The sequence below is a fragment of the Choloepus didactylus genome, chromosome 21 (assembly GCF_015220235.1).
Source record: "Choloepus didactylus isolate mChoDid1 chromosome 21, mChoDid1.pri, whole genome shotgun sequence".
NCBI classification, from domain to species: domain Eukaryota; kingdom Metazoa; phylum Chordata; class Mammalia; order Pilosa; family Megalonychidae; genus Choloepus; species Choloepus didactylus.
In genome coordinates, this window is record NC_051327.1 from 34,637,372 (window position 1) to 34,914,684 (window position 277,313).

Below are 277,313 nucleotides of genomic sequence, written 5' to 3' on the forward strand. Positions count from 1 at the left end.
AATACCACAGACCTGGTGGCTTCAAGCCACAGAAATGGCTGGTCTCGCAGTGCAGAGATCAGGGGTCTGAAATCCAGGCGTGGGCAGGGTCAGGGTCCCTCTGAAGGCTCCAGGGGAGAGACCCTCCTAGCCTCTTGCAGCTTCTGGCATTTATCAGCCACCTTTGCCATCTTTGACTTGCAGCTGCAGCCTGCATTGTCACCTGGCCGTCTTCTCTCTCTCTGTTTCTTCTCTCCTCCTACTGGATTAAGCACCAACCCTACTCTACTTTGGCCTCATCTTACTTTAATTAATTCCATTTGCAATGACCCTATTTCCAAATAAGCCCACCTTCACAGGGGCTGGGGTTCAAGACCTCAACACATTTTTTGGGGGGGGCACAAGTCAACCCATCACAGAGGTTGGACTAGAACTCCAGACCAGCCCTTATCCCCGTGGCAGCCTTCCCTTGTCATCCAGAAATGTATCCCCACTGCCCTTGGAAAGCCAACAGCCTTCCCCAGCCACAAAGGATGGTTGTCATTGTCTTCCCAGACAGGAAATGATTTTTGGGTGACCTCCACGCCCAGTCTCAGTCCAGCCATTAGTTGATTAGCATGATGGACGCCCCCAGGAGACCATAGGGGCGAGCGCACGGCTGAGCGTGCCCACCCTGAACTGCCGAGCTCGGGAGGCCCAGCATCCTTTGGATGAGCCTGTGGCTTGCTCTTCTGAACTCCAACATCTGGATTTGCTGGGGCCATGGAAATTATTCCCAGTCCAGATGATAGGATTCCCAGCCGTGAGCCTCTGGCCAGAACATTTGGCCAGCCATTTTTAATTTCATGCAGAAGGGAAAATGCAAGCCTTTCACCCTCAAGCAAGACCCCCAGACAAGCCTGGTCTTAAAATAAATGTCAGACACCTAAGTCTGAGTCCAAGTCCCAGCACTTACTAAACCGTGTCACCCCGGCTCAGCAAGTACCTTAGCCTCCAGACACCTCGATTTCCTTGTTTGTAAAAAGGGCCCAATACGAGCTCCTGCCTCTCCAGTTTGGAGTGAAACGGTGGTTGGGAGGGCTTGGCCGAGTGCCTGGCCTGGAGCAAAGTCTCTGCAGTTGTAACGCCCACTCCTGAGCTCGGAGTGGTACTTACAGAGTTTCCCACACATGAGGTTGGGTGGTTCTCAAATGCCAACATGTAGATCCCCGCAGATCTAAAGCTACCCTGTTTCATTATCACCCACCTAGGCAGTCTTTTCCGACTGTTTTTCCCAGTTGCCTCTCCCGTGAAATATTCATAGCACAGTACACCGTGGCCCTTTGGAGAGCCACCAGCCATGGGAATATCTAAGATCTCTTCTACCCCCCAAGAACCAATTGCTGCCCCATCGATAACACATGATCTAAACCACAGTGAATTGAAAACAATAAGAAAACAAAGTGCTGGATTTTCACAAGTCTAAATGTGTTCAATTTAAAGTCCAACCTTTTATTCCAAGATATTCCCCTTCCAGCGTAGATTTGTGTGTGTGTGTGTGTGTGTGTGTGCGCGCGCGTTTGTGTTTGTGAGTGGGTTGGGTGGTTGCTTAATTGATGGACTTACTTAACAAGATAAAAGTGGGTATCAGATATTGGTCTCCAGAATTTTTTTTCTATTCTGTTGTATTCATTTCCTAAGAATATCATAGCAAAGTACTACAAGCTAGATGGCTTCAAATAATAAACGTATTCTCTTGTGGTTCAGAAGGCAGAAGTCTGAAACTCAGTGTCGGCAGGTCGGTTCCTTCTGTAGGCTCTGGGGGAGACCCTAAACCGGCCTCCCTCTGAGCTTTGGTGACTGTGGCCATCCGTGGCGTTCCGTGGCTTGTAGATGCTTCACTCCAGTCTCGGTCTCTGTCGTCACACGTGGTCCTGACCTGGTCTGTCTCTGTCCGTGTGTCCCACCTCTCCTTGCAAGGATGCCAGTCACAGTGGATTTGAGCTCACCCTCATCCAGTGTGACCTCAGGTAGCTTAACTAATTACATCTGCAGGTGTCCTTTGCCTTTGTGTTTGCATTTCCAAATCCAGTCACATTCCAGGGCTCTGGATGGGCATGAATTTGGGTTTCGGGGGACATTATTGAACCCAGGACATCTGTGAAATCTGAAATCAGGGTCGTTCTGAATCCTCCAGCCCTCGGGATATGAAGGCACACCTCCCTCCCACCCTCGCAGTCACACATGCTCAGGGCTGTCGGAGAGACTCCCCTTCTCCTTGCGTTCCTAGCCGGGACCACTAGCAGAAAAGTCCACTGCTCTCCTCAAGAGGCAACCACAGACAAAACTTGAATCAAGCGTTACTGGGCACACCTTGTCTACACTGGCCTTCTGCTTGGCACTTGGATGGACAAAGATGGGCAGCACATGGTTCCAGCACTCAAGGAGCTCAAAACCTAGCAAAGGGCACTGGCATCTCCCTGCCCCACACTCCCTCCCTCCTCTCTCCTCACACTGAGCCCCGACTCCTTGCCTCCTGGGAAATGTGCTCCAGTCTCCAGCACTGGAGGAGCTTTCTCTCCAGGAGGAGGATTCCCTGTAATCCTGATAAAATTCTCCACGCTGTTATACTTACAATAATATTTAAGCGTAAAAACTCAAGAATGAAAATATTCAAAGCCACATTAAAAGGAGCACATGAGAAGTTGAAAACAGGAAAATTCACCAAGAGTTGGTCCCAAACTCAGCTCCCTGGTGGCCAAAGCAAAGAAAGAAACACCATCCGTGACAGGACTCCCTGGATCCTTGGATAAAATCCTTCTAGAGTTTGAAAAGAAACACTGCTTTTTTTCTGTCCCTGGGGCAGGAGAGAAATTATTCTTCTCATTGACTCACATAAAGAATAGCACAGCTGAAAAAATTAAACAAATTAAAAAGAAAGAAAAAAATAAAAAAGAATAATGGCACAGCTGACATTATGAAGGCAGCTAAAGCAAAGTCCTCAAACCAAATTCAAAAATGAGTTCCTCAGAGGAGTTTTTACTGGGCAGTATATTTCATTCAAGTCAGGGGCAAAGCCGGTGAAAGCAATTATTGCAATGGTCAAAAACTGGAAACAACTCAAATATCCTTTGATGGGTGGATAGATGAACAAACCGAGGTGCAACCACACCAGGGAATACTACCAGCAATAAAATGCAACCAGCTACAGGTACATGCAACACCTTCGATGGTTCTCAAGGGCATGATGTGGAGTGGAAACAAGCCCATCTCAAAAGTTTGCACAGTCCAGGGTTCTACTGAAGTAACACTCTCAACATGACTCATCTCTAGAGACATAGAGCAGATTCGTGGCTGCCAGGGGTCAGAGATAGGGACCAGGACGAGCACCTTGGAAAGAGAAGTTCTGTGTCTTAATTGTGGTGCTGGTTGCACAAAACCATGCATCGGAAGAAATTGAGTAGAACTACACACACATGCAGAGAGAGAGAGAGATGAGTGCACGTACAAATAAGGCGTGTGGTCTTGTTTACAGCTTTGCACCAGTGTCAGTGTCCTGGTTTTGATAATATTCTGCAGTTATGTAAGATGTCACCCTTGGGGGATGCTGGGTTAAGGATTCAAAGGACTCTAGGTACAATTTTTGGAACTTCCTGTGAGTCTACAATTATTTCAAAATAAAAATGTAAAAAGAAATTAAAAATCTAAGGCAATAGCTCTTCCCTACATTCCTACCAGCTCCCAATATCTGTCTCCCAGCTTCCAGGTGAAGCCCTGCGGTTTAGCACAGAACCCTCTGCCCTCCTCCCAGCCCTGGAGTCAGGGCCAGCAGACACTGAGGTTCAGAAGCCATCCCTGATCCCTCTTACCGCTTCCGCTGTCTGTATTCAACTCTCCCTGAGTGATCTCCATCCTTTTATCTAGGTCCTTTTGATGGTTCCATTCGTGTCACCAGCTGATCCGACCGAGGTTCCTGCTTCATGCCAGGATTGCTTCTGCCTTCCCGTCTTTTCCTCAGTGGCTCACCCTGCAGGAGGTCCAGCCCCGGCGCTCCCTACCTCCGTTCTGATTAGCACTCAGCCCACCCTGCGGATTGGCGCCAGAATCCTCCATTCCAAACCAGGAATCAAGGCCTGTGCTGGAATTGCCATCCTTTCCAAATATTCAGACACTGGAATTCTGGAAAACCTGACAACGGATGGTCCCTGAGGGTTACACGTGGTCAAAGAACATCCTTTCAGGAGAATGAAAACAGCCTTGGAGTTTAAAGAATCGGGAGATGGGGTTTCAAGGACCTGTGTCACCATTTACCAGCCAGCCTCCTTCACCTGCCTGGAGGGAAAAATGACTGTCTTCTTTACCCCTCAGGTGCACTTGGGTAGAAAACCACCCCCACGTAGGGGAAACGACAGCATCTGCCACAAACATAACATTCCCCAGCCGAACTGTTCCGTTCGTCTATGGCTGCTGAACAAACCGCCCCAAAACTGAGAGACTTAACACAATGGCAGTATTTATTTTGTTCACGAGCCCACCAGGAGGCAGAGCTCGGGGCAGCTGGTCTCTGCGCTACTCGACGTCAACAGGTGCAGCTTGAGGGCTGGATCTGGAATCACCTGCAGGCCACTCACCTCCACACCTGGCGATTGATGCTGACTGTTGGCCAGGACTTCAGCCAGGGCTGGAAGGCTACGCATGGTCCCTCCATGTGAGTGCTTGGTTTCCTCGGAGCATGGTGGCTGGAGAGAGAGAGAGAGGGAGAGAGAGAGAGACTAACTCCAGCCTGCCCCCAGCCCCTGGCCGCACTGGCCCCAGCCACTGCATGAGGGAAACCAAACCAGAAGCACCCAGCTGAGCCCTTCCCGAATCCCTAACCCCCAAAACCACAAGAGTGAAAGATACAAAGTCTGTATTTTAAAAAGTACACAAGGACTTGCTGATTTTAGCCACACCTTGGAGTGATTTGTTACACAGCGACGATAAAAAGAGGCAGGTGTTATGCTTGAAAGCACAGGTGCTGTGTCAGGCAGCCAGGGTGCAAGTCCCAGACACCCCTCTTGCCAGTGGTGCAAGAGCCTCGGTTTCCTCTTGTGGGAAAGTGAATAATGGCACCTGCCTCATGGGTGTCTTGGGAAGACAGAAGAAGATGATGTACACTCGGCTGACGCAAGCACTTGGTGATGTCCACTGTTCAAACAGTCCCCGCATGGTGGGCAGCTGCAGAACCCCACACAAGCTGGCTCAGCCCCCAGAGTCTCCTGGGTGAAACGTGGGAGATCCGGTGCAGATGTAACCCCTGCCAGATCTGGCCCTCACTGATTCCCTAACACAAAATCAGAACCAAAGCCACAGGGCAAAGCACGAAACTCATGGATCAAATCGTGTCCCCCACAAGGACATGCTGAGGTCCAAACTCCCTGTCCTGGGGTGCAAGCTTATTTGTAAAGAGGATTCTGAAGAGGTGATTTAGTTGAGATGAGGCTGTACTGAGTGGAGGGGGTGGCCTTAATCCCATATGACTGGAGTCCTTATAACAGAGGAAATTTGGACACAAGGAGACAGACAGGGAGAGAGACGACCACATGACGGAGCCAGAGCTCGAGTCAGGGATGGCCAGCAAGCCACCCCGAGGACCCTACAGTCTCCAGAGGAAGCTCGGTTTTGGACTTCCAGCCTCCCAACCTGTGAGACAGTAAATCCCAGTTGCGTGAGCCAACCAGCCCGTGGTATCCATCATCGCAGCCTGAGCAAACTAAGACAGAAGCAGACAGCTGGATGTGGGAATTACAGCGAGTCGGCTCACCTCCTGGGCTCGGCAAAGCTGCTGCTTTCAAGCAAGGACCCACCCAGGGGGTGTGGAGGGAGCAAAACCCCACAAAGCAACGAAGGCAGAAAGGTGTGGAGGCAGTCAGTGCACTCGATGCATAAACATTTTATTAGCGATCGAATGGTTGTTCCACCAGGGATCTGAGTATTCCATAAAATTGAGCACGTCTAATGGAGAAATAGAAATGAATACAGAACAAATGCTGGTGTTCTGACAGAGTCCCCACGTCACCGCTACAGAGCTAGGGCCCCGTCCCTGCACACTGCAGGTGCGATGCGGCCGATTGAGGGGCTCGAGTGCCACTGCGCAGGAAGCAGCTGGACATGTGGGAAACCCGGGGATCCCCAGGCACAGGGGTGCCACCCCCAGGCAAAACTTTGGGTCTGGGGGTCAGGGGATGTGTGATGACTGATGGGGGGCAGCATCCGGGCTCAGAGGGGAGACTGGGCTTGAAGATTGGAGTCTCGGTTCTGCCAGTTCCCAGCCAATGATCTTGGACACATCCTTGACCATCCAGGCTCCCCTGGGCTTGTCCATCGAGTGGGACAATGGAGGATGCCCCGTCTGTCTTGGTCGCCTAATAAAGCAAATCGAAGGGCTTAAAGCAACTGAGGTTCATTCTCTCACAGCTCTGGGGGCTGAATGTCCAGCCAGGCCAGGCTCCCTCTGGAGGCTCTCAGGGAGGCTCCTTCCTGCTGCTCCAGCCTCTGGTGTCCGCCAGCAGCCTGGATGCTCCTCAGCTCTCATCTCGGCCTCCTCCACTGTCCCAGCGCTCGTGTCCAAGTCCCCTCTTCCTATAGCGGACCAGGCCCTGCCCTAACCCAGTTTGGCCTCATCTTACCTAATCGTATCTTCAAAGTTCCTGCTTCCAGATAGGGTCACGTTCAGGGGAGCAGGGCTTCGGATTTCAACACGTCTTTTGGGGAGACACAATCCAACCCATAACTCGGTCCCACAGGACTGTGGCGAGGGGAACACGCTTTGGAAACTCCAACGTGTCCTGCTGTGTTCCAGGGTGGCCAGTTCTAACCGATGTTCCCGGGAGGCTTCTAGAAAAGGCCAGAGCAGACAACACTGGCCTGTGGCGGAGCGCATGGAGACCCCCAGGAGGCAGCTGGGGACAGCCGAGTGTCGGCGAAGTGGCCTCATTTTAGGGTCACCCCCTCCTCCGTCACGTCAGCTCTGCCCGCATGCACACGGCCCGCTGGATGAGTGACAAACTCATGCTCCAAGACATGGAGGAGCCTTCCCAGACCACAGGTCTGGGAAGCCAAAGAGCTGGTTCTCAGACGCCCGGCTGCCCCGCGCCAGCCTGCCTCCCCCCGCACAGGCTTCCTCTTGCCGGCAGCCCCAGCCCTGCAGAGCCTGGCTTCGTTCTCGTTCCTCAGTTCTCTCTTCTCCCCTGCAGTCAGTCAAATCCTACCTACCAGAGAGCGGCAAGGCAGGGTGACGTCAGTCCCTAAGCCAGACTTTCTAGAGCCAGAACTGTGTCCACACCCGCTTTTGCATCGGATGCTTGTGACAACCTGTCTTTGCAGAAGAGGCTCTCAAGAGGCATTTGTGGGGTTGGATCGGGTGGAACGGAAGGTGGACGGGGCAGAGGTGGCAGCCCTTTTACAGATAAAGAGACTAAGGCCTGGAGGGACATGGGGGCTTCCCAAAGCCACCCCACTGAGATGGAAGGGCAAGGACTAGAGTTCACCAGGTCCTGCCTTCCTCACGCCTCCCACCCTGTTTTGTTTGAGCACTTTTTCTTTTGTAGTAAAATTTGTCGTTTTAACCATTTTAAAGTGCACAATTCAGTGGCATTAAGCACATGCACAGTATTGTGCAACCATCACCTCTATCTGTTTCCAAACTTTCATCACCCCAAAGAGAACCTCTGTACCCACTAAGTAATAACTCCCCACTTCCTCCCCCAAGCCCAGGGTCACCTCCAATCCACTTTCTGTGCCTATTCTAGATAGTTCATGAAAATGGAATCATACAATATCCATCCTTTTGTGTCTGGCTTATTTGACTCAACATGATGTCTTCAAGGTTCGTCCGTGCTGTGGCGTGCATGAGAACATCATTCCTTTTTACAGCTGAATAATATTCCATTATACGGGTGGACAAACAAAACACATTTTATTATGCATCCATCTGTCGGTTCCACCTCTTAGCTACTGTGAATACGCTGCAATGAGTTCAGCTGTGCAAGTTTCTCTTCCGGCCCCTTCCTGCAAGTCCTTGGGGACGCTAAGAGCGGAATTGCCGGGTCATATGGTCATTCTATGCTTAACTTTTTGAGGAACCGCAGGACTGTTTTCCAGCAGCTGCCCCACTTCACATTCCCACCGGCCACGGGTGAAGTTTCCAATCTCCTGCCCAGTCTTGTCCTGGCTCCAAGTTCCCAGCTGAGCGGAGATGCGATCCTGGGGTATCTCTGAGCCCAGCCTAGGGAGCGGTTTGCTATTCTCTCGGGCAGAGGCTTGGTGAGGATCATCAGTGGAGGATGAGGACATGCATCTCCCCTTCCCACTCCCCTCAGAGAAACACCCACCAGCTCCTTCTCCTGAGGGAAGGACAAGCAGAAGGCGCCGATGCAGAAAACGCCATCTTCATGATGAGCTCCTATCCCAGCGTTCTCCAAGAGGGTGGCCTCCCTGTCCCCACCGTGACCCCCCGCAGTTGATTTTAACAAGCTCAGAATCAAATTTACTCCCAGGCAGGAGATTCAGCAGAGAGGTGGGATGGAGGCGGGACCACTGGGTGCAAGCAGGGGAGTCTGGACGTTGGCCAACATCGGGTCCCGTCCTGGTCTGCCCGTAGCCGCTGTGTGGCTGGAGAAGTTCCCTCCCCTTCCAGAGGTCCTGCCCTCTGACCTCTAACCCGGGCTCCAGGGCCCTCCCCACGGGCTGTCCTGAGACCCAAATGCTGTGCCTGGAGCCTGGGAGAGGCTCCATAGATGCTGGTTCCCTCCTTCTCTCTGTGCCCCTCGTCTGAGTCTTCCTTCTCCCGTCTCTTTCTCTTCCTCCTTCTTTCCCCTTCTTTCTCTTCCCCACCTCGTGGTAGCCCCTCATCCTCACAGAAACTCAACCTTCAGATCCCAGAGCAGCAGGGACCCCAGAGCCTCCCACGGGGGAGGAAGCAGGTGCTCCAGAGGCCATCCTCGAGGAACGAGGTTCGAGGATGGGGGCTGCTTTAGGGGTGGCACAAGGGGGCCCGGATGTTGGTGACGAGGCCAATGTTGGAGCAGCAGCCGAGTTCAGGGGCCGCAGCTTCTCCAGAGCCTCGTCCCCCGTAGGCAGCAGCTCCCGGGGCCCCAGGGTGCTGGTGGATCGCGGGAGCCACAGACACTCATGAGGAGAGAGCAAAGCTCTTCGGCTGTTGGCTCTGCAGGACACTGGGGTGCTGGGGGGTGACGGCTCGGCCTTGTTCTCTGTCCTCAGAGACAGATGGGAAAGAGACAGATAGAGCACTGGATTTATATAGTTCTCTGCAGCTCCATGTCTCGCTCTCGTCTCTCTTTTAGTTTTCTCTCTGTGTTGATATCTCCATGTGTGTGTGTCTGTCCATCTATCGCCATCCCTCATGCGCTCGCTCTCTCTCTCTCTCTCTCTCACCCTATCCTTCCATATGCTTGAGACAAGACCTCACTTGCAAATATTTGACAAAGCACAGGCTGCTGTTAGATAAGGCAATGATTATGAACCTGCTGAGGACGATCACGACACCTGACTCAGGTCCCAGCTGTTGGGAAAACCACAAGTGGAAATTCACCGAGAGGATAAACAAAGACCATGGCTTGCTCCCCTTTCTTGCTAAAGGTTAAACCTGGGTCATTTAATCTCAGGGAGGAAGCGAGAAGCTCCAGATGTCAGAGGGTGGAGGTCGGGGGTGATAAAGGCTGAGGTCCATCGGGCCCTGCTTCTCTAAGCTGTGTCTCTCCCTTCTTGGGGCACAGGAGCCTCCTCGGTGGCTCCCCGCGCCCGGGACCCCGTGTCAGCCCAAGGCTCATCACCAGGAGGCGGCCTGGGGCCCGGGGCCCGGGGCCTGGGGTGGGGTCGTCACTCCATGCCCACAGCCTGGCCTCCGGGGAGACCCCTGGGGGACTCCAGCCTGGCCTCCTTGTCCATCCTGGATCAGCCCCTCCCCCAGCCACCCTCATTTCATTGCCTTGTTTTATTTTCCTCATAACGCTGACCACTGAATTTACCGTACTTGTTATCGGTTCCCGTGTGCACACATGCTCTGTTCTGTTGTTACTCAGTTTTATTCTCCTGGCAGGGTTTCCTGACCTCAGCACTACCGACATTTGGGATGGGATGATTCTCTGGCTGGGGTCACCCTGGCATTGGAGGACGTTTAGCAGGATCCCTGGCTTCTACCCACCAGATGCCAGGAGCAAACCCCTCTCCACCCCAGCCCCAGTTATGACAACCGAAAACGTCTCCAGGCATTGCCAAATGTCCCGGGGGTGGGCAGAGCGCCCCAGCTGAGAGCCCCTGTCCTACAGTGGTTAACCCAGTGCTTGGGCCCAGGGGACTGAGAACAAATGACCTTCGGCTGAGTCGGATCAGGGCCTGCCCTGACGCAGTTCCAGAGTATGACCAGCAGGTGGCAGCAAAGGCCACCCTTTCACCAACAGAGCGGCCCTCACTTTGGGAAAACTTTTTCATTTCTTTTCTCCAGCCTACAGTTAGTGGCTTTTCAACAGCGCTCACCCATCCCCATCGGGCCTTGAGAGCAATCAACTCAGTCTGCACTTTTCCAGATTAGGGAGACTTTGAAGTGGCTGCAACATCCTCAACCCATCAGCAGACAGAAAGCAGAACAGAGCTGATAATGGCAAAAGAGTGGAAGGGAAATCGTCTTTGAATTCAGGCAGTTCTGAATTTCATCCCAGCTGCATCCCTTTCTCTCCATGTGTCCTTAGGGCAATTAACAGGCAAGCAAGTGTCTGTGCGCCAGTTTCTTCATCTGTATCCTGCTTTGCTTACCTCCATCACCCTTGTCAACTGCTGCATATTTCACGTGCCTCTCGTGAAAGTAAGGGCTTGGTCTGTTTTGAATCACTGCCCTTAGTTCCCAGCATGTAACCGTCAAATATCTGTTGAATGACTTATTGACTGAGTGGCTAGCACATAGAATAGTGCAGGTGAATAATAAGTACTCCATGGGTGTCAGCTACGATGATGATGATGGTGGTGATGGTGATGGTGATGATGATGGTGGTGGTAATGATGATGTTGGTGGTGATGGTGATGGTGATAGTGATAGTGATGGTGATGACGGTGATGATCATCAACATCATATCATCATAATGATGATGATGATGTTGATACTGCTGATGGTGGTGATGATGATAATGGTGATGGTGATGATGGTGATGATGGTGATGGTGATGGTGATGACAATGATGGTGATGGTGATAATGGTGATGACAATGGTGGTGGTGATGGTAGTGATGATGATGATGATGATGGTGGTGGTAATGATGATGTTGGTGGTGATGGTGATGGTGATAGTGATAGTGATGGTGATGACGGTGATCATCATCATCATATCATCATAATGATGATGATGATGTTGATGCTGCTGATGGTGGTGATGATAATGGTGATGGTGATGATGGTGATGATGGTGATGGTGATGACAATGACGGTGATGGTGATGGTGATAATGGTGATGACGATGGTGGTGGTGATGGTAGTGATGATGATGATGATGATGTTGATGTTGGTGGTGATGATGGTGGTGATGCTGATGATGATGTTGATGGTGGTGATGACGGTGATGATGAGATGATGGTGGTGATGATGGTGATGATGATGACTTGGTGAGAATGATGTCATGGTGCTGATAATGCTGCTGGCATCTTGCTATGACCAACACCAATTGTCCCCAAATCTGCTTCATCAGCAGCACCTCCTGGGGAGTTTCTTAAACCCAAGGCTCCCCAGGCCCTCCCCACATCACCTGACTCAGAATCCTACAGGAATATGATCTCAACCTTGGCTTTTTTTAAATATTGGTGCTGGTGTTCTACCCATGGAGATGACAGGATCTAGGATTCGGCTTGGGCTTCAGGATTTTTTGGAGATCCTGAGGTGGTTCTGAAGTGCAGCCAAGGTGGTGAGCACAGCTGTCATTCTTCTAAGTTCAATGAACTCTCCAGGTCCCTGTCACTCAAAGTGTGGTCCCAGACCAGTGGCATCAGCATCACCCAGGAGCTTGTTAGAAATGTGACTTCTCAGACCTGGTGAATCAGAAGCTCTGGGGGTGGCGCCCAGTCATCTGGGTTTTGACAAGCCCTTCAGATTCTTAGATGAACTCATGAGTCCCACTGCTCCCAGGGTATTTGGATGTGCAGCCACGATGGAGACGTACCACCCTCCCTTCCCACTGGTCAGAAAACTAGGGCAAAAGAGGGGATGGGCTTGTCTAGAGGAGGGAGTATGATTGATCAGTGAAGATACCTTGATCAATTGACCATGCCCGTGGGAATCTTTTGACATCATACTCTGGACCTCACTCATCACCCCACACCATAAAAAGCCAACGTTACACCCACAGTTACTTGGACCCAAAAGGAGCCCAAGGTGGGGAGGCAAAGAGGTGGGCACAACCTCCCACCCAGACCTACCCAGGCCACACCCCGGGAGCACCTTCCCCTGTTACAGCATCTCCCCTGGAATAGCATCACCAGACTCAGCAGGGAGGACGGATGACGAAATCTAGGCCCCCTGCACCAGTGGGAAGCACCCCACTGCCTGGAAGGACAGATCGTGTGTGTGTGTGTGTGTGTGTGTGTGCACGCGCATGCATGTACTTGACAAATCCTCACTACTCAAAGTGCAGTCCACACACCAGCAGTATCAACCTCACCCAGGAGTTCGTTAGAAATGCAGAATCCAGGCTCCAACCCATGGGCTGCATTTTAATAACATCCCTGCGAAGGTCTGAGAAGCTCTGGAACACACCAAAGGCCAGGACGCCCTCCTTTGTAAGACTTTTATTGAATGCAAATTTGTGGAGTTCAGAAAATCACCACAGCAAGTTTTATCGACAATTATAAACTCATACACAATCAGTGGTTTGGTTCTAAGAAGCCCATGGTTCACCTGGCTCCATGTTAGAAAAACCTGAGCACGTTGGCGAACTAACGGTGCCTGAATCCCTCCCCCGAGAGTCTAACTTCACTGACCTGGGGTGAGGCCACCATATTTTTACAATTGCCCAGGTGCTTCTGACAGGCAAACCAGAGTTGAGAGCCACTGATTTGATCCCAGTGGGAGGGCCTTGTCCAGAGGATGTTTAAAGACTCAGCAAATAAGACATTTATGCATCTCCAGGTGCATTTACCTTTTACCAGTCTTGGGCTTTATACCAGGGAACTGGGCTCAGTCAACACTTTCCCGTGGCCTTGAGCATGATGCACTAACATCGGGCATTTGATGACGAAGCACAAAGACGACAGTCCAAGGAGTTGCTGTGTTTTTGAGCATGACCCTTCCCTCCTAATTGTGAGGGTGCTAATACATCTTCCCTCCAAAAGAGTTTGCTGATTATTCTTCCCTGCACGTTGCAAGTTGGCTGTTTGCCCTTGTCTCCATATGGAGGTTTCCTGACAATTCTGAGGTGATGCGTAAGAAGGATAAGCACCCTGACACCTGGACATTCAAAAGGGCCCCTCACTCAGGGATGACCCTACCTTATGTTTCAAAAGCAGGTCACCGATTGCTGATAATCATTTCGTGATCTTGGCCTTTTTCTCCCCAGGCTCAGGACCCTGAACCAAATAAGCACAAGCCCGACCAGAGAGGAGCCAGGAGCTGGGCTGAGGGGGAATCCCTGCCACCACCACGTTACTGAGAAACCAGACCCCAGACCCCTGCTGCCTTCCGTGTGGGGTTTCCCGCAGTGACTTCCAGCCTGGATTCAAGGCCACATCAGATGCCAGGCACGGTGTCGGACATGGAGCACGCTTTTGCCAGCCCCATGCCCATTCAGAAAAGCTGTGACAGAAAAGCAGGCTCTGGTCTTGGAGGAGGAGATACGCCCCGAGACTGAGTCTGATGCTAACTTGCTGTGTGCCTTTGAGCAAATAGCTAAACCTCTCTGATCCTCCATTTCTTTAACAAAAAAGAGCAGTTGATACCAAGGGCAGGAGTCGGGATGAAATGGAGCCAGAGGATGCAGGTGGACTTGGCAATCTCGGAAGGTCTGTACCTGATGAGGGATTGCTGGGTTCTTGTAGGACATGCTCCTTCTCCAGACCACAGGGACGCATGGCCCACCGACAGCCAGGCCCGCCCGAGCTCAGACCACAGAGGTCCGGGGGCTGGCTGCCTGGGGCCCTCTGGTGGGTGGCCTCTGGGAGACCCACTGAAATGATCTCATGAGTCACCCCCACCCCACACAAGCCAAGCATCCAGCCACGGCCAGGTGTCCAGCTCATACGGCCCGGTCCTGCCTCCGTCTCAGGCTTAGCACGAGGGCGGCTGTCAGGAAGGCCGCCCCGGTGAGCAGCTCGGCGGTGAAGCTGATCCAGCCCAGGGCCAGGGACCAGCCAAAGCGGATGTCCACCTGGTCCAGCAGGGACTTCTCCTCCAGCAGGCCCAGGGCTTCCCGGAAGGCGGCGGCCGAGTAGGCGATGTAGATGCTGATCCCAGCGAGGGTCACCGTGGCTGCAGGGAAGGCAGGGAGAGCAGCTCAAGAGCTCCCCAGAGAGGGGGTGAAGAAATGGCAACTCGGGGCATAGTTGGTGGGAATGGAAAACGGAGCCCCAAAAAGGGAAGCCCCCCAACACACACACACCGGCTCCCCTCCTCCTTGCTCTCCCCACTCACCCACTCCAGCCTTGCCCTTAGCCTAGCACTCACACTCCCTCCTGCCTCAGGACCTTTGCACAGCCAGCCCCTCCATCTGGGACACCAGCCCTTAGGCCGTGGGTCCGTCCTCCACCCCTCAGCTCATAAACCCCCCTGGACACACTGATCAGGTCAACCACCCCGATCAGGTCAACCACCCCGGGCTTTCACAGCACCTCCCAGCTCCCCATCACTGTCCTGCCAGAACTGCAATTTTGCATTCATTTTGCAATCATCACGAATGTCTGTCTGCCTCAACTGGCTGTGAGCTCCACGAGGACAGGAGCTGGGTCTGCTTGGTCGCCCTGAGACAGCGCCTGGCACACAGTGGGTCTTGGTGGATATGGACTTACAGCCATACTGTCCCAACTGTGGACCCCGATTGTGTGCGTAATCAGCCACCTCTTTTTTTAGTGATGAACCATCTCAAACACACAGGAAATACAGAGAGCCACAAAGCAAACAGCAGGCAGCCTGATCCCATTTTCGAAAGCTTCTGGTCTGCTGAACAAACTGTATTAACCCAGGCATTGTTTGTCTCACTTGTTTTTTTAATTAACCAAAGCAGAGCGGCAGGTGGAGATAAGAGGGGGTGGGGGAGGGCGAGGGTCTCCTGCCAGCCCACAGTCCTGAAAGCCCGGAAGCTGTCATGAGCAAGGACAGGAAGAATGCACGCTTCTTTTGTCAAATAATGACGTGACTCTCAGAACCTGCTCCCACCCACTGCTTTCTGCTTGAAACCAGAGATCCAGGGACCCTGGGTTGGGCACGACTTGTCTCTCCCAGATGTGTGACGTCATGGACAGGAAAACCAAGTCCCAGACCTCCTGCAGTCTGAGCCCTGGGCAGGGCGGGCACCTACCTCCAAAGAGGAAGAGGATCCCGGTGAGCAGCAGGAGGAGGTGGACTCGGATGAGGAAGCTGAGAAACCCCGCCATTCCCCCAAAGACCATCAGGATGAGGCTGAGTGGCAGCAAAATCACAAACACCCCGTGCATGGCTTGGAAGAGACACAGGGGACACCAGGCAGAGAATGGTTACTAACACCCTGCATTCAATCAACAAAACTTACACTGCGCACCTACTGTGGACCAGGACCCGGAAGCCTGAGGGGAAATTAGCTCCCTTGCTACCACCCCATTGCTACTGCTACTGCTACTACTTCTAATGATGGTGATCACGATAATGGTGATAACGGTGAAGATGATGACAAGGATGACATGATGATATGACGATGAAGAAATGATTACAATGATGACAATGATGATGATGATGATATGATGGCAACGTAGATGATAATGATGAAGAAATGATGATATTGTGATGAAGATGATGAAATGATGATGATGATATGATGGCAACAACGATGATGACAATGATGATGAAGAAATTGATGATAATGATGATTATATGATGATGATGATGACAATGATGACATGATGATGATGAAATGATGACAATGATGAAGATATGATTATGATGATATGATGACAATGACAATGATGATGATGATGATGACAATGATGATTATGATGACAGATGATGATCATGATGATGAAGATGATGATGTTTCTGAGGCTCACCACATGCCAGGCTATGGGCTTTAGAAGCATCATCTCACTTGATCCTCATCCATCCCTCTGAGGTAAGTATCGATAATATTGTTTGTTCATATAGTCACTCAACAAACATTTCTCTCGTGCACACCCTGAGCCAGGCACTTTTTGGGCCCTGCAGATTCAGTGGCAAATAAACCAAGACCCTTGCCCTGATCCTGGAGCTGTCATTCTAGAGACTGGAGTCAGGCAGCAAACAGATAAATGAGTAAATGGCATAGTTGAGAGATGGTGACAAGTGCCAGGATGGAATAACAGGTGCAGACCTGAGAGGAATGTGCCTGGGAAATCGAGACACCACGGGGAGGCCAGTGAGGGTATTTTGGAGATGAAGGCAGAGAGTTAGCTGAGGCCGACTGCAAAAGGCTCACAGGCCATCGTAAAGAGTTTGACTTTATCCATGAGTGACATAGGAGCCACTGGAAGTTTTTGGGTAGAAGAATCTCAGGATTTGACTTAAGTTTTCACAGCTGCTGTGATGAAAGAAGATGGTGGAAGGACATGGCGGTTGAATGGTGGCCCCCAGAAGATGTGTCCATCTGGAACCTGTGAATGGGACCTTATTTGGAAAAGGGTCTCTGCAGATGCAACTAAATTAAGGATCTTGAGCCACTCTGGTGACAGTACCAGCCCACTCCTTTTTGCAAGAACATGTTCGTGACCACAAGGAGACACCTTGTGCGAGCTCCTTGGATGAAGGGACGGGTCCCCGAGCACTGCCAGCAGCACGGAGAGAGCTGGAGAAGGCAATCATCACCTTCAGGGCATGAAGACTACGGGATAAAGGGATACTGTGGGATAAAGGGAAGCAGAGAGAAATGCTCTCCTCCGGTTTGCTGTGCCCAGAGGACTCACCTAGTGAGCAGAGTCCTATGTTGAATTTATTACTCATCTTGCCTCAGCCCTAAAAGGATCTGAGACAGTTTCCAGAAAACTCCTAGGTCCAGGTCGTCAAAGATAAATGCAACCTATAAATTGAAAGTGGAGAAGAATGATTTACAAGAAAGTCAAGACCAATGGGGTTGGGGGGCAGAAGGGGAGGGAAAAGGAGGGCGAGTGGGAAAGGAAAGAGGAGGTAAGTAGAGGTCTCAAGGTATAAGCAGTTGCTCTGAGCTTCCCAGCAGCCAAAGCAAAAAGGGAAACAATTATAAAATTCTTTTTCACCAGTCATTCATCTACCAAATATTTACTGGTCATCTACCAGGAGCTGGGCACTGAGCTCCTTTGAATCCTTTTGGCAACAAGATACATATGAAAATAAATACTTTGATCCTTCAGGACAAGCTAAGCATCATTTCTTCTAGGAAGACTTTCCTTACGCCACATGGTCAGATGCCCCTCCTCTGTCACCTCAGCTCCCACAGTCACTATTACCTAATAATGTTGAGGGTGTCATTAATTTTTCTATCTTTTCTGTGAGTTCTTGACAAGGCGGGCCTTATGTCCTCGTTTACAATTGTATCCCCGAGTTTCTACTAGAACTCTTGGGACATGGTGAGTGTTCAATAGGTATTTGTTGACCAAGTGATTCAATGAATGAATGAATGAATTATGACCTAGACAGTGTGGCTCTGAGGCAGAGAAAATATGGCAGTTCCTAGGAAATAAGAAAAATAACAAAGAAGCTTGAGCAGTGAGTGGTTAAAAATAACTTCGGAGTCAGATGTTCTTTTGAAATCAGGCTCTGACTGTGAGGACTTCATGCCCCAGAGCCTCCATCTCCACACCTGTGAACTGGGGTAATAATAAATCACTCACAGCAATTATCTAAGAACTAGACAGGTAAAAACAATGGGACAATTTGGGGTGATGCAAGTAAGATGCTCAGAACACCCCATAGAGTCAGCCCTAAATAAACGGCAAGTCTACCGAAGACGATGAGGAGGAGGATGATTTAGTGTCTCATCTCTGATGAGGCCAAATCACTTTGTCTTCAAGTCCCCCAAAATCTACAGCCTCGTCGAGTCAGAGAGAACAAGACTGAGCTCCCTCCCAGGGCTTCAGCAGGATGGAATGGAGTTAAAGGCGATGAGAACTTTGCTGTTGTTTTTTTTCCCCTTTATTTCATTTTTACAGAAAAAAAGAAACAAACAAAACGTGGGCAGTGAAGTACAACAGCTGGTATGAAAAACCAGTCCTGTAAGATCTGTCCCTCTGCATTGGATTTGCCTCCAGACTACAGCCAAGAAATGAAATCATTTCTCATTTAGAAATTAATTAGATTTCCCGGGGTTGGCTCAGCCCTGGCGGGCCCGCGCACGAACTCCCCAGACACGCAGCGAGCTGGCTGGACGTACGCGTTCAATTAAACGTCTGGGTGAGGACAGGAGCTCCGTGGGAGAGCTGTAAAACCTCCTGTTGAAATTTGGTTTCGATTTTTGCGTGTGCGTGTGTGCGTGTGTGAGCGCCTTATTTTCTATTTTGTGATTTTCAGGATGGAGTTCTTGGAATGTGAATATCGATACTAAGTTCTGATCGACTGTGAAATGTACCGATCTCCGATCACATCACTGAATGTGCTTGGGGGAGAATTTCCCCTTTGGAATGTGGATATGATGAAGTATCAGTTTTGTGGAACCTGGGACATTTGGGAGCTGGTGGGCATATAGCACCCTGGGGGGTGAGGGGGATGTGGGTAAAAGCTACTTAATTATGAATTCGCATCGGTGACAAGCAAGCTGTATGACTTTGGACAAATTATTAGACCACTCTGAGCCTCATCTATAAAATCGGCATGAAAGCCCCTGCCCACTGATCCCCCAGAGCTAGTTAAATTCAACAGACATAGAGAAAGGATCTGTTGTAAGTTCAGCTCCATGCAGAACACTGGTATGGGAACAAAAATGAGTAAGTCATAGACAATTCCCCTTTTGTGGGTATATTCACTGAGTAACATTATGATTTATCATCCAAACCGCAACACTTTTGAACACTCATCATTGGGTACTGGATGATCTATTGTGACCACAGGAAAATACCAGGAGCAGGCAGGCAAACCAGGAAAGTGGTCGCCCAGTTATCCATTCATTGTTTCAGGATTTACCCAACCCTTACTCACTAGACCACAGGACCTCCAACGTCAGCTCCATTACTTGCCAGAGGAGGGGCCTTAGGCAAGTTTTTATATACTCTTTCAACCCCAGCTTTGAAAGAAGAATATCCACTTCATAGGATTATGTGTGGAGGATTAAATAAATTAAAATAACCAAACCTCTTAGAACACTGCTTATCACCTAATAAGCCCTATATTAAGTTCTGCTTGATATTTTTATTATTGATTTTGGGTGTCTGCTGCTGTGCTATCTAAATGAGATAAAATGTATGAAAGCTTGTAAGCCATTTAAGAATACAGGAATGCTGTTACAACCAAACTCAGACTTCAGACCACTAAAGCCACTAGACCTGATTCCTATTCAGTAACCTAATGAGCCCCTGAGATGGCAAGAAGTACAAAAAATGAAGGGAAAAAAAAAACAAAACAGCCCCCGACATCCAGGAACTGGCCTTGTGGCCACAGCTAACCAAACTTTTCTCCTGTTGGACACAATCTCACAGAACTCCAACTTCAGATGAAGTCACTCTGAAACCCATGATTTAGTGAGACAAAGCAAGTCCACTTTGCTATGTTGTCTAAGCACAGACAATAACAAGGTCACCAAGTGACCTACAAAATACCAAACACTCCCCACCCCCGCTAATAGGATTGCTGCTTCTTTGCCAATTACAGCTGTAACCTCGCTGCAGTCTGACCTCCCCATAGATAAGATCTGTTAAGATACCCACTCAGAGAATTGTCCCTGGTCCCTGACATCACCCAATTCAGAGCAAACCCCTGCTTCCTCAGACCAACTGAAGCCCAAATCCTACAATAAGTAAGAGGGTCTTTCTGACACCCTCTTACTGACACACCCCACGGTTCCCCACAGTATGCGTCCTCCGTGTTGCAGCACACAACAAATCCCACGTATTCAACTACGAGCGCGTTCCAGGTGGTCTCTGGCTGGAGGGCACTGACAGGGGACAAGGGGCTGTCCCAGGCTCTGGGGAGTGACAGAGCAAGGCAGAGGTGGGGAGGAATCAAAGGCCAGCAAGGCCCAGGAAATCTCCTTCTCATGATGTGTTTTTCCCCATCCTTGAATGCCCAGTACAGAACCTGGAACATGGTCGATGCTCAAGAAGTATTTTTTTAAACAGATCACTGAATTAGTACGTGAGAGAATGAATGAATGAGCAAATGAAGCCTCTGCTGAACATCTAACTTGTGAGATATGTCAGAAAAGGCATTGTAGAGTAAAAATTGACTCGGGCATAAATCCTGCCTCCTCAGCACTTATAATTTAGAGGGGAAGGTCAAGTGTAGACATAAAATCCTGTAATGCCAGGCGGACATGGTAAGTGGCTTAAAAGATGCAAGCTCATTGATGAGTGAGTCCAGGAGTGGTGGACTAAGTTGAAATGATAACACCTCCAGGGAATATGGACATACAAGGAGTCCATGGGTCACAGGGGAAACAAGTGGGACATTTAGGATCAGGTCCGGGTTCAGTTCTTACAAGCAGTGTGACCTCAGGCCCACGGCTTCCCCTCGCCTTACAGCGAGGCCTGCATGAGACGACTTGGGTAAATCTCAGACACGGCACTCAGTAGGGGCCACTCTCCTTCCCTTCACTCAGCAGACCTCATGAGCCCTCCCCACTCCACCCCGGGAGCCCCAAGGCAGGTCCCCAATGATTCTCTGCCTTTGATGGGCTGGAGGGTAATGAATTAGGGGGTGGCTGCAGCAAGAGCCTCAGAAGCAAGATTCCTGATTCCTGGATCTCAGTCTTAGTGCTGGGGGTCCCCATGGTGGTCTGGGGAGGAAAGGGTGCGGATTTGAGGCCAGCAGGACACACTTCCTCACCATGTGAACGCAGGGATGCCCCTTCACCTCTGTGAGCCGGCTTCACCTCCTCTGTGAAAAGGGGAGACCTGGGTCCCCCTGCAGAGCCCTCGCACTACCTGGACACATACATTCATTCAGATACAAACTCTTATGGGCCCTTGGTGGGTGCCGAGCTCAGCGACTGAGTCTGGGGATACCACAAGGAGCAGAGTCCCTGTCCTCACAGACCCCAAGGAAAACGAGCCAGGAGCAAGGATAATTCCAAGCTGCAATGTGTCGTAAAGGAAATAAACATCACCATGTGAAGAACAGAAGTGGAGGGCTGTTCTTTGGATAATTAGTTCTATTCGCTCCCTAGGGCTGCTGCCACAAAATTGCCACAAACTAGGGGGCTTAAAACAACAGAAATGTGTTGTCTACAGTTCTGGAGGCCAGACATCCAAAATCAAGGTTGCGGCAGGGCCGGGCTCCATCCGAAGGCTCCGGGGAGGGGGGGGGGGTGCTCCTTTCCGGCCTCCTCCAGCTTCTGGCGGCTCCTGGGGGTCCTTGGCTTGTGGGCGCACCACTCCAGTCCCTGCCTCCATCCTCACACAGCCTTCTCCTCCATGCGTATGTGCATTTCTGTATCCAAATCCTCCTCCCCTTTCTCTGGTGAGAACACCAGCCCTTGGATTTAGGGCACCACCACCCACTCCAGTATGACCTCATCTTGCCTTGATCCTGTCTACAAAGATCCTTTTTCCAAATACGGTCCCACTAACAGCCCCAAGGGTTAGGCCTTGGACAGATCTTTTTGCAAGAACACAACTCAACCCACTCCATGGTCCTGGATACCACACACTAGGAGCACAATACCTGATCGCTCTGTATATAGAATTGGTAATCATAAAAATGCCGAGCAATCCTCCTTTCATCGTGTGCACCTACTTGCAAGAGATCTTTTCAACTCAGAAATGCTTTGTCGCTGGTAAAAGCAAGAGCAAAGCCGGAAAAGAGAAAAGGCATTCACGCCAAGGAAACGTGTGTTTGCAACTCCCACTAATGCACTGTTCAAAAAAGGGTCTGATGAGACGCCCAGGGTCCACAGTGCCGGCGGGGCCAGGGAGCCCCAGGATGGGCAGAGAAGTCGTTCTGCTCCTAAAGAGCAAAGACGTATCTTTCCCCAGGAATATCAGAAGCTCTGGCCAAAGAAGAAAGTCTTAGAAACCATTTCCTACAGGGGGAACACGTCACTGTATTTTCAAACCTTGTCAGTGTGACTTTGAAATGGACAAAGGGCTCAGGGATATTCCATCCCCGCGATGCCTGGTGGGGAAGTGGATTTGTTTGCATTTCTGTAAATATTTATCCTGAGGTCTGTCATCACCAGGACACAGGGACATCCTCCAGGATGGGAGCTGCTGCTTCATGGTCACCAAGATGCCTGGTTGTGATATGGAAAGAGCCCAAGTCTGCAAGCAAGGCCCCAAATTTCACATCCTGGCTCCCCTGCTTAGCAGGCAAACAAATTCATCCCCTGCAGCCCCAGTTTCCTCATCTGTCAATTGGGCCACAGGCTCTGACCTTGCAGAGCTGTCATGAGCCCTGAACATGAGAGTAATTGTTTCTTTCTTATTCTTGAGTACCTTAGGCTCTACCAGGTAGGAGTTTTTAGCCCCCATTTCCGATGAGAAAACCGAGGTTCAAAGTGCTTGTCCCTTGCCCAGGATCAAAGAGCGCTGAGGTGTCAGAGCTGGAAAAGGGTCACAGAGGGGGCTGGCAAAGGGGCTGGGGGATGGTTAAGAAGGGCTTCCCAGGGGGAGAGAGGGCTCAGCTGAGCTGGAGGGAGGATGAGGGGGTGCTGCCTGGACTGAGAGGAGCAGGGGTGGGTGTTTCCGAAAGAGGGGATCAGGATGTGCTGGGGTCAGGAAGCAGGTGAGAGCTCACGTTTGGGGGACCAGCAGGGCCCGTGGGCTGGAGAGGCGGGCAGGGGTCACGGGTTGGCATGAGCCACGCTGAAGAAGACTCCAACCTCTGGGCAGTCTTCTCAGGGCTTGTTTTATATTAATGCATAACATTTTTCTTAGAAAAATTAAACACGACCCATTTGGCCACCATCCCCAGCTCCCGTTTCTTCCACAGGGTGAACCTCTGCCAGTGGCTTGACATGCTTCCTTTCAATCCTTTTTTCCTATATATTGCTATATTTTTCTATATATTTCTCCAAGTCTGAGACGCACATCTGGTAGCACTTTAACACACCTGAAATCAGGGTGTGTCTGACCATCCACAGCCTCTCGTGATCAGAACGGGTGACATGCTTTTTCTTTTTTAATGGCACATTAAAAAGCTGCATCTTAAAATTCTGGCACATGCGCACAGAAAAGGTCTAATATTTGGAGCAGAAGAAGTGGTCCTAAATGGTGTCACACTGCCCACACCACTCTGTCCCTTGATTTGTTTCATTCCTCAGTACATCCTGGTGTTCTGTTTATTCTTTTTACTGGCTAGATAACACCCCAGAGAATGGACGTGTTACATACAAATGTTCAACCATTTCTCCATCCACAGGCACTGAGGTTATATCCTGTTTTTCACTGCTCCAAAAAAATGTTATGGTGAGCCCCTTCTTAGAAGCTTCATGAAATAGATTCCAAGAAATTTCATTCCCATGCAACATAGCAAGCTGACTCCTAGGTATATATCCAAAGGAACTGAAAGCAGGAACTCAGACAGATACCCACACATCAGTGTTCAGAGCAGCATTATTCACAAAGACCAAAAGGAGGCATGAACCCAGAGGTCCATCATCTGATGAATGGAGAAACAAAACAGGGTCCAGTCATACATGGGAATATTATACAGCTGTGAAAAAGAATGAGATTCGGATACACGCAACAACACTGATGAACCTTGAAGACGTCACATTGAATGAAAGAAGCCAGTCATAAAATGACAACTTATATGAAATGCCTAGAATAAGCAAATTCATAAAGACAGAAAGTAGAATACAGGTTACCAGGGGCTTTGGCAGGGAGTACAGAGAAGGAAAGGAGGGTTACAGCTTAATCGCTTACTGAGTTTCTGTTTGGGGTTATGGAAAAGTTTGGTAACAGACAGTGATGATGGCAGCACAACACTGTGATTGTAATCAATGCCACCAAACTGTATACTTGGGTGAAAATGGGGAATTTTATGCAGTACATACGTTACCACAATGAAATTTTTTTTAAGTGGAATTACTTTGAGTGGGAATTTTTATTTTTAAGTTTAAAATATGGCCTTGACTTTCGAGGGCACCCAGGGGAGGCAGCCTGAAGCCCAGATCTCCACTCCTGGAGGTGCCGAGGCCCGCAGACGCCCCCCTCCCTCTCTCCCTTCCCCTCAGCCTGCAGCACGGCTGTGCAGAAATCCCACCGAGACCTCCCCCGGGCTCAGACAGCCTGTCAACACCATTATGTCCCCAATCCCTTCTCTGCTTGCATCCCTGCCAGCTTCATGCTGAAAATTTGTACCCAGCATCGTGGGAGGGCTGTCTTTTAATTTTCCAAGTCGCTGCATACAGCCCAGCACCCAGAAAGAATGGAAACCCAATCTTGTAATTTTGCAGCCTCACCTCCTCAGAGGACGGCTGGGTCCGGCTGCCGCCCTCAGTCCAGCCTCCACCACTGGCGTGCTGTGTGGCCTTGGGCAAGATATTTGACCTCTCTGGGCCTGGCGTCCTTATCTGTAAAATGACCAGCCCAACCTTTCTCATTGGATTAGGGAAAGCAGCTGGGGTAAGGCACAGGAGGGACACAAGCTGCATCTGAGAAACCATTCTGCACCACCCTCAGAAACACCAGCCTCCCTCCAGTTCCCTTTCTAAAGGAGGCAGAGTAGGAGAATGGGACTCTGAACCCCCAAAACAGGCTAGGATCCCCTCCTCTGGGCTGCCGTGGTCTCTGGTCTTAGCCCACTCAAATTATGATAATAATAAACTAAAAGTAGTAGCATCATTCTACGAGGGTAGAAACAAACTACCTGGGTTCGAATCCCAGGTAGGCCAGTTACTGTGTGAACTCAGGTAACTTGCCTAACCCCTCTGTGCTTCTGTTTCCTCATCTGCAAAATGAGGGCAAAAATAACCTACCTGCCTCTCGGGACTGTTGTGAAGATTCAAGGAGTGAGTATCTATAATTTGCTAGGACAGCGATTAGCCCATAGTGTGTGCTCCATAAACATTGGCTGCTACTCTTATTGCCCTCCAGTGACCTCATCGGCCACTACCCCATTGACCTTTATCACATGACCCTGTTTATTCCCTTCATTACACCCACTACTATTTGAAACCACTTTCTGTCTATTTACTCATTTGTCCACTTGTTCATTATCTGACTCCTCCCCTGGACCATAAGCTGCACTTGGGCAGGGGCCACACATGGGCAGGGGCCACACCTGCCCTGTCCCTGTTCTATCCCCAGCAATTAGTCCAGGGCTGGGCTTCAGATAAATGTGTTCTTGGTGAATAAATGAGTCTGGTGAGTCTGCAATTATGAGTTCCATTTTACAGATGAGAAGCCTGAGGCTCGGGGAAGCCATATGACCCAGCACAGGAGGACATGTGAATTGAGCACCCACTATACAGAGGGACTTTGCTGGATGCTTTGTTTATGGCAGCCGGGTCGTCCCAGAACAACCCATTTACAGAGGCAGAGACTGAACTCTGGGAAGCAGGTGATTTGCCAGGAGCCACGCAGCTGGTAAAAGGGGGGAGCCAGGCTCCAACCCCTGATAAAGTGGGCACCTGTGGGTTTTGCCACCTCTGCATTCGACAACAGTCCGCCGAGTTGCCTCCATGGCACGAGCCCTCCCCCACTCCCCTCATCTAGGATGGGGTCAATCCCACCCCCACTCCTTCTGACAAGTGGGCGCATTAATTCAGCTGGCCAATCAGGACATTCCATCCCCCTGGCTACAGTGATTGGCTCAGGGCTGGGCATATGACCCAAGCTGGTCCAATGAGAGACCTACTTGGATGTTTCCCAGGATTACCGGGAAATAGAAAGTCTCCTGCTGGTTGCTTACGCTGCAGAGTACTTAGCTGAAAGCCAAACCCAAACAGAAGAAAGCAAAGCCCAGAGAGAGGGAGAAAAACTGAGTTAAGCTCTATGGATCCCAACAGGCTTTGACTTTTCAGGTATATGGACCAGTACTTCCTTTTCTCGTTTAAGCCAATATGATTTGAGTTGCTGTCACTTGCCACTAAAAGATGCCTAGCTGGTTGGTTCCAGACCATGGCTCTTTTCCCCACCCTCTGCTGAATTTGGTCACTTCCCCTCCACCAAAAACAGTTCCAGTCCCTAGCCAAAGAACCAAACCCACAACATCCCCAGAGCTAATGTGGAAGACAAAATACCCAAGCCAGGTGGATTTTGCTGACAAGGACATGGTTTCATTGAAGACTTCTCTGTGTCACCTGGTTGAAATAGTGGCAGGGTGGGAAGGAGGGTGTGCCAGTTTGAATATATTATTCCCCCAAAACACCATTATCTTTGATGCAATCTTGTGTGGGCAGACGTATTAGTGTTGATTAGATTGTAATTCTTTGAGTGTTTCCATGGAGATGTGACCCACCTAACTGTAGGTGATGACTCTGATTGGACCATTTCCGTGGAGGTGTGGCCCCGCCCATTTAGCGTGGACCTTGATTAGCTTCCTAGAGCACTATATAAGTTCAGACAGCAGGAACAAGCTTGCTACAGCCAAGAGGGACACTTTGAAACACACAGGAGCTGAGCAAGAAGCTGCAGCTTACAGAGACATTTTGGAGACAGCCTTTGAAAGCAGACTTTTGCTCCAGAGAAGCTAAGAAAGGACAAATGCCCCAAAAGCAACTAAGAGTGACATTTTTGAGGAACTGCAGCCTAGAGAGGAACGTCCTGGGAGAAAGCCATTTTGAAACCAGAACTCCAGAGCAGACGCTAGCCACGTGCCTTCCCAGCTAACAGAGGTTTTCGGGACACCATTGGCCATCAATTGTTGATGCCTTACCTTGGACACTTTATGGCCTTAAAACTGTAACTTTGTAGCCAAGTAAACCCCCTTTATAAAAGCTGATCCATTTCTGATGTTTTGCTTAATGGCAGCATTAGCAAACTGGAACAGAGTGTTACCTGTTTATGAGCTTGATGTTTCTGCTCAACCTGCACTCTCTGGGCTAGCTGGATAGAATTAAGGAGGCAAAATAGCTAATGGGCTTTAATAGGGCCTGACAGCTCTCACAGTCTGCCAGGTGATCGCAGCAAGTTACTGGGGGCTGAAATGGTCAACACAGTCAAGGGATCTTCCCAGCCACGCCCACCTGCACTAGGGTGCTGCAGGTCAACCAGCCCCGCCTCCCTGACCTTAAAGGAATGGACTGTCTTTGCATAATGAAACAGCTTGGGCCAGACTCAAAATTCATTTTAGGGAAAAAGAGATTCTGGGAAAAAGCTCCCTCTGAGGGTGCTTTGCAGCAGCATGCAGTGTGAAGGGGCAGCCTGCCCTCTTCTCCAGGTGAAATAATGGCAAGGATAACGGCGGCCACTCACTGCACCGAGCTCTTTAAATGTGCGCTCCCTTTTCCTCCCCGTGAGAGCCTTATGAAGAGGGATGATAATTATCTTCATTTTGCCAGAAGGAGCTGAGGCTCAGAGAAGTAAGGGAACTTGCACAGGGCCACACGCCTAGTTTAGGGCTTGAACCTGGATGTGCGCCCCGCCTGATTCTCCAAAACCTGGGGCGAGCAGAGTTGTTGCATCATCAAGTTTCAAAAGACAAGCCAGCCCCAAGTGCAGCCAGCAGTTAACCATTACCTGCAGATGAGCTAAGAAGGCTGAATGCCAGCACCCAGCCCCCAAATGGTCAGCACTCCACAGATGTCACCGCAAGATTGGGAAAGAAGGGAGCTAGCATTTATTGAGCACTTACTATGTGTCCAGCACCTTTATATCGTACCATTATTTCACTCATCATGGAGATCCCACCACAACCAGGCACCAGGGGTTAACTATTTCATCCAGTTAGTTTGGGGAATCCTCAGCAAACCCTCAGGGTTTTGACATCTCCTCTTGATAGAGATGGAAACTGTAGCTCAGAGAGGTTAAGACACCTCTGCCAAGAACACAGAGGGTCCAGGTAAGGGTAGTAGCAGGGATTGGACCCCCATGCTCCTTAACTTCAAAGGCAGAAATGCTTGATTGTTCTTGAGATGATGGTCCAAGGGCACCCAAATTCCTCCCTGTGTAGCTTGGGGCTCAGGGCAGAGTGCATGTTATGTCAGTCTTGCCTCAACCTCCTGCAGATTCCAGGCGTCGAGAGGATGCCCCCTTCTATGGGACTTTCCCCCTGGTATGCTGGTGCCCCCTCATATCGGCTCATGAGAGCCACTTGTTATCTTAGGAATTTGGTGAGCCAGTTGACATTGTATTGGAGCTTGAAATCGACCCCAGTGAGAGTATTTACACCACAGAAATTGGCAAATACTACAAGTCAGGATCCCCCAATTCCACCCCCAGAGAGCCAGTCATTAAATGTTTCCCAGCACATAACTGGACTTTAGAGAAACAATCTGGCTAATTCCTTTACTCACTCATTCATTCAAAATATATATATTGAGCTCCACCTATAACATAATTTGGTTTGCATTCACTTTCATCCTCACTCAGCAAATCTTGACTGATGGCCTACTTTGGGAATTCATGGTGGTAAGACAGACATGGTCCCTGCCTCCTGGAGTTCACAGTCCCATAAAAGAATCAGAGTTTAGCCCCAAATGGTCTATGCCAAGGGTAAGATTTAACCAAGCCAAGCTGATGGGATGGGGGCAGGGAGACTCCAAGTAGAGAACAGTATGTCAGACTGCCTGTGACAGCAGGAAGCTTGAACTGCGGGCTGTGACAGGGGGAACTGACCCAAAGCCAGCAGAGCTGGAGAAAAGAGAGCTAAGGGGAGAATGGAGTTGGAGAAGTCAACAAGGGACCCCACCAAGGCTTGCCCTTATTCTAAGAGTCACATATCCAGGCCTCAGTAAGTCTATCAAAAACTGTCCCCATATTTCAAGGTCAATGAATCTCAGTCCTCATTTCCAGTTCAAGTCTTCTCAACGGTAGCTCTCTAAGCCTCGGTTTCCTCATTGGAAAAATGAAGATAATGATAGTACTTACTTCCTAGGGTGGTTGTGAGAATTAAATGAAGATGTGCCTGGAAAGCACTGAGCTCTGTGTCTGGCATGTGGCAAGCCTCAGTGAACATGAACTCTTTCTTTCTCTCCTTCCACAGTGCTAAATCAACCCGTTTGCTTTCCTGCATTCAGTCCTCAAAACTTTATTGAGTTCCAGGCACTATGCTAGGCACTGGGGAGCCTCCATGAGCCAGACAGAAGCCATTCATCCCTAGGGGGAAGGGGCTGTCCTTGCTCCTAATTGCCTGGCTTGAGTCATTCAGCAAATATTTACTGCATCCCCACTACTGCCAAGTACTTGTTCTGGATGTCGAGGATGCAAATAACACAGACCTAGAGCATGCCTTCTGGTCTACAGAATAAGTCCTGCTCTCCTTTCAACGTTCAGCTCAAAACCTTCTCCCCCCGGAAGCATCCTGGCTTCCCCAGGCTGGTTTAGGTGTGTCCTTTGGCCCCCACCCCACCCCCATCATGCCACTAGCCATTTAGAAATGCAACTGCTTGTTTCCACATCTGTCTCCCCCACTAGATGGTGAGCTACTTGAGGGCAAGCCCTGGATGGCAATCAGCCCTTCCCGCAGCCCGGAACGCGGTGCCTGGCACACAGAAACGTTTGTCGAATGAATCCTAAACCGCACATCCTTAGGGGTGGAGCAAGGGAGGCCCCTCCCCTGGTCTTAACCCCACTCTTCTTCTCCCACCCCGCTGTGAAGGCCACCCGCGCGTGGGCACCCTGCGCAGCTGTTTGGAGAAGAACCGCAGGACTGGGCGCTAGACCTGGGGCGTCCCCCCACCCATCCCCTCCCTCCCGGCACTCACTGAGAAGTTGTCTGCTCGAGTCGCTGACAGTCACGTTCTCACTCCAGAAGGGGTTCATCAACGGCGTGCACGGGCGCTGGACTGGAGGCGGCAGAGGAAGCAATGGGCCGGGAACCCTGCAGTTCTGAACCCCAGCCCGTGGTCCCCCACCCGGGGAGGGTGTGGGGAAAGCCAACTGGTTGCACGCTGAGCTGGGTTGCTCTAAGAGGGCCGTTCGCAGCCCCAGCCCTCTGCCCACCTTCCCCCCACCCCAGACATCACACTCGGTGCTTGGTGGCTTGGGGGCTTGGCGGAGGGGCGCGCGCCAAGCAACAGGTCCAGGGCAAGCCGGGGCACCGCGCAGAGGGACGTTGGCGGCCACAGTCCCCCAGCCCCCAGGCGCACCCTTACCCCGGCAGGTCCTCCAGAGGCCGGAGTGGGAGCTCAGAGGCTCCAGCTGGCTGCGATTGGCGGCGCCCACCCGATCCTGCGCCCCCGGGCCGCTCCGCTCCAGCCTCTCGGTGTCGATGATGTACCAGAAGTCGGTGGCGATGGCGGCAGCCAGGAGCACGAAGCTGAGTGCCCCGGTCAGCGCCGCCGCGCCGGCCAGAGCGCCCAGGCGCACCCGCATCGCGGGGCAGGGGAGCCTCTCCCGCCGGTTCCTGCGGCCCAGGGGCGGCCCCTCGGCACCTCCCCGCGCCCCGGGCGGGCGGCCGGGGACTCCCAGCTCCACCCCCGGGGCCTCGGTGTTCCCAACCTGGAACGTCGGGCTTTGGACCGCGCGTCCTCCCCAGACTCTGGCTCCGCTCCTCAGACCCTCACCTGCGCCCATCCCCGGATCCCCACTCCCAGCCCTCAGGCGCCACCCCGCTCCCCAGCTCAAGCGGACCCTCTCTCCATCAAACTCCTCACTTCCCCCAGACTGCTCCTCCCTCCTCTCCCCGCCCTCCCTCCCCACGAACACCACCCCCGTCGCCCCCCCACTCTGCCCTTTGTCTCCCTTTCCGCTCTTAGCCGTCCTGCTCCCCCACCCAGCCGCCTCAACTCCCCACTTCCAGCCCGGACGCGGGGGGCTCCCTTCGCCCGCCGTGCGCCCAGCTCCGACGCGACGAGCGGGCTCAGGGGCAATCCGGCCGCTCCTCCTCCCTCGGAGCGCCCAGCTCCCAGCGCGCGCAGCCTGGGGGAGGGGGCGGCTCCTGGCGGGGCATGGGGGAACCAGGGGGAGCAAGGAGGAGGGGCGCCGCGGTCCTCACAGCCCGCCCGACTGTGCCAGTAATTTTCAGAAGCCCCTCCCTCCGGCTCCAATCACCTTTACTCCAAAATCGACTGTCAAGTGATGGGGGGAGGGGGGAGGGGGAAGGAAGGGGGGAGGGACCGTGGTGGGCTACACAACCGAAGATAAAAGGACAGATCAGTTTTTTAATAAAAGTTCGTTAAAGCAACAGGGTAGACCAGACCACCTGGTCTACCGCCACCACCATCTCTGTAACCACCACCACCACCACCACCCTTACCACCACCACCATTACCACCTTCATCACCACCACCACCACCACCATGATCACCGTCATCACCACTACCACCACCAACACCTTCATCACCATCATCATCATGATCCCCACCACCATCATCACCACCAACACCACCATCTTCACCATCATCACCACTACCATCACCACCATCACCACCTTCATCATCACCACCACCAGCACCATCACCACCATACCACCTTCATCATCACCACCATCACCATAATCAACATCACCACCATCATCACCACCATCACCACTACCACCACTATCATCACCACCCTCATCACCACCATCACCACTACTTTCATCACCACCATTATCACCATCATCATCATCATTACCACCATCACTACCACCCTCACCACCATCATCCCCAGCACTACCATCACTATCACCATCATCACAACCACCACCACCACTATCACTACCACCACTATCACCACCACCATCATTCTATTTTTTATCAATAGCAATTCCACCATCTTCTTCATGCCATAAAACCTTTCATTCCTTTAAGAAAGGCTTCTTGTGTGCATACTATGTGCCAGATGCCATAGTTTGTGCTGAGACTATACGCATGAACAATACAGGCACAACCCATACCCCTAAGAAGTATAACATGCAGGCCTCCCCGTCTTTTTTCTTAAGAAGGCAAATAGAGAAAATAATCATATTTGCATGCCACACGGGGAAATGGAAGAGGTTTCTAGCCACTGAAAATGACAGCCTTGGGGGCCACAGCTAACAAAGTCTCCTCCTGGCTGCCCTTAGGGCTGAGCGATCAAATATAGCATCCCTGAGACACATTCTTAAGGAATCATTATGCTAAGATCCAAAAGTTGATAAGCTCTGTTCAAGCTTATGATGGTGCAAATGAAGATAACAGTGATGGCATGAATCATTTGAAAGGATGACCCCAGAAATAAATGCATGCATGCAGACATACACAGCATAATTAGACCGGAGTGCCAGGAGAGAAAGTAGCAGAGGGAAGGTCTCATTTGGATTCAGACCCAGAAAGGCCTCTCTGAGAAAGTGACATTGACAGGACATGAATGATGAGCAGGGAGCAGAGGCATTTCGTGTCTAGGGAATAGCGTATATGAAGGGTTCTGTGCGCTCTAGAGAAACTGAAAGTACAGTCAGGCTAGCACACTGTCAGGGAGGAGAGAGAAGACGGAAATGAGATTGGGGCACAGGCAGGAGCCATGTCACATAGGCCTTGAGGTCTCTGAGAGTTTGAATTTCAGTCCAAGTCACTGAACAGTTTTAAGCAAAGAAGTAACATCCTCTGTTTTGCATTTAAACCTCACTCTCCTACTGACTCTAGGGAGCCAAGACAAGGAGCAAGGAGGCCAGTTAGGAGGATGCTGCATTGGATGCAGCAAGAGAAGCTGGTGGCTTGGGACAGGGTGGCTGCAATGGTTGGCAGGGAGAAAGGTGAAATAGATTTGAGAAAAATTGAGGGGGTAGAGTTGACAGGACTTAGAATAGACTAGGATTGAGAACTCATCTTTTCTTGTCACTTTATTCTTCTTACAAGCGTCATCTTAATTTTCATCATTGTCATCTTCATCTTCATTATCAGTGAAATCAGCATCCAGAGCCATCACCTGCCAGAACCATCCTGCCCTTGATCTACACACCATTCTGCTCCATCATCTTTTCAGCCCCATGTTGATTTACAGTCTCCAATGATAGCTTTGTTCTCAGTGCCATCATGCCATCACTGCTATCTTCATTTGCACCATCATCAAGCACAGCCCTGACCGTCAACCTTAGGGAGACTAGATAAGGGTAAAATTCAATAAGGCTGGTTCCAGAAGCCCTAATGATCTTTCAGTTTTAATCTCTTCTATCTTTCTTTCTTTCCATCTCCCAGTTGCTTTCCTCTTACTTGGCTTCATTCAAGTAGGCTCTTGCCAGGTGTTGGACCCCAAGATACACCTTTCACAGCTTAGCAACCAGGATGAAAAGACAGAATCTCTAGCTCAATGGTGCCAGATTCCCAAAATTGAAGCTCATTGGCCTGTTTTTTTGGTTATATACCTGTCCCTGAGCCAATCTCTGTGGTTCTGAGGGATAGCATGTGCTGCTTGGCCAAGCCTGGATCACCTGACCACTCCTGGAGCCAGCCTACAGGACAGAGACAGTCCCACCTAAACCACTGGAGCTAAGAGGTGTGAAAGGGGTTGTGACTGCCTGATGGAGCAACCAAAAATCCAGGATGCTGGGTTAAATTTGAATTCCAGATAAGCAATGAATAATTTTTAAGTAAAAGTAAGTGCCTTATAACAAAAAATTATTCATTGTTTATCAGAAATTCTAATTTAACTGGTGTCCTTGATTTCCTCTGGCAAACCTAGCTGGTTCCCCAAAGGAAAACCAAGGTTCTGTTAGAGGATAATAGCCGGCAACAGCAGCAGATGGCCACTGGCCCAGCACGTTCACGACCCTTTGCCAGGTCCCACTTTTCTCATTTATCTAAACAGACCTTCTTCCAGGCCCCTTTGCAAAGATAACCTTGGAGGTTTTGATAATTCTCTTTTTCCTAGGAATTTTAATATAATATACCTGAATCATGCTCAGCCACTTTAAAAGGAACAGAAAATAATGTTTTTCAATGAATCTGGGGAGGGGAAGAGCATGTCAAACACTGGATAATATCTTACTATACCCAAAGAGGCATGATAAAACCTGAAGGCTCCTGAGACAGAGTTCAAACTAGCCTCAACAATAGTTAGGGTTCAAGAACCCCAGGCACCATGCTAAACACGGTGTGGTAGAAAACAACATCCCACGGTGATTCCAGAGGTTGGTTTTGAGCCTCAGATCACCATCTTACAGGCTGTGCCAAGCTAGAGAAATTGCCTCAGTCTCCTGAGCCTCAGTTTCCTCAGCTGTAAATTGGGGGTACTCGTTCCGAAGAGGGCAATGGAAAGATTAGGTGAGACAAGGGGAGTTTAAGTACTTTGTGAGCTGTGAGGTGTCAAGCAAATATTCTCGTTATATTATGTGGGAAACACTTTGAGAAGTATGAGAAAACTGCATTTTAAAAATGTAAAAGAGGACATATTTTAAAAGAAAGAGAAGGACAGACTACTGGAGAAAAGATACCAGGCTGTCAAGAAGGCTTACCTTTCTTCATGAGGCATCAGGACATCATGGAAAAGCTGGTCCTTTTTAATCAATAAGACCTGGATTTGGCTCTCAGCTCTTTCATTTACCAGCATCAGCTTCCTTGTTTGTAAAGTGGGTCTAACGGTATCTCCCAGAGGTCCCCAGTAGGACTGAGCCCAGGAGCCCACTGTGGTGACCTGCTAAATAGCACACCTGACATTGATGTCCCTCCTTTGTCCATCTCAGTTCCCCACTCACATACCGGTGTGTCATGAGGTCACTCCCCAAACAGTGCCAAGCTATCTCAGCACTGTTACTCCTTAATAGAGCATTTCCTAGCAGTGATTAATTAATATTTAATGATGAGGTTATTTCCTTCCTGTATGCACCTTTAGATGGTAAGCTTCATTCAAGCAGTATGATAGGTATTGTGGGAAGGCTCAGTTGATACCATTCTGATCCACCTCTTGCTCCACATTTCTAGACATCTTTCGGTCAGTGGTGGCCACATGATATAATTCTGGTCAATGAGGTAGAAGCAGAGCTGTTCAGAGGGGTTTCTCCCAGGAAAAAAACAAGACGGAGGGGAAGGCTTTTAGTCCATGTGGAATATAAATGTGATGTCTGCAATGTAGCAGCCATCTTGCAACCATGAGGATAACCCTTTTCATGGGTGGCAAGAACATAAAGATATAAACAGGCAGATTCCCTGATAGCATTGTTGATCTGCTGCCATATCCTTGAATTGCCTACATCAAAAGTCCTGTCAGAAGGGAAAAATAAATCCCTATTCATTTCAGCCACCATTTTGTGCTTTTCTATTGTTAGCAATATAATGCTTTGTGAATCAATGCAGACAGGGATTGCATTGGACCTATCCAATGCGTATCATCAGCTTTGAGATTAGTGCATGACACATAGGAGATGTGTTTTAAAGATTTGTTGATTTAATAAACAAATAAATGAATTCTACCCCAAAGTCTCCTTTTGCAAGCACAGAGCTTATTTTCGTATGGCAACCCCCCAAGGAACCAACCCAGGGCTTTAGACACATGGCCAGAATGTTTGTATAGTTATAAAGATTGCTGCACTAGATTGAAATAGTCTCTGTTTATTAAGTCTCACAAGGTCGTGATGTTCTACCAGAAAATTAGACTTCCCAGCCCTGACCCATGTATAACTGTTTAAGTGCAAAGACTCCATCTGTCCACTAGAAACACCTAGAGCTGCTGGCTGCCACCCTTCATAACCTATACAACATGATTAGCTTAGAATGAAAAGGGAACAGTAATCCACTGCTCTAATTAGCCCATTACATCCCTGGCACAATGTCAAGAGATGAAGGCAGGAGCTGCTCTCTCCTTATGTGTGCACCTCTTCCCAAATCAGTGAAAAATCCCTCAGCCAGAGAAAAGTTTCTTCCAGGAACAAGATGGGATTAGGGAAAGGGCTTGGACCAGGAGCCGGCAGACCTGGGTTCCAGCAGCAGCTCTGCCACCAACCTGCCGAAAGGCCCTGGAGCTGGAGAAAACTCTGGGAACCTCAGTTTTCTCGTCTGTAGAAGGGCTAGTAAAATTTCTCTTCTGGAGTCTATTCCAGTGATAGCTGGCATTTGCTGAGTAGTTACAATGTTCCATGCAGCTCAGGTACATTTTCTTTTTGAAACCACATCAGTCCCACAAGGGAGGTACGCTTAGCACAATCATGTTACATAGAGGGACACAGAGTCTCAGAGAGGTAGTAACTTAATCAGTATCACACAGCTGCTAAGAAGAGGAGCCAGGATTCAAGGTTTGTCTAATATCAGAACCAAGCTTTGAAACTGGGATTGGTTTCATGCATTTGGGTAATTTAGAACCTAAAGCAGGACTGGCATTAATAGATGCTCAGTAAATGCTTTTTAATGTGACTTGGCAGACAATAGCTTAGTATTAGAGATGTAGTAGAAAGAACTTATGAATCAGAGAAACCTGGCTTCGAATGCCACCTCCATCAGTTACTAGCTGAGCGACACTGGGCAAGTTTTTTAATTCTTCAAACTTCATTTTTCCCTTCAGTGCAACGGGTATATGATACCAAACTCACACAGATATCATCAGAGTTATATGAGACAACATATGAGGAAGTATTTATCCCAGAACCTAGCACACAGTAGGTGCTGGGTAGATTTTAGCATCTTAATTTCCGCAGGTATTATCCAGTTCATTCCTTTCCTTGACTCTGTGACATTGGTTCAACTAAGTCAGGTATTAGGCTCCAACTGTTTCGTGTATCTTCTGTGTCTTTCTAAGTAAAGCATCAGCATTCTGATGGCAGAGCCTGGGTTTTACCTCCCTCCTTCTCTTTTAGGGTCCTCAGCAGATGCTTGAGCCTAGAGAACCTTCCTAAGTGCAACTGATTAGTCTACAGGCAGGTCCCACCAGCATCCCGGGGCAATGTTCTGATCTCAGTCACCTGCCAGTATTCCCTCCTCCCCCCACCCCAGGTCAGTCCTAAAAAACCTGTGTCAATAGCGAGTGTTAGCAAAGCGTGGAGAAATAGGAACCCACATACACTGTGAGTGGGAATTTCAAATGGTGCAGCCACTTCGAACAACAGTTTGTGAGTTCCCATAATGTTAAACATAAAATTGCCATAAAACCCAGTAATTCCACTCCTAGGAATCTACCCAAGAGAAATAAAAGCACAAGTCCATGCAAAGAGTTGCCCACTAACATTCATAGCAATATTATTCATAATAGCCAAAAAGTGGAAATAACCCAAGTTTCCATCAACTGATGAATGGATAAACAAAATGTTATCTAGCCATACAAGAAGGAATCAGTGCATGACATGCTGTGACAGAGATGAACCTCAAAACCATTATGCTAAGTGAAATGAGCCTATCACAAAAGATTACTTATTGTATGGTTCCCTTTATAAGAGATGTCCAGAAAGGGCAAATATAGAGAGACAGAAAGTAGATTAGTGGTTGTCTAGGGTTTGGGGATGGTGGGCTGGGAAAGGGAGAGAGATGAAGAGAGAGAGAGAGAGAGGAGACTGAAAGAAATAAATTAAAGCCTCTGTGAGATTTACCATGGCCTGAACAAGAGGAGGCAGGAAGAGAGGAGCTCATGAATGATGATGGCGGAGGTGAAATGATGGTAGTGGTATGATGATGGCAGTGGGGGTATGTCAGACTCTGGGGCACCCATCAGCTCGGAAGATTGATACAACGGTCCTGGGAGGCAGTCTGGTCTCCTGGCTTGGCACCCTGCCCTGGAGTTAGGTTGCCCTGGGTCGAACCACGCCTGCACCCCTTCTTGGCTGTGTGACCTCAGACAAGGCCTGGAGCCACAGTAAGCCTCAGTTTCTCCATCTGTCGAGAAGGTATAAAGATGACCCTGCCCTCGGGACTGTGAGTGTATGGCCTGGAACCAGGCACGAGAAGCTTCAAGCGGAGGCCCTGGGAGCCCAAAGGAAACATCTGATAAATGTCAGCTCTGCTTATCAGCTCTGATCCCTGTTTTAGGAAATGCGACCCAGCGACTCAGAGTTTGACCCAGCAAGGTTGCACATGGACTTGGCATTCAGATCAAGTCCTGGCTGCAAACTCTGGGTAGTTGCTGCTCCCCAGCTACTAATCTGAACATTAAGTGGGCGTCTCTGCCCGCCCCAGCCCTCCCTCTGAAAGCGTTTGCTATGCCCGCGGAGGCAGGACCTCTCCAGACGGGTAACACCAGAACTGCCACCTCAAGGCCCAGGCCGGCTCCAGCCAGCTCCCCGCAGCCCTCCGAGGCCAGGGCATGGGGAAGCCATGCCAGAGATTCACTAGTAGACCTTCTGAGCATCATGGCGGGTGTCGGGGGGTGCGGCAGGGGTCAGCCAGATCCCACAGCCGACGCCTCGGCCCTGATGCTTTAAAACTGCCTGCCTCCGGGGCCACGGGCAGCCCCCTTCCCTGGGCAGGACTCACAACGAGAGACCATGAGAGGCAGATTGGGTCCTTCTGTGGCTCAGCAGGTGGAGGGGCAGCAGCACTAAAACCCACAGGGCTGGGAGATACCAGGGGAGGAAAGCGAGACCCAGAAAAGAAACAGGACGTTACTCGGGCCCACCCAGAAGACAAAAAGAGGGGCTCTCTCTTTGCCTGGAAGCACTTATTTAGTGAGCAACTACTATATGCCAGGCACTAGAGCTACAAACAGGAATAGGGCGAGGGCCCCTGCCTCCAGGAAACTCACAGTGTCTCAGGGGAAACAGATAAGGAAGGAAAACGAGCAAGATCTCCCGGATAACTGCCCTTTGTCAAGAGCTGCCTTAAAAAGCCCTTCCCCAGCCCAAGTACCCCAACAGTTCCCACTCCAGCCCCCATCCCCGGCTCTCCCTCACGGCCCCCAGCCCTCACCATGCATGCTGAGGTTTCATCTTCACAGCAGCCCTGCCCTGGTTGCTTGTTATTGCCTGCCCAGGCATTGCAAACCTAGAGGTTTAAAACAACGCGGATTTTTTTTGGTCCTACAGTTCTGGAGGTCAGAAGTCTGAAATCGGTTTGACGGTCTAAAGTCAAGGTATTGGCAGGGCAGCCTTCCCTCTGGCGGCTCTAAAAGAGAAGGGTTCCTTGCCTTTTCTGGCTTCGAGAGGCTGCCCCCCTTCCTGGGCTCAGGGCCCCTTCCTCCTCATCAAAGCCGGCAGCGCAGCGTCTTGCGACATCTCTCTCCCTCGCCCTCCTGCTCCCCCTTGTAAGGACCCCTGTGATCACGGCAGGTCCACCCGGATAATCCAGGATCACCTCTCCAACCCAAGTTCCTTAACTTACCCACACCTGCAAAAACCTTTTTGTGATGTCAGTTTCCAGAGATCAGGATGAGGCAATCTCTGGGGGCCATTGTCCTACCTCCGCAAACCCTAAGAAGGTAGGGACTCACTATCACTCCCATATTAGAGACCAGAAACTGAGGCTTAGAGGCATAAATGACTCACTCCAAGTCACAAAAGGAGCCGGGATTTGACCCAGGCTTCAATTCCTAAGATTACAATTTGGTGTCCACCTTGCTACAAAATACAAAGAAGTCCTCAAGAGAAGGTCTGCAAACGAAGGGCTCCCCAGAAAAGGGAGGGTCCAAGCCAGACAGGAAAGATAAACAGGGCATCCCGCTCAGAACCCCAGGACCCCTGGCTACGTTCCTCGCCGCCGCCTCCCAGAGCCGTGTCTACAGGTGCAATGCAGGGGACAAAACCGGTGCCCCAAATACACCAGGCCGGTTTCCCCTGTGGGTCCGTATCAACAGTGGCTGCTTGGGCAGAGACTTCACCCTCGAGCCAGTGATGGCCACACTCCAAATCACTCGAATGTTTGAAAACTTGAGGAGCATCTCCCGTCTGGAAAATGGGCACCAGGGGCCTGCCAACGGCCCTCCAGAGCCCTGGCCGTTCCTCTTTCTGGCCAGGCATTTTGCTCAGCAGCATGTTTTCCACTGTGAAAGTGCATCTCGTTTCTACAGCAGTCGAGGGACATACAGTGTCTAGACAGCCAGACAAGGCCAGCCGTGTCTGACCCCGGCCATTGCTTAAGTCTGAATAGAAACCCCCAGAGAACTTGCAGAGACTCCTGGGACCCTCCAGGCTGTGAAGGAGTATCTTCTTGACCAAAAGGGGGATGCAAAATGAGACGAAATAGTTTCAGTGGCTGAGAGATTCCAAATGGAGTCGAGAGGTCACTCTGGTGGACATTCTTATGCACTATATAGATAACACCTCTTAGGCTTTAATGTATTGGAATAGCTAGAAGTAAATACCCGAAGCTACCAAACTCCAACCCAGCAGTCTGGACTCCTGAAGACAATTATATAATAATGTAGCTTACAAGGGGTGACAGTGTGATTGTGAAGACCTTGTGGATCACACCCCCTTTATCTAGTGTATGGATGAGTGGAGGAATGGGGATAAAAACTAAAGGACAAATGGGGTGGGATGGGGGGATGATTTGGGTGTTCTTTTTTCACTTTTGTTTTTTTATTCTTGTTCTGGTTCTTTCTGATGTAAGGAAAATGTTCAGAGATAGATTGTGGTGATGAACGCATAACTATGTTATCATACTGTGGACAGTGGATTGTATACCATGGATGATTGTATGGTGTGTGAATGTATTTCAATAAAACTGAATTTAATAAAAAATAAATAAATAAAAATAAAAATAAAAATAAAAAAAAGAATGCAAACCAAGACCAAAAAATAAAAAAAATAAAAAAAGTATGTAACCCTTTTTTTTCATCAAAGAGAAAAGAAGGAAGTAAAAAGTCACCTGTTATCCCATAACCTGAGATACCACTATTAACTTTTTGGATGCATTTCTTTCTAATTTTTTTCCCATGAATAAAATAATGATAATAGCATTTATTGAGCCTTTTCTGGGTACATGGCCCTGTTGTAAGTATTTTATATACACTGTCTCAACCCTCACAGCAATCCTGGGAGGCAGGTACCGTTATCACCTCCAGTTTTCAGGTGAGAATATTGAGGCAAAGGGAGGTTAAACAATTAAAGGATAAATAGGTGTAAGTATGTATGAATGGAAATGGAAGCCAGAATGGTGGATAAGAGAATAGGCTTTGGAGTCAAACCACCAGTGAATTCCTATATATATATATATATATATATATATATATATATATATGAATTAAAATCCAAAAGCTACAAAATGTCTTACCATGAAAAGACTCCCTTCCTCTCCTACCCCAGCCACCAGCTTTCCTTCCCCAGAGGCAACCACATTTAACAGCCTCTTTGTATCTTTCCAAAGATCCTTTAGGCAAGCAAAAATGGTTTTGTACCCGTACGTTGGTGTTTGTATGTGTGTGTGTGTTCCTTCATCCACAAATGGTGGCACATTGCACAGCTTGATTTTATTTTAATTCATTTTTATTGAGATTATTCACATACCACGCAGTCATACAAAACAAAGCGCACATTCAATTGTTCACAGTACCATTATATAGTTGTGCATTCATCACCAAAATTAATTTTTGACATTTTCATTGTCACACACACAAAAATAATAAGAATAAAAATTAAAGTAAAAAAGAACAATTAAAGTAAAAAAGAACACTGGATGTTTTTTGTTGTTTTTTTTTCTTCCCTCATTTTTCTACTCATCCATCCATCAACTGGACAAAGGGGAGTGTGGTCCATATGGCTTTCCCAATCACGTTGTCACCTCTCATAAACTACATTTTTATACAATCATCTTCAAGATTCATGGGTTCTGGGCTGTAGTTTGATAGTTTCAGGTATTTACTGCTAGCTATTCCAATTCATTAGAACCTAAAAAGGGTTGTCTAAAGTGTGCGTAAGAGTGCCCACCAGAGTGACCTCTCGGCTCCTTTTGGAATCTCTCAGCCACTGAAGCTTATTTCATTTCCTTTCACATCCCCCTTTTGGTCAAGAAGATGTTCTCCGTCCCACGATGCCAGGTCTACACCCCGGGAGTCATATTCCACGTTGCCAGGGAGATTCACTCCCCTAGGTGTCTGATCCCATGTAGCGGGGAGGGCAGTGATTTCACCTTTCAAGTTGGCTTAGCCAGAGAGAGAGGGCCACATCTGAGCAACAAAGAGGCATTTGGGAGGAGGCTTTTAGGCACAATTATAGGGAGGCCTAGCCTCTCCTTTGCAGCAACCGTCTTCCCAAAGGCAAGTCCTGCAGTAGAGGGCTCAGCCCATCAAACCACCAGTCCCCTATGTCTGTGAGCACATCAGCAACCATTGAGGTGGGGGAGCCCAAAACCCCTGCATTCTCCACCAGCTCCTCAAGGGGGCTCTGCACACTTCCCTCACTGTTCTTTCCCTTTTTTCCAGTTAACTCCCCCTTTTTTAAAAATTAATCATATAAAAAAAATTTTTTTAAAGATACACAATAAAAAACACATTTCAAACAAACCATAACAAGGGAGTAAGAAAAAGACAACTAACCTAAAATAACTACTTTACTTCCAACATGTTCCTACTCTACCCCAAGAAAATAACCTAATATAGCAACATTTCTGTGAACTTGTTCCTACCATACCCATCAGAAATTAACAGACCATAGTCATTCCTGGGCATTTCCAGAATGTTAAATTTACCCACGATAGCTTATCTGTTCTTATTGAGTTATTGTTCCCCCTTCATTAATTGCTCTCTATCGCTAGTTCCCCTACATTCTACATTATAAACCATTTATTTTAGGAGTGTGTTGTTTAATCTCCAGGTGCTTGTGAATTTTCTAAGTCTCTGAGAGTTATTGACTTCTAATTGTATTCCACTGTGGTCAGAGAATGTGCTTTGAATAATTTCAATTTTTTTAAATTTACTGAGGCTTATTTTATGTCCCAGCATATGGTCTATTCTGGAGAAAGTTCCATGATCACTAGAGAAGAATGTGTATCCTGGTGATTTGGGATGTAATGTTCTATATATGTCTGTTAAATCCAATTCATTTATCAGATTGTTTAGGTTTTCAATTTCCTTATTGGTCTTCTCTCTGGTTGATCTATCTATAGGAGAGAATGATGTGTTGAAGTCTCCCACAATTATTGTGGAAACATCCATTGCTTCCTTTAGTTTTGCCAGTGTTTGTCTCATGTATTTTGTGGCACCATGATTGGGTACATAAACATTTATGATTGTTATTTCTTCTTGTTGAATTGCCCCTTTTATTAGTATGTAGTGGTCTTCTTTGTCTCTCATAACATCCTTGCATTTAAAGTCTATTTCATCTGAGATTAATATTGCTACTCCTGCTTTCTTTTAGCTGTAGCTTCATGAAATATTTTTTCCATCCTTTCACTTTCAATTTCTTTGTGTCCCTGTGTCTAAGATGAGTCTCTTGTATGCAACATATTGATAGTTCATTTTTTCTGATCCATTTTGCCAATGTATAACTTTCAATTGGGGAGTTTAATCCATTTACATTCAACATTATTACTGTGAAGGCATTTCTTGAATCAGCCATCCTATCCTTTGGTTTATGTTTGTCAGATAAAATTTTTCCCTCTCTCTCTTATTGTCCTTTAATGAACCAACATTGAATCTCTTTAGTACTGAACCTTTCTCCGTATCTCTCTCTCCTTATTTTGTTTCTCTATCAGTAGATGTCTCAGCATTTGTTTGTCTGTGAAAAATTTAAGCTCTCCCTCAAATCTGAAGGAGCACTTTGCTGGATAAAATATTCTTCACTGGAAATTTTTCTCTCTCAGAATTTTATATATGTCAGGCCACTGCCTTCTCGCCTCCATGGTGGCCGCTGAGTAGTCACTACTTAGTCTTATGTTGTTTCCTTTGTATGTGATGAATTACTTTTCTCTTGCTGCTTTCAGAACTTGCTCCTTCTCTTCAGTACTTGACAGTCTGATCAGAATATGTCTTGGAGTGGGTTTATTTGGATTTATTCTATTTGGAGTTCACTGGGCATTTATGTTTTGTGTATTTGTATTGTGCAGAAGGTTTGGGAAGTTTTCCCCAACAATTTCTTTGAATACTCTTTCTAGACCTTCACCCTTCTCTTCCCCTTCTGGGACACCAATGAGTCTTATATTTGGATGTTTTATTTTATCTATCACATCCCTGAGGTCCATTTTGATTTTTTCAATTTTTTTTCCCCATTCTTTCTTTTGTTCTTTCATTTTCCATCCCATGGTCCTCAAGGTCACTGATTCATTGTTCAGCTTCCTCTAGTCTTGTACTGTGAGTATCCAGAATCTTTTTAATTTGGTCAACAGTTTCTTTTATTTCCATAAGATCATCTATTTTTTTATTTACTCTTGCAATTTCTTCTTTATGCTCTTCTAGGTTCTTCTTCATGTCCTTTATATCCTGTGCCATATCTCATTGTTAGTCTTTAGTTCTTTGATTAATTGCTCCAAGTACTGTCTCCTCTGATACTTTGATTTGGGTGTTTGGGTTTGGGTTATCCATATCGTCTAGTTTTATCATATGCTTTAAAACCTTCTGTTGTTTTTGGCCTCTTAGCATTTGCTTTACTTGATAGGGTTCTTTTAGGATATGTAGGATCATTCAAAGACTAATCTCTAATTTGTCATATCTACAGTTTGGTGGCATACACTTTCTCTAACTAACCAGCAGATGGCGTCTGTGAGTCACCTATTCCCCTCAAACCAGTTCTCCCCAACTTTGTCTTTGTGGTGTGTGGGGGTTTAATTCTTGTGGGGTCCAATTGGTGCACCAAGTTTGGATGTGTTGATGGTGCTGTCCACCTTGAAAGTGGGGAGTGTGTCTGAGCGGTTAGGGAGAGAGGGCAGTTTTAATAATCAAACCTCCCAGGTGTTCCTGGGGGGTTAAGGCTGTTGCAAGAGTCTAAACCTTCATTTCAGTCTCACCCCAGATTGTCTCTGCCACTATCCCACAAGTCCTTGGTATTGGCATATGGGATTTCCGAGTGGGTCCCTCTTCCAAGCCATGCCCTTCTAGGGTCTTTGCTGAGGGAAGGTTGTGCTACATCACAAGTGTGCGCCGTCCCTCAAGGGAAGTTTTGAGCCACTGGGCTGTGTAGGTGCATTCCCAGCCTGCTATAAGGATGGCTGTATGGGGCATGTTAATTTCCCCCTTTTCACACAGCTCCGCCTTCCCAGCTCCAGGACAATTAGCTGTGGGTGCACGAAAGGCTACTGTCCATGCCCGATATTGTGGCGTATATGTGTGTTGTTGGAAACACTTCCTGTCACACTGGGTTTTTTGGTGCATCTCTGGGCTGTGGCTACGGTGCCAGGCAGGAGAGTTTCCAGCCTGCCGGGAAGATGGTTGCAAGGGGCATGGTTATTTCCCCTTTTGGATCACCACTGCCTTCCTCGCTCTGAGACAATTAGCAGCAGTTGTGCAAAAGGTTATCTTCCACGCCAGGTACTGAGGCGTTCACACAGCCCGTTCCTGCCGCGCTTCACTGTGCAGGTCTCGCTGCCGTATCCACAGCTGCTTTGGGGTTTTTTAGAAAAGAGCTAGTCCGCCTCCAAACACAAACCCACGGTTTCCCCACACCACAGTGTGGCTGCCGGATACCCAGCAGGCTCACTCACTTGTTTCAGAATGCAGATTCCCGGTTTCACCAAGTGCACAGTCCCTGTGGATTTAGAGGACTTGTCCAGCTAGTGCATCACTGGAGCTGGTGTTCTGGGTCACTGTCTGGCTTTTATCTAGTACTTTTCTCGGAGGTGTTTTTTTGTCCTGTCTCTCCTAGCTGCCATCTTAGGTTCTCACACCATGATTTTTAATTTAACAAAACATCTTGTGGGTCATTACGTGTCAGACAATGCTATACAATGTATAGCATTGAGAAGACATTTGGCTAATTCTTTCTTCTTTGGGTAATTATGAGAAGCAAATGAAATAATGCAGGTAACACATTTAATCAGAGACTCACAGAATGAGTGCTCAGAATGTGTAAGCTCTTATTAAAATTGTAATCCTACTGCATATAAAGTCAACTCTTCTGTGCTCTTTAGTTGAAGTTGCATCATGTAGTTGGGCTTCATATGCAAAAATAAAAATGAACCTTGATCCTTACCTTGCACCATATAAAAAAATCAGCTCTAAATGGAATCACAGACCTAAATGTGAAAACTAAAACTTTCAGACTACTAGAAGAGAACATAGGAAAAAATCTTTGTGGCCTTGAGTAAAGCAAAGATTTCTTAGGAAACAGAAAGCACATCCATAAAAGAAAAAAAGTAATAAATTGGACTTCATCAAAAGTTAAAACTTCTGTTCTTCAAAAGACACTGCTAAGAAACAAGACACAAACTGATGGAAAGTATTTGTAATATTTGCAAAGCATATTATCTGATAAATATACGAATCCAGAAATATAAAATTTCTTATAGTTCAATAATAAGAAATTAACCTAATTTTTTAAAATGGACAAAATATTTGAACACTCTTTAACAAAGGTACATGCACAGCAAATAAGCACATAGAAAGATGTTCACTATAGAGAAATGAAAATTAAAGCAACAACTATATGTCACTACACATCAACTAGAATGGCTAAAGTTTTTTAAAAAAGTTAACAAATTATGTGCTCCAAAGAAGTGAAATAACTAGAATTCTTATACACTGCTGGTAGAGCTGCAATATGATACTGCCACATGGAAAAGAGTTTGGCAGTTTCTTAAAAAGCTAAATATACACTCACTGTTCCACCCAGCAGTCCCATTCCTGGGAGAGCAGGAGAGAGACATGAAAACATATGTCCACATGAAGACCTGTATGTGAATCTTTACAGTAGCTTTAGTCTTAATAATCCTGAATTAGAAACAGCCCAGATGTCCATCAGCAGGTGAATAAAATAAACTGGGTTCATCCTTACAATAGAATATTACTCGGCAACAAAATGAATGAACTACCAATAGATGCAATAACATAACTTGGATTTCAAGAGCATTATAAGTAAAAAAGACCAGACAGAAAAAGTTATATATTGTTTGATTCCATTGCCTAAAGTTCTAGAAAAAGCAAAATTACAGGGACAGAAATCATTATCAGTGATTGCCAGGGATAGGAGTAGGAGATTTACTGCAAAAGAACATGAGGGAACTTCTTGGGGTGATGAAAATGTTCTATATCTTGATTTGGGTGGTGGTTACACCACTATATACATTTGTCAAAACTCATCATACTGTACACTTTAAAAAGGCAAATTTTACTGTAAATATACTATACCTCAAAACAACTAAGTTTTAAAATCTTACATCATAAATATTTTTTAAGTAATTCAAAGTTCACTGGAAACAGGATTTAAGCAGCTCTAAAATGCTCCTTTTTATAAACTTTACTATAATTTATGTTACAGGTCCCTGTCAGTCTTTCTAAATTTTCAATATTCAAAATTGAATATTTCCATTTTTCAATAGTATTGATAGCATTGTAATGAACACTCTTGAATATAAACCCTAGCTCAAAACAAAAAGACAAGATGATAAGAAACTGCCAATAGAAAAATGGTCAGTAGAAGTGAACAAACAATTCACAAATAAATAAAGGCAAATGGCCGATAAGACTGGAGGGAAATGTCTTCTCTCACCAGTAATCAAAAAGATGGAAGTTGAAACAATAGTGGTAATGCAACACCTCTTGTCATCTAGCAAATCAATGAAGTTTTTTTACTGTTTGTTTATTTTATAATGTCCACGATTGTCCAGGTTGCAGGAAACCATATCTGTAATATTGAGTTGGTGAGGGTATATGTTGGCGTGGCAGCCAGACTCTAAGATGGCATCTGTTCCAGTTTGCTAGTGCCGCTGTTTTGCAAAACACCAGAGATGGATTGGCTTTTTAAAGGGGGTTTATTTGGTTACAAAATTACAGTCTTAAGGCCCTGAAGTGTCCAAGATAAGGCATCAACAACAAGGTATCTTCACTGGAGGATGCCCAGTGGTGTCCGGAAAACCTCTGTTAGCTTGGAAGGCACGTGGCTGGCGTCTGCTCACTCCCAGGTTGTGTTTCAAGATGGCATTCTCCAAAATGTCTGCATCAGCTTCCAATGGCCATCTTCAAAATGTCTGTCTCAGCTACAGCTAGCTGTGAGCTCCTTCTGTCTGAGCTTTTATAGAGCTCCAGTGAACTACTCAAGGCCCATGCTGAATGGGTGTGGCCACACCTCCATAGAAATACTGATCCAATAGATTCCAACCTAATCCACACTAAAAAGTCTGCCTCCATAAGATTGCATTAAAGAATATGGCTTTTTCTGGGGGACATAATATATATGAACCAGCAGTGTCCCAAAGACCCTTGCCACCCAGCCTTCACATGCTGTGTAATCCCCTCCCTGGGAGTGTGGGCCAGACCTGTGACTTGCTTCTTAACAACAGAACTCAGCAAAGGATGGGAGGGGGTGCCATTGCTGGGGTTGCGTTACATAGGATTATAATTTCTGTCTTGCTAACAGAACTTCTCTATTTCCTTCTCATTGTTGGCAAAGCCCACGTGGCAAGAAATTGAAGGTGGCCACTGGCCAACACCAGCAAGGATGGAGGCCTTTGGCCAAACAGTCCTCAAGGAACTGAATTCCACCAACAAGCTGAGTGAACATGCAAGCGGATGCTTCCCTAGTCAAGCTTTCAGATGAGACCTCAACCCCAGCCAAAAATTTGATTGCGGCCTTGTGAGAGACAGTGAAGCGGAGATCCATCTAAGCTGTGCTCAGATACCTGATGCACAGAAACCGTGAGATGATAAATGTGTCTTGTATTAAGGCTCTAATTTTGTGATGTTCTGTTATGCAGCGACAGATAACTTATAGATTGGAATTTCTGGAGACCAGTTTGGTGCTGTGTTTCAAGGACCTCAACAAGTACACACCCTTTGCTTCTGCATTTACACCTTGGGAAATTATCCTAAGCAAATAGGCAATTCCACTAAAAGTGCATAGAAAGATATCCATCACAGAGATCCTTAGTCAGGGAAAAGTACCTAATACTTTCTTAGTCAAGGAAAAGGACCTACTATGTGTCAGTTGCTTTGCTTGCTTAACCTCATTTAAGCCTCGTAACAATCCTATTCTTAAATTACTGCCATTTTACCCACCAGCAAATGGAGTCTCTAAGAGATAAAGTGATTCAACCAAGACAATGCTTATTAAATTCTTAGCACAGTGTCTATGCTCAAAGTAAATGCTCAAAAATCTTATAATGTTTGGACTTATTCAGAGTCAAGCTGCAGAAATCTAACTCAAAATGGTTTAAGCCAAAAAGGGCTCACAGAACTGGGGAGTTCAGAGGTGCAATTGGCTCTCAGGCATGGCTGTATCCAGGAGCTGGAGGGATATCATCAGGCCTCTGTCTTGATCCATTAGCTCTGCTTGCTTCTGCTTCTCTTCACATGACAGGCAAAGGTCCCCATTTTATTTCCTCCTGGCCTAAAAAGTCTGGGAGAACAACAGTGCCCCTCTCCCCAAATCCACAGACTAATTCCGGGGAAGAATCTGATTGGCCCTGTTTGGGTCACATGCCTCTTTCTGAGGTTGCGTGGCCAGGAGGCTGGGGCACTCTGATTGGCCATGCAGGGTCACATGAAGCTGTTCAGGGGGCATGACTGTCATGGCTGACAGCGGCTCCCAGGACTTCGAGGAAGGGATGTTGCTGTCAGAATTGACACGGCCACATGTAGCAATTAATTATTATGCTGGCATGGATATTGAGGGGTGAAGACTGCAGTCAGACCTCCGTCCAGCTCCAGAGCTCACGTCATGCCCATTACACACGCCTCATCTCTCCCAGCTGCCCCTCTAACCTTTTCAAAGTTCAGGACAGCTCGGGGGATTGGAACTGAAGGCTGCTGTCAGCAGGTCTGGGGAACAACTCCTCGGCCCGACAGCGCTCAGCGAAACGCAGCTGGTGCAAGATTCCCGTGAGCGTGAGCCGGCCACAATGCAAAGGTCAGAGCGGGCGGCGCTGCATGCCCCCCTGGTCTCACACACGCAGGCCTGGGTGTTGCCAGCATTGTCGGCAACATGGCGAACCCAGAGAGCTGGTCCCTACCCACCTGATGGAACCAATAATAAAAATGGCTGATGTTTTTTGAGGAGTTACTATGTGCCAGGACCTGACCTCAACACTTTACCCACTTTGTGCTCACAGCCACCCTAGGAAGAAGGTGCTATCATGACTCCCATTTTACAGGCAGGGAAACTGAGGCACAGAGCAGTCACGTGACTTGCCCAAAGTCACAGAGTTGAACTTGGGGTTCAAGCCCAGGCTGTCTTACTCTAGAGGCTATGCCTTGTAGCCCTTGCCTGGGCCCAGCCTAAACCAGCCCCATGGAGAGCCTCTCTCTGTAGGTCCCGACATGGGCCCTAGTCCTTAGCACTATCCAGCCAGAACTCCAAGAAGGCAGAACCCAGAGTGTCCCCTCCCTCCTCTACCCTCGAGCCTGCCAGGTCCTGTCTGATGACCTCCCACCTCCCCCCACACCCAGCTGACTCCAGACTCAGACTTAGGAGCTAATGACTCGTAACAGGCACTCAGCACATAACAATAGCCGTTGTTTACCATACACTAAGTACCTGCATGCACTATCTCATTTAAACTTCACAACAACCCTGTCAAGAGGTTCTCTTACTATTAGCTCATTCGGGTATGAGAAATCGAGGCTGAGAGAGGCTCATCTAAGACCATGCAACTAACACGTTGTTGTGTCAGAATTTGAACTCGGGTCTATTTGGGACCAAAGCAGCTAACCACCTGATACACGGCCCTTGGCTTTCAAGGACAGCGTCACCGTAGGGCAATGGTGATGACCCAAGATTCTGGAACTCTAGATGGGAGAAGAGGTCGAGGCATTGCCGTTGTGCACAGCTTCTTCGTCCACCCACCACCACCCACCCCACCACCACCCCCTGCCTCACGGCCTGTGCTGATGACCCCAAAGGTGGCGAGTGGGGCAGAGAAGATGAAAGACCAGGTGAGCAAACTAGCCATGGCCCCCAAACAGGAACTTATGCCTGGAGGGGTTTCCCACAGTGGGGTGCAGACTGCAGGGGGTGGGGGCTGGAGATTGTTTGCAGATGGCACCCGTGAAGGTGCTGGGTAACTCCCCATGGGACAGCCAGCTCCTCTCCCACTCTCCTTCAGTCCTTCTGTCTGTCCCAAGGAGGAGGTCACAATCTGGTGCTGGAACGAAAGCTTGCCCCTAGCACTTGCCCACTTCCCCTGTGGACACAGAAGGAGCCACACCCTCCCGGCCTAGAATCCAGTATCCCCGGCTCTCATCCGGGGTCTGAGTGCACAGCCACCGTCTCACGCCAAGAGAGGGCGATTGTCCCTTTCAGTAGTAACATACAGAGTTTGGGGTTTTTTAAAATTAGTTTATTTAAATAACAAAGTGAGTCACTTTAAAGAAAGATATTAAGTAGGGTAACTGGATATTTGGATTTCAGCAAAAATCATGGAAGAAGTAGGTTTGAGACACATTTTATAGATTATACATATTAGATCTGGGCTGTTAAGAAGGACAAGTCACTAGCCACAGACAGCCATTTAATTGTATATTATTTAAAATTTTTAACATTAAAAATTTAATTCCTCAGTCACGTGAACCATATTTCAAGTTCTCCAGGGTCGTGTGGGGCTAGCAACTACCGCGTTGGCCGGTGCAGTCCAGGACCCTCTGAACGTTCAAGGGCACGTCTAGGCCAGACCCTGTCATAAGCACCTCCTGGCTGCAGGGAACTGATGTCCTCGACCAGCTGGCGTCCCCATTACGAGTCCTCTCCTTTGCATCACCTACCCCAGTCGAAGCATTACATTCATGCATTAGACAGGTTCATATACCTAAGGCAATTAAGACAGCACTGGACCTGGAGAAAAGCCCATGTAAGTGTTGGCTATCATCGTCATCATCATCATCATCATCGTCATCGTCACTGTCGTCATCTGTCTGCCCACTCGAGCATGAGCTCCGAGACGCCAAGGCTCTTGATAGTCCATTTTATCTCCAGCACCAATGGAGCATTTATCATCCCTCTTTTACAAAACATGTCCTTTAAGTACAGAAATATTTGTCTGTCCTCAAGGACAGGGATCGGGGGGTGGTGGGGTGTAGCTCTGTTTTCAGGTGTGGTCCATGCAGTTTTCTGGCATTTCCCGACCCCTCCATCCAATCGAGCCTGTCTCGCTCCCTCCTGTACCCACATCTGGCCTCTCATAGTCGCAGATCATACAACCCAACATGGTGAATTTACTGGTGGATTGTCAACATCCCCCATGAGAATATTAGCTCCCTGAGGGTAGAAGTAGTTGTCTCTTTTATTCTTGCTTTATTCCCAGCCTGGCACAGAGCATATACTCAATAAATATTTGTGAAAGAATGAACTTCTTAACACCCAATTTCTATCAAACATGGAATACAAACAAACCCCCAAACGAGAGGTTTCAAGAAAAATGGGCAATGGCTTTTCCATCTATGGATGTGGTTATATAAGCAAACCTCACCTTGGGATTACCAGCCAGTCCCTGTGTGCATTTGAGCTTGGGTCCCCTGGTCTCAGCCCCAATCTATGGAGGTGAGCCCCATATAAGGGGTCAGACAACTTTTTCCTAAAGGGCTAGTTAGTTAACATTTGAGGCTCTGCAGGCCACACATGCAACTGTCTATCCCAACTATTGAATTCTGCCGTTGTAATGCAAAAGCAGCCATGGATGACACATAAATGAATGTGACTGTGTTCCAATATAACTATATCTACAAAAACAGGTGATAGGACCGGATCTGGCCCACTGGCCTAGCTTGCCCTTGTCTGTATGAAGTCTTCAGGGACGGTTATTTAGGAACAGCAGGAGAAGGGAGGGGTCTGTGTTTGTTGAGCAACTATTACGTACCAGGTTCCATCCTGGGCTTTGTTCCATCTAATCCCCTAAAACAGCTCTGGGAGGTGAATTCTTGTTATCTCCATTTTACAGGTGATAATAAACTTAATAACTTGCCCAAAGTCACATAGTGGGTGAGCGCAAGAGGCAGGGCCTGAATCCAAGATTCCAAAACCCAGGCTTTTGTGCCCGCACCACACTGCCTCCCAGTGGAGATGGCTGTTGGCTTTACTTATTCCATGCCAGATCCCTCAGCTCCTGGGAGCCCCCAAAATTCAAGCCTCTCCCTATCTAGCTCCCACATGTAGCCCAATTTTCCATGAGAATATGTCAGCTCTGGTGAGCCTCTCGTCTGACTTCTCACCCCCTTCCTGCTAGCCCATCCTCCCTGAAGCCGCCAAGCCCCCACCCCGACAAGCCACCCTGCTCTCTCCATCTCCATGGAGCTCTGCGCTGATTTGCCTGCAACCCGTTTTCCCAGATGAGAAAGAAGAAACGGAAAATGTTGTTTTCGCACAAAGCTGCTCTTTACACCTGCAGTTAGAAATCCCCCCAGAACAGGAATAATATCCAAAGTCAGACAGAAGTCGCGCTGGAGACTTGGGCCTCCTTCAGTCGATATTTATTGAGCTTGCTCTGTGGGCCAGGAGCTGGCAAGGGGCTGACGAGACGGAGAGGAAGAAAACCCAGTCACCGCAAAGGGCTGATAGGAGCACAGAGTTCTCTTAACTCAGCCTGGCAAGGAAACGGAGAAGATAGTCCAAGAGATGGAGAGCTTGAAGGGTGTGTAGGAATTAACCAATGGACAAGTCACGAGAGTGGGCATTCCAGGGACAAAGAGCTCGACAGAGAGCACGATCTTTGCAAAATAACCGGCAGCCTGCTGTGCTGCATCCGGTGTCATGAGGGACTGTGCAGATGGCATCTGTGGTTTGGGGCTGCCCACCACCCTTTCTCCTTTATTTAGGCAAGTGTACCCCAGTTTGCCCTTGCAGAACGATCCCTTCCCATTGCACAGTCTGGGGCTGTCAGTCAAGTTGCCCTCCCCACCCAAGGATGAAGTAGACCAATCAGATGCTCTTTCTTCCTGGAATTTGCATCATGAATGAAGAGTGTAATGAGGGAAACTACTTGGAGTGTAGAGTTCACTCATTTCCGAGATAAAACCCTGAAGAAGATCCCTTTGCCTCTGTCCTAAAGTCCCTGAGCCTCTCTGCATCCTGTCCTTTCCAAGGCCTGGGTTTTCCAGTTTCTCCTTCTAATTGGTGTGGGATATCCCATAACCACCGCTACACTTTTGAGGATAAATTAGCCATTGCTAGTCTCAGTGGCTTCCAGCCAAGCCATCCTAACAGTCAAAGAGCTGTGCAGAGTCAAGTGGTCATGGGAGAGAGTGGAAAATGGATTCGATATTAGACGGAGTGAGTCTGGGGTTGGAAACTCCAGGTGGGAGGCTGTGGAGGAGATACAGGTGAGCAAAAAGGTGGCCTAAGCTGTGACAGTGACCTTTGGAATACAGAGGAGTGGCCAAGGCCCAACTCAAAGACAAGTGGCATCCACTCATTCATTCATTCATTCCCAAGTGTTTACTAAGCATCTTCTCTGTGTCTGGCATTTGCCCATCCTCAAAGGAGGTTACCTGCCTGATTCTCTGTCATCTGCCACTTGCCTCCAGGGTCAGTTGTGCATTGCTGCATGAAAATTACCCCCAAACTTCATGGCTTGAAATAAAAAACATTTATTTTCTCCTGTGGGTCAGGGATTCAAGGCTGGCTTGGGTGGTTCTGGCTCAGGGGCACTCCTGATGTCGGAGTCATGATGTCAACGAGGGCTGCATCATCTGACGGCTCGATTGAGGCTGCAGACCTTTCTCCACTGTAGCCCACTCACATGGTGGCAAGTTGCTGCCAAGAGCTCTCTGCTCCTCCTGTGTCTTCTCCACAGCACTGCTGGAGTCCTCACAGCAGGGCGGCTGGCTTCCCAGTGATCCAGGAGCCAGCAGAGAGAAGCTCACGGTTCCTTTGATCACCTGGTCTCAGCAGTCACACAGGGTCACTTCTGCCACATTCTATTTGTTGTAAGTAAGTCACTAAGTCCATCCCACGTGCGAGGTGGGGTTGAGGGGAGGATTGAGCCCCACCTCTTGAAGGGGGTTGTTCTAGTTTGCTGATGCTGCCGGAATGCAAAACACCAGAAATGGATTGGTTCTTATAAAAGGGGGTTTATTTGGTTACAAAGTTACAGTCTTAAGGCCATAAAGTGTCCATCAATAATCAGGTACCTTCATTGGAGGATGGCCAAAGGTGTCTGGAAAACCTCTGTTAGCTGGGAAGGCACGTGGCTGGCATCTGCTCCAAAGTTCTGGTTTCAAAAAGGCTTTCTCCCAGGACGTTCCTCTCTAGGTTGCAGCTCCTTAAAAATGTCACTCTTAGTTGCTCTTGGGGTGTTTGTCCTCTCTTAGCTTCTCTGGAGCAAAAGTCTGCTTTCAACAGCTATCTTCAAACTGTCTCTCATCTGCAGCTACTCTCTCATCTTCTGTGCATTCTTCAAAGTGTCCCTCTTGGCTGTAGCTCTTCTTCAAAATGTCACTCATAGCTGCACTGAGTTCCTTCTGTTTGTCAGCTCATTCATATGGCTCCAGTGATTTAGTTTAGATCCACCCTGAATGGTGGGGTAACTCCTCCACTGAAATCATCCAATCAGAGTCATCACCCACAGTTGGGTGGGGCACATCTCCACAGAAACACTCAAAGAATTACAATCTAATCAACACCGATACCTCTGCCCACACAAGACTACATCAAAGATAATGGAGTTTTGGGGGACATAATACATTCAAACCGGCACAGGGGGGTTGTCAAAGAATTTGTGGGCAGACATTTAAGCCACCACAATCCTTTGATCTTTTGTTCTGCCCTCACCCATCTCCTTTCCAGGATGCCCAAGCAAATAATAACAAAAGCTCCCACTGTGGAGAACCTCCTATGTGTCAGGCATGGTACTAACTCCTTACATAGTCTTAAAATTTCCTCCCAGGATCCTAGGACCTGCCTCACTTTACAGATGTGGAAACTGAAGTTCAAAGGGCTTCAATGAACTATCCAGAACCAGCACTTAGAAAGCAGCAGCACCAGGACCAAACAGCTTTGTCTGACCCTGGAGCCCTTGTTTCCCGCTGCATACGCTGCCTCAATTCCTCGGCGAAGCAGCATGTGCACCTGCTGATTAAGGTTCCCAAGCACGCTCGGCTCTGCTCCTGCCAGGAAAGGCTCCGATGACTCCCTGACCCTGTGGTTCTGTCTAGCGTGAGGGGCTGGACCTCGGGGGCTGGTCAACCCTCTTCCTCCAGAGCCGTGAGCCCACCACGGAGGAGAACGGGAGGTGACCGTGCTATGAGCTCCCAACCCACAGTGCAGTTACAGTCTATGACTATGAAAAGCCATAGGGTACCCCAAAGCTCATTTGGGCAGAAGCATCAAAAAACAGGAAATAATCACTAATGACTGCAATCGATTACTGTGTTTGCTACACTCCCTGTGAAGTGAGTTATATTATTTTCCTCATTTTACAGATGAGGCTCCAAGCAAGTCCTCAGCATGAAATACAGGTGGGATTCATGACCCAGTCGGTCCTCCGTGCAGATCCCCTGTGTCATGAGAAGTAGTCATGGTGCTGGACTCCTCCCATCAGCGGGCGGCGGGGGCTAATTTCTTCTCCTTGAATTGGTGCCTCGTAACCAACAGAAGTGCCATTCTGAGACTTAAGAGCTGGTCACCCGGGTCCTTGGGATGCTCGCTCTGGGGGAAGATGGCCACCATGGGAGGATGCCACCCAGGCGTGGAAAGACAGACACTGACTGCACATGCTCTCATGATGCCATTGGAATTATTTAAACATAAAAGGTGACTCTCCACTGGGGAAAGGAGAGCTACTCTAGCAGGCCCCTGGCTGGGGAGGCCATGAAGGCAGCTGGGGGTGCACCCCTAGATGCGTTGCCACGGGGCCTCCCTTCTTCCTCTGCCCTGTTGCAGATGCCCAGGGCAGGATCTCTCTGATTGTCTTGACTGTCACCACAAAGAAGAAAATGCACCCATCCAAACACCCGAGAGCGCCCGGAAGGGGGAGGGGCAGCTTGGAATCTCTGACCACCTAGACCCAAGACCATCATCCCACAGTATACGTGTGCCCCTTGGGGTCAGCCACGCTTGGCCTCTTGGGTCGGTGTTGACTGAGCTCCACCAGCCAAGACGTTCAGCTGCCCTGAGACCAGCCTCCACCCCCCCATGCCATGAGAAGCTCAAGCCACGTGGAGGGGCCTGGAGGACCCTGAGAACCAGTGTTCTTGGTATGCGAGTGAAGACCCCCTCCTGGGGGTGCCCCCCCCCCAGCTCCAGCTGCTCCGGCTCACCCCACGCAGGTCTGAGACCCTCCTTGGTTCCTGCCCCACAAGGCTCTGAGCAAAATAAAATGGTTGCTTTAAGCCGCTAAGTTTTAGCGAAGTCATTTATTCAGCACTAGGTAAAAGAAACCATTTTCCCTCTTGCCATTTCTGTGCACCTGTCCCCCAACTTGGCTTAAGCGAAGCAAAGGACTGAGTAACGTGGAAGGCAAGAAAGCGGTAAAGCCCAGGGCAGCTGGGAAGGGGGATTAGGTGGGGGTGTCCAGGGGTCTGGCAACATCTATGTATTGAACTGGGTGGTACCTACACGGGTGTTTGTTTTACAATTATTTGTGATATTTTACACGAGTTGAGTGAATATTTTATATGAATGTTATATTTCACAATAAAAATGTTTAAAGAAATAAAGGGAAGAGAGGGAAGGAAAGCAAACCAGAGAAAGGAAAGCAGAGCAAAGGAAATAAATGCAAAGCAGCAAGAAGGAAAGAGAAAGCAAGACAAGACATGGGGCTTTAAGAGAACCTAGTTGGGACCCTCGTCCCAGACACGCCAGCTGTGTGACCTTGGGCAGGTGACTTAACCTCTCTGTGCCTCGTCTATAAAATAGGACCAACGGTACTTCCTTCTAGGATTGTTGTGAGAACTAAAAGCTATAAAATATGTGAGGTTCCTGGAATGTTCTCCAACTGTCTGGAATAACAACCAGGATGTGAGTGTAGAGTCTAAAGTCACTGTCCCTTTCCTTAGCTAGGAAAAGTCACTCCATGCCCCAAAGCTTGAAGGAAACAGATGCACTTTAAATAAATTGAAATAGAAATCCGAACTACAGCGGCTATTGAGCAGCAAGAGTTGACAAGTGGTTAGCCCTTCCCTGGGGAGGTGGTACCCCAGCCCCCAACCCATCTTTCTCCTGCTGCCCTCTGATTCCCAGGGGATCCTGCTGGGATCCTCTGATAAGTGCTAGGACATGGCGATAGTACACTCGTGCTAGGCTATGGGGATCGCTGGAGGAGGGAGGGGGGCTGCCGAGAAGGGGCCTGCCTGCTCACCATCCAACACCAGCATTTGTGGCCTCCCCACACCCCACCCCACCCATGGTCTGGGGATAACCAAGGAAGAAGAAAAACAGAGAAGGCTTGAGGCAATGTGGAAATATGAATTATTCTCCTCCTGAAGCCAGACACGGGCAAGAATAAGGTGAGTTCTTGAGCTCATCTCAAAAGAGAACATTTTGCCTTGGGTCAAAATAGATCCCTGAAAATCTCATGATGGGCATGGGTGAGCGTGTCGATGACAGCTTCTCAGAAGTTCCACCTTCCTGATGACATCCAGGAACGTCACCAACAGTGGCTTTCCAAAGTGTCTCCCATCTCTCATTCATTCTGCAAATAATCCCTGGAGCCCCTCCTAGGTGCCAGAGGCCCAGCATTATAATGAGTCAGATGAGCAAGGCCCTGCCTCCATGCAGCTTGCATTCCAGCACTAGAGACAGACAATTAACGACTAAAAAATAAATTACAGATTATTCCAGAGAGGACAGGCCTAGTGGAGGAAACAGCACAGGTGCAAGATGGAGCGGGCTTTGGGCACAGGGTAGGGTGCAATACCAGATAGGATGGGGAGCATTAAAGCTGTGACCTGAGGGAGGAGAAGGAGGTAGCCGAGAAGATGAGCTAGCTGCAAACAGGCACTCTGAGCCAAGAGTACAGCAAATAAAAAGGCTGTGAGGCACGAATGAGCTGAGACCCTAAACTGTGTGATTTTAACACCGCAGCAGATCATCTGCGGTTAATTCTACAAGAGCCATAACAGGCTATGGAGCATATGAGACAACTTGCAAGAACTGTAGCAGACACTGCGAATACCCCACCATGTCCCCTCATCCTCACCATTTTCATGCACAAGCTCTGACTTCCAGCCTCCAGCACCTGCCTTTCTTTGCTTGGAGACGTGCTCTGGTCTCTGGGACCTCCTGGCTCAACGTGGCAGACCAGGGAGGCTGAGGGCTGAGCAGATTTCAACCAGTACCGCTGGGATTTGGTGTATAAATACACCAGCACCCTCGTCCATCAGGTGAGATAACTTAGACACCCATTTTACACTGCTTCCAGGAGTTCCCTGGTAAGATTAAGCTCCAGGATATTGGAACACCCATAATCTTCTGGTGGAAATGAAAAATGGCACGGCCACTGTGGAAAACAACCTGGACCTCAAGCTGGTAAACAGATACCAGATGACCCAGCAACTCCACTCCTACATATATACCCAGGAGAATTAAAAACATATGTCCACACAAAAACTTGTATGTGAATTTCATGGCAGCATTACTCAGAATAGTCAAAAAGCAGGGGGAAACCCCAAATGTCCATTAACTGATGAATGGATAAACAAAATGTGGTACATTTCTGCAGTGGAATATTATGCAGCCATAAACACGAATGAAGTTCTGGTATATGCCCCATGTGGATAAACCACGACAATGTAATACTTAAGTGAACTAACTCAGAAAGATTATTGTGTGATTCCACTTACATGAAATGTCCAGAACAGGCAAAGTCATAGAGACAGAAAGCAGATGGGTGGTTCCCAGGAGCTGGAGGGAGGAGGGAGTGGGGAGTGATTGCTTAGTGGGTGTGGAATTTCTTTTGGGGATGATGAGAATGTTCTGGAATTAGTGAAGATAGTTGCACAACCTTGTGAACATACTTAAAACCATTGAACTGTGCATTTTTTCATGATAGGTTTTATGGTACATGAATTATATCTCTATAGTAATAAATAAAGAATAAGAGTAAGTCCCAGTTGCCCACAGCAGTAACTAGTGATAACACATCTCTGTTGACCTCCTTCCCTCCCCTTTCTCATTTTCTTCTCCCCACCTTTGTTTCCTGGGATCATCTCCTAGATAAACTGCTTCCACTTGAACCCTTATCTTGGACCTGCTTCTAGGCGATCCGATGACATCACCAACCAAGGAATGACAAGCATGGGCATGAAAAGATCTGGACATCCAAACTGTTTTAGTTTCCAGCTGTTAAAACAAATACCATACAATGGGTTGGCTTAACCTGGGGATTTATTGGCTCATGGTTTCGGAGGCTAGAAGGCTCGCTTCCTCCCAGAGTCAGTATCTTCTGGCTGGCCGGCAATCCTTGGGGTCCTTGGGCTTTGCCATCCCATGGCAATGCACATGGCGATGTCTTCTTTCTCTTCCGGCTCCTGGCTGCTCCCGGTGGCTTTTCTCTCCACCTGACCTTCAGTCTGCTTATAAATGACTCCAGTATCCAGATTAAAGCCCGGCTGGATTGAGGGGCCACACCTCCACTAAAGTAACCTCATCGAAAGGTCCTATTTACAGTGGGTTCACACTCACAGGGTACATTAAGGTTAAGAATGTGTTCCCTGGGGTTCATAACTCCAAGCCACCACAGAAGCCATGGTGAAGGGTGGGGAGCACTGAAAACTGTTCCTGCCAAACTGCCTATTCCTCTCCCTCCCATTTCAATACTGCACTTTTATGACCATAATATTCATATTCACAGAGAAACTCACCTTGGCTTCAGGGAAGGGGGCTTCCCTGAGAACCTGCCCTGAGGATTCCGACTCCTAGGGAAGGGTGGGGAAGGGTGTGCAAGAAGCTTAGGTGTTTATGGCACATCTGGAGAATAGAGAACCACCTAGCATGGGTGAGAGAGCAACGCAGATGCCATCTGTGCGTGGGAGAGACTTGGGATCGGATTTGCATCCCACAAAGGTCTCTGGGACCAGTGTGGGCACCAGGCCTGGAGAGGAGGTGATGACCAGATAGGAAGACTCATCAGGTGTCCAGGTGAGTGATGCTGGTGCCTGGACCAGATAGGTGGTGGTGGGAATGGACGAGAGGGACCGAGGCAATGCAGGAGAGGTCCCTGAGACACACTCAAAAGGATCTGACAGCTGGTTGGGATTGGGGTGGAGGTTGAGGGCAGGGGATAGCGACAGAATGACCGTGAGTTTCCATCCTGGGCCAGGTGTGGGTGTGGTCAAGACAGGAGAGGAAGAGATCTAAGCATTCAACACTTCCGGCAGGAAAACTTCACAGGTGCTTTTGTGTCCTTCTCAACACGGATAGGTGTCTGTGCCATTGCTAATTGTGTTAAGTCTGATCATTTGGTGAAGGGGCACCCCCAGATTTCTACACTGCAATGGCATCTTTCTCCTTTGTAATTAATAATTAGCCTGGGAGTGATACATCGAGTATGTGAAAATCCCATCCCCAGCAGTCGTTCTCCCAATGGTTTTAACATCCATTGAGGAATCTTACCTGAATCCAATATCTTGATGACTTTAAAGGGTGTCGTTCTATTTCTATCTTTCTTTCCTTCCTTCTTCAGTTATTCACTGGAGCTTTCCATCCACCCCTTACCCTTTCCTAAATTTTTATTTTCATGTCATCAAGCATTCCTGGATTGTTTTTATTAAATGTGTCATTTTATCATTACCACTGTTCATTTTACTGCTCATGTTGTCCCACGTTTGACCAGTGAAATCCCCTTTGCACTCTCATTTTTAAATACATTTTTAATTATACATGTAATATATGATATGTTTCTTAAAAAACTAAAACAAAGTCCTCTTGGGCCAACCGCTGCCCCATCCCCTCCCCAGAAAAAAACACTGTCTCAGGTGAGAGAATCCTTCTACTCTTTTCTGTACAACTACACACATGCATATATCCTGAAAAACCATATTTTGTGAGTCGTTTTACATAATTGATATTATACAATATGTATGGTTCTGTAACTTGCTTTTTTCCATCTAACAACAGGACTTGGAAAAATGAGTGAAACTCATCACTTCTTTAAAATACAACAGATATGTCAGGTCACCTCAAGAGGATGTCAAGGGTTGTGCCTAGAACTTTCTACATGTTCTATGTCACTCATCTGCAGAATAAAACTTCAAGGTAGATATTACCATTGTATTCAACAAATTAGAAACCAAGCTTCAGAGAAGTCAAGTAGCTTGCCCGAGTACCTAGCATGTAGGATCTTCACAATTATGTACTGAATGAATATGTCATCGGTGTTAGAGCTGCACTGGGGATTTGAACCCACCTTCGACAAGTGCCAAAGGCCAACCTCCTTCCTCTCCACCCAGAGCCAGGAAGCACAGTGGCGGCCACGGTGCATTTGCAGCAGCGGCTGACATAAGCTGGTGGGAGGTGGTGGTGGTAGGGGAGCAGAATTATAATCAGCTGCTTTCAGCACTCCTGAGAAAGGACTCTTTTTCCAGGAGGACAAAATCTTCTAGGGCTGATTGGGAAAACACATCCAGCGTTTGACAAATGCACGACCTTTGGAGAAGGGGCTGTTCTCAATAAGCAGGCTGACAATAATCACCCGATAGCAGTTTCCTGCAGGCTGGCTTCCCCGTGCACATCTGGTGGTGGATGCCTTCCCTTGGCTGCATACAAGATTTGCCATTAGCCTAGGCAGTGGGAGTAAGGTACGCTCCAGTGAGTGAATGTGTGTGTGTGTGTGTGTGTATGTGTGTGTGTATATATATATATATATATATATATATATATATGAGCACTTTAACTCTTGCAGTGCCAAACCTGCTTGTGGGGGACTCTCCAAGGAAAGGGCCCGCTTGGGCCCTGAAAAAGGGCTTTCCTTCTGAAGCTCCATCCAACAGGCTCACTGAGAGGTTCTGAGTCCTGAGACTGCACCCCATCTATAGCTGGGTGACTATCAGCAAGTATGGAGCCTGAGCTAGCCCATGATGGTGGGATCCACATGTCAGGCTGGACACTCAACGGTGGAAGACACAAAGGCATAAGGACCCAGGTGTGCCAGCCCCTCCTAAGAAAGGGTCCAAGTTGCTGCTCCATGACTTCCCTTTCCACCCCCAGTGACCAAGGCTTAACCCTTTAACCTCACGGCCACACTTGTCATAAGGGAGGCTGGGAAATGCAGCTTTAAATTCCGAGGAGGCAGGTGCCCAGCAAAAATGTTAAACAACTACAGAAGACAGGGAGAATGGGAATTGTCCGTGCCACAGGGAGGAGGGGCAAGGGGAGGCTGGAAATTTTAGCAGGGTTTGGACTTGACCCCGAGGATGGTGCGACACCTGCAAGGACATGAATTGACATCCCGGTGAAGAGCTGCCCAGACCCCAAGCTGCTCTCTGCCCAGCTCCTGAACACGTCCGGGCAACCAGAGAATGGCCAGTGGCACCAGGGCTGCTTTCATCCACTCTCTCTGTGCACACCGTGGGCTCGTGTCCCTCTTTCTTTCCTTTGTTCATGCAGCAAATATTTGTGGGCACTTGCTGAGCACCAGGCATGGATCTAGGCACCAGAGATGGAGCCGTGGACAAAACAGATGCCCCTCCTGTGCTCCTGGAGCTTACATCCCAGCAGGGACAGACACACAACAGGCCCGTAACAGGCACTATTTCTAGGATGCCAGATGGTGGGAAGTGTTATGGAGGAAAATAAGGCCGGGCAGAAGACAGGCAGTGCCTGGGGGTGTGGAGGGGGTGCAGTTTTAAATGGGGTGGTCAGGGAGGTCTTCGCTGAGAGGGTGACTTTGGGGTGAGGGAACAGAACAAGGCAGATGGGGTCTGGGGGAAAAGCATCCCAGGGCAAGGGAACAGCCATTGCAAAGACAAGAGGCAGGGTCATGGCTGGGGCTGGGGGAGCAGAGAGGAAGCCAGTGTGCCTGGAGAGTGGGGAGTGGGAGATAAGATGGGGGGCTGCCTTATGGGGATATTGGCTTCTCTTTCTGTCAGAGGGTTTGAACTGAGGAATGATGTGATCTGACTTTTGTGGGGGTGGTAAAATATGTGTAACATAAAATTTGCCATTTTGACCATTTTTTTAAGTGTGCAATTCAGTGGTGTTAATTTTGTTCACAAGGTTGGGCTGCCATTCCCACTGTCCATTTTCAAATTTTTTTCTTCTCCTCAAACAGAAACTCTGTCCCTATTAAGCAAGAACTGCCCATTTCTCTCTCCTTCCAGCCCCAAGTAACCCTTAATCTACTTTCTGTCTCAATGAATTTCCTATTCCAGGTATTTCATATAAATGAAATCATACATTATGTGACTTTTGTGCATGGGTCCTTTCACTCAGCATGCTGCTGCCATCAGCACTTCGTTCCTTTTTATGGATGAATAGTTCTCCACTGTTTGGATTTGGTACATTTTGTTTCTCTATTCACCTCTTGATGGACACACAAGTCGTTTCCACCTTTTGGCTATTGTGAATAATGGTATCTGGTTACTGACTTACATTTTTAAAGGATCGCTCTGCCTGCTTTCTTCTCCACTGGTTTGAAGACAAAACCCCCAGGGAAGATAAATGCCACCTCCCTCCATGCCCTCTTCACCAGCCCGACATGCCCTGGGGGCACCTGAGAGAGCCCTCAGTGAACTGGAGAGAGAACTAGGACTGGAAAGGGACCCCAAGGCCCTGAATTGGCTCTCTATACTGTGCTGGGGGATTTCCAGAAATGCAATCTGTTTCCTGAAATTTTTTTTTAATATTCTTATTTGTGTTGCATGGGCACCCTATCAACCCCTGTATTTTTCCAACAGTGACCATGAATCTATTGGCTTTCCTTTGTCTGGAAAAGAGAAATCCCTGTATAAAAGTAATTGGGACAAGTGGTGCCAGCCGAGGCTGTGTGTGTGCGCATGTGTGTGCGTTTTGCATCAGAGGCCTTATGAGCCTCTATGTTCATATTTGTATGCTCGTTGGCCGGTGGTATATGAAGGGTATGGCTGCATGTCCACACGTGTCTCTGAATTCATCAGGATGGTGTGCATCCCCAATGGCCCTCCATCTTACTCTCAGTAAAAACTAGAGTTCTTCCAATGGTCCAAAAGATCTGCCCTCCAACCACCTTTGCATCCTCATTGCCTATTAACCATCCCCTAGCACAGTCCCTTCTGTGCTGTCACTGGAACCGCTTGCCACATGGCTGCCCAAGCCTTTTGTTTTAGTTTGCTAATGCTGCAGAATGCAAAACACCAGAGATGGATAGGCTTTTATAAAACGGGGGTTTATTTCACTACACAGTTACAGTCTTAAGGCCACAAACGTCCAAGGTAACACATCAGCAATCGGGTACCTTCACTGGAGGATGGCCAATGGCGTCCAGAAAACCTCTGTTAACTGGGAAGGCACATGGCTGGCATCTGCTCCAAAGTTCTGGTTTCAAAATGGCTTTCTCCCAGGACGTTCCTCTCTAGCAAGCTTGCTCTTCTTCAAAACGTCACTCACAGCTGCACTCTGTTCAGTATCTTTGAGTCAGCACATTTATATGGCTCCACTGATCAAGGTCCACCCTGAATGGGTGGGGTCACACCTCCATAGGAGTATCCCACCGAAGTCACCACCCATAGCTGGGTGGGGCACATTCCAAGCAAATCTAACCAGCACCAAAACGTCTGTCCCACAAGACCACAAAGATGATGGCATTTGGGGGACACAATACATTCAAACTGGCACATTCCACCCCCTGGACCCCAAAATGACATTATCTTTCCAAATACAAAATACATTCATCCCACAATACCACAGAAATTTAAATCATTTCAGTAACAATAGTTAAGTACAAAAGCCCATCAAACTCAAATATAGGCGTGGTCAGTCCTAAAGCAAACTTTTCCTTTAGCTTGGATCTGTGGACTTAGAACAAGTTATATGCTTCCAATATACAAAGGAGGGACATTCATAGGATAAACATTTCCATTGCCATAAGGAGAAACAGTAAGGAAAACAGGGTTAGCAGGACCAAAACAGTTCTTAAAACCTGCAGGACAAACTCCATTAGATTTCAAGGTCTGAGAGTCATTAACAGAACAACGTTGCATCCTTGGGGCTTGAGAGAGTGGGAGCCTAACCCTTCCTAAGGGCCTTTTTGGCAGCCCTTTCCTCTCCAAACGCTTAGGTGAGTGCTCCAACATACCCACACATTGGGGAGACCACCTTCTCGGCCCCACCCTCCTCAAACATCGGGGCAGCTCCCGGATTCCCTTCCATCTCCGGGGCACACGCTCAACCCCTTCAGAACAGTGTGGTGGCAGCCAGGCTCTCCCCAATTCCCTGGGAATGTGCTCCAACCTCTTTGGGACCTGAGGTGGCAAAACTCTTCCAGAGCATCGAGGCGGAAGGCCCGCCCTCGACCTCCAGGGCAAACTCACCCTTTCCATGCATGTGGGCTGCTCCGCTCTCCCAGCCCGAGACCTCTTGACTCCAGACCTCAACCTCCATGGCTCTGTCTTTGAAGAAATTTTTCCTTCAGTTTGTTCCTTGTCTGTCTCCTCCAGTCCAGACCGGCAATGGCTCTGTCTATAAAGATCTCGCAAAAATTCTGTTGGCTTTGCATGAAGCATGCAGGGGTCAAAGCCATCAGACAATAGGAGTTTCCACAAATCCTTTCTGCTTAACTCCTTATCCAATCTTTGCTTGTCCTCAGGTTGGGCTGTAGCTTCTGGGATTCTACCCACTGGAAGCCCGTAATTTTCCAAGCCATCAACTTCTGGTTTCTTTGACCCCAAGAGTTCAGTTCTAAGTTTATCTCTCTCCGCTTGCATTTTACTATAAGCTGCAAGGAGAAGCCAGGGTATATCCTCCACAGGTAGTCTGGAGATCTCCTCAGCTAAGTATTCCAGTTTGTCACTTTTAAATTCTTCCTTCCATCTGACACCAGGACTCAATTTTGCCAAATTCTCTGCCACTTTAAAACAAGGTTCGCCTTTCTTCCAGTTTGCAACAACACATTCATCATTTCTGTTCAAGACCTCATCAGAAGTATCTTTAGAGTCCATATTTCCACAAGCAGTCTCGTTAAAGCAGTTTTGGCCTTTTCTATCAAGCTCCTCACAATTCTTCCAGAAACTTCCCCTTATCCATTTAAAAAGCCATTCCAACATGTTTGGTGTTTGCAAAGTCAGCAGCAAAAGCACCCCACTCCTGGTACCAAAATCTGTTTTAGTTTGCTAATGCTGCAGAATGCAAAACACCAGAGATGGATAGGCTTTTATAAAACGGGGGTTTATTTCACTACACAGTTACAGTCTTAAGGCCACAAACGTCCAAGGTAACACATCAGCAATCGGGTACCTTCACTGGAGGATGGCCAATGGCGTCCAGAAAACCTCTGTTAACTGGGAAGGCACATGGCTGGCATCTGCTCCAAAGTTCTGGTTTCAAAATGGCTTTCTCCCAGGACGTTCCTCTCTAGCAAGCTTGCTCTTCTTCAAAACGTCACTCACAGCTGCACTCTGTTCAGTATCTTTGAGTCAGCACATTTATATGGCTCCACTGATCAAGGTCCACCCTGAATGGGTGGGGTCACACCTCCATAGGAGTATCCCACCGAAGTCACCACCCATAGCTGGGTGGGGCACATTCCAAGCAAATCTAACCAGCACCAAAACGTCTGTCCCACAAGACCACAAAGATGATGGCATTTGGGGGACACAATACATTCAAACTGGCACATTCCACCCCCTGGACCCCAAAATGACATTATCTTTCCAAATACAAAATACATTCATCCCACAATACCACAGAAACTTAAATCATTTCAGTAACAATAGTTAAGTACAAAAGCCCATCAAACTCAAATATAGGCGTGGTCAGTCCTAAGGCAAACTTTTCCTTTAGCTTGGATCTGTGGACTTAGAACAAGTTATATGCTTCCAATATACAAAGGAGGGACATTCATAGGATAAACATTTCCATTGCCATAAGGAGAAACAGTAAGGAAAACAGGGTTAGCAGGACCAAAACAGTTCTTAAAACCTGCAGGACAAACTCCATTAGATTTCAAGGTCTGAGAGTCATTAACAGAACAACGTTGCATCCTTGGGGCTTGAGAGAGTGGGAGCCTAACCCTTCCTAAGGGCCTTTTTGGCAGCCCTTTCCTCTCCAAACGCTTAGGTGAGTGCTCCAACATACCCACACATTGGGGAGACCACCTTCTCAGCCCCACCCTCCTCAAACATCGGGGCAGCTCCCGGATTCCCTTCCATCTCCGGGGCACACGCTCAACCCCTTCAGAACAGTGTGGTGGCAGCCAGGCTCTCCCCAATTCCCTGGGAATGTGCTCCAACCTCTTTGGGACCTGAGGTGGCAAAACTCTTCCAGAGCATCGAGGCGGAAGGCCCGCCCTCGACCTCCAGGGCAAACTCACCCTTTCCATGCATGTGGGCTGCTCCGCTCTCCCAGCCCGAGACCTCTTGACTCCAGACCTCAACCTCCATGGCTCTGTCTTTGAAGAAATTTTTCCTTCAGTTTGTTCCTTGTCTGTCTCCTCCAGTCCAGACCGGCAATGGCTCTGTCTATAAAGATCTCGCAAAAATTCTGTTGGCTTTGCATGAAGCATGCAGGGGTCAAAGCCATCAGACAATAGGAGTTTCCACAAATCCTTTCTGCTTAACTCCTTATCCAATCTTTGCTTGTCCTCAGGTTGGGCTGTAGCTTCTGGGATTCTACCCACTGGAAGCCCGTAATTTTCCAAGCCATCAACTTCTGGTTTCTTTGACCCCAAGAGTTCAGTTCTAAGTTTATCTCTCTCCGCTTGCATTTTACTATAAGCTGCAAGGAGAAGCCAGGGTATATCCTCCACAGGTAGTCTGGAGATCTCCTCAGCTAAGTATTCCAGTTTGTCACTTTTAAATTCTTCCTTCCATCTGACACCAGGACTCAATTTTGCCAAATTCTCTGCCACTTTAAAACAAGGTTCGCCTTTCTTCCAGTTTGCAACAACACATTCATCATTTCTGTTCAAGACCTCATCAGAAGTATCTTTAGAGTCCATATTTCCACAAGCAGTCTCGTTAAAGCAGTTTTGGCCTTTTCTATCAAGCTCCTCACAACTCTTCCAGAAACTTCCCCTTATCCATTTAAAAAGCCATTCCAACATGTTTGGTGTTTGCAAAGTCAGCAGCAAAAGCACCCCACTCCTGGTACCAAAATCTGTTTTAGTTTGCTAATGCTGCAGAATGCAAAACACCAGAGATGGATAGGCTTTTATAAAACGGGGGTTTATTTCACTACACAGTTATAGTCTTAAGGCCACAAACGTCCAAGGTAACACATCAGCAATCGGGTACCTTCACTGGAGGATGGCCAATGGCGTCCAGAAAACCTCTGTTAACTGGGAAGGCACATGGCTGGCATCTGCTCCAAAGTTCTGGTTTCAAAATGGCTTTCTCCCAGGACGTTCCTCTCTAGCAAGCTTGCTCTTCTTCAAAACGTCACTCACAGCTGCACTCTGTTCAGTATCTTTGAGTCAGCACATTTATATGGCTCCACTGATCAAGGTCCACCCTGAATGGGTGGGGTCACACCTCCATAGGAGTATCCCACCGAAGTCACCACCCATAGCTGGGTGGGGCACATTCCAAGCAAATCTAACCAGCACCAAAACGTCTGTCCCACAAGACCACAAAGATGATGGCATTTGGGGGACACAATACATTCAAACTGGCACACCTTTGCATGGCTGCTCTGTCTGCCTGGAAGGTTTTCCCCAGATACCTGCATGATCCACTCTGCTCAATTCTTGCCACAGCAGTCTGGCCTTCCCAGGTCATCCCCTCTTACACAGCGCCCCATCACTTTCCATCCCCAGCCCTGTTCTCTGTAACACTCGTCACCGCCTGGTAGATCGTGTTTGTTAATTGATTTGTTTATTGATTTATTATCTGCCTCCTCCTCAACAGAATGTGAGTTCCATAGGGTCAGGGACCTTCTCGGTCCCGTCCCTTATTGTACTCGCTCCCACACCTGGAATGCTGTCTGGTGAATATTTGCTGAATGAAAGAACAAACGTCTCCAAGTGAAACCTGGGGTGACTGCATGTCTGCATGTGCATATTTGTGCATGTCTGTCCTGGTGCCTGAAGGGGCACATTTGTGCGAGGTACATAAGTACACAGGTCTGTGTGTGTCAGTATGTCTGCCTGAGCCTGTGTGTAGGTTAATGTGTGTGTTGTATTTGTGTGAGTGTGTGTGTGTGTGTGTGTGTGTGTGTGTGTGCACTCGGGGTTCAGTACAGGAGGAAAATCAGTACAGGAAGGCAGCAGCTTGGAGAGCTGGGGCCAGGAAACCCCCTACCCTTTTTGCTGGAAGATGTGACAGTGATGATGACTCCCATCTGTTCCTCGTGCGAGCGCTTTCCCGTTTTGAGTGGGGACGGGAAGGAAAATTCGCCCAGGAGGGGGGCCTCCTCTGGGCTCCCCGCAGCCTGTGCTGTAATTGCTGGTGTCTGTGCTCCCGTGCCCCGCTCCCCAGGAGCCCTGTGGGGCAGAAAGAGAGAACACCCAGAAACACGTGTTCACACATCCCGCTGAAGGAGGAGCGGAGGCTGAGAGTTTCCGGCGACCCTTAAGGCGCCTCGCGCTGGTAGGTTCCAGGGTGTTTGGACGTTCCCTTAAGCCTTTTCTAGTCCCTTACACCCAGAAGTGTAACATTGGTACCGGATTTCACTTCCTCTTGGGCTCCAATTAAGAATGAGATCCTGGAACAGCCTGGTATTGGAGACTTGATGAGTAAATGAATGAATAAAATAACTTAAAATAACTCCCAGCTATTAATAATAATGAGTACTAAGAGCTAGGATGACAACGATATAAACAGCACAGCATCTGGAGCCCTATTGCCTCAGTTCGAACCCGGGTCCCACCACTTGCAGGCTGGGTGGCCTTGGACGAGTTATTTAACCCCTTTTGAAGCTTGAGCCGGGACCCCACGCGCAGACGAGGCCCTGCCCCCGCAGCAAACGACGCCTGTCCCGCTCCCACGCTGGGACCCACAGCAAGTGCGGCCCGGCCGCCGGAGACCCCGCCACGCATGCGCGGCCCTGGCAAGTAGGCGTGGTCACGGGGCGAGGCGGGTGGGCGCCCGGGGTGAAGACTGGGTCGCGCCTGCGCATACCATCTGCCATGGCGGCGCCCTGACCTCTGCGGTGAGAGGACCGGCCTGGACTCCCGGCTGGGCCCCGCGGCGGGTAAGCCCCCAGGAAGGACGGCAAGACGCCGTAGGGTGCGAGGGCCTCCCGGCGCCGAGCCTGGCTCTGAAATCTCCGCTCCCACGGACCCGCAGCCTCAGTTTCCCCTTCTGAGCAAGAGTGTTGTGGGGGAGGAGTCCTGACTTCATCTGGGTTTCTGCCCGGGATCCAGGCAGCCCCCTCGGCTCTGAATTAAGAAGGAAGGCCGATGCCCGAGCTTGACTGACTGTTGAGAAGGCGATGAATGCCTAACCCGTAAGGGTGGGCTTCAGGGCGGTGGCAAGACAGATAAAGAGAAGCCCCTCGGGGAGAGGGTTCCTGGAGCCCCTGACTCCGACTCTGCGCCCCTGGTGCTTGGTTCCTCCAACTTCCCAAACTTCACAGCCTGCCCTTCGTTCCCCAGCAGCGACGGTCATGAACCGCTATAGAGCCGCGCCTAGCTCCTGGTTGTTGAATGAATGAGTGAGTGGTGAGTGAGGGGCCCCTAGCAGGGAGAAAGACCAGAAGGGGGGGTATTTCAAGCTCCTGGGACCAGTGGACTGCTTCTTGGGGCACCCCTGACTAGAGAACCGTCAGGGGAAGAGGGTATGACCCCCACAGCCTTAGAAGAGCCAAGAATTCCTGTCAGCCCAGCTGGGGGTGAAGGGAACCTCCAGTTGTGGGAAAGGAGTGGGGGTGGGGGGTGGAAATTGGTGGGATCCAGTCTGCCATCGAGCCCCAGCATTTCCAGAGGGAGATTCTGAGTCAGCTGCTCACTTTTAATAGTAATTATTATTGTTGTCATAATGATAATCCTTTTATTTGAGGGTTTTCTGCGTCCTAAGCTGTGAACGAGTTCATTTTCTCAAGTAATCCTCACACAGGCCCGGAGATAGGTACAAGAAAGAGGGCCTCCTTATTCTCAGATAACTGGCTCTTGGAAAAGCCGCATAAATCCACTTTGCCTGGGACCTGGAGAACTGGGTACATTTCCTGGGAAGCCTGTGTATTTGGAATTTTAAAATTGAAAATTCAGCTAGAAATTAATATGAGTCTGTTTGGTCTGTATTTAAGAAAATTTGATGTTTAATTATAATATGCTCATTTTTGGAAAGCAAAGAACATTTATTTTCTGGGGTATCATTTTTCCAACAAAACTGCTCTATAGCAAGAAACAGCATCCTTTGGTTCACATTTGATTTTCACAGCACCATCAGAAAGGACCTTTTTCTTTTTTTAAACTACATGCAGATATCCTCAGTTTTCCCCCAGGATATCTCTCAATCCTGGAAGCCAAATCCCCCTTTGAAGCACCTGATTGTGATAGGTCTGGGCTATTTCTTCCTCTTCTTGGATTCAGTCTAATTAGCCAGTCCTTGTTGGTCCAGGGCTTTGCCTGAGGGTCGAACATTTCACCTTCATCATTTTCATTGACTTCATGAAATCCTGCATTGCTTCACCAGATTTGCAGCCTCACTTCCCAACCCATTTACTTTTTGCTGGTTTGTAGTGTTGAGTAGGAAAGCATGCTTGAAGGCCAGTTTAATTAGGGCCTAGCTGATGCTTGAACATTTTTGTGTTGGGACAACTTTTGCTTCCTCCAGCAATCTAAATGCAGGAACTCCAGTTAGGCATACTCAGATCATGATGAGGGCAGCCTGGGTAATGATGATCCCATTTTCTAGCTGAGGAAATGGAGGCCCAGAGGGTTTTCATGCCATAGCTAGGACACACAGCCGCCACTTCAGGCCCAGGAACAGTTCTTCCCTGGTAGGTCACTGGTTATGCTCAGGTTTGGGTCAAACAGCTGAAACCAACCCCAGATAGAGGAAGTTGCTGGCATGTGTTAACACCTGCTATAGACCACGAACTCTGCTCTGGCACTTGATCTTGCAGTAACCCTCCAAGGTGGAATGTAGCTGAGGAAACAGAGGTCCAGGGAGGTGAAGTGGTTTTTCTCAAGTTCACACACAGCTAGGAGGTGTCAGTCCTGGGTTTACACTTTTATCTGCCCAGCCTCAAAACCCATGGCTCTGTTTCCATGGTGCTGCCCTTCGATGCTTTTGATGAGGTAGAACATTTGGTTGGAGCAAGATCCTTCTTGTTTTTGACCTCTTTGCCTCAGGCATGACTTTCCAGATTTTAGTTGTTGCTGTATCACCTTCATAATTTTTCTGTATCTGTATGTCACCTGTACAATGATTTCCTTAGTAGTTTTCCTTTAAATCATCTCACTTTTATTTTTTTAAAGAAAGCTTTTAAAAAAAAACAAAATCTGTATGGGCAGGTAGAGTCACCTTCTAGAATGGAAGAAATTAAAGGAAGATAACCCAATGCAAAGCATAAATTGCATCAGGTACTGGTTTGAGGGGAAAAAAAGCTATAAAAGACATTTAGGATGGAGAAAGACATTAAGTGAGAGGAAGGGGTAGCAACAAATAAGATTTAACAAAGGTCTATGAATACTGAAACTTTATATAATTTATATAATTATTTAAACTTTATATAATTTATATAATTATATGTGTTTTTGGATGCTGGGGTTTTGGAATGGCTAGAAGGAGGTAAGTGACATGGTGGAACTAAAGCCTGTAGCATCCTTTGGGATTTGCTCTATAGCTGCTCGTTGAATTGCTTTAAGGCACGATATTTGTATATACCTTGTATTGCATAATAGGGAAGGGACTGAGACTGTGAAACTGTAACCCATAACAGTTTTTGAAATTACGTATGTAACTGCTTGTTGAGTTGTACATCGAGAGTTGACACCTTTCTGTATGTGTGTTGTTTTACAATAACGGAAGTGACTGAAGTTGTGAAACTGTGACCCATGACATTCTTTGAAATTTGTTCTCTAACAACTTGTGAAATTGTACTTTGAAAGTTATCGCTGTTATGCATATATATTAAGGTTCACAATAAAAAATATTAGTGATACAGTTTTTTTTAAAAAGTCATTTAGGAGACAGTTGAGAAAATTGAGTGGGCTGGGTTTTAGATGATATAGGAAATAATTATTAATTTTTCTTAAGTCAGCTGGTGGTCTTGTGGTTATATAGGAACATGTTCTTACGAGATAGATGCTGGAGGAGAATTTAGGGGTAGAGTGTCGCGATGCCTGCATCGTACTCTCAAACAGTTCAGGGGAAAAGATAGATAGATAGATAGATCATTGAGTCTGAGCAGCAGGTATATGGTTGCTTATGCTATTCCCTCAACTTTCCTGTCTACTTGAAAATTTTCATAATAAAAACATTGGAAAAAAAAAAGTAAAGGACATTTCATTTGATCACTATAAATGAGAAGCCAGATTCCTTGCATAAATAAAAGGTAACCATGAAAAGAAATAACATTGCAAACAAAGAAACACAAATTCTAGCTGGACTTTTTCCCTTGCCAAGACAGACTTGAGAAGGGACGCTCTTTCTCACGGGTGATGCAAAGCCGCTGACCCTCTGCTTCAGGGATGTTCACACCCTGCCCTCTGCCTCCTCCGTCCTGCAGGTGCTCCTGTCCCAGGATCAGTGCAGGGCCGAGGCCATGGTACAGGTGGCTCCCACCCCAGCCATGGACGAGGTCACCTTCAGAAGTGACACAGTGCTGTCCGATGTCCACCTCTACACCCCGAACCAGAGACACCTCATGGTGCGGCTGAACAGCATGGGGCAGCCTGGTAAGGCCCTGGGTGGGTGGGGGCGGCCCAGCTCCCCAGGTCCCGTCTTGTCTTCTGCTTTCTGGTGCTTATCTTTTTGGGGAAAAGACCGGGAAGGCTGGGTTCTTTAACTGTCATCCCCACACCATTCCTCGAGTGCTCTTCGTTTGTTGAGTAAGCTCCAGGATTCCACACTAGGAGTGTAGAAGTGAAGGGGCGAGCTGTGCCCTCAGGGAGCCCCAGGGCCACCGGTGCCAGGGGGCTCCATCTGCCCACTGCTCACCACCCCCACTGCCTCACCCTGGTCCTGCCACTTTTGCCGCCTGCCAGGGTTCCTCAGTCTCCTCTCTCCCAGACACCCCATCATTTCTCCTGCACACCCTCCTCCCACTCACCTACCCCAGCAGCCAAGGGGATCTTTTGAAAATGCAAATCATTCATGTCCCCCCCCTGATGAAGACCATGCAGTGGCTTCCCGCTGCTCTCAGAGTAAAACCCAGGCTCCTCAGCCTGGTCTGCAGGGCCCAGCCCCTGCCTCCGTGCCCACCCTCACCTCCCTCGCTGTGCCATGGACACTCTCAGTTCCTCTCTGTACCTCAAGCCCTGCACTCACCACATTCCCTTGTTGCCTTTGCTTTCCCTGTTCACTCAGCCTGGAACATTCTCCCCCCCAGTCCTGGATCCTCAGACATCATCGCCACAGACAGGCCCTCCCTGACCACCCTTCCTACCATTAGTTCGTCTCCACCTGGCCTTTAAAACTCTTTCCAGTTGGTGATCAGATTTTTCTGAAAAAAGGAGAGGATGATTACCCTGATTACCCTGTTAGCTGTTGTCCTGTCATGAGAATTATTAACCTCCCTTTCCCTCATGTGCCGATTTGGAAGAGACATTATACCAGGGATTGGCAAACTACACCCCACGGGCCAAATGTGGCCCACTGCTTGTGTTTGTAAATAAAGGTTTATTAAAATGCAGCCATGCCCACATCTTCATTTACAAAATTTTTACAATCTGACCCATTACAGAAAAAGTTTGGAGACCCACGTATTACATGGTTGCCATATCTGTCACATCATCCACTTTTACTGTTTTCATGGCAGTTAATAGGCGGCCTGTAATTATCTTATTTACTTGTTTAATGTTTGTTGCTCCCCTGTCCCTAAATGTAATTTTATGAAAGCAGAGACTGTGTCTGTGACATGCTGCTCTGAATCCCCAGATCCTAGCATGGCACACGGCACCCAGTCAATGGGCAGTGAGTATCTGTTGAATGAATGAATGAATCTGTGAGTGTAATTGGATAAGCATAGCCACAGAAACTGGATAAACACGATATGTTGTGGGAGCATGGAGTAGTGGCCTCTAATCCAGCCTGGGGGTAGAAATCACCCAAGCTCTGTCCTCAAAGCCAAGGGGAATTTATCCAAACACACAAGTGAGGGAAAGGCATTGCAGGCAGAGGGAACAGCCCACACAAAAGCCTAGAGGCATCAACTTTAGCCAGGCCCTTCCTGCCATGGACCTGCCCATAGTATTTGTAATTCCATTTTCCTTGGAGAATTCAGAGGACAGTGCACCCCGTCTTCAGTGAAATAGGTGTGAAAGGCTCATGGGAAAGAACAGGCTGAATGGCCACTGGGTACAAGGCAGAGTCAGCAGCCCATCCTGGCCTCACAGACCAGGGGAAGGGGCTGTTTCCTCATCTGGATGGGGAGGCTCAGGAACCTGAGCTCAGAACAGAGAAGTGACTTGCCCAGGTGAGACAGCTTGGGGGCAGGTGGAGGGTCCCAGCTCCTGCCACACGTGCTCATTGAAACCTGTCCTGGTGGCCTGCAGCCACCACATGGTGAGGGGCACCCCCAGCCCTCATCCTGTCTCCAGGCCTAAAGAGGGGGCGATTTGGGGAGGAGGGCGCAGGCTCAGGAGCCGAGCAACTGCATGTCATCTTGCCTTGGCCACAGACTGCATGGTCTTGCTCTGCTCTCTCTTTAACTGCTTTGAGCCTCAGTTTCCTCATCTGTAAAATGGAGCAGTTGTGGGAGTCAGTAAGACGTGCTGGCCCAGTGCTGCATTGTAGATGCTCGTAAAATGGCAGTGGCTGCTGGTGGCCCTGGTATCATGGCTGAATCAGATGGGCCCTCTCTGCTGGTATGGTTTGTCTTCAGCTGGCCTTTAAAACTTTCCAGTTGGTGATCAAATTTTCTGAAGAAAAGAGAACAAGAAGCAGCAGACACTTTGGAAATAGTCTCATCCCATTTTGGTTTTTGTCTTGCCTTTCAGTGTTCCTGTCCCAGTTCAAGCTTCTGTGGAACCAAGACTCTTGGACAGACTCAGGAGTCGTGGGTGGTGACCATGGAGATGGTCACCCAGAAAAGACTCCACCTTCTGGGGCTTGCTCCCCTGGCCAAGAAGGGGTGAGGGCTCAGCTGGACGAGGATGGGGATTTGGACGTGGTGAGAAGACCACGGGCTGCCTCGGACCCTGACCCAGCGGGGCCCCCACGAGACAAGGTACACCCCACGATTCTAACACAGGAAGAAGATGATGTCGTGGAGGACAGAGCACAAGAAAGCAGCCTCCACAGTGTCATCAAAATAGGTAAATAAAGGTCAGGCTCTCCTGCTGCCAAGGCAACCCCTGTATCAATCAGGGAACAAATAAGCTTTGAGCACTGGCTCTGAGTTCAGGCCCATGCTGGGTTATTACAGGGCAAAACCTGTTAGCAGAACCAGCTCAGGTGAGCCCAGGAGCAAGCAGAGCCACTACCAGCATGGGGAGCTTTCTAAAACACACAGATAGTTCTCTCTCTTGCTCAAGAATCCTTGGTGGCTCCCCATTGCCCTCAGGATAGAATCCAAATGGCTCAGCGTGGCTTACAAGGCCCTGTGTGATGTGGCCTCTGATTACCTCTTAAGCCTCAAATCACACCCCTCACCCCTCATCCCCTTCCAAGTGCCTTCTTACCTGTGGGCCTTTGCTCACGCTGTGCCTCCTTCCCGGGGTGCCTGCCTCTGCTTCTTTAGCACGTTCCTGATTGTCATTCAAGTCCCAGCTTAGCCATCATCTCTGATGGGAAACCTAGCTGCTCCTTCCTCCTGCATCAATGTTCTGATCTCACCTGACAGGCTGGGCAGGTGGGGTTGGGAGCAGAGTCTGTGCAAGACTTGGCCGGGCTGGGTGGGCCGCAGGGAGGATGGGAGCGTCCTTGGGCTGGAGTGTGGCAGATGCAGAGGGATGCGGACAGAATTCATCTGGAGGAGCGTCCTGGGCCGATTAGTGGGGAGGGAGCTGGGAGCTGGGAGCTGGGTAGGAAGTGAGAGGTGACAGGAAAGGGGAGCAGGAGAGAGCTTTCAACAGACACACAGCAGCGGGGTCCAAAGTGTCCACTCCCCCGGCATAGGGAGCAGAGGAGAGGGGTGTGGTGGCTCTGAGATGTCAGCTCTGGTGGCCTGGCCCTCTGGAAATGCCAGGAGCTCTTGAAGTGCCAGGTGCAGTGAGGAACGGGGCAGGAGGTGAGCCAGCGATTTCTAAGCGTCTGTTGTGTTCTATACTTTTTTACCACCATCACCTCTGCAGAGGATGCACAGATTGAGCAAGTAACAAGTCCGAGGCCACACAGCTTGTCAGAGGGGGTGGGAGGAATTTTGCACCCATCCTCTCTGTCTTCACAGCTGGGATGTTTGCCACCCCCCAGTAGAGCTCTGATTTCAGTCTTGATTTTTCAGTCTTTGAAGCTGCTGGAGAGAGTCGGGGTCCCTGGTGGTGCCTGGGGTCCCAGGTGGAGGCCTCCCCAGCACCGGCCCAGTCAGGGTGGGGACATGTGGCCAGTTGAGTAACTCTCAAAAACAGACAGACAAAACAGCTCTGCTAGCCATCCCGTCATCTGTCATCCATTCAGCAAACAGTTGCTGAGGGCCTCTGTGTACCAGGCAGGCTGTGTTCTAGACCATTCCAGTGGGGGAGTCGTGAAATTCACACTGGAGCCCCTGCTCTGTGTCCTCACAGCCTTTCCAGGGAGGGAAGATTTTTCTCATTTCACAGAGGAGGGAGCTGAGGCTCAGAGAGGGTTGGAACGTGCCCAGGGTCCCCCAGCTGGTCAGTGGCAGAGCTGGGATTGACAGCCAGGTCTGTGGGATGCCACGTGTTCTAACTCCACGTCATGTGATCAGAACATTTGAAAGTACTTTGGGAAGTTCCCTTTCTCGGAGGGGTTGGCGAGGGCTCATCTAATAACCTCCCTGGGAGGGAGTGGGGAGGCAGTGCTGCTCACTCCATGGAGAATATTTAGCCACCACGGTGTGTGTAATGTCCTGGGGCCTTCTCACCCTTCATGCTACAAAGGCGGGCCCATGGGATGGGGTGTGGCCAGCTTCCCCGCCTGCTCCCCGCCCCTGACCCCACCACAAAGCCCTGGTGTCGGGGTGCTCAGAACTTCACCTTCTTTTTCATCTCACTGCCAGTCGGTGCCTGGCTGCTGTGAGGGAGGAGAGTGGAAAGGGGATGCCAACGCCTGAGCTTAAGTGACAGCTCTAACATTTCTTCCACATCTATAACAGTTCTATCCGCAAAACATGACTCACCCCCGGCCCGTGTGCTGGCCTTTGACTCACAGCCACCACCCCCCCCTTAAGAGTCAGGTGTACATGGACAAGTGTCTTGCCCACCTGGAGCCTCAGTTTTTGCACCTATAAAGCGGGGGCAGGAGGCGGCCTGCCTCCTGGGCTGCAGTGACAATTTAATGAGCTAATGCCCCGTCAGGCCTGGCCCAGGGCTTGGCACAGAGTAGTGCTGAGCAGATGTCACTCCTGACACCCTCAGCCTTTGGCCCACAAACCAACCCTTTTTTTTCCCTCAGATTATGGACCCATTTCACACACTGATAAAAGAAAAACTTCCTGGGGGTGGTGGTGGGGGGGTGTTTTCCAAACTATTTCAGGGGGTTAACAGAGACACATCTCCCCCCCGAAAGTTCCCCATGGCCCGCTAGGAATCCACAGAGCCAAGATTCAAAACATGGTGATAGTTTTGTCTGTTTTATAAACTGAGCCTCAGAGAGAATCGGAACAGGCAGGGCAGGAGCTCAGGCTGTGGGGTTCCCAGCATGTGCCTTTTCCCCTGACTGCGTGAACTGGGCCAGCTGCTCCATTCTCCGAGCTCCATTCCCTTGTCTCTAAAGTGGGGCAGGCAGCCCCCGGCTGTGAGGAGCGAGGGAGGTGCACGGGAAGCTGCTGGCGCAGTGCCTGGCACACACAGGTGCATGGGAAACAGCGGGAGCCCCTGCCGATGCCTGGGCCCTGGTCCCGGGGGCGGGGGGACAGTGGCCGAGAAGGGAGGGGCTTCCCGCGGGTCTGTAGCCCGTCGCCCCTTTGTCTCGCTCACCCTGGGGCATCCCCTTCTCTCCCTGTCAGGCCACCCTGGCATTTTCTCCTGTCATCTGTGTCGGCAAAAATCACATCTGAATTCAGTTTTTAACCAGACTCCCACGTGACTTGATTTTTAGGTCTTCCTTTGTTTCCGTTTGGCTTTAGAAAAACACTTGGATGAATTTTTATCCAATTAGACTTTCTTTCTGGCTGCTTGATCGTGGGCTGGTCAGTGCCCCTCCCCAGGCCTCAGTGACCCCAGGCCGGGTAAGGGTTGGGGACTGATGGGAGCAAGTGGTTTTCAGACCTTCACTGAGCCCTTGCCCTCTGCTAAGTGTTCCCTGGTTGAACCCCATTTCAGCCGTCACTGTGAGCTTAGAGTCACTGTCCTCCCGCAGGGGAGCAGGCCTTGTGAGAATATAGCTGGGTGGGGAGGCAAAACTAATGTCCAGGAAGCCACTCCGAGAAAATGTCTCACCTTCCCGGTGCAACCCTGAAGATGCCTGGGGCCGGGGAGCAGGGGGCTGCCCAGGAGGGAAGGAGATGGTGGGAGATGGGGAGAAGGCCACAGTAGGGGAGCGGCGAGCGAGGTGTGGGCAGGGGCCGTGGGAGGTGGGGCGGCAAAGAGGGACCAGGCAGGGGCCAGGGCGAGGCCGTGGGACTGAGGACCCCGGGGAAGGGCTCATCGCTGCCTACCCTGCCCCCCAACCCCGAGCCTTCAGCAGGCCGAGAAATTCACTGCACCCTTCACCCAGGGAGAGGAGGGGCAAGTCACATAACATAAAATTAACCATTTTAATCAGCGGCATTCAGTACATTCACAGTTTTGCGTGACCTGCACCTCTGTCTAGTCCCAGAACATTTTCATCCCCCCAGAGGAAACTCCATTACGATTAAGCTGTTGCACCACATTTCCCTTTCCCCACCAGTGCTTTCCACACCGCGTCTCTGGGGCCCCTTTCAGGTTCTGCCCTGCTGCAAGAGAAACCTCCCTCCTCCCTCCCCTTGGAGGGGGGCAGCAGTCAAGCTGCAGAGGCGCCAAACTGGAATCCCACGCCTGTGCACCCTCGCTCTGCTCTGCTTCACCTCTCCCAGCCTTGTTTTCTTCTCTACAAGGGGAAGGAGATAATACCGGAACCTGTTTTGTTGGGTGATTTTGAGGATCTGATGAGATTCTCTCACAGAGTGTTCTGCACAGGGCCTGGCACGAGAAGCATTTTCCCCTGACATTTACATGTGCCGAGCCTCAGCCTCAGAGTCAAGTGGGGACAGCCATAGCTTGTGGGTTGTGGGGTCCCTGGAAAGCCTCAGAGGAGGTGTCCAGTGTCCTTCAGGGAAGGAGCTCGACTGTTGGGTGTGTTGTGGGCATGTTCCTGTCTCCTTGTCAAACCGCAGGGCCACGTGCCAGGCCAGAGCTACCGGAAGCCCTTCTGAAGAGAGGCCACTTTATGCAAAGTGACTTCCAAACCGCCACAGCAAAGCCAAGCGCCATGTGGGTGGGCGCTGCGTTAGTTGCCTTTGATTGCCGGGTCAGATTCTAAGTCTACATGGAGGGCAGCAGACATGGGTCAGATTGATCCGGGACAAACCTCAGAGGGAGCAGTCCAGGTCCCAGGAGGACCCTGTGCAGCCAGTTTCTCCCCGTCTTGGGGACAGAACTGCTGGCTTGTAATCCAGGCCCTGTGGTCGGAATCACCATCTTCAAACAGGGCCGCCCTCTCGGCACATGGAGATGCCCCCACTATTCGTGGGGGCCGAGAACAAACTTGGGGCGTGCAGGCCACCCTCCCCACTGCCAGGGCAGACCCTCCCGCTGTCATTCCCCAGCCTCTCCCTCCTTCGCTCTGTCCCTGCCTGTTTGTTGTGAGCATGTGGTTTGGTTTGTGTGAGCGCAACGAGCCTGCAAAGCTGCCCCAGTGTGCCGGTGCATGTGTGGTTTAATTTGTAGCCGTTACCATCTCATTTAAAAATCACAAGAGCACGTTCTTAACTGAATAGCAAAAATGTTTTACAGCATTTTTCTCCTTGATGTGGTATTTCTATTCGCTTGTCCCCACCCCAGAATTTTATCCTAATATATTTTATCCTAATATATTCTGTGCTTGAGAAACCGTTATCACTTCTCTTCAACTAAGAGGAGGATATAAATTCAAACTTATTTTGTTAATTTGTAGTATGGTTCTAAGTGGAAGAAGATATTTTGGAATGAGTTGCGACTATTATCTGCATGCAATTGATGAAAAGAACATGAATCTATTTATAGTTGTAATATGCAATTACTGAACATTAAAAAGTGTGATGTGATGGGTGTGTGCGAAGCATATGGTTTCAGTCGAGTCCTGCCGGGACCCTCATGTGCAGTCTCAGGGACAGAGACACCCGTTGTCGGAACATGTCGCCGTGGTGCCCAGTCTGAGAGTGACACACAAACCCCTTCCCAGCTGGCAGCATGGCCTGTATTTGTGCTTCTCCTTAGAGCACCTACCTCCACAGCCCCCTCGACATGCTGGCCGCCTGCCGTGAGTCCCTGCCCGTGGTTTTCTGTCCGTCCGTTTTCACAGTGGGCATTTCTCTTTTGGTTTCCGTTCCGTCCAGAGCACACCATGGCCACGCCCCTGGAGGACGTGGGCAAGCAGGTGCGTAGGTCCCCTCCGCTGCCCGCAGCCTGGCGTGTTCCCTGCGGGAGCCTCACGCACCCGTCGTTTTGTCCTCCTGCCCTCCAGGTGTGGCGGGGCGCCCTGCTTCTGGCAGATTACATCCTGTTCCAGCGGGATCTCTTCCGGGGACGCACCGTGCTGGAGCTCGGGGCCGGCACAGGCCTGGCCAGCATCGTGGCCGCCACCGTGGCCCGGACCGTGTACTGCACAGGTGAGGACTCTCCGTCTCGGGCCCGGGCATCATTGGCCTCACAAAGCCTGTCCTCACTTGAGGAAAATGGGGGTAACGAAAGTGAACCTTGGCTGCTATTGATTGTTCTTACCATCTTGTTCCCCAGTTTTCTCCCCTCTTTGTTTTATTCTCGATATAGTCAGATTGCCCCAGCAGCACTGCACTGAGGTTGCGGAGGCAGCGTCACAGGTACAAAACCCTTGAGGTTTGTGAAGACACCTGGTGTCTCTGCACTTGTCCCTGCTCACCCCTGAGAAGGAACGTGCTCCCGGGAAAGTCTCCTAGGTCCCCTTAGAAGGCTTTAAAAAGCAGTGTGTTACATTTTTCCTGAACAGAGAAGTCTTGCCCACTCTTTGTAGAAAATTTTTGAAACAGCAAATAAAATTCCTCCTAAGTCTACATTGCCCAGATTCATTCAACAGTGTGCAATTTACTGAGCCCCCATCATATGCCAGAGATCCAGCAGGAAATAAAACCACAAGTCACTGCCCTCAGGGAGCTTATGTTCTAGAACATATATTTTACCTGTTTGTATAATTTTTGCCATCTTTTTTCTTTGTGTGTACATGCATGCAAATAAGAGCCGAAACGAAACCATATGTATGTGGTATCATATCCTTCCTTTGGAAAACATTTTATCATGAGCATTTTCCCTTGTTAAAAGTTATTTGTAAGCATGACTCTAATGAATAGGTAATATTTTGTCTTTTTTTTTTTTTTTTAACATCGCCCTGTTACTGTGAATTTGGGATATTTCCATGGTTTCTATTTTTTCATGTTTATCAATAACACTGAGATGAACGTCTTTGTACATCGTTGTCTGATCATCCTTAGAGTGGATTCCTAGAAGGGGGTATGACCTTTCTTAAGCTTTCGATACATAGTGCCAGTGTACATTTGTTAAAAAGTTTATTTTGAAATAATTTTAGATTCACATAGAAGTTGCTAAAATAGTACAGAACACTCCCGTGTATCCTTCCACCAGCTTCCCCCAGTGATCACATCCTGCCTAACCAGAGGACAACAGTCAAAACTGCAAGTTGGCATTGGCACCGTGCCATTCGCTAAACTACAGACTCGCTGTGCTGCTTGAAGAAGAAGTACAAGTTCTCTCTTCTCCCTTAAAAGTCTTCAACTGATTGGATTAAATCCAGCCGATTGGATTCTCTCATTGCGGAAGACACTCCGTTAGTTGATCACGGTTGTAATCAGCCCCAGATGCAATCAATTGACTGATGATTTAATAAATCAGCCTTCTGGTTTAATAACCAGCCACAATATGTCCTTGCAGTAAGGGTTAGGTAAGTGCTTGCTTGACCAGACACCTGGGCACCATCACCTGGTCAAGGTGACGCATGAACCTAACCATCACACTTGCCAAAGTGCTTTTTAAAAAAGAATGCACCATTTTATAAAAGTGTAATTTTCTCATTAGCTGAGCATTATTATTATTATTATTATTAAATCTTTGTTACCTGCCAGGCCAAATATAGTATTGCTGAAGTGGTTTGCATTTTGTTGGTTCCTGGTAGAAGTTTCCATGGCACAGGACTTTTGCTGCTTCCCCACCACAGGTCAGGAGTCTGCAGCCCCCTCTGTTTGCTGCTCCTCGACAATTTTATATAAATTGCCAGGGAGCACTTCTCAGAATCGAGCCACAGTGAAGCACGTTAAGAACCTTGCTGCTATGCTTAGTGCCCAGGATAGAACGAAGTTGATTTTTCTGTAAGAGAGACCCGTACCGGCATGGAGAAGAGGGCTTACGTTTACGTGGCACGTTGGCAGCGAGCAAAGCCCTTTCACACAACAGCACCTGGTTTTCACCTCACAGTGACACTGGGCAGCAGCCAGGGAGCCTGTGACCCTCCTCTTAATCCAGGTGAGCAGACTGAGGCTCAGATTAAATGGCTGGCCCCACGTCACTGACAGCCACACGGCCCAGACCGCTTGACTCGTGGTGCCTTTCCTTCCTGTCCGTGGTTTTCAAACTTCCATAGAGCAGAGTGCCATGAGCTCCCTCAGGGGCCACCGAAGGCACAAAGGGGGACCAGCCCCTAGCCAGAGATCCACCTCTCTTATCCATTTTCTACTTTGGATTCCACTTAAGACCTCTTTTGACAGAACTTTCATAAATCATGGTATAAAGGCCACTGAACTTGCCCTGACTCTAGCCAGGCTTGGTGCTTCCGGCACACACCATCAATATTCTCTCTCTCAGTGGCCCTAGAAAAGGGGCAGGTCCATTCCCTCCATGAGCCAGGGCTCCCGCCCAGCAGTACAGGTAGTCTAGGCCCCAAGCTGGCAGGGGTGAGGGTGGGCTGTCCCCACCCTTGGTGGGCCGGCCAGGTGGCGTTAACCGGACATTTCGTATCTTCCACACAACGTTCCCCAGGTTGAAAATTAATTGTTGGCTAAGGACTGCTTCCTGCAGGCAGGGACGATTCACTGCGCTGTGAGTCAGTCCCATGGTGTGATGAGGAATCTCGCCTTGTCCCAGGAGCCAGAGCTCAGAGGCAGGGAGGCATGGAAGTGGATGGAAGGAATCGCGCAGAGAGAGCATGTCTCCAGCTGTCTGAGCCTGCTCTGCACCTGGACCGATTACATCAAAACACCCCGGGTCTGATCAGTGCTCTGGTGTCCAAAAGTGAGCTCAGTGTGGAGTCAGAGAACCTGCATGCAAATACCAACTCTCACTCTTAGCAGTTGCGTGACTTTATTCAAGTCACTTCGTCCATGAACTGGGAATCATGATACCAACTCATCAGGTCGTTATAAAGGATCCTTAAAAGGATGAAACAGTCAAAGGATGGACCATGGAAAGCATCTTACCCTTTCATCTACTCAGCAAATATTAGCAGTTTTCACCGTTTCTCTCTGGAATACACACAAGTCTATCCCCACCAGGGTGAGAATCCTTATTTAGAAGGGAAACTGAAACAAGCCTTCAGGTGACCCGCTTTTCATTTTGGCAGCAAAAAACAGAGGAATAACTTTTCTAACTCAAGTTTGCACCTTTCTGCAGGCACACCATTTTCCTTAGTGCTGTCGAAATCAGCTCTCTCCAGGCAAAAACACGGAGATGAAAGTGCCATGCAGCTGGGGCTTTGTGACACACCCTTCTGTCATTCCAGATGTCGGTGCAGACCTCTTGGCCATGTGTCAGCGAAACATTGCCCTCAACAGCCACCTGACCGCCGCCAGAGGTGAGGCCCAGTGGCCCTCTCTGGGGAGGGAGGTGTCTCTGTATGGCAGAGGGGACAGAAGCCCAGTGCAGCGGTACCAGGGGTCAGCATTCCCCTTGCTTCCCTTTACGCCTCGGTGAGTGGAGGAGGAGACATTGTCTTGGCCTTACCTGGCTTCAGACTATAGGCGACTCTGTCCTTGGGTCCATCTCCTCCTTCCTGCACCCACTCCCATGTCTTACTTCAGTCCTCTCTTGCCTGGATGTCGGCAGTAGCCACCTACCTGTCCTCCCCAGCTCTGTGCTGGCCCCTCCAAGCTGTCCTCCGTGCAGCAGCCAGAGTGACCTTTCTGAGATGCAAGGCTGACCACTTCATTCCCTCTAAAAAACTTCCAGGGGCTCCCATCACCTTTGGGGTAAAGTCCCAGCTCTTCTCTGACTCCCAAACCTCCGTGACCTGGCCCTGTCTGCTTTTCCCGCCCTCCTCTCCTGAGAGCCCCACTGTCCCGCCCTGCCATCCGACATGCTGTGGACTCGGTCCACAGACTCCTCCCTCTGCCTGGAACGGCCTCTGCACCCTTCTGCCTGCCAGTCAGATCCCTGCGCCGCCTGCAGGAGGAAGCTCCATGGTGGACGCTGGCAGCCGGCTCCTGACCCTGCCACCCCTACACCCCCTCAGAGCAGCCCTAGGAGCCGTTTCAGATCAGACCATGCCAGCCCCGCAGGCTTCACACCCTCCAGAGGTTTCTCATTGTTCCTGGCATCAGGACCAGATTCCTTTGCTCCTCCTGTGTTCCGCTGGTCCGTCCCTGCCCCCCTCTGCAGCTCTCGCTCCACCCTGCCCGGTTCCCTCTTCCAGCCTTTGGGGCCACCATTGAGGCTCCCTCCCCTGGGAGCCTTTGCACTTGCTGCTCCCTCTGCATGGACAGCTCTTCTCTCCCTTTTCTTCTTCCTAACACCTAATCTTCCTCGGCTCTCCAGCCCTCCAGATGTGATCAGAGTCCCCTGGCAGACTCACGACACCTCGAACCATTGCATTTTAACATTTGTGGGTGAGTTTAGTTGACTGGTGTCCACCATCCCTCTAGACTGCAAGCTCCATGAGGACAGGGACCATATGCAGGCTGGATCCCCACTGTAGCAATCTGTGGGGTGCCCGGTGTGCAGCAGGCAGTGAACAAATCCCGGAAGGAAGGAGCCAGCAAGGAAGGGAGCAGGCATGAATCACCTCTTGAAGCCTTCCCTGACATCCTCCAGTCTGACGTTACAGTTCCTTTCTCTCCACCCGTCACCTGGCCTATCCTAACCTTACCCTAACCACACAGTCTTGTAGTTGTCCTTGAGCTTGCCAGTCTCTCCTTCTAGGCTGGCTGATCCCCAGGGCTGGGAACCATGTCTAGCAGATCTGTGTGTTCCCTGTGCCTGGCAAAGTACCTGAGACTCAGCACTCAGAAAGTGCTGAAAGGATGGATGGACGGAGGGGAGGGAGGGTGGGTGGATGGATGGATGGATGAATGGATCGGTCAGTCAATCTTGGTGTACAGTGTAAAAGTTTATCTTTCTTCCTAGTTGCTTCTAGAGTATGGGGGGGGTTCTGTTTGTTTTGTTTTCACACAGGTGGTGTGGTCAAGGTCAAAGAACTGGATTGGCTGAAAGACAACCTCTGCACAGGTGCACTGTCCTCTCTTATGTCCCATTTGATTTAGATGTTCTCCTGTAAAATCTCAAGCCATCAGCTCTTTATCATGACTACTGAGCTGCTGTCCCACTGCTGCCACATCCCTGCAAACTCACAGCAGCTTCCTCTGTTGGTCAATGGGTGGCAGCTGTCATTGCTTGAGCACCTTTGCCTGCTGGGCACCTTACATTCATTTTTGTTACTTGGTCCTCCTAGTGTCACCATGTGGTATGTGTGATAATCCCTGAGTTAAGAGTGAAGATTGAGGCTCAGAGAGGTTAAGTGACCTGCCCAGGGTCACACAGCAAGTAAATGGCAGCATCAGAACCCAAATAGGTCTGACTTTAGAGCTTGGGCCCACCAGACAGCAGTGCCCCAAGGATCCCTGCTGGCCCCAGGCTGGGAAGCTTGCATGTGGTGGCCTGCCCTCTGCACCCGGCAAGGAGTCAGGACATGGATTCAGGGCCCATCGGGTGGGCGAGTTTGTAAATTACTCTTTCAAGTTATTTCAGACCTGAGCGCTTGCTCTTTTTTTGTGTGAAGCCGCCTTTTTCCCTGTCAGACGTCACACTGATGGGTGAGGACATCCTGACTCACTGAGAGCCTGTCACCTGCCAAGTACTTGCATATCCTGTAGGTCCTCTGACCTTCCCAACAATCCTGTGAGGGGAGCTGTAGCACATCCTTTCTAGAGACACAAAAACCGAAACCCAGAGAGGTGAAGCTACTTTCCCAGGGTCACACAGCAAGGAGAGGGGGCTGGAGGGCCATGAAGGAGGTGCGGGTTATGTCCTGCAGAGGGCCGCTGGCCAAGGCTGCCATGAGGCTGCAGTCCAGCCCCCCACCCCCACTGGCTGTGGCAGGCTCTCAGCAAAGTGCCATCACCCTGACACAGAAGGCACCTCTCACTGGGGTGCCCCGGCTGGGCCGCGGGAATTCCCCCCCATCTCTTCTCCTGGACCTTCCCTTTATCTCTCTGGGAGAGCTCATGGCAGGCAGAGAAAGGAATGAGCCTAAAGCGTCCTTTCCTTTCCCATTTCATAGATCCTGAGGTCCCCTTCAGCTGGTCAGAAGAGGAAATTTCCAACATGTACAGTCACACCACCATCCTGCTTGCAGCCGAAGGTAAGAACTTCTCCTTCGTCACTCACGTTGTGTTGTTACGTGTGTTTAGTAAAGCACTGTGTCCCCTCACCCCACTGAGTTCTCTGGTTTTCCAGACATGTCTTTGCAGGGCATTCTGTCGCATCTGTGTGCAGTTTTCATTCTGAGAACTGTTGCTGTTTAAGTTTTTAAAGATTCTTGCCATAATGTCCACATGTGTCCTCCAAGAAATAGATTGTTTAACACTTACCTATTTCCCCGAGGCCTTTTTTCCTCCCCGCAGTGTTCTACGACGACGACCTGACTGATGCTCTGTTTAGAACTCTCTCCCGACTCGCCCACAGGCTGCACGGGGCCTGCACCATCATCCTGTCAGTCGAGAAGAGGTGAGCGTTGCACCCTGAGAACAGGCTTGGCATCCTGTGTCAGCCAGACCTTTACCTTCTAAATGTGTTCCCATCTCTGCCATTGCTGTTCCTGGCGGCCACTTCTTGAGCACCTACTGTGTGCCGGGCTCTGTGCAACACCTCATTTAATCTGCATCCTAACCCCTGCCTGGGCCCTGTCTTCCCATCGTACAGATGAGGAGAAGAAGACCAAGAGACCCTGGGGGACGGATCCAAGCCACAGCTAGTAGGCAGTGACGTTACCCGAGGATTCGAATGCAGATCATATACCAGAGCCAAGCTGCTTCGCCACCACAGCCTAGAGCCCCCCTTGCTAAACTTCCTCTCTGGGACGCCACCTGTCTCCTCTGCGTCCCCGGCCTCTGTCCTGTCCCTAACTGAAACTGAGCCTTGTCACCCAACAAGGCCCCTCCAGGACTTCTCTGCTAAAATATTATCCCCCCGTTTACCGATCTATACAGCACTAGACACATGGCACACAGTTTTTCTAATACCTACAATAGTCCACAATGTTCTGGAGGTGATTTGGAATATGGAGCCCAAACCATCAAAGCAAACATACTTATTGACTCAGCAGTTCAGCAGCTAGAAATTTACCCTGTTAAATGGCTATGGCATGTGCAGAGCCACACAGACGTGCACGTCTGCTGCAGTGCTGCTCTGTCAAGGCACCTCTCCCCAGTGCCGGTGTGCAGCCCTCATTGGGTCCAGATCTTAGAAACTGGAATGGAGAAAATTGAGACTGGAAAAGTTGAACACTGGCTGGGTGTTTGATACTGAAGAATTATTGCTAAGTTGTTGATGGGGTGTGATAACGGCATTATAGTTTTGATTCGAGTCCTTATCCTTTTTCAGATACATACTAATATTTACAGAGGCAATTCCGTGCTGTCTGGCATTTGCTTTTTAATAATCCGGGGGCAGGGGAGCAAGGACAACTGCAGGCCGTGGTGGACCAAGGCCGAGGCCAGTGGCGGGTTTGTGGCACTTCATAGACCCAGTGCTCTCTCCTGCTCTGTGTCTGAAATTTTTCATCGGAGGTTTCAAAAAGTAAAGAGAACAAGGCAAAGAGTTTAAATTTCCAGTTAAATAGTTTTGCAGATTAGGGCATTGAAACGTGAGAAGGCAGAGCTGGGAAGACCCGGTTCCCAAGTCGCCCTCTCTGTGGAGTCTCCCCAACTCCAGTGACCAGGAGGCAGTCGGTATGTCTGTCCTCTGTGCTCACTAAGTCCTTGGCCTGACCCCCGCCATTGCCTTTTGTTCATTGTTCCCACAAACCTTACAGGACAAAAGCCTTGAGCCAGATTCTGTGCCGGTGCAGGCGGGTGGGAGGTGGGCAGAAGGCCACAAGCCCCGTCCTCACGGGCCGGCCCAGCTCCACCTCTTGCACTGATCTGTGGCCCCTCAGAGGCGGGGGCACCATCTGCATGTTTCATGTTTTGTGATCTCGGGGACAGGACACCACCTTCCCAAGCCCCGGTCCCCACATCCGTAAAACACCTCCCAGCAGTTGTGCAGATTTGGGAAGGAAACACGCTCAAATGCTTAGGACATACCAGGCACCAAGTAAAACTCCACTGGTGTGAAGAGAGAGTGGTGAGGCAGCAGGAGAGCAAGTTGAGAAAGAGAAAAGCCAAACCCTCCCCGTGAATGATGGGCAGGCTTGTGTGTCGGTGGTCGGTTTCCAGGCTGAACTTCACGCTGAGACACTTGGACGTCACGTGCGAAGCCTACAACCACTTCCGCTCCCGCCTGCATGAGCTGGAGAAGCTGGCAGCCGGCAGGACTCGGTTTGTGGTGGAGCCCATAGAGGCCTCCTTCCCGCAGCTCCTCGCCTACGAGCGCATCCAGCAGCTGGTAGGTGCAGGCCTGCAATGGGCTCTCTTGTGCTCTGATGTGATGCTGTTGACACTAGGGCAGGGGCGGTGATGGGCTGAGTCTCCAGGCATGATCTCCCACCCCACGGTCCTGCTGAGGGCAGAGAGCAGCGTGTGGGTGAGGCTGCAAGGCTGGGTGCTCTCTCTGGGAAACCTGGGATGGGATCCACAGCCTGTTCTTGACAGTCACTGTCCCCAGGGCTGGGCTTGCCAGGCGCACTTTCACCCTCCCCTTTATAGAACATTCTTTCCCCTTTGGGCAGTTCAGACCCCAGAGGAAGCAAGACCAAGTGCGGAAGCTTCCCTGGGAAGGAAGTCAGTGGGAGGGAACTTGGTTGGGTTGAAGATCTTGAAGCAGGGGCCTTGGGGGTGGCCAGCTAAGGGTTGCATCTTTACCGTGGAAACATACTGGCCTTTTGGGCACGATGGGCTTGTGTGACTATCGGCAGCCCTCAGACCCTGACACAACTGGATTCCGTCCCACTAAGCGTCTTGCCGATCACCCTCATCACGTAGCTGATGGGCGCCTGGTGAAGCTTTTTCACCCACTCTCTGTCAGTCCCAACAACAGCCAAGACAGGAAGTGTCGGGGGGGACTGGCTCCCATAGCCACGTTACATCCTCTTTCCAGCCAGCTTCCCTTGAAAGAGCAAGTTGAGAAAGAAAAGCCAAATCCTTCCTGTTAATGATGGGCAAGCTTGTGTGTCGGTGGTAATTCTAAGGAGAATTACCAGGAGCTGGATTCAGACATCCAGAGACCGAGAGTTGACCTCTTTTGTCCCCTTTGTGTTTTGGTTGTGGCCTCCCTTCCTCTGGGGGCTCGGAGGCCCGGGTCTGACTCTAAGGAGCAGTCAAGAGCCCTGTCTCACCACTGACTTTCCCTGATTGAGTGCAGTGTGGAGTCCGTGTCCTTCTGTTCATTCCTTTGCCACCTGTGCGCGCCTCCTTGCCCCATCAGCTTAGTCAGCCTGCCAGTCCATGGTGCGCACAGTCAGACCTCTAAACAAAAGCCACCTCTGCCAGAGAGGACACGGGATTTCCCCCAAAGAACCAGCATGCTCTTGTTCTTTCTCGGTAACACCACGTGACCAAGAAAATTGGCTCCTCACAAAATTCAGCAGGCACTGTACACGGGGCTGAAGACCTCTCGACGTGGAGAGGCTGTGGCGAGGTGCTGGCGGCCTCTTAGCCCTTCAGTTGCTGCCGAGGCTTTGTTCCTCCTTCTGTTCCTCAGTAAAACAGGAAGAACAGCCCGGAACAGCAAAGAAACAAGAAGCTCCTCGAGCAGTGCCTGTGTTCCACATGCTGCTTAACTGTTCTTTTCTTTGGCTATTATTTTGCCTTTATTGACTGTGACAGCCTCGTTTGCTTACTTCAAGTTTAGGCCTAACACTCTCCTCTCTGCCGCAGGAGCTCTGGAAGGTGGTTGCAGAACCTGTGACGTGACCTGTCTCATCGACAAGGCATGGAGCCTCCTGCAGAGCAAATGGCAGTTCTTGGCTGTTCCTGTAGTATGTTTCTAATAAAACCAGAAGCTCACCAAAGTGATTCCTTGAGATTTTATCATTTGAAGAAACGGCAAATGTATATAACCCAGGATGGTTTTCTGGTTGCTTCCCAACAGCAGCCAGCGAGTTGATCGTGGGATGTCACTGTGAGCGAGTCAGGCAGGTGGCCTGTGTGTCAAGTGCTCCTGGCTTGCAGTGCATGTCCCAGGATGTTTCGTGGGCTGCTTGGTCACCTGGGGCAAATTTTCTCAACTTGATTCCACTCAAGTAAATTACTTTGTGTACTTAACTTGGGCGCCAGGAGACCGTGGCTGTGGGGGTAGTTTTTTGGCTCCCCTCTGTTGACTGCTTACAAATGTCTTTAATAGAGTTACCGCAATGGCCCTAATGATACCAGTTGGCACAAAAGCCTCATTTCCTTGCAGGGTTGAAATGCTCCGTCTCTGGTGAGGGCTCCGTGCGGAGGCAGTAGGAGCTGGTTCAACCCAGCGGAATCAACTGAAAGGGGCCCTAGGTTTTCATTTGCACTATGAACGAAATCAGGTGTGCTCCGAGCAACGTGAGAGCCTCAGCCTGGGACTGGTCAGCCCCCTTCCTCCATCTTGCGTCCTGTCTGGTTTTTTGTCTTTTTCTGTCCTGTCTCTGCCCTCCCTGTCACTCTCCCCCCTCACGCCATCACTCTCTCCTCCTCACCAGCTGGAGCTCATCTTCCTGGTCCATTTCCCCTGCCCTGTTCCTGCACATTCTCCCCCAGGGCCCGGCCCGGCCCCTGCACCCTCCTCACCTGCCTGTCGTAGCCCAGACCCTGCCCCTTGGCTCCCTTTCCGTCCTTCCCTCCAGCTCCAGCCGTCCCACCCTCGGCCTGCCTCTCCCTGGTGCTGGGCTTGCCCGCACGCCAGGGGCCAGGCTTCAGCAAGTCTGAACTCGTCTTTTCCTCCCAGGAGCCCCAGGAGGCGACAGCTTGGTTGTAACCTTTTACAGTCGAGAAGCCTGAGGCTGCCAAAGGGAAGGCTCTCTAAGGTCAGGGACCTCGTTTGTCTAAACGTCGCTGTATTCTCGGCACATTGTTTGGCACAAAGTAGGGGCACAACACAAATTAGTTGAACGAATAATGGAATATTAGTTATGACTCAGAGCAGAGGTTCTCAGTTGTGGGCAGTTTTGCCCCCTGAGACATCGGGCCAGGCCTGGAGACATTTTTGTTGTCACAACTGATGGTAGAGGGTGAGGGTCCCACTGAACATCTTCCAAGGCCCAGGAGAGCCCCGGCACAGAGAGTTACCACTACGCAAATGTCAGTAGTGCCAAGGTTGAGAAAGCATGGCTCAGAGGAAGGGGACAAGCTACTTTCAGAGAGGAATTCAGGCATGAGCCTGAACCTGCAGTGACAAGGGGGTGACTGACCCTCCCCTCTAGGAGTGGGAGAAATCTACACACAAAATTTATCCATAAATTTTATAAAGACCCTCAAAGGCAAGTGTGAGCCCCATTTTACTGGTGAGAGCACTGAAGAAATTCAGAGAGGTCAAGCAACTTGCCCGGCATCACAGAGCTTCCAGGTGGCAGAGTCATGCTTGGCGTCTGCACCAGTCATCCTCCTGGGCCCATGCCCTTCCCATGTCCTGCATCTCTAGGTGATTTGTGTCCTCAGGATCCCTACTCAAAAACCATCCCTGATGGACTTGACAGCAGTGAATGGAGTTGCAGATCATGATGGGATATAATAATAAAGAGCCTTCAAAAAGGCACCGCACTAGACAGGGCCCCCTGCCGGCACTGACGGTGACATTTCCTGGCACTCCTGGGGACAAGCCCGTAAGTGCAGTTGGCACCAAGCAGAGGCGTAGTCCCGGCTTTCACCTGGCGCGTTGGAGCAAACCACCTTTGTGTCTGAACCACTGGGCCTGACAGAACCCAGAATTAACCATGATCCACTGTAATTCAAAGGATCAGAGTTTCACCTCCCAGAGTTGAAACGTGCCCTTAGCTCCAGGTTTTCCACGTTGCTCGAGCCTCTGCAAGTGCTTGTTTGGCAGCAGTAAAATTAGAGTCATCAAAGCATCACTGTGTTCTGCTAGGTGATTAACCCTGGCCAGGGACTCCTTTATTTTTTTGGGACACATTCTAACATTTTCAGAAAAAAACACATGACCAAGAAGGGGCCTTGTTTGTTCAGCTGTAAGAAGGATTTGCTAAAACCAACAAACAGTGATGCTGTAGCCCCAGCATTTCTCAAACCTCCGTGTAAACAAATCACCCGCAAATCACCCGGGGCCCTGTCAGAAGGCAGATTCTGACTCGGTTCCCCGGTGAGGCCAGACACTGCTGGTCCGGGGCCCACGCCACGAGGAGCCACGCTGTGGCCTGTTCTTCATAGTTAAGAGCACAAGCTCCAGCTGTGCACAGACCTGGGTTCAAATCCAGGCTTTGCCATGTACCAACTGGGTGACCTTGGACAAATGACCTCTCTGAGCCTCAGTTTCCTCATCTGAAAAATGGGGAGCCTTCCTTCACGGACTCCTTACCAGGATGATATTGGATAATCCATGTAAGATGTTCAGCGCTGTGCCTGCACTGGATAAGTTTTCAAGAGATTGCAGGTCTTGTCCTAATGTTAAGGCTTTTGTTTGGGAATATTTTCAACATGTACAGTGTGACCTGCGTGACACATGAGATTTTATTATGTAATATCGTAACCTGCTGGAATCAGTCTGAGCATTATCTACCTATTTCTATAAAAAAAATGGATCCTATCGAAACATTACCTTATCCTGCTGCAATCGAGTGGCAAATTTGAAAAGTCCCATCGAACACGTCTGCCTTAAAAGACGGGCTCCGTGTTGTACATGGAGTTCACTTTGGAGGGGCCGAGGGGCGCCTCAAAGGAATGGGCAGTGGTTCTTCAAACCTGCTGATCCCGACGTTCAACAAGATGCCTGGAGGGCTGCTGACAGCAGAGCCAAGCTCCTCAGGGAATGGCGCCGGAGTCCGTGCTCTCCAGCACAGAGCTGAGGTAAGAGTGGGATGTGGTTAGTTACCACAGGACCCGGACATTCCCTGCCTAGGTGTATCCCCAAAAGAATTGAAAGCCGGGACTCAAACAGATACTTGTACACCAGTGGTCATCGCCGCATTCTTCGCAACAGCCAAAAGGTGGCCACATCCCAAGTGTCCATGAATGGATGATGGACACACACAATGTGGTACATCCACGCAGTGGAATATTATTGTGCCATAAAAAGGAATGAAATTCTGAAGTAGGCAACAGTGTGCATGAAGCATGAAAACATGCTGAGTGAAAGAAGCAGACACAAAAGGACAATGTTGTATGATTCCACTTACATGCAATCTCTAGAATAGGCAAATTCATGGAGACAAAGTAGGTTAGAGGTTCCCGGGGGCTGGGGGGTGGGGAGGGGGGTGGGGAGTTGATGCTTAATGGAGACCGAGTTTCTGTTTGGGTGATGACAAAGTTTTGATAATGGAGGGGAGTATTGGAAGCACAATACTGTGAATGTAATTGTTATCCCTGAATTGCACACGTGATGGGAACATTTATTACTACAATAAACTTTTTTTAGAAAAAGCGGGGCATGTTGTGTCTGCCCTGTTTGTTGGGGGCAGGGAGGGGGGCTCGCCCGGACCCAGGAGCTGTGAGTGGGTGGCAGACCTGGGCCGGAGGCGACTAGAGGGAGATAAAATGTGCTTGGCGGTGAACCCAGAGCGACGATGATGCACACTCTGCAAACCTAAGCCCTTTGCATCTCGTGAGTGTGGCCGCCTTGAACCCACGTCCAGGGCTCGGAGCGTGCGTGGAGCACGTGCCGAGGCTGCGGACACTGGAAGCCGGCAATGGCTCCAACCCCGAACCCCACCTTGAACCAGGGAGACCTTCCGGACCTGCCTGGGAATTGTGCTGGCGCCATGTCTCCACGGAAACTCGGCACCGTGCCCCAAAACGGGCATCAGAGGGATGTGCTTCATCAACGGTGGTGAGTGATTCTGCCCAGCCACACCGGGACAGCCTCCTGGGGGTTTTTAAATCAACAATATTAAGTCATCTTGTGGTCTCTTTACAGACTGATAAATCAACCTGATAGCTTTGTGAATTTGAACTCTATGTTAAAACCACAAGTCTATGCTAACTTTAAGACCTAAAGTGGGAGTTAGGGGACAGGGGTGGCACCTCAGGCCAAAGAGAGACCCATGGGTTCAGGGGCTGACGTGTGCCCAGACCTGGGGGGATGGCCCCGTTTGTCCCCACACGTGCCCTCATGCTTATGATTTGTGTATTGATGGGAAAATATTGATGGATGAATGGAAAGAGTACAAGTTGGGGGGGGGGAGTAAAAACGATACCACCATCAGTGATTAAAGGAAATAAACAACACAAACTGAAGCACAATGTACCAATAAATTAATAGAGAAAGCAATCTATTGATTGGCAGAAGCCTGGTCATGATGGGTTGTGACTTGGTCTTCCCTGGGGAGGATGTGGTGATTTGAAGCTGCAGCATTGTAGTGATTAAAATCCAACTTTATTTGTACGCCCCAGGGAGCTAAATACCGGGGCAGTGTGGACCCCCATTAGAAGGGTGGCCGCGGGCATGGATCCTGGGGGAGCAGTGATGCAGCAAAGTACTGTAGAGTGATTTTCATCATGAAGTGGAAGCGATTTCCATTTAATCCTTGGTTCAGGAAAGAATTTAGAAGAAAACTGGCTTCTAAGCCGAGTCTCCAGTGAAGTGCAGCTGTGTAGAGTCAGGATGAGAGTAGCAAACTGTTATAGATATAGCTTGCTGATCCCATTTTATGGTTGGGAAAACCAAGGCACGGGGGCCTAGGTAACGCCCCCCCAAAGGTCACACAACTGGTAAGGGATGGAGCCAGGTTTTGAGCCCAGGAAGTCCAGCTCCAGAGTCTGAGCCCTCACCACCACACTGTCCCCCCACTCCAAGAAATTTGCCGCAACCCCACCTCCCATCCCCACCGCACAGCTTATGAGTGGCAGCTCTAAGGCAGGTGGTGAAAAGTGGAAACCATACTGTTAAGCTTGGGTTAACCCTGGGGCATGGGATTAGGGAAAGGGAGTTAATAAGAGACTTGCCTTTCATACTATCTCCAGGTATATCATTTTAACAACCAGCGCAGGTTAGTTTATATAATTTTTCTTTTTACTGAAAATAAGGAAATAATGAATTTAAGTCTCCACCCAACACACCCAATACCACCTCTACCAAGAGACACATTTGAATGCAAGCTTTTGAAGTGTGGCTGCAAAGCCAATTTGGGAAAATAAAATCAATTTTGGCCCAAAGAGCCTGCAAAGACTCAGAGAAACAGTTTTGCTGCGTAGAGACAACTCATCCGTCAGCTGGGCCTGGGGCTGTCCCGGTGGGGTCTCAGACTGCAAGACCCCATGCCTGGCTCTCCTCCTACTGGGACCCAAATGACACACAGAACGAGTAGCCTCCACCCATTTACAACTCCACGTCATCCAGCTGCCCTGGTCAGGAATCTGGCATGTCCAGGCCTGGGAGGAGAGTGTGTCCCCAGTCTTTGCTAAAGCCTGAAATTCCGTCATAAATCTCATCGTTTCTAGTCTGTTTCCTTGCTACAGACAGCGTTAATGAACACAAAAGCAAACTGGAGGTGGGTGTAAATCCTCAGGGTGTGGGAGGTGATTTCCATCCTGCTGAGTCTCTCCCCAATGGTTAAGGGACTAATACGAGCCAAGCCTTGTGTGGGGCAAAGGGGGAAAAGATTGTAGTAGTTACGTATCTGCTGCATAATAAAATACCCCCGAACCGAGAGGCTTAAAACCACATGTATAATCTCACAGTTTCTATGGATAAAAAACCTGGGTATAGCAGTCAGCATCACACCAGAGAAACAAAACCAGTAGGATGTATATTTATTAAGAGATTTATTGCACAGAATTGGCTTCTGTGGTTGTGAGGGACTGGCCAGGCAAGCCTGAAATCAAGATGACATCAGCTCTGGTTTTATCTGAAGGTTTGACTGAGGGTTTTCCTGAAGTTTCTTCTCCGGCTCTCGGTCCAGGGCCTCTGTTGAGAGCTGACATGTTCTGGGGATCCCTTCCAACACCCCCCCCCCAACATGGAACCTGCTGGAGGCAGCCCGTTGCATGGCAGCTGCCTCTGTCAGAACCAGTGCACAGGAAGAGCCAGGACAGAAAATCTGCAAGACAGAAGTGAGAATCTTCTTGTAGCCCAAGCATAGAAGCAAAGCAGCGTCCCATCACTTTTCTCATATTCAGTCCCTTAGAAGCGAGTCACTCAGTTCACGCAAAGGGAGGGGATAACGTGAGGCAGGGACAGCAGGAGACAGGCTCATGGGACCCTCTCGGAGGCCACCCTGCACCCAGAGGCCAAGGACACATCCCGGCCCAGGTGCTGGGTCTGGAAGGAGGTGGCCAAACCTGTGGCCAGTGACAACACTGCTGACGTTCACTCGGCACCGGCTTCATCCCAGGGCTCTTCGAACCAAAAACTTTTCCTCTCCTGCCCACCTAAATTTGTGGACTGAGGTTCACCCCAGTCATGTAGGGGATACAGGAAGGGGAGGGGGCTGCTGGTGATCCCTAGCTTTCCAGCTCGGACAACTGTGTCCTCTGACAAGACGTAGCTTTGCGGAACAACCTCTACCACCCTCACCAGGGTAAATTCTCCTACTGACCGTGTCTTTGCTTTAACGTGGTGTTTCCCAAAGCACGACAAGTGGACACCACTGGGTCTGGGAGGTTTTCAGTGGACATTTTTAAGAGTTTGCCCATTTAATGTATACTTCTAGGGATTCATCCAACTGGTCCACTTCTCCACCCCAGCTCACCAAATTCTTTTATTTGTGTCTCTGGGCCTCTCTCCTCCTCCCCCAGGCCTGCATGGGTGACCCCAGGTGTCCACTGCAGAACCAGCCATTGAGGTGCAAAGATTAGGCTCCAACACAGCCGCCGGCCAAAGGAGGGGCAGAGGGGTTCTGATGCAAACTTGCAGAGTGAGATTCTCTGCTTCCGACTGGGGCGGCGAAAGAGGAGGGTGAGGAGATCCCAGAGGCCCCAGCAGGAAGAGTCGCCGCCCCTGTCCCCCACCCGTCACCTGCTCTGGTGCCTGAGGCAGCACCTGCCCCGTCCGGCCCATGCCTGCGGCTAATGACCAGCTTCCTCATCCCATGTAGCCGCTCATTAGTAAATTAAACACGACTTTGACACGTGCTCACTATCTAAATTATGCCTAGTGGTGTGAGAGCTGTAACCCTGCAGCATTTAGTGCTGCAAAGGAAAACACAGCCATTGGGGGGCTGGAAGAGCACAAACGAGGGTGGTGGGTATTTGCAGCGAGATGATGGGGGAAGGCGAGTGGGGGCAAGTCCTCAACAAGGAGACGGAGGCAGCCAGGTGAATGAGTGAGTGAGTGAATGAATGAATGGAAACCCAGAGCTTCTAAGCTCCTCCCTCTGGCCCAATCGACAGTGAAGACGGGGGTGGATCTTGTTCCTGGCTTCCAGACTCCCCGGGAGCCTGGCGGTCACGTTCTCCTCCCCCAGGCTCCGGGGCCTGAGGGGGCAGAGCCCTGGGCTCCCGGGATGGGGCCCTCAGTGGGCACCGCGGGGGCTCTCCCTGCTCCCATCTGCGGTACCTGCTGGTCCTTAAAGGACTCACCCACAAGGTGGCGCCCCAGCCTCAAGGATCGGCAGCGAGATGTGCCAGAAAGGAAACCGAGGCACAATCGTCAGACCCCTCGGCCACTAGCAGTCACTCTAAAGTGTGGGTCCCCAGCAACTCTTGAGGGACACTAATTAACCTGCTGTGCATTATGCAACAGTGCAACGTTGGCGCTGAGGGCCGACAGCTCCCAGCTAGCACCACCCTCTAATTCGGCTCAAACGCATGTTTGGTGAGCATTTACCATTGATCTCATTTATCTGCATAACAACCCTGTGTGGTGGGTATGATCGTCCCCAATATCGAGAGGGGTAAACTGAGGCTCTGAGAGCTTCCATAGGTGTCCGAGGTCACGGGGCTCTGAAGAAGGAAGGCTGGGGTCTGGCCCCATAGCCAGCATTCTTTCCACCACCCCCTGCCCAGGGTGGAGATTGCTGGGCTGAAGGAGCACAGGAGCCGTGTGGACGGGCACCATGCCGTGCCATCATCCGGGGTGGATGGAAGGGATGACACGCCAGGGCCGAGATGAAGTCACAGCCTTATTCTGCCTTCCTTGGGAAGGAACAGCCATCAGGGACCGGTGGCAGCATGTCTCTGGGGCAGGAGTATCTGGACCAGGAAGGAGCCAAGTTCAGAAATGGGCTCCCTGGGGAGACGGAGGGGTTTCCTGCTCAGAAGCTCCCCAAGAAGACAGCCTGGAACTGACGGTTTGGATGTTCGGATCGGGGAGAAAACGAACCCAGCCGTCTCCCCTCGCCCCTTCCCTCGTGTTTCCTGAACACGTGGCATCTGGCGTCTGCCCTGGGCTCAAACCAGCCCCCCACTTGCCTCTCTAGGCCTCAGCATCCTTGTCCGGGAAATGGGGACGCTGCTAGTACTTAGAGCACCGCACACCCGACCCGGAGCAGGGTGGGGGTTTAATAAAATGGTCCCAATGCCACCACCGCCATCATCATTTTTGTTGCATTTCTATTAACTGCCTGTCTCCAGGGGTTGCAAACTCCCCAAACAGGAGCCTTGCTCCACACTCATGTGGCAAAACTATCTAACCACTTTGCCAAGGTGTTGCTTGACTGACAGGATGGATTATTTGGTGGAGAAAAAAAAATCAGTTAAGCTCTCGAGTGTAGCATCCCTGAAAGGTTTCCACAGCAACGCACACCTGATGTTCTAGGGGAGGGCAGCCATGTGGCAAAGAGCTCAGACGAAGGTCAGAAGATGGGGGTCGGCGGATGTCCTCCCCCTCCCGTGCTCCTGGCTGCCATTTGTCAAGTCCCAACCCTGCACAGCCCAGGGCAAGACGCCTTACAGGGGCTCTTTTAAACCTCACCCCCACCTACTGATGGAGAAACTGAGGCTCAGAGAGGGTAAAAGTTGCCCAAGGTCAGTTGGCCTCTCATGCATCGGGTGATTCTGGACCTTAGAAGAGTCACCCAGAGGAGGGTTTCTAAACCTCGGCCCTACTGACATTTGGGGCTGGAGACTTTTGTCTCCAAGAGGCTCAGCAGTAGCCCTGGCTTCTCCCCACTAGAAACCAGTGTCAACACCCTGCCAAGTTGTGACAACCAAAATGTTTTCAGAAATTACCAGCTGTCCCCAGTTGATAATAATCAGTCCACACACCTGTACAGCATTCTGCACTCATAAAACTCTTTCACAGGATCTCGTGACATGTGCAGTCACACATGACCTTGAGGATCTTGTTGAAGACCTTCATCCAAGGGCCCCTGGGGTGAGCCTTTGTCCCCAATTCCGGGCAGGGGCACAGGAAATCTGTGTGAAAAGATACCACCTGCCTTAGTTTCCTGGGAACTCCACCACCTGCATGACTTAAAGAAACAGAATGTATAAGTCTCACGGTTCTGGAGGCTAAGGGGAGAAGACTTCCTTGGATCATCCTTGGGCTTCAGTCTCTGCCTCAGTGGCCGTCTGCCCTCATTTGTCTGTCTCTGTCCAGTTCTCCCCTTCTTATGAGGACCACAGTCATATCGGATTAGGGCCCTCCCCGGTTCAGATGGGCCTCATCCAAACCCGTCACATCTCCACAGAGCCTGTTTCCACACCAGGTCCATTCTCAGACGGGGTCAGGACTTGAACTGTCTTTTTGGGAAACACCATTCAACCTCTAACACCATCTAACATCTTTGTTTGGGGGTCACGTCTCATAGCATCAACAGTGTTTTATGGGCAAGGAAACCAAGGGTCCGAGAGGGGCCACGGGGGTCCCACAGCCTGTGGGCGGCAGAGCTGGGTGGAAACGCGATGGGTTTGCCTCAGGCCAGGTGGTCTCCACGGAGCCCTGTAAGGTGTCTGGATTCCACAGCATGACCCGGTTAAGCTGATGGTGTAGACTGGAGCAGAAGCCACGCCACAGCATCAAATCATGGGCACACGTGGCTCAGAGACCTGGCGTGGCAGGTGTGAGGTGGCTGCATCTCCCCGTGGCTCATGGGAAAGTGGCAAGGGGAGGGGTGTCGTCTCCTTCCTGCAGTCACAGAGGAGAGTGGAAGGTGTTCCTGAGGAAGCAGCTTTGCTCCATGGGCCCCATAACGAGGCAGACACCTACCACGCTGTGAGCACTGATTTGGCAAGCCGTGTGCACAAGCCACCAGGTTTAATCATCTCAGCGACTGGCGAGAAGAAACTATCATCTCCATTTGCAGATGAGGAAGCTGAAGCTCAGAGAGGGTTAGGAGCATGTCCAAAGTCCCACAGCTGGGAGCAGCAGCATGCCTGGGACTGGAACCCAGCTGAATCCAGCTGCGGAGCCACCCCCAGAATTCAGGACAAGGCCTGGTACCTTCCGGGCAAAACTCCCTGCCTCTGCCTCCCTTGACATCAGCAGGAGAGTGAGCATTTGCATGTAGATTTCATGTCTGCAGACTCCCAGGGATCCTTGAGATTCTCCCCCAACCCCACCCCCAAGGACCTTTCCCATGGGAAATGCACTTGAAACATCAGCTAAGCAAGTGCCCAGTTTGCACGAAGCCTGGATGCCTTCTGGCGTGTTCCACTGAGAAGGGAAAAGAAAGCCACTGTTTCCTCTAATTTGCTTCAGGTCAACTAAACACATACTGAGCCCTGCTCAGTGCCAGGCACTGTGGGAGGCACCAGGCATAGGAAAAGGAGTCACACCTCAGATGGCCCTGAAGAAGCTCGCTGGCCAGGTGGAACAGATGATTTAGTAGCCTGATGCCCGACGCATAGTAGGTGGTCAGATTTTTTTTTTTTAAGAACAGAAGAAGTGAGGAAATGGGTGAACAAATCAGGACTGCAGTCAGCTAACGAATGAATGGATGAATGAATGAATGAATGAATGAAACTGACAAGTGCAATGACAGAGGTGAACACAGGCTGCCCAGCAGAGGGGCATTTGAAACCTCAGCAATGGTTTAAAGATTAGGAAAAAGAAGGAGCAGGGTGATAGTGAGAAGCAGCAGCAGTGGAAGGAGGAGGAGGTGGGGGGAGAGGGAGAAGAAGGGAGAGGGAGAAGGAGAAGGAGGAGGAGAAGCAGCAGCAGTGGAAAAATTAAAAGGAGGAGGAGGGTGGGAGGAAGGAGGAGGAAGAGAAGACTGCAGCAGACACTGGCGATGGCCGCCCAGCGTTTACTGTTCCTTGCACACTCGCCTGTCTTCCAGCCGCCAGCATCTGAGCCTGAGTCCGGCCTCTCCTGAGCAGGGCTGGAGGGTGGACTCCTGGGCAAGGGGCCCTCCGCCAATGGCTGATGGGAGCTGGCGTATAAACACCCCAGCTCCCTCGCTCCTCAAGTGGGGAAACTCAGAAATGAATGTCTACAGTAATTCCCGGAGTTCCCCCAATGGAACGAAGCTCCAGTTGGCCACAACCCTAACTTGTTAAATAACCCACCCTTTATCCTCGGCCTTTCCTTTTCTCTCTCACTCCCCCACTCCCCGACTCGTGTCTCCCAGGATCACCTCCCAAATAAAGCCTCAGATCCTTGTCTCAGGGTCCGGGTCTGGAGGAACCCAAACTATGAGAGTGATGGTTTCGTTCATGTTTGTAATAGTAGTTAATGTTTGCTGAGGGTTTACTCCATGCCGTCCCCTCAGCGGAGTGCTCCACACACATTTCTCCCACTTAATGCTCAAGAGAGGACATGATTATCACCATCCTCATTTTCTATATGAGGAACTGAAGCTCGAAGCGCTTGGTATATGAACCCAGATCTCTGTGCGTCTGCAGTCTGAGGATGTGGCCGCCCTGCCGCGCTACCTCCTGGTTTTCATCTGCCTCTGTCCATGGCAAGGATTGGGGAGCACAAGAGGGAGAAGGGACGTTTCGATTAGCTGGCCCTGGGGGAACGGTCTGAACTCGATTTGGATTTTCTCATCCTCTGGGGAGTTTCAGCAGGGGTTGGGGGGGCTGGACAGTTCTTGGGGGCCAAGGGGGACAAGTTGAGCCTGCACCTCCCTCAGCATCCTGCCCTGACACTGTGTCCTTTGCCTGCAGCAAAAATTGGTATTAATAGAACACCTACTGTATACCAAGCACTATCAGAAACAACATATCTCAGAAAAGACACATGTGTTTAGCTATTTTCTCCAACGGTGGAGATATGAGAGGGAACCCCACCCCTCCATCAGACCCCCAAGATGCTATAGGCATGTATTGGCAAGAAGTATTTGGGGTGAATGTGCGGGGCCTCTCCAGCCACAGGAGGAAGGAACTAGCATGTATTAAGCTCCTTCCAGATCTTTGGGACCACACATACATTAATTTCTCATCTTTGGCACTATTGACAGTTTGGGCCAGACAATTGTTTGTTGTCAGGGGCCACAAGGCAAGGATGAGCAGTAGAGATGTGTGCCGGTTTGAATGTATTGTGTCCCCCAAATGCCATTATCTTTGTAGCCTTGTGGGGCAGACGTTTGGGTGCTGATTAGATTTGCTTGGAATGTGCCCCACCCAGCTGTGGGTGATGATGCTGATGAGATGTTCCCATGGAGGCGTGGCCCCGCCCATTCGGGGTGGGCCTTGATCAGTGGAGCCATATAAATGAGCTGACTCAAAGAGAAGGAACAGAGTGCAGCTGTGAGTGATGTTTTGAAGAGGAGCAAGCTTGCTGGAGAGGAACGTCCTGGAAGAAAGCCATTTTGAGGCCAGAGCTTTGGAGCAGATGCCAGCTGCCTTCCTAGCTAGTAGAAGTTTTCCGGACGCCATTGGCCATCCTCCGGTGAAGGTACCTGATTGCTTAGACGCTTTGTGGCCTTAAGACTGTAACTGTGTAGCGAAATAAACCCCCGTTTTATAAAAGCCTATCCATCTCTGGTGTTTTGCATTCTGCAGCATTAGCAAACTAGAACAAGATGACACATGTTTCAATGTGTCCTGAGCTACAAGGGGAACTGAACTCCTGTGTCTCTCAGGCTGGCAGCTGGGAACTGCCTGGTCATCACAAAGAATGAAACTGTGATGTGTCCGTGATACATCAGATGCAGCAACTGCTGCTGTTGGGGAACGGAACCCCTCCCCATGTCAGCCCCCCACATCATTCCCTGGAAGGTAATGAGCCCATTTTGGGACAAAATGCATGGGAAAAAAAACCAAGGAACCCCAAACATAAAGCTCCTTCCAAGCATTTGGGCCTCAGCTCACATATTGCATCTTTCCAGGTGTCCCTCCTGACCACCGTGGCTGATGTATCTGCCCCAACAGCACATTGTCCTGTTCTTCATTCCCTCAGGCACTTATCGTCAGACATTATCTTGCTTGTTTACATGTTTGCCCTTCTATGGGCTGTCTCCCACCCCAGGAAGGAGCTCCACAATGGCAAGAACTTGAATCCCTGTAATACATAGAACAGCTCAGCACATGGCACATGGGAGATGCTAAGTGTGTATTTGATGAATGAATGGATGGATGATTGGATGGATGGATGGACAGATGGCTAGATGAATGGTTGAATGGATGAGTGGGTGGGTGGGTAGATGGATGGATGGATGGATGGATGGGGGGTGGATGGATGGATGGATGGATGGACGGATGGTTGAATGGATGAGCAGGTGGGTGGGTGGGTGGATGGATGGATGGGGGTGGATGGATGAATAGATGGTTGGATGGTTGGATGGATGGATGAGGGTGGGTGGATGGATAGATGGATTGATGGGTGGGTGGGTGGATAAATTACTAAATGAGTGAATGAATGAGCTCTGGTCAACCTCCTGAAATGGTGAAACTGGTCATAACAGCTGCCAATATATGATGCTCACTCAGGCAAAGGATGAACTTCTCTGCTGGGCCCCTCGCTACAACCCTCTGTTGCTATGAGCTACTGCAGTAGATGCTATTTTTTAGTAATACACATAACATAGAAGATGCCATTTTAACCATTGTAAAGTGTACAATTCAGTGGCATTAAGTTCATTCACACTGTTGTGCAACCATCATTCTATCCAGTCCAGGATGCTGTTCATCACCCCTAAAGGAAATTCTGTACTGATTAAGTGGTCACTCCCCATGCCCCCTTCCCCCAGCCCCTGGCAACCACTAAACTGCTTTCTGTTTGTGGGTTTGCCTATTCTGCTTATTTCACATAAATGGAATCATACAATATGTAGTCTTTTGTACCTGGCGTCTTTCACTTACATAAGGTTTTCAGGATCCATCTGTGTTGTCACATGTATCAGCACTTCATTCCTTTTTATGGCTTAATAATATTCCACTGTCTTGATTGACCCCATTTTGTTTATTCATTCATCTGTTGATGGACATTTGGGATGATTCCACCTTTTGGCTACTGTGAAAAGTGCTGCTATGAACAGGCAGGTATAAGCTTTTATTTGAACACCTGTTTTCAAATTCCTTGAGGTATATACCAGGGAGTGGAATTGCTGGATCACATGACAATCCTATATTTAACTTATTGAGGAACTGCCAACATGTTTTCCACAGTGGATACACCGTTTTACATCCCCACCCACAATGTCCACCGGTTCCAATCTCTACACAGCCTCACCAAAACTTGTTACTTTCCCTTTTTTTCTTTTATTGGAGCCATTCTAATGGATATGAAATAGTATCTCGTTGTGGTTACAATTTGCATTTCCCTAATGACTCCTGGCATCGAGCATTGCACTCCATCACCTGTGTTTCTGCCGGGGAAGCCCTCCCGGTCAGGTCCAGGGCCTGCTCTTCGGGAAGGAACTCCCTTAGAGGCTCAGCCGGGTCTCGGCCTCCCTGAGCGACATCTGCAGCCCCAAGCGGCCCAGCAGGAAAGCCGCAGAACGGTGGGAAAGCTGATACGAGCCGGGCTTGCTCCACCTGCTGACAGTTTTCTTCACAAGTGTCATAATGAAGCTATTTGAGAATCAGCTTGCAAAGCACCTGGCTCTAAATAGCTCCCCCCCACGCCTCCGTAACCAGAAGCAGCGCAGCCCCTCGCTCTGGAAAGACGGGACCCAGGTTGAGCGCTGACCACGGTAAGTGCACAACCTCTAGTGGATGGATGGATAGACGGATGAACAAAGATGACCGTACACACCTCGTTTCTCCCCATTGGCCTAGACCAGGGCTTGGCAAACTTTTTCCAAAAAGGGCCAGATGGCGAATATTTTTGGCCTCATGGGCCATACAGTCTCCGTCACAGCCACCCCACTCTGCCCCTGCAGCTCGATGACAATGTACGTGGCTCTGTACCCATAAGACTATTTGTGGATAATGAACTTTGAATTTCATGTAATTTCCAGGTGTCACAAAATATTATTTTTATCCTTTCTCAGCCATCTGAAAATGTAAAATCTGATGATACTGTGAGCAACTGATTGTACAGTGGATAATTGTATGGTGTGTGAATATAGCTCTATAAAACTGTAGGAAAAAATTTAAATAGGGATAAAAGTGCTGGAGAAAACATGGAGAGAGGGATGTATATATTTACTGTTGGTTAGGAGGCAGAACGGTGTAGCCTTTCTGGAGGACAGTGTGGTGGTTCCACAGGAAGCTAAGTATGTGGGTGTTAAAAGGTCCTGCAACCTCATTAGGGGGCATATACTTGGAGGATCTGAGAGCAGGGACATGAATGGACATTTGCACACTGGTGTTTGTGGAGACGGTATGCATGATTTGCAATGGGTGGGGGTGGCCTAAGGGTACATCAACTGAGGAACAGAATGGTGAACTGTGCTGTGTGCGTTCAATGGAATATTGAGCAACTGTGAGAAGGAGTGAAGCTGTGAGACACGCAAGGAGGTGAATGGATCCTGTAGACAGCATTTTGAATGAACTACACCAGAAACAAAGGCAAACACTAAAATGCCTCACCAATATGGACTAACTACAATATGTAAACTCACGATTGAATCTTAGAGCACAGCCTAACAGGGAAATGCTTATTGTAATGGTCCCTAGATTGTAAGCTCTTACAACCGTCACAACTTTTCCTGAATTGTAATGGCTATCTCCAGATTCTGAGATGCTGATCCCTTAGTGTAGAAGCTGATTGGTCTCTGGAACATTGGGTATCTGTGTGACACCTGAAACTCAGAGTTAGAGCTTGGCAGATATGAATGTCAGTATTAGCGCATACAGCCACTGTTAAAAAAGCTGAAAAAGAGTCCAGACTTCAATTAGAGATACGAATGAAGCAGAACTGGTTAAGACTAGGGCAAATCAGGCCAAGGGGTAAAGGACGATATTGACTGTGTTTTAAAACTTCAACTTCCATGTGAGACCAAAGGAAGAGATGTTTATTTGGTGCAGGATCTATATTTCCTAAACAATTTAACTCGTATAGTTTGTTCAAACACCATAATTACATGCAACTTTTAATAGGAAGTGAGGCATGGTAGGTTTGCATAGGTGAGCGTGAAATAGCGACACATCCCAAAGTAATTTGGGCAGAGAATAAAAATATACATGCAGGGTCCCCCTGAGGAGCTGGGGGAAAATACAAAGTGTTGGGCTTCCTCACCTGGATTGTTGCTGATGTTCTCACAAACATTGAGGACTGGTAGTTTGGTATGCTGAGCCCTCTATCTTGGGGCCTGCTCTTATGAAGCTTGTTACTGCAAAGGAGAGGCTAAACCTGCTTATAATTGTGCCTTAGTGTCTCCCCCGAGTGCCTCTTTGTTGCTCAGATGTGGCCCTCTTTCTCTCTCTAGCTAAGTCAACTCAGCAGGTGAACTCACTGTCCTTTCCCCTACGTGGGACCTGACTCCCAGGGGTGGAAATCTCCCTGGCAATGTGAGATATGACTCCTGAGGATGAATCTGGACCTGGCATCATGGGACTGAGAACATCTTCTTGACCAAAAGGGGAATGCGAAACAAAATGAAATAAAGTTTCAGTGGCTGAGAGATTCCAAATGGAGTCGAGAGGTCACTCTAGTGGGCATTCTTATGCACTATATAGATATCCCTTTTTCGGTTTTAATGTATTGGAATAGCTAGAAGTAAATAACTGAAACTATCAAACTCCAACCCAGTAGCCTTGACTTTTGAAGACAATTGTATAACAATGTAGCATACAAGGGGCGACAGTGTGATTGTGAAAACCTTGTGGCTCACACTCCCTTTATCCAGTGTATTGATGGATGAGTAGAAAAACGGGGACAAAAACTAAATGAAAAATGGGGGGGGGGGATGATTTGGGTGTTATTTTTTACTTTTATTTTTTATTCTTATTTTTACTATTTCTGGTATCAGGAAAATGTTCAAAAAATAGATTGCAGTGATGAATGCACAACTATATGATGGTACTGTGAACAGTTGATTGTACACCATGGATGACTGTATGATATGTGACTATATCTCAATAAAACTGAATTTTTTTTATGTAAAAACAGTTTTTAGCTCTCCAGGGAATACAAAAACAGATGGCAGGCTGCATTTGGTTTACAGGTTATCTCGCTTGCCCATCTTTGTCTTAGACTTTTCATTTGTTTTTCATTTTAAACACTTTTTCTTAGTACAGGAGCCATATGCATTATTATAGAATAATTAGCAATTAACATGTAAATAAAGTAAAATTAGAATTGTCTGCAATTTCAACACACAATTCAAGACAATTTTCAATCTGTCTATCTATCTCTATCATCTATCTCTGTCATCTATCTATCTATCTATCTATCTATCTATCCATCCATTCATCCATCATCCATGCTGTCCATTATGATAGCCACTAATCACATGTAGCTATTTGGCTTAAAATCAAAACTAGATACAATAAAAACTTTAAGCCCTCAGTCAACTAGCCACATTTCAAGGGCTCAAAAGCTACATGTGGCCAGAGGCTACCATGTTGGACAGTAGAGATATAGAACTTTTCCATCATTGCAGAAATCTCTATTGGGCAGTGTTGATCTATCTATAGCTATATAGCTAGATGTAACAACCACAGGACAACGCCAAATATACCACTTTGGTGAATATCTTTGTTCACTTGATATTTTGAGATGACATTTCTGTACCATTCAATACTCAACAACTATGCTTTTATTGTTGATCACAACCACTTATGGTAAACATATTATTTATTTTTATTCATTCTAAAAATACTATCTAATTTATAAAATGTCCTTGGGATACAATCATACCATCTGTACATAGTAGAGATCCACAGCATTTAATCTAAAATCCTTGGGGACAGATAAGTCTTGGAATTCAGAATTCTGAATGGCAATATGGTGCATATTCCATATGTGTTGCATCACACACTCAGCAGGGGCTGGGAAGAAGCCCATTATCAAACACAGATATTACATAACATATTTAACTTGTTTCTGTGGTAGTGTAAGCATTCACGCTAAATGGCTTTGCATCAGCTTAGATTAGTTTGTGCATCAAATGAGCGTCATGAAGCTTTCAGTTTTCAGAATATTTTGGATTTCGGAATTGCTGACTAAGTTTTTGTATCTATGACACTTTTTTCTTCCTTTTTAATACATATTAATTTTATTTCCTTGTTTGCCTTATAGCACCAGCTAGACTTTGAACATAGTAAATAATATTAGACAGAGGGGGCAAAGTTTTTCTATTCCTAAGTTAGAGATCAGCTTCTGGTGCCCCACATGCAGACTCATTTGTTTGGGGGTTTAAAATAGGAATATTCACCACATTAAAGAAGACTGTATCTTATTCCAACTTGAAAAATGAAAATGTTATTATATTTCATTAAATGTATTTAGGAAGATGGTGAGATAATCATCCACTTTGTTTTTTTTCTTATCAGCCTACTGATAAATTTCTGTTGCATTATTCAATTTTCTCATATTGGAACTGAGTATATTACTGTTGGATTATTGAAGCAGTAATATTATAATGTTAAGCTCTGTTTTGAAGTAGTTAATTTAAGGTTTCAAATCTATGTTCATGTTTTAGATTGTTTTGATATCTCTTTTTTTGCATGATATTTTATCAGCTTTAGGGATCAAGATCAAATCTGCCTTATGGAATGAATTGGATAGTTCCCCCATCTTCTTTTACTCTCCAGAACATATTCCGATGAATGTATTGATGTATTTCTTGAACACTTGAATTGAATCAACATTAAATCCCTCAGGATCTCATGTCTTTTGGGCAGACAGTTCTTAAAGGATTTTCTATGATTCTTCCTCCATTATTGTCCTGTTCTGATATTTTATTTCTTCTGTGACTTTTGAAACTTGATTATTTTTTATTAAATTGGGATGAATAGGTGTTAAAATAGGAAGTTTTCACCCTGGCCAGCTGTGAAGGCATGTCTTTGTATTGCAGAATTTATGAGGGTTTTTATTTGCTCTTTTAATTTTTTTTTTTTTTAACTTGGGACTTCATTACAAAAGAGATTTGCTATGGGCAAAATGTTCATCAATTTATCTTACACTGTGCTAGCTCTGAAATTATGTTTAATAATTGTACTATTTTAATAATTGTACTATTAACTATAGCCCATGGTTTAACTTAGGGCTCACTATGTAGTGTAGTTCAATGGTTTTTAATTTTCATTCTGTTACTATATATATAATTTAACATTTCCCCCGTAATCACATTCAGATACATATCTCAATGCTGCTAGTTGTGTTCACAATGTTGTGCCACCATCACCACCACCCATTATGCAAACATTTCCATCACTCCAGATAGGAATCCTGCACATTTTAAGCCTTAACTTCCCATTCCCTATCCGCCCCTCCCTCACCCCCTGTTAACCTATATTCTAGATTCTGACTCTATGAGTTTGCTTATTCTATTTCAAATCAGTGAGCTCATACAATATTTGTCCTTTTGTGTCTGGCTTATGTCACTGAACTTGATGTCTCCAAGGTTCATCTATGTTGTCACAGGTATCAGGACTTTCTTCCTTTTAATAACTGGATAATGTTCTCCTGTATGTATAGACCACATTTTGTTTATCCTGAATCATCCTTATTTACTATTTTGGGGTTTCTACAATCACAGGCCACACTGGGTGGCTGGCTTGGCTGGCAGATTTATATTGTCTATTTGTTTGCTTTATATTTATCTTAATTCTTCAGTTAGCTCTACATTCCTCCTTACCTCATCAGGGTTGGGTGGCCTGGATCCTGGAAGGCAGGAAGGCAGGGCCTTAGTGTTCTGCAAGAACCCACCTGGCCCAGGCAACAGTTACCTGTGACCAGGCTGAGTGGAGGGAATGAAATCGTGGATTTTCTTGGCCTTGAGGGCGATGGGCAATGTCTTCTGTCTTTGGCTTTAGCAGGGAATGCATTCACCCTCTTCCCAAACGCCTTTAGAAGGCTGCGGGGCTCTCAGCCCTTCACACCTTAGTAGTAACTAGTTTTCCACACACAGCAGCTGAATTTTATAGAAGGATATCTACGCCCATGAAGGGGGTTCTATCGCTACTGGCCCCATTTACCAACGAGGAAACAGGCCCACGGAGGGAGAATAACCGGCCCTGCGTCGGGCCTGGCTCCTCGTCCAGTGCTCTTTGCAGGGCCCCACAGTCTATTCGTCTTCCGGAGCTGATGGTCCAAGCGGTGGGAGGTGAAGGGCGGCTGGGAGGGCTGGGAGAGAGGGGCACGAATGCCGGAATTGGGGGAGCATCATGCCTCCCTCCCCCTCCCTTTCTGTGGTACCTTCGTCCGGGTTCCAGAGGGCGGGATCCCGGGTAGGGATGGGGCAGCTGCACTCGCCTGCAGCCCTGGAGAAGGCACGGGGAGTGGGAGGTGGGACGGGGTAATTAAGATCCAGGTTAAATCCACCAACAGAGCCGCACCCCCTAAAGGCCCATCAGGCCCCGCCCCTGCCCCGCCCCCTGCCCCGCCCCCTCCCCGGGGAGGCCGGACTCTGCCCCCGCCCCGCCCGCCCCCTCCCCCTGGGGGCGGTGGCCCGTGGCGGGCGCGCCCATTGGCTGCGGCGCGAGCGGGGGCGGGGCCGGCCGCGCTGATTGGCCGGCGCTGCTCGGCGGAGCCCCGGAGCTCGGCTAGTCGCTGGGGGCAGCCGCGCAGAGCCCGAGCGCACCCTCAGCGCACCCGCAGCGCACCCCGAGCGCACCCCCAGCGCACCCCCAGCGCACCCGCAGCGCACCCCGAGCGCACCCCCAGCGCACCCCCAGCGCACCCTCAGCGCACCCCCAGCGCAGGGGCGCGGATCCCCCAAGTCGGAGCGCGGCGGCTCGGAGCCCGCGGATCCCAGCCGGGGCCTGGAGGTGAGGACGCGGCGCCGGGTCGCGTGGGGGCGGGCCTCTCCGCGCGGAGCCGCAAGGGGGACCCCCGCCCCTTATCCAGGGAGCGGGAGCCAAAGCGGAGCATCTTCTCCCAGAAACCGGGCCCCATCCTGTTCTGGGTCGCCTCCCCTCGCCTCAAAAGATCCGGTCTCCCACCCCGCAGAGAGCCAGATGGCTTCCTTTTCCCCCTCAGAAATGGGTCCCTCCTCCTGGCCTCTGGAGATAGGATCCCACTCCCTCAATTCCCCCCTGGAATGGAATGTGGACCCCCGACAGTGGCGTCCATCCTTCCCAGCTATCCAGGGCCTCCTCCTCCACTCCCTAAAAAACTAAGTTTTGGTCTCTTCCCTCCCGCCTCCCTCAGGGATGGGGGTCTTAGCTCACAGAGAACAGTGTCCTCCCCCCATGGAAAATGGAGGACCCCGATGTCTCTGGCAATAAGGCCCTCCCTAAGACAAGGAAATCCCGGGCAGAGCTCTGCAAGTCACCCTGAAACCATCACAGCCCTCCCGGGCCCCCACACCGCAGAAACTGGACACTGATGGGGGATTTCCCCTTCCCCAAATACCGGAGACCCCTAAGAGAGGGAGCTGGCCTCACCACCACACTCAAGGCATGTGGGGGGATGTCCTCTCCTCCCCCAGGGTTCGTCCCACCCCTCTCTACTCCTTTCACCTAAATCCTTTCGCACTTACACTTCAGCACTCACCCTTCCCGGCCTCACTCCGACTCTCCCCCACCCCTTGCCCACCTGTCAAATTCCATCTCATCTTACTCCAGCCCCCCCAACCCGAGATAAGACCCCAGGAGGTCTAGGAAGCCCTTAGAGCTGGATTCCTGGACCTAGAGATCCTTCCCAGAAGCCTGGAGGCAGCAGGACCAGCAGGAACGCCACCTCTCGCCCCCTAAATCTGCAAAAAGGGGTGTGTTCCGAGGGTCCTCTCCGAGGCGGTTCAATACCCCCTCCTGGAGAAGGGTTGTCAGTTCATTGAGAAGGGCTGCCCCATTCCAAGGGGCCCCCAGTTTGCTCCCTGGAGCTGCCCACAGCTCCTGGGGCCATAGCCTGGTGGAATTCCCTGGGCCCTTGGCCAGGGGAGATGCATGCTGCTGGGTCCATCCGTCAGTCTGAGGACAATGTTGGCTTTGTGGCTTTGATGGAGCTGAACTAAGGGACAGGATGTTGGTGGCTTGCAGGGAGGCCAGGGGCAGTTCTTCCCTGGTGGGCCAGGTCAGCGGACAGGGGAGAGAGAAGCCTTGCTTTTTGGAGCTGCATTTCGTGGTGTGAGGTACTGCGAAATGTGTGGCCTGGATCCCAAAGAGGCCAACCCTGGGGAGAGGAAACTGGCCCAGCCTGGAGTTCTAAGACCCCAAGGGCTTCTGGATGAAACATCCTGCCCCTGCATTTGACGGTTGAACAAACAGAGGCACAAAGAGGGGAATAGACTTGCTCAAGGTCAGCCGGCCAAGGAGGGGCAAAGCCAGCCCCAGTCTCTCGAGGGCCCCTGGGGAGCCGGGGTTCCTGCTCACTAGCTCCAGTCTCACATGGGCTCCCTGGGTGGTCCGGCGCTGCTGTCCCCATTTGCAGTGGAAGCGCTGAGGCTCCGCGAAGGTCATGCACCCAGGAAGGGACAAAGCCGGAACTCAGCGCCTTCCCCTGCCAGCCTGTCTTGTGGGGTCCATTCCCGGTGTCTGCACCCCGCGTGATCCTTTCATTGAACCCACCACCGAATCCAGGCTTGCCAAAACCCAGACGGATCTAGGGCAGCACGTAAGATCCGTGGCAAGATGCCTGAGCAGAGACGGCTCAGCTGGTTTTCTCCGGGAACTTTAGACAGATGCTGAGGCCCCTTGAATGGGAAATCAGCTCCCTGCCCTGCCCTCTGGGGCCCGGCATTCTCCCTCTGGGCCCCAATTCCCGGTAGCTTGGATCCCAGCTTCCTCTCCTGCAGACTCCGCTGGGGAAAGCAGCTGAAACTCTAGCTGGAGGCTTCAAGGGCCTGTGGGTTGTCCAGGACACCAGAGCTGGGCAGCAGAGACCAGGTCCCTACAGATGGGAGGGTCCCGAGCTGGGGATTCTCTTCCAACCCTCCCCCACCCCCCAGCTAAGGGATTGGCTGTCCTGGGTCAATTCAGAGACAGGGGCCAAGTCCAAGTTGAAAGTTCAGTGCATAGAGGTTAATGGCTTCGAGTTCCCACTGACCAAATCTGCCACTTAGTCTGTGATCTCGGGGCAAATTATTAACCTCTGTGACCCGGTTCCTTTGACATTCTGATGAGAGAAAAACGAGTTAAGCTTCGTGTGGCACGTAGCAAGCCCTCTGCGAGAGGAAGCAGCGACTGGGATGTCAAGTGCAGAATCACAAAATGCCCAAAGCAGGCTGCAGGGTGTGTGCTTTTAGGTAATCTACAGATGATCTCCTGCCAGGGGCAAAGGCAGCGAACACCTTGGCAGCCAGATAGGGACAAGGGCAATGCCTTCCCAGAGAGAGAGCGCGGTTTGGGGCGAGTCTGAAGTCAGATGGAGCTGAAAACGGACTCCTGGTGCTGCTGGCAAGTCCTCACTTCTCCGAGCCTCAGTTTCCCCACCTTTGAATGAGGGTTGTTGGAAGGTGGGCATCAGACAAGAAATAGGTAGAACAGGGTTTCACCACCTCGGCACTGTTGACATTTGGGCATGGGTAGTTCTTCGAGGTGGGGGGCCGTCCTGGGGATTGTGGGATGTTTAGCAGCATGCTCTATGCCAGTAGCTCCCTGTGCCCACCGCCCTCAACCCCAATATGACAATCAAAAGTGATTTAGTCATGGCTAGATATCCCCGGGGAGTAAAATCACTAGCTGCCCCGCCGTGACTCTATTGAGAACCGCTGGCCTGAAGTATGTGCATTTGCCTGAAGCATAGTAGGTGCTTTATATAAGGTACCAGCTTCCGTCTTCCTTGCACAAACCTCTTGTTCTGGCTTCTGCACAGTGTGGGGGAGAGGGGTGGGGAGGGGCCAGGGTGCCCAGCTGCTGAGCCTCCCGATGTTAATAAAAAAAGGTCCCCCTCCCCTTTAACAGGACTTTACCATCCCTGGGGCGTTTTCATGTATATTATCATAAATTTCCCATTTTACAGAGAAGCAAACAAAGGCTCAGAGAGATTGAAAAAGAGAAAACTTATCTGAGGGCATTGCCCCCTTCCCTGCTAGGGGTCAAAGAAACCTTCATGCAGGAAAGAGTTTCACAAACAACCTAGTACTGGAGCCTTCTCCAAAAGATCCTTTGACAGTGTCCTTCCAGATTTAAACTGTGTGCGCTTTGGCCTAGCCATCTCACTTCTAGGGCCACAAAGCAGTTGGTGTGACTAATCGGTGACAGGTAGCCTACGAAACACTCACAAGTGCGCACAGGCCGTAAGCACGAGAACGTTCTCTGCAGGGCCTCGTGAGACCCGCGGGGGAGGGTCCACAGCGTGGGGTGAGCACGTGCAAAGCTGAGCAGTCTTCTAAAAAGAATGACACAGAGCCACATACTTGGCCTGGAAAAGTCTCCCAGGCATGTTATTAAGTGAAATAATATACACAGTATAATCCCATTTGAAAAAAAAAGCAAGAGATGCATATGTGTAAATGCATGTGAAAATGGAGAGTAAGGGGAGGGGGGATATGAAAGGGATGTGTAGCTGTGAGAATATGTTCACGGAGGAAAAAGAAAAGTTGTCCCCTAGCTGTCTTCCTGTGCGCTGAAGGGAACAAAGGACCCCGTGGAGGTGTTAGGACTTGCTCACTGTCCCTCACCCAGGAAGGGCCAGAAGTGGGACCCCAAGCCCGTTTTCTGAACCTCAGGGGGCTGGGGGCTCTTTCAGCTGCCCTGGCACCCAGGAGCAGTGCTTGGAGGTTGGGCATTCCTGCAGGCACCAGTCCCTCCCCGCAGGGAAGTGGTCACACCGGCGAGGCCAGCAGCAGACCCTCAGGCCTTCGAGCTTCCGGAGAGTTCTGGGGCCTCATCCCTGTGGGCTGAGCGGAGCTTCCTCGTTTGTCAGGTGGGGGCTTCCTGCCCCCAGCATTCAACTGGAGTGGAATGGGGCTTCCATTGGTCTTGTGACTTAGAGCCCCTTTCCCTCCCAGTGCCTCAGTTTCCCCATCTTTAAAAAGGGGATGAGAGTGGTAAAAATGGTAGGACGGGGGGAATAGTAGAATCTGGATCGTTGGATTATTGTACACGTGGTATCTAGTCGGTGATTCATCAGTGGGAGACATGCCCTCTCCCCATCTGGTGATCTGGTGCCCGGTGAGTGAGACTTCCATCCTAAGGCTCTGCTGGCTGCATCGGTAGTCCCCACTTCGCCACCTCAGCCCCCACCCCACTCTTGCAGGAGTTTCCAGCAGGAAATCTGAGGGGAGGGTTCTGAGGGTGCCGGTGCTCTGGTTTGCTCCTCCTGCCCGCCCCCGCCCCACGTCCCCTGTGTCTAGCTGTCCTTGGTTTCTCTGGACACCGGGTGCGTTAAGTTGTCTCACCCATCGCTGTGACTGGGTCGCCCCCTGTGCCTCTAATCACACATTCCTTCAGTAACAGGTTCCACAATCCAAGGGCAAACTTTCCTCCTCCCCCAGGAGCCGCCTCACGCTCCATCTCCTGGAGGAGGAGCTCTTGGCCCCTCTGAACTTGCCCATCCCATGTCTGCTTCCGTCACCCGCCTCGGAGCCCTCTGTCCGTGACTCTGCTGGGTGTTCTCCCCTTCTGTAATTTCCTGGAGGGTTGGAATCGCATCTGCCCCGTTGACCCCTGTATCCCAAGTTCCTGGCATGCTGAGTTGATACTCAGCAAGCATTATGTGAGTGCATAAATGAATTTTTTTAAGTTGGTAAAATACACGTCACATAGAATCTTAAAGTGCACAATTCAGTGGCATTAAGTACATGCATCATGCTGCACGACCATCACCTTTTCTAGTTCCAGAACTTTTTCATCACCCCAAAAGGAAACCCCATACCCATTTATTTATCAGTCACTCACAGTACCCTCCTTCCCCCAGCCCCTGGACACCATTAATTATTTTCTGTCTCTGTGGATTGACCTATTCTGAATATTCCATATACATGAAGTCTTATAACACGTGAGCTGCTGAATCTGGCTTTTTTCACTTATACTGTTTTCAGGGTTCATCCATGCATGTATTAGAACTTTTTATGGCTGAATAATATTCCACTGGATGGATAGATCCCATTTTGTTTCTCCATTCCCTGTTAGAGGATATTTGGGTTGCGTCTATCTTTTGGTGATTGAATAATGCTGCTGTGGATGTGATTGTACTTGTTTCTGTTTGAACATCTGTTTTCATTTCTCTTGGGTGCACACCTAGGGGTGGAATTGCTGGTCACGTGGTCATTCTACGTTTAACTTATTGAGGAATCACACACTTTCCCACAGCAGGTGCACAATTTTACATTCCTACAAGCAAGGTATGAGGGTTCCAAATTCTTCACATCTGTGCCAACATTTGTTAATTTCCATTATTATTATTATTATTATTATTATTATTATTATTATTATTACTGCCATCCTAGTGGAGGTGGGGTGATATCGCATTGTGCTTTTATAACCGAGAAGTTAGGATTTAGGAGATTATTATGATTACTGAATCATCATGTAGGTATTCCTTTGTACTTTCAAGTAAAAAGAGGAAAATACCTGAAATCTCTGAACTGTAATCCAGCTACCTTGATCTCTGAAAATGACTATATAACGATATAGCCTTTATCTTGTGATTGGAAAAACCTTGTGACTGACCCTCACTTGTATCCCCTTATCCTGTTTTTCAGCTTTAGAGTCTTATGATCACTAAAGGCAGCCTCTGATGTTCATTAATGAAGGGCCTAGAGTCAGCCCAGAACTAACCCACCCCAATTCCAAATCATCTCTAACCTTGTCTTCTTGAGCCATTGTGCTCATTATTCTAAAACCTGCCCGCCTTTTGCTACTATAAAACTGCCAGAGTCACTGCAGTTTGGGGAGATGGGTTTTTAGGCTGATAGGCCATCTGATCTCCTGCTTCATGCCTAGCAATAAACTCTTTCTCTCTTTGAAACCCCAGTGTTTCGGGAATTGGTCATTTGAGTGCATCTGGCAGGGAACCCACCACTTTTGATTGATACCAGTTTTTTTTTCCTTACAATTTTATTGAGCTATATTCATATACCATATAGTCATCCAAAGTGTACAGTTAATTGTTCACAGAATCATCATATAGTTGTACATTCATCACCACAATTTTTGAACATTTTTATTACTCAAAAAATAAATAAACAAATAAAAGTAGAAGTAAAAAAGAGCACCCAAAACAACCCATCTCCCCCAACCTCCCTATTATTCATTTACTTTTTTCTTCCCATTTTTCTACTCATCTGTCCATACACTGGATAAAGGGAGTGTGCTCCACAAGGTTTTCACAATCACACAGTCACACAGTATAAGCTATATAGTTAAACAGTCGTCTTCAAGAATCAAGGCTACTGGGTTGCAGTTCAACAGTTTCAGGTATTTCCCTCTAGCTATCCTAATATCAGCATCAGTTTTTATTTGCATTTCCTTGATGACTAAATAACATTGAGCATCTTTTATCTTTTATCTTTTATCTTTTATCTTGTGGCCATTTGTGTATCTTCTTTGAAGAACTGTCTATTCAAATCCTTTGCCCATTTTTCAGTTCAGTTGCTTGTCTTTTTGTTGTTGAGTTATGGTGGTTCTTTATAGACATAAATGTACTTGTGTCACCATTTTTTCATCCATTTAGCCATTTTCTCAGGTCCTGCTGTTGGTCCCTGTCTTGTGACCTTGGGATGTCAAGGTGACTTCAGTACAGTCCCTGCCCACCTGGGGCTCACAGTCTAGATAAAAGGTTTCTCAGCCTTGGCACTGTTGACATCTTGGGCCAAATAATTTATTGTGGTGGGGGCTGTCCTGGCGTCGTAGGAAGCTTAGCTTCATCGCTGGGCCACTATCCACTAGATGCTAGCAGCATCTGCTCCCCAGTTTGTGACAACCAAAATGTCTCCAGACATTGCCAAATGTTCCATGGGGGGGGTGGAGGTGGGCAAAACTGCCCCTGGTTGAGAATCACTGTATAGCCGCAATTGCAGTCTGATCTCTTATGCCTAACGTGGTACATAGTAGGTGTTCAGGAGATACCTGTTGGGTGTTGGATGGGTGGGTGAGTGGATGGCTGTTGAAATGATGGAGAATGGATGGATGGACACAACATTCTTGTCGGTTGGATGAATTGATGGATGAGTGTTGAATGGATAGATGAATAAATGAATGAATTTACATCTGAACCTGTTCCTGAAGCTACTTCTTGGGGGGGAAAGCCCACAATTCTTCCACTTGGAATTTTCTGCCTTTCTTGATGCCTACTTCAGTGGTTCTCCAGCTTTAGTGTGCATCAGAATCCCCTGGAGGGCTTGTTAAAACAGAATTGCCAGCCCCCACCTCCAGAGTTTCTATTTGATAGAACCACTGACCTGGCAGGAGGCTTCCAACCCAGTTTCCATGTCCTTTGGGTGCCCCTGAACCAGACTCCCCTGCCCAACCTACCAATGCTCAGCCTTAAATGCCAACAGCTCTCCTTTAGGTGCTCACATTTACTGCCTTGGGCCCCCAGCAACAGGCTAGAATCTTGAATTCCTTCAAAGCTGGGAGCCAATGTATCCTAGCACCTCCTTCTCAAATGTGGTCCCTGGACTAGCATTGCCCTGTCATCTGGGAATGAGTTAGAAATGCAGAGTCTTGGGCCCCACTCAGAGTTGCAAAAGTAAAGCTGCATTTTAACAGTATCCTGGGGTAATTCATATGCCGCGTCCTAGTTCGAGAAGCCTATCCTGGGACACCTGGGACCCTCCCAACTCAGAGCTAAACCCTGGGGGGCAGTGTGAACGATGTCTGGGCTGGAACAGCCTTGAGGTGTTATCTGCCATTCACGTCTTTGGAAGGTACGCTATTAGATTTGGGGGTGTCTGAACTACGCTTGCTTTACTGGTAGGAAAACAGTGACCCCAGGAAGTGAGGGCAGTGCCTTGCCCAAGACCACACAATGACCAGGGAGCAGAGTGGAGATTGGCTCCCACTCCCCTTTAGGGAATGGGTTGAAATCCCACAGTGGGGTTCAGGAAAATCGGAGGTGGGAGGGTAGCAATGAGAAGCCTTGATGGGCATGGGGAAGGGAAGAGACTGGGGGTGAAGGTCAACCCCACGTGCTTCCAGGGTTTCTGTTCAGAAGCGGAGAAATGGGGGATGGACTTGAAAGTGGGCCCGGAGCCAGAACCTGCGTTGTCTTCTTTCATTCATTCAACAGTGTGTGTTGGATGCTTAGTAGATGCCAAAGATCAACACCCAGTAGATGGTGGCGAACGAGGAAACAATGCCTCACTCTTGATGGCTTCTGTCTCCTTATCTGACACATTCATTCATTCATTCATTCATACATGAGTCCATTTATTGTACAATTTCCATGTGCAGTGAACAGCACTAGGTGTTTGTATGTGAGTGGGGGGCGGGAGGAGATAAAGAGCCAGCTGCTATCTCGGGGGATCTGACAGGCTAGTTGTGAGGGGACAGGCTATAAATGATTTTCTTTCAGTGAGATGAGCCCTGGGAGAGGGTTGGGAACAGAAGTGTGAGCTCAGAGAAGGAAATCCCTATCCCTGGGGATGCTGGAGAAGCCATCTCAGTAGGAAAAGGCCGAAAACATGAAAAAGACGTGCTGGACAGAGAGAAAACATCATGAACAGGGGCTCAGAGACTTCACGGCAAACTGTGAAAATAAAATTTTCAGAAAAAACAGGGTAAAATCATGACTGTCCTACGGATATAAAACATGAACACTTGTTAAAGATTTTATTGAACTCATTCAGTGAGGGAGCCAAGAAGATGTTATAACCGGTTCGAAGGAAAAGTCACATAAAGGATACCTGTATATGAAATGCTGAAATGGATTGCAGGTGGAGCCAAAGATGGTTGGACAAGACAAAAGTTGTGTGTCTACAGTTTCCTACAACTCACAAGCCCTTGGAAAAAAAAATAGCTTAAAGATAATGAGCAGAGCAAGAATCAAATAACCTGAAAGCATGTATTATATGTAGACAACGTGTAGTTTCCATTGGAACACAATTTTTTACCCCTATAAAACCTGCATTCAGAGGATGGGGAGGCCTTTGCGGGGCACAGGGTGGGTGAGGAACAGGGAGGGCAGAGCTGGGGCATCCAGGTGGCCCGTGATAATGAGTTTGGACCCAATCTGGAGCCCAGTGGTGAATCATGGAAGGAATTTAAGCAAGGAGGTGACATGATTTTATTAGCACTTAAGAGCCTTCTGGATGCTTGGTGGAGAGAGGACAAATTGTGGGCGGCCAAGAGACAGAGGCTGTTAGGAGGTGAGATAGTGAGCACTTAGCCTGGAGCAGGGCTTTGCAAACTTTTTTTTGTACAGGGGCAGATGGTAGATAGTTGAGGCTCTGTGAGCCATGCAGTCTCTATTGCAATCACTCAACTGCCTGTTTCACAAAAGCAGGCTTAGACGCTGTAAACGAATGGGCATGTCTGAGTTCTAATAAAACTTTACCTACAAAAACAGTCTGTGGGCGGGATTTAGCCCGCCGGCCATAGTTTGCCGCCTCCTGAGCTAGAGTCGCTGCAGGGCGCTAAAGCTGTCCATGGTTTGGACAAGGCGTCCCATACCCCTTCCTCTCTTCTGGGTGTTTAGAACCCATTAGCAGCTCTTAGGGAAGCCCATGGACACCTCCTCCCACCTCCCTTTGAGCCTGCGGCAATGAGGGAACCACGCAACCCCTGGGGCTAATTGCTGACCTTCCGGCAAAAGCTTCTAGGACCTGGAAGCTGCTTCAAGACAAGGTTGGCCAAACAGCCTCTTACACCTGCCAAGAGAGCAAGCTCCCGCCTCTGCAGGGCTGTTCCCGTGCGGGAACGCAGCCTGCCTCCCCAATCCTTGCCCAGAGCTGTAAATAGCTCTCTGCTGGCTTCGTTCTGGGGACAGGCTGGAAATGAGCACACCCGGGAGCAGTTGTGCAAATTGCTGCCTGCATGCGGCTTTGCGGGCCTGGCACCGCGCCCCGGCCGAGGAGTGCAGAGTCCTCCGAGGGGCTGGAAGCAGGGCTTGGGGAAGAAACACAGAAGAACCTGGGCATTCTGACCCGGGGGCAGGTTCCAGGAGGGACGTGGAGCCGGCCCGGGGTGGTGTTTCAGCCCATCGTAATGACGATGACCCGTAAGAGTGGCTGCGGGAATGTGGTGGGTGCTAGGGAGTTCCGCAGCTTTACCTGCATTGGCTCACACCAGCCCTGAGAAGAAAGGGTAGTCATCTCAGGGGTGGGAGAGGAGGCTCAGAAAGAGACCGACTCACCCAAGGTCTGGTGGTGAAGGCGGCACGTCTAGGGCAGAACCCAGGCTTGCAGCCCCTGCAGCACGGTAAGGGGGAGCAGCTGACACCCTGGTAGATTTTTAAAAGCGACTATTCTAGAACCTGCATTCAAGAGTATATCCCATGCTGCCAATTTACCCTGTATTGGGTCCGGGGATTAAAAGGAAAAGCCCCTCATAGGGGCTGGAAGCTCTTAGCAATTGCTATACAATATTCTTTTCCTTCCTTTGTGAATGGAGAATGTTAATCAATTCACACAGTTGCTCCTAAATGTGGGTGCCAAAGGTCATGGAATTTTTCTGGGTTTGCTATCTGCACGTTTATCTTGAGGGATTGAGCCCACGTGCAAACCCCGTGCCCTCTGGGAAGGGATCTGGCTACTTGCCCAGTCAATGAATGCTTCTCCCATATGTTTCAGGAGAGATTTGCTTGGCTCAGACCTTGGAAGGATCCAAAGGTATCATATAGGGGATGGGCGATAGTAATTAAATTTCTCTAGGGCTGGCGATTTTACCCTGGAGAAGGTTGTAAAACAGGGGGCTGTGCTCCCTTTCCAGGAACCAGGGCTTTGCCCGGCAAGTCCCTGCAAAGACGCTGCTGGGAGCTGTAGGACGCACCACCCCAGCCCCCATACTCTGTACCTCCAGCTTGAATGAGCAAGGCCAGCTGTGGGCTCAGGGTCTCCTGGATGCAAAGCTGGCCACATTCAGGCAGCCCCAAAGGCTGCTGGGCACTCTGCTTTTAATAGGAAGCAAAAGGAAGTGACCTGTGAGATCCTTCCACTGGTTTCTCTCCCACACCCTTTATACGTGGAACCATTTAACCCGAGATAACCCTCAAGGTAGGTCCTGTTCTCATCAACTGTTTGCAAAGAGGAAACTGAGGCACAGAGCAGTTACATAACTTTGCCCAAGATAACATGTGGCAGAAATATCGGTCTTATGAGATTGAAAGAGATCAAAGGCAGCCGGAGGCCGGGGAGGAAACCCCTTGGGCACAGCCCCTCTCGTCCATCCTCAAAGCCTCCGATGCCCCAGGCTCACGCAGGTCTATCCCTCTCCCTTGTAATTCTCTAGTCATTTCTCTGTGTCTCACACTAGACCTTGAGGGACCAGGCTGTGCCCAGGTGCATCCTTTCTGGGTCCCCAGCAGCATCCTGGGATCTGGCTTTAAGTGGACATGTGCTCAGTGGTTGTTGAATGAATAAGTAAAAGCATAACTTGGATTAGCTTTCATTTTTTGGTTCAGAGAATTCTTGAGAAGTTTTGGTATCTATCTAGGCCCTGAATTTGCTTGGTTTCATTATACTTCATGGATAGTTTTAAGTAAGCATTGTATTTTGAGATCGTTATGGAGTCACGTGCAGTTGTAAGAAATAACGCAGAGATTCCGTGTGCTTTCACCCAGCTTCTCCCCCAACGGCCGCATCTTGCTATATCGACCATATCCCAACCATGACATTGACATGGATACAACCTACCGATGCAAATCGTATTTCCCCAGTTCTCCATGCATTCACCTTTTACATTTTTAAATAATAAAACGATTGTTATTTCAGAAGGGTGCTGCCTGAAACCGGAAGGTACGTGCTGCTCTTCTCACGTAAATCAGAGCTCGAGTCAGGGAGTCAAGTCTTCAAGGTCCATCCGTGTTGTAGCACACGTCAGAGCTTCATTCCTTTATGAGGCTGAATATTGTTCCGTTGCCTGGATCCACCACAATTTGTTCATCTGTTCACCTGTCGATGGGCACTGGGTGGCTCCCACCTTCTGGCCGTTGTAAACAGTGCTGCTCTGGATGTGCGTGCAAGTATCTGTTCGAGTCCCTGCTGTCAGTTCTTCGGGGCATATACCTGGGGTGAGAACCAGCTCTCAAAGTTCTGATACCAGATCCTGGTTGCCCCGTCACTTTGGTGGAATTGGCCGTCGTGGGCGCTCCAGAGGCGAGACGTCCTGGGGTCACTTCTACCATCTGCCCTGGGTCGGGTAGGGGCAGGGGTTCTCCTGGAATCCACGGGCAGGGCAGGAAGCAGGAGGAAAAGGAGGATCCAATGGGCCACTGAGTCCTCTCACCTAAGGTCCGATTTGGGGTCCTCAGTGGGGGGGATTCTGGTTTGGGGAGCATCAGAGGCTCTGTGTTCCCTTCACTGCCCAACCTCCCCCCCCATTCTTTTGTTTGTTTGTTTTAATTCAGTTATTGAGATACATTCATACACCATACAGTCATCTGTGGTGTACAATCAGCTGTTCACAGTACCATCATGTAGTTGTGCATTCACCACCCCAATCTGTTTTTTGAACATTTCTCCTTGTACCAGAAAAAGTAAAAATGAGAATAAAAAATAAAAGCAAAAAGGAACACCCAAATCATCCCCCCCACCACCACCACCCTATTTTTCGTTTAGTTTTTGTCCCCATTTTTCTACTTATCCATCCATACACTGGATAAAGGAAGTGTGAGCCACAAGGTTTTCAAAATCACACTGTCACCCCTTGTAAGCTACATTGCTGTACAATCATCTTCAGGAGTCAAGGCCACTGGGTTGGAGTTTGATGGTTTCAGGTATTTACTTCTAGCTATTTCAATACATTAAAACCTAGAAAGGGATATCTATGTAGTGCATAAGAATGTCCACCAGAGTGACCTCTCGACTCCATTTGGAATCTCCCAGCCACTGAAACCCCATTTTGTTCCATTTCACATCCCCATCTTGGTCAAGAAGATGTTCTCATTCCCACAATATTGGGTCCAGATTCATCCTCACTCCCCTCTATTCTTGATGTATTTCGGTGAACGCAAGGCCTGGGAGGCAGCGGGTGGCTGGAGTCAGGGACCCAGGGGCTCCAGATGTGGAGCTTGCGCTGCTAGGACCCGGGGATGCTAGCATCCACTGCAATCTAACTGGGGCCCGTGTCTCAGGGAGCTCAGCTCTTCGTTCTGGGTCTTCCGTAGTCTGTGACCTCCATGTTGATGGCATGTTTCTCAGGGTTTGGAGGAAAAGTTGCTGAGTCAACAAGATGTCCTTCTCCACTTGAGTTGGCATTGCGGGAGAGAAAGGAGAACTCCTCAGAGATTTCTGTTAAAAGAGCAAAATGAGAAGCAGATGGTTTGCACAGGCTGCCGTAAGAGGCCAGTGCCTTGCTTTAGTTGTAATTTTCTGCAGGAGCCAAACAATTGGAAAGATTGTATCTCTCTGCCTCTGCAGAATCACCGTGGAGCGCTGTGCTGGTGGTTCTGCAGAGAAGCTGGGCAGCCAGACAGACCTGGGTTTAAATCCCAATGACTGCTTCCTTGTCACAAGAACAGGAGTGAATTTTGCTTAAGCTTTCCTGAGCCTCAGTTTCCCCATCTGCAAACTGGCGCCACCCTTGTATCACAAGGTGTTGAAGTATTTCCTTGCGTCTGGAAATCAGTTAGCCTGGGGTGAGTGGAGATAAAGCCTGACCCTTTGAGGAAAGGGCCCTTCAGCTTTCTTTGCCTTGGTTCTCTCATCTGCTAAATGGGAAGAATTCTCCCCTATGGTAGACGGATGCTAAATCTCAAAATGAATAGCGTTACGGTCAATAGAGAGACATGGAGTTGAATCATGATAACCGAGCAGAGCAACCTGCCCCTGGGATGTCAGTTCCGTTACTTGCCATTCTCAGGGCAGAGTAGTTGACCCAAAGGAGTGGACAACCAGACAGTGCCCGGGATCTTAGAACCTCATCTGCTTGACTGAGGTTCTGTCCCTCATTCTAGACAAGGAGGTGATCAGCCTTAGTCTCTGGAGTCAATCCCACTGCAAAGCAAGGCGCTTTCTTACTAATTGAGCCAAAATCTGCCTTCCATTTTTTTTCCCTCTTGTTTTGTGACTTATGCAAGACAACCAACATAGTACAAGGCAGAGCTGGGACTGGAACCCAGGCCTAACCCTTGAGCCAGCTGAACCCTTGAGCCAGTTGCCTCTGTGTTCCAGGGCCCTGTACCTGCACAGCCCCCACAACTCAGCAGAGCAGTGGACACACAGCAGTTGAAAGGAGCAGCCAGGGAGACCCACGCCGGAGGCCTGCTGGGGGAGAAAGCTGCCATCTCCCCAGAAGCTCTCGGAGCTTTGGGCACCAGCAGCTGTGACCATGTTCTCTGAGTCCTCACCAGCCCTTCTCCTTGCCTGAAGATGCTGAAGGGCTGATGGGGCCAGTTGCTGGGGTGACCAGGGAGTGTTCCGGCATCTACGTGCCCTGGTGAGCAGAACTGGGAGGCCCTGGTCTTGGACCGGCCTGTCTAAGCTGACCCAGCGCCTTCGCCATCACCTGAGGCTGAGTGACGAGCCATTGATTGTAGTTTCCCTCCTGGAAAGTCAGCCTGCTGTCCCCAACCCTATGCCCCAAGCATTTATCAACATTCAGCAAATAATGTATATCCAGCATCCACCATGAAATAGAGGTGAACAAGGCAGGTGAGGAGTGCATGTTCAGGTGGAAGGAGACAGATACACTCTGGGTGGAAGTGAGAAGCAGGCAGGTAAGGGCCTCCATGAAAAGAAAATTTGGTGCCCTGAAGCAGTGGGGCCACTGGCAGTCCAGGAGGGCCTCTCGGAGGAGGCAGTAGTTGAGCTGAAACGACAGCCGTTCAGGCGCTAAGGGGCAGCTCGTTCCAGGCCCCGGCCCCTCAGATGCAAGGATGACGTCTTATTTTGCCAGGCCAGCCGAAACAGGGTACCACAGGCTAATTGGCTGAAGCCACAGGAAGGTATCATCTACGTATGGGAGTCTATACATCCAAAATCAGAGTGGCGGCAAGGCTGCGCATCCTCTGAAGTCTGCAGGGTTCTGGTGGTGTCTTGTTGGCAGTTCAGAACTCAGTCTCTGCCTCTGACACATGGCCGTCTGTCCCCTTCTGCTCCTACTCCTGTGTCCAGGCTTTGTCTGCTTGTAAGGACTCCAGCGGCTTTGGATCCAGATAGGCCTCACCTTTGCTGATAACCTCTTCAAAGATCCTGTTTGCAAATGGCTTCACACCCACCGGGCCTGGGGTTAGGACTTCAGCGTGCCTTGTGGAGGACGTAATTCAGTCCACGACAGGTGACGCCTGTTTGCCTGCTGTGGCCAAAAGTCAGGGTCAGGGAGAGAGGCCAAGCCCAGGTAGGGGGACTTCGGAGGTTATAATCAGCAGGTTGGGTTTTATTGATTCTCTTTGCAATCATATGCCTTCCGTAGTTGTTAACCAGGGAGTGAGAAGACCTGTTTCACATTGAGACAACCCCTCTGGCTGCCCCTTGGAAAGGGGATTGAAGGCAGCCCCTGGTGGAAGTAGGGAGACCACTTAGGAGGCGCCCGCTGGTGGAGGTGGCTCAGATCCAGGTGGAGACAGAACCAGAGGATAATCCCAGATATGATGGGAATGAAGCCGGGACATGAGTGAGTGAAGTAAAGAAGTGGCCACCTCGTATCAGTTTGTCTCAATTAAAAAAAAAAAAAAATCCCTGTGCACAAAGTCTACAGACTGGGAGAAGCACTGCAGAGGAGGCTAAAAGTCTGGATGGGGAGCCAGGCGGCTTTGGATCCAATCCAGCTCTGCCTCTTCCTGGCTGTGTAGCCAGGAGCTCCCTGAGCTTCTGTGTCTCCACTTTTAAAATGGAGAAATCAAAAGCACTTGACAGGTGGAAAGGCCAGGAGAAGGAAATGAGATCAGGGCTGTGAGGGGCTTAGCACCGTGGCCAAGTTAAGTGCTGAATGTAACCATGATGATGGTGTTTGTTGAGTGACTAACTGACAGCCATAGCCTCAAAACTTGAAAAGTAGCATCCACATACCATGAACCTGAAGGAAGAAAGTAGTGTGGCAAAGCAGCAGGTGGCCCCAGGTGGTGTGGCTGGAGCACTGGCCATCAGGGCTGGCTGGCAGCCTGGTCTGGCCGAGCGTTCGTGCTACCCGAGGGAGACTTGAGAACAGCCGAGCTCACAGCTCTGCAGGAAGGAGCCAGCACCGGGCAGACTGGCGAGGGGGGTGGTTTAAGGTCACCGAGAAGTGATGCAGGAGAGAGACATTGTCGCAGCCACCTCTGGGACATGCATTGGTCCATTTATTCTTTCTGGGGTCATTTATTGATGCCAACTCTGTGGGATGTGGGGACACAGATGTGGGGACACAGGTGTAAGCATCCTGCCTATGGTTCTGGCCATCTCAGAGCTTACAATTCACTGGGAAAGGGCCATTAACTAATAATTATGCAATTAATTGGGAGGAGGGCTTGGCTCTCCTGACAGTCTCTTTCTTTCTAAGTTACCAGTTTTTATTGATGCATTTAATACAGTAAACTGCACTAAACTTAAAATGTACAGCTCCGTGAATTTTCTACCATGGGTGGAAACACGCATGGAGCCAGCTCCGAGATCGAGATGTAGACAATTCCCAGCCCCTAGAAGCTTCTTTTCCCGTTTAATAATCCCCAGTGAACATCTATCTCCACGGCTCAGTGTCGCCTCTTTGTGGCCTACTCAGGGGGTTTTGAGCCAGAACGAGGACTAACCCGATCTGAGTTAATGGCCCTGGCTCGTGTGTTGCTGCAGGAGACTCAGAGCAGAAATAGGGCGGTGGGTCAGGAGGCTGTGACGGATAAGTATGTTCAGTGCCTCTGGAGAACCCTAATAAATAGAGGCCATGGCGAGAATCCTGGGGCTGGGATCTATCTACTGGTAATGGTGGAGCTGCAAGAAGTGGGTAGGTTCTAGATCCGAGCCAACAAGATTTGCTGATGGATCAGACAAGATGTGAGAGCTGACACCCAGGGGTGTGGAGTGATTTAGATCCCGATGTGCTAAATGTGGGTACACTTTTCTTTGTGTTATTTTTGTGGGTACCTTCTTTCTGCTTATAATGAATGACAATGTCTTTCCAGACAAAATAGTGGTATAACATTTCCACTTACATTTATTTCTGTTCAAAAGCAAAGATTATTTCAAGAAAGAAGTTATATAAACATCAGAAAGTACAGAAAAATTAAATGGAATGCAAAAGCTGCCTTTGGAAAAATGTACCTGGTGCATGTTTCCAACATGCCAGCAGAAAAAGGAAACAGCCACTCTGATGCTGAAAGTAGCTCTGCCATGCCAGAGCATGGATGCTTTCTCCAAACCTTGAACTCCTCTTGGAATTGAGTAAAATAGCATCACCAATGTGTCGTTAGGAAGACAAGACAGACCTGTGGTTTCAAGGCTTGGAAGGCCCAGATCAGGGTTCAGTGAACTTTTTCTGTAAAGGCTCAGATGGTAAATATTTGGGGCTCCAGGAGCCATACGGTCTCTTTTGCAGTACCCGACTCTGCCCTTTTGGCACGAATGCAGCCACGGTAGCCATGAATGAATGAGCGTGACCATGTTCCAATAAAACAAAAGCAAGCAACTGGCTGTTGGATGTCGACCCCTAGCCTAGAATTTGAATTCTAGAGCAAAGGAGCCTCAGGAACGTTCTCTTTCCTAGCATTCCAGGAATTGGAGCTTCCCTGCCTCCACTGTCTTGGGATGAGCCAGGAGAAGTTGCACTTTGTGTGGAGTACAAATGCATTCAACTCTGATCATACTGACCCACTTTCAATTTTAAGTGTTTCCACTTGGTGATTGGAATTCACTTTGACCTGGTTCAGTGCCAGAAAACTAATGTCCTTTATAATTGTCCATTTGGAAGCTCATCTCTTCTTTCCACACCTTGAGGAAACCGAATACAGATCGATTTTCAGGCGCCTCTGAGACTCTGTGTTAATGCCACGTCAAGTTATTCAACAGTTGTTTTCCTATAATTAACTGTCTAGACAGATTCCGGCTGACATCAACGTTACATGCGACCTGTTATAGTTTCTCTCTGTGTATCATTTGAGAAAGTGAGAAGCTTTTCTCCAGAATTTCGATAAAATTAATAATACATGTAATTAAAGATAATTCAGAAAATACAAAAAAGGTAGAAAAAAATAGACTGCTACTCCATAGCACTCATATCCAAGAAGAAAAAAAACACACAATAGAAAATACATTTCTTTCCTGCCTCCCCTTCCCTGTGTATTGGTTTATGACTTTGTTTTTGTGCCTCTACAAAATTATAGCCAGCCTGCATATAAAATTTTATGGTCTTTGCTTTCTCATTACATTGCTTCAAAAATCATTCCCCTGTGTTTTTGTACAGTTTTCAGTAAATGTCAATATAATCAAGTTGTTATACCACAGTGTATTTGAGCAATCCTCTGCTGTTGGTTGTTTAATCATTTTCAGCTGTCCACTCTTCTAAGTTACACTGCAGTGAACATCTCTGAGCACCAAGTTATCTCTTCATTTAGGATTACTTGCATTAGCTAAATTTCCTGAGGTGGAATTTTGGGGGATCAAAATATTTAATATCTCTTGATCCCTTATGGCTGCATTGATTTCCAAAAAGTGGTATGCTCCAGCAGTGTCTAGTTCAAGAGAGAGCTGGGGATAATGTTCTGCCTCTTACACCTGAGATCAGAAATGCAAATACTATAACTCATAGTTAGTTAATTGGTTGGATGGTTGGTTGATTGATTGGTTGCTTGGTTGGATGGTTGGATGGTTGGTTGGTTGGATGGTTGTTTGAATGCTTGGTTGGATGGTTGATTGGTTGGATTGTTGTTTGAATGGTTGGATGGTTGGTTGGTTGGATGGTTGTTTGAATGGTTGGATGGATGGTTGGTTGGTTGGCTGGTTGTTTGAATGGTTGGATGGTTGAATGGTTGGTTGGATGGTTGGTTGGTTTGTTGGTTGGATGCTCGGTTGGTTGGTTGGTTCATTTTTCCTTCTGGGTCTCATTTCAAAGGGAGGAGATTGACTCCACACCTAAAACATACCCTCAATTCCTCAAAGCAATTGAGAGAGAAAGGTGGGTTTCATAGTTCCCGAGGCAAATGATGCTTTGTTGCGTATGACGGTGCCCTAGCCATTTATTTGCCCACATTTCTTGGTTGAGCCCCTCTGCCTCTGGATTAAGGACTTTGCAAAGAATTGGATGTCAACCATTTTTATATAGCTGTGTCATCTTGTGAATTCACTTTACTTCTGAGCTCTCCATTTCCTCGTGTAAAGCAGCAATAGTAAGGGTTCATTCCCCAAGTATTACATGTACTCACTGTGTTTTGTCTGTGTCTGAACGGAATGTGTGGGCTTGCATGGATGCCAGGCATTAGCAACATGCACAGATAAAGGTGTAAGTGCAAACTGTGATAGATGGAAAGAAAGAAGCACACAGGCAGCCGGAAGAAATTACAGCATCACAGTTGTGTTTCACTGGGGAGGATAAAGAAAATTCTGAAAAGATAATATAGGATGCTTGAGACCCGAGGGAGGCATAGAAGCTGCCCCTGGGAGGAGTGACGGAATCAGTCCAGGCAGTGAGGGTGCCCCTTCAGGAATCAGAGGCCGGAATGGCTGGAGCAGAGGACACAAAAGACAGAGCAGCTTGGCATGAGTTAGGAGCACTGGACACAGATGGCTTACACAGGGTCTTGGAGACTTTGTGAAAGGTCAGGGGCAAATTTTGAGCCGAAGAGTAATGAGCTAAGGGTATGGAAGCGGGAGAATGACTCTGTCCCTGCAGTTGTCCTCTGTGAAATGACCACAGTGGTTTGGGAGGAGGTGATGGAAATGAAGGAGAAAAGCAGGTGGATTCGAGGCATGACTTAGAGGCAGAATAGAATTCCCTTCTTCCTTTCCTTCCCTGCTTTCATCCTCAAACTGGTAATTCTGGTCATGTTCAAGAAGTCAGAGCTAAAGTGTGGTTTACTTTTATGCCTGTTTGCAGGAGGAAAGGGAGAAACCAACATTCCTAAGGCAACAGCCACAGCACGGAACCAAAAGGACTGACCTGGAGTCCGGTGTATCCTAGCCAGGAAGAGGGCTCTTGGCAGCCCTGTGTTATGTGTTGCTTGGGCTTTGGTCTGGTCCAGGATCATCCAGAACCAGGCTTAAAACCGTCATCACCATCCCCAAGAAAAGATCGCCAAGACTCCCGTGTCATCATTAAACGCCCTGGTTAGACCTGGTCTGGGGCGGGGGGTGGGGGTGGGGGGCTCGAGCCAGTTGTCCTTCCCACGGTGCGACCACGTGAGAGGATGACGCTGCCGCTGTGTTCAGGGGTGGCTGCACGGGGCCGGAAGCCCTGAACTTGGTCGCTCCTTCTGAGTCTCATCCCAAGGATCAAGTTGAAGGAAGGAGCACTGGTGGGGGGAAATTGATTGCCTGGTTCATCCTTGACTCCTAAGATCCGGCCCCAGAAAGAAGTGGAGGGTTGGTTGAATACTTTTTAATAATGCTTAATTGATCTTATTTATTGATTAATCAGATTGTTTAAATTAAGTGGCCACGAGTGAAATCCTTTTCTCAGGAGTTTAATTTTTCGGGTCCACAGGACTGCCGTATCATAATAGAATATGCGTAATTGCTTGGTGACAACAAGGAGGCCAAGTTTTTGGATAAACTTTGGTTCAGGTTCCAGCTCTTTGGTTTATTAGCTCTATGATTTGGGGCACGTTTGCCTAAACCACTTAGCTTGATTTTTCTTCTCTATCTCTGTAAGAACACTTGTTTCTCAGGGTTGTGAGGATCAGTTGAGTTGATAACAGGCAAAACACTTAGGACAGGGCCTGGCACACAGCAGGGGCTCTGGAAATGGTGGCTAATATCATTATTGAATGTTTAGATTCACACTAGATATTTTTGGCACCACATAAGCTGCAACTGTCCAAAGAGCCACCTGAGGTCACTGAGCCCTTGAAATGTGGCTCGTATGAGTTGTGGTATGTTTGAAGTGTACAATGCACACCAGATTTTGAAGACCCAGTATGACAAATAGAATAAAAGTCTCATGAACTCGTTTTTATATTGATCACATGTTAAATGATATTTGGGATATATTGGGTTAAATGAAATACACAGATTTTTTTAACATGGCCTCTATTCTGGTTTGCTAGTGCTGCCCATTATGCAGAATACCAGAAATGCATTGGCTTTTATAAAGGGGATTTATTAAGTTACAAATTTATGGTTCTGAGGCCATAGAAGTTTCCAAATTAAGGCATCAACAAGAGGATACCTTCAGTAAAGAAAGGCCCATGGCATCTGGAACACCTCTGTTAGCTGGGAAGGCACGTGGCTGGCGTCTGCTGGTTCCTTGCTCCCAGATTGTGTTCCAGGTCCTCTCTGAGCCTCTGTTCATCTTTACTTCTTTCTCCTAAGCATCTGGGGATCCTCTCTTAGCTTCTCCAAGGGAAACTCTGGGCTTCATCTCTTAGCTTAGCATCTCAAACATTCTTCTGTCCACATCTCCAAGTATCTCTCAGCATCTCTGTCAGCTCCCAAGTGTCTCTCCAAAAGTCTCTCTCAGCTGCTCTGAGCTCCTTCTGTCTGTGAGCTCTTATAGGACTCCAGTGATTTAATTAAGACCCACCCTGAATGGGCAGGGTCTACATCTCCTTGGAAATAATTAAATCAAACATCCCTCCCTAATCAACAGACTAATCTATCTGCCTCCACAAGATTGCTTTAAAGAATATGGTTTTTCTGGGGGACATAGTATATCCAAACCAGCACAGCTATACAAATATTTAAAATTTCATATGTTACTCGCATTGTATTTCTGTTCCACATCACTGGTTGAAGGCATGATTTAAGAAGTGGGAATAATTAAGAAATGGGAAATGCATGGACTTTGTAGTCTGAAAGATTCAGGAGCTCAGCTGGGTACCAACACTTTCTCTATGCAGTTAGAGGGGTCACTTAACCTCGGGGTGCCTCAGCTTTCTCATCTGTAAAATGGGAGCAAAAACCCCTACCACAAACATTAGTCCTGAGGCTTAAGTGAGATCATCTGTGTAAAGTGATTAGCTCAGTTGCAGGCACAAAATTGGTGCTCAAACAAGAATGAAGGTTATAGCTTTTGTTATACATGTATTGGGGGTACTTAATATTCAGAAGTTGGCTGGATGAGTTCTGAAGATAAATTAATAGCTATAATGCTCATTTGATTAGCAAGATAGATTCTTGCATGCTGTTTTCACCCTTGTTGCAACATTTGATCTTCAGAATGACCCTGGGAGATACAGCCAGCCCTTTATGGTGATGAGAAAATGGGCTCGGGGTGCCTTGGGGTCTGGACGGAAATTAGTACCAGGTCTTCTCTTGAGAACCCACTTCTGCTCCCTCAGAACTTACTTAGTTTTCCGCAGCTGCTGTAACAAGATACTGCTGCACACTGGGTGAAAAAACAGCAGAATTTACTCTCTCACAGTCCTGGAGGACAGAGGACCAAAATCAAATTGTCAGCAGGGCTGGGCTTCCTCCGAAGGCTCTTGGGGAGCTCCCTCCTTAACTTGACCAGCTCTGGGGGACCCCACGTGTTCTTGGCTTGTGGCCGCATCACTCCGCTCTCTGCGGCCGTCTTCCATGGCCTTCTCCTCTCTGTGTCTGGGTCTCTTCTCTTCCAAAACAGAAGCAGTCATTGGATTTGGGGCCTGTCCTAAATTTGATTGCATCTGCAAAGACCCTGTTTCCAAATGAGGTCATATTCCTGGATACTGGGGGTTAGGACTTCATCTCACCTTTTTGTGGCACGCAGTTCAGCCTGTAGCACTCCCCAAGCTTCAGAGGTTCGGTGGCTTCCACAGTCGTCTCCAGAACAAGGAAAGAGATGAACACTCAGTGTAGCTCAGGAACCTGCAGCGCCAGCCTCTCCTGATGGTGCAGGCAGAGTGCAGTGCATTATCCAAGAATTCCCAAAGGGCCGGAAAGTATCGCTGAGTCTCAACCCTTTTGTTCTCCCACCTGGTAGAAGGTGAGAGTCTCTCTGGGTTAAAAGACACCAGAAGACTCTTGTGTTGAAAAACCTGTGACAGGAAGAGGTTGCTCATAAAACTGTTACCTGGACATGCTAGTACCTGCTCATGTCTGAAACCAATATGATACCCAAGCGTAAGGAGCTGCTCGGGGACGTGGGAGATGTTGCACCATAGATATGCCTTTGCAACTTGTTTTATTATAACTTAGCAATGTGTTAAACACCTTCCCATGTCAGTACATAAAACACTACCTCATTCTTTTTATTGGGTGCCTATGGTTTTATACTATACAGGTACTAAAATGTATTTAACCTGTTCCTACAAATGAACATTTAGGTTGTTTTCAATTTAAATTTATGGGACACATTCCTTTGAGTGGAACTATGCTGGAAGAAAATGATTTGTGCATTTAAAATTTTAATTGATTTTGATAAATTTCTCTACAAGACATAGGTATAAACTTACCCTCTCACTAGCAATAAGTGAGATGCCAGTGCCCCACACAATCAACATGGCCAGAGATTTCCTGATGAAAAGTCACCGTGGGGAAAGTTGAGGGCAGGAGAGACGGCAGAAGACGACCAGTCAGAAGGCTGGGGCACCTGTCCAGTTAGGAGATGATGGGTGCCTGAGCGAGGACACGAGGAAGAGGAGAGCAGGGGCCCAGAAGTTGTGCAGAAGTAAAAGTAAAATCTCAGGGGTGTGGTAGGGAATGGAGAGTTGGGAGGGAGGAATCAGGGATGGTGTTCAGGTTTCTGGCTGGAGCCAATGGGTGGACGGTGGTTCTGTTTACTGAGATGCTGAACACGGAAAAGGAAGTAGGTGTGGGGAGGGGGAAGGGATGACTCGAGATAAGAACGTGTTGGGTTGATATGCAGGACATCCTGTTAGAGATGTCTGGTGGGCAGCCTCCTGGACCAGGGAGGAAGTTTCAGAGATGGGAGTCAGCTCACCTGGGTGCAAGAGCTCTCTCCCAGGGATGGATGGGGATGGGTGGGTGGGTGGATGGATGGGTGGATGGAGGATAGGTGGATTAATGGATGGATGGGTGGGTGGGTGGATGGATGGATGGACGGATGCACAGGTGAATTAATGGGTGGATGGATGGGTAGATGGATGGATAGGTGAATTAATGGGTGGGTGGATGGGTGGATGGATGGGTGGGTGGATGGGTAGGAGGTAAGGAAGATGGATGGATGGACTGACAGACAGAGAAGCAAAAAACCTGGATTTTATTCTATGTGGACTGAGCCATATGAAATCGCTGCTTTTGTTCACCAAAGAAATGATCATATATTTTATGCAGGCTGAAGTATTTAAGTGGGAGTGTACTGATGTCTGATATTTGCTTTGAAAGGCATCAAGAAATAGAGATGAATTGGTGGTTGCATAGTGAGGTAGATATGTGATAAAGCAAGTGTAATAAAATGTTAACGGTAGAAGATAGATGATGAGTATACAGGTATTCACTGCACAGTTCTTTCAACTTTGCTGTATGTTGGAAATTTCCATGAGAAACTCATGAGAAAAAATTTTAATGGTCAAATATTGACCATTTCATTTGGTTTCACCTAATATATACTCCCCATTTGGCCAAGAGATCCTTCCAGTTTCTCAATCTGTAACAACAAATCTGCCTCCGGGAGACTTGCTCTGGCCTTATTCTCTCCCCGAGCTTGTGGGTGGGGGGTACTCGAAGTTCAGGGTGATTTGCCCCAACGTGCTGATTACTGGGCCGAGCCCGTGGTCTCTGGCTGGTAATAATTATAGATTTCCTTTGTGATTTGATTCCATTGGTTGCCACGGCAACGGCGTAATCGCTCCACTGAAGCACTGTCACGGTGATTTAGAACCAGCACGTCTCCCCTCTGGGCACCCCCATCCCCTTGCCGTCGTCATGGCAACTGATGAGCAGCACGTGACCGAAAGCTGTGTCCCCTCCCATCCCCCCCACCCCCATTTCCAATTCAGGGTCCCCCGTGGACAAGGCATTGGGCCCAGGGGAGGCTACAGTGATTGACCCACCCCCTGCCTCCCCCACGGAGAGAGGGTCTGCCCCCCAAGGTCCTGGTGATGAGTTTGCACCCCTGGGAACCCTTTCGTGGTCGTGGCTGTCGCAGGCTGGACCGTGGTAGCTTCCTGGGAACGCCGTTTAGGCACCTGCAGCTTGGGATCTTTGCCTTGTCCCCAGGGGGGGACAGCAGGGGGGGGAAATTACGGGGAAGGGGAGGAAATAGCCCATTTCAGAGGGTCCCAGATGCTGGGGCTCATCTTTCCATCCAACCAACCTGGGCCTCACACACAGTCTTTTTAAAAAATCTGCTTCCTCGCTGTCTTTAACTCGTTTTCTCTGTCTCTGCTTTGTTCCCGTGCAAATGTGTTCCTCTCTGTTCCTGTCTGCAAATCTCTTTCTGAATCCGGCTTTCAATCTCCCTTTCCCGCTCTCTCCTCCTTCCCCCACCCCCTCTTCTCCACCTTCTCCCCATCCCTCTCCTCCCTCTCTCTCTGGGTACCAGCCGCAGGCATCCTTTTCCCCAGCCTGCTTGGCTTCCGAGGGGCTTTCTCCCTCCTCTGGCTGCGCCTGTGGTCTGGGAACGGCCTGGAAGCCCAGTGCAGCCCCGGAGAGGGCAGCTGGCAGCTGGCAGGAGCACTTAGGCTGAACACAGCCAGCCGCGTCCCCGAGGCTCTGCAGCATGGCGTAAAGGAGGCATTTTAAGCAGGAGAGCTGGGCTGGCTGCAGGACCCTGCCTACTTGGCACCGTGAGTGTACCCGTGTGTGTGTGTGTTGTGCACATGTGTGTGTCTAACATGTTCATGTTTTTCCTTGTGTATCTGCATATTTGTATGTATCTGCTGGCATGTGGAGGTTTGTCCCCACGTGTGTTGCTGCCTTTATCTGTGGTGTTGGGGTGTGTGTGTGTGTGTGTGTGTGTGTGTCCGCGTCCGTGTGTGCAAGTGCTTCTGCATGTGGCTTTCTGTCTGAAGGACACAAACGAACATGACAGATTTTGCAAGGCTGCTTTGTGGAGTGATCACAGCGGGACAAGCCCCTTTAAGGTGGGAACAAAATTAATAAACAAAGGTAGACATCAAAATGATAGCTAAGAATTTGCACTTGTTTGTAGACTTGCAGAACCAATTTCCACCCAAGAAATGAAGTCAGGGTCACCTTGAAAAGGCATCTTTGCCCAAGCTCCGAAATAAACCCTTCCCAACCGAACGTTCTGAGGACTAAAACGGCAACCCTCTCCTGTTTCTCTTTGAAACTCGGGATAATGGAAGACTCGGAGATGCTACAGGAGGTGCTTTGCTTGATTCCTTCCACAAGGCAGAAGGAGTTTGCAGCAAGAATCTCATCCCTGACAACCTGGATGACTTATGCCGAGAGCAGGTGGGAAGACGGTTTAGACGGTGGCTTCCCTCAGTCTCTTAATTTTGAGATGGAGAAGAAGTTCAATTTTTATTTTTTTCCATGAAAGTGGCCCATGCCCCAGGAGGTGGCAAGAAAGAAGCAATTTTAGAAAGCAGAATGGCACTTGCAGGGCGAATGTGGCGGTCCTGGCCTTCTGAGGTCCTGCCGTTCGTGGGGGTGAGCAGGGGGCCGAGTCACCCAGGAAGGGGATCCTTGGGGCCCTGCCTGTCCCCGAATATTGGGGAGGCTCGGAGGCAGCCACGCTGGGGAGTGCTGGCTGGGGGCTTGGCGCTGCCCTGGGCACGTTGTCGAGGGGACAGAACAAGGGCTCACCCCGGCCTCAGGACGTTTCCGGTGTAAGTGGGAGCAGCCCCCGATGACATGCAGCAGCTCACACTCAGAGACTTCGCTGCCCCTTGCTCTTCTGCCAAGATGCCAGCCTGTTCCTCTGGCTACACCGTCCCCCTGCCGCGTGGCCTCTGCCCACCTTGCCCTGCATCATCATCCAGAACTCTAATCATCTTTAAACTTCCTCCACCACTGCTTCCAGGAAATCTTTAACTGCCACCCCGGTAGAGCTGAGGCTCCCCCCTTCCTCCTGCCATCACACCTCCTACCCCTGGCTTGTGTGTCCTTTGGCGCCCTTCCCCACCCCCCCACCATTTGCCCTGAGCCTCAGCCTCAGACAAGTGGGGAAATTTGAATATAGACTATATATTAGATAATAAATGGAAGATTTCCCAAGGGTGATCATTGTACTGAGGTTATGTAGGAGAACGTTCTTGTTCTTAGGAGTTACAGGTGAAGGATTGAGGGATGAGGTATCATCATGTCTGCAAGTAACTCAAAAACTCTCAAATAATTCAGAAAATAGATGACACGGTTCTGTAGCTATAGATAGATGATCAACAGATAGATGAGTGATAGATAGGTGATAGAGATAGGCAATAGGTAGATGTAGAGATTGAGCATATAGGTGGCAAAATGTTAGCAATTGGTGGATCTCGGATTACCGGTGATTGTTGTGCTGTGCTTGCAACTTTCCTGGCGGTTTGAAAATTTTGCAGTGCCTGTGACCACAAGCCTGGGCTTTCTGCTGAGCTTTGACACAGCTTATCTCATTGAATCCTCAGAGCAGCCCTCGGGGTAGAACCGTCTTTCAGACCCATTTTCCAGTTGGGAAAACAGAGGTGGACGGCTCGCCCAAGGACGCATGGTTGGTTGAATGGCAAGACCAAGATTCAAACCCCAGTCTGCATCATTCCAAAACCCATGCAGTTTTTCCCACTCTACTTTTGGGTAATGTCTAAAGATAACTCAACAGTGTCGAACCTCTAGAAGAGAAGTCTCTGGTTTGAGTCTGAGTGACTTCGACTCTGCTGCAGTGTAAAGATTCAGAGCACTGGTTCTCAAGCCAGCTGGGTTTGCATCCTGGCCATTTAATGGCTGTGTGATCTTGGGCAAGTCACTTAACCTCTCTGTGCTTTTCTTTCTTTCTTTTTTTTTTTTGTGAGACAGGAATAATAATGTCTGCTTATGAGGGTTCTGAAAATTAAAGGAGCTGTTCTCTGTAAACAGCTTGGAACAGGTTTCAAACCCATAGCAAGGGATCAGTAGGTGTTTGTTGCTGCTGCCACCACTGCTATTCTACTAGCTCTTGTGATCCCAGCCCCCAGCACCTTGCCCAGTGACAGATAAACCTAGCAGTTCTTTCTCCTGCACCCAAGGTCAGCTTCCCAGGCACGCCACTGTTGCATATTCAGAAGGGCACCACGCTCAATTTAATGTTCTGCTGTCACCATCTCAATATTCTCGATCATTTTGAAAAGGGCCCCCTGTGTTCATTTTGCACCAGGCTGCACACACTGTGTAGCTGTCCTGTCTGAACTCCTTTTGTTCAGACCCCACTGAAAACAGCCCTTAGACTAAATGCCTGTGAAGACAGCACAGCTCCAAACAGGCCCAAGCAGTCCGCTGATAAACCAGCAGACCAGACTGTATGTTCCTTTGGCCACACTCCAGTCTAAAATTGTATATTCACCCACGCTGTCCAGTGTGGTGGCCACTCGCCACCTCTGGCAATTGAGCACTAGAAGTGTGGCAAGTCCAAATTGAGATGTGCTGTGAATGGAAAATGCACACTGGATTTTAAAGAGGTAGTATGAAAAAAAACAGAATGTAAAATATTTATTAACAGTAATGATTGATGTTGTATCAATCATGGGTTGAAATGATCGTATTTTTAGTTATATTGAATTAAGTAAGACACATTATTCAGCCTGCCAGGTTTATCCATCCCTGGGCGAGGTGTGAGTCAGTTTCCGGGCTGCTAGAGCCCTGCTCCAGTGCTGGTGCTGTGACGTCGAGCCGTCCTTCCCAGGCAGTCCTCCGGGCATCCCTCTCTGGCGGGGTCCCTACTGCAGATCCACCTCATCCATTCTCTTCCTCTCCCTCTGAGATACCCCAAGACACTGACTTTTATACCCAAAGAGTTTGTCATGTTTTCTAAAGATATTTGTAAGGCAGCAGGGTGAGTGGAAAGAAACTGAATTTGGAATTAAAAAATCTAATTTAGGAATTAAATTAAAATCCCTTCTTAGCGGAATAATCTTGGGCATGTTACTTAACCTCTCTGTGCAGGGAAGCAGAACAGCGCTAGCTTTAGAGTCTCGCAGACCTGGGTTTGAAGCCTGGCTCTGCCACTCACGAGCTGTGTGTCATGGGGCAAGTCGCTTACCCTCTCTGAACTCCAGATTCATCTCTGCGATGGGGGTGATGCTGTTGCTCTGTAAGAGTGCTGTGAGGGTGAGATGAGATGGAAGCAGAGAAAATGCCTGGCCCACCCTAAATCCCTGCATTCTCCATGGGGATGATATCCCCCCATTAATAAGGGAGGAGGGGGCAAATTGTTTCATGGGGTGGGTGACAAACTTGTTATTTATGTATAAAGCACAGATATACATACAATAGAGGATATCTGTACAGGATATCTGTGGAAGTAAAATCTCATGGAGGATCAGTCAAAAAAAAAAGGCTCTTTAGGGGAATGATAATGCAAAAAAGGTTGAGAAATATTGTATTAATCTAATGGACAAAACTTGGAGAGGGCTTTTCAGCTCTCATCTCTGAAGTTACGGCAGTGGTGGGTTGGAATTCCATTACTGACTTTGACAAGCATTTATTGAGCATCTTCTAATTCCAGGTGCCCTTCTAGACCCTGGGAACGCAGGAGTAAGCAAACTGCCCCCCCAGGGCTTGCTTTCTGGAGCCTCTGAGGTCCCTGGGGCAGCCCCTGCCTCAGGGTGGCCGTCCCCAAACGGGGACTCCATGGGTCGCAGTCACAGTTTTAGAGGCCTCCTTAGCCCACCTCTCCCCAATGGCCCCCTGACTTCCCTGGGAACCCCATTCTCACCTCCACAGATGGAGAACCTCTGTAAAGACCTCCCAGGGCGTGCACCCTTCTCCAAGTGGAGCTGCCCAAATGCTGGAGCCTCCCAAGGCCACCCTAGGGTGCAGGAACCAGCCTCCTGCTTTCTGTTTGTTTTGTATTCCCCTCCCCCCTTTGCATTAGAGCTCCTTAGAGGGACCAGGACGGAGCCAGAGAGGGAGTGTTTATAAGTTCACTCATCGCACTTAGGATTTATGGGACAGATGTTCAGTCACTTGAAAAGCCGTCCTGGGAGATCCATGCAGGGGCCCCATCCTGAGCAGGCGGTACCTGGGGCCCCTTTCCTGCCCCCTTCCAAGGGGGTGGAAAAGGAAGGACCCTGGCCGGGGACGGACCTGGTGGTCAGTTCCTGGCCTGCAGTGGACATTAGTTGAGCCTTCCCTGGGTGAGCCGTGGTGCCAGATGCTGGGGGAGTGGAGATGAACCGTTATGCTGATGACCGTCATCTCCGTGTGACATGATCTTACCCTTCCTCTGTCTCCTCCACCGGAGGATAACCCCTGGAGGGCAGGGTCCTGCTGTCTGGCCCGCCTGCCCCACCCCCGGGTCCTCAGGATTTAGTGTTGTATTTTCAAGCAGAAGACAGCCAGGAAATCCCAATGACCTGCAGTGAATCCATGAATGAACTAATGATATTCATGGGTTGATGGGTGTGAAAGAGATATGGACAGATCCTTATATGCCAGGGATTGAGACTGAAAACCATGGAAGAACACGTTTATTAAGAAAAAATGGCAGATGTTGACATTGTTGAAACCAGTCAGTGCAGATAGCCAAGTTTGTTCAGCTTCCTGTATGTTTGAAATTTTTCATAATTTTTTTTTTTTTAAATATAGATTGCTGGAGAAATACAGAGGAGGGGTATCTAACCCTGAATTGAGAGTCAGGAAGGCTTCCTGGAGGAGGTGTTGGCTGAAATGAGCCAACAAAAGGGTCCATGAGAGCTAAGGGACTGTAAACAGGAGGCAGAGGCAGAGGGGACTCTCCCGGCAGACATCACCAAGCAAAGCCCTGGTGGCACGAAGCTGTGCAGTTTAGGGTCCAGAGGGCAGGGAGGGAGGGGAGAGGCCGCCTGTGTGCGCAGCCAGGCCGCCACCATCCGCCCTGGGGGTGCCCAGGAGCCAGCGAGTGGCTCAGGCGAGACAGCGTCTGCCCCAGCTTTGCTTGGTGAAAAACAAAATGGTTCGATTAAAGCCCTCGACCTATCTGTTTGCCTGGAGGGTGGTTGAGCTTTTTGCACTTGTCTCAAGGAGGATCATTTTAGAAATTTGGGGGTTTGGTTTTGTTTTGTTTCCTTAAGTTTTTTATCTCTAAAAGTGTCAAGAAGCCACAAGGTAAAAGGCAGGCATTTTTCCTAAAGGCCAGGTGGAGAAAGCGTCTTCATCAGAGGCCAGGGACCTGGGAGGTGTGGACCCCCTGGTGTGCCATCCTCTCCAGCGAGGACCCAGCTCCTCTCGTCTCAGTTGTCTTTACTCCCATCGTTGGTTCTGTGGGCAAAGCACTGGAAAGCAGCTTTGGTTGTTTCGTTTTTGACCCCGATGGCTGTTCTGGCCCCATGCGTTGCTAACCTCAGAGCATCTCGAGACTGGCTGCTGGCCCCAGGCTCTCTTTCCAGACCCCGGTGGACGCCACTTTCTGCCCTCTGGACTCCGCTGTTTCCCTGACGAAGCTCGAAAGCGTCGCCGGCTGCGCAGTTAACGCCTGCAGCCATCTGCCCTCTGCCATCTGTCCTCTGCCATCCCCCGGAAGCCGGCGAGCTCACCCTCAGCAGGCAGATGAAGTTTTATGTGGCGTACAAACAGGCCGCCAGATGGGGAGGTGCAGCCGACACACAGACACCATCCAGAAGGCCGGAAGGTTCTGCCAGAGCCCTGGGGTTAAGGGCCATTGTGGTCACATCAGAGGCAACGGCGAGCTCTCCTGTTTGGTTGAATAGTTGGGGGAAGGTGATGCATCCAGACACTTTTTAATTTTTTGCAATTGTTTTTTGCTGTGGCAACACACACACACACACCAATGTGCCCGTCTAACCATTCTTAAGTGTGTAATTCAGTGGCATTAATTGCATTCCCAATGTTGTGCTACCATCACCACCCTCCATTTCCACAACATTGTCATCATCCCAAACAGAAGCTCTGCACCTTGGAGCAGTGACTCCCCCTCCCCTGGTCCAGCTCCTGTAGCCTCTAACCTACTTTCTGCCTAGGAATTGATTATAGATATTTCATACGAGTGTGTGTTTGCTGGAACACTGTTTGATGACTGCCTCCCCAGATCTCCCCTTCACTGGCTCTCAGCACCAAAATGCTAAACGGGTTGGCAGGAAGAACGGGAAACAAGAAAGTGTAGGCCAGCTTTCTGTCAAAGGTTAATTTTTTAAAACACCCATCAAGCAGCCTCCGTTATCTGGAGTGGTCCTGAGTATTGTGCAGCTGTACAAATGCCAGTTCTTCCACTCAAAGGACCTCATATGCCGTTGGGTGGGACAGGGTCCTCGTATATATAATTTTGAGGGAATAGCGAGAACTTGAGTTGGGATACACAGGAAGTGCTGAGTGTGGGTTGAGGCTGTGGTTGCTCCGTGAGGGCAATAATAGGCCGGGAAGGACAGGTGGACACCTGCCTGGAGGTGGCTGGAAGATGAGAGCTCAGGAAGGCTGTGGATAGGACAGGGAGAGCTACCTGTCCGTCCAAAGCTCTGTTCCCAGAGAATGGGGTACCTGTTGGGCTGAGGTGTCTGATGGGGTTTCTGGGTGAGGACCGAAGCCACCATCATGGCCGGGCACCCACATCAGGCTCTTCAGACCCAGACAGCTGTGATTCGAACCCCACCTGTGCGGTCTCCAGCTGTGTGTCCTCGGGCAAGTGTCAAAACCTCTCTGAACCTCTTCCCTCCTCCGTAAAATGAAAACAGCTGTCTTTGCCTTCTGGGATTAGATGAAATGGTATGATTGAAGCCATGATGCAGTAATTGGCATGCATTCATTAAATCACTGCAGATATGTACATACGTACATAAATGAAACATCCTTTGAATTACTGAAAAGTTATTTTCAAGGGAATGTAGGGATATTGTCAGCATACACCGTAACTCTGATCACCAACGAAGGGTGTCCAAGTCGCAAGCTGGGCAGACCTTGGAGGAATTAAAGGATTTGTAATACGCGGAGTGGTATTTGCGTACTTAGCAGTTCCTGGAGTCTATAAAAATTGCTTGTTTTCTCTGAATGGGAAGTGTAGCTCCTCCAGCTGCACTGATCTTATCTGCTTGTTTGTTGTCGGTGCTGTCCTCTTGGGACGCAAGATCCCAGAGAACAGAGCAGGGAACGTTCTCAATCACCAGTACCTCCTGGTGATTTGTGGAACTGAACAAACAGACTTGCAAAGCCAAACCTTCCTCAACACCAGCTCAAGCATCCTTCCTAAGCCAGATTCTGTTCTTTCATTCACTCCTCCTTGTAGGAGTGGAAATCGAAAACGAGCTCGTCCCTTTGCAGACCCTGCTTGCCTGTACGTTTCCTACCCTGGAATGACAGATCTGCGTCTCTTGCATTCGCATGGCTTGAGTTTGAAGCCTTTTCTACTCTCCTTTCCCCTCATATGTTCACAGGCTGTGGAACTCCCTTCTAGCAACACATTCCCAGCATGGGCAATTGCATTCCACGGAATTCTTCCGATGGGGCCTGGCAGGAGGTGGGAGGCAGGGAGTTCTGTGGGACAGAGCCTGGAAGGTGACAGGTTGAGGGCTTCTCTCTGGGGAAACCTGGAAGTTCCCAGCCAGGGCAGGCTCCCTGCCTGTGCAAACACCCTGCAGGCCCCGGGAGAAAGGAAACTGGGAGCACGGCCTGCAGCGAGCCACTCTTCTCCATCTTGTGCACTCTTCAGGTGGCCTCAACCAGATTGGGTACTTGTGCCCTGACGAGTAGATCTCAGGCTCCCCATTTCACAGATGAGGAGACCAAGGCCCTGACGAGCTGAGCCCCTGGCCGCAGCGTCATCACACACTTCGTATGTGGTGCAGCCACGATTTGAACCCAGTTCTGGCTCATGTCACTTTCTCCACTTTGTTCATCTTTCTCGGGTGTGGGAGGGGAGGACGCTGCTTGCCGATTTCCAAGAGCACTATTTCCCTCTCCTTATACAAGTCGCTGATGCTTGTGCAACCCCCCCAAGAAGCAGGTTTAGGAAATCATGTCTGCAGAGAGGGGGTGGGGTTTTGTAAAGCCAGAGGGGCCGTCGGAGTGGTGGACAAAGCAAACTCGAGCTGGGGTTGGAGGAGGGAGGCCGGGTGTGACATAAAGCCCTGTGTCCCGATGCCGTCCATCAAAGCCCCGGGAGCGGGGGGGCCCTGTTGGCCATCTGTCAAGGCTCACAGCTCTGGCTTTATTGGTTGCCATGGCGACCCCTGCCCTTGATGACGACGGAGGAGTGCTTGGCTGAGTGTCATTGTGTCCCGAATCTGCAGAAAAGCTGATGGCTGGGGCTGCAGGCAGGAAAGGAATGTCCTGAGCCTGTGCCAGCGGCTTTGTTTCAGGCCTGAGAACAGCTAGGAGAATGAGAGGAAGCCTCTTTGGGGGGCCCCGGAGAAGTCTGGGATCCATTTCTAACCAGTGATGCATGTGCAGATGTGGGCCTGGGAGGCAGCGTCGTGGGAAGATGAGGCAGGCAGTGCCTTCAGGCAGCCCTTGCTGAGTGTGGACTGTGCATTCGATGACCGCTCACAGCCAGGCCTGGTCTGGGGCTGGGGTACAGCAGCAGCCCCAGTGCCAGGTCGCGATTCACTCTCCATCGTCCCGCAGGGGGTCTTCTGTTGGTATTGTCCCCATTTTACAGATGAGAAAACTGAGGCACAGACAGAGGCTACTTTACAGGCCCAAAGTCACCAGGCAAGTAAATGGGGGAGGGGGTGCTGGGATGACCAGTCTGGGGGATGTGATCCTTTGGCAAAGATTTGGAGGAGACAGCCTGGAAGGAGGGTCTGGAAAGAAGAGGAAAGCAGCTGCTGTCACCTCCAGTGCCCCACACTCCTCCCCCAAAGGTCACCTCCGGCTTCCTTCTCTCTGCATCTCTGTGATGTTTGACTTTCAAAGGCCAGAAACTCTCCATTTTCAGGAATTCAGGGTGATGAGGAAGCCACACCCTGTAGGGGATTCTGACATGGATATAAGGCTCCCCTGTGGGTCTCAGGGGCCCCTAAGAATCTCTGGCTTCTGAGCCCTAAGACCTCGGACAGACCCGTTAAACTTCCGGCCTCGGTTTCTTCACCTGTCATATGGTGCAAATATTGCAGAAAACTGAATTTGCATATGGAAGGTACATTGCAATAGCAGGTGAGCAGTAAATGGCAGAATAAGAGCAGCTGCTACTTTTATTACTATTTTCCCTCCAGAGCAAATTGGAAAATTCTTCTTTTTTTCCTTTTATATCCTTTTTTTTCCATATATAGATATCTTATTTTTTTTTATTTCTTCCCTCCGTCCAACCCCTTTCCCCTGGATTCCTCTCACCGTATTGATTAACCCCTCCCCCTGCCCCCACTCATGAAGTGGAGAGAGTTAATTAGCATTTTAATTAAAGGAGAAGGTTTGGAGAGATTTGGATGGGACCGGAAGCCTGTGTACTATCTGCCGTATGACAGAGACCAAGGGTAAAGAAGAGGGAGGATGGCGGGTGCACCTAGGCCTGAAACAAAAGAATTCTGCTTGCTTGCCTGTACTCTGATGGTTTCTATTCTATTTAATGTAGTGGTTGATTTAAATTTCTCTGTCATTCGTAATCACCTGGAGGAGGCAGCCCGGTATCTGCTGGTTTCCCTGTCCTAGCAAATGGCCAGAAGCCTTGGGTGGTCAGCTGTATCCAGCTAGAATTTAGAAATCTGCTCTGATTTTTATTATCTACTTCCCCCAGTTGCCTTTGATTTGTAGCACATGGAGTGGGGGAGTGGGGGGAGTGGGGATGGGGGTGGGAGTGATTACAAAGGCTTCTTAGAAAATAATTTTACTTAAATTAAAAAGTGAATTCATTTCAAGAAAAACATTAATGCAAGTTCGTACAAGTTGTATTAGAATGAAGAACATGAGGGCAAAGCAGCATGCTGTGTAAACAACTGAGGTTTGGGAAACTCCGGGGGAGATTTGGGGTTTCTGAGACAGCGAGTGCCAGCAGCCAGTTGCTCTTTTATTCAGATTTTGGGACTTCTCAGCCTTGCCTTGGTCGCAGACATTGGAGCGTGCTACTGCTTCGAAAGCTGCCCCTGCCCCCCATCTCTCGGGCCACCCCCTCTTTTTGCCTGATGTGCAATTCAAGGTCCAGCAAAATTGTGAAGGTGGCAAGGACGGGGTGACTTCTGGGGTAGGGGCAGGGGGTGCACAGACTCCAGGGGAAGCAGTGTCATGGGGTAGCCACTGTCGAACTTGAACTCTTGGCCCATCTGCCAGGTGATCCCCAGTGACTTAGAGCCAATTTGATCCGACACCCACATTTCACACGTGTGGAAACTGAGGCAGGGACGGGGCGGTGTCCTCAATTTCTGAGCCAGAGGACTGTGGGCTTCGGGGTCCGTGATGACTTGAGATGGGGGTGGGAGGCGTTACTGTTAAATTGCTATTTTAACACAAACTGCAGACCTGTGCGATGTTCTGAACATCATGGTGAACGAGATGAGCTGGACCCCGACTCTCTCGGGGTTCATGTTTTTCCAAATGGCATTGGAGAGGTTTAAGCAGGAGAGTGATATGAGATGAACTATACTTGAAAAGGTTCCTCTGAGGACAAAATAGAAAATGACGTTTAGGATGTCACCATCCTCATCCTGGCGAGAGAAGTTGGCAACTTGGACCAGAGCGTTTAGGGATGGGCCCCCAAGCAGGGATGTTCCTGGGCCCCTGGCACCCAGCTTTCTGCTGTCATTCACTGTCAGTGTTGGGGTGAAGGGAACCCTCCCTTGTGATCTGCAGGCATCTGAGAGGTTCCAGAGCAAGCCCACCAGGAAGGGTCTGCCTGTCTGTTTGTCCCTTTTCCTTGGGGCCCCCAGAAACTTCCATGGATCTCAGACCACAGAGCTCTAGAATCAGTGACTTTGTCTTCAGCAGAAAGTATGAAAGAGAAGAGCGAGTCAGAGAAAATGCAAATATCTTGAATGCCTGTGATCCACCTGGCTGTTAGCATCCATAAGCTCGAATTCTGGCACAACCCTGCAGTGAGAGAGGCAGCACTGTCCCTGTTGTACAAACAAAGCAACTGAGGTGCAGAGAGTTTTAATAAGTTTCACTCTGTTACACAATTACATAAGCTAGAGCTCTGATTTGGACCCCAGCTTTAAATTCCAAAGCCCAAGTTCAGGTGCCAGGTTCGTGCCCAACACACATCTCTACTATCTACTGTGGTGCATGTGACAGACATCATTAATCTATCACAGATCTCTTGCCCTCAAAGCCTAAACGAGGCCGTAAAATCTTTCAACTCGCTGCCCTAAGCAGCCAGCATCCATTCTTTGGAACCGACACATGCCCTGACATTCATTTGCCATCCCAACATCAACGAGAACCTAGCAAGTTAGCTTCTCCCCTCAAGTCGGGCCTTGCTTGTGCTCCTGGCTTGGAGGCAGTACGAGAAAGTCAGTGGAACAACTGAGCCCTAGACCTGTCTTTCTGTGATGTTAAAGCAACCTCAGGACAGTATTCAGCAGCATCATTCCAGGAGTCACAGCCAGGCAGCACCAAGTGCTTCTCTCATTTAGTCCTTGTAAGAAGACAAGAGATGGGAACTATTACTATCCACCATTTTACAGGCGAGGAAACTGAAGCAGACTATTTGAATGCAAGCACCGTGAGTAGAAGAAATTAATCTTGGTCTCGGTTGCCATGTCATCCCAGCACCCAAACACAGTGCCCGGCACAGCACAGGATATTATCCACTAAGCGAAGGGATGAAGCAAGCAGAGGTCCGAGGCAAGCTTGGGATCACGTGGCTGGTAACCAGCAGAAATTCAAACCCAGGCCTGCCTGACTGCGCGTGCCTTTACTCTCTGCACCCCTACCTCGCCCTTTCTCCCCGTCTGTAAAAGGGGTGAGCTGGCTGCATGATTCTTTTTTATTTTTTTTTAGCAAGGTAAAATTCATGTATATGCATCATAAAATTTTATATATATATATCATGAAAGTAATCATTAACTGTTTTAAAGTGTATAATTCAGTGGCTTCAGTACATTCAAGTATTGCATAATCATCATCATTATCCAGCTCCAAACATTGTCATCCCCCCAGAAGGAGACCCCATGCTCATTAAGCTGCCCCTGGCAACCACTGATCTACTTGCTGGCTCTACAGATTTGCCCACTCGGGACATTTCATATAAATGGAGTCACGTGGTCCTTTGCATCTGACTTCTTTCACTTAGCATAATGTCTTCAATGGTTACCCATGTTGTAGCGTAGATCAGAGCTTCATTCGTGTAGACCACAGTTTGCTTATCTATTCATCTGCTGGTGGACACTTGAGTTGTTTGCATCCTGGGGTTCTCATGCCTAATTCTGCTGTGATCATTGGGGTACAAGTATCTGTTCGAGTCCCTGCTTTCGATTCTTTGGAGTACAGACATAGGCGTGGGATTACCGGCTTATATAGTAATTCTATGCCTAATGTTTTGAGGAATCTGTAATTCTTAAAGTCCACGCCATCTCCAAGACTGAGGGTTTAGTTGCTGATCCCTGACACCTTCCTCCCCGTGGGGCTCCCCTCCTTGGACCCTCCAACGTGCCCCATGGCCCTTCCCATCTTCCTTCCACCCCTCTATGATTTTCTGTCCCAGCCGCACTCTGTGCACCCAAATCCTTGACCTTTCACCCCACTGAGCATTTGTTCATGCCGTTCTCTCCCTCTGGAATGCCTCCTCTTTCTTTGGCTTCTGCAGTCTCCTAATATTTTGGGGTGCAGCTCAGGTGACACCTCGCTGGTATTGTCACACACACACCGGGAATTAATCTTTTGGGTTCCTATAGCGCCTCACTCAGAACAGAAAAATGGTCGTGCTCCCATTCGGTCTTACACAGAATTAGTTGTTCACAGTGAACTGGAAAACATTTATGTATGTATCTTGCTGGGTTATTTTAAGAATATGTTGGCACGGTGGGTGAAGCAGGCTAGCACATTAGGCTCTCCCAGTTTCCCCTCATTCCTCTGCCACTAGATTATGAGCTTCAGAAAGGGAAGGACATTTTTATCCATCTTGGCTTCTGTACCTAAGTGGTACAGTGCCATCCTATAATCGGTACTTAATTAATTTTTGTTGATTAAATTAGTGGGGCAAGAGAGTAAATGAATGACATTGGCTCTTCTGATTGTTTGAAATATAATGGGCTAAGAATTAATGTCTGGCAGAAATCAGGTTTTGCTAGAAGGTCAGTTTCAACTGCAGGCCATCGAAATGTCACTGTGGTATATTTTCCAATGTGACATTTTCTAATTGAAACTGCACAGGTGTGATTCTCACTTTTGCAGAGTATTCAGATGTTAATCTGAGAGTTCTCTGAGATTCGCACTTTCAAACACACATTTAATGGAAATTGAATTGTGTGGGATCTTAAATGGCCCTGTTAGAGGCAAATGGCTTTAAATTGAGAGACCAAAACTGCACTTTCTACACAGTTATCATGCTGCTAAAATTAACAGGCCTGCAGCGGCTTATGTTACTGATCAAAAGCGGTGGGTTCTCTGCCCGATGTGCTCAAGTGACTGATTCCTGAGTCACCGGGGTTTCAAAGAAAGAAAGAGTTTATTGCTAAGTGTGAAGGAGGAGATCAGATGGCCTATCGGCCTAAAAATCTGTTTCCCCAAACTGCAATAACTCTGATAGTTTATAGTATCAAAAGATGGGCAGGTTTTAGGATAATGAACATAATGTCTCCAGATGACGAGGTTAGAGATGATCTAATTATTGAGCATGTGTGGATTGATTACATGCTTAGTCTAGCAAGATAGTTTTGGAGTTGGGGTGGGTTAGTTCTGGACAGACTCAAGGTCCTTCATTAAGAAACATTAGGGGTGCCTTTAGTGATCACAAGACTCTAGAGTTAAAAACCAGGATAAGGGGGTGCAAATGAGGGGCAGTCACAAGGTTTTTCCAATCATGCGATAAAGGCTGTATCGTTATATAATCATTATCAGAGATCAAGGCAGCTGAATTACAGTTCAGAGATTTCAGGTATTTCCCTCTGTCTATTCTAACACACTGGAAAGTAAAAAGAAATATCTATATAATGATTCAGTAATCATAATCATTTCTTAAATCCTAACTTCTTGGTTGCCCTTGGATATACAGGAATAGATTTTTTTCCAAATCCATTGAGTTATCAAGAAAAGGGTCTTGGTTGGTTTATGGTCACACTTTCTGAATTCATGCTTTTCCTAATAAAATTTCCTTGGATGAAAAGCAATAAAATTCATTCTCTGAACTGCCTTGCTTGTATTCACCAAGTCCCGTGTCTACTGCAGTTCAGTGTTTTGTTATTCGCTGAATTGATTAAGTTGTGATGCGTCAAATCGAGGGCTTTGGGGTCAGGCAGACCCAGGCATCCTTTGACGGAGGCCAAATACCGCACCCCCTCCTGGTTTCCACTTTCTGCGCCTGAATCGGGGGAGCTGCCCGGATGGCTGAGGAGCTTGAGGGGGACGATGTCCCCTTTAGAACATCACACCACACCCCCATGCAGCCACGGCCCCCCACCCCCCAGGAACAAGCTGGGCTGGAAACACAGCTGGTTCGGGGGTCCCGGTCTCCCGGCCTGGCCGTGAGGTCCAGGAGAGAAGAGGTGCACTTGCCAAAGGAGTCCCTGGCCCAGAAGTCCTCATCCTTGGCTGCCCTGCAGGGCCTTACTCCATCTTAAGGGGTCCACCTGCAATGCAGGGTGGGGGAGGCAGTGTGGCTCCCCAGAAGCCCCATGGCTTGGGGCTCATCAGTCTGATACTCTAACCACCATGCTAGCTGGGACTCTGCAAGCAAGAAAGTCACTCAAGGTAGCTCAAGGAAGCTGGCCAAAGAGAGAGGGAGGAAGGGGGAGAAAGAAAGGAAGGGAGGGAAAGAGGGAGAGAAGGAGGGAGGGAGGGGGCAGAAGAGAGAGGGAAGAAAGGAAGGAAAGAAAGAAGGAGGGAAGGATAGGAGGAGGGATAGAGGGGTTTCTGGACTTTCTCACAAAGGCACTACGAGGATGGGAACACTTTTCCCTCGCTCCGGATGTTTCCTTCCATGTGGAGGGGCACCTTTGAGCCTGACACCCTGGCTCGCTCCTCCTGCCCCCGTCCCCTCCCACTCCCCCCCACCCCGGGGGAAAGAGGGAATCCGCCCCATCCAGGGCATCACCCAAGGCCAGGCAGTCAGCCGGGCCCAGCCGGGATCGGGAAGCAGCGTCCACCCGCACCCAGGACCCGCCTTCTCTCGAGGCTGTGTCTCTGCACAGGCCACCTCCCTCTCCACGTAAAGATCTTATCTCACTGCCCCTCCTCTCTGTGACCCCTCAAATCCCGGGACCCCGACCCACCCTGGTCCAGTAGAGCCGGGTCACACAGAGCAGACGTGGTGACTGGGTCTGCACCCTGTGGACTGGGGGAAAGCGTCTGAGAAGGGGGAGGCGTGGGGTGCACAGCAGACACCCCAAAAGGTGCCCTCCCTCCGCACCCAGTAGTGCCTCCTAGGGCCCCGTGCTACCTCCTAGGGCCCTGAGGGTGGTGTCTGCAGAGCCCTGGCCAAGAGCCTGTGCTTAGTATGTGCAATAGGTGTGCAAAGCATTGCACATAGTCAGCACACCCCAAATAGTCTTAGAATAAATGAATCCACATTGTGCTGCAAACCACTCCCTCCTTCATTCACTCTTTGCTTCCCATAACATATCCCATCACCCCATGATCTCTAGGGCAGCCACAGGACACGATGCTGCCCATCCGTCATCCCGGGTTCTGCTAGAACCCCTGCTCCTTTGCTCACCCATGCTGTGAACGCAGCGTCTTCCTGGCACTTGCGCTTGGCAAGCTACCCAACCTGCCGTCCCTCCCCGCGCCGTTCTCCTTCCAGGGTATTCAGGCCCCCTCCCAGCTGCCGCGATCTCTCTGGATCTGTGACTGTCACCCCTCGTTGCTGCTTCCTCTGGGTCTCATCCAAGTCCAAGATGGAATGTTCACCCCAACGTGGGCAAGGAGGTGTCGGGCAGGCCAGGGCCTTTCACTGAGCATCAGGAGTCATAACCTGACCCAGAATAAATCCACGCGTTAGAATCCAGTCCCGGCTCCCCCACCAGCTCGCTAGTCTCAGGCTGAGTTACACGACTTCTGAGCCTCAGTTTCCCCGTCCATGAAACGGGGAGAATCATCCTGGTGGAAGGATTCTCAGAAATGCAAGTAAAGTGCCAGCATGACGCGTGGCACGTGAGGGAGGTGCAGGAACTCAGGCCGGACACCCTCTCCCTTCCCCGCAAAGCCCTCCCCGCCCACGGGGACGTACCTGCTCCTCCTCAGTGTGTCACCGTCTCGTGTCCTCGGGGGTGTCAGCTCCAGGCCTGTGTCTTTCATTGCCGGTAGATGTGGTCGTTCCCAGGCCTGGTTCTCCTCATCGATAGTGTCTAATGCTTTCCTCTTCTCCTTGGCCTCGGCCGTCGCTTCCTGATGATTTGTATGTTTTGTAATCCTTTGTTGAAACCTGGGCATTTTGCTACTTTAGCATGTTTTAGCTGGAATTTAGACTCTGAGGAATCTGTTCCTTAAGCTTGTATCCAGTAGTGTTATGGCAGAGCTTTCCTTGAATGCCAGGAGCGAACAAAAAAAAAAAAGAAGAAGAAGGAATAAAGCAAACCTTTCCCAGTCTTTGCAGGTTGAGGTGGCAGTGCTGCCCTTCAGGGCCTGTCTGCACAGTGAGGGGAGAGGAGCTCCAGGCAGCGCATGGGGCTTCCTGATCCCATCTGCCTTATGTGTCTTGTCCCAGGCGTGCAGGCGATGGCCCTAGGGGTCCCACCCTTGACACAGACGCCAATGTCCCCTCTCCCCTGGGAGACAGTTTCCTTGGGTCCCAGGCACTGCTCTTGCCCCAGGCAGCCACGACTTAACAGCCGTCCCACAGAGCTCTGTGAGCCGCCCTCTGCACCCAGGGCACGTTCTGGGGCCGTGGGCCGTGAGGGGCCTCCTGGTTCAGTCCCTCGGGCCGCCACCAGGGAGATTCGATCAGACATCCCTGCTCCCCCCACGTGCTCCCTCTGGAACCGGGGCCAGCCGTGGCACCACAAGATCCTATCGGTTTTAAGTCGCCTTTTTCATGATCCAGCGCTTGCCCCCTCTCTGCAAGCCTTTATTTTTTATTTATTTATTTTTTTATGTGAGTCACATGGTTTATTTCTCACTTATAAGTAACATGATGGTGACATCTTCATAAGCATACACATTATAGAAGAAATGATACAATGTTTTTGAAAACTATTATATTCAATACTTTCATATACAAATTAAAGCAGCAAATGTATAAGAAAGGCAAAGTTCTCTTTAAAAGACAACATATTTCTGATATTTGCTTATACATAAAATATGTAAGTATATATTTAATTTTTATTCTCATTGATAGCACAAAAACAAGAGATAAGGTCTTTTGACTATAAATTTGCTTTTGAAATTTATCTTAAAAGATACAGAAATTGGTACCAGAAATGACCTCAAGTCTACATAAACCAAGTAACACTGAAGCCAAAAATGACCCCAGGTCTACATAGACCAAATATCATGGAAGAAATAGAAAAAATTAGTAATAGAGCTCTTGGTCAAAAAATAAAACAAGCAAACAAACAAGCCCAGGAGATTCTCAAGAGAATCTTAACATATATTTAAAAACTATAAACTCTGAATGCTTCCTAGAACTATTCAAAAACATACAAAAATAAGGAAAACTTCCAAATTTTCTCTGGAAGGAAGTAGAACACTAATTCTAAAACCTGAAAATAAATGCATTAAAAAAGAAACTACACACACATCTTACTTGTGAAAAAAAATCCAAATAATAGACTCAAACAATAATAATATACAATGTATCTTTACTGTAGTGATTTTAAAATATATTCCACAAATTCTTTTTTTATCTTCATTTTATTGAGATATATTCACATACCACTCAGTCATACAAAACAAATCGTACATTCAATTGTTCACGGTACCATTACATAGTTGTACATTCATCACCTAAATCAGTCCCTGACACCTTCATTAGCGCACACACAAAAATAAGTATAATAATTAAAGTGAAAAAGAGCAATTGAAGTAAAAAAGAACACTGGGTACCTTTATCTATTTGTTTGTTTCCTTCTCCTGTTTTTCTACTCATCCATCCATAAACTAGACAAAGTGGAGTGTGGTCCTTATGGCTTTCCCAATCCCATTGTCACCCCTCATAAGCTACATTTTTATACAATTGTCTTCGAGATTCATGGGTTCTGGGCCAGGGCCGCTTCATTCCTGGTGTGTGTTTTGCGGTTTCCCTGCCGGGGCCCCTCCATCCTGCAGAGTACAGCCTTGGCTTTGCTGGCCGGGGTGGACAGTACCTGGGATGGACCTGGCCAGATCCCTTGCAGAAAGACCCAAACCTCTGCCCCCTTCTCTGTTTTTCCATTTGGGAAACAGGTTCAGTTACCCTCCCTGGACCGTGCTGGGGGTGGAAGGAGGTGGGCTTGGATTAAAGTGTATATTCTGAATGAAAGCCGGAAGAGCCTTCTCGACTGTGTGGGAAACTGTTGGGGGTCGGTGGGATACCTGGCTGGGAGGAGGGTGCTGTTTGCCGGCCTCAGCCTGCATTTCTGGTTTCTTTCAGGACTGAGGCGCCTGGCCGGGGCTCTGTGGCTGAAGGGCAGGACCATGGCCTCCATGTTGTTCACCCGGCAGCTGGCCAGTGGCATCCAGCACACCTACCGTCTGCTCAGGCCCGGTAAGCCCCCAGGGGGGTCTTTGTAGGAGCTGGACCTGCTGGGGAGAGAGATCCTGGGACCAAAGGGGCCCTTGGAGATAGAGGCAGCAGCCAGCCAGGGTGCCGGGGCTGTCCTCAGTGTAAATGATCGTCCCACCATCCCCCGTAAAACTCCCCCTCTGCTATCCCCTTCCCATCTACCCTCGGCCACATGTTTTACTGTCCCCAGGTGGTCAGCTCTGCGGTCTGAAAGGAGGTGGCGCATCCCCGAGCCCCTCTGCCTGCCTGTATGTGGTGGCCTCGCAGGGAACACTGGGGACACGAGGCTGGGGTTGCTGCCCAGGAGTGTACATGACCCTGATGGTCTTCATGATTGACGTGAAGGTCAGCCATGCTTCAAGGGCACCAGCTGGTCAGGAGGTGCCCCCAGGCCTGCAGCCCCCACACAGCCCTGTCCCTCACCTCGGCACACCCCACATCCACCCAGCCACCAGCACTGGCTCCCTCTTCTGCCACAGTCTGTCTCAAATCCTCAGCCTTCCCGCCTGTGCCCAAACCTGGGCCGTTTAGGCAAGTGAGTCTAATCCATGGGCAGAGCTTCTGCAAGCCTCCCTGAATCCCCATTTTACAGGCAAGGAAACTGAGGCTCAGAGAAGCCAAGGAACTCACCCAAGTGCACAAGGCAGTGAGTGGAGGGACCCCGTGAATGCAAACCTGTCTGGCTCCCAGTGCGGAGTTACAGCCCCCCTCACCATGGGACCCTGCGGGACCCTGGGAGGGAGTGGCTAACACACGCCTCCTCTAGGGCCCTGTGCCTGTCTGGATGTGTTATGTCCCCCAAAATGACATGGTCTTTAATGCAGTCTTGTGGGGGCAGGCATGTTATGTTGTTAGGTTGGAATCCTTTGATTGTTTCCATGGAGATGTGACTCAATCAACTGGGAGTGAAACGTTTGATTGGATAATTTCCATGGAAGTATGGACCCCACCTGTTCAGGGTGGATCTTGACTTAATCACTGGAGTCTTTCTTATAAAAGAGCTCACGAACAGAAAGAGCTCAGAGCAGCTGAGAGAATCATTTTGAAGAGCAGCTGAGAGAGACATTTTGGAGACGGCTGCTGAAAGCAGACTTTTGGTAATGCTTCGGAGATGCTAGCCCAGAGTTTGCTCCAGAGAAGCTAAGAGAGGACAAAACACCCCAAGAGGAACATTTTGAAGAACGCACAGGAGCTGAGAGAGGAGCTGGAACACAATCCAGAATCAGCAGACACCAGCCACGTGCCTCCCAGCTAACAGAGGTTTTCCAGATGCCATTGGCCATCCTCCAGTGAAGGTACCCGATTGTCCTTGGATACTTTATGGCCTTAAGACTGTAACTGTGTAAACAAATAAACCTCGTTTATAAAAGCCAGTCCCTTTCTGGTATTTTGCATAACGGCAGCATTAGCAAACCAGTACAGGACCCCTGCAACTGGGCTCCTGCAGGGACATGAACAGCTCTGGCTCTGCCCTGGCAACAAGATCAGTTCAGGGAACACAATGAGCCTCCAGCTCTGTCCCCAATTCCCTGAGTCCCTGTGCTTGTCGCCATGGCCTTTTCTGATTGCTGTCGGTCCTGTCTGCCTTCAAAATACCAGCTGCTGGCAGTGCCCTTGGTTTGCCTGTTCAATGATGATACTTACAGGAGATAGAGGGCAGGGGTGCTCAGCCTCTCCCAGCAGTGTTCGTAAGTTTTATTTTTAAATAAGCTTTTTAGTTTGGAATAATTTAAATGTACCGAGAAGTTGTAAATGGAGTACAGAGAGTTCTGGTGAACCCTCACCCAGCTTCCCCTGCTGCTAACCTCTTACATCAACAGGGTGCATTTGTCACAACTAAACAAACCGACCGTGGTCCACTGGTGGTAATCAGCTCCAGGCTTTATGTGGATGTCACCAGTTTTTCCATCAATGTCCTTCTTCTGTCTGTATGAGTTTCCTGTGGCCACTGCAACAGATTACCCCAAACTGGGTGGCTTAATGCGGCAGAGATGTGTTGTCTCCCAGTTTGGAGGCCACAAGTCCCCAAGTCAGCAGCTCCGGGCTCCCTCTGACGCCTGAAGGGAGAAATCTGGCCCCTGCCGCTCTCCTGGCCCCTGGCGGTGGCTGCGTCCCTCCAGGCTCGTGGCTGTGGCCTCCTTTCTGTGTCTGTCTCTCTGTCTCTGGGTTTCTTCTCCCCTTTTTTTGAGACCCCTGTCCTATTGGGTTAGCTCCCACACACACACACTCCGGTAGGACTTTAGCTCGCCTGATTCCATCTGTAACAATCCTGTATCCAAGTAAGCTCACATTCTGGCATGCTGGCGTTAGGACTTAACCATGCCCTTTTGGGGAACACAACTCAACCCCTAACCCCATCCTCAGATCCCATCCAGGGGACCTTTGCGTTAGGTTTCTCTGTCTTTCCTTGCTTTTCTTGACCTTGACAGTCTTGAGGAGTTACTAGTCTGTTTTGAGGTTTTGTGTCACGTTATTATTTGTTTGTAAGAGATGCATATTAATGTTTACCCATCATTATGTTAAAAATAAGCCCAAACCAGAATGAGGCAGATGTGGTGTGTTCGGAGTAGAAGATTCGTTGATTCCGTGGCTGATACCGCTGAGCACTTTCTCGCTCCAGGGGAAAGAGGCGGCCCTGTGGGGCTCCAGCCTGGGGGTGCCCCTGGCACCCCTGTGAAGGGCATTCTCAAGGACAGCTGAGCCTTCTGCAGCTGGCAACATGGAAAAAGCACTGGAGAAGTCTCCTAAGATCGGGCCGCTAGCGTCTCCACGTGTCGGCCAAGCGAGCCTAATCAATGCACAGAAGCTCTCCAAGCCTGTTCCTCATCAGGAAAGTGGGGATGACAAGATCTTCCCTGCTTCTGTGTGAAAAGAAACAGTTCATAGGAAAGCCCTTCATTTGTATTTACATTTAGGAGTGGGCATCCCTAACTCCCAGTTTACAAGAGTGAAACATACAGAACACGATGTGTAAGAGGAAATGGCCAGATCACAGAGTAACTCAGGTGAAAGTTGAATCTTTCATGGTATCGCTTGCCAAATTTAGAAAACCAGCAAGCCTTTTCTTTTCTTTTCACCTATGCATTTGACGTATATAGTATCCTATAGTGGACTATTTTTTTAATATTAAAAATGCAATGTTGACAGAGATACAGGAATATGTCCATAGTCACACTGCTGGTGAGCAAGTAACAACCAGGTTAAAAAATGATAGGAATAATAGCTTGTGTTTAACCCATTCAGTCTTTGCCACAACTGCATAAGGTAGAGGAAACTGAGACTCAGAGAATGTAAGTAACTTGTCCAGAGTCACAGAACTAGCCAGGCTTCGAGCTGAGCCAGTCTGGCTCCAGGACCCTCAAGCTTAACAACTGTATTAGTTATCCACTGCCGCATAACAAATACCCCCAAACTTAGGTGCTTACAATAATGGATGTTTATTATCTCACAGCTTCGGTGGGTCAGGAATGCTCTGGCTCGGCCTCTTGCGAAGGTGCAGCCCAGCTTTGGCCAGGGCTGTAGGCTCATCCGAAACCCAATTCGGGGATTGGGGATCCACTTCCAAGCTCAGCCACATGGCTGTAGCTGGATTCAGTTCCTCATGGAGGCCACCCTCAGCTCCTCACCTTGAGGACCTCTTCCTAGAGCAGCTCAGAGCGTGGCAGCAGCTTCCTCGGAGTGAGAAATGAGATGGAGTGAGGGCGTGCAAGACGGGACCTGCAGCCATGACCTTGGGTTTGGCCGGGGTCTCATGGAACCCTTGCCCTTTGGGGAAATGACTTCCATTTATCACTCAGCATAAAGATCAAGAAGGCATTAAAAATTTGATGGCTGTTTGTATAGTCTGGAATTAAAAATTGACTCTCTGGGTTGGCACGGCCACCAAAGGCCGTGAGCATCATTATCAGGCCTCGAGGCCTCAGCTGGTGGACCACTTGCCCACTGCGTCTGGTTTTGTGTGCCAAGGACAAACTCTGCCTTCTAGATACGTGCTTTTGTTCATGAGGGAAAATGCTGGATCACTGGATATTAATTCAAACTTGTTTTTGCTTCCTTGTGTTTCTGATGATAACTTGCCTTTAGGGGAGGCAGGACTGTCTGGCTGCAAATGTTCCATTTGAAAGACCCGGCACTGGTGAGGTCAGAGATGGTATCAGTTGCATTCACAATGTCTAGGAAAAAGGTCAGACATGTACTGGCTGTGGAACCTTGGGCAAGTTACTTAACCTCTCTGAGCCTTAGTGTCTCCTTGTGTAATATGGGAATAATAGTTACATTTACCTTGTTAGAGGGTTGGGAAGCTCAGATGAGACAATCTGTGTAAATTGTTCAGCCAAATGCCTGTTATGCCCCCATAAATTCTCAATAAATGGTCTTCTCCTTGATATAAGAGAACCCAGGAGGCCTTTCAAATCTTGTTCTTTTTCCTGTGGTTTATGACATTATATGCCAGCATTAGGTGAACGTTCATTTTATGGGTTACCTGGTCTGTTTCCTCCACAAGTCAAAATTGAGGTATAGGAGGAAAAGCAGAAATACTGGAGTTGAACAAACCTGGGTTCAAATCCTGGTTCTGTACCTCACCAGCTGTGTGACATTGGGAAAGTTGCCTAACCTCTCTGATCCTCATCTGTAAGACGGGAACGACAATACCTTTCTCACAGGAGGGCTGTGGATTAAATGAAAGCAGTAGATGGGAGTTAGCCTAGGTAGGGCCTGCCTAGCACGCAGTAGGAGCTGAATATGTGTAAGGTTCTTTCTTTTCCCTTTTCGGATACCATGGTTTCCGACAAAACTTACCAGGCTCTGTTTTTCAGGATCTCCACCCCCAGCAGACCTTTGCCCGCATCCATCCATCACACACAGAGACTTGGCACATGGAGGGGCTGACGCAGTTGGAGGAGCACGGCTGGCCCTTGGCATCTCTGATCCCGGCTCCCAGTGGGCCAGTTCCTGCCCATCTCCCCCACCAGCCTGTGTCCTCCACCTCCCAGCTCCTGTTTGCTCATAGTCTCGGCCTCCTCTTACCTGCAGCTCCCGTTTGATCCTGGACACCCCTGCAGCTCCCACTGCTAACTGCCTCTCTTCCTAGTACTTCCACTTTCAAATTCCCAAGAACTCTGATTGCCACCATGCAGCGGGAACGGTCAAAACACTTTCTGGAGAAAGGAAGGGCAGACTGTGTGTCCTTATTCGAGGACAGCTTCTCCCTTTCCCCCTTTTCTGGAAATGAAGCAAGCTCAACACTAGTTAAGAGCTAGTTTTATCAAAATACGCATCCCTGTTCTGTATGGGTCTGGTTAGAATCGGTCTTGGCCGGTAGCCCTGAGTTCTGGCCGAGGAAAGGATAAACACTTTAGGGTAGAAAGTCACTAATGCTGCATGACCTTTAACTCCCTTTTAGTGGAATAAGCACTCTTGGGAATTCCCTTTTCATTTCAAGATCAAACAGAAGAAATAAAAGCTGGTTTCTTCATGACGTAAAATATGCGCAAGTCTTGTATTTTAACTGGAATTCATGTTCTAAGGGCTCCACTATAATGCATAATTATTTCAGAAATCTTGTTTGAGCTCCAAAGCAATTATGGAATATTAAGAATGCGTTTCAACATGGTTTCAAACCTCATGGTTTTGTACAGATCTGCAGGTTGTGTGTGTGAGAGTGTATGAGATGCAGTGGAGGAAATTACTTCTCAGGATCATATAAAGATGAAATGAGGTCAAGTGTATGGTTTATATAAAGGGTCTACTGATTCCCTGGTTTGACACAATTATGGTAGCCCAAGTAAGAGGAACTGACATTTCCCAGTCACCAAATATGGTACCAGGAAGGCAGACAATGACATAAAAAGGTTTTCCTGAGGTCACCGACTGGAAATCATTACACACGTATCTTGGATTCACTCTTGATGTTTTTCACTCCTGAGTCAACAAGGCTTCTCTTTGTGTTCCAGAAACTTGATGAGCTAAAAAGCCTTGTGGGGGTAGCCTGGGAAAGCAAACAACCTTTATAAGGTTATACCTATGCCAAAATGCAGAACAAGTTACAAACATGTGACTTGGCGACCCAATTTTTTAAATGCAAATTATCTGTAAGTCAGGATCACCTGAATTTAAACATTTGATATTTACCTCCCGGGTGGTTTCGGTTGTCACAGTTAGGGGGGAGTAGGTGGTTGCTACTGGCGTCTCGTGGGTAGAGGCCAAGGATGCTGCTAAAGATCCCACAACGCACAGGCCAGCCCCCCGCAGCAAAGAATTATTCTGCTCAAAATGTCAGTAGTTGCTGAGGTTGAGAAACCCTGCCTGTATATGCATTTGGATATAGATTAATTTCTTACAAAATTTGGATAATTTTTATGATCTGATTTTTCACACAATAATACGTGGCCATCTATGTATATCTAAAAATGTCAGAGGTTTCTACCTTAAAGTGCAGTGCCTATCCCTTTATCCAGTGTATGGATGGATGAGTAGAAAAATGGGGACAAAAACTAAATGAAAAATAGGGTGGGATAGGGGGAGGATGATTTGGGTGTTCTTTTTTATTTTTATTTTTTATTCTTATTCTGATTCTGGTATAAGGAAAATGTTCAAAAATAGATTGGGGTGATGAATGCACAACTATTTGATGGTACTTTGAACAGTTGATTGTACACCATGGATGACTGTATGGTATGTGAATATATCTCAATAAAACTGAATTTTTAAAAAAAGTGCAGTGCCTCATATTCTACTGCCCGTGACAGGAACACTTCACTAAATGCCGTTTTATTTAACCAACGTCCATCGCTGAACATTTAAGTCATTTTCTCTTTGTTGTTGCTATTATAGACAATACTTTGCCGATTAAAAAAACAAAACAAAACCTTTTTTTAACAGACTTTATTTTTTAGAGCAGTTTTAGGTTTACAGAAAAATTGTGCAGGAAGTGCAGAGTCACCATTTATACCCTCTCCGCCACCCGACCCCACAAACAGGGTTTCTTTTATTGTTAGCATCTTGCGTTAGTGTGATACATTTGTTACAATTGATGTGCCAATGTTGTTACATTATTGTTAACAAAGTCCATAGTTTACATTAGCCTTCCCTCTTTATGTGGTACAGTTCTAAGGGTTTTGACAAATCCATAATGTCCTGTGTCCACCAAGACAGTATCATACAGAATAGCTTCACTGCCTAAAAATTCCCAGTGCTTCCCCGCTGGCCGCTGGCAGCCACTGGTCTTTTCGCTCTCTCTCTAGTTTTGCCTTTTGCAGAATGGCATATCTTTGGAATCACACAGGATGCAGTCTTTTCAGACTGGCTTCTGGCACTCAGCAGCATGCATTTAAGATTCCTTGGTATTTTGTCCTAGCTCGGTTGCTCCTAATTTTTTGTCACTGAAAAATACTCCCTTGTCTGGATGTACCACGGTTTGTTTTGCCGTTCACCCACTGAAGGACATCTTGGCTGCTTCCAGTTTTTAGCCATTGTGAGAGAAGCTGCTATAAACATTCACATTCAGGTTTTTGCATGGATGTAAGTTTTCAACTCATTTGGGTAAATACCTAGGATCACTTTTGCTGAATAGTCTGATAAAGCTGTGTTTAGCTTTGTAAGAAGTAACCAGGCTCTTCCCAAGTGCCTGTACCATTTTGCATTCCCACCAGCAATAATGTTGCTCCACATAATATGAGGAATGTTTTTGACCAACATCTTTGCACACTGGTCCCATTATTTTCTAAGAATAAACCCTGAGAAAATGAAAATGCTTCTTCGAAAGGGATGGGAAGCTGGAGGTGTGTGGGTGGTCTTGCTGGGCTGGGCTGGGGGTCCTGGCACCGCCTCCAACAGGGGCACTGGGGGTCTGGTAGGGAGAACCCCCTTTCTATCCCCTGTGACCCGGGCTGCTTGTCCTCCTTGTTTACTGCAGGCTCCAGACACATCAGTCAAGCCGCAGCCAAAGTCGACGTGGAATTTGATTACGATGGGCCTCTGATGAAGACGGAAGTCCCAGGGCCTAGATCTCAGGTGAGTCGAGCATACCTGAGTGGCATGTTCTGGAAAAGAGAAAAAGAGTTCTGTGAGGCAAGAACACAGCCGAGCTCAGGGACCTGCCTTGTTAACTGCTTCCGGAAGCTTCCCGCTAGGGATTTGGTCACATTAAAATAGGCCTAGGAGCGCTAGCGCTGCAGACACCTTGGGCAAATCACTTCATCTCTCAGGGCCTCAGTTTCCTCATCTGCAAAGTGGGCACAGGATTGTTGGAGGGTTGGAGATTGTGTGAACGAGGGCCATTTATGGCATCATGTCAGACCTCAAATAGGGGCCCAAAAGGGTTTTCCTCTTACTATTCTTGTGAAATCTTCTAGGAAGGCTCTGGCTGCTCAGTCTCTCTCTCTCTCTCCCTCTCTCTCTCTCCCTCTCTCCCTCTCTCTCCCTCCCTCTTTCTCTCTCTCTCTCTCTTTTTCTGTCTTACTCTTTGTCTCCATTATGAGAATAGCCAGAGAGGCCACACACATTTTAACTACAATTTACCCCCCACACTCTGATTAATTCATAGTGATGTCAAGAGCACTGTGTTAAGAAAGATTCTGAGGGTGCTTCCAGGCTCTGCAGAAAAGAGTTCAGTGATCTATTGGCACTGTCTGCCTTGGATGCAGAAGGGAAGAGTGGTCGTGGGAGTCAGGCTGTCGTTCAGTTTTCAATGCCTTTAAAGGATAATACAACCTTTTCTATTTTCTCTTACCATGCCTCCTAACAGCGTCTCTTCTTGCCAGAACTTCTACTCCAATTCCCCTAAATATCACCAGTTTTATACCCTATCAGACATATGATGGAGATGATAAGGTGGCAGGGGAAAGTAACTGACAGTTTGAGGGAGAAGAGAGAAAGGGGAATATTCCCATGTTATAAGCAGAGCTAGAATAGCCATATGAACAGTGAGATGCTGGTGCAGATGTAAAATGCGTGGCTCATTCTACCATCATAAATCAGAGAAGGCTTCGCAAAGGAGATGTATCAGTTACCTATTGCCTCAAAAATGCTATGTAACAAATAACCACAAAACCTCAGTAGCATACAGCACTGGTGTTTGTTGCTCATGTATCGAGGACTAACTGGGGGTTGGACAGGCAACTCTGCTGGGCTCACCTGTGTGCCTGACAGCCAGCTGTCTGGGGTTGTTGGGGTGACTTGACTCTGCCCCTTGTGTCTCATCCCCCAGCATGGTAGGCTGGGCTTATTCTCAGGGCAATGGCCGAAGTGCAAAATAGCCAGAGGAAAGCCTGGGGGTCTCTGGGGGCCCAGGCTCCACATGGGCCCTCCATCGCTTCCACCACATTTGTTGGCCAAGCAAGTCACATGGCTGAGTCCAGAGTCAAGGGGTGGGTAGAAAATGTCACTAACCAAGGGAGAACTCAGCCGTGTTACACGGCACAGGGCATAGATTCAGGGTGGATGAAGAATTAAGGCCATTTCTGCAATTCACAGTAGGGGCTGACCAAAAAAATGGAATTTTAAAACAATACCATTTACTATGGCATCAAAAAATGCCAAATGTCCTTGAGATTGATCTTGAAGGATAAGGAGGAAGAATTTGCCCAAGGAGGATAGTCTCTTCTTTGCAAGGGGAATGTGGAGAGCATGCGGGGGTGACAATACATGGCATCCATGAAATTAGACACCACTGGGTGTCTGAGGCCCTGGAGAATGTTAGTGTGTGAGACAGAAGAGACCCTGGATGCAGCTGCGAAGGGAGGTTGGGGACAGATCACAAAGGGTCTTTTCACTGGGCTTGGAAAGACATGAAAGACTTTTAAGCTGCTTTGGCACGAGTGTGTCCTATACTCTAAGGCTTGTGTTCTTGTCTCCTGCAGGAGTTAATGAAACAGCTGAATATAATTCAGGTAAGTGGGGATCAAGAAGTATTCAGTGCATCACTTCTGTATTTCAATGTAGCTTAAATGTGCTGGCTCTTTTTAAAAGATTGGAGTTGACTTTTATTCTAAAACTTTTTTTCACTCTCCCTCCTGGTTTCTTCTTTTATCTGTTGGTTATTTATGAGTGTGTTGTTTAATTTTCACATGCTTGTGGATTTCCCAAATTTCTTTCTGTTACTGGTTTCTAATTTCATTCCATTATGGTTGGAGAACCTATTTTGTATGATTTCGGTCCCTTTAAATTTATTGAGACTTTTTAATGGCCTGGTTTATGGTCTATCCTAGAGAATGTTCCATGTTTAAAAAGAATGTGTATTTATTCTGGTGGTGTTGGGTAGAGAGTTCTATAATTGTCTTTTAGGTCTAGTTGGTTTCAAGTGTTGTTCAAGTCTTCTCATTCCTTATTGATCTTCTATCTAGTTGCTCTCTATTATTGAAAACAGAATATTGAAGTCTCCAATACTTATTGTTGAATTGTCTATTTTTCCCCTTAATTTTGTCAGTTTTTGCTTCATGTATTTTAGAACCTTGTTCTTAGTTTCATATATGTTTACAATTGTCATATCTTCTTGGTAAATTGACCCCTTTTTCATTACAAAATGTCTCTCTTTATCTCTAGTAACATTTTTTGTTGTTATTTTCATGATAAATCTTTTTCCTTCCTTTTACTTTCAACCTATTTGTCTCTTTGAGTCTAAAGTGTTTCTCTTGTAGACTGCATATAGTTGAATGCTGGTTTATTTTTTTATCCAGTCTGACAATCTCTGCCTTTTGATTAGATTGTTTAAACAATTCACTTTTAATATTATTGATTTGGTTGTGCTTATGTCTACCATTTTACTTTTTGTTCTCTCTCTGTCTTGTGTCTTTTTTGTTCCTCCATTCCTCATTTACTGCTTTCTTTTGCATTAAGTGAACATTTTCTAATGTAACATTTTAATTCTTTTAATGAATTTTTGTGCTTTATTATTATTATTATTTTAGTTATTTTCTTAGTCATTAATCCAGGGCTTACAGTATATGTCTTAACTTAGAATCTACTTTAGATTTACATCTAAATCCTTTTTATTGTAATACATAATACACATAGAGAAAAAAATTCATAAGGTGCAAATTCACAGTTTAAATGAACTTTTATGAAGCAAACCACCCATGCAGTCACCTCCCAGGCAATAATGTAACATTGCCAGCACCTCCAGAAACGCTCCCTACGTCCATCAAAGGGGTGGGACGTGGTTTAACTTCAGTGATTCGAGCTTCCTCCTGGAAAATTGAGACTTTAAGGAACTGCAGTGAGTCTGAGCCTCTCTCTTTATTTCCCGAAAGAATGCCGAGGCCGTGCACTTTTTCTGCAATTATGAAGAGAGCCGAGGCAACTACCTGGTCGACGTGGACGGCAACCGGATGTTGGATCTTTATTCCCAGATCTCCTCTGTCCCCATAGGTGAGAGCTGCAAAATCCACCCTTGAACGTGGCCTCTCTGTGTGCCCCTTGGTCATGGCCATCCAGGCTCTAGGGGCTCCTCCCGGGATAGGGTGGGGGGCACTACTTGTCAGTGCCCTCCAGGGCAGAGGAAAGGAACAGTAAGGTGCAGATGGTCTCCCGCACCTCATCTCCTCCACTCCCCCCGAAACCCTGCAAGGTAATGAGTGTGTATTAATATCCCCATTTTGCAGATAGGTCAGCAGAGCTTACCTTAGCCTCAGCCTGATCCACGGGGGGCTCTGGAGCATGGGTCACACCCCAGAGCTGGTCCCAGATGGAGGCAAAGGGGCTGGCGTTTGGAACCCCCGAGCCTGGTGGTCACTGCCTGTCCCCTGCCAGAGGGGGTCCCTGTGTGATCCCCTGGGCAAAGCGGCTTCTGTTAACCAGAGGCACCATCAGCCACGACACACGGGAGCTGGGAGCTGGCTGCCCCTGCCCGTCAAGGTGGCCTCTTTGGGCACCGACACGTCTGCCCCACCCAGATCCAGAGGGGCACTGCAGACCCTGGGAGGGGCCGGGCTCGTGGGGCGATAAAGGCCGCTGCAGGTTGCTTTGCTGGGTGGATTCCCCGCTGCGTTCCGTGGTCTGTGGCTGCAGCTCTGCTGAAGCTTTTCCCTTCACCGGCAGCAGAGGTTTGTCTTCTGCAGAGGACACTGGGGCATCCTCCTGCCCCCGTCAGCGGCTGCCTCCTCCCTGCCTTTGCTCCCCTCCTCTGCTCCCCCTGGCCCATTTCCTTCAGCCTACTTATTTCCCATTAGGACGTCATGAGACAGTAAGCAGATGACTCATGCTTTCTGGGGAGTCCATCATTTGGGGATGCCTTGGCCCTTCAAGGCATTTTAAATTGAAAGATTTGCAAAATCCCATCTCTCTTTTGTGTTGGAGTGGAAGGGGCGGGCTCTGGAGTCACGCCGACGTGGGTTCAAATCTCAGGTTCCACCACGACTTAGGAGTGAGACTGGGGGACAGTCCCTCTCCAGCTGCTCTTACACACCTCGCCTCCCCACCCCAGCACCCCAGGGCTCCAGTCCCCAGCCAGTGTGTGTTGGGGTGGGGGGATCACACAGGCAGCCGTTGTGGGAAGAAGAAGTTCTAGAAGTTCTCTCTCTGGCCATCCTTTCTTCCCCATCTGTAGTCTTAGAGATAAACCTTTTAAGAAAATTATTATTGTGAATTTAGTACATGCCTGGTATATTAAGTGCATTACATTGTTAAGTGCCTGTAATAGTCCTGTGACACAGGTTGTCTTGACATCATCTCCGGTTTACCAGGAATGAGCCCAGAGATTGCAGGGTTTGCCAGCGTGAGAGTCCAGGATAAGCCTGGATTTGAACCCACGACTCTGCCTCCCAAACTTACTTCCATGGTCCCAGCCTTCCGGACAGCAGCCCCTGCCCTGCCCAGCAATAAGGGGGTCCAACATGGTTGAAAGCCCAAGTATGGGATTTCCCTGATCAGAGGGAACGGCTTTTATCTCTCCTCAGAAGCCAAAAGGACAAACTGCCTTGTGGTAATGAGATTTCCCTGGAACGGGCTTATCTGCTGGAGCAGAAAAGTCATAAACACCAGGCAGCTTGATAAGGAGCCAGAGCTGAAAGACGTTTGTCCAAAAAGCAAGTGGAAGGGCCCTTGGAAAAATCCAGAGTCTTCCTGAAGGAATAAGCACATCTTGGCCTTGGGCCCGGCATCCCTTGGAGGAGTTGGGGAGAAGGGTGTCTGTCAACAACTCTCCCCCATGGCGCCTTGGCTTCCCTGCAGCACACGGGGAAACCACAAGGGTTTTCAAGTTTCTCTATTCTCTTTTTTATTAACTGTTTTTAAATTTTTGAAATAATTTTAAACTTACAGGACAGTTGCAAAAATAATACAAACCCCATACAGAGAACTCCAGCGTATCCCAAGACCCCCAGATACCCAGAGCCACTAATTTTAACATTTTGCTGCCTTTGCCTTATTCCATTTATTTATCTATCTTTCTTTCTTTTTTCTTCTGAACATTTGAAAACACTTTGCACACATCATACTCCTTGAACTTGTAATTCTTCCATGTACATTTCCTCCAGACAAGAATATTCACTTATGTAATCACCTGAAATATGATTATCAAGTTCAAGAAATTTAACATTGATATAAAGCTCACATTCCATATTCCCATTTTTTCTTATGTCCCAATAATGTCCTTTTGAGTCTTTTCTCCTCCATTCTTAAATCCCGTCCAGGATCATGTGTTGTCATTATCTCTTCCCAGCCCAGCACCCAAGCATATCACTCAGTGGGATTAACCACATTCATAAATGTTGCAGTACCCTCCCCACCATCCATTTCTAGAACTTTCCCTGCACCCCCAACAAAAACCAAGTATTCGTTTTGCATTCCCTTTCCATGCCCCCAACCCCGGTAACCTGTACTCTACTTTCTGTTTCTATGAGTTTGCTTATTTTCTGGCATTCTCTCTTTATCTTTGGCATTTGCAGTTTGACTATAACATGGCATGAGCCCATTTAGGCTTATCCTGTCTGAAGTTCGTTGAACATCTTGGAAGTGTATATTCGTGTCTTTCATTAAATTTGGGAAGTTTTCAGCCATTATTTTTCTGAATATTCCTTCTGCCTCTCCTCCTGGGACTCCCACAATGTGTACATTGGTTCACTCGATGGTGTCCCACAGGTTCCAGGCTCTGTTCTTCCTCATTCTTTCTGCTTTCTGCTCCTCAGACTGGATGATTTCAATTGTCTTAGCTTCAAGTTCACAGATTCTTTCTTCTGCCAGCTCCAAACTGCTGTTGATCCCCTCTAGGGAAGCCTGAATTTCTGTTACTGTGATCTTCAGCTCTGTTTCATTCCATTTAATCATTTCCTTCTCTCTACTGATACTCTCTTTGTGTTCATCTTTCATTTTTCTGATTTCCTTTAGTTCTTTGTCCCTGTTTTCTTTGAGCATATTTAGGACTATTTTTTTTTTTAAAGTCTTTGTCTGGAATGTCCCAGGTCTGATCCTCCTCATTGATGGTTTCTAATGCTTTATCTTCTCCTTTGCCTGGGCCGTGGCTTCCTGTTTCTTTTTATGTTTTGCTAGTGTATGACAGAGCTTTCCTTGAATATTGGAACTAGCGAAAAAGAAAGAAAACCTTTCCCAGTCTTTGAGATTGCCCTCTTCTTCGAGTGTTCTCTTCAGGGCTGATCCATACAATGAGTTTAGAGAACAGCTCGAGGCCAAAGCAGTTGTGGGCACTGCACTGTATGTCCTGCACCCAGCAGTCCCTTGCCCCGGTCAGCACAACTTGATAGCTCTCCCGCAGTGTTCTGTAGGAGAGCGTAGTGAACTGCCTTCTACATGCAGGGCATGTTCTGGGGTGCTGAGTCCCTCAGGCCACCCCCCAGACACGTTGGGCCAGACATATGTGCTCCACAGTCCTTTAACTATTTACTGGAACTTTGAGAAAGCAGTTTTTGCCAGTTCTTGTGGCTGTTCAAAGCTTCTGTTTTCGAGGCACAGAGCCCTGAAGCATCTTACTCTGCCATCTTCATTGGGCCAGGCCCTTTCTCACTTTATTTTTTCCCGTAGAGGAGAAAGTCTCTCTTGGGTGCTGCTGTGTCTTTATTACCTGTCTGCATTTGCTAGTCTCTTACTGTGGAGAAGAGCAGTCCCCAGGCTCAGAGCCTTGGGCAGGTGAGAAAAAGATGGGACAGGATGATAGTTTCCACTGCTGTCAACTTCTAACCGGGTGATATAAAGCCTCCTTTCTAAGGATGTCTGTTTAAATTAAAAAGTGACTTGGATTAAAGAAAACAGGTAGAAGGTAAAAAGTGTATGATAAAGAGTGTGATGCTCGGAGACCTGAAGTTTTTCTCCAGAGTCTACTGGTTGCACCAAGATGCATTAAACGTAATCTTTTTTCCTATGCAAAAATTTTGCGTTCTTCCCATGTCACTGGATCTCCGCCTTATTCATTTTTTGGTGTAGTGTCTATTGAGCCAAGCCTGTGCCCTTGCCTTTGAAGGTCTGACATTCTGTCTGCTGACCTCAGTGCCTCCCTCCGTCCTGGAAACTTGAGCTTCCTGCAGGGTTAGTGCCAGGATTAGCAACGACATACAGAAAGCCCCCTGCACATAGTAGGTGCTCAGTAAATGAACGCTCTGATTTTTAAAGGAGGAGGAGAAAGACTATACTGCTCAGCACTGGAGTTAGAATGTCAGAGGTTCAAATCGTGCCTGCCTCTGTGATAAACTAGCCCACCTGTTCTTTAATCTCTCTGCACCTTTTCTTCTCATCTGCATCACTGACCTGGATTAAATGAGATGATGCACATAAGGCATTTAGCACGGGGTCAGGCACATAGTAAGTGCTCAGTGCATGGAGACTGTCATCGTTATTAGTTGTTTGTATTTTTTTGCATTCATTCAACAAACATTGGGCACACAGCATTCAACAAACTCCAGTCCAGATGGGGAGATGGATGAGTTAAATAGCAGTGCTGGGCAACTAGATGTGTTTTAGTTAGGGTTCTCTAGGGAAACAGAACCGACAGGTGATATCTGTAAATAGTATGATATTTTATAAAGGTGTCTCATGCAACTGTGGGGATGCACGAGTCCAAATTCCATAAGGCAGGCTGCAAGCTGGCAACACCAATGAAGGTCTTCAGTGAATTCCCCAAGAGAGGCTGGCTGGCCACAGTAGAGATGAAAATTCTCTCTTCTGACTGCTGAAGCTATCACCTCCCCCTTGAGAGCCTTCCACTGATTAGATTAAAACATCTCTCACTGCAGAAGACACTCCCTTAGTTGATTGTAGATACAATCAACCACAGATGCAATCAACATACTGATGATTCAAGTCCACAAAATGTCCTCCAGCACCAGATAGGCCAGTGCTTGCTTGATCCGACAGCTGGGCACCGCCACCTGGCCAAGTTGACACATGAACCTGACCTCCACAATATGTTGAATACTGAACGGTGGAAGAGACAGAAATGCCTGGAAGGGTTAGTGGGAGGGAGAGAGTGATGTGGACAGAAGACCTCAGCACAGCCTTCCCTGAGGTGGACGGACCTAATCTGGACTTTGAGGCAGAAGAATTTGAACATACAGAGAAGGAAAGATGGGGCATTCGAGTCACGTGGTGGAGTACAGCAAAGTGGGGCCCCTAGAGGAATCGGGGGTCGCCCCTTCTCTGGTCCCCTTTGGCCGGCACAGTGTCCAGGGCAGGTCCCAACGCCCCAGGACAGCCGGGGCTTGTCTGAGCACCGGGGCCCGTCCCTTCCATTCCCATCCGGCTCTGGGTCCCGTCAGGACTCGTGGGCCCCAGACGCAGCCTCGATGGGCTAACCCTGGGGGCCTCCTTCAGCCTCCCACCCTCTGGAACTCTGTTAGAGGCAGATGCTGGAAATGGGTGTCATCCCCCAGCTTGTCTTAGTTCCCAAAGGGGCCACAATTACCAGTCACAGGGGAGGCCTTAAATCAACAGAAACGTATCTCGACTCAGAGTTCTGGAGGCCAGAAGCCCAAAATCTGTAGGGAGAATTGTCCCTCGCCTCTTCCTGGCCTCTGGTGAGTTGTTGGCAATCCTGGGGCTACAGTCTCCACTTTAGTCATTTTCTCTGTGTCTGCCTGTCTGTCTGTGTCCGTCTGTCTGTCTGTGTCCAGTTCTCCCCTTCTTATAAGGACACTAGTTGTATAGGATTAGAGCCCACCCTGTCCCAACTTGGCCTCATCTTAACCAATAACATCTTTAATGACCCTATTTCCAAATAGGGTCACACCCACAGGACCGCAGGTTGGGACTGAAGATTCTTTTGGGGACCCAAGTCAACCCTAACACCCCGTGGGGATCCTGGAAGTCGGTGCTGATGCTTTCCCTTCCCATGGCTTCAACATACACAAAAGTGAAGATAAATTCATCCAGGGACAAGACGTGGTTTTTTGAAACTTAAGTTTCAAAAAAGAAAATGAGGTCAAGTGTTGAATTCTTCGCTCAGAGAGAAAGCGCGTGAGACCTTCCAGCTGCCGTTTTCCACTCGGACGCGACATAGGATTATCTCCCAGGACTGACAGTGAGACAACCTCCAGGACAGATGCCGCAGGAGGACAGAGGGCATGGCCTCACTCAGGAAGGCCCAAGGGCTGTGACGTTGTAGAGAACGTCTTCAGAAAAGCCCTGGAAGATTAAAATGAACTTGCTCGAATCTAACGTGGCTGCAGTGGCTGCCTTGTGCGTTAGCTCTTTAAAAAAATTTTATTTTAATGCTTTTGGGAAAACTGGTGTCTTCCCAAGCCTGAGTTCTGTCCCGATTCCCTTCCCAGAAGCAGTCCTTGTTAATTGGGTTCTTTGAGAGACATAGTCCAGGACTACATATTGTGTGCCTTGCCTTTTTCACTTGGCAGATCTCAGAGATTATTCTAAATCCACACAAATACATCTCTCATCCTCTGTACTGCTGCATGGGTACATGATAAAGTTTCCACCATATGGATGGACCATAATTTATTTCTCTGACCCCCTAGGGGGTTCATTAGGTTGTTTTTAAAACTTGAGATGTTAGAGACGGTGTCACGATTCAGGTTCCTTTACATAGATCTCTGTCCACGTTTGTGGGGTCAGTTCATTCAAGAGCAGTTGGCTGGACCAAAGGGTATCTTAGGCCTTTTAACCAGACCCTGGCGAGAAGCCGATAGGCGAAGGCAGCATGGGGCGTGCCCAGCCCAGGTGGCCCCGCGCACCCGTCCCTGAGCTGAGGTTACTGAGATCCGACCCGGGCAGCGGGCAGAAGGCACGACACCTCTGCAGTCCACCGCGCCAGCCCTGGCTTGGATCTTGCTCTGGTCCGACATTTCCTCCTCTGCCAGTTGTCTTGTCCGGCAGTTCTCAAGCCTGAATGAGCGTCCGAATCACTTAGGGAACTTGTTAAAGAATGAGAGATGCTGAGTCATTGGCGCTGCGGGGGTCCAGGATTCGGTCTTTCCGTCTGCAAAGGATACAAGACCACCTGGCAGTTGGAGAGAGTTGCAGGGTTGGAAAGGAAGGGAGTGGGCGGGAGATGGGGGCAGGGCACAGGGGACCCTCAGACGCGACGCTGGGCTCTAACTGTCCCCTCCTCCCACCCAGGTTACAGCCACCCTGCCCTCGTGAAACTCATCCAGCAGCCTCAGAACGCGGTAAGTCCCCGGTCACACAGCAACGATCAGATGTGTTCGTGGTGAATCAGAGGGCCACCGGAGCAGCTGTTAGAAAGAGTCTCTCCTTCCTTCCCTCCCTCCCTTTCTCCCTCCTTCCTTCCTTCTATAAATATTTATTGAGCACATACTGTATGCTAGGTACTTGGAATGCCCCTATGGAGACAGACACTTATACATAGAAACTGGCCACCTGAGTGCTGCAGAGAGAGGTGGGTGTGGCCATGTGAGCATAAAATGATGATGATGATGATGATGATGACAGTTACCATTTGTTAAGAGCATAGTATGTACCAAGCTGTGTTTGGCACTTTATATCTCTAAAGTTGACGAGTCTATGAGGCAACTCTCATTAGCCCGTTTTACAGTTGAGAAAACTGAGGCACAGAGATTGTTTGCCTGAGATCACATGGCCGGTGGAGGAGCTGGGCCGGGGGCCCCTGGTGGTGGTGGTGGGGTTAGGGTTTGTGTGACCTATTCGGGGATGGAGGGGCTGGGGTCAGGGCAGGCTCCCTGGGAGCGATATTGGGGTGGAGACCTGAGGAAGGTGCTGACAGCTGAGGGTGAACCCAGAGAGAGCCGTCCAGGCAGGGAGAGGACAGTGGGAGGGAGAGTGGCATGCTCGAGGGATGGAGGACAGAGGGGCTGGAGCAGAGGGGAGGGAGGGACCCCACGATGACTGGAGGAACCACGTGGAACAGGTTCTCTCAGCCTCGGCACCAGGAACGTCTTGGGTTGCACCATCCTTTGCTGTGGGGGTGTCCTGTGCATCATGGGGTGTTGAGCAGCACCCCTGGCCTCCACCCACTCGATGCCAGGAGCACCCCCTGGCCCTGAGTCTCTAGACATGGCCAGATGTGGCGGGAAGTTATCAAAGAAAAACGCACGTGCAGAAAGGTACATACACCCTGTGTCTCCAGCCTGTTTTTTGCTGTCACCCCCTTAAGGAGCTTTTTCAGATATTAGTTTTCTAATTCCTCCTCTCTCCGTGAATCCTTAATCCCACAGTGAGTGTTTTCTGTTGGTGTCATAAATCACAAATTTAGGGGTTTAAAGCAACACCCATTTATAATCTCACAGTTTCTGGGGGTCAGGGGTCCGGCGGGCTCAGCTGGGCCCTCTCCTTAGGGTCTCATGAGCTCGAGGTCAGGGTGCCAGCTGGCCTAGGTTCTCACTTGGTGTTTCGGAGGAGACGTCTTCCTGGCTTTTCAGTAGTTGGCAGAATTCCTTTCCTCCCGGGGTTTCCACGTGGCCCCCCACATCTTCAAGCCAGGGGCCGCTTGTCAAGTCCTGCTCTCGCTTTAAGTCTCTCTGACTTCCCCTTCGGCCTCTGCTATTTTTTTAATTCAGTTTTATTGAGATATATTCACATGTCATACAGTCAATCAGTCATCCATGGTGTACAATCAGCTGTTCACAGTACCATCGTGTAGTTGTGCATCCATCACCCCAATCTATTTTTGAACATTTTCCTTACACCAGAAAGAATCAAAATCAGAATAAAAAATAAAAGTAAAATGGAACACCCAAATCATCCACCCCCTTCCCATCCTATTTTTCATTTAGTTTTTGTCCCCATTTTTCTTCTCATCCATCCATACACTGGATAAAGGGAGTGTGATCCACAGGGTTTTCACAATCACACTGTCACCCCTTGTAAGCTACATTGTTTTACAATCGTCTTCAAGAGTCAAGGCTACTGGATTGGAGTTTGATAGTTTCTGGTATTTACTTCTAGCTCTTCCAATGTATTAAAACCTAAAAAGAGTTATCTATATAGTGTGTAAGAATGTCCACCAGAGTGACCTCTTGACTTCATTTGGAATCTCTCAGCCACTGAAACTTTTTTGTTTTATTTAACTCCCCTCCTTTGGTCAAGAAGCTGTTCTCAATCCCACGATACTGGGTCCAGGCTCATCCCCGGGAGTCGTATCCTGTGTTGCCAGGGAGATTTGCACCCCTGGGAGTCAGGTCCCACATAGTGGGGAGGGCAGTGTGTTCACCCACCAAGGTGGCTTAGCTAGAGAGAGAGAGAGAGGCCACATCTGAGCAACAAAGAGGCAGCCTCTGCTTTTAAGGCTGTATGTGGCCACCCAGAAAATCCAGAATAATCTCCATGTCTTACCTGATTTAGTAACTTCAATCCATTACAAGTTCCTTCTGCCGTTTAACATAGTCTCAGCCCCAAGGATGGGATGAGGGCATGGAATCTTCTCAGGAACCATAATTCCGTCAAACACAGATCGACCGTATATGTACTATACCTATATCTATGCTTTATACATAAAAAAAGAGTAGTTTTCACACACACACACACACACACACACACACACACGGCAAGAGCGCCAGGTGAGACTGCATGAGTTGTCATCAGTACTCAGAACAAGAAACAGAAGTTCCCTTTTTGTCCCCCACTCGGTTACTTTTCTCCCAGCGCAGGGTAAGCGATGCCCCTAACTTCTCACAGCCGAGATGAGCTTCTCCTGTTCTTTATCGTCACCTAAATGGAATCGGGCAGCACGTGCTCTTTATCACGCCTGGGCCATTGCACCCAAAACGAGGCCCGTGATTGATCCATGTCATCGCGTACAGCGGACGTCATCTGTTCTCCTTGCTTCCGAGCATGCCGTGGTGTGGACACTCCACGCCTTCTTTATGCCTCCACTGTTGGCGGGCGCTTGAGTGTTTCCAGTTCGGGGCTCCTACAGAGAGCATGGCTGTGAACGTTCCAGAATGTGTCTTTGGGTGAACCCGTTTATGAGTTTCTGTTGGGTACAAAACGGGGTGGAATTGCTGGTCGTGGTTTGTGCCTATGTTCGCCTTCAGTAGATGCGCCCAGGCAGTTTTCCAAACTGGTGGGACCAGTCTCCACTCCCACCAGCGGTGTGGGGGTTCTGGCTGCTCCGCGGGACATGACGAGGAGTTGGATTCTGAAAAGAAACCCAGGAAAGGCAAGTGGGGCGAGGGGGAGCCCAATCCTTTTAGGAACGTACTCCCGTAAAGCCTTAGAGAGTTGAGAACAACACGAACGAACCACTTCCCCCTCTTTAGAAGTGGGGGTGCCCTGCCTGGGAAGGCTTAGGGGATGTTCTCCGCCTCCGATTAGTTGCCGCGAGAGGAGCCCGGGGTCCCCCCGAAGATGTCTCCTGAGGCCTTGTGCGGTCGGAGCCTCTACGAGTTTGTTTACACTCAAAGCACGCCTTTGTTTCTAAACGTTGTGTGGATCCCAGATGCCTCGGCAGTTGGTGCTGAAAAAAATGTGTCAACAAACATGTCACACACATTGGCAGCGTCAACTGCCTCCGGTGGCGGGATCGGCAGGAATGACGCGTGACTGCCAGGCCCAGGGATTGGGATTCCGGGGGTGGGCAGTGGCACCCTGCCCCCGCTGGCCCCTGTGGGGAGCCCGGATCCTGGCTTCATCCTCCCTGCCCCCTGCCCTCTCGGCTCCCACCCAGTCAGAGCCCAGTCCTAACCCTTACATCTTTACATCTCCCACTTGGATTTTCCCATCAGCCCCCTGCCTCCATCCTCACCTCCTCCAAACCACCCTCGGAGCTGCTGGCCCCTATGAGGTATGCCGAGCTGGGACACTACCCTGGCCCCCTCTGCTTTCAGGATGCACCCCAGACTCCTCCCCGTCTAACGCAGAGCCCTCTGCCATCTGACTCCTGCTTTCTTCTCCAGCCTCAGTCCTTGACATTCGTTCACTCTGTTAGTGGACGGAGACCTGCTCTGTCCCAGGCGCCTTTCTTGGGGCTGGGAGTTCCAAGGTGGTCCTGCGGAGAACTGGATTAGGGGGCTTGATGACAGACAGTATTATCAGAGAGACAGTCGACTGTCATAAGCTCAAAGAAGCATTTCCAGCTGGGCACGCACGGAGCATCAGGCTGGAGGCCGCTGGCTGACGTCTTGGATCTTCCAAATTCTGGGCAGGAAATACAGTCAGGCAGTGGGGATAGTATTTTATCCATCCTTTTGCACCCAAATCACGTCACCCCGTAACTCCAATGTAATTACTTTAGGTAATTGCGAAAAAGGAAGCCATGCCCCCTGGGTCTAATATCTGGATTCCAGTTACAATTTCTTACTGTGTCACCAGGGCCCCCTCATTACGTTGCCCACAAGTTATGTAATAATTTTTGGGCATTGATCATGCACGATCACAGGGAAGTGGATGAAGAGGCAGTCTGACGTGCCCGGCACCCAGGGTGGATGTAGCACGGGAGGCCTGGCCAATCTAAACCACCGGCCAGCCCTGGGACCTCCAGGCCTCCCCACCCGCATAATCTTACCTGCCCTCCAAGACTCAGCTCTTGATTTTTCTGCACTCTGTGTCACCTCCCTAGCCCCTCACAAGCCCCTGGCGAGGAAGCTCCACTTTGCAAATGAGGACACTGAAGTGCAGAGAGGTTAAGTGACTTGCCCAAGGCTGCACAGCCACTTCCAGCCAAAGCCCACTCTCTTCAGGCTGCATTTTAAAGCTGTTGGATCTGATGGCACGGATTCTAGAAACCTGTCCTCATTTGATTCTGCCACCCGATGTCCCAGATAGCTTCTGTTCTTAATGTCACGCCTTGTCAAGCAAGAAAATCACCCCCACATCTTTCCCCGACCCAGATACGCAGTCAGATGGCCCGCCAGCCTGGCCGTCTCCTTCTCTGTCAGCCATTCCCTGCTATCAGGGAAGGCCCCCTCCTGGGGTCCCAGGGGTATCCACCCTGCAGCCTGTACCTCCCCCATGTCTTGCAGAGCAGAACCATTTAGAGTTCCGTGGCTTAACACTCTGAGCACTAAAACTAATGCACTTCTCTCCTCCGTTAGGTTATCGTGAGAATGTGTAAAGTGCCTGCCGCCGTAAGAAGTGCTTTCCTTACTTTGCTGCCCCTGTGCTCACTGCCCCTCTCTGGGCCCATCCTGGGACGCCCACTCCCCAGGACCACTCCAGCAGAGAGTTGTTACCTCCTGGGGACTTCCTGGCACCTGCTGTTGTTCCCATTTCTTTAGAAGGAGGTCCAGAAATGCAATAGCTGCATCAGAACACGAATTTACAGCTGACTCAGCTGAAGTCTCTGCCCTGCTTGTGGCCTTCCGGGATTGAATGTTGCCATCTTTTTTCGTTGCGTTAAGCGTTGGGGGACTTGGCAGGAAGCCCGTGGCGAGGTTTGTCTGTCTGCCTCCAGCCCCGTCTGATGAGCAGCTAGCAGCGACCTCACTGCCTTTTGCAGCCTCCCCAGGAGGGGCTGGTTTTCATCAGAGAGGCAGCTCCACACTTGCAGGGCTGACCCTGGGCCAGAGGTTGTTTTAAAATCTTTTGAGCCCGCTTTTTAAAGTGGGGCAATTTCATATTACACCCTGGATTTCCCTTTTCTTTCAAAAAGTGGAGGCGCTGGTTTGCTCAGCCTGTGTTCCTGCCCCACGGGCACGGGGCAGAGCGGATCAGCCCTGGGAGGTGTTCACAGCCACCCCCTCATCTCCCGGGAATCAGGAGCCGACTGTCCGCTGTCCATCAGGCTGTCCTGTTGATTCCTCACCAAGAGGGATATTTCTCTGGACCCAAGTCTCTATCAAAATTAGGAAGAACAAATGATCAATATAGAGAGACAAGTAGTTTTTCTAGCATTGCTTTTCTTTGCTTACCCTACTCCAGTGATTTAGCCAGCTCCCCCATTAGATTGCCCTCCTGAGCCCCGTTCTCTTTAGAAATTACAGAGCTGCTGCTGCCTCTTAATGCCCTTTCTTTTTCATGGTTTTTTATATTATTATTAAGGTATAATTTACATGCAGTGAAATCTACCTCTTTTAGCACACAGTTCATGAGTTTTGACAAATGCACCGAGTCATGTAGTTCCCATCCAAACCCAGCTTGCTGCCACATCATCCCGAATCGCTGACTTTGTGGTCCGTCCCACCCCAGCCCCTGGCAGCCAGGAGCTGTTTCTTCCCCTACAGTGTTGCCTTTTCCAGAATATCACGGGAACCCTGCAGTATGCAGCCCTTTGATTCTTGCTTCATTCGCTGAGCATGGCTGGGATTCTTCCATGATTCGCTCGTAGTGGCAGTTTGTTCCTTTTTATTGCTAAGGAGCGTTCCATTGTCTGCACGTACAGAGTTCATTTATCTTCTCCCCCAGTGGAGAGACGTTTGGGGCAATTCAGAAGCAAAGCCACTAGAAACATTCACGAGCAGGCCTTTGCCTGGATGTGTGCTTTCACTTCACTCTGGTGAAAACCTCGGAGTGGGATTGCGGGGTCTCCAGGCACATGCATGTTTAATGTTATAAGAACCTGTTCAGCTGCTTCCAGAAGTGGCTGCACCGCTGTACACTCCCGCCGGCTGTGTCAGCATCCCAGTCCCTCTGTGTCCTCGCTAATTCCCGTTGTCCCAGTTTCTGCCTGAGATGCTGTCACACATGCCACAAACTGGTTTGGGCTTAAACAATGGGAATGTGTTGGCCTGTGGGTTCAGGAGCCAGCAGGCCCAAATCGAGGCGTCAACCAGGCCGGGCCTCCTCCCCGAAGACGGTGGCCGTCTGGCTGCCCACTGCCCGCGATCCGTGGGCTTCCTCGGCTTTCCTGCCACGTGGCGATGACGTCTCCTTTCTCTTCTGGGTTCCCGCTGACTTCCTACTTCTCCCTGCGACCGTCTCCTTATAAACCCACCCTGGTTCAGTTTGCCACACCTTAACTAAAAATAGCATCATCGGAAGATCCTGGGACATGTGTTAAGATTAAGAACACGTCTAGGTTGGGGTACATAGTTCAACCATCCACGCTTGTTAGTGTCCACTGTTTGCTGTTTTGGCCTTCTGATGGGGTTTCACGGGACGTTGCAAAACAAAGTACAGCGAGGCCCATGTCCCTCCCTCATCCAGTTCTCCCATTTCTGCCAGGGTTACCGTCTTACGTAACTGTCGTCCGAGCTCATAACCTTTTTTTTTAAACCTCGGGAAATCCCAGTGGATTTCTCAGAAAGTTTGGGCATCTCTGTCATTCCCAGCACGGACAGAGCCACACCCTCTGCGTGGGTGCCACTCAGAGCCTGTGTGGACGCATCGGGGGGCGGGGAGCTGCCTGGTTTTCAGGGACCCGGCCCCACAGAGTCGCAGACGGTTTCCCGGCTTTTTTGCAGAGCATGTTCGTCAACAGACCTGCCCTGGGAATCCTGCCGCCAGAGAACTTCGTGGAGAAGCTGAGGGACTCCTTGTTCTCAGTGAGTTCCCGGGAGGCAGGCCCTCCGTGCCCAGTGGGAAAGCAGGAAGAGCAGTTCCATTCTCTTAAGACTCCCTTTGGGCAGGGGAAGGAAAGGACTGAGAGCCAGAAGAATGAAGGGTTTTTTACTTAAATCTCGCCCTTTGTGCTTTCATGTGCTTGTGAAGAAAAGAAGGGGTGCCTTGCGTGCACAAAGAAGGGACTTGGGAGAAATTAGCATTTGTTCCGTGCCAGGAGTCATGCGTGTGTTATTTAACCCTCCTCCACTTTTCAGTTTTATTTGTTACATCTATGAAAGTCATTCAGAACCTCAAATTCCCACCTGTAAGACGTGGGCCATCGTGGAGGGGAAGCAGCGGTGCCAGGAGGGTCAGGGGGGCTTTTCTTCACTCTGCTTTCGTCTCTGTCCTCCAGCATTGGGGTTTCCTGGGCTTGGTCCCCTTCCTAGACCCCTGGCCTCCAGGACGTCCCTCAGTCCCTCCTGTCCTCCCGCTGTCGCCCCCGGCCTTGGGGACCCAGGGCACAGCCCCTGCAGAGGCAGCTCATCGATCTGTTTCCCTCCTTGCAGGTGGCCCCCAAAGGGATGTCCCAGCTCATCACCATGGCCTGTGGCTCCTGCTCCAATGAAAACGCCTTCAAGACCATCTTCATATGGTACCGGGTGAGGCTTTGGGGCATGAACACACACACTCACACACACACAGGCTTCTCCAGTCCCCAGCTACACACTTACCTTTGTACAACTGCTCATCCCAACTGGCCAGGGTGTCAGACTAAGGGGACGGTGGTCAAAATCCGGGGAGAACCACTGCCTGGATGGCACAAAGGGCCGAGGCTTTGGCCCAGACCAGCCCGAGTTCAGATCTCAATGTTGCCCCCTTCATTAGGCAAGTTTCTCAGCCTCCGTGATCTCGATGTCCTTGTCTACAGAATGGGTTTGTTCATAATAATTCCTACTCCTTGGGGCTGTTCATGCAGCTCAAGTGAACAGAGCCTCCGGGCTTAATAGGTGCTGGTCCATTTGGTCAACAATCATTTATCGAGCACCTGCTCTCTGCACGGCTCCTGGCCCAGTGCTGAAGGTGCCTGGTTGACGACTAACGGACAGAAGTAAGTTCCTACCCGGGCAAGAGGAAGAGTAAATAAAGAAATATTTCATGATAAATTAGGATAGGTACCCAGAAGGAAGTGGACAAAGTAGAGAAGCCAACCCTCCGGCCCCAGCCAAGCCTTCAGGTGGCTGCAGCCGCCCCTGCTGACATCTTGACTGCAACTTCCTGAGAGACCCTAAGCCAGATGGTTCCCCCACGTGGTGCTTCTTATTGGTGGGAGGCCTCAGTTCCCCCTCCGTGGGCTCCTCAAACATCTCACAACATGGTGGCTGGCTTCCCCCAGAATGCGTCGTCCAAGAGAAGGGAAGGAAGAAAGCCCGGGATCTTTTATGATTTATGATCTAGCCCTGGAGGCTGTACACCATCATTTCCACAGTGTTCTATTGGTTACATTGGTCAGCCCTATTCAGGGTAGGAGGGGACTCCAAAAGGGCATGAAGACCAGCAGGTGAGGCTCCAAGGAAGTTGGTTCCGGGCCTTGTTCTTGGCCACCAAGTTAGCAAATGGCCCTGCGAGGCCCATGGGCCAGCACGGGATACTCCACAGCCAGTGCTCCCTTCTGGTCCCTCCAGCCTGTTGACCACCTGCTGTGTGCTAAGCCCTTTACCCACCTTTTCTCAGAGTCTTCACCGGTAGGTAGTATCAGCCCCAGTTTCCAGGTGAGGTCATTTAAAGCCAGAGAGGTGACGTCATTCTTCTCACTTCCACCAGAAGAGGCTCGTCAGGTTGCCTTGGAAGCTGGTGTCTTATCACTGCCCCGCAGTGCTGTGGGAGAGACGGGGGTGGGGTCTACACTGCAAGCTCAGCGAGAACAGAAGGAATCTCATACTGCCCTTGAGATGGGGGCAGAGTAACTCTCCTGCTGCCCCCCAACTCCTCCATCACCTTCCACGTCCCCCAGGCTCCTCCCTGACAGTGTCTAGATATCGTGGTCTCCAAACCAGAAATGCCCACATCTGACTTCCTCACCTCAAGCCATCTAGAAGGGGTATCTTTTAAAAATAGCTAAGCAAATTAAATTTTGGGGTACCAAATGTGAATACTCTGTTTTACCATCACATACCACCAACCATCTCAACAGATCCTGGTTGTCGCTGTAGAACATTAGTGCATTCTCTGTATCCATCTGTATATTTCATTGCAAACACAATGAACAGCCTCATGCTCCAATACATAAGTAAGTCTAATGAGCAGTGCATGAGATCAGCTCTTGAGAAAGGTCTCTCTGGTCGACCAGGACTCAATACGGGCTGAGTGGAAAAAGCTGAAGCCCCTTCTGCCCCAGCACATCCCTGAGAATTTGTTTCATTCTGTTTTATCAGAGCAAGGAGAGGGGCCAAACGGGCTTCTCCAAAGAGGAGCTGGAGACCTGCATGATCAACCAGGTAAGTGTCGCCGGGCCCTTCTGCCCCGGCCATCACTGGGGGAGCTGCCACAGCCCCCTTTGGGCTCTTGCTTGTTGCTCAGCCTTTGTCCTCCTCAGGTAGCAGAGGTCCCTGGCCAAGCGTCCCCCTCCCGAGCCTGTCCCCTGGGTGTCCCGCTTCACATCCACCAGTTTCCCAGGACCACTGCCTGAACCTGACCGGTCGAAGCAGGTCATTAATCTGGATTGGAAACCACAGTCTTGGGGAACGGGGAATTAAATGTGAGGGTTTCACATGGAACCCTAATAGTTCACGGGGGCTCCAGGGAGGTCACTGCAGGGGACTGTGGGTGGGGTGGGGGGCAGAGATCCCAAACTCCCACCCAGCTTTAGCCAGAGCGGACCTGTCCTTCCCCGTTTTATGTTGGGGTCCAATTACAGTTTAGACAGAAGATCTTTGTCTGGTACTTAAACAAAATTTAGCAACCACTGAACTTAACAGCCGCTGAGGATATCCACAATATTCTGCAGCAAAAATACTTGCAAAGGGTGTCTCTTGGCCTGGAGACATGCATGCTATAACTTAGTGAAAATAGTGGAATGTAAATTGTGTGGACAGTGTGCTCTCAACCACGTAAACAAATATATAGGAAAATACTAGAAGGAATCCTGCTAAGGTGTTTGCCATGGGTTGCCTCTGGGTGGTGAAATTAAGGGTTTTTGTTTTTTTTTTCCTTTATGCTCTCTTATTTTTTTTTTTTCCAAATCTCTCCTCTTGTTAGCAAACATATCCACACCCTTCTCCCTTTTCATACAAATCTACATAAACTTAAGCTGCTACTTTTCTCTTCTTGCCATTTTTTAATAAAAATGGATTGTGCCCTTCCTCCTTCTCTAAGGTTCCTTCTCTCACTTCACTTGCCTGTCCTAGCAACAATTTTTGGCCTAATTCCTCAGTTTTGGTGGCTGCATCCAAATATGTGTAACCAATGTGTGTATGTCACATTTATAGTTAGCAAACAGAAATGCCAAGAGGGTATTCTGCAATTTAGGGGAGGAGTCCTGGAGTTATTCTCAGGGTACTGGTCTCAGGGACCCCATGGAGATGAGTCAGGCTGAGAAACTGCTGCACTGACCCTGCAGGGGCTGGGGCCCCCACAGTTGCTTCTGAGGCATCCCCAGCAGTTCTTCTTGAGTCCGCTGGGAATGTGTCCGGATTCCCTTGCTGGGTGGAGCAGTCAGAAACAACAGGAGTGGCAGCTGCAGCCTTTGCTTGGAGCTGCAAAGGGCTCAGGAGTTGACACACCCCTCTTGAACCCGAGAGGCAGCTGCCCTGGGGGAGGGAGGAGATGGGGGGTCCTGCCCCATCAGGCCTTCCCGGGAGGTGCCTGGCTCAGTCCCTTCTCTCTGTACCCATCAGCTCCGGAGGCCTCTGGGAACTGTATGGGCCCATGCAGTCTGGAGCTCGGAGGGCAGGAGACGGTGGGAGCAGCTGGGGACACTAAGGAGAAAGGGGGACACCCAGGCCATGGGCCCTGTGGGCTTGACCCCCTATTGCTGCCACTGGAGAAAAACGGGCCCAATGATGCAGAACCTGGGAGAAGCCAGATGTTTAGATATGCACGTGAATTTTCTTGATTTGCAGATCTAGGCAGAACAAGACCTCGGGGTCCAGCTTGTACCATCTCCCAGTTCCCCCGGCAGACCTTGGCCGTCCTCTGGGTTTGTGGGGGCGGCAGTGAGGTTGCTGAGCCCTTACGGCTGCAACTGATGACCTGTATTTTTGGTTCCAGGCCCCCGGTTGCCCCGACTACAGCATCCTCTCCTTCATGGGCGCCTTCCACGGGAGAACCATGGGTAAGAGGGGCCGGCGCGATCGCAGGGTGGGGTTGAGGGTGAAAACGACAGTGGCTACAAAAGCTCCGGCTGCGCTGGCCGTTGACGCATTTCGCATCCCATTAAATCCTCCCAGAACTCCCTGCAGAGTGCAGATTGTTATCCCCACCTCACACATGGGAGATGGAGGGTCAGCAAGGGAAGGAACTTTCCAAGGCTGTTCTGCAGCAGAGCCAGGATTTGAACCCTTGTCTCTCTGCCCTCAAAGCCTGTGTTTAATCTGTAATAAATCAGAATTAAGGGTTCATGGGTTCTGCAGGCCCAGGCCTCCCTGGGCTTTTATGGAGTTTGGCTGAAATGCCCCTCTCCTTTGCAAAGACTATTTATTCATCCCACGTTCCTGGGCCAAGCACCTGCTCTTCTGTTCTGCGGGATTTAGGTTGCTTAGCGACCACCCACTCTAAAGTCATACACAAGATCGACATCCCATCGTTCGACTGGCCCATTGCGCCGTTCCCGCGGCTGAAGTACCCCCTGGAAGAGTTTGTGAAGGAGAACCAGCAGGAAGAGGCCCGCTGCCTGGAGGAGGTAACGCCGGACCCCCCGGGTCCTTCCCGCGTGCACCCCCTGCCCCATTCCCCTCGCCACCCCGAGACTTGGCCCCGGGAAGAGGAACAGAGAGCTCTTCTGGGGGCTGCCGGGGAGGGATGGAGGGACGGAGGCCTCGTGTCCAGAGCATCCCCCCTGGGAAGTGGTCCTGTCTCCACCACCCTGCGTCTGTCATCCCACTTCTGGAACCAATTTCTGCATCATTTAACTTTTCTCTGAGAGTAAGCTTCAAGGACCGTAAAATAACAGAGGAGGAATTGATTGGAAGACCATGGGGTGTCACGTAGATGAAACAGTTCCATGGGGTCCTTTGGGTCCCCTGGTTCTCCGTCTCTCTCCCAAGTCTGGGGGCTCCCTGCATTGGTCCAGGAGTTTTGGGGAATCAGGGGAGAGATTGAGGAAGTGCAGACCCTGTGCCTCCACTTCAACCAGAACAGTCCCGTGTCATCGGGTCCGTGGAAGACATTGGAAGGATTCCGTTGCCGGGTTTAAAAAAAACAGTTCTCCCTCTTCAGGTTTGGATTTGAGCTCAAATAAGGCTGTTGGTTTGCCTCTAAAGCACATCGTTCTTCCCAATCAATTATTATTTATCGAGCACCTGACAGGTGTGCAGTGTCCAATGGTAAATAGAAGAGCTAGCGCTGTCCAACAGAAAGAGAACGTGAGCCATGTGCATAATTAAATTTTTCCAGTGATTTTGTTTTCACAAGGTAAAAAGAAACAGACCAGATTAATTTTACTGAACCCAATATATCCCAAATAGCATCAATTCTTACCGAACCCAGTATATCCCAAATAATATCAATCCAACTTGTAATCGCTATTTAAGAATAATTCAAAAGACATTTTCTTTTTTTTTTTTCGTGTTCAGTCTTTGGTATCTGGTGTGTGTTTTACTCTCACAGCACAGCTGAGTTTGGACCAGCCACGTTTCAAGCACTCAGCAGTCACATGTGGCTGGTGGCTGCTGTACAGGGAGTGCAGAGTTAGCAGAAAAGACAAGCATGAAAATAACCACATAAGGGCAAATTGCAGATGATTCTCCAAAAGCAAAGAAAGGCAACAAGCTCTTCCGGGAGGTGACTGGAGGAGACATAGGCCAAAGGCATCAGATCCAGATAGAAAGCTCTTCCTTAATTCAGAATGACAGAAAAAGAATTTCACTTGTTATTCAACCTAGGTGTCTGGTTTTTTTTTTATTACGCATATTTATTAAACTATTAATTAATTATCATAACTACTCATCTTTAATTATATGAGCATTGTAGCTACTCATCTTTAATTATATGTGATGACACCCACTTTAGAACAAGAGCCCAAGAATTGTAACCGCTTAGGGACGGTCAGGTGCTTTCCCCCTACACCACACCTGTTAAGAAGCTACATTTTTTTAAATCAACCTCAGCTTTATTAAAGCATCATTTACGTACCGTGAAGTGCACTCTTTTTAAGCATAAAGTTCCATAAGTTTGGACAACATGCACGCTCATACAGCCTTCACCCCAGACAAGGATATCTTATTACCCTGGAAAATTTCCTCGGGCCCCTTAGGAGGTGTTTTGCAACTGTTTTTCCAAATGAGAATGCATCTGAGATTCAGATTCTGTACTGAGTGAACTCCCATATCAGTAACAACAGTTGCCGTAAAACAATCACAACAGCGACAGTTGAGTTCGACGGCAGTGCATGTAGCAGCAGCTCCCGCTTTCTCACACGGGATGCCATGATACAGCCCCTCGTTTATTCTCCCCCAGCCCCCTTAGGGAGATTCCATCAGTACAGCCGCCTACAAATCAGAAAAGTGAGGTTGTGGATGGTTAGCTAACTTGTCCCAAGTTACAGGTTTGTATCCCAACAGGTGTTAGCACTGGTTCCCAAGTCGGATGCCACACTCAACACAAAATGCACACACGCAGAAGGGAAGGGAGGGAGGGGAGGGGAAGGGTGCAAACGAGTTGCCAGTGTAATTTGAAGGGGTTCCTGGGTGCCCAGATCCTCCTCCCCGGATGCCTGCTCAGGAATCTCTGCGACTGAGTGTCCCTGCCCGCTCTGGAATCCAGGTGGAGGATCTGATTGTGAAATATCGGAAAAAGAAGAAGACGGTGGCCGGCATTATCGTGGAACCCATCCAGTCCGAGGGCGGAGACAACCACGCATCGGATGACTTCTTCCGGAAGCTGAGAGACATCTCCAGGAAGGTCAGTGGACACTGCCCTGGTTGGAGGGATCACGGGGGATTCCGGTTGGTTTCCCAGAGCACAGGGTGAGCTCCACTTCAGCTTTGGAGTCCTGCTGCGCTCCCAGATGTGCCGAGGCTGGCTGTCCGTCTCACGGCAGAGAGGTTTGGGGGTGGGAGGGCGGAGAATTCTCCTCTAAGTTCTTATTGCAAAATCAGCCCCCAACCAACCTGCCGTCTTAACCTGGCACCTTCCCAATCAGGAGGTTCTGGAAAAAGCCTCAGCACCCCCACCCCACCCCCCATTTCTTTCTAGAGCCCTCACCTCATGTCTTAGCCCAGTGTGCTGCATACTCAATGGATATAAAATGAAAAACCTTTTTGTTAATCTCATGTGCTGATTTGATAACTGGCACATCAAGCTTGTCAGTCCCCAGATAAAAGAGACGTGAGGCAAACTGATTTAAACACCAGTCCAGCACTTTTAGGAAACATTCAGACAGTACACTGGTTGGAACTGCCCTGCTTTGATGTTCTGTTTCATTTTACTTTTATGATATCAGGTAGGTTCTACTGAAAGCAATGGCTGTTTGCCTGGATTTGGGGTTCGGTGGCTTGCTCCACCACAGCGGGTTTGGGTCCCCAGCCTCTCTGGGGTGTTTATTCTCCACCCCACCCCCACCTGTCTCTCCTGTCTCCGGTCAGCACGGCTGTGCCTTCTTGGTGGATGAGGTCCAGACGGGCGGCGGCTGCACCGGCAAGTTTTGGGCCCACGAGCACTGGGGCCTGGACGACCCAGCGGATGTGATGACCTTCAGCAAGAAGATGATGTCCGGGGGCTTCTTCCACAAGGAGGAGTTCAGGCCCAATGCCGTGAGTGGGCTCCTCGTCTGGGGCAGAGGAGGGGCAGGGAGGGAGCGTCCTGTCCCAGACCACCCCTTTCTAGCCCCAGAGGTTTCCTAAGGCCTCAATTTAATTAAATAGCTGTGATCCCTGCAGCTCTCTCTGCAAGGCTCTCTGGCCAGTCTTCTGCCATTCTTCTGTGTGCAAGTACAGTAATATGGTTAAAAGCTGCCGCCACCGGCTGAGCATTTGCTCCGTGCAGGCCTTGTTCTAAATACGTCATGTCTGCTTCTAATCCTCAGAGCACTCTAACCAAGTAGGCACTATTTTAAACCCCCATTCTGCTGATGATGAATCAGGCACAGAGAGGTTAAGCAGGTTGTCCAGGGTCACACAGCCTGTACGTGACAAAACCAGGATTCAGACCCAGAGCTTGGGCTCTTAGCCACTAGACTGTACTGGCACATGTACATACAGATTCTCATAGACACACACACACAGTGGAATTCACACATGTATGCACACATTCAGACAGACAGGCAGACATACACACCATTATCAGGGGCCCAGGATCCTTTCTTCCACCATTCCTTTGTATAGTTTCCAACTTATGTTTTTTCCTCATGGTCCAGAATGGCTACCAGAGCTCCAGCCCTCACATCTAAATTCCAGGCAGTTAGGAAGGGAAAAGGAGAGAAGGACACAGTGTCCTCCCTTCTCATCTCTAGCATCTTTCCCAGAAATCCCACATTAATACTTCCTTTCACACTGTCGTGACTAGAACCTAGTCATGGACATGCCTAACTGCAAAGGAACGTGAGAAGTGTGTTTTATCTAGGTACATTGCCATCCTGAATAATTCATGGTTCTACTAAGGAAGAGGGCAAGTCTCTGGCCTCTCTGCCCCATCACACACACACACACACACACACACACACACACACACACACACACACACACACACACACACTTACACAGTTACCACATTCAGTAGTGGGGAAGGGTCAAATGAGTGGTCTTTGAAAATCAGATTGCCAGCAATACAGTCCCAACTTCACCAACTACGAGCCATATTGATCCATGAACCTGGACAAATAACCTCTTAGACCCTCAGCTCCTCCTCTGTAAAATAAGGATGGTAGTTCTTGTTTTCCCTGGGACTGAGGGATTTCCCAGGATGTGGGAAATCGCAGGCAAATGGGACTAGTTTGTCTCCCTAAAAGCAGCACCTACCTAAGGGGTTGTTGTTGTCAGGGGATAAAGGATTCATCCGTCTAGCCCTGGGTAGATGTTCAGCAGGTTAGTTCTACTAAAGAGGAGAGAAGGTGCGTCTAGGAGAAGTGGGCGCCTTCAGGGGCTGCCCGGGTGCGAACCCTCCCCAACCCCCCCTGCCTCTTTCCAGCCTTACCGGATCTTCAACACCTGGATGGGGGACCCATCCAAGAACCTGCTGCTGGCCGAGGTCATCAGGGTCATCAAGAGGGAGGACCTGCTGAGGAACGCGGCCCACGCCGGGAAGGCCCTGCTCACGGGGCTGCTGGACCTCCAGGTACCTGCCCCGGCCCCCCAGGGCTCCGTGTCCAAGTCTCAGTTCAGCGTTGAACGCACTCTTCCGGCCATGCTGTTCCTGGTGTCCCGGAATGCCTTCCCGTGCCTCCCTCCCAACTCCGTTCCCAGTTCCGGAACTCCTGTTTTTCTTTTGGAACCAATTTCAGATGCCCCTCCATTGAGAAGCCTCTCCAAACACTGCCCTCCTCACCCCCACGGATGTGTTATTTATTCACTCCCCTGTGCTACCTTGTACATCCACACACCCTATGGCTGTGCTGTCCAATAGGAATATAATAGGAGCCACATACAGAATTTAACATTTTCTAGCAGCCATATTAAAATTTTTTTTTAAATGTAAAACTAATTTTAATAATGTATTTTACTAACCTGTTATATCCAAAACATTATTATTTCAACATGTAATTAATATTTAAAATAGTGTGTTCCAAATTCTTCTTCTTATATACTTTCCAACACATCTCAATTTGGACCGGCCACATGTGGCTCACGGTGTCCACACTGGACAGGACGGCTCTGGATTATAACTGTGCATCTTCGCTATGTCATCCTCCCTGCCCAGCACGCGCCACACCCATAAACGTTATTCTCCTAGACTTGGGAGGGGCTGCCAGGGGGAACCACAGTGAGTGTCCGGGACTGGCTGGCACAGCCCAGGCGCTGGAAGGAGAGGTGACCTTCACCAGTGTCTGGTCATGAAGAGCCCTCCTCCCCACAGGATTTTACAGTATCCAGCCACCCATGACCTTGAGCAGAACCACCTAGGGGGTGATGATGGTGATGGACAATATGGTGATGGAGATGAGGGTGACGGAGATGGTGATGATGATATGATGGTGGTGCTGATGATGATGATGGGATGGTGATGGTGGTGGTGATGGTGGTGGTGTTGGTGGGATGGTGATGATGGTGACGATGATGGTAGTGGTGAGATGGTGGTGGTGTTGATGGGTGATGATGATGATGGTGGTGGAGGTGGTGATGAAGTGAGGAGGATGATAATAATAACAGCTTTCATTTATTGAGACTCTCCGTTGTGCCAAATACTATAATAGGTGCTTTAATAAGCTCTTTTATTCAAACCCAACAGTTAACCCTGCGGGCTGTAGGTACTATCATGTTCCTCTTTTAGAGATGAGGAAACTGAGGTGTGGAGGGTTATTAACTTGTCCAAAGTTACACAGCCTCCCGGTGGCCCAGCTGGGGGCCAAACCAGATCGCTGTGGCCTCAAAGCCCTTGTCTACCTTTCCACCCCAAAGAAAGGTCTCATAACAACAACAACTTCTATTTATTGAGCACTTTCTATGTGCCAGGCATTGCATTAAGTGCCTGTCCCATTCAGTCCTCAGAATGGCGTTACCACATTTAGCCCAGAGCCGGTCCCCAGTTAAATTTGCATTTCAGAAGGCCTGAGGCGGGAGGGGGACAGAATGCACGTAAAGGACTCGGTTCCGCCCACAGCACAGAGTTGAGCCAGGGGCTCCAGGAACCATGACCCCCACCCCGGCAGGGATGTCAGACTTAGCAAGTCACAGTACGGGAGTCCCAATTAGACCTGAATTTCAGATAAACAATTTTTGATCTAAGGATGTCCAATGTAATATTTGGGACTCACTGAGACTAAAAAAGGATCTGTTGCCTATATTACTGGGAGTCCTGCATTTTATCTGGCAACTCTGCAACTGCGCAGTGTGGCTTTAGGAAAGTAGGATTATCCCTGTTTTCTGGATGAGGTCATGGAAGCTGGGGGAATGAGGCATCTGCCCAAGCCCAGGCAGCAAGCAGCCAGGGAGCCAAGTTTTAAATCCAGATGTGCCGACTTCCCAAGACTCCACTCCCTACCCTGCTGCTCAGGATGGACTCGGGCTGTTCTTGGTCCAGATTTGCATTTAGACTGAGGCTGGGTGAGGCTCTTGGCAAAGTCTCTGCAAAGGCCTGACCCATTGCCATCCGCCAGCGCAGGCAGAGAAGTGACAAGTGTGGTTTATCTCCTGGGAGGGCGTCTGGGCCCTGCTTGGGGTTGTTCCTGGGCAGGATCTTCCTGTTCTAGAGCTGTCCCAGACAGGGCTGCTCCGTGTCCTGAGCTGAGTTACCTTCTGGTCCCTTCCATGTGGGCCGGAGCTGCCTCCCCCGGGTGCCGGGCACCGCACCAGGAGAAGAAACGACAGGCAGGGCACAGCTGGGAGCTCCAGCAAGAATGCACCAGGGAGAGAGCGAAAAGCAGAGGGTTCAGGAGGGTCTGCCACGTCCTTAGCCAGTGGTCCAGGGAAGAGGGGGAGGGGCCCGTCAGCTTGCAGGAGACAGTGTGGTTCGGGCGCGTATAAAGCAGAGAATGGAGCTGATGGCTGGGACCCCGAGAGGGAAATCCATGCAGCCCAGCACAAGCACAGGCCCCTGGGCTAGAGGAACACCCTGGAAGCAAGTGTGGGCTCATGGGTCTCTTCGTTGCTCCCATCGAGGCTGTGCCCCCTTAGTCATGGGGGCATGTTTCGGAGGAGAGGGAACGAAAGCAGCCTGGCCCTGAAAAGCCAGAGAGGACCGGATTTCCCAAAGTGGTTCCATGGGATGGAGCATTCTGCAAAAAAAAGGGGGGGGGGGTGGTCTGTGAAAACGTTCCAGAGCCAGGATGGGCATCTTGCTTTTGAGAGACCGGTTTGGCTCATTAGACTGGAGGAAAGAACGAGGGGTCCCTCCTGGGCCTTGAAAAGCTGCCTGGGCTAGGAGCTAAGGTTGCAGGAAGGCTCTAAGACAACTAGCTCGACAGATGGGGGAGGCTAGACAGATGGTGGAGTCTAGACAGATGGCAGAGTCTAGACAGATGGGGGAGGCAAAAGCAAGGCCTGTCCGTGGGTGCACAGGTGTTCAGCCATTGGGCCTTGGGCAGGGGGAGGGGCTGGGGCTCCTGACTCTCCTTGTTCCTGCTCCCGCCCCCGACCACACTTGGTGGGAGATGAGAGTGTTCAAGTCCCCGTGCTCCCAGGCAGGCAGCAAGCACAGGGCTGAGGTGGCATCCACGCTGGAGTGACTTCTGAACTGCGGCCTCCCCGTCTCTGGAGGCCGAGATTGGCCCTTCTTGGGTGGTACGTGAGGGGCTGGGACTTGCCAGGAGCCTGGTGTACAGACGCCAGCCTTTCCTGTCGCCAGGATACGGCCGTGTCTCTAACTCCTCCCCGGGAGCTGTGATGAAAGAACGCTTACGCCCCCCCACCTCTCTGCTCCCAGCACCCTGAACGTCTTTGGGGTTATCCAGGCCCCGTTTGCTGTCCTGCATGTTGAAATGGAGGGTGGCAAGGGGTCCAGATCCTCCGGTCTAGACTCGAAAGCTTAAAGCCTTGAGTGAGGATGAGCTTTTCTTTTAGAAGAGTCAGCACTGTTCTAGAAGAGCTCATAGTAAAGGCGGCTAACATCTAGTGAGCTCCTACCAGGTGGCAGCCATGGGCTTAGGCTTTAACCCCCCCCTCACTAAATCCACGCAGCCTGGTGGGATCAGTGGCATCAGTGTCCTTCAGTTTACAGAAGGGGAAACTGAGTCATGACCCCCACCCAAGGCTGCACAGCAAGGAGGAGGCAGGGCTGGATATTGAACCCAGAACTAGATGTCTCCAGCGCCAAAGCTCTTAACCCCAAGGTGGTCCTGCCAGTCTCCACAAAAGCGCAAAGACTGGAGAGCGCGGCTGCTGAGGCGCGACAGCCATTCGTCCCGCTGGAACACCACGACGGGTTCCACCCCTGCCTTGTCTCCCCCGCTGCAGGCCCGGTACCCCCAACTCATCAGCAGAGCGAGAGGACGAGGCACGTTTTGCTCCTTCGACACTCCAGATGAATCCACACGGAACAAACTCATCCTAATAGCCAGGAACAAAGGTAGGGGTCGGGAGTAGAGGCCGAGCTGCCTCAGGTGTCCCATGTTAATGTGGTGTGAGGGCAAAATATTGCTAGGTAGTTGGGGTGGGGAGGCAGGCGGTGCACAGGACTAAAAAATAGTCTGAATGGCCTTTTTCAAAAGAAGAGGCAGTTACTGGTGAGGTTTCTTTATCATTCATTCATCCAACAAATACTCTCACACCATGAGTTTCTGGAAGGCCGGGGACTTTATGACAGAATTTCTCCATCACCAGGCCTAATTGGGGGCAGCAGAGCAGCCACTCAAGTTTGCAAGGAAGAAAGGAAGGAGGGAGAGAGGAGGAAGGAAGGAGTAATGAATATGCAAAGGAAAGAAGGAAATGGCGGATGAGATGGCTGATGGCTGAGAGGGAAGGAAGGGCGGCTGGGCAGGTGGAAGGAAGGGCGGGCGGCTGGAAGCCTGCATGGCAGAACAGTAGATGGATGTACGAGTGCCCCTTCCAGCTCCCCCAGCACGCAGCCCCGTGAGCACCAGCCCCTAACTTAGCTTTTGCCTCTTCTCCCAGGTGTGGTTTTGGGGGGCTGTGGCGACAAGTCCATCCGTTTCCGTCCCACTCTGGTCTTCAGGGATCACCACGCACACCTGTTCCTCAATATCTTCAGTGACATCTTAGCCGACTTCAAGTAGACGAACCGTTTCCATCCACACTCTGAGAAAGCCCCGATCTCAGCAGTTGTCAGATTGATTCGTTTGCCTAATTCATGTTTTCACTTAAAAGCGTCAGGGGTGAATGCATAAACTGAAGGGGTCTGTGCGGAGGAGGGTCTGGGGGGAGGGGAGGGGGAGGGGCTGGTTTCCACGGTGCGCCCTGCAGAGCCACTGGCAGCTGTTGGTTTAGGCCCAGACATTCTGCTTGAGCCCTGGACACAGTCTTTTGGGAAGGGCTGTGGGAGCCCTGGTCCCTATTTCCACCCACCGTTGACCCCACCCATTTCCTTGGAAGCCAGTCCAGGGAATTAGAGCTGCTCCGGCGACTGGGCGCCGGCGCTCCTGGGTGCTGGGGCATCTCCAGTGCCGTGTCCTGCGATCAGGGGTGCTGGCTGCCCTCCACCCTGTGCAGACAGACACGCTCTCGCCTTCTCACCCCGCCCCCGGAGCTCTGAACACGCGCCATCCAGTTCGGTGGGGGACAGGGCGGATCATAGGAAGGCAGTAAAAGAGAGTCATTAGGATTGAGCTTTGGGGGGGTGGTGTGGGAAGAGGTCTTCCAGCCTCCTTAAGACGGGGGGCCCTTATCTCGATGCCTCTGGGGAGTCCTCTGTGCTAAGAATTCTGGCCTTGACGTGGCTTTGCCCTTGGGGGTCTCTTGCTGGCCTCACTGGCAGTTCTTACTCACCGTCCCCCGTTCCCCAAACTCACCTGCTCGTCCTCACTTGCTCAGTGCCAACCTAGACCCCCAGGGGACGCACCTGAGCCTGGAGGTCCGCAGCACAAGCCTGTCACCTGGGAGGGTGAGCCCAGCGGCTGGGGCAGCTTCTTGCTGTTTCGGAGGCAGCCAGCGTCTGCTCTCCGTGGCCCCTCACCCCCAGAAGCTCCTTCTCCAGCTTTGCTCACCCACCTTTCCTCCGCTTCTGAGGAGCCATGGGAACAGCTTTGCTCTTCTGTCAGAGGGGCCAGTTGCTGGACTAGTTGCCCTCTTGAGGGAAGCATCATGAATTAAAGGCACAAGAGCTCCAGGCATTGAGAAGTAGCCCATTGGTTCAGGGTGGCGGCTTTGTACTTGCCAAACAAAGTTAGAGATTTTGCCGAGATGAATATGGAGATTACAGGCAAATGATACTTAAATGCTTCACTGGGCTGCGGCTGAGACTAAGTGATCTCTGCTGGAGGCTCAGACAGCCTTGGAACTGATTTGACCTCCTACAGTGATGACGTCCTACAGTGATGACGTATCGTTTAGTGGGTAGACTAAGAAAGTCTGGCTTGTATCCTGAGTCCACAAGGAAGCCACTTCATCTCCTGGTGCGTTGGTTGAGCGTTTTGGAAGACGGGCACATCTTGGTTCCTGATTCAGCATTTTGTTCTTTTAATAACTAATCATCCAAAGACCTCAGTGTTTTTTAGCTTCCCCTCTAGCGCAGATTTGGTCACCACTCTGTTTTTGTTGAGAAATGAAAGGCACTAACATGTTCGACAGGCATGTAAGGATCCAGGAAGTCCAGTTGGCTTTGCATTCCTGAAGTCATGGCTGATCTGTTGCTTTTAATCGAGTTCTGTTGTTTTTAAGGCCATTTGCACTGCCAGCTAAATGGAGACTTGTGCCTCTCCCTCTCTGCAAGTTTTCATTTATTTATCATTTATTCATCCAGCCATTCGTTCATCAAGCTTTCATTAAATACCTGCTCCATCCCAGGTCCTGTACTAAGCACTAGAAATATGAAAATGAAATAAAGCATAGTCCCTGCTCTCAAGGGATTCTTACCCTACTGGGGACAACAACTCTTAAACCAGTAATTAAAGCAGAGTGGCAGGTGCTGTCAGAGGTGTGCACAGTGTCCAGAAATCAGAGGGAGTGCCCCAATCCACCTAAACAGAGTCAGAGAAGGTTTCAGGGAGGAAGTGGCATTTGAGCAGGGTTTTGCAGAATGAGCAGTTCACCTAGCAGGCAAAGCAAGGAAGAGCATTTTAGAAAGGGAACAGAATGTGCAAAGGCAAACTCAACCAAAATTCATTCATTGGCTTAAGAATTCTCTCCCCTGAGAACTTCAGCATTGGATACAAGCATTCACGAAGCTTCTTGGATTCTCAAAGGGTTTTAAGCCAGGGAACAGTCAGAAACTTGGCAGAGAGACTGGCTCAAGTATTTTGTTCTCTTCCCACTGGGCATTGACACAGGAATGAAACCATTTTATCTGGAAAGTCATTTCTGGACTTATTCACTCCTTATCAAGGGAAGTTACTTATTGTAAAGAAAAATTTAAGCCATTTATCAACAAGTGCTTGTTGACTCAGGGCACAGTGAGTTTCTGAGACATCCTCTTTTGGGGGATAGCTGGAAGAATTTCAAGGAAAATAATGCTCTGCAGAGCTCAGGTGTGGAAATCTGGAAGCAGCTGGTGAAAACCTGGGGGTGCCCAATGGATAGAGAGCCATCCAGGACAGAGTTCATGAAGAAGTGCTTCTGTGGCCCATGGTCTGGAAACAAATCCATCACACATTAGTGCCATCGATTTTAGCAAATGTCTGTAGTAAGTCTTGTCACTGTTACAGAAAACAAGATCCAGTAATAGCAAGTCTTAGCACAGCCTCACTTTTATTATAAATGGGTGTTTTTTATAATTTTTACTGACACTCAGTAACCATGCAAAATTGTGCACATTATCTATATATCTATACCTACCTATCTATCTATGTATGTCAGCTCTTGGTAGAAAACCATAGCTAGGGAACCTCACAGACTGACGCATTCAAAGTGATTTTGTTTACAGTATTCTGTTGACAGTGCCAATAAACGGTGAAGAAGTTAACGTGTCACATTGTAACTGATGACTCCATGCACAATTCCATGAATTAAATCCATTTCCTGTGTTAATCAATATTCTTAAATTAAAAACTTTATGATGGAAGTATCAGAGTGAATGTGGTCTTTTGGGAATTGAAAAGTGGCTTTGTTAAAGTCATCTGACAACTATTTACTAAGCACCTATTATGTACCTCTTAGGTGTGTCTTGGGGGAATACCCTACCCGCACAGGTCTGCTATAGCCTCAAATGGTTGCTGCAAAGATTAAATAAAACCATTTCATCATTGCCTGGCTTATAGTAGGTGGTAGGTATATAAATACCTCCTCTTGCCACTTCATCTAAATGGATGCATGGGTCTCACATACAGTTCAAACAAAGCTCTGTTTCTTTCGGAGTTAAGTTCCCGTTCGTAAATATCAAATCTGCTTCCCAACTTATAAGTAGAAGCCCAACTGAATCCTGAAGAATATTTCAACTGTTAATCAATAAAACGGATGTTTTGTCACTAGTCAGCACAAACCTGGCCAGATGGTATCGGCCCTGTCTGATTAACTCCAATTAACTGGCCCTATGACAAGGCAAGATGTTACAGTTGAATGCCACAGGGTCAAAACAAGGCCATAAAACTTGGACTCTGCCTGGGGTTCAAAGGGACCCAGGCCCTTTCCATTTGGGAACTCACAGGTCCCAAAGTTCCTAAGGCAGCAACAAAAGGAAAGCTTTCAACCCCGGTTATCTGTTAAATCCATTGCAGGCTGTCTCCCACAAGCAGCCAAGCCCACGACATCTGTTCTGGGGAATGCATTAAACATGGTTATTAAGTGTGTGTGTGGGGGGGAGATATCTGGCCCTATGACAAGGTGAGTACCAGGCCTGGCACATGGGAGGGCAGAAGGTGGAGAGGACAGCAGCTACCATTTGGACTGGACTTTCCATGTGCCACAGTGGGGCACGCCAATTAGAGCAGACCCCACCGTGATCTGAACAGCAGCTGTGTGAAAACTGACCCACTACAGAGCACCCCTACCCCCTGCCACAGGGCATGGAGGGACCCCGGATCCAGACTTTCTTCAGCAGATGGGAAGAGAAGCCGCTTGACAGAGGACAAACATGGTTACATCACAAATACTTCTGACAACTGAATATTTCTACTATTGACCCAGCTTCTGGGTCCAGAACTGGAATTCATGGTTGAGAAACTCTCTCCTGGCCTAGAAAGCTGGCATGATGGGGGAAGGGATGGAAGAAGAGATAGTGTTTCTTATTAGAGAGTTTTCCTGCTTGTTAAGACAAAAGGCAGGTACATCGTGAAAAATTTTAAGAATTCTGGAGGGTTATAAAGTTGAACGTGAAGTCTTCGCTTTGTCTCATCCCACCCCCAACCTCCAATCCTCTCCCCAGAGGTACCCACAATTTGGGATGCATGTATTTTTAAACACACACACACACAAGATCACACAGAACTGTGTCATTCTGTGATTTGCTTTTTTAACGCGGTTCCACATTGATTTTCCCACATCAGCAGTTCTAGTTCAACTGTTCTCTTCAAGGACCTCCTAAATTCCATCGTATGGATGTACCACCATTTAACAGGACCCCCTACTAATGGAAACGCAGATGATTTCCAGATTGTTTTTGTTTTGTTGGTTGGATTTTTTTTGCTTTATTTTGTCTTGTTTTTGCCATTAGAAACACATTCTCACATGTATGCTTGAGAATTTCTATTGGATTATTATTTTGAAACTGTTCTTCAAGGGGGGAATCGCCAAGAGATCCACCATCCGAATCTAAAACCACCTCATTTTCCAAGAAAGCAGCTTCACAGTCCATCCCATAGTTTTGGAAAAAGGTAAAAATCCCAGTTGGCAATCCTCAAACCTTGGGATGTGACTTGGAATTCCTAGGGAAGCCTAATCACAGGGGAGTGCCCCGGTTCTACCAGAATCCATAGAGGTTGTAGATTTGGGGGTTCCCAGATCCTGCCCTAGTGGTGTGCGGTGCAGAAGCCCTAAGCCACTTCCTGTAGTGTAGCCTTAGGGCTAACCTGTGGGGTTAGCTCAGGGGTAAGCGGATGGGATAATGCACCTGTTCGGCGCGCCCTCTGCTGGTGGCGTGGGAGCAGACCACGCGGCGCAGCGGGGGCCCTTTCCCGACACGCCATGACGGGTGAGACTGGCGGCTCTCGCGTCCTTCCTCGCTGGCTCAAATGTGACTTGTAACGGTACTTCAGGGCAGGTGTTGTCAACACTGGCTGCACATTAGAGTCATCTGGGGAAACTTTAAAATAGCAGTGCCTGGGCATTTGGTATTTTTAAAAGGCTTTCCAGGTGATTCCATAAGTGGAGACCCATTCCTGAGACCAAAAAAAAAAAAAAAAAAAAAAAAAATCAGCTCAGGAATACAAAGTCCACAGACGCATGTCCCACTTTGGTGTCGTCTGTCCTGGGAGTCTATTTCAGAAATTTCCCCACCTGGCTGCATTTCAGAATTAGCTTCAAGTCTGCCAAAAAGACAGCTTCTTGGGAGCCACCCCTTACCTGCTCAGTTGGAATCTCTGGGGTGAGGCTCTATCAGGTAATTGCTTACAACTAGCCAAATATGGGGCCATTTGAGTTAATTTTTTGTTTTAATGAGGCCAATATCAAATCACTCATACATCTTAAGACACTTCATAGCTACGTCTTTGTGGGGAAGAGGTTCACAAGTCAAAGAAGAGGCTCTTCCTCAGGTGAGGAAAAGTTTCAGAAGGAACACAGCTACCATATGCCTAAGACAGCCACGTAACTGAATCTTCACTACAGCTTCCTGAGCAGAAATATTTATGTCCCCACTATACAGAGGAAGAAACTGAAGAGCGAGCCCTCTGTGCAGGCATCTCGGGAGAAAGCCTTCCAGGCGGAGAGGGCAGTGCAAAGCTCCTCAGGCAGGAGTGCCCTTGCTTCTTGGACAAGGTTTGGTAAAGCTGACGAAATGAAATACACCAGAAATGCACTGCCTTTTAACCATGGGGATTTATTAGCTTACAAGTTTACAATTCTAAGGCCATGCAAATGTCCAAACTAAGGCATCAACAGGACAATACCTTCTCTGAAGACCAGTTACTGACGAGCTTGGGCTCCTCTGTCAGAAAGCAAGGCACACAGTGGCGTCTGCTGGTCCTTCTCTCCTGGGTTCATTTCTTCCAGCTTCTGGCTTCAGTGGCTTCCTCTCTCTTCTGTGTGTCCTTGTCTCTTAGCTCCTCAAGGGCTTTCTCTGTGAGCTTCTTTGGGTTTTCTTTATATCCTTTATCCTCTTATAAAGGACTCCAGTAAGAGGATTAAGAACCACCTTGAATGAGGTGGGTCACATCTCAATTGAAATAACCTATCAAAAGGTTCCACCTACAATAGTTCTACACCCACAGGAATGGATTAAAAGAACATGATCTTTTCTGGGGTACATACAGCTTCAAACCAACACAGTGTGCGTGAGCGCTCTAGCGCAGAGCTGTGGGCGAAGGAGGAAGCTGGAGGGTGGTTCAGGTCAGACCACACTGAAAGGACTTTGGCTTTTATGGCAGGATTGCTCTGCTGCCGTGAGAACGGGCCCTGGGAGAGCCGAGATGGAAGCAGTGGATGGCAACAATCCAGAGATGCGGGCAACTCGGACCAGGGTAGTAGTGGTGGAGAGGGTGAGAAGTGGTCCGATTCTGGATATATTTTTTTAAGTGGGGTCATCATAAGACCGAAGTCAATGGAATGGCATGGCACTTACCTAGAAGAGCGAGCCAGCACTTTTGGATGGGTTTGGGCCCTCCAGGATGCCCCAGACCCGCTGCCAGGCTCTGTCTCACTTCATAAGAATCGCTGTATACTGAGAATGTATAAATGCCACCCCTCTGTCCAGAAAACCACAGCGGGGCACACAGACTGGCAGTGGGTGCTCAGTGTCTCCAATCCTGAGGGACACCCCTTCCCACCCCACACCCTTTCTCACATGGGCAGGAACATGCAATGGGAATGACTGAAACAAATCAGTAAGCCTATGTCCTTTCATGTGCATCTTTAGAGATGAATTAACATTAAAAGTAGCTGTGTACTCTTATTCTTAAAAACAAAAACAAAAACAAAAACAAAAACAAAAAAACCCTCAGTTTTAGTTCCTTTCTCCAACTCCAAGGCCGTGATCAGGACAAAATTCAGAATCCTCCCCTCCGCCAAGGCAGGTCTCCTGACCCTGCTCTCTCCTCCCTCCCTCCCTCCCTCCCCTTCCACCTCCTCTCTGTTCCTTAGCAAATGCACCGAGCTGGGACAGCTCAACTCCCAGCTCAACTCGGCAGCTGCCTCAGCCTGAAACAAACTCTGTGCCTGCCTCCTACTGACAACTCAGGGCTCCGCTTCAACATCCCTTCCATGCCCCTCTCCCAACCCCAGCCCCTCTGGCCACCCTGCTCTTCTGTTGCACTTGTCACCACTCATAATGACAAGGGTTTATTTGTCTGCCTGTCCTCCCACAAAACGCTCAACCACAAGCCCCTCAAAGGCAGGAGCCTCCTCTTTGATGAACCAGGTGCCCTCAACACAGAGGAGTGTCGGCAGCTCCCCGGATGACTGGGGACAATGACTGATTGGAAGCCTGCAGGAGCAAACTCATGAATTACAAGCTTTACTTGCATTTAAAAAAATTAACTTTGATGTTACCTTGGTATAAAAGCCACTTTTCTCAAAATGTCATTTTCAGTCTTCACAGAGGAAAAATATCTCACCATTTGGTTGATATTTTTATAACAAGGAAAAAATGGAAATAACCAAAATAGTAAAGGTTACAAGGAGAACAGTTACATCCACTCAGTGGCATATATTGCAATTTCTGAATTTTTTATAACTGATAGTCTTGTGTTGTAACATGAAGCAAAAATACAATTTCATATGCTGTATAACATCACGTTTAAAAGGAGACTGAAGGCTACACAAGACATCGAGTTACTCACTTTGAGTGGTAGAATTATAAAAACTTTGTCTTCCTTCCTCTTTGTTGCAAACTTTCTATAGTAAACATACACTATTAACTACGAGAGCAGGGGGCGCATTTAAGTGGCTTTAGTCTATAAAACCAACATATGGTCCATCTACACTGCAGAGCCTTCCAAATGTGAGCACTCCCAGATCTCTGGGTGGTGACCAGCAGGGGTGAATGTGCTCACCTGGAAGTCATCCCTGTCCAATCAGGTGTGCGGCTACCACGCCGGGGGATAGAGACCCCACTCTAAGCTGGCGCCAGTCCTACTGCTTGCTGGGCACACGTGGAAATTCCTACTGACTGGGAGCCTTTCACTGTGCCATGACCTCTACCTAATGCTTAGTATTTGCTCTGGGCTATTAAGTTTCCAAAGCACTCTGATATTTATTGTTTATCCTTACACCCATCCTAAGAGACAGGCCAGACTCTTGGTTTTATGGATGTGAAAGCCAGTGTTCAGAGATTCAATAACCTGCCCTGGATGGGGAGTTGAAAACTGACAGAAGCCAAGTCTTCTGACTCCAAATCTTGGGCTCCCCAAGCCATACCTCTGTCTTCTGATTTCCCAGCTGTGTACTGTGTGGGTGAACTTGACATAGCTTCCTCCATGAACTGTAAATATTTGACTTAAAGTCATACACAAGTGCAGTTAAGAATGTGCACTAAGGGTCTTTTATCTAAACCTGTTTACTAGCTTCTGCTTCATGAATTTCCGCATCCCAAAAGACAAGTTCCCAGGGGTCCTGGCAAAGACTCCAGCTACCTGATCCCCTTTGTCAGCCTTGCCTGAGCCTTCAGTCTTCCCGGCAGAGATCTAGGCAACCCAGAGCAACTCAGAAGCCCGGCTCCCAGGTGTTCACTTGAGTGTGTCCAGGATCCCAAACACCTGCATGAAACGTTCTTTGTCCAGGATGCGTCCGTAGCGCAGGGTGAGGTAGAAGGTCTGTTTTGCACTGTACTGCTGGATTCGCATGAACACTTCCTGGGGCCGGTCCCTGGTTTCCGTCAGGGGGATCACGTCGGCCACCGGGCAGTACGTATCTTGCCGCCAGCCCCAGAAGGTCAGGTGGGCCACCCGTAGCATGGTGCCCGACTCATTGACGTACAGGATTCCCACCAGCCTCCGGAAGAAATAGCTCATCCAGCACAGCATGGCCAGGGCAAAGCCAGCTATCCCAGCCATAAGGCACAGGGAGTCGAGAGTCATGAGGCCCTGGGAGTACCAGTAGAAGCCTGGGGGCAGGGCCACCACTGTCAGGACTGTCTGTGCCACTTTTAGCCGAGACAAATACCCAAAGGCTCTGATGGCATCAAACCGGTAGACCACCTGGAATTTCTCTTTCTCTGTGTCTGGTGGTTTCTCCTTTGAGGTGGCTGATCTGGTCCCCACACACCTCCTGGGATCCTGCTCACTGAAGCACCACAGCCCATGGAGAGGCCTTCCCCATGCAGCTGGGCTCCGCAACCGGGGTACAGCTCGGAGGAGGGCAGCCTGCAAGGGAGAAAGGAGATCGTTTCTCTCACAGAACTCAATCATTCTAATCTGCAAAACTTCTCACACAGAGGCTCCTACCCATCCTGTGAGGTCACCATTACTGCCAGAGATGAAGGGAAAGGGAAAGCCAGATGCTTTATCTAAAGTGGCCTTTGCAACAGCTATGTGCAGTAGACATAGCACTACTTCCATCTTACCATTGAGGAAACCAAGCCCAGAAAGGGTAAGAAATCTGCCCAAAGGTGGACAGCTAGTGAGGGAGGCCAAGTGTGATTTTAAACAGTCCCTCTTACCGCCAAGGCAGTTCCAAGAAGGTAAGGAAGGCAGGCCAGCCTTCATTCATTCAACAAATACCTAAGGAGGGTCAATTCTGGGCCTGGCACTCTGCTGATCCACAAGGCTGTGTGGACACTTCCCCAGTAAACTAAATATCCTAGCATGGAACTGGAGCAAAAAAAATTGTGAGGTATTTATAACTTTCCAATTTTCTGTGAGCTTTATGAGTTAGCATGGGTGCTGGAGGGAACTGCTGTTTTCTCTTAGCCTAGCTCGGGGTAGGAGAACAGCAGAGCAGGAGGAGGAAAGATTTTACTAGGTGCATAGTTCTACATCTTATGTAGTGCGGTGGGAAAAGCTCTGAGCCCTGGGCCTTGGCGCCAGATCTAGGCTCCCAACCTAGCTCCAACAGTCACTAGTTGTATTTCCTTGGACATACATTACTCAAACTCTGATCCACCATTTCTCCATCTTCCAAAACACAGCGCTTGATGCGCAGTGAGTGCTCCATCAGTTTTAGCCATCGCTTATTATCAGCGCATGTGACCTACGGAAGTCACAGGAAGCTGGAAAATAAAGTGCAATCTACGCCGGAGCTTCCTCCCGCGGATTTTTCGAGTCAGAAACCCAGGCATCCTGCTTACCCGCCCCAGCCTTACTCCGACCCCCTAAAAACGCAATAACGCCCTCAACTACCACCACCCGCCTTTTACCATGGCCCCGTCGCCAGCTTCCGGAAGTGAATCCCTCCTGCCCCCGGAAGCCGTACGTACAAGGAGCGCGCATGCCCGTACGTACAAGGCGAGCGTATAGGCGCGCTGCATTCTGGGTGCTGTGGTCCAAAGCCAAGTGGCTGGCGCCACGCCTCCTGGCGTGGCGGGGGAGCGGATTCTCCTCCTCCCGGCGGGCTCTGCGGCGCGGGGGCCGGACCAGGAAGTTCCGGGCCGAGATCCTGGTGCCAACGAGTCACGCCTGGTGCTGACAGGACTAGAGATATGGCAGCCCCCGGGGCCGTGCTGTGCCTCTTCGACGTGGACGGGACTCTGACGGCCCCGCGGCAGGTAGGCGGCGCCCGGCGGGCTGGTGGCGGCCGGTGTGGAGCCCCCTGCTGCGCCCACACGGGACTAACGACGCCCGAGGTGGGCGCCGAGGGGCGGCTGAAGACCACCCCGCGTGGGTTAACAACCGCTTACCAACTCCGGGGGGCTGAGCCCTAATCTAGTGCTCTGGAGGGATGCGAAGGAAGGCCCATACAGCTCTTCAAGACCCCAGGGTGCTCGGAGTGATGGGACGGGACCGAAAAACCCGTGAGAGCAGGAAACTTGCACTGGATTGAAAAGTGTAGTTCTAGACTCGCACCGCAAGCCCTGGGGGCTGGTGGGCCTGGATGTGAGCCCCCGCTCAGGATCCCTTAGCAGCCATGTGCCCTCTTCGGTCCCGTCATCCATGAGCTGCGTTGTGTAGCCTGATATTAAAAATAGATTTCCTGGTCAGTCCTAGGCAAGTCTCAGCGTCACCTCTTGATAGCTGTGCGACCTTGAGCAAGTCACTTAACCTCTGAGCCACAATCTGCAGCCTTAAATGGGGACATTACATATTCCATATGTTATTCGTGAGGATCAAATGAATTCAAGTAAACTTGTCAAAGTATCTTGCACACAGCAGGCCTCAATAAGTGTTAGCCATCACCCTCCCTTCCCACCCCTGCAGTGGATCTGGGCAGTGGAGGCTGCCTGTTGAGACTCTCCTCTCCTCAGGCCTTTAGATACTTGCATCCCACTCCCAGATTTTGCTGCTACAGGCGTGGATAGGTCTCATTTAAAATCAACATTTGTGATGAGGCTCATTCCGATCCCCTGCACAAATTGTTCGCTCAGTGCCAGCCATTCAAACTTGAGACTGGAGCCAAATAGCCTTACTATACTCAAGTACAACCCCCTCCCATCCCCCTACCTTATCGCCTTCCCTGCTATTATTTTTGGCCAAGTGGTGGCAGTGGTGTGCCCAGAATTCCATGTTAAATGTGTGTGACCTTAGATCAGTTTACTCCTCTGAGCCACAGGTTCAATCTGTCTAACAGTGAGTCTCAGCTCCAAGTTCTCCAAAAGCCCTCTCTGGGTCTCCAAAAGCCCTCTGTGGGTCTGAAGGTCAGTAATCAACACACATTGTGGGTTGTTAAAGGTCCACAACAGTCTAGGGCAGAGGTCAGCAATTCTTTTTGTGTACAGGGCCAGATGTGAATTTTCATCTTTGTGGACCTTTTGGTCTATAGTAGTTACTCAACTCTAATGCAAAAGCAGTCATAGATCAGTGTAAATGAATGGGCATGGTGGTGTTCCAGTGAAATTTGATTCACAAAAACTAGTAGCTGCTCTCCTCAGCCAGTGGGCCATGACTGGTTGACCCCTGGTCTAGAGTTTTTATTTCCAAAACTTTTTTACACAATATAACTGGATCCTCTCAACCCTTCTTTCCTCTCTTTTCACCCCAGGTAAGATAGTTATTATTTCCACTTTACACATAAGAAAACAGATCCAGTGAAGTTTTGACCTTCTCAGTTTCACACAGCAGACCTGGTACAAGTCCCTGGACCTCAGGACATTGCTGTTGCTACATTTGCCATTTCCTGCAGGAGCTGTTCCGGTTGCTGCAGATGCCATTTGGGAAAGTGCTTTGGATTCCCAGAAAGATTCAGGATGTCTGAGCTTAAAGCATAAAATCATAAAGAAACCAGACATAATGTGTGATCCCTTAAAGCATAGGAAAAATGATATTTTTTACATTGAACATGCAATGAGTTTGCCAAACTGCCGAGTTAGAGGGAACAGTCTCCACAAGACTGCCCTCTCTTCAGACACCAGCCACAAGTTTACAGGTGCCCAGGACTCCCCTCACCTCAGACCAGCTGGCTACTTCGGGGGTCCCCGTGACCACCATCAGGTCCAATGATTCACTAGAAGGACTCGGAGAACTCAGGAAAGTGACATACTTACGATAACAGTTCTATTTAGGGAAAGGATACAAATTCGAATCATACCAGAGAAGAGATGCACAGGGCAAATTCTGGGAGGGGTCCGAGCGTAAAGCTTCCGTCATCCTCTCCCCATGGAGTCCTGGACGGCGTCACCTCCTCCTGGCCACCAGGTGTGGCAGCTGCCACAGAGTATCACCAACCAGGGAAGCTTGCCTGAGCCTTGGTGTCCAGAGTTTCCGTTGGGGCTTGATCACATACTGCCCGCATGGCTGACCTTTAATCTCCATCTCCTTCTGGAGGTCAGACTTAAAACCTGGACTCTCCAGTTCCTCCAGAGGTTGGAGGGTGACAAGGCCCCAAACCCCCATCTTAAATCCCATTGTTAGGCTTCTGGTGACCAAAGCCCCCAGGCAAACAGAGACACTCCTATCAGACAGAACATTCCAGAGGCCCAGGGATCACCTCCCAGTAGCTGAGGGCAAAAAGGCCAGGCCTTTCTTTGAGTAAGATTAATTCTTACCAGAAAATAACTTGATTTTTACAACCAAAAAAAAAGTAAAATCTGTAATTTAAGAGAGAGTTGTTCCTGTGTGCTGGGTGCTCTAAATGAAAAATAAAAATATTTTAGCAAAAGATAGATTCATTATACCACCTTTCCTCTCCTCAATACATGCATTCCCAAGCATGGGTAAGTACAGTACAATCCAGAAGCAGAAAACTGGGTTATCTTTTCTTGCAGTTACTTGCTGAAACAGGGTATGACCTAACCAGGCACAATCTAATTAGAATGGACCCCTGGGGCTTTCTCAAAACATTTTGCTGTTTGAGTAGAATTTTGTTGTGCTGAGTCCTTTGCTAAAAAATTCCATTCCATCCAAAAGCAGTCGAGACTTAAAGTGATAGCTTGCAGAAAGAAGGGGACATAAACTTGCATAAATTGTTTGTCCAACTTTCCATTATGAGAAATTTCAAAGATACGGAATCATTGAAAGAATAGCACAAGGAATACCCTGTCCCCACCATGTAGATTCAGCCACGGTAGGCATTTTGTCGTATGAACTTCATATCTACATTTTTGTGATTTGTCTTTTGCTGAACCACTTCCTGCAGCCCAGTCATCAGGGTGCTTCCCCCTAGAAACTTCATCCTCTCTTAGGGACAAAGACATCCTCCACAGCATCAGTGTCAGATCCAAGAAAAGTATCACAAGTTCCCTAATATTTAACTCCCTAATCCAGGGATCAGCAAAATGTTTTCTGTAAAAGGCCAGATGTAAATATTTGAGGCTTTGCCGTCCATCTGGTGTCTGTCATAGTTACTCAGTTCTGCAGTCAGGTGGCAAAAGCAGCCATAGACGATGTGTAAATGAAGGGATGTGGATGTGTTCCAATAATAGCTCATTTACTGACACAGGCGGAAGGCCAGATTTGGCCTACATGCCCTGGTGTGCCGGCCCCAACCCCCGAGTCCATAGTCAAATTTCCTCAGTTGTTGCAAAAAAGTCTTTTATAATTGAGTTTTTTAAGAAGTTGGATTTTTAACCTTATCCTTCCTTAATTTCAAGCATCTGAGTCTTTCTCTGTGCTTCTTTTTCCTGGAGTGATTTATAAAGGAGTCGTAAATACTGGCACAAGGATTATTTGTGAACTCTGAAACAATTTTGCTATGCAGCTATTTTGTACTAAAGATGTCCACTGCAGTAGGATGTAATTCATGTGCTCTTGTGGTCACAGCAGCTGGGGCTTATTTCCTATCAAAAAATGTTTGCTGCCACTTAGGAGAGAAAAGGTACCTTCTACGCCGCATCACATTGCAGAGTATGTCATGTTGGCCGACCACAATACTGTTTAGCTCATTTGGGTGCACAAGGGGGAAGATAAAATAAACGTATCCTGAGGCTTCTGTCTGAAGATGGAAGCATTGCTTTTTTTCTTTTGAGTATTGCATTTTTTAATATTTTGCAATGAAGAGTCTTTCCCACTTCCTCCCATTCTGATGTCAGGTCTGAGTAGATCACTTGGGGGGCTCAGGGCCTCTTTGTCACAGTCCTCGGTGATTCTCAGGGTGGTGCAGTTCTAGATTTTGTCTAGTAGGTCGAGATTCTGCTGTAACTGAGATGTAGAAAAGACTGCATAAGCATTGCAAGCCCTTTTACACAACTTTATTTTATTAACCATATGTGTGGTTTACTGATTTAAAATGTAAAAAGAAAAAAAGTTGATTGAACTCCAGATGTTTATATGCTGAAGTGGAATTTTTTTTAAATTTTTGATAACTTTATTTGTAAAGATACTCCATGTAGGTATACAGTTAAGATTGCCAAAATTGCTAATGAATTACCAAGATTTTTTTAAGTCGTGATTTGTCTGACTATGGGGTATATTGTCACCATAGTTTACAATTTCTTTTGAAATTTGGAATTTAAGTAGCATGAATATCAGAGACCATTGTTATTGAGCTTTTCTTTTACAAGAGTAAAAAATCTAGTCATCTTACTCCTATGCTTTATTTCTTGGTTTTGTGTAATTCTAATAAATTCTGAACTTCCTTTTTAATCTCATTATATTATTTTGTTTTAAAACCAAATACTTGCTTTATATTATTTTGTTTTAAAACCAACAACTTAAATCCATAAATGGAAGACAGTAATGCATTTGAAAGGGATAAGCTAGTTCAACTAGTGTATTGACATGGCAAGATTACCACAACAGTGGTGAAAAGGCAAGTCACTGCACAATACACAGAGTGATTCCATTTACATTTTAAAGAACAAAACCTATTCATATATGTGCCTGTAAACAGGTATATAAGTGCATAGAAAAAAATACCCAGAACAATACATAGCAACTATTAATGTATTGTGTGTTTAAAATTTGGCAAAAATTAAAAAAAAAAAAAAGTAAACTTTAACCAGTATATTTCTGGTTAAGAGTTAATGTCCCACATCACAACTGAAATCTTTGAACTTAGCTGCATACCTGGTATCTGAATTGGCATGAATGAAAGTAAGGGTTGTGTTCCTCTTGTAGTTTCAGTCTTCTGATTTTTTGTGGCTTGTGACTATTGTATTTTCCTTCTTGAAATGTAGAAAATTACCAAAGAAATGGATGACCTGCTACAGAAATTGAGGCAGAAGATCAAAATTGGTGTGGTCGGCGGATCAGACTTTGAAAAAATGCAGGAGCAACTGGGAAATGATGGTAAGCTATTTGTGGTTAATTAAACTTGAGTAAAAGATTAACTCCTTAGGAGGATATAGGACCTGGAGCCATGCATATCCTGGGCAGCCCAGGCCCTCATCCCCAAACCGAGGCTTCCTGCTTCTTATTTGAGGAAACATATTCTCTGCCCTTTTTTTTCCCTCTCTACTTTTAATCCTATAAACAAATTTCCAGAGCTGCTGATGAACGCGTGGTATTCAGGCACACGGATAAATTGACCCAGAAATGCGGGGCTTTGCACATGGAGCTCTCTCTGGAATACTTCCTGCTATCCGTTAACAGCCCCTCTAGCCTCAGCTCAGGCCCCATCTCCTGATGGTTCTTCTCACCCAGGTGTGGAGGTGCCCTCTGGGCTCGGTGCCTTCTCTGTGGCACCCAGCCTCCTTCCCAGCCTGCTTAACCAGAATCTCCTGTATGGGATCCCGGGAAGCTGTAGATTTTTCTTGGTCCCTCAGATGGAAATTCTGACTCAGTAGGTCTTCTGGGCCTGGGAATCTGTATTTTAGCAAGCACCCCAAGTGATTCTAATGCACACCCCTGCTAATACAGCACTCTTGAGTACTGGTAACTGTCTGGTTATATGTTTGTCTCGAGGCTTTTTCATCTCTGGGGCCCCAGTGTCTGCAGGTTGCTAGCCTGTAAAAAATCTTGGGTGGAGAGATGCATGGATGGATCATTCTTTTAACCATGTAGCGCCCAGCGTCCTCACGTCTTGGACCCGGCTCCTCTAGAGCAGGGTTTCCCAGCTTCATAATGCTGACATTTGAGGCCAGAGAGCTCTTGGTTGTGGGGTTGTCCTGTGCATTGTAGGATGTGTAGCAGCATCCCCAGCCTCTACCCACTAAATGCCATCAGCACCACATTCCCAGTTGTGACAACCAGAAATGTCTCCAGACATTGCCACATGTCCTCTGGGAGGCAGAATAACCCCATTGAGAACTCCCGCTCTAACTGTAGTGTCTTACACTCCAAATCTGTACAAGCTGTATTTATTGCCTCACAACTGCTAAAAAAAAGTAATCTGCATCCCCTTAAAATGCTCTGTCCACTTATATCTGATTTTCCTTTTAGAAACACTATAATCGTGATAATAGGTACATTAAGCCTCTGAAATCCTGTCCCCTGGTCTTGAATGCCCCTTCTGTCACTGTAGATTATTTTCTGTACATTTCAGAGAGGATGTAACTTTAGAGTTAAAAACTTTTCAAGCTAAAAAACAGTTGAAGACCCAATGTTTCAGAATCACCTGGAAGGCTTATGAAAATGCAGGTGTGGAAACCCACCAGACACACAGTGACACAGGCTAGGAGGGTGCAGGGCCCAGGAATCTGCATTTTTAACAAGTGTCTAAAGTTTGAGAATTCTTCATTTAGAGTGAGTGGTTTCTAAATCTGACTAGTTGTAAGAGAATCACCTAAGGAACTTTAAAAAATAAATAAATAAATCTGGTATATAGCCTGTTCTCTGGAGGTTCTGATTCAGAAAGCCTGAGAGCAGAGCCTGGAAATCTGCCCATTTTCACTTACTGTCCTGGTGTCCTGGTGATGCCAATTCCCAGCAAGGTTAGGGAGCCCTCATCAGCCAGCATCTTTGTTTACAGATGGGGAGGCTGAAAGCAGAGATACAAAACAATCCGACACTGAGTCTGCAACCTCCGGCCCTTCAATCTTCCTGTAAATTTGGAATCAAAAGGGCCTTTAAAAAAAAAAAAGAAGAAGAAGAAGAAGCAGCAGCTGCTTTTGTCTACTCTCCCAGTCTGTTAGGATAAGTTATTCTTTCAGAGTCCTTAATTGAGTTTAGTAGTTTTATTGGTGACAAGTGTTAATCAAGAAATAAAAACGCAGGTTCATTGCCTTCTAAGTTTTCTTTTGTTTTGGTTGTAGTGGTTGAAAAATATGATTATGTGTTTCCAGAAAATGGCTTGGTAGCATACAAAGATGGGCAACTCTTGTGTAAACAGGTAGGTTCTCAAGTATCCAGACTACTATATACTGCATGTTGGGGAAGTCAAGGACACACTCAGAGGCCATCTCCCAGCCCTCCCAGCTCTTGCCTATCCCCCTCCTTTTCCCATCTTGCTTGTATGTGTGCAGGTGTTTATGTTTCCCCTCTTGCTTCCATTTGTGCTTGTTTGCATGCAGGTGTTCAGTATGTTTCTATTTCACAAGAAACCACAGGCAGCCAGGAGAGATGTTAAATCTTAACCAGTCCCAGCTGCTTGCCAGGGCACAAAGGTTACTCAGTGGCAGGGCCCCTCCCCCTGGAGTGTATAGAAGCTCAGCACTCAGTCGGTGCAGGTGTCCCTCGTCTCCAGCGCAACGCGAGACGTGTGGGGCTGCCGCCCACTGACCCTCACCCAAGCAGCTGGTGTCCCCAGGGGACCAGCAAAGGTGGGCCCTTTTCTCCTGCTTTTTTGGACCCTTTGTGCTGTGCAAGCACTGAAGCGGTTATTTGCTAAGAGTCTCTCTTGTGCCTGAGCCTGTGTTCCCACAGCACAATATGTAGCAACTCACTCCATGCTGCTATTAAAATATTTTCTAAAAGGAAATATTTGATTGCTTCTGGGGAGGTATAGTGGGGAGACGAGTGACTGGGAGTAGGAGGGAATCTTTTTACTCTATACCTTCTGTATCTTTTTTAACATTTTGAATTTTGAACCATGTCACTGTTACCTATTCCACATTGATAACTAAATTTTTGTCATTGTTTTTAAGGATATTTAATCTAATATCTCTATAGTGATAGAAGAAACAAGGGCAGGCTGCCTCACTTTAAGTGTTTTTGCATGGTACTACATAGCTCTTAGTAGTATGTTAGATTATTCTAGTCAGGTGTAAGAAAAAGCCAAAGTGGAATAAATATATTTTCTATCAAAGTTTATAGATACTTTAATGAAATAAAAGCAGCAGAGATAAGCTTGTGGGCTTTCTATGAAGTATTTGAAAGCTAATGAATACAAAAATCCAGAGTAATAGAGCAGAAAATGCTTTTGACCAAAGCCCTTTCCAGTCTCCCTAATGTTTTCAACCAGCAAAAAAAGGGAAAGAAGGAAACAGGCAGTAGGGCATGTCACCTTCAGCGCTGCGTTAGCCAAGTGACCCTCACACGGTGGTGGCTAAAGACCTGGGTTTGCTGTAGAGCCGTTTGAAAGTGCCTCCCGCTGAATCCAGTAACCCTAGTATTTTCTTCTTCTAGAATATTCAAGGTCACCTGGGCGAGGCCCTAATCCAAGACTTAATCAACTACTGTCTGAGCTACATAGCGAAAATTAAACTCCCGAAAAAGAGGTAGGTTTGCTTTTAGCAGAGAGTCCCGCTGGAAGATGGAGCACTGTCGTTTGGTGGGACGGTGCTAATTTAAATCCAAAGCCCAGCTTTTAGGAAGGAATAATGAGTACTCTCTCCAAACCCAATGGTATAAAAATGATTCCATAAATGATGTAATTTCCACCTGATGGAGATTTAGACAGCCATATGCTTTCAAAGGTCAAATGCCTGTGACGTGAAAAAAAACAATATGGAAAACCTCAGATCTGGAAGTCTCAAACTGGAGGCCCCAGGCCATCTTCCATACAGAGCCAAATTTGGTTGGCCTATGGTATTTAAAAATAATAATTATGAAATCTGAATTAACTGCCATCATTTAAAAGTCAGATTTCACATTTTATCTGGATTGCTGGCTTCTTTTGCCAAATCTGAAGACCTGGGCAGGAACTGAGTGGCGGGAGATCCCACCCTGGAAGGCCCAGGCATTTGTCTCTCATGGGCCTCACTGAGCCGCCGCCTCTCATTTTCTTACTTCCTGGCCTCTGCAGGCATTTGATTTTAGGGCCTCCTGCTGTGGATACTGTGTCATCCCAAATCCCATTTTAAAAATTATAATAATGTATATAAATGCCCACAAGTAAAAAGATTAGCAGGAAAGGGACCCAGATGCCACCAGTGGTTTTTCTTGGTGGTGAGGTGATGAGTGATTTCTTTTAATTACTTTTCATTCTTTTTCAGTTTTCTCCATTTAACATGTAACACCTTAATCATGAGGGGAGAAACATTTTTTAAATGGCTGTTGAATTTCATGCTAAACTTTGAAATTGCTCCAAACCATGAGAATTCATAAAACAAATGCCTCTTGCTCATCATCTCCCATCCAAGTGCAAGGAACTTCCCTTCTAAGATCCACCCTGGGAAGCTGGATGAAACAAGCTGGAGCTGGGACTGGTGATGGTTGCAGCTGGTGATGGGCACATAGGGTTTCATTATCCTGTTGTAAATGGTAGAAATTCTCCATAGTAAAAAGTTAAAATATACATATTCCCCCAGTTCAGTCCAGTCTTTATTTTAGGCTAAGCATTAAAAAAAAATAAATATCATCCTGTCCTCAAAGAGTCTATCATCTAGTGAAGGAGCCAGATGTGCAGAGCTGTAATTCCGGAATTGTCCACGATCCCTGGTGAGTTCAGGAGGCAGCTCCGAGTCTGCCCGGACGGGTTTGCACCCTGAGCCCAGCACTGACCGCCCCCGGAGGTCAGGCAGAGGCAAGGAGGTTTTAGGTAGCCACATCTGTGGGGAGGCCCCTTAACCCTTGTTTTTAAGAAGGCTTTCAAAATGCTTCTGCTTACCTCCCTGCCTTGTGAATCTGCGTAGCATTATGCGTTGAGCTGGGGTACAGTAAGTGAGTTCTTTTTCAGATGGTTTAGAACCTGCAGCCATAGGGGGGCCCCCGGGCGTGATCGCCCTTCCCCTGGCACCCCAGTGTACATGTAGACTGGGCGCATGAGTGTCATTGGTATCGTTTGCCTCTTTTTCTACCAGTTGAGCACAGCAGGGGCAAGGATCCAGGTGGAGAATTGGCTGTATTTACCTTGCGTGAGCATTCGTTGCTTCCTAGTGTAGAAAGTACTTTTACATAAACTGGTACATTGCATGTTCACAGACCCTTCAGAGCTAACCAGAGCAAGTGCCACTAGCCCTTTCTGCAGGTGAACACACTGAGGCTCGGAGAGGTCCCGCAGCCTAGAGGGGGGAGTGGGCCTTGAACTGGGTCCTCGGCTCCCTGCTCGGCGTGTGGCCTCGGTGTCAGCTGGTGGCTGTGGCTGGAGATCAGGGCTGTGTCATTAAACAGGAGAAGGGGGCCAGGACAGAAAATGTTTCAGGGGGTTCATGGCATCAACAGTTAGAGCTGGACGATGCCTTAGAGTACACATTTTTGTCACAAAGCACTGAAATTTCGTTTGTCAGAACTGAAATTTAGCTTACAGGTTACTTGAGATTTTAAGAAACTGTTTTGAGACTTAAGCTGGAAATGTAATATTTAAAATTTTTTGTGGTATTTTATCTTCATGCGAAGTAATTTTAAAAAGTCTTAGGCTATTCTCATTTTCTGTGGTCAAATCAAACATCAGGAGCTGCCTGCCACTGGGTAGAGCTTCCTCAGTTATTACTGAGGCCCATTGGACAATTCAAGAAGCTTTTTCTTTGTAGCCTGCACAGTAAAATCAGTGTGCGGGAGCTCACTAGCAAAGTAGGTGTCTGGGACATATATTTTCAAACTCCTCAGGGAACTGCTCTGTAGTGCTGTCATCATTTTTATACCCCTTTATTGACTATGAAATGCTCTAGATCGACACTGTCTGACAGAAATGTAATGCAAGCCATGTATGCAATTTTAAATTTTCTGTGGCCGAATTTTAAAAAGTAAAAAAAGAACAGGTGAAATTAATTTTAAGAATATATTTTATTTCACCCATATCCAAAATAGAATCCTTTTAACATATAATCAATATAAAATGATATTAATGAGGTATTTCCATTCCTTTTTTCATACCATATCTGTGAAATCCAGTGTGTCCTTTACACCATCAGCCCATTTCATTTCAGGCTAGCCACAGCCCAGGGCTCAGCGGCCACTGTCCGTCCTGGTCTCCGGCCCGCACAGCCAGCTCTGAGAAGTGTGGGTCACACTGGCTTTTCAGAATTCCCGTTTTAGCCTGTTTCTCCATCTATAATGTTGCCCCAATAAATAATATGTCTTGGCAAACCTCTGCCCCCTTCTCCTCCTCAGGGGCACCTTCATTGAATTCCGAAACGGGATGTTGAATGTGTCCCCTATTGGAAGAAGCTGCAGCCAAGAAGAACGCATTGAGTTCTACGAACTCGATAAAGTGAGTCTTTTGGAAATGTCCTTGGCAAATTGCTGGGTCTCTGGAAATAAGATAAGATGGGCAACTTTGTGGCCAGTAGTCGTGTTGGGAAAACAAAGAGATTTGTTCTTTTAAAGTGTGCCTTCTAAACTGCAATGCAGCAGACAATCAGCATCTTTTTGTATTTTGCAGAAAGAAAACATAAGACAAAAATTTGTAGCAGATCTGAGGGAAGAGTTTGCGGGAAAAGGCCTCACGTTTTCTATCGGTATTGTATATTCAGATGTATTTCAGATTTTGTTACCCATTTGCCAGGAGTGTGTCGGGGCCAGGGAGCATTTGAGATTGCGTGGTGCCCAGTTTTAAGGTGGAGAAGAGGATTAAATGAATAGATCAATCTGTAGAGGAAAACCACTCTCCTTCCTGCATCATCGGCCATAGAGACTCTTGCCCAGTCGAAATGACTCCCAGACCACTGGATTGGGTTCTGAATTCTTCTCCAGTGGGGTTCTTTTCTACCAGCTCCTCTCCCCCTAGTCAGAATAAGAGTGTCTTGACTGAGGCGTGAGGCTGTCCGCTCACACCTGTGAGCAGCATGGAGTCACTGTATTGACCTCTGCAGGAGAGAGGGCGTGTCTGCCTCTTGGAGAAATTAGACTGAAAATGGTTGGGGAATCAAATGGAACCTTAGAAAGCAGTTGGGTAGATTTTACAGACCCAGAAACCAAGACTCAGAAAGGAGAAAGGCCTTGTCTGTGTTTGCAGAGCTTTTCTTTACTGTGGCAGAGCCAGAGCTTGTACTCCTCTGGCGCCTGGTGCAGAATTCTTGCCGCGATGCTGGTGTGTCGGCCTTAGTTTTTGGTGGAATAGGCCTGCCAAGTCCTCTGAGCAAACTGATTTCTCCTGTCAGTGCTGGTTAGTCATTCCTTAAAGCCCCCTCCTTTTACTAGCTCTGATAAATGTTATGGGTTGTAGGAAAACTGGAATTGCAAAGAAATTATGTTTCATAGATAAATGGGTGGATTTTTAAGTATTCTTGAACCATGAGAGGAACATCTTTCTGACAGCTTTGAAAGGGTTTTTGTTGCCCATGAAAGCTGCCCGTAAATCACCTTCAACATGGTTTTCATTTTTCCTGCAAGATAAGCTGGATGCAGCTGATTCCAGACACTTGCACTGAGGGTGTGTTAAAGCTCGAGATGCGCTCCACTGAATGAGATTGTCATCAGATTTTTCATAAGCCTCCTTCATATAAACCCACTGGCTTGACAGCACTTAAATGCAAATGCGCTTCTCAGTCTGAGTGACACTCTGTGTCTCATTTTTAGACCCAGGTGAAATAATGTTGGGAAAAAAGGAACGTAAGATTAATTTCTAGTACCCATCCCTAAAGTAGTGTAAGTAGCAATCCAGTTGGTGACAAAGAGCACGTTGTATATTTTTTGGGGGGAGGGAAGTATCTGAAATTCCATCTTCTATTTATTAAAATAAACAGCACTGTAGGTGAAGACTTGCTACATCCTGGAAATTGAATCCATTTTGGGGCATATTAATATGTCCTATGAGAAGGCAATTTCAGCAAAGAATACACAAATCAAGTGAATCAATCCAGTGACATCTATATATCTTGTGTCTTTTTTAAGTGACATTTCATTAGCCTCTTTTTCACCTTTTGCTTTTTTTTCTGGCAGGAGGCCAGATAAGCTTTGATGTCTTTCCTGATGGATGGGATAAGAGGTACTGCCTGGGACATGTGGAAAAGGATGGCTACAAGACCATTTACTTCTTTGGAGACAAAACCATGCCAGTAAGTATGGAGGGGGTTTTGCAGTTTCATTGTTCAAGTTGTTTTGCCTTTTCCCCCTCACCCGCCCTGAACCTGCCAGCCCGGCTCAATCTGAGCGCCGCCACTGCCATGTGATGGGGGGTTCAGCCTCCCTCCCTTCTGTGCTCAGGCACCAGACACCCCCTCAGCGGGGGCACACACCACACTGCCTGTTAAGTCAATCCTTTTCACTTTGGCTTTTGAATTAAATATTACCCGCTTCAGTGCCTTCCAGAACACCAGTCCTGGTGCTGTTGTCAAATCCTCTTCGCATTTCAAAGGCCCTTGCCGTTGTTATTTTATTAGTCCACTGTATTTCTTTCCCAGAAGCACTCCTTGTGCACTGAGCTCTAGGAGTCCTAAATGATAGGACAGCGAACCCCGTGTCTGAAATGCAGGAGAGGGCATCAGGGACAGCTAAGAGGCAGGGCCGGTCCTGGCTGTCACACACTCAGGGCACCAAGGGCTGCAAGAGGGGCATCCGAAAGCCAAGTCCAAGACAGTCTAAACGGAACGGAGAGCAGAGCCCCTTAGGAACAGCAAGTGCCAGAGGAGGAGTACACGTGAACAGTTTACCCAGAGTCCCTGTGGCAGCAGAGCCAGGCTCTCCCTGGGGCGGGTGGGCGAGGCATGGCGTCACTGAGGAGGCTCAGCCCCTGTGGATCTCAGCCCAGCCTCGGTCTCGGCGTCCCTGGGCCACCTCCCTTTATGTTCCTCCCATCCTCTGCCACTCAGTGGTGTTAGTTACCTTGCAATCAGTTGTCCCGGCCCGCGGGACGATCAACGGAAGCTCCAAGTCCTGCGAAGGAAGAATGGTATGGGACAAGAGACACGAGGAACGACAGCAAGACAGGTTTCTGATCAAGCTGCAAAATTTTATTGAAGAGGCAGGGTATATATACTCTAAGGGTGGAGGGAGTGGCTAGTAAGGACGGGTGGTGATCTAGGATTGGCTGCTGCTGTTGCTAGGGTGGAAGGCAGATGTAGGGGGATTGGCGGTTGCTGTTGCTGGGGGTCTGGGATTGGTGGTAGCTGTTGCTGGGGTGGATGGCCAATAGGCGGCTACTGTTTAGGCGCGAACTAGCTACTGCTTAGGCGGGAACTACTGTTACTTCCTTGAAGAAGGCTAATTATAGCTTAGGCTGTTCTTGCATCAGCCCTGGCGGCCATGCTGCATGTCACCGGTATCGCTGAAGGTGAGTATTATATATGCTACCTTAATTGTCCCCAACAATCAGTGTTCTGTTTTAGGTTTTGTGGCCATCCCACACCCGGCAGGTGAATCCTAAGTGCTGCTTTATAAGAGTTTCTCATCCGTCCACTCTCTAGTCTGCTCCAGAATACCCTGCCAGGTTCTGCTTGGTGATGGTCCTGCCTTGCAGCCAGGTCTCGAACCCATCGTCTCCTAGCAGGAAGGGGGACGCGGGCTAGTACAGTCCCGTTTCCTCCTTTCAGAGTAAAACGGAGGCCCAGAAAGGGTAAGCGACTTGCCTAAGATCTCAATCAAAGCTAGCAACAAAGCTGGTGGTACCAGAGCAAGTTCACCTGCCCTTCAGTGAGCACGCTTGGCACTGCGACATGCTGTCCTGCCAGTGAGGTGGGAAGATTTTGTGCTAGTTCCCAAACAACCGTGGCTCTTTTAAGGAGGTGCAGCATTCAGCCTGTGTTCCTAGTGACAGAGCAAAACCCTTCATAACCGTGTCCTTTCGTTGAAATGCCTTGAGTGCAGATTCTCTCAGGGTTTGATAGAAGTCACCCTTCAACTTTATGCCCTAAAAAAAAATTACATCCAGGATCTAAGGAATGCAAGAAGCTTCTTCAGACCTTCCAACTTGAATTGGAAACTGAGAAGAGAGTTATTAATTAAGGCACATTAAAACAGATTTTTCGGTAATGGTGACATTTTTGCTGTATATAAAGTCACCTAAAGCTTCAGTTAGGGTTGCTGCCCCTTTGCAGAATGGAACACAGTTCTGGAGATAATCAGAAAATGACTTCTGGGAGTTTCTATGCTGTTGAACCATTGCAGCTTAATTACCACACACCAATTCTTGTTTTTAAAATCTTACCTACTTTTAAAAAAAAATGAATACTATTTAATGGAGCCCCACCCACCCAATTCTGAATTAATACACACTCATTAATATAGAAAAGTATGAAGCAGGAAGTGAAAGTCCCCAGTAGTCACGGCCAATCCTCCGACATGCCTCCTCGCGGCCTCTTCTCCGTTTGTTCTATATTTTATTTTCAGCTTTTCCCCTTATTTTATTCTCCCTATTGTTAGCGAATATCCTTCGAAAACAAGGTTTTAAACAGCTGTGTAACAGCCGACCGTTTAGGCGTAAGCGATTTAGCCGTTTCTCTAATGGGCTCCTTCCAGTGCTTCTGCCTTTCTGCCGTCCTGACTCGCATGTGGTGAGCGCTTGGTGTGATTCTTGCCCTCACCTCTGATCCTTTCCAGAAGTGGGAACTAACAGTCCGGCGATCTGAAGCTTTAAACAACTCATCAGTTATTGAAAGTTTATACACATGGCAGTCTAAACACTAGCTTTAAACTTCTTTTCATGTTTAGTGGTAGATATTTGAAAGCCATTTTCTTTCTTGGCACCCAAGCGAATGTTTTTGCTGGTTTCCAGGGAATCGGCACCTGAGCTAAGAGCCATTGGTAAAGAGTCATTTCCCTGCCAGGCTAAAGGTTTAGGCAGCAGCAAAGCCTGTGTCCCACACTGTGTGATGTTGGGCAATGGTATCCCCCTGCTTTGAGCAACCTGAGTGAAGAAATAGTTTTGGCCCTTGCTTTTCAAAATACATGTCAGTCCCAGAAACCGCCTCATCCTTCCTGTCAGCCACAACACCCTGTATTTACTCAAACCCTGCTCTGGGCTCAGCTTGGAGGCCCTGGGCCCAGCCAGGGATGCCGTGGCTTGCTGCAGGGGGAGAGATGGCGAGGGCTCGGATAGCACACGCTAAATGCTCACAGAGAATTCCCGGGGGGCTGGGCCAGCGCATCGCCCCCTCAGCCTTTCTGAATGCGCAGGCAAGAGAGCTGCTGCTCATTCCATGTTCTTTGTGATTAACATCCTGGCTTTGGGGCAGTTGCAACATGAAAATATTGAAACACTTTATAAATGTCAACAACTGAATTACTCTGGCTCAGCAGTTCCACTTTGCCTAACTTATCTACCAGCACATTTGGACGTGTGAAACGACACACACGGAGGGTGCAGGGTTGGAAATGGGTGAAATAAACTGGCCCATCCACATGGCGGGGTGCCGTGAAGCAGATATGGGACCATCACTGGGGTTTTTTGCTGGGTGGACAATATAAGTAATACACAAGGCTTTTGTCTAAAGGAGGGGAATATGTGCTCCTTGTATTTTCTTGTAAATACAGAACGGGAGTTGGGAAGGACACAGCAGGAGCGAGGTACAAGAGTTTCTGTGGGGTGGGGATGAAGCTAAGAGGGACACATCCCTACAATGCCATCTTTTTCTTATGTTTTTTTTGGAACTGTGTGAATTATTATCTGTTGAAAAATAAAACTTAAAAATATATGTTAAATTGAAAAAAGGAAGGAAACAAGCTTGTCAAGCCCTTCCTCAGAGTCTGAGCCTGAACCAGGCACGCACTGTACACGTCACGTCCTCAGGTCCTCCGGCAGCCCCACGAGAGGATGCTGTCATCTCTCCCACAGGGGAGGTGCGGTGGGGAGGCCAGGGAGCGAGCGGGCTCCCGAAGTCCCTTCCTTGTTATCCCACGTCACTTCAAAATGTTCCCTTTCATATTGAATTGTGTAATACTTTATTCACCTGAAGTGTTGAAAAGGAAAATCCTCATTTGGAAGCTTACAGGAGGCCAGCGCAGTAGGGTGTAGAGAGGCAGTGAGCTCTGGGACCAGGAATGCCCACTTCCGGCCCCGCCATGCCCCAGAACGGTGGCCCCACGCACATGGCTTTGTCTTGGGGAGCCTCGGTTCTTGCAATGGCCCTGTGGGGACACATTTCCCTTTTTTTTTTTAAATTCAATTTATTGAGATATGTTAACATACCATACAGTCATCCACAGTGTACAATCAGTTGTTCACAGCACCATCATATGGTTGTGCATTCATCACCACAATCAATTTTTGAGCATTTTCATTACACACACAAAAAAAGAATAGAAGTTAAAGTAAAAAAGAACACCCAAAACATCCATACCCCCCATCCCTCCCTATAATTCATTTTTTTGTCCTTGTTTTTGTCCTCATCTGTCCATACACTAGGTAAAGGGAATGCGAGCTACAAGGTTTTCACAATCCTGTGGTCACAGTGTAAACTATATAGTTATACAGTATTCAAGAATCAAGGCTACTGGGTTGCAGTTCAACAGCTTCCGGTATTTCCTTCTAGCTATTCCAATACACTACAAACTAAAAAGGAATATCTATATAATGCATAAGAATAACCTCCAGAATGACCTCTCGACTCCATTTGAGAGCTCTCGGCCACTGAAACTTTATTTTGTTTCATTTCTCTTCCCCCTTTTGGTCCAAGAAGGATTTCTCAATCCCATGATGCCAGGGCCAAACTCATCCCCACGAATCATGTCCCACGTTGCCAGGGAGATTTACACCCCTGGGAATCATGTTCCACATAGAGGGGAGGGCAGTGAGTTCACCTGCCGAGTCGGCTTAGAGGGAGAGGCCACATGTGAGCAACAAAAGAGGTTCTCTGGGGGTGCCTCTTAGGCATGATTTTAAGTAGGCTTAGCCTCTCCTTTGCAGTAACAAGCTTCACAAGGGCAACATAATCAAGGGCTCAGCCTTCTAAATTGGTAGCTCCCATTGCTTGTGAGAATATCATTAATTCCCCAGGTAGGGAAATTTAATATTTTACATTTTCTCCCAGTCCCTCAAGGGGGCTTTGCAAATACATTTTTATTCTCTGCCCAGATTACTCTGGGATGTATTGGGGCTTCTCACTAACCTGTACAAGCCTACCAGATTTCACTCCCTATTCAGCATTCCATGTAATTATGTTGTTTGAATAAACTGACCATACAAGTTAAATTATATAGTGTGTTACAAAAAATACAGATTTTTCACCTAATAAATATCTCTATCTTTGGTCTCACACAGAGGTTGAAGTTCTAAAAACACCGTCAATATGGTCCTTTACCCTTTAGTCTGATTTACCTTAGTCCTAACCAATTCCATTTCATTTATATCTCTAATTGAAGTCTGATATCTTTTTTCAAACTCCTTAACATGTACTGTGTGGTGTGATGCTGACATTCATAGCTGCCAGACTCTGGCTCTGAGTCTCAGGTGTCACACAGATACCCAAACATCGAAGTACCAACCAGGTTATACGCAAAGAGCTTAGCATCTCAGAATTTAGAAATAACCTTTACAACTCAGGAATAGATGTAACTGCTGTAAGAGCTTACAATCTAGGAACCTTACAATAAGCCTTCCCCTGATAACCTATGCTCTCAGGGTTTGCACATTTTAGTTAGTCCATATTAGTGAGGCATTATAGTGTTTGTCTTTTCATTTCTGATTTATTTCACTCATCATACTGTCCTCAATGTCCATTCATCTCACAACTTCACTTCTTGTAGCAGCTCAATATTCCATTGTATGTATTCCCCCACGATTTGCCGTTTTGTTCATCAGTCGATGTACCATTAGGCCACCTCCATCCACTGCAAATTGTGAATACTGACACCATAAACCCCACTGTGCAAATGTCCATTCATGTCCCTCTTTTCAGTTCTTCCAAGTATGTACCCTGTAGCTGAGTTGCAGGACCAGGTAGCAACCCCATGCTTAGCTTCCTGTGGAACCACCACACTGGCCTCCAGAGGGGCTGCACCATTCTACTTCCCCACCAACGGTGATTAGGTACACCCCTTTCTCCACATTTTCTCCAGCATTTGTATCTCTCTATTTTTTAGATGGTTTTATTTACACTCCGTACTTTCCATCCCAAGTAAACAATCAATGGTTCCTTGTATAATGACATAGTTATGCATTCACCACCACTATCTATATAAGGACATTTCCATTTCTTCCACAAAGAAGGAAGAGGCAAAAAAGGTAAAAAAAAAAAAAAAAAAAGAAAGAAAAAAAAATGACGACTAAAAAGCAACAAAAAGAAAAAATAAAAATACAATAAAAAGTTTAGACACCACCACCAATGCCAAAAATCCCATACCCCTCCCTTACATCCCCCTCTTATAGACATTTAGCTTTGGTATATTGCCTTTGCTACAATTAATGGAAGCATATTACAATGATACTGGTAACTGTAGACTCTAGTTTGCATTGATTGTATTTTTCCCCCAATACCACCCCATTTTTAGCACCTTGCAAAGTTGACATTCATTTGTTCTCCCTCATGTAAAAACATATTTGTACATTTAATCACAATCATTGACCTCTCTTGGTTTTACTAAGTTATACAGTCCCAGTCTTTGTCTTCTGTCTTTCCTTCTGGTGTCCTACATGCCCCTAAAGTTCCTCTTTCAACCGTACTCACAGTCATCTTTGTTCAGTGTACTTACATTCTTGTGCTACCATCACCCAATACTGTGCCCCAAACTTCTCACTCCTGTCTTTTCCTGTCTGTCTGTAGTGCTCCCTTTAGTATTGCCTGTGGGGCAGGTATCTTGTTCACAAACTCTCTCATGTCTGTCTGAGAATATTTTAAACTCCCCCTTATTTTTTTTTTTATCTTCATTTTATTGAGATATATTCACATACCACGCAGTCATACAAAACAAATCGTACTTTCGATTGTTTACAGTACCATTACATAGTTGTACATTCATCACCTAAATCAATCCCTGACACCTTCATTAGCACACACACAAAAATAACAAGAATAATAATTAGAGTGAAAAAGAGCAATTGAAGTAAAAAAGAACACTGGGTACCTTTGTCTGTTTGTTTCCTTCCCCTATTTTTCTACTCATCCATCCATAAACTAGACAAAGTGGAGTGTGGTCCTTATGGCTTTCCCAATCCCATTGTCACCCCTCATAAGCTACATTTTTATACAACTGTCTTCGAGATTCATGGGTTCTGGGTTGTAGTTTGATAGTTTCAGGTATCCACCACCAGCTACCCCAATTCTTTAGAACCTACAAAGGGTTGTCTAAAGTGTGCATAAGAGTGCCCACCAGAGTGACCTCTCAGCTCCTTTTGGAATCTCTCTGCCACTGAAGCTTATTTCATTTCCTTTCACATCCCCCTTTTGGTCAAGAAGATGTTCTCCGTCCCACAATGCCAGGTCTACATTCCTCCCCGGGAGTCATATTCCACGTTGCCAGGGAGATTCACTCCCCTGGGTGTCTGATCCCACGTAGGGGGGAGGGCAGTGATTTCACCTTTCTCTCCCTTATTTTTGAAGGACGGTTTTGCCGGATATTGAATTCTTGGTTGGCAGTTTTTCTCTTTCAGTATCTTAAATATATCATACCATTGCCTTCTCTCCTCCATGATTTCTACTGAGAAATCTGCACATAGCCTTATTGAGCTTCCCTTGTATGTGGTGGATCTGCTTTTCTCTTGTTGGTTTCAAAATTCTCTCTTTGTCTTTGAAATTTGATAATCTGATTATTAAGTGGCTTGGAGTTGGTCTATTCAGATCTATTCTGTTTGGAGTACACTGCACTTCTTGGATCTGTAATTTTATGTTTTTCATAAGAAATGGAAATTTTCAGTGATTATTTCCTCCATTATTGTTTCTGCCCCTTTTCCCTTCTCCTTCTGGGACTCCCATGACACATACATTCATGCACTTCATGTTGCCATTCAGTTCCCTGAGACACTGCTCATATTTTTCCATTCGTTTCCCTAACTGTTATTTTGTGTGTAGGATTTCATGTCCTGTCCTCCAGTTCATGAATCTTTCCTTCTGCCTCTTCACATCTGCTGTTGTATGTCTCTGTTGTGTTTTTCATCGCTTGTATTGTACCTTTCATTGCTGTAAGTTCTGCCAATTGTTTTTTCAAACTTTCGAGTTCTTCTTTATGTTCGCCCAATGTCTTCTTTATATCCTTCATCTCTTTTGCAGTATCATCCCTTAACTCGTTGATTTGATTTTTTTAATTGATTTAGATTTGTTTGATTAATAATTAGTTGTTTCAATACCTGTATCTCAGTTGAAATGTAAGTTTGTTCCTTTGGACCATGTCTTCATTTTTCCTAGTGTGATTTGTAATTTTTTGTTGCCTAGGCATCTGGTTTCCTTGATTACCCCAGTCAGATTTTCCCAATCTGGGTCAGGTCTCGGGAGAAGGCTGTATTCAATATCAGGTTTCCCTGAGGGTGAGACTCAGAAGACTGTCACACTTTCTGTGGAGCGTCTAGACTGTGTGATTTCCCTATCCTGCCCAGCAGGTGGCTTTTTTTTTCAGTCCACAGCTCCCCACTGGTGTAAAGAGGTGCAGCCTCTTTAATTCTCGGCAGACCCTGTCCTGGCCAGGGACTGAAGGTGTCAGAAGTCAAGCTCAAGTTGTTTCTGTGCCCCCACCCCACCCCACTCACAGGCCCTGGGGTCTCAGTTCTCTGAGGGAGGGCAGACACTTGAGCTTGGCCCCACCTCCCCTTTTCTTAGGGAAGATACACCCTTTGGGAGTTGTCTCCTACACTTGAATTCCTCCTTTGTCTCTCTGACTCTATTAACTCTACCCTTGCTTGGGTCAGAGCTAACAATTGAAAACAGCTGAGGCTTTCTCTAATGAGCTGTTTAGGATAGAGGAAAAAAAAGGAAAAATAGAGAAAGTCCCTTTTTAGAGCCAGTCCACACCCTCCAGATTCACTGGTTGACCAGTGTTGGTACTCAGTTCTCTGTGCCCCTTTTTTTGGGCACAGCCATTTTCCAGTATTCTGAGCTCAGCTGTCTCAAAAAGCCTCTGTTTTATTTATTTATGTATCTGTTTTTTCCATCAGTCCTGCCTCCTCACTGCCAGGAGGAACCTCAGGTTCCTTTCCTGCTTGCTCTGGGTTTATCTGTGCTTGTAGCTTGTATCCAGTAGTCCGGATTTTCTAATTAAAACAGCAGTTGGAGCTTGGTTGAGTTACTTTCCCTTGCTCCAGGTAACCCACTTCTTTTTTCCACACGGAAGTGTTTCACCTCAGCCTGCTGTGCCGGTGGGGGACAGGTGCTGGCTCCACGGTTTTTGGGGAGTTTTACTTACAGCTCTGTGCTGTGATCTCAGCCATTCCACCCACTCCAGGCTGGTGTATGATGTGTGTCCAGTCACAGATGACCCCTAACAGTTGTTCCAGACTATTTACTAGTTGTCCCTGGCTATTTACTAGTTGCTCTAGCAGACTAACTAAATTCCCCACCTCTCCATGCCGCTGTCTTGCCCACATTTCCTATTTTGAAGGAGCTGTGTGAGAAAGCATCTCCCCCAGGGCCTGGCTCACGGAAGGATGGCATGCAGGACATGTGAGTTGGCATCTTTCCTAGTGTGGGGCCTGGCCTTCAACCAGTGCTTGCTTCCTTTAAGAAAGTTATAAAAAGACTCACCTGTGAGCAGGATTGTCCTGAGAGATCGGGAGCCCCTCAGTGCCCCTGCTTGCCCTGGGAGTGAGTGCCAACTGCTCGCCAGGGTGTGAATCAGTGACCCTGGTGTGCTTGTCTGGGCTGTGGATAGAGTAGGCTTTCGTCCTGGGTCCTGGGCTTACTCTTCGCTGCTGCGTGCCTGACATCCCCGGCTTTCTCAAGACCCCCACGGGCTAACAAGGGTGTAGGGGGTGTTCTGTGGACCGACCTGTGTTGTTACACATTTGTTTCTGCTGCCAAGTTGACACCCAGGTGCTCTGGTGTGGCTAGGGGCAGGCTGAGGTTGGCATGGTGAGGCCAAAGGCCCTCACCCCCAAGGAACCTGGGCAAAAGGCTGCTCCCGGGGTCTGTTTCCTCAGCCAACAGGAGGGTGGAGCGGATTAGAGGTTTTCCACCTGTCTGTGGAGATCCTGCTGGCATCACCGTGGGAGGACGGAGCAGGATGCCAGGCAGGGGAGCCAGGGGCTTTCGATGCTGGCCAGGGCCCCTGCCCATCCCAAATCCAGGATTCTCGCCTGGTGCCTGCTGGCCATCCTTTCTTCTGAACATCAGGGTCCAGGGTCCCGCTGTTCCTAAGCCCCAAGGAAGGAGCATCCCCCAGCCTCTTTCTGCACCACAGTTCCTCTGCAGAGAGACACAGGGCCCCGGGAGTATGGCAGCCTTCACAGAGTGCACCGGTCCAGCCACTGGTGTCCACAAAACAGCATGCGCTGGGCACTCCCTGGGGCCAGGCTTGTCACCCAGGACAGGCTCTGAGCCCCGTCTGCCATGAGGGGCTGTATCAGGGCCACACAGGCCCAGGTTCACCCCAGGGGTGTTAGCGCATGGCCAGCCCACTTGTCACCCACGCTGGATTCTAAAGCTGCTGACTCCCAGCTCTGGAGGGACAGTAGAATCACCCGATCACTTTCTAGAAGCCATGGCCTACAGCCTGGCCCTGCCCCCAGGCATCCTGGCCTGGGCCACCTTTTTTTTTTTTTCCCCATACGTAGTTCTTAAACTAACAATTGATTTTTCTTAATTAAATTCAGTTTTGAAATATATTCACATACCATACAACCATCCATGGTGTACAATCAGCTGTTCATGGCACCACCGTATAGCTATGCATTCATCACCCCAATCCATCACCAAACATTTTCCTTACATCAGAAAGAATCAGAATAAGAATAAAAAATAAAAGTAAAAAAGAACACCTGGGCCACTTTTTAAAAGCTCCAACCAGCCAGGGAAGACCCACTCCTCCAGGCTCCTTAAAGGCAGGGCCTTGGTCTCCTTAGCCTTTGTACCTGTCCTAGTTTGCTAATGCTGCAGAATGCAAAACACCAGAGATGGATTGGCTTTTATAAAACGGGGATTTATTTCGCTACACAGTTACAGTCTTAAGGCCACAAAGCGTCCAAGGCAACACATCAGCAATCGGGTACCCTCACCGGAGGATGGCCAATGGCCTCCGGAAAACCTCTGTTAGCTAGGAAGGCAGCTGGCATCTGCTCCAAAGCTCCGGCCTCAAAACGGCTTTCTCCCAGGACGTTCCTCTCCAGCAAGCTTGCTTCTCTTCAAAACATCACTCCCAGCTGCACTCTCTTTCCTCTTTGAGTCAGCTCATTTATATAGCTCCACCGATCAAGGCCCACCCCGAATGGGTGGGGCCAAGCCTCCATGGGAACATCTCATCAAAATTATTTCCCACAGCTGGGTGGGGCACACTCCAAGCAAATCTAACCAACACCAAAACTTCTGCCCCACACAAGACCACAAAGATAATGGCATTTGGGGGACACAATACACTCAAACCGGCACAGTACCCATAAGGCCAAGAAAATCGATGAATGCTTGTTAATGTGTAAATACGCCGGTAAACGTCCACAAGCAGCAAGAGTCTGAACTACAAGCTACAAAGAAGCCACGTTCTGTCTGCAGCATGTTGGTGTTCACGTAGCAAATGTGCTCTCGAAATTACAGGCTCAGCCCTACCTCCCATCCTGCAGGACAGACAGTGGACACTCCTGATGTGCTCTCTCTGCCTCTAATGGTAGGAAAATTAGGGTTCGCTGCTCTCCTGTTGGTGTCAGCCACGTGGGTCAGCAGCCAGCAGGCCCATCCCCAGGGCCTGAGCATGGGCCATGCCAAGCCTTCTGCCTCCCCAGACCTTGGCCCTTTTAGGGATTTAAATATGAGTGGGCGGATTTCACTCCGCTTTGGGCCTGGCAGCTACGCTGTACCGGGAATATCCCTCCCCTCTTTCCTTCAGCCAACAGTGTTCTTTTTCTTGGGAGCTGGGGAGGCTGAGCGTCCCTGGCTGGAATCAAGTACACTTTAGCAAACTCACAGTTTGAAACTTGTGGTTCTCTGAGGTCCTGCTATTCTGGAAGCACTGGCTCTTTCATCAGCGCAGGGTTCCGGTTCTGCTGCTCCTGATCCTGGCCTCCCTGTCGTGCAAGCTGGTGCCAGCCAGGAGGGGGAGGCCCCAGGGACGGGGGGCTGAGGGCATGTGCGGTGCAGGGGCTCCCACCAGCCGGACACCCTGCAGGATGGGCAGTGCCTTCCCTCCCCTGCATGTCTGGATTTCTGGGTCTGGTTCTTGAGTGCCAGTGGGTGACACGGGACACCGAGCGCCGTCGCAGTGGGACCCCGGGGAACCCACAGCAAATGAGGCTTCTGCTGGCTGCAGAGTCCCATGTGACAGCCCCTCCTGGGAAGGGCAGGCGTGGCAGCTGTCACTGCACAGGCCCCTCTTCCCAGGTGATGGCCTCGTCCTCAGTCCACCCGGGCTCGCTGCGGGACCTCTTGACTGCTCTGTCTGCTTCCGCCTTTGTGTCCCCCTCACCCCCATCCGTTCTGCAGAGAGACCCTTTCGTAAGGTAGATCAGATCTCATCCCCAGCTCTCGGCCTTGCGGTGGCTTCCCAGTGCCCTTCAGGTTAACTCCTGCCTCCCCTCCCCCTCCAGCCCCGAGCAGGCCCCCCACCTACACCTGCCACACCTGCTGCCTTCCCCGGCCACGCGGCCTCCCCTCCCTCCACACTCCGGGCTCCTGCACCCTCATTTCCTCCGCGGCCCTTCCCGTCCTGGCAGGGCCGCGGGCCCTCGGGTTTGAGCCCCTGGCTCTCGGCCTCCAGGGGACTAAAGTGGTCCCGGGAGGTGTCTGGTTTTTCTGGATAGGGCAGGTGCTCATTTTTCCTTTGTTAGTCTCTCCATGCTGGTCTGTGTCATTGCTGTGAGAAATCTGACTTGCTTTTTTTTAATCATAAGAATTACTAGAGCTAATATTACATTTAGCTGTTTAGCTGGCAGATGCTGGCTGTGAAACACAGGCTGTCTGAGCTTCCAGAAGCCTCTTTTCAGTGTGTGATGCCAGCACGAGGTGCCAAGGTGCTCCTGAACAACCCCAGGGAAGGAGGTTCTGGAAGGAGGCTCTGGGGCCGCCACCTCCTGCCGACACCCCCACCCGCCTCCCCTGGGCCCGGCCTCGACCTTCACCTCCCCTGGGGGGGGTGCAGACGGCTGGGGATGGGTGGTTCTTAAAAACTGGTAGCACAAAAGAAATGTCAGTGTCACGCCTTTAAAAGGGTGTCAGAGTCTCCGAGGGAGTCACATCTTTCTCCGTATCAGCCTCCTGCTTTGCATTATGAGAAAAATCCATTTTCCCTGCAGTTGCTTTTCAGCGTTATCATAAACAAATTGAGTTTTTCAAGGTTTTGAGCAGACTGTCTAATTTTATGAAGAAAATAGGGAATTCCATGAGAAGGCATGTGGGCGCCTCACCTGACACCAGGGTGGCAGTGCAGTCCTGAAGCTCTGGGTTCAGGGGACCCCTCACCCCTCCCTGCACATCCCCAGGTCCTCCCCAGACCCACAACCTGGCAAAAGGAGACTTTCAGAGGCCATGTGAGCACGCTTAGAGAGCCACGTCGGTGAAGACACGGTGACATCTGTCCTTGGCCAGGCCCTGCTCCGGGGGCTTCTCCAGACCCTCACTGACCTCCCTGTGGCCTCTGGGCTCTGTCCCACCCTCTTCCTGTGTCACAGGTGGGAGCTGCCCCCGCCACTGGGCAGGGGGAGGGTGTGGGTCTAAGCCCAGCCCTCGGGCTCCAGGGACCAGCCCTGCGGGGCTGTTTACCTCTAAATGAATTCAGATCACATTAAAAGCTTGGTTCCTTGGTCACATCAGCCACCGTAGTGTGCTCAGCAGTCACACGTGGCTGGGGCCACTGCCGCAGAAAGTCCCGCTGGAGGGCCCTGCTGACACCCCGTCCTTGGTAGAAGAGGGTGGACCTGATAAAATAGGCCGACAGCCGTGCGCGTGCTGTCTGCTGTGTGCCTTCCTGGACTCCTGGTTGTCTTTATAGAAAAACAAGCCTTGAACACCTCTTCACAGGAAGACTGTGGCTCCTCTCAGAGGCATAATTACCCGTTCCAAGCTAAACGGCAGTTCAGGGCGAGGTTCCAGAGCTCCAGCTCAGTGACGACTGCAGCAGGCGCGTCGTCTCCCGGGGACTCGGGGACGGTGGTGGAGATGCGGTTCTCCCTGGCGGCCACATCCGAAGTCCTCACGGCGCGGGCCGCCCGGCTCCAGGGCTGCAGCGGAGCGGCGGGTACACAGGTGACGCGCACCTCTGCTTCTGTCCGCAGGGCGGCAATGACCACGAGATCTTCACGGACCCGAGAACCGTGGGCTACGCCGTGACCACGCCCGAGGACACGCGCCGGCTCTGCGAGGAGCTCTTCTCCTAGCGCCCCTGCCCCGGTGGGGCCCCTCCCTCACGGGCTCGCCACGCTGGCCACACGTCCCTGACAGCCTGGGCCGCGACCACGCGGGAGGGGGCCCACCTGCCAGAGAAAATACCTCAAAGGATTTCCACCCCTGGCCCCAGCCAGAGACAACCCCCCCGTAGCTTCCCCATGGTCTAGAATCACACGTGAAGGAACAGGTGTGCCTGGGCCCTCCCTCCAGGTGGGTCTTGTGACACCCATCGGGGAGATCAGTTTGGACCCCCTGCATCAATACCGGAAGGGGGGTTTGATGCTGAGTCTGGGATGAAGCTCCCTCCGGAGTGTTGGCCTGAGGGAGGCCTTGAATCCGAGGGGATCGGGGTCTTTGGGGGGGTGAGGCCGATGGCTGGGTGGCCCGGAGGCACCGACCCAGAGGGCTTTGCCCCCACGGACACTAACTGGATCCTCTGTGTGCTGCACAGCTCGGCCGGTTCTCCTTGTCCAGCCAGTTGGAGGGAAACAGGAACCCAAACTCCTGGCTGAGAATTAGCACTGGCCAGACAGCCCTTCCCCCAGAAGCCAGGTCCAGTTAGTTGAGAGAAACTAACTTGGGCTTTGCCTCTCCACCGTGAGGACTCTCACGGGCCCGGCCGGGCCTCACAGGGGCCTTACCCCTGGTTTTCCAGGGGTCCGGGAAGAGCCTGGGTCAGCAGCAGGGACAGGCTGCTCCTCACCTGCAGGCCCTTTGCCAAGGTGCGCCCGGGCTGGGCCCGCGCCGCCTGCCCTTCCATGGCCAGCAAGTCCTCTGCCGCTGGGAGGCGCCGGGCCCGGCTAAGAACGTCCATGGGAGTGGTTCCGGTCACTCCACAGCGTCTGGCCGCGCCACCACCCTTTGAGCCCCCGCCTCCCAGCGCACCTCAGGCGGGTGCAGGCCCCCCAGGCTGCCCACCCAGCTGGCCTCCACCAGGACCAGATCAGGCACGAGGGAGACGCAGGGGCTGTGAACTCTGCCCCTTGCCTTACCCGCGACGGGCATGGGATGGTCGTGGCTCAGTGGTTGAATTGTGCAGATGATACTGTAATGGCCTTTTAAGGGGAACAGTAGGAAATTAAAGTGATTCTACTGTTTGCAGCAAAAGCTCCCAAGACTCTTTTCTCCTTTTTTCCTCCCTGGATAATTGTTTAGGGGTGAAGTGACAGGTGAGCTCTTATGTTTTGTCACCTTCTGGAAGGCAGGCCCAGCTGGGTGAGATCTGGGAGCTCTTTGCTGTCATGGGACGCTCTGGTATTTGTTTCTGCGACTCTGGGAGCCCTCACTGGGTCCACGGGGTCCCACCTTGCTCCCCGGAACCCTCTCCCCCTCCTCTTCCCACAGAATAAGGAGTCACCATACCCTAGAATTTTCCGACTTGCTGTGTCAAGGCAAGGAGTCTCACTCAAGCTTGTCCTCGAGCTTGTCTTTATGACTGAGGGGTAGGGGCCGCTTACCCCACCACCACCCTCCTGGCCCCCCCTTCCCTGTCAGCGCGTCTCCCCAGCTCTAGACAACGCTGGGCTCTCCCATCCTGCCCCTTTCTGTCATCTTGGCCTCCTCTTCCACCCCAGTCCACCCTTCCTGGTGATGGATTCCCTCTCTTCTCTCATCAGGCAGCCCCCTCCTCATTCCCTCCCCCAGCCGGGCACTGCTGGGGTCACAAAGTGACAAGCGGTAAATAATGTGTTTGCTGTGCCTTGTGCCAGGCCCTGTCCCCGTGCTGTCCACGAGCCCACAGAGGCCACCTGTCGTGCAGCGGGCGGGACAGGGCTGCCTCGGGGGGGCTGCCTCAGGGGGGCTCATCTCAGCCTCCTGTCGGTCAAATGGGGGTGCAGCCCCTGCCGCGTGTGTCATGGAAAGGAGGTGATTTCTGTAAAGCACCTAGAACAGTGGTGTTAGCTGTTACTCAGGCCAGTCCCAGGAGCCAGGACTTGCCCCCTGGGCAGTACCCCCTAGACCCCCATGAAATGTCAAAATGTCAATGTAAGATGAAGACACCAGCAGACGAAATTTAAATACAGTGGGTAAGAAAAACTAAACCCCGTAGGGGAGCGCCGCCAGCCAGCCTGGGGCTGCTGAGATCAGCCTCCCCGGCACCGGAGAAGCTGATGGGGTGGGGTGGGGGCCTCAGATACGGGGTCCCCGGGGCGCCCGGGCTTAGGAAGCAGGAATGGAGCCGGCTCCCGGGCGGGAAGCGCCAGGACGGGCCGGGCAGATGCCGCTGCGATCCGGGCGGTTATGCACTTCCGCTCCCGGGGCGCCGCCTCCTGCGCCCCCAAAACACTCCAGGGTCGCGCCCTAAGGGTGCCCGCCGTCCCCATGGGACAACTGCAGCGGCCTCCTGGCGCGGCCCCACCCTGCACGGCACCCAAGGCCAGTTCCAGGGCTCGTCCACCCTTCACCGGCGGCTGCTCTCCCAGACGACCGTCTTCCCGCGCCCCCCACTGCCAGTCTCACTTGCTCAGTGCTACAATCGCTGCTTTCACCTGCACACCTACTTTGCCTCTCAGAATAGGTCTGACAGGCTGGTCCTAGTTTTCCTAATTCACATGGAAAATCAATATATTGTAATATTAAAACTGTCCATTTCGGTACCACCCAAGCTGAGCATGCATACCCCCCCCTGGGAAAGGCCGGCTGGGGCAGAGCCTCCCGCGCTGACAGAGGCCCCCGCCCGGCCCCCAGCCTCAGCCCCCGCCAACCCCGGCCCGAGCACGCCCCCCACCCCGCCTGCCCTCCCAGAACCCGGGAGCCCGGCCCTCCACGCCGCCTCGCCTCTGCACACCCGTGTCTGGGGCGCCCTGGCTCCCACTGCTCCACCTGAAGAGGTTCTAGGTCCCCCTAAGGCTTTCTACACGCATCTAGTCGCAGCTCGTGCAGCCGATCACCCCCGTCCGCTGGCCCGCAGGGCCTCGGGGTGGGGCAGCCTCACCTCCGGCTGCAGCACCCACCTGGGTGCAGGAGACGAGCCCTGAGCAGACGCCCGCGGCAAACTTCTCACCCAGGGGTCCGATGGATGTGAGGTCACTCTCACAGGCAACCCTAAGATACCTCGGGAGCATCCACTTCTCAGCCACTGGCCAAATACAAGGCACTAATGGTTTCCTGTTTTTCTGTTGTCACGAAGCCACGGTGTACTGCTAAGCTTTCCTGTGCTCGAGAACAATGATTCATTTAAGTTAAGAAAAGGGAAGGATCCCATCTTATTCACCCCCCAAAATAACCGTAATGCAAAGGAGAAAGGCTGGGGAGACGCCCTTACCTGCAGCTTGAAGGGGAAGAGCCTTAGCTGGCCTCCGTATTAACCACACACAGCCTTGCACAAAACAAAACTTTATTTTGAGAGAAAGGTGGCCAATGGGGAAAAGGCCTGCACTGGGGGATGCTGGAGTCTAGTCCCAGCTCTGTCACCAACAGCCTGTGTCCCTCCTAGAGCCTCAAGGCATTTCCCCATCTGCAAACCGAAGCTCGGGGTTTGAGCAGAGACGGGGCTGCTCCAACCTCCTGCGGTTCTAGAACACTCATCGATACAATGAAAAGGATGTGGTAACCCAGGAAGGGCAGCAAGGGCAGGTTACAAAGGACACTGCTAAGCGAGAGAACCCAAAGGTCGCCTCCACACAGCAGATTCAGATTCCCAAGCTCACTGTGGGACACCAGGGCCTGAACCATGTGCCAAGGCGAGGACAGGGCCGTGGAGGTGCGCGGGGTGAAGACGCGGGGGCTCAGCCTCCGGGAGCCCGTGGGGGTCTTGGCCCAAGTGGCTCTTCAGAATGAGGCCCGTCCCCAGCAGACAGGCCTCTGGGGAGCTGAGGTGGGGGACAGTCCAAGGCTGGAGGGGAAAAGGCCACCTTTGACCCCGCAAAAGGCAGAGACAGAAGTGGGGGGGCCTTCACGGGACACAGAGGGAGGAAAACACCCCTCAGCTCCTGGCAGCCGCCACCGAGGCGGTTTGTATGTTTCACTGCACACGTAATCAACACACTAATTTCTTTGCTTATATTAAAACACTCCCCCAGTCATCTTCTACCTCCTAAATGGAGCAGTTCTGACACTGGAAACAACCAAGTCCCGGAGTGAAGATGTGGCCGAGGCCCTTCGTGCTTCTGGAATCAAATAATCCTCCATCTGGGACATCATGGTCCTCCCAAAAGCCACGGTGAAACTGTTGACTTCCCTGCCAGACAAATGTGTCCTTGACCACACAGGCCCACGTATTTCAAAACCTATGACCCAGTTCTATTTTTAAATCACAACTAAAACCAAACGGAATCAGAGCAAAGAAAATCCTAAGGATTTGTTTACTGGAAATATCTATAAAGTTGGCAATGCCAGCAGCAAAGTGCAAACAGCCAGCTCTGGCCAAGAGCTTTAGTTATTTAAAAAAAATTTTTTTAATCCCTAAATGTTTCTTAACCTGGGTTTTAAAGAAAACCCCCTCCACAAAGGTGTATTTCTCCTTCAACTTTTGGCTTTACCAGGCTGCCGAGGAAGCAAGCTACCCACTTTTTCTGGATCCAGAGAAAGGTCTGAGTTTAAAGAGCCCTCCTCCTTCAAGCTTCCTTCCCACACCTGCTCCCCCTCGCCCCCCACATCACCCCAACCACCATCTTTCAGTGGCAGAGGATGGGAAAGGGCCACTGGCGTTTGCACCAGGAGATCACTCAACGTGAACACAGGAGGAAAGAAGGCTTCTAAGGAGCTAGAATTCAGCCTCCCACTCCCAAAGGGCCAAGTCCCTCAGACCCGAAACCCACCCCCCAAAACCAGCCCAGCCCAGACATGAGGGACAACTGGGAAGAAATTCACCTGGGGAAAATCCCGCGGCTCCACATCACCCCTGGTGGACCAGAACTGGGGTTCTTGATCAACAACTCCAGAAGATAAAGGGACCCCCAACCCAGGCTGGGGGGCAGGCCCCCCACTCGGCCACCAGAGGGTGCCTCTTTTTTAAATGCTTTTAATGTTTTTCAGATGGTGAGAGTTTGTTGCGATGGTCAGAGGTTGTGCTGGGGGCGGAGACCACCCCATCCCTGGCCCCTGCCCCCCACATCCCTTCCTCCCGGAGATCTCTTGGAAGGGACCGTGCCTCTCCGTGGAAGCCCCGTCTCCTGCTTCCAGCAGCATCGCCAGTCGGGTCCTCCCCCCACGGTCTCCGGGTGCCCCGTGCCTCCTAGGAGCTGATGACGTGCCCGGACCACGTCTCGTGCTTGGTGCCCGGTGCCAGGTGTGTGATGACCACCTCCACGGCCTGCAGCTTCTCGTTCTTGGGCGGGATGGAGCACATCTTATAGGTGACCTCGTCGCCTTCCACGGGGACGTACTCCCCTTCCACACTGCGGGGCCGAGAGAGACCACTCAGTGCCCAGCTCGTGGCTCCGTGCCCAGGAGACCGCCCCGCCGGGCAGAGGACAGCAGGGTGTGCCCCCGAGTGGGTGCCCACCGACTCACCACCCAGCTCCCTCCCAAGGATGTTCTCCATCTGCCTTTCCACCTGACCCTGTCAGCTCCTACCCTGGGACTGAAAGCGCTCAGCCCCTCTTCGGGTGCTCACACTGGAACCAGTAAACGTGGGAGCTGTGGACCCAGGGGCATGAGAGCCCAGAGCAATCTGAGCCAAGGAGAAAAGCGAGGCCGGCACAGCACGAGATCGGAGTTGAGAGGTGGCTGGGGCAAGAGTTTCCCAACAGAGCTGCATCTCAGCTCTTGAATTCCCCAGGTGCCCAGTGAGCCTTCAAGAAGGTCCCTTTTGTGCTTAGTTAGTTGCAGGTGGGGTTCTCTGCCTGCGACCACCCCCAGAAGGTTCCCTTACTTTCTACGGGACGTAAGTCACCATCTCACCTGTGACGGGTAAGATGCCCACCTTGAGGCCCTCTGGATGAGAACCCAGGAGGAAAATCCCTTCAGACCCTGAACTCCAGCGCCAGCCAGCTCTCCAGGAACTGGTCTGTTTGGATCAGAGACTCTTACAGCCAATGCTCCTTCCCTTTTTGATTTGGCCACCAGGAAGCTCAGAAATAAATTTGCAGCCCACTTCTAGCAGCAAAACCAGACACTGCTGTATCTCTATCTTCCCTATTTGTTTTCTTACTAATTTATTTTTCGTGTTGCATGGTGTATAGCTTTACAATCTACTGCAAATCCTTTCTGGGAAGAGGCACTATGCAAATACGTTTATATATCCATGCATGCATGCCTGCATTCAAACATACATAAATGCCTCAGTTTAGCATCTTTCTCATGTCTACACTCTACAGGTGGGCTTTCCTGATCCCTACAAATGTTGTGGGAGAAGGTAAACTAGGGGTAGCTCTCCCACCACAGCAGATGATTTACAATGGGATCCCATTTTCAAAAACGTGATTCCGATTCTTTGTCAGATCTGCTGTGCGGGGTAAGGCTTTGCCTGCTGTGGCCTGACATGGGAGACGATGGGGTGCAACCGCGACAGTTGAGGGTGGGGGTGCCGCGTTATGGGCACTCGCCTGTCTGCAGGCTGCCTACCTGGGGGGCCAGGAAAAAAGGCGGGGGCTGCCTGAGCACCTTCCTGCCCCGAGGCCCGGGACGCTCAGGAAGGAAGGACATCAGTCTCCAAGTGGCGGGACAAAGGGCATGGCCCCAGCCACGTTCCGGAGCAGATGGGCCGGGACAGACCCAGCCACCCCTCAGCCGGTGGCTGTCCCTGCTGTGGGCAGGAAACGGGTCCCCAGGCCAAAGGGCTCCTCACCCAGCAGACACCCAGGGGCACTCGGACCCACCCTAGCAGTTCTCTCGCTCACACACGCGCACATGTACAGCACACAGCTGGAATCTCTCTCTCTCTCACACACACACCCTCAGTGACGAACACACGGCAACTGTCGCCCGCAGCTTTACACACACCAGTGCAGCCGCGTGCAGCCTCACCCCCACGCCCCGCCAACTCAGCCACTGTCGTCCCGGAGCCCGTCACACACAGCCCCCCACACCTGCTCCGGGCACATGCCTGCCCCTGGCCCCAAAGCCCCCAGCCCACCCGGACTCACTCAGAGATGTGCAGGAAGATGTCCGGGCCGCCGTCGGCCGGGGTGATGAAGCCATGGCCCTTGGACCGGCAGAAGCACTTGCAGACTCCTCTGTAGACTGGGCCCTGCGAGGCCCGCACCGTCCTGGCGGGGTGGGGATGGAGGCGTGAGAGGGGCTCCACACCAACCCCCAGGACAGCCACCTGCTTCCCTGAGGCCCACCCAGCTCTTCCCAGCCCCCACCCACTACTGGGCCCTGGGGGCTCCCGGCCAGGGCCTCCGAGTCCCGCTTGGCAGGTTGTACACTGCACGACTCGGGAAGCCATTCACAGACTCTGGTGACCCCAGCTCTGCAGTAATGAGTGGGTGGGTGAGCCCTGGCAAGTTCCCAGGCCTCAGTTTCCCCATCTGGAAAGAGGGGTTTGGACTAAACGATTTCTGAGCATCTGTCTGGGGAATAATTATTAATAATTATTAAAAAAGGCCAGCTTCAGCTCACTGGGCTCCAGATCCGCGTCTGCCACTGGCCCTACTTTGCAGTGGAGGAAGTCGAGGTCCCAAAGGGGAAGACGATTTTAAGGCCCCAGAGGTTTCCCACCCGTTGTCCCTGTCCCTCTCCCCACATGAGAGGCTCCGGGTGGGCCTGAGCCAGTGCCCCCCAGTTTACAAGGCACCTTCCAGCTCCCCTCACCCCTAGCCCTCGGCCCCACCCCCGTCTCCCCACATGACAGTCGGGGACACTGAGACCCAGAGAGGAATCCCTGGCCCCGCGCGGGGGCCCCGTCTCTGGAAGCCCCCCAGCCTCCCGGGCCAGCCTGAGACTCACGCCGAGAAGGTCCTGGTGCGGCGGGTGGGCAGCGGGCTGGGCACCACGTTGGCCCGTACGGGGGACGGCGAGCGCTCATGGGCCCGCGGGGTGTCCAGCAGCCCGGTGGCCAAAGGGTGGGTGGGGGGCTGTGGTGCCGGGGGAGGAGGCTCAGATGACATGGCTGACCTGGGGAGAGACGGGGGGCTCTCAGGGGCTCTTGCCTCACAGGCTCCCACCACAGCCATGTGCGCCCCTCGGGCACAGCCCTGCACGGAAAGGCCAGGTCTGTCCCCACGACAGATACTGTGTTCCTGGGGGGCAGGGACGGCACCAGGTCCCTCCGTGTCCCTGGCAACCCAACACCGAGCCTGGCACCTGCAGGGCACACCTCTCCCGACCCTGCTTCGTGCCAGACTTTGTTGGGGGAAGAGGGAAAACAGCAAGACGCAGTGTCCGCCTCCAGGAACCTCCGGACACACCAAAGAGGGGCTTGACCCCAAGCTCTCGGTCCCGAGAGGGACCCGAAGGGGAAGGGGCATTTCCAAGGCAGGCCCAGACTCAGACCCAGGCACTCTCATGAACTTCCACCCGCCCAGTTGCTGGCTGCTGCCAGGAAACCAAATTCCCTGCACCGCCCCTGGAGTGGGGATCGGATGTGTGCCAGACTCAGCTCGAGGGCTGGAAAGGAGGGGATTCCACAGCTGCTGCCTAGTTTGGGGCACTTCTGCCAAGAGCAGAGAGTGGACGCTGTGTTGAATGAATGAATGAATGAATGAATGAATGAATCTATCTGAAGGTACCAGGTCTACTTGGGCTGTGGCTCAAGGTCAAGTGGAAAGAGCAAAAGCCCCGGAGTCAATAGCCCTCGCTGAGTCTTTTCCTCCCTCTGGACTCAATTTCCCCAACCGGAAAGGGGGGCAGCTAGGTGGGGGTCTCGCGGCACCTTCTCAGGGAACACGACACAGGGTGGGGAGCCTGAACTTGGAGCTCATTCGGGGTCACGCACAGGTGGGACACGAGAGTCCAGGAACCGCGGCTAAAACGGCAGCCCAAGGCCACCCCGGCCCCCCGCGGCCCCTGATGAGTTTTATTTGGCTCATCCAGGGTTTTCCAATTTAAAACGCAAGCTTGTTTTTAAACATCTAGGCAGTCTGCCTCAAAAGCCAGGTTTCCAGCTACTCGTGAAGAAAAGCAGAAGCTCTGACAACCCTGAACCCCTGGTTTGCCACCCCGGCTCCCCCTACTCACAGTAACTGCATGGCCCCTGGGGCACCTGAGATCTCGGCCCACATCCCCCAGCGCCTCCCCTCTGCCCCCACGCCAAGGTCCCTGAAAAGAGCACAGCCCACCCTCCACACGCCCCCCACTCCCCTGTCAGGCCGCGTGTCAGTCCGGCTGGGAAGGGAGGCGGCCGGGTGGCCTTCCTGAGGAAGTGACATAGCTGCCCCCTGACCCCTTCTCTTAGCTGCAGCCGGCCAGGGAGGGCCGCAAGTCCGGGAGCCCCCACCTCATAAAGGCCCCAGCTGCCTGGCAGGGGGTCAGAGCTCCAGCATGACCCACCAGCACAGGTCACAGAGTCCTGGAATGTTCCAAGGCCCGGAATTCTGAGCAGGGGTGAGGTAGCAGTGCTCTGGGACATCAGGGAAAGGCAGGAAGCTGCCCTGTCCCCTTCAACCCTCTTTTCCTCTGGAGTCAGGCACATCTGACTTCAAATCCTACCACTGGCCAGCTGTGTGATTCCATGCAAGTTACTTAACCTCTCTGGGCTTCGGTTTCCTCATCTGGAAAATGGGGATTATAACAGTCCCTACCACTCACTGTTGCTCTGAAGTTGAAGTGAAATAATACACGCTAAGCACTTAGCACCCCATCCACCCAGAACAAGTGCACAGTAATTGTCTGCTATTGTTATAATCATCATCATCAGGTCATTCAACAAACAGGTGCTCCAGGCCCTGCTCATGGTACTGGGGACACAGAGCTGAACTTGGAGTCAGAGAATCAACAGGTAAACAAACATATAAACAAGATCATTACAGACTGCCAAAAGGGCTATCAAGAAATAGAATGGGATTAAAAGGTATCAGGGTGGGGGTGCTACTCTAAAGAGGTGTGAGCTGGGCCCTGAACCAGGGGAAAGAGCCTACAATCTGGCAATGGGAAGTAGGGGGCAGCCTGCGCAAAGGCCCTGAGGCTGGCAAGGGCCCAGGCATTGCTGAAGGCCAGCAAGGAGGCTGGGGGTTCTGGGGGCGGGGACAGGAGATGAGATGGAAAAGACAGGGTGCAGCTCAGTAATTATGCATCATCAGCATCAGCATCATCCGCATGTGTCTCCTCTTTTCACATCCATCTGTCTGTCTGTCTCAGCCCACCTCCCCTTGGGCTAAAGAAACAGGCCCGATTTGCGGGGTGGCCTCTTTCTCCAACCCAGCCCCCCTCGACTCCCCCAGTACACCTGACCCCTCAGAGGTGCCAGTGGAAGCCCAGGGCCACAAGGACAGCGGATGGCACAGAGCAGGGTCTTGAAGACAGGCCAGAGAATGACCCCAAGATTAGTTCCTGACCAGCATCAGAACCCAAAGCCCCTGGCTAGCGTGCATGGAGCCCGAGAGCGTGGGGACATTTGTACTCACATGACAGTGGAGGAAACTGAGGCACGGGGGGCACAAGTGATTCAGCCAGGAGGAAGGGCTGGCCTGGGAGAAGCCAGGGGCCTTGGCCACCAGCCACCAGACCCTCATGGCAGCCAGAGCCGACCCCTCCACCAGTGGGCCCAGCCAGGAGGACGGCGCAGAGGGAATGGCCTCCCCTGGGGTGGGGGAGGCTGGCTCCAAAGCTGGCTACCAAGAAAACAGTGGGACAGTGGGGAACCAGTCACCCTGGGGCCAGCTCTGGGGCCCCCGGTGCTCCCCCAGCCCCAGGGGGCACATGGATGGGGATGCCTGCAGCAGCCCTGGTCCCACCCATGGGCCTGGCCTCGGAGCATCCCCGAAACAATCAGGGCTCACCCTCTGTGCCCAGGCTGTGCACCCCCTCGGCTCCCCTCAGCTGGTGGTGAGGAAAGCAGGCACCAGAAGCTCGCGGATTGGCCTCTGGGCTGCAGCAAATTCAGACCAAAGCAAACCTAAGGCAGGTCATGCTGCCAGGCTGTGTGCACGGTGTGCCTGTGTGTACTCGAGTGTGTCTTGCACGTGTGCATATGGGTATGTCCCTCTCTGCGTGTGCACACGTCATACACCTGCAAGCAGGTGAGTCTGTCTCTGCACATGCATGTCAGTGTCCGGGCACATGGGCAGGTGTGTCCATATCCTTCTGTGTGCACACACGTGTAGAGTCTGTAGCTGTCCATGTGCCTGCACCCGTGCACCTATGTGTGTGCAAGTAAGGGCCTAGCGTCGCCAGTGTGTGCACGCCTTTGATGGGTGTGGGCCCTGAGGAACAGTGCCCACTGCAGCCCTGCCCTCTGGGTCCCCAAGACCCCCATTCAATAGTTATTGCTGCGCCCACTGTGTGCAACAAACAAGGGAACCAGCGCAACAAGGGAACTGTCCCATGGGGGAGACACAGCCCTGGGGCCGGGCAGCACTGAGCACTTAGCACACGAGCACTTCACTCATCTCAGCTCATTTCACCCCCATCTGAGCACGGGGGAAACAGACACAGCGGCTCCAGTAACTTGCCCAGGGTCACAGGGCTCATAGAAAAGCCAGGGAAATATGCAGCATGTCAGAAGGGGGTGGGGGCGGGGGCAGGGAGGGGTGGGGGGCTGGAGGTGAGCAGCTGGCCAGGACTACTCCCACCCTCCGCCCCACCCCCCTCAGCCTGCCCACAATCTGACAAGTGCCCAGCCAGGGGAGGGGGCTCAAAACCCGCAGGGAGGGCTGCAGGAAGCTATTCCCACACCAGCTGCCCCCAGAGAGGGGTGTGTCAGCAGGGCCCTGCCTCCACCCCCCACCCCCCACCCCTGAAAAGGCAGGAGAGAAAGGGGCCTCTGCCCAAAATAGCCTGGGAATTTTCCACAGGCCCTGCAGGTTGTCGGAAGATTCCAGGAGTTCAGCTGGTCCCGAGGTTCCGGCCTTCTGACTCCTCCCCAACCCACCCCAATTCTCGGGGGGCTCAGAACCCAATCTCGCAGGGCCCCTGTTAGTCACCCTTCCAGTCCTGCCTGAAAAGCCCACCGCATTGGAGCTGAGTGCCCAGGCACTTACTCTAGGGAGGGGAGCCTTGCCCCAGCTATCAGCCCTTCACACTTTAGTGAGAACAAGTGTGCAGTTCATTCCACAAGGCTCCATTCTTGGTAGCTTCAAACCTTCCTTGAGGACAGGCAGATAGAGGGGGCAGCAAGAGCAGCTTCTCAGCCACGCCAGACCTTCTCCAACCCTACTCTGCGAAATGGGAGTGTCTGGAACCTTCTATGAGCTTCTGGCCATGGCTGGGCATTGTGCTGAGATTCCTCCCAGCCCCAGGGCCAGACCACAGCTGGCAGGTTGGAAGGTGGGACAGACACTAGCCCGCACTAAAGGAAAGGGCAACAGTGGGCTGCAGGAGGCAGGGGCCTCCACACCCATTGGCAGAGGGGGTGGGCAGCGAGGGGTTCACTTTCTTTCACCCCTTGCCCAAAGGCCACCGCCCACTGGAATTTCCTCGATGAATCTCACATCAATCCAACACAGAAGAGGCGCTTTTGTTAGCCCCATTTTACAGACAAGGCAATTGAGGCACAGCAAGGGTTAAGCCAGCGCTTCTCATGCTTTAATGTGTCCACTCCAGGATCATCAGGTTAAAATGCAGATTCTGATTTAGCAGGTCTGGGGCAAGCGATTTTCTGCATTTCTATGGAGCTCGGACTGCCCCCCTCGGAGCTTTGCTCAAGACCCAGCCAGTGGCAGGGCGGGGGCCCCGAACCCAGTGTAGGGATGTGGAAGGGAAATGGGTGGAGGTGGCATCTAGGTGGGTCACAAAATTAACCCTAGTGAACCCCATTCTCATCTGTAAACTGAGGCAGAGAGGCAGCCCCACCCCCAGCCCAGCTGAGCCCCTGCCTGGCAGAACTGAGGGTGCAGGGCCAGGGGAGGGGTGGGTCGGCCGCTCCCGGACAGAGGAGGGTCCCTGGAAGCCACAGGTCGGGGCGGGGGGGAATGAGCCCAAGAGGTGGGGCTCTGCCGCACTCCCCTCCTTTGCTCCGGCTGGGGCAGAGAAGGGGGTGGAGAGAGGAGCAGAGCGAAGGGGTGGGGTGGGGGAGGGAGACTGCGAGGAGGGGGTGAAGGGGTAGAGGGGGCCGAAGAGGAAGAGGGGGAGGAGGGGGGAGGAAGAGGGGGAGGAGGGGGACTAGGAGTCACGGGGAGGGGGCCGGAAGAGGCAGGGGGCAGCCTGGCCCCGGGGAGCCCACCGCCAGCCACCGACGCGGAGCCAATAGCACCAGCCGCCAAAGGACAAACAACCAGGCCGGGGCGCCTGCAGCCCCGGGGCCCCCTTCCCGGGCCCGCCCAGCCGGGAAGTGCTCTCCCGCCCCCTGGGGCCCCGCAGTGCTGGGAAGAGGCCGGAAACCCGAGGAGCAGCCTCCCGGGAATTACCGCCTGGCTCCGCCACCTCCACCCATCAACAGCCCGGCGTGGCCTCGCCCGGCTGCTGGCGTCACCCCACCCCAAGCCGCCGGGGACCCCGGGCCAAGACCCCCACCCCATCCCCGTCCCTAACCACTCTGCCGCAGCCCCCCAAGCAACCCTACCCACAGGTCTCTGGGGGCTTTGGCGCCAGACCCGAGTTGCAGCCCTGTCTCTGCTCTTGGCTCCCTCTGCCACCCCTGGCAAGCGACTTCATCTCTTCAGGCCTCAGTTTCCTCATCTGTCAAATGGGGCCGAGGAACGCTTGCGCGCCTCCCAAGCCAAGCGCAGGGAGAGCTCGACAGACAATAGTGGCGCCGCGGGAGTGCGTCTGTCGGGCGCGGGCCTTCTGGAACACTCCTGCCCTCCCGGCCGGCCCCCGCGGGTGGGACACCAATCCGATGTCCTGACTTGGCCAACTCGGCTGGCCGCTGGTGGCCGGACAAAGAAAGCTCGGATCCGGCCGCTGGAAGCCGCCCTCGGCCACGCCCCCGGGGCCCAGACCCGCCGCGGGGCCTAGCTCGGCTCCGGACCGACGCCCCCCGCCCGGGAACAGGATCCCGACCTGGCCCTGGAGGGGCTCCCGGGCCAGGGAGGGGCGGTGAGGCGGACCCTCAGAAGGACCAGTACTGAGAACCGGGACTGCCCCGGGGACGCAGAGCTCGGCCGAACTGGGCCTTAAAGGATGACTTCAAAGATGGGGGGAAACCAGGGAGAGGAGCCCGCGGGGCAAAGCCCGGAAGGAGAGGGGCGAGGGGCGCTGTGGGGAGCAACCGAAAGCCCGGTGAAAAGTTGGGCATCACCGTTCCCTGCTGTCCCTCCGGTTTTATTGAGCTGGGGGTTGATTTGAACCAACTGTGTTTTTCCAAGTTCTCTCTGGCTTGAGAGTGGAGGACGAATTGGAGGCGCAGAACGGGGCACAGAGAGACCGAGAAATACATAAATAATTCAAAATGACAACTAACGTTTCTCCAGACACCCAGTGGAAATGATATCCCCGACCTCCAGATGGGGAAACTGAGGCTCCGAGCGGCCTCCCAAACAATTGCAAAGAGGCACCCCCACCTATGAGAACGGAGACCCTGCCTGGGGCGGGCTGACCCCCTTCCCCATACACACACCCACTCCAACCCCGGAACAACGAGGGGGTTCTGGGGCTTCCTTTTAAAAACCTAAAAAGAATGTTGCATTTCCTGCCTGCAGGATTCGGCGGGCAGCGCGGCCCGCGGGGGCGGGTGAAGCCCGCGTCGGCCTGGGCTCCCCCCCACCCCGCCCCATCCGCGCGCAAACACACGCGGCCCGCGCGCCCCGCGGCTGCTCCTCCCCCGGAGGCGGCCCGTCGCGCGGCGCCTGGACGGTCTCTCTCCGTCTCTCTCAGTCTCTCTCTCTCCCCGCCCCACGGCTCCCCCTCCCCTTACTCGCCCCCCCGCAATGGGCCCTGGCCCGGGTCCCACTACGGGGCCCACTGCTGGCGCGGCCCGGCCCGGCTGGGGGTGGCTCCACCTCCCCGGCCGGCGCCCCCCGCGCCACGAATCACCCCATCCATACCCGCTCGGCCCACAGGCGAAAGTGCTGGAGAGAGGGGGGAAGGGGGAGGGAGGGAGAGGGGGAAGAGGGAGAGAGGGGGGAGAGGGAGGAGGGAGGGAGGGGGAGAGGGAGGAGGGAGGGAGGGGGAGAGGGAGGAGGGAGGGAGGGGGAGAGGGAGGAGGGAGCTCTCCCCGCATGCAAAAAACAGGTGGCCTGGGGAAGGGGAAGCGCTGCCCGACGCCCGCCCCAAATCCCTCCGGCTGCTGCCACACCCACCCCTTGCCCCGGGGACTAGTAACCGGCTCCCCCAAACAGGCCTCGGCGGCCGGGGCATTTCCTGGGGGCCCGGAGAAGCCAGCCCGGTGCCCCCTGCCGGCGAACCAGGGGAGATGGGGGGGGCAGCGGCGGCCAAGGCCCCATCCCGGCAGCTCCCGGGATCTCGGGGCGGGGCCCCCCCTGCACCCTTCCCGGGATCCCCCCGGAAGACTCCCTACCTGGGGACACACTCCGCTCCGCCCGCTGCTCGGCTCCGACTGGGCGAGCCGAGGTGGGGCGGGGGCGTGGCCGGCAGGGCGGGCTCTCCGCGGCCCCGCCCAGAGCCCGTCCCGGGAGCACGCCGGCCAATGGGAGGCGCGCCGGAGCCCGGGGAGGCGGGGCCGAGGCGGGCGGGAGCCGCCCCGACGTTACCTTTGTGCTGGCGCCGGGGGCTGGTGGGAGCGCGGGGCCGCCTGGGCGGGGCGGGTCCCCGGGGGCTGCACCGCGGGCCCATCCTTCCCGGAAAAGGCGGAGGCCCCCGACTTTGCAGCCGTGCAAATCCTGTTTCTGACCGCGCGCGTCGGTTCCAGCCCCCACCTGCCCTTCCTCCCGGGATCCGCAGGAGCCGAATGACCCGGGGCCCTTGCGTTTTAGAGGAAAGAGAAGAAGAAATGAAGAGGGAGGGGACAGGCAAAGAACAGACGGGAGGAAAGGAACCGGAAAAAGGGAACTAAAAACGAAAAGAGAGAAAAAGACAGAAAGATTAAAACAAGGAAAGGATCTCTTATTTTTTTCTTAAAAATTTTCTTTATTTCCATTCCCTCCAAATACTCTCCATTAGCTGGAGGTAAACGGGGTTACTCCCATTTTACAGAAGAGGAAATTGAGGCACCGAGCACAGTGACCCTCTCTGGGAAACGGCGAGAAAGGGACAGGCTTCCTGGGGCCCGAGGCTCAGGTGGGGTTTGAGGGGGCGCGGGGAAGGGGAGGGGCATCCCAGAGCTCTCCTGGGAGGTCTCTGGGACCCACCGCCCCCGGCCTCCCTCCGCAGTCCCCGGCTGTGGCCCTGCTGCTGGGACATCGCCAGAAAAGCCCCGCTGCGAGAGCACCTGTTGGAAGTCAGGTGTGAACCTCAGACGCTGCTGGTGGGAATGACAATGCGATATCGGCCGACGTGGAAGCCACAGAGTGGCCACTTGACCCAGCAATTCCACCCCTAGGTACATACCCAGGAGAAAGGAGAAGTTACATCCACCCAAAAACCTGTGCACACATGTTCAGAGCAGCATTATTTGCAATAGCGAAGAGAACAACCCGTGTCCATCCATAGATGGTTGGATAAACAAAATGCGTTCTAAACATACCATGGACTATTATTCAGCAGTAAGAAGGAATGAAGTCTTCAAGCATGCGACAGCGTGGATGAACCATGAGGACATTATGTTGAGTGAAATAAGTCAGACACAAAAGGACAAAAGAGTGTATGATCTCACTAATATGAGCTAATTATAATATGTATCTCATAGACATAAAATCTAGAATATAGGTTACCAGGATACAGAATGAAGCTGGAGAACGGGGAGAAGTTGTTTAATATGTGCAGAATGTTTAACTAGGTCAAACTTAAACATTTGGAAACGGATAGAGATGACAGTAGCACATTATTGTGAGTATAATTAACGGTGCGGAATTGTGAGTGAATGTGGTGGAAAGGGGAAGTTTACCGTCATGTACGTCACCAGAAGGAAAGCTGGAGGTTGAAACATGGGAATGTATATAGCACAGTGAATCTTGTGATGGACAATAACTGTGATTAATAGTACAGATATAAAAAAGTTCTTTCATGGACTAGAACAAATGTACAACACTATTACAAGGAGTAATAATAGAAGGGGATATGGGGAAAATGTACCTATTGCAAACTATGGACTAATCTTTAACAGTAATATCTTAATATTCTTTCATTAGCAATAACAAATGTACCACACCAATGCTAGGATTCAATAATAGGTGGGGATAAGGGGTATGGGATGTTTTGGGTTTTCTATTTTCTTTTTATTTCTTATTCTGGAGTAATGAAAACATTCTAAAATTGATCACGGTGATGAATGCACAACTATGTGATGATACTGTAAGCCAGTAATTGTGTACCTTGGATGGATTGTATGGTGTGTGAACATATCACATATCTCAATAAAATTGCATTTAAAAAAAAAAAGGAATGAACTGATCCATACTATGACATGGGTGAACCTTGGAGACATGCTGAGTGAAAGAAGCCAGACTCGAAGCTCACTTACTGTGTGATTCCATTTATACGAAATGTCCAGAATAGACAAGCCTAGAGAGACAGAAAGCAGATAAGCAGATTAGTGTTTCATTAGGGTTTGGGGGCATATGTGGGGGGAGGTGCAGGATAGGGGTGTGATAGCTAAAGAGTCCAGGGTTTCTTTTTGGGGTGATCAAAATGTTCTAAAACGGATTGTGCTGTTGGCTGCACAACCCTGTAAGTACGCTAAAACCATTAAACACTTTAAATAGGTGAATGGTATGGTATTGAGTTGTATCTCAATAAAGTTGTTATTAAAAAACAAAAATCAGCCAAGTGGGGACCTGGGGGTTGGGGGCAGAGGGAATAAGGGAGGGATTGGGGGGCTGGTAAATTTCCGTCCCTCACTTGGGGCTGGGTACATAGGTGGACTCAATTTAAAAACATTCGTTTGGCCACGATAACCTGGGGTTTATGTCAATAATACATTTTTTAATGACCCGTCTGAACGAGGGTGCCCTACCTCCCCATTCCAGAGAGGAAAACGGAAAAGCAGAAAAATCTTCCCCTGAATCACACAAAGCCTTAACTGCCCCGGCTGGGGGTGAAGGAGACATTATTAGCAAGGCTGGGTCTAGGGTGAGCGAGGTCATCGTTTGGGGCCTGCAATTTAAGGGGTTGCCCCCAAACTCAATAAGCAGATAATGTTTTAATGCCATGTTTTTACAAATAACATTAATGCCAAAAGATCCCGATGAACAAAATACCTGAATTTTAAATAAAGGTGGGATCGGACCCAGGCCCGGCATCACCCTGCCTCCAATACCTCCCGCTCCCCCAGCCCTCTTTGGGGTCAAGAATTTGGGGACCAAGCCCAAAGGAGAAGCCGTCCCCCAGCACCCTCTGGGCTCCTCAAGAAAGAGGGGCTCCGTGCTCCGAGGCCAGCATGTCACCATCGCTATGCACCCCCCACACCCCTCACTTTATCCATCTCCTAGTCCTCCCCAGCAACACGCAGGTAAATATATTCTCATCCCGTTTTAAATATAAAGAAATTGAGGCCCAGAGAGGGGAGATGAGCTACCCCCAGCAGGTGACCCTTTGTGGTCACGTGGCCTTTCCGTGCCTCAGTTTCCTAATCTGTAAAACGGTTGTTGTGAGGGGTGAGGAGATAACCGTTGGATGCGCTTTAGCCCAGCACACAGCACCCAGTAGGACTGCAGCAGTGTTTGGTCCCTTTTTCTCCCTCCCATCCCGACAGCCCTTCTGCACCTCTCACCTCATCAGGGCCTCCTGGAATTCCAAACCGGGGCCCAATGCAGTTTGGTTCAACAGTCGTTCGTCACCCTTGTCATCCGTGCCAGGCTCCATGGGGGGCATCCAGACCTCAAGGGTGCCCACCCAGTCCCCACCCTGGAGAGGTGGCAGACGTGAACCAGATGGACCCAGGGAGCATCACTGCCTGAACCGATAGCAGGATGTCGTGTGGGGCACTGATAAGCCTCGGCCCTGGGAGGGTGCCCCACCCATGGGCCCGTCAGCCACAAGGGTGCCAGGAGGGCTTCTCTCTCCCACTTCTCTCATCCATCTTGGCCCCAGCTGATGGCACCAACCTGGAAGCTACCAGCTGCTGAGCGGGGCTGGCTTTAGATGTCTGCCTGATCCGGACCAGCCATCCACTTGGCCATCCGTCCGTCACCCACAAGCATTTATTGCTCGCGAGCTGCGGACCAAGCCCTGGGCTAAACTTAACACATCGGCCCTGTCCACCTGGAGCTCACCCTCTATGGGGGAGGCAGATGTTAGTCCAGCAATCGCACATGGGGTAAAACCCCACTGTGACCCCCAGCAGGGACGGTGCTGGCACTCGGCACTCGGGGAGGCAGGGGAGGCTGCTCTGGGAGGAGCTGATTGACCCAAGGCCTTAGGGAAAAAACAGGAAGTAAAGAGACAAGGGAAAGGACATTCCCGAGACAGGGGCCAGCCTGTGCAAAGGTCCTGAGGTGAGAGAGAGTGTGGTAGGTCCAGGACACGGCGGGAGAGCAAAGAGAATGTGGGGGTGAGATGGCAGAAGCCAGACTGGGCCAAATTTAGGTGCTTCCTTTAGAGAGTTTAATCTTTATTCGAAGAGCAAGAGTAGCCAGTTGAGATAATATAGAGACTCCTCCCTCCAAAATATAACTCCTGTCCACCTATTCATCCCCTCCACTCTCCTCTCCTCAGCTCAAGCCTCCACTGTCTGTCTCCTCTGTCTTCCCCTAATTTCCATGCATACCCTCCAATCCATTTTCTGTGCAGCAGCCAGAATGATCTTTCAGAAAGCATGAATCCAACCATGTCTTTCCCCTGCTCTTTAAATAAAATCCAAACACTTCTTTGGTTGTATCAGTTCAGATTTGACTTTGCTGCATATACAAGAAACTCAGATAAGGATCTTAGGGAAGTGAGAGATTTATGTTTCTGTTCTGCAAAAGAAGCCTGGGGTTGACAAGGCAGGTCTGTGGTCCTCAAGGACCTGGGCATCTCCTATTTTTCTGCACCACCAACAATGTTGCCTCATGGTCCCTTATGGCTGCTGGAGCTCCAGCCATCACACATCAGCATGTTGCATTTAATGAGGAAGGCAAGGAGTGTGTCTTCTCATCCCTCAGTTCTCAGACATCCTTGTCTGAGTAGCCCCCCATCCCTCCATTCCCTCTCTTTCCTGCCACCCTCTGCGTGCCATTTAGAGTTATCCTAAACTTTTCATTACCTTGTTTACCAGTTAATTTTCTGCCTTCCCTGGGACCACAACTTCCAGGAACACAGAACATCATCTGCTGAGCTCAGCTTGCATCTCCAGTGCTCGGCTTTGCTCCCCCACACAGAGTAAAGTCTCTTTAAGTATCCTTGAATCAATGACTGAATGCATGAATGGATGACATGTGTGTCATATGAAGCCATTTGTCACAGAGCACCTTTTCAAATCTTCAACACACTTTGGGAAATGCTTGCCTGGGCATTCCAGGGTCTTTTCTTGGACCTGAAAGAGCATAACTGAGGCTAGGAGTGGGGAAGCCCAGAGAACTCACCATGTCCTGCCCAGGGGTGGCGGGGGGAGGCTCGAGGTGGGTACCTGGAGAGGATGCCAGGTCTGAGCTACAAGCTACGTCTTGACGCAGGAGTGCAGGGCATTCCAAGAGGGGGACCAGCGTCAGTGAAGCTCACCTCCCCTCCCCTTGCCTTCCCACCACACAGGGGGTGCTGCCAGCCCCGAGTGGGAGTTTGGGGGGGCATTGAGGATTTCCCCAATGCCTGGGGGACACTCCCGATGTGGAGAACGAGGGGCCAGGGTTGGGGAGGTACTGGGACACTGGGACAGTCTCATTTGAGGAAGAATCACCCCACATCCGCACAACTTCCTGCAACCTGCCCCCCACAGACTACTCAGAATCATCAGTCAAGACCATGACGCCACATGACTTGAAAGCTAGAGTCTTTTTAGCAGGGTTTTTTTTTTTTTTTTTTTTTTTTTTTTTTTTTTTTTTTTTTTTTGCGTTTTATTGTGGTTATTGCTTTTGTAACCCTTTTTTAGTTTTTAAAAGTTTTTATTCTGGTAACATATATACAACATAAAATGTCCCATTTTCACCACTTTCAAGTTTTCAGTTCAGTGCTATCAATTACATTTACGATGTTGTGCTCTCATCACCACCACCCATTACCAAAATGTTTCCATCCCCTGAAACAGAAACTGCCCCCGTTAATCAATAACTCCCCATTCCCTGCTCCCCCTGGCCCCTGGGAACCCCACATCTAATTTCAGTCCCCATGAATTTCCCTATTTTGATATTTCATTATGAATGAGGTCATATAATACTTGCCCCTTGTGTCTGGCTTCTTCCACGTAGCGTAACGCTGTCAAGGGTCTCCCACGTTGTAGCATGAATCAGAACTTCACTCCTTTTTACAGCTGAAAAATATTCTGTTGTATGAATTCACCGCATTTTGTCTACTGATTCATCCATCAATGGGCACGTGAGTGCTTTCCACCTTTTGGCTGTTGTGAACGCCGCTGCTGAAGGTGCATAAGTATCTGTTTTCAGTTCTCTTGGGTATATACGTTGGAGTGGAACTGCTGGGTCAGAGGGCAGCTCTATGTTTAACTCTTGAGGAAGCTTTTGGGCACAGTTTTAACACACATTGAATTTTCTAGGAAGACAGGTATCGTCTGTACATGGGCTGCCCAGACCACATCAAGAGGCCACTCTGGGAAACCGAGTTCCCAAGCGACACACCACTGAAACATCACACACACACACACACACACACACACACACACACACACACACATACACACACCCCTGGCATTTCTGTATGGGACTGCATTTGTAGTTGACACAGTCCCAGGGATCCTACAAATACAGGGAGCTTATTTCAAAGCACCAAACGTGAAGTGCCAGCAATATTTGATTGAACAGTGTCTTACTTCTGTTTTTCAATAGCTTTATCAGTGTATATCTGATATACAATAAGCTGCATACATTTAAAGTGTACAGTCTGATAACTTCAAATACACCTGTGGAAACATCCCGCAATCCAGACAGTGAAATACCCATCACTTGCAAAAGTTTCCTCATACCCCTCAGTGCTACCTCCTTCCTGCCTCTCTCCGCCCTCCCCATAAATGATACATCACTATAGATTGTGTTGCATTTTCTAGAATTTCATATAAATGGATTTACTCTGTGTGTATTTCTTTTTGGTCTGGCTTCTTTCATTCAGTGTAATTATTTTGAGATTCATCCACTTCATCGTATCAGTGTTATTACTTTTCCTGGCTGCATAGTTTTCCATTGCATGGATGTACCACAACGTGTCTGTTCATTCCCCTGCTGGTAGCCTTTGGGTTGTTTCCAGTCTGGGGCTACTACAAATAAAGCTGATAGAAACACTTATATATGGGTTTCTGCAGGGACGTGGGCTTTCTCTTGATTGAGCACCCAGGAGTGGAGTGACACTGAACACGTGACATGTGTGTTCACGTGCAGTGTGTTTAGACTTTACTACAAACTGCTTTTCCTTTATCCCCACTTGATGTTACAGTTAGAGCACCCCATTGAATTGTTTTATCTGTTTTTGTTTTGTTTTGTTTCAAACATGTGTCTGAGGCTCAGTATTTCATTCTGAGATAGCAGAGGAGCATTCTCAAATATTTCTTGGAGAAAGGGGATGTTGGAGCTGATAAGCCAAGAGCTGGGCGGCTCCGGAGCGCGGGGGGGGGGGGGGTGGTAAGCGTGAGCTGCGGCGGGGAGGGGAGCCTCTCTCCACTTCCCCGCATCCACGCACCAGCTTTCCTTCGGAGCATCTCGGTTTCCTGCCCCTGCAGCCTGATGGGTTTTCTTCTAATTCTTTGATTGTCTCGAGAAGCCACGTTCCATCTTCTGGAAGTTATTCTGGGGGGTGGGTGTGGAGGGGCCCCAGGTGGCAGTGCTGAGGGCGGGGCGGGGTGGCGGTGGGGGTTCTGGACTCTGCACCCCGGTTTCTGCCCCTGTAGACCCAGAAAAAAGCCAGCACCCCCCTCCGTGAGGCCGCCGTGCTGCGTGGAGGAGGGAAGGAGTGCAGGCGCCCAGCCCATGGCCTCGCGCCTCTCCAGGTGCTTCTTTAAAATCCTCTTGCTTACAACGGTGTGATGGTGCTGTGGATAACTGATTGTACACCGTGGATGCCTGTAGGGTGTGTGACTCTATCTCAGTTACACTGTATTTAAAAAAAGCAAATGAACAATGGGGGGAGGAGGGGAATGGACTGTTTTGGATGTTCTTTTTCATTTTAATTTTTATTTTAGTTTTTGGAGTAATGAAAATGTTCAAAGTTTGATTGGGGTGATGAAAGCACAGCTGTACGACGATACTTGTGAACGACTGATTGTACACTTTGGATGCTTGTTACGTGAATATATCTCAATAAAATTGCATTAAAAAAAAAAACAGAGACTCTGGGTCAGAACCCCAACTGCTCTTGTTGGTTTTTAATCTCCTATTAATCACTATCTGTCTGGGAAAAAAAAAAAAGAAAATCCTCTTGCTTAAATCTGGGGGGGGGCTCTAGGAAGGACAAGAGTTTCCACGTTTGGGGCCCCTCTGCTGTGCCAGGCACACTACACCGTAGTCTGTGTCACACTGTTACCAGACCAAGGCGGCGAGTTCTCTACCATGCGCCCAAATGACCAATTCCTGAGACACCGGGTTTCACAGAGAGGCAGGAGAGCAGATGGCCTAGAGGGCCAAAATCTGTCTCCCCAAACTGCAGTAATTCTGATAGTTTTATAGCATCAAAAGATGGGCAGGTTTTAGCTGAATGAGCACAGTGGCCCCAGATGATGTAACTAGGGGTGATCTAATTTTGAGCACGCACAGATCAACCACATGCTTAGTCACAGAATGTATATAAGAAAATGGCGGCCTTGATCTGATGCTGGGCGTGATTTTTAGTATTATCATGAGGTATTGTGACTCACAGGTTAAAGTCGAAGCTACTGTGCAAGTCAGGAGGGCCCATTTTGGTTAGATCCAGCTTCCATTATCAAGATAACTTTGGACTTGGCAGGGGGAGGGTGAGTTCTGGGCTGACCCAATACCCTTCATTAATAAACATTAGGGACAGGTTAGTGTGAAACCCCGATACATCCCAAAGTAAGTTGGGCAGAGAATAAAAATATATTTGCAAGGCCCCCCTGAGGAACTGGGGAAAAATGCAGAAATGTTGGACTTCCTCACCTGGGGAATTACTGATATTCCCACAAACATTGAGGACTAACAATTTAGAAATCTGAGCCCTCGATCTTGGGGCTTGCCCTTATGAAGCTTGTTACTGCAAAGGAGAGGCTAAGCCTATTTATAACTGTGCCTAAGAGTCTCCCCCAGAGAACCTCTTTGTTGCTCAGATGTGGCCTCTCTCTCTAAGCCCAACCAGCAGGTGAACTCACTGCCCTCCCCTCTACGTGGGACATCACTCCCAGGGGTGTAAATCTCCCTGGCAATGTGGGACATGACTCTCAGGGATGATCCTGGACCTGGCATCATGGGATTGAGAAAGCCTCCTTGGAACAAAAGGGAGAAGAGAAATGAAACAAAATAAAGTTTCAGTGGCTGAGAGATTTCGAATGCAGTCAAGAAGTCACTCTGGAAGGCATTCTTATGCACTATATAGATATCCCTTTTTAGTTGTTAGTGCATTGGAATAGCTAGAAGGAAATATCTGAAACTGTTGAATTGCAACCCAGTAGCCTTGATTTTTGAAGACAATTGCATAACTATGTAATTTACATGGTGTGACTGTGTGATTGTGAAAACCTTGTGACTCACACTTCCCTTATCCAGTGTATGGACAGATGAGTAGAAAAATGGGGACAAAAACTAAATGAAATGTAGGGTGGGATGTGGGGGATGGAATGCTTTGGGAATTTTTCTTTACTTTCATTTTTATTCTTATTTTTATTCTTTTTGGTGTAAGGAAAATGTTCAAAAATTGGGGTAATGAATGCACAACTATATGCTGGCACTGTGAACGGCTGATTGTGCATGTTGATGATTGTATGGCATCTGAATACATTTCAATAAAACTGAATTTAAAAAAAATAAAAACATTAGGGGCTGTCTTTAGTGATCACAAGACTCTAAAATCGAAAAACCAGACAAAATGGGCACAAGTGAAGGTCAGTCACAAGGTTTTTACAATCACAAGGACATAAGATAAAGGCTGTACCGTCATTATCAGAGATCAGGGCAGCTGGATGACGGTTCAGGTTTCAGGTATCTCCCTCTGTCTGCTTGAATATACCAATAAGTAAAAAGGAATATCTAGATGATGATTCAGTAATCATAATCAGCCCTTAAATCCTAACTTCTCGGTTATAACATCACAGCTCCGCACGCCTCACCTCCTTAAATCCTCATCATGACCCAGAAAAATCATCGACCCCGATCTACTGATGCAGAAACGAAGTTCAGGGGAGCAACACGACTTGCCCAAGATGGACCCCAGCCCAGCTCACACCCCCAGGTGCCACCTCCCCAGGCCAGTTGGGATGAAGCCCCCTCCCAGGCATGTCGCCCTGCACCCACCCCTACCTGGTGCCCTCGGCCCCTGTCAAAGCCACTTCCTTCTGGACACGCGCCTCCCTGTCCTTGGCTCGCCCCCAGCCACTTCCCCTCCACACAGCAGCCCACTGGGTCTTCTCAGGACATAAATAAGACCCCGCCACCCCTGCCCAGGCTCAGGCCCTCTGCTCACTCCCCTGCAGCCCCTCTGGGTGCCTCGGTGCCTTTGCACTTGCCTGGAACTCTGCTCCCCCAGATCTTCCTGGGCTACCTCCTTCTGGTCATTACAGTCCAAACCTGCCCTCCCCAGAGGCGGGGACCCTCAGCCCTTCCCGAATCAAGCCTTGTCTGCCCCATCTCCCACGGTGTTACCGTGTTTTCCTTCTCCCCGTCAGAACTTGATCATGCATTTGACAAGTCTTCGTTAAGCACCTACTACGTGCAGGCCCTGTGCTAGGGATGGAGGGTGCGGCCACGAACACTCAACAATGTCCCTACCCTCGTGAGCTGACGTTTCAGCGGGCAACAGGCAATGACAAGTAAGCTGACAGATGAGCCAGGTAATTCCCGGCAGAGCTACCTGTTGTAAAAATGTGGGAAGGTGGCGGCTCCTCTCGCCTCTGGGGTTGGCGTGTGGGCTCAGACGCTGCAGATGAATCAGCCATGGGGTACCCCACAGTGGAGCCTTCCAGCCGCAGGAACCACGAATGCAAGGGCCGGGGGCCGGAGGGAGCCGCACAGAAAGAAGGGGGGCACGGAAGATGAGGTCAGCAAGGGCAAGACAGCCTCAGCCCATCTTCACCCCGCTCCCAGCGGCAGGTGCTATCGTTGGGCCCATTTTGCAGAAAAGGAAAGTGAAGCTCCGAGAGGTGAAAACGTGGGATCTCTTGCAGCCCACACTTAACCGCCTCATTTTTCCTCTGGATCAGGCCTCATGTTGGGGTGCAAAGGCAAATTTTTTTAGAAGTTCCCACTACAACATGGATGAACCTTGAGGACATCAGGCTGGGCGCAGCACGTTGAATGAAATAAGCCAGACCCCCAAACACAAATATTGCATGATCGCACCATTAGAATATGCAAATCCATAGAGTCAGAAACTAGAATACAGTTACCAGGGGTGGGGTGGGGAGTTAATGATTAATAGGGACAGAGATTCCGTTTGGGGTGATGGAGAAGCTTTGGTAATGGATGGTGGTGAGGGTGGCACAACATTGTAAACGTGATTAACACCACTGAACTGTAGACTTGAAAGTGGTTCAAATGGGAAATTTTGTGTTGTATATATTATTATCACAATTTAAAAAAAAAAAGAACTGTTAAAAAAAAAAATTCCCAGGGGCCCCCAAACTCTAAGATGACTGATCCTCAAAGAAGAGGCCCAGGAGGAGCCCAGCTTGGCCTGCCTGGTTCCCCTGGGGACCTGGGTCCTGGGTGAAAGCAGCTGGAGCTGGTCCCAGCTCTGCAGGGCCTTGCTGTGTGACCTTGGGTAGGTCTCAGGCCCTCTCTGATCCCTTCCTTCCCCCCTGTTGATGGGAAAGGAGCCATCAGCCCCATGGCAGGGTGGGGACCACCGGACCTGCCCTAAAGGGCTGGAGGCACGGGAGGGGCACCCTCTGGGGGCAGCGATGCTCCCCCGGGTCCATCTGGCTCAGGATCTGAAATCCTGGGTCCAGCAGAGCCTGGCGGCCCAGAGGGAGGGAGCAGGGTGGCCTCACGGCAGCCTCATGCTGCCCCCTGGTGGCCATGGCTGGGATGGTCGGAGCCCACCAGCTTTCCTCATTCATTCATCTTCGGGCCCCCCTAGTTCAGACACGGCTGCTGGATCCCAACCTGGTGTCAGGGGGCCGGCAACCACCCCCTGAAAATCCCCAGAAAAGGACGCAGCCCTCACCCACCCCCAAGATGTGCAACTTCAAGTCTGTACGAGGACCTTGGCCCCGGTGGGCAACCTGCAGCGAATTTCAGGCTCTTGGGGTGGGCTACGAGTGAAGCATGCAGCTCATTCAGTCATTCGTCGCTTCGTGGTTCATTCGTTCATTCAGCAGATTTAATGAGCAGCCCATCCCTGGGGGGTGCAGCAGGAAACAAAGTAGGCAAGGTCCCGGCTCCTGAGCCTCCAGGACAGAGGCAGACAAAAATCCAATCTCAGGCAAGAAGCTCCAAAGGTGGCGATGCTCCAAAGGGAACAGCACACGTGGACAGAGGGTGAAGACCGAGGGTGATGCGCCGGTGTGCGGGGGCAAAGGGGTCTGGGCTTCCAGGCGGGAGAGTGGTCTCGAGGCAGGGGGCCTGCTGGGAGGGTCGGGGGTGGCTGGGGCGTCGGGCTGGGGACTCGCCCATGGATTTAGCAATGGACCCACTAGGAGGTGCATGGAAGAAGCAGAGATTTTAAATTGTGGTTTTATATATACATATACATAGAACATAAAAAGTGCCATTTTAAGCATTTTAAAAATATACAATTTGGTGGCATTAATTACATTCCCAGTATCATGCTTCTGACACCAGGCTCCACTACTGACACTTTCCCATCGTCCCAAACGGAAATCTGTCCCCATTGAGCACTGACACCCCCTCCCCCTCCACACAGCCCTGGGAACCTCAAATCTACTTTCTGTCTCTATGAATTTGCTTATTCAAATGTTTCATATGAACAGAATCATATAATATTTGTCCTTTTATGTCTGGCATCTTTCACTCAGCATCATATTTTCAGGGTTCATCCGTGTTGCAGCATGTTCCAGAATTTTGCTCCTTTTTATGACCGAAGAATATTCCATCGTCTGGATGGGCCACATTTTGTTTCTCCGTTCATCTGTGGGTGGGCACTTGGATGGTTTCTGCCTGTTGGCGTTACTGTGAATAATGCTGCCATGACATTGGTAGCAAGTATCTGAGTCCCTGTTTTCCTTTCTTTGGAGGATACACCTAGGAGTGGAATTGCTGAGTCATACAGTAATTTTATGTTTAATAATATATTTTTAAAGCTCTTCTCTTTTTAAAGTTAACATTCTTTTTTTATGTTATTTCTATGTTATTTTCTCTCTCTCTACCATAAATGGAAAACCAGTATCATTTGCCAGAAAGAGGGGTGACTGTAAAAATAAATATGCACTTATTACAAAAAAACTTAAATGTTTATCCACAGACTCTCTAAAGTCAGAGCCGCCAATAACGCACATATAATTTATTAATTTCTTCAGCAAACATTGACTGGGTGTCTGTTTTGTGCCAAGAATTGTTCTAGGCACTGGGAATATGGCAGTGAACACAATAGTAATAAACATGAGTTTTGACAAATGAAAACGTCTATATAATCAAGATAGAGAACATTTCCATCTTTCTGGAAAATTCTCGCGTGCCCTTTGCCGTCAACACCCTACCCCCACTCCAAAGGCAACCACTGTTCTGATCTCCATCAGCACAGCTTAGCTTGACCTGATTCTGAGCTTCACGTGAATAGAACCACAGAATACGTGTTCTTGGGTGTCAGGTTTCTTTTGCTCGAAAATAATTTTTTTTGAGATTGATTCACGTTGCTGAGTCTATCGACAGCTTATTCCTTCTTATTGCTGAGTAGCATTCTGTTGTATAAATGTACACAATTTGTCCATTCACTTGTTGACAGATATTTGGGTTGTTTTCAAATTTGGGCTACTGTGAACAATGCCGTATGGGTTTTCTCACACCAGTCTTTTTGTGGGCATATGATTTTCTTTCTCTGGGAATTGCTGGATCAAGGAAGATGTATGTCCAGCTTTGTAAGAAACCAGCAGTGGGCAGACGTAAAATGACATCACCCCCGGTCAGGGGGATTTTTGTGAATAATGCCGCCGTGGATATCGGTGTGCCAACATCTGAGTCCGTGCTTTGAGTCCCGTGGGGTATACACGGTGTGGGGGAGCAGGATAGGGGAGCAGGGCCCGCCTTGGAAGGGTCTTCTAGGCCCTGCCCCTGCCCCCCTGCGCTGGGAGGACACATCACAATGGCTGAGCCATCCAGGCCGGGGCCCTCACTTCTCTCCCACAGGGCGACCAGGCCTCGCGATGGGAAGTACTCAAGGTGAGCATTTGGCAGCTCAGAGTGTGGACTATGAAGCTGCCCAGAAGCCACTGCTGGGACAAGGAGGGCACCTTCCCCAAGGTGAGGGCTCCCCCCATTCAGGTGCCCCTGGCCGGTGGGGTCGGGCAGGGAGGAAAGGGCTCCGGGGCCCCCAGGGAAGCAGAAGAGACTGTGGGTCCCCTTGCTGAGCTGGTGGCTGCCCCCAGTCCCACCAAGACTTACTGTCCCCACCAACCCCGGATCAAGGTGTGGGGGGGCTCTGACATCTGTGCTCTCTCTTGAAGTGCCACAAGGCATTTTACCTGCCCCCCACCCGCACCTCCCTGCCCCTCCCCTCCCGTCCCCTGGGGTGGGGGAGGCTGAGTCCCGGCCCCTTCTGGCCCTGCCGCTGGACCCCGGGCAAGTCACCGAATGTCCCCGGGGAGGGTGCCAGCCGCCGGAGCGCGTGAGCGGATTCAGCGCCAACGCGGGCAGGACTGGGCAGCTGTGGCCCCGTCTGAGACCAGGATGACCTGACTGTGACCCTCGGGCCTGTGCCTTTCTAGAGGGCGGCCCTGAGCTGGTGCTTCATCTCTGACCTTCTGACCTTTGACCCTCTGTGCCCGGCCAGGGCACCTGGGGGCACCAGACGGAGACGAAGCCTCTTCCCGGCCCTGGAGTGTGCGGCCCCGCGTGGGGAGGGGCTTCCTGCTGCTCGGTGGGCCCCTCTCGGGGTGGGGAGTTCCCAGGTGTCCCCTCGAGCCACGAAGCTCCTTTCCCGAGAGGGGCAGGGGGCTCCAGCTATGGCACCTGCGTGGCTCCCCATGAAAATGCCCGTGTGGCAAGACACTAGAGCCCTGTCCCTCCTCCTCCCAGATCCCCAGGACCCCCTATTTCTTTTCCGAATGGCCTTCAGCCCTCAGGGAACTCTTCCTGACTGCTGGGGAGCGAGGGGATGGAGCTGGATGTACAGGCCGGGGAGAATGGGGGGCAGGACCCGGACCCCCACAATGGGGCTGGGAGTTCAGCAGCTCGGGGTGGGGTGGGGGGTTGGCCCACATAAGTCCCTGCCTGGGCTCCGGTCCTCTGACGCTTCCTCGCTGGGCGGCCTCAGGAAAGTTACCGACCCTCTCTGAACCTCAGCTCTGCCTCATAAAATCAGAGTCATCCAAATACCTGCTCCACTCGGGTTGGCTAGTAAAGGCAGGAAAGCAAGCCGCACAAGGCTTAGCATGTTATATATGCTCAGTATTTAAAATTCTTTTAAAAAACAAAAGCTTACAGGGCTGCTGCCACTTCTGCATCCTCACCTTCCCAGCACTGCCTCCAGGGGGCCTTGGCACCCAAGGGCAAAAGGGCACAACTGGAGTCAGAGACGCCCGGGTTCCCGCCCCAGCCCCACCCCCCACCGGCTTTGCCTCACCCCCCAAAGCCTCGGCTTCCTCTTCTGTGAAATGGGGTGCCTCCATCGGCCCGGCCAGCTCGGCAGCTCCGTGGCTGGCATACAGGGAGCTCTCAGATCTGAGGGTGCCCCTCCTTCCTCTCTCCCAAAGAGCCTCCTCTGCACCCTGGGACGGCAAATCAGAGAAATCAGGCACCTCCCAACTTCTATGCGCAAGGCCCTCAAGGGGTTCACACAGGTGAGCAAATCTGCCTGCCCGCTGCTTCTCAGGGCTGCCCTGAGGCTCCCTCTCCTGACCTCGTGCCAGGACTCTGCCCAGCAGCACCTCCTCCAGGAAGCCCTCACCCCTGCCCCCCACACCTGCCAGCTGCTGCTCCTTCATGGCTCCCATCCATTGCTGTGGTGCCAGCAGCCGCCCAGGCGCCTTCCTCACTCTCTCCAATGGAAAGCATGGGGGAGGGGCTGGTACACAGTAGGTGCTCAGGAAATGTTTGTGGAGTGGTGTCCCACTCGCCGCTCTGCAACTGCACCACCCCTAAGCCACATTGGCAGGGGTGGGATAGGGTGGAGGATACAGAGACCCAGGCCCCACCCAGCCCTACTGAATCAGTTTGCAACAAACTTCCCAAGCCTCCCCACGCACTCTTGGACTGTCAGTTCCCAGTGGGCGTCCCAGCAGGCAGGATGGCGGAAACGATGGCACACTTCACCACTGGAGATGAGCGTTACTGTCCCTAGAGCCCACCCGTGGCACCCTTCGCGGCCCTAGGTCTCTCCGTAATTCCCTGCCAAACTGCAGGACTCCACAGCCCCACACATCTGGGACTCCCCAAATCCCAGCACCCTCTCACCCTGGACCCCAGAGGGAGCTGAGGTCCCGAAGCACCTTAAACCCTTCCTCACCCCTCCAGACCCCGAGCCTGCTGTTCAGATCACGAAAGCACAGAAAGTGTGACTTAGACCCAACAACCACCGCAGCTCTCTCTTCCCTGATCGCCTGGGGAGGCAGAAATGGCTGCAGTTTTAAAAATAGCTACCTACACTTTTTTTGGTCCCACTGTACCAGTGCGAGAGAGTCCTATCAAGGAAGGGACAAGCAGAGAACCAACAGGAAGTGGTTGTTTGTAGGTTGATTTTTTTTCCCATGCAGCTGTTTCACCAAGCATGTCAGTTAGGGCTTTTTTGTGGCAGGGATTAGAAACAGACTCTGATTAACTTAAAAACAAACACAAAGAAGCAAAGGACATTTATGGGTAGGATATCCTGGGGAACGGTGAGTGCCCTTCAGCCCGGAGCCCCTGTGGTTCCCGGGACCCCTCGCCCGCACCTGGCCAGGGGAGAGCTGGGGGTCTCGACAGAGGGCTGAGGACGGGCAGACGGACCGATCAGTGCACCTGCAGGGGACGGCACACCAGGGGTGGGCCTTGGGGAGGGGGCAGGGGTGCTGGCCTGACCTGCCTTCTGCCCCCACCCCCCAAGTCCTGCTCAGCGGGACCCCTAGGTTAGACAGGTGCTGCTCCAGCGTCCCAATGCAAACCACGTGCTCCTACTGCGGCAACTACATCATCACGGTGACCTCCCCCGTCCCGGGAACCCTCACCTGGCTGATGTGTACTGGCCTCTTCATGTTTGGGTGAGTGGCTGGCCCTTGACCCCTGCTGGGTTTGGGGGTGGGGGTGGGGCTGGCGCATGGCAGGGACGGAAGGTGGCGGAGGGTCTCTTCTCTGATGTAATGCCTCTTGGGAGGCAGGATGTGCTTTGGGGGAAGACAGGGCAGGACCAAGGACAGCGGGCGGGACTGCCCGGTCACTTAGCACCTGGGGACATTGGACAAGTGACTGGGCTTCTCTGAGCCAGGTGCCCTCGTCAGAACAGCAGGGAACGAGCCAGCGGGCAGCTGTCAATGATTGATGCTATCATCAGGGCTAAGAAACACGAGAGTCTAGCTGTCATTTGAGGTGCTTTAAAAGGTAGGGGTGCCCAGACCCCGCCCTGAGATTCTAATTTAGCTGTGTCCCAGGCGAGTCCAATGTGAAAAGCATGGGGCTGGCTCCCTGGCTGGACAGGCTCAGGAGATCCCCAGGGTGGGCCTGGCTCATGGTGCTGTTGTGGCTGCAGGTGCGCCCTTGGCTGCTGCTTCATCCCCTTCTGCATTGGGGACTTGATGGACGTGAAGCACACATGCCCCGTGTGCCAGCACGAGATCTACCGCTTCCGGCGCCTGTGAGTTTCGGCAGAATAAGTACTAATTAAGTGACTTTTGTAGGCCTAGTATCTGTGTCCTGTTTGGGGTCCCTTCCAAACTACAGGGTGGGGAAGGGCCCCGGAAGGATGCCAGGGCACACACACCTTGACTTCTGCCCCGTCATGACAGGGGTCAGCTTAGCACTTAGAATGGTGCCTGGAACTGGTAGGTACTCTGTTAGCATTTGTTGACTGACTGAATGACTGAACAAGGCATGCATGGAAGCCTGGTGCCCCCTTCTCAGGCTCTGTCTTCTGACTCCTTCTTTAGAAGCCACCATCCATCTTTCCTCGCTCCTTCCCATCAGCTCTGCACCTTTGTGATCATCCTCCCCAGCTGAGAGAGGACACCCGACTACCTGTTACCCTGTCCCCCCACTGCCACTCACTCCACCCACATCCAGGCTCACACTTGCCCCTGCCCATCCGGGTCAAATGTATGTCACCTGGCTGACCCATGGCCGGTGACGCCATTGCCAAATCCAGTGGACACTTCCTGTCCCTTTCCCCTACCTGGGTTCCCTGTGGCCCTTGACAGATCCTTGATCTCCCCAAGGAGGCCTCGGGCCCTAGATCTCCTGTTACCCCCACATGACCTCTCTCTGCCGGCCCCGTAGGTGTGACGTGGCTCAAGGCTGTGTCCCGGGCCTTCTCTCCTCAATCCGAGATGCGTCCCTTCCGAGAGCTCTCCTGCGTGGATGCCCCCTGGCTCCCGCAGGTCCAGCCAGCCTCAAACCGACTTCCTCCTTCTCCCGTGACCCTGGCATCAGGGACAAGGTTCCCATGCCCCTGGCTGCTCCTCTTCCTGTCCTCGACCCCGTTGGGCCCGTCCATTGTCCCCCGTGATTATCCGCCTGCCGCGGTGGCTAATTTTAAGTGTCAGTGTGGCCGGGCTACGGCACCCAGCTGCTGGGTCCAACACTGGTCCAGATGTAGCCGTGAAGGTATTTTGTGGGCTGGAAGTAAAGGAGATGACCCGGGACAATGTGGGTGGGTGGGCCTCGTGGAATCAGGTGAGGACCTTGAGGGCAAAAACTCAGTTTCCCGGGGAGGAAGTTCTGTCTCAAGATGGCAAAGTCAACTCCTGTCTGCATTTCTATGCTCATGAGAGTCAACTCCTTATAATAAATCTCTTTATATATGTGTGTATCTTTATTTACATATCCTTTCCCTTCTGGCTCTCTGGGGAACCCTGAGCTGGCTCAGCCCCCCTCCTGCACCCCAGTCTCTTCCAGGAGGGCCTGCACCCCCCTCCTTTCCTGACACTGACACACAGTCCCATCCGCCTTTTCGGGGCTCTGTTGTGTTTCTCCAGGCACATCCGTGAGCTCCCAGCCGACCCTGCTGTCCCAGGGCCTGGAGGAGGCAGGGAGGGGACAGGGAACGCGTCGTGGCTCCCCAGTGAGAGGCCTGGCCCTCCCAGCTCCTCCGCGGGGACAGCAGAGGGCACTGCTCGAAGTGCGGCGCAGGAATGTCACAGATGCTGAGGCATTTTAGGGATGGGACTCCTCTGGGTCGGGAAGGGTCTGCCAGGAGATGGGGTCCGGAAGAATGAAAACCCGCGTTGCGACTAGGGGATTTCTTATTTTGCAAAATATCTTAATGTTTCATCCATCACCTACTCAGTTATGACTTTTGTGGAGAGGGAGAAGAGAAGTGAGAGAATTGGGAGAAAAGGTGATGAGAAGACAGGGCTGGTGAACTGAGGCCACTGGGCGTGACCAGGCGTGGCAGGGACTCACTGCTGGACTCATGGCCACCCGGGGGCCAGAGGGCCCCACCCCATAGACAGGAGCTCAGGGAGCCGAGGGCCCAGTCCCGGCAGCTGTCAACGGCACCAGAAACTCAGGTGTGTCTGCCTGAGACCCCTGCAGTTGTGGGAGATGAAGAGGTGGCATGCGTGCTGTGTGCACATGTGTGCTGTGTGTGTATGTGCATGTGTGCTGTGTTTGTGCATGCATGTACGCTGTGTATGTGCGTGCATGCATATTGCATGTGTGTGCTGTGTATGTGCATACGTGTGTGTATGCTGTGTATGTGTGCTGTGCGTGTATGTTCATGAGTGTGTGCTGTTTGTGTGCTGTGTGTATGTGCATGTGTGCACATGTGCACTGTATGTGCTGCCTGCTTGTGTGCTGTGTGTATGTGCATGCATGCGTGTGTGCTGTGTATGTGTGCTGTGTATGTTCATGAGTGTGTGCTGTTTGTGTGTTGTGTATGTGCATGTGTGCACGTGTGCACTGTGTATGTGCTGCGTGCTTGTGTGCTGTGTATGTGCATGCATGTGTGTGTGCTGTGTATGTGTGCTGTGTATGTTCATGTGTGTGCTGTTTGTGTGCTGTGTGTATGTGCATGCGTGCATGCGTGCAGTGTGTATGTGCTGCATGCTTGTGTGCTGTATGTGCATGCGTGCGTGTGTGCTGTGTATGTGTGCTGTGCGTGTATGTTCATGAGTGTGTGCTGTTTGTGTGCTGTGTGCATGTGCATGCATGCGTGTGTGCTGTGTATGTGTGCTGTGTATGTTCATGAGTGTGTGCTGTTTGTGTGCTGTGTGTATGTGCATGCGTGCACGTGTGCACTGTGTGTATGTGCTGTGTGCTTGTGTGCTGTGTGTATGTGCATGCATGCGTGTGTGCTGTGTATGTGTGCTGTGCGTGTATGTTCATGAGTGTGTGCTTGTGTGCTGTGCGTGTATGTGCATGCGTGTGTGCGCTGTGTGTGTATGTGTGTGCGTGTGTGAATGCAGGGAGGGACAAAAGAGCTTCGGTGGACGGCAGGGGGGATCCAGGAAGCCTTACAAGGCCAGTGGGACCAAGGGACACGAGGGGCCCAGGGCACGCGGCCTGGGTGCTGGCACCTGTGGAGCTGGAGCTCCCAGAGGGCCCGGGATCTGAATGGGCCCGCCCCCAAAGTCCCCACGGCTGGTCCTCACCCCGATGTCCCCACGGCTGCCCTCCACCTCAGATATCCTGACAGCTGGCCCCCAGCCCAGGTTCCTGGCAGCTGCCTCCCCTATGTCCGTCGGCCGACCCTCTGCCACGCCCACCGGGGGCCCACGCTCGGGGAGAGCACCGGCTCAGCACCAGCTGCCTCCGTGTCCGCGTCCGTCTTAGCGGGGGATCTCGGGTCAGGAGCTGGGCACCTGGAGACGAGGCAAGTCAGCTCGTTCCCCACACATCAGGCCCCCGCGCTGCCGGGCCAGCAGCGCCCACACAGTCCCCGCCGGCCCCACGCTCGGCACGCGACTTCCCGACGGTGAGCCGGAGCCCAGGGGCGCACGGACCCCGGCACCCCCCGCCCAGCGACAGCGCCGCTCGTGGCAAAGCCGTGAAGTCCGCGCTCGCGGCTCCGCCCGAGGCAGGTGGCGCCCCCAGGACGTGCGCGGGACCCCGCGGCCCCCAGCCCCCCTGCGCCCGGAACGGCCCCGGCCCGGCTCAGCAGCTGCGGGCGGAGGGGCCGGACCCCGGGACACCCCGAGGCCCCGCCCAGCCCGGGCTGTTTGGTTTTGGCGCCCAGTGTGAGCAACATTCTGGATGCCAACTTTCAAAACTTGGGAGAATTCACGCTGAAGATCCAGGGCTCTCAAGCTTCTTTAAAAGAAATCCAAGATGAACGTTTTATTTTTCACAACTTTTATGTAAACCTACAACTTCTCTAATTTAAAAAATTAAAGCACTTTATGCTAAGTGAAAGAAATCAGACACGAAGTCCTGCATATGGTATGATTCCATCTCTATACAATGTAAATAACTACAGAAACAGAATTAGATTCATGGTCATGAAGGGCTGGGGAAGGAGAGAGGGGTTGAGAGATGACTGCTAAGTGGTGCAGGGTTTTTCTTTTTGGATTAATGAAAACTTTCTAAAATTGTGGTGATGAATGCACCACTCTGATTATGCTAAAAGCCTCTGATTATGGACTTTGGATGGAATGTATGCCATGTGACAAGATCTCAATCAAAATGCTTAAAAAAAAAAACAAAAAACCCAAGATGCAAGTGCATGGGATCCTCAACCTCACACGGCAGCCATCAGGGCGAGTGCTGTGGTTGGCCCCCTCAGGCCCGGCGCCTGCCCAGCTCCCCCCAACCCTCTGTCCCCTTCTCCGCCTTGCAACGTCTGTCTCGTGCTGAGGGCACACCCCACCCCCCTTGACCTGACAGTGGAACCAGGCTGGGAGGGGCCAGGAGACACGCCATCTCTGTGGCCCCATTTGCCCTGCACACCTTCCCTCCAAGAGCTGACCTGGCTCAGGGGTGGTCTCCTCCCCATCCCGAGGCCCCCGCCCAGGCACTGCGCCGTTGGCGTCCTCCAAGTTGAGGTGGAACCCAGGGCACAGAGGGAGACGGTCCCACCCTTGGTGAATGCCCTTGGCCATCGGGACAGCCCCCTCCCCCCACACAGGGAGGGCAGCGCTGGGGGTCCCAGGGGAGCCGTGCCAGACACGAGTCTTGGCCTGCACCCCAGCCCTGCACTTGGCAAGCACCAAGACCACAGCCAGGCTGCCTAGGCTCTCCGAGCCCGCGTCCTGGTCTGCTCTGTGGTGCCGACGCCCTGCTACCCACGCTGGGAAGGGCTGTTTGCCCAGTTTTCTCAGCTACACTCTCCCCCAGAGCCTGAGTGCACCTGCTGGCCTATCCTGGGGTGGCAGTGCCCTGGCGGGCCTGCAGGCGGGAGCACAATCGTAGGGCGTGGCGCCGGGCAGGGCACTGCTGTCAGGAGCCACCGAGCCTTCGTCACAGCACCGGGCACTGCACGTCCACCTTGCAGCCTGGAGGGCTCACAGAGGCCCGGCGGGCTGGCAGGAAGGTGTCCCCAGCCGCTCCCGTGGACCAGGCCCGAACTATGCACAGAGGGAGTCACTGAGGGTGCAGCATCGCCCCGCAGGGCGAGGGGCACTGAGGCCGGGCTGCACCCCACCAGCAGCTTCTCCTGAGCAGAAGTCCTCCGGGCAGCAGCCCTGGGAAGTGGTCGCCCATCTAGAAGTGGAAGCCGACCGGGCCCAAGCCAGACACCGCTCTTTGCCTCCTGCCTGCAAACCCAACCTGGGAGAAAGAGGGCGAAGGGGCTCGAGCAGTCCCCGCTCTGTGGGTGGGCAAGGGGCCAGACCACCAGCAACCTCCGTCAGGGGCTGGGCTCGATGCGTGGTGGCTTTTTCATCTCCCAGGCCTTGATGGAGAAAAATTAAATATCAAAGGGGAGAGAACTGGACCATGGACAGCCACAGGCCCTCGATCGTTTCTGTCAACGTACCCGTCCACCGGCAGCACCCTGCCAGGCGTGGGCCGGCGTGTCCTGGTCGCAGACCCCTCAGTAGAGGCACAGGGCCAGCGGGCAGAAGCCACACATGCTCCCGTCTCCCCCAGGGACAGGAGAAAGGAATATGGGAGTTCTGTCCACGCTTAGTCCAGGAAACGAATGCTTCCGAATGGCTTCCTTTAATCAAAGGGTCATAGAACCCAGACCTCCAAGGCCCCAGTGTAAATGTTTCCCGCAAAGGGCACAGCCGGCCTCCAGGGCCACTCTGCCAAGAACCTCCCCCACCGTGAAGCTAATTAACTGGATTTGCCAGACAATCCCACCGGAGTCTTTTCACCTGAGCTGCCTGCTGGGTCAGACGGCGGCACCAAAACGGGCTCCTTTTCCCTCAAACGCGGGGCCACACGTGGTGCGTTCGGGCAGATGACTCTCCTGGCACAGCCACGGCCACTCACGGAGGCACTGTCTGTGCCACTCTGCCCCCCACAGCAGAGCCAAGTGGCTGTGCCGGAGACCTCGGTCTGGCCCTTTTAAACGTTAGCCGACCCCAGCTCTCACCTTAGGAACCAAAAACAGAGCAGGGAGCACCCCGCTTACACACTCGCCTCCCCCACTCACCAAGGCTCAAGGTGCTGCAGAGCGTCTGCCACATGCTCTGTAACTGGGTTTCAAACTCGAAACGGGGGTCTGTAAACTCACGGCCCCAGTTCCTGACCAAACCGTAAGCGGTGGAGCCTCAGAACAAGTCGAAAAGAGCTGTAATTCCAGGTGCCCCCCGAAACTCTAGGAGAAACAAACCACATAAGCCCCTCTGAGGAAGAGGGTACCGAGACTGTGCTGGCTTTTCCCGCCCAGTGACAGAACTTGTGCCCACAGCCCATGTCTGGAGGCACCATCTCTGTCCTCTGTCCCACGCCTCACCCTGGTGGGTGCTGTTACACCCCAAAGCTGCACGTCCCACGGTCTCTCTCAGGCTTTTTCCCCTACATAATCCCCCATTTATTTTAAGAGCAACGACTGGCAACCCCACTGGAGATACCTGCCCCTCTGCTTGTTGGATGTGGTGGGCCCCACAGCTCAAGAAAGGCCAACGGTGCCCTCCAAAGGGGGCCCCCCACCGGGAACTAGCAGGGTGCATTTGGAAGGTGCCTCAACACTACAAGGACAAGAACCTGCGCCTGAGAGACTGCTATTAAAGATGCAAAAGGTAACGCCTGTGCCCCAGGATGCTTTTTTAATTCTAAAATGGGACCGGCACAGCGCACGGCCTCTGTGAGGACATGTGGGGTGACCCACGGTGACCTGCCACTCTAAGGCCTCCCACTAGCACCAACAGACGGCACCCAGCACATGTTAGAGAGAGCCTGCAACAT

General features: G+C 49.9%; 6 protein-coding genes across 20 annotated transcripts; 3 read left to right on the top strand and 3 right to left on the bottom strand.

Moving 5' to 3' along the window:
• Window positions 1-4,470: 4,470 nt before the first annotated feature.
• TMEM114 (transmembrane protein 114) lies at window positions 4,471-30,958 on the bottom strand. Of its 7 annotated transcripts, XM_037815329.1 has the most exons (5): window positions 30,533-30,958; window positions 30,143-30,223; window positions 15,506-15,643; window positions 14,360-14,460; window positions 4,471-4,697 (listed from the first exon to the last, which is right to left on the bottom strand). In XM_037815329.1, exons 1-5 carry the CDS (start codon window positions 30,951-30,953, stop codon window positions 4,482-4,484), a joined length of 957 nt encoding a protein of 318 aa, XP_037671257.1. In that variant the 5' UTR covers window positions 30,954-30,958; the 3' UTR covers window positions 4,471-4,481. The 7 variants fall into 7 exon arrangements, 6 of the variants coding, with proteins under 6 accessions (XP_037671257.1, XP_037671260.1, XP_037671262.1 ...); XM_037815332.1 differs by lacking the exon at window positions 15,506-15,643; XM_037815334.1 differs by lacking the exon at window positions 14,360-14,460 and having other exon boundaries at window positions 4,510-4,697.
• A 40,486-nt stretch (window positions 30,959-71,444) lies between these two features.
• Window positions 71,445-93,198, top strand: METTL22 (methyltransferase like 22). Of its 4 annotated transcripts, none has more exons than XM_037814728.1 (11): window positions 71,445-71,986; window positions 75,001-75,169; window positions 77,432-77,749; window positions 83,110-83,150; window positions 83,238-83,382; window positions 86,535-86,606; window positions 88,202-88,255; window positions 89,307-89,387; window positions 89,650-89,752; window positions 91,462-91,630; window positions 93,061-93,198. In XM_037814728.1, the coding sequence occupies exons 2-11, from the start codon at window positions 75,037-75,039 to the stop codon at window positions 93,094-93,096; spliced, it is 1,152 nt and encodes a 383-aa protein (XP_037670656.1). In that variant the 5' UTR covers window positions 71,445-71,986; window positions 75,001-75,036; the 3' UTR covers window positions 93,097-93,198. The 4 variants fall into 4 exon arrangements, with proteins under 4 accessions (XP_037670656.1, XP_037670658.1, XP_037670659.1 ...); XM_037814729.1 differs by having other exon boundaries at window positions 71,450-71,517; XM_037814730.1 differs by lacking the exon at window positions 83,110-83,150 and having other exon boundaries at window positions 77,432-77,661.
• A 21,111-nt stretch (window positions 93,199-114,309) lies between these two features.
• Window positions 114,310-202,305, top strand: ABAT (4-aminobutyrate aminotransferase). Of its 3 annotated transcripts, none has more exons than XM_037813924.1 (16): window positions 114,310-114,468; window positions 159,403-159,516; window positions 167,450-167,547; window positions 169,395-169,424; window positions 170,784-170,901; window positions 178,048-178,097; window positions 185,247-185,327; window positions 185,895-185,987; window positions 187,761-187,823; window positions 189,595-189,658; window positions 190,077-190,225; window positions 192,307-192,444; window positions 193,128-193,295; window positions 194,668-194,814; window positions 198,588-198,699; window positions 199,245-202,305. In XM_037813924.1, exons 2-16 carry the CDS (start codon window positions 159,447-159,449, stop codon window positions 199,364-199,366), a joined length of 1,503 nt encoding a protein of 500 aa, XP_037669852.1. In that variant the 5' UTR covers window positions 114,310-114,468; window positions 159,403-159,446; the 3' UTR covers window positions 199,367-202,305. The 3 variants fall into 3 exon arrangements, with proteins under 3 accessions (XP_037669852.1, XP_037669854.1, XP_037669853.1); XM_037813926.1 differs by lacking the exon at window positions 114,310-114,468 and adding an exon at window positions 129,102-129,120; XM_037813925.1 differs by lacking the exon at window positions 114,310-114,468 and adding an exon at window positions 140,216-140,473.
• Window positions 202,306-206,851: 4,546 nt separating this feature from the next.
• On the bottom strand, window positions 206,852-209,742 carry TMEM186 (transmembrane protein 186). Of its 2 annotated transcripts, none has more exons than XM_037814497.1 (2): window positions 209,686-209,742; window positions 206,852-208,693 (listed from the first exon to the last, which is right to left on the bottom strand). In XM_037814497.1, the coding sequence occupies exons 1-2, from the start codon at window positions 209,686-209,688 to the stop codon at window positions 208,058-208,060; spliced, it is 639 nt and encodes a 212-aa protein (XP_037670425.1). In that variant the 5' UTR covers window positions 209,689-209,742; the 3' UTR covers window positions 206,852-208,057. The 2 variants fall into 2 exon arrangements, with proteins under 2 accessions (XP_037670425.1, XP_037670424.1); XM_037814496.1 differs by lacking the exon at window positions 209,686-209,742 and adding an exon at window positions 209,412-209,534.
• A 154-nt stretch (window positions 209,743-209,896) lies between these two features.
• PMM2 (phosphomannomutase 2) lies at window positions 209,897-238,556 on the top strand. Its single transcript, XM_037814762.1, has 8 exons — window positions 209,897-210,033; window positions 215,035-215,146; window positions 217,051-217,127; window positions 218,363-218,454; window positions 221,228-221,327; window positions 221,499-221,574; window positions 222,998-223,113; window positions 237,330-238,556. Exons 1-8 carry the CDS (start codon window positions 209,968-209,970, stop codon window positions 237,429-237,431), a joined length of 741 nt encoding a protein of 246 aa, XP_037670690.1. The 5' UTR covers window positions 209,897-209,967; the 3' UTR covers window positions 237,432-238,556.
• Window positions 238,557-240,761: 2,205 nt separating this feature from the next.
• Window positions 240,762-256,281, bottom strand: CARHSP1 (calcium regulated heat stable protein 1). Of its 3 annotated transcripts, XM_037815051.1 has the most exons (5): window positions 256,190-256,281; window positions 254,942-254,982; window positions 245,275-245,442; window positions 244,470-244,592; window positions 240,762-242,780 (listed from the first exon to the last, which is right to left on the bottom strand). In XM_037815051.1, exons 3-5 carry the CDS (start codon window positions 245,433-245,435, stop codon window positions 242,618-242,620), a joined length of 447 nt encoding a protein of 148 aa, XP_037670979.1. In that variant the 5' UTR covers window positions 245,436-245,442; window positions 254,942-254,982; window positions 256,190-256,281; the 3' UTR covers window positions 240,762-242,617. The 3 variants fall into 3 exon arrangements, with proteins under 3 accessions (XP_037670979.1, XP_037670977.1, XP_037670978.1); XM_037815049.1 differs by lacking the exon at window positions 254,942-254,982 and having other exon boundaries at window positions 256,190-256,209; XM_037815050.1 differs by lacking the exons at window positions 254,942-254,982; window positions 256,190-256,281 and adding an exon at window positions 252,881-252,960.
• Between the last annotated feature and the right edge of the window lie 21,032 nt (window positions 256,282-277,313).

Excerpts from the sequence above, each read along its gene's own strand:
- TMEM114 (XM_037815329.1), bottom strand. The coding sequence starts at position 30,953 with ATGGGCGCAGGTGAGGGTCTGAGGAGCGGAGCCAGAGTCTGGGGAGGA. Across the intron at positions 30,224-30,532 it reads CCTCTGGAGGACCTGCCGGG|TCCAGCGCCCGTGCACGCCG; the intron begins GTAAGGGTGCGC and ends TGCCGCCTCCAG. Across the intron at positions 4,698-14,359 it reads AGAAGTCCCTGCTGGACCAG|CCACCATGCTCCGAGGAAAC; the intron begins GTGGACATCCGC and ends CTCTCTCTCCAG.
- METTL22 (XM_037814728.1), top strand. The coding sequence starts at position 75,037 with ATGGTACAGGTGGCTCCCACCCCAGCCATGGACGAGGTCACCTTCAGA. Across the intron at positions 83,383-86,534 it reads CCGGACCGTGTACTGCACAG|ATGTCGGTGCAGACCTCTTG; the intron begins GTGAGGACTCTC and ends CTGTCATTCCAG. Across the intron at positions 86,607-88,201 it reads CCACCTGACCGCCGCCAGAG|GTGGTGTGGTCAAGGTCAAA; the intron begins GTGAGGCCCAGT and ends GTTTTCACACAG.
- ABAT (XM_037813924.1), top strand. The coding sequence starts at position 159,447 with ATGGCCTCCATGTTGTTCACCCGGCAGCTGGCCAGTGGCATCCAGCAC. Across the intron at positions 169,425-170,783 it reads AACAGCTGAATATAATTCAG|AATGCCGAGGCCGTGCACTT; the intron begins GTAAGTGGGGAT and ends ATTTCCCGAAAG. Across the intron at positions 198,700-199,244 it reads CCTAATAGCCAGGAACAAAG|GTGTGGTTTTGGGGGGCTGT; the intron begins GTAGGGGTCGGG and ends CTCTTCTCCCAG.
- TMEM186 (XM_037814496.1), bottom strand. The coding sequence starts at position 209,483 with ATGGAGCACTCACTGCGCATCAAGCGCTGTGTTTTGGAAGATGGAGAA. Across the intron at positions 208,694-209,411 it reads TGGATCAGAGTTTGAGTAAT|GCTGCCCTCCTCCGAGCTGT; the intron begins GTATGTCCAAGG and ends TCTCCCTTGCAG.
- PMM2 (XM_037814762.1), top strand. The coding sequence starts at position 209,968 with ATGGCAGCCCCCGGGGCCGTGCTGTGCCTCTTCGACGTGGACGGGACT. Across the intron at positions 210,034-215,034 it reads CTCTGACGGCCCCGCGGCAG|AAAATTACCAAAGAAATGGA; the intron begins GTAGGCGGCGCC and ends CTTGAAATGTAG. Across the intron at positions 223,114-237,329 it reads TTGGAGACAAAACCATGCCA|GGCGGCAATGACCACGAGAT; the intron begins GTAAGTATGGAG and ends TTCTGTCCGCAG.
- CARHSP1 (XM_037815049.1), bottom strand. Across the intron at positions 244,593-245,274 it reads CGCACCAGGACCTTCTCGGC|GACGGTGCGGGCCTCGCAGG; the intron begins GTGAGTCTCAGG and ends CCACCCCGCCAG. Across the intron at positions 242,781-244,469 it reads ATCTTCCTGCACATCTCTGA|TGTGGAAGGGGAGTACGTCC; the intron begins GTGAGTCCGGGT and ends TCGGCCCCGCAG.